Here is a 288,358-nt window from a genome sequence, read left to right as displayed (position 1 = left end):
GGAGTGAATAAACAGATAGCAAAGCAGGCACCCGTCTGCCTGGCTCCCAAATCTACCCTCTCCCTTTCATCATTCTGTGTGCTGCCATGGAGCAAGCCCTAGCTGGGACATTAGCAGACGTGGGTTCCAACTGAGGCAATGCCGTAAACCTGTCTGCTTGCAAAGTGCTTTCATATTCCTTGCCTCCTGTGATCTTGCAATCCTCACAGCTACTATGGAATGCAATCGGCATGGGGATCCGTTTCCCCTTCATTTTACAGCTGAGAAATCTGAGGCCAGGGATACAGTGACTTGTCCAGGGTTACATGGTCAATCAGAGGCACAGCCAAGAGCCCTGCTCTCCAGGTCCCCAAGTAAGTGTTCATCTGAGCCTTCCCTGAACTGGCTCTCAGTTTCCTCCCTTGTAAAATGTGGAAGGGGGTTTGAGTGGATGGGTTCAGCAGTGTCCCACACCCCAGGCACCCACGATGTTGCCATATCTGGGGTCTACTTGTATTATCATTGACTTAAATTTTTTTATTTGAAGGACTTAAAAACAAATTTAATTACCTTAATTTTAAATTTACTTTTCTAAAAGAAACTTATAAAAGTAAGGAAAATTATTACTTCTGTCACTTCATGTTACCACTGGTTGCATTTTATCTAAGACGTTTTAGTAAGTTTGTAGCTATTAGAATGGCTCATCTGGGAGCTATCAAAAATCCTCTCCTCCCTCCAGCAACTGAGATTCTGTGCTCTGGGAAACCCTGGTCTTGGGGCTGGTTGAAGACAGGCAGCCCTCCATGAAACTTTTACTCGTTTAGTCAATCAACAAACACCTGCTTAGGGCTACCATGTAAAAGCACCATGCCAGGTGCTTCCACATCAAGGTGTGGTGGAGGGCCCAGACTGTGGCTGTCTCAGGGAGGTGTTGGGGGTGGGGTGCAGCTGTGTGCTGATTGTGTGTGCCTGTGTCAGAGCGTGTATGTGTCTGTGCATTCGTCCACGTGAGAGTGTATGGGATTCTCTGCACACACCAAGGTGGCCCTCTTCCCTAGGTTCCACCGCAGCCCTTCCTTCCAGCCCAAGTGTGAGGTCAGCCCATGTGACTGCCCCGGGCAGGGTCTGCTTTCTCTCAGGGCCAAAGCTGTAGAGTGAGGGAGACAGAGGGGCCACCAAGGTAGGCACTCCCCCCCCCCCCGCCAGATCTCTGGGAGGCCAGTACGCCAAGTGGGCCCCTCAGGAGTCGTCGCTGGGCACTAAGCCACCCTGGACCTAGAATTCTGGAATGTTCCTAGTCTTACCCCTCAGCCTATCAATGAAGAAACAGGCCCTAATTGGGGAGATAACTTGCCAGAGCCCCAAGCATGTACGTGGCAGGGCCTCAGGAGTCTCTCTGGCTCTCTGCAGCTTCGCCCACTCTTCAGAATACCTGCCCAGCACTGTCTGCTACAGAGGCGACGTGAGATGTGGCGCAAACAACTCCGTCAACGGAAGTTAAACCAATGCTAATGTGTATTGTGCACTCACTGAATGTAAGGCCCTGTTTTAAGCACTTTAAATATATTAACACACTTAGTTCATAAAATGAAATAAGCAAAATAGGGACAGATTCATACATAGAGAGCAGGCTGACAGCTGTCAGTGTGGGGTTGTGTGAGGGGGGGTGGATGGACTGAGAAAACAAAGACCAAAAAAAACGGAAAAACTCATAGACACAGACAACAGTGTGATGGTTGTTGGGGGTTGGGGGCAGAGGAGGGAAGGGGGGGATAAATGGTGATGGACAGAGACTTGATTTGGGGGGTGATCACACAACATTGTACACAGATATGTGGTAGAATTGGGCACCTGAAACCTGTATGATTGTGTTAACCAGTGTCACCCCAATAAAGTCAATTAAAAATAATGAAAAAACAAAATGTAAATAAATACATTAACTCATTTAGTTACTTAAACAATTTTATGAGGTAGCTAGGACTATAATCATCCCATTTCCAAATGAGGAGAGTGAGGCACAGAGAGGGTCACTAACTTGACCAGGGTCACCCTGCTGCTAAGTTGGCTTTGTGGCCAGTACGCTTTGCCTCTACCTTAAGCAGAGAAAGAGAGCAGGGGGAGAGGTGTGTGGGCAGAGAGACCCCTTCCTTCGTCTGCCTCGGCGTTGAGAATCGCTGGTGCCTCCTGTCATCCTATCGTCTGCTCTGGGAGCCTGGGGCGCTGCTCTCAGCTTTGCCTCTGCTGTCTTGGCATCACTTCCCAGACGAGGGGACCCAAACTGAAGGAGGCAGAGGGTGTATGTGCCCAGGATGACGCAGCTGTCCTCCTATCCCCTGCCCATTTCCCAAGTACCATACCAAACAGTTTGCCTGCCGTGTTTATCTTAATCCTTACAGCAATCTTATAAGTAAGTACTGTCACCCCTTTTCTAGATGGGGAAACAAAGGCTCAGAGAGGTTAAGTAATTTGCCCATGGGCACACAGATAAGAGTGGCCGAGGCAGCACTTGAACCTAGGTCTGTCTGATCTGAAGTCTGTGGCCATAACCACTAGGCTTTCCTGCCTCATTTGTCCCTATACCTCAAAACTACAGGCAAGGAGGGCAAGGCACATTGTCCCATCTTATGGAGGAAGAAATAGGCAGCTTACCTGGGAATGCTTAGCTAGTGAACATAAGAGCCAGGACTTAGACCCCCTGGCCAGTGCCCTTTTCTTTGTTCCTTTGGGAATATTCCAGAAAAGGCCTAGCTCTATGCTTGCTTGTGGTCAGCAGTCCAAAGCAAATTCTCACTTACTATTCCACTGCTACCTTCCCACCAGCCCATGAAGGTCAGGACATGCTCTACTGTGGGCAGTTAGGGGCCCACAAAGGAAACACAGTTGCCCAAGGCCTTGAACTACGGCCTTTGACTCTAACTCCTGTGAAAGAGCTAACTGGTCTTTCAGCTCTGGCCAGAGGTAGGAGGGCAGGCTGGGGCTCATCCCCTTATCAGGCTAATTACTACCTTAGAGTATAGTCCTGGTGCTCAGCGGGAACCTGTGGGAATGGTCTCAGAGATTAGAGCCATTTATTATCCCAGTGAGGGGACAAGGGGCGGGCAGAGCAGTGGGGATAAGCTTACCCTCATAATTCCCCTTCAAGCAGTTTGCTTTCTTAAAGATTTCTGGACACAGACACATTTCTTGAGCCTTTTGGGGCAGGGCTGAAGGTTTCTGCTTCTTTCGTGTGTAGCGGGCAGAGATGTCAGCCATAGCAACCCCTCGTCCTATAAGTAGACAAAACAGAGTTGAAATGAATGCAGGTGGGGGCTACTTCCCTCTGACGCACAGGAGTTGGTCACTGACTCATTGATGATGGAGATAAAAGTTGAGCAACAGAGCTTGGGACATGTTTTCCCAGAGTTACCCCCTAGCCCGGGAAAGCCCCTAGGGGCTGGCATTGGTGGACACGGGTAGAGGAATCTACTGCTAGATGTTGAGAGGAGGGACTGAGAACCAGAAGGCAACTGGGACAATCACATGATGGCCACCATGGATTAGTGTGGGCAGTGTTCCCGGCACCGTGGAAAAGTTGCTGAGCCCACTGAGTGATTAAGGGTGCCGGGGTCACTAGGACAGGGTTTAAGTCCTAGTGTCACCACTTCCTAGCTGTGTGACCCTGAGCAGCAGGGCTGAACTAGTGAGGCAACTGAGTCACCCAGGAGACACAGTTTAAGGACACACATTCCTGAGACTGAGTGCCCCTAAATTTTTGCTCCTGGGGTACCTCTCTTATCCCACCCTAATACCCAGCCCTGCTGTGAGTTATTTTCTCTTTCCAAACTCCAGATCCATCACTCAAATGGTGGGGATGAGGACGACAGCTTCTGCCTCAGGTGGCTGCAAGGGGTAAGTGAGAAGAAGCAGAGAAAGCACTTGGCACAGGGCTGGCACCCAATGAGCACTTAGAATGCCAGCCATTCTTCTAATTCAGAGTAAGGCTCTGTGCTTTGTGCTGGGCTTACAATGGTGAATATTAAAGACTGAATGTTTGCATCCCTTCGAAATTCATATGTTGAAACCCTAACCCCCAGTGTGATGATGTTAGGAGGTGGGGCCTCTGGGAGGTGATTAGGTCATGAGGGTGGGGCCCTCATGAATAGAATTAGTGCCATTAACAGTGAGCCCTGTCATATGAGGATACAAAGTCCACAATCTGCAACTAGAAGAGGGCTCTCACCAGAACCCAACCTTGCCGGCACCTTGATCTCAGACTTCTGGTCTCCCAAACTGTAAGGAATAAATTTGTCATTTATAAGCCACCCAGTCTATGGTACTTGTTATAGAAGCCTGAACAGGCTAAGACAGAGGCACACCTAATTCCTGACTTCATGGTGCTTACAGTTGAGCCAGGAAGACATTGGGCATAGACTGTGATATGAGATGATTGAGGAGGAGGGGACTACCCAGAGAAAACATCAGTAAAATTAGAAGTAGGATGAGAAAAAGAAACCCCGCCTTCTCCAAAGATGGTTGATTAGAACCAAGAAAAGTGTGTTCTTGCTCTAAAAATGACCAAAACCATGATGGGGCCCTGTATCTCACTCAATTTAGTTTATTTAACCCTCAAAGCCATTATCACCATTAAATAGTGAAGAAACTGAGACTCAGAGAGGTGAAGTGATTTATCTAAGGTCACACAGCTTGGATGTGGCAGAGCCAAGACTCAAACCCAGGAATGCCTGATTGTCTCCTCTACAGCCTGACTCTGCTGATATCTGGATGAGTGATCTTGGGCAAGTCACACTTCCGTTTCCAAGCCTCAGTTTCCCTACCCATCAAGGTAGAAGGTGAGGGTTGCATGAAGTCAGATATGGGAGTGCTTGGAACACTACGGCTGCTGTCCGTGGCTGCAGGCTTATTAGTATGGGTGATGCAGGACGCACTGAGGGCTCCTTCTTTGTGATGAAAACCCTGTGGGTCTTCTTCCCCCTCCCACAGGAAGCTCTGAGTCAGAGCGCTGAGACTTCCCAGGCTTTCCAGCTATCCTGCCCTTAGGAGCAAAAGCACATGGAAGCATTTTAATCAGCAGTGTGACGACTACCTCCCTGGGAGAAAAGTGTTGTTGGCCCCCATTGAACAAATAAGAAACTGAGGCACAGTGAGGGAAGTCACCTGCCCTAGGGGATACAGTCTGTGGCTGAGGGGGAACCTGAAAGCAGACGGCCCCTGGACACCCCCTGCTCTACTTTCCAAGTGGCTGGGGCAGCACAGGCCAGCGCTGGAAGAACAGGGAAAGGTACTGTTTTGCTCTGGGGGTTGGGGTGGGGAGGGTGGGCCCCAGCAGCCTTCCAGCTCCCTCCCCCCAACACCGCCCCCAGCTCCCTCTTAGGGGCCTCTCCCAACCATGCAAATACCCCAGGCCCTTTCACGCTTCCTTCTCACCTGCTTGTGAAGGACTTTAATCCCATACCTTAGTTGCTTTCTGATGGGAGACGGGAGGAGTCTGGAGCAGAAAGTGATGGAACAGGACCCTAATCTAGCCAAGCGGACACTTTCATTTTTTTAATTGTTGGAACCCAGTAAGGTGCTCAAAGTCTCACAGTAAATCAGGGGCAAAACCTGGGCCTGACCACAGGTGTCCTGAGCTCCAAAGCCCACCACCTGGCCCTCACCTGCTTTGTGCCATGTGATTTTCCGATGGTGAGAGCCTTAGCTATCAGCAGACAAGAGGCACTGAAAAATACTTGTCCTGATATGAATGAATGAATGAATGAATGAATGAATACTTATCCCCACCCTTAGGGGGCACATGAGGGTGTGATGTTGACTCCTCTAAGCGACCCTACCTGATTATATTTCAGCCCCTCTGAAACCATCCCTCCTTCCTTTGGAATGAATTCAACCTGGGTCCCCCTCCTTCTGCCAGAGGGTTGTGTGCCACCTAGAGGAAGCTGGCAGCCCAGCACCCTCACCCCCTGGGGAGAGAGATAAGGGGAGAGGTGCCCACTCCACCACTTCTAAGATCCCTCCTACCCCTTTCCAACCGCTTACCTGATGCTGGGAAGGTTGTGGCCAAGCTCAGCTCCAAAAAACATCTAATGAATGAGGACATTCTTGCAGCAGAAAGGACTTGAAGTAGAATCGGTCACATACACTCACACCTCAGTATTTCCTCCTCGGTTTCTTTACTTTTAAAAGAGGCAGACAGAAGAAACAGCATCCCTCCTGTGGTGTTCCTGCCAAAGATGCATAACCTGTATCTAATCACCAGACAAAACCAAGTGAGGGGACGTGCTACAGAATAACAGTCATCTTCAAAAGTGCCATGGTCATGCAAGTCAGAGAAAGTCAGAGGGACCATTCCAGGCTGAAGGAGAGCAAGGAGACGTGACAACTAAAGGCCACATGTGACTCTGACTCAGTGCAGTCAGGGGTAGGAATGTGTCAACGTCAATTTCCTGATAGTGAGGGCTGCATTATGGTTCGTAGGAGACTGTCCGCGCATGTTGGAAATAAACACAAGCGTATTCAGGTGAGGCAAGGTGTCGCATCAGCACCTGACTCTTGAATGACTCAGGGGGAAAAACTTCTATTTCCTGTACTGGTGACTTTTCTATAAATGTGAGGCTGTTTCAACAGTTAAAATGTATGAGCATTAAAAATAAAAATAAATCAATTTATTACAGCAAGAACATGCAGACAGTACTAGCCCCTTCAGATTGGAGTGGTGGTGGAATGAACACCTGATGGGCAGATAAAATATATTATGCTCACTTTGTTAAAGATGGTGCTGCCCACATGGAAGCCCGTAGCCCAGGTGATATTAGTTGCCCTTCTTGCTAGGGGTGGGCGTGATTATATTAATGTGTGTTGGAGGCGGGCTGTGGGCAGGCAGGATCCTTGTAGCCTGGGGGCGTATGGTTTAGGAATAAGCCTCTTCCCACACCTTTTTTGATGTGGGGTGGTGCACTCTCATGAGGAATCCCATTATGCCTCAGATAAGTGACTTTGTATCAGAGACTTCCTTGTTTGTATACTGGCTTAAAGGTTTGGATTTCTACCCTATAAAGTGGGGCAGTCTGGGAGCTTGCTCTCTCTCTGTTCCTGGGATTGGTATTGGAGAGGAGAGCAGAGTAAGGCCACGTGGAGGAGGCCAGGAGAGGCAGCCAAGATGGTGGAGTGCTAAAGGAGAAGCCAGTTAGTGCAGAGTTTGTGCAGGGAGAAGGAGCTGGGGAACAGAGGTGAATAAGGCTGGTGAGCTAGAAACTTTGATTCTAGGAAACTCGGATAAGTCAGTAGCTGGGGTTTGGAGCCCACTGTGTGTTTTTACTTGTCTGCCGGGTGCAAGCTAGGATTAAAGCTAATGGCCCACCAGTTCTTGGCTCCATTGTTTCTTTACCGACTGTCCGAATCCAATGCGAACCTGCATGTGAATGGCCACGATGGTGGCTCCCGGCTTTACAACACCTGAGCTCTGAAGGCTCTCCATGTCACTGCGTTTACTTCTCACAGGCTCTGGGAAGCAGGCACCATCACCCCCATTTCTCAGATGGAGAAACTGAGATTCACAGGGTTGAAGTGACTTGGCCAAGGTGTGCTGAATTGCAGCCCTTGGGCTCACTACCTCCCTAGGCTACCTTCCCTCAAGCTGCCCTCAGCCCAGTGCCCTACTGTCCGTCTTCTAACCGCAATCCTTCTCAGGGTCAACTTTATTCATTCACTAAAGAAATACTTGTTCAGGCCTGACCTGTGGTGGCGCAGTGGATAAAGCATTGACCTGGAATGCTGAGGTCGCCGGTTCAATACCCTGCACTTGCCTGGTCAAGGCACATATAGGAGTTGAAGCTTCCTGCTATTCCCCCCTTTCTCTCTCTTTCTCTCTCTCTCTCTCTCTCTCTCTCTCTCTCTCTCTCTCTCTCTCTCTTTCTCTCTCTCTCTCTCCTCTCACTATCTAAAATGAATTTAAAAAAAAAAAAGAAATACTTGTTCAGAGGCTTCCATGAGGCAAGCATCACACCCAGGGGTGGGGACGTGCTGGAGTATAAAACAGAGGCTGTCCCCGCCCCCGTGGAGCTCACAACCGAATGGTGCAAACAGGCAAATACGGGTACAATCCCCAATTTGATAGGGGCCGTTGAAGAAAGAACAGCAGGGTGGTCAGGCAGTCTTCTGGGGCACACAGGAGCTGAGTGGGCAGAGCTGGTACAGGCGGTTGGGCAGCAGGAGGAAAGCCTGTGCTTCAGGGGTCGGAACGGCTCTCAGCTGAGGTCCGAGCAAGCAAGCGACAGGCAGGGACGTGATCCCACGAGATCCCATGGGGCCTTAGAGGCCATTTTTAAGGAATCTCATCTCAACTCAACTGCAGAGGAAGAGACAAGAGGGTTGTGAGCGGGAGAGAGTTGATGAGACTTGCATGTTTGAAGGATCACTCTGGCGCTGCTGTGGAAGATCAGAGGGGACAAGAGTGGAAGCAGATGGGTCCTTATCTCTCCCTCCCAGTTTTCTGGTGGAGTCCAGGTCTTATCTTGCTTTCTAGAGAGCTCCTTGAGGCCAGGGAGGGCGGCTGTCTTGGAGGTCACCATGCCCAGCTGTCTGTCCCAGGCCTGACCAGGGGAGCTTGGTCTTCTGTCCTCTGCTCTGTCCCCTGGGGACAGTCTGGGACACACTCTGCTCACGGCTCCCCGGGGGCTCCGCGGCCCCAGCTCGGCGGAATGTTTGACAGAGGCGTGCACGTGTTCTCCAAACAGACCTTGATTCATGTTTCCAGGAGAAACTTGCAAACAGACTTCTGCCGGCTGCATCCATCAGGGGAGAGATGGGCCCTGTAAACAAAGGCCACAGGCTGTCTCCATCTTCCAGGCAGACACCTCTGCCTGCAGGTCCCTGGCAGCCCCCTGCCCTGCCCTGGCTGCTGGGCCGTTATCTGTGCCAAGTCCTTCTCAGAGCCTCAGACACAGTGCTCCTCACTGCCCCCATTTTACAGGTGAGAAAGCAGAGGCTCTGAGATGTTAAGTCAGTTGCCTAAGGTCATACAGTCAACCTAGCATGACTATTGCATTTCCCTAGTATATTATTAATAAAAATAATAGTTACATTTAGTTATGAGTACTCACTAGGTACCAAGTGCTGTTCTAAGTGCCTTCTGTAGATGAACTCATTTAATCCCCACAACAATCCTATGAGATATGGGCTCTTATTTTTCTGTTCTTTTTGTAGAGGGAAACGAAAGCACAGAGAGGGAGGTCAAATGATTGCCTAAGTCCTGCTGAGAGGAAGTGGGGATGGCAGGACTTGAACCCAGGCAGGTGAGCCCAAGCCCTGAGGCTTCAGCACTCCACCACATTCTACCCACTTCTCTCCCGGAGCTAAGAGCAGGCCCATGCCTCTCCCTTGCTTTTATCTCTGTCGGAGAAGTGAAGAAACCGAGGCCCAGAGAAGAGAAGTGACCGTGTCCCAGACACTGGCTTCCAGGCAGAGTGGGGCCTGGACAGGGTCTGTGAGCTCTCCCTTTCCGAGGCCAGGATAGGAGCTGGGACCTGGCTCTACCCCCAGCAATGCCCCTGACTTGCTACTGTGTGACCTGTGACAAGTCACATCCCCTCTCTGAGCCTTGGTTTCCCCATCTGCTCAATGAGAATGACAGCTCCAGCCCTTGCCCACATTCTAAGGCCTGCTGGAAAACCATGGCAGTGAAGGGTGGTGGGACAGGGTGGGGTGCCTGGCCCAGACTCCTGTCCAGTGAGTGGAATGTCTAAGCAGCATGATTCTGGGGTCAAAAGCCCCATGGGGCGGGACTGGGCTGGGCCCTCCTCCTCTGTGAGACCCCCCACCTTGGGCTCCAGCCCAAATTGCCAGACACAGGCCTGAGAGGAGGACCCCCCTTGAGGCGGGGGTGACCAGGAGCCAGCCAGCTGGCCATTTGTCCACAGATGGGTGTGCAGATAACGGGCGTCTGGAGATAAGGCAGAGCCTGCTCACAGACCAGTGGAGGGCCAGGCCAGCCTCCGGGGGGCGTGAGGTGGTGGGGCAGGGAGGTAGAGAACTTGGGGTGACGCAGGCAGAGGGGCTGGAGGGCTGGACCCCATCCTGAGGCCTGGGAGCAAACTCTTTCTGCTACCCCCTAGCACAGAGCTAGTGCCCTCCCTTCTTCTGGGCCTGACACCCCCTCCACCGAAACAAAACAGACCAACGCGAGCAAATAAACAAACAAAAACATGCTTTTATCAGGAGTGCTGCCTAAACCGGGTTGAGCCCTGGGGTAGCACTGGGCCCCACTCCATCCCTGCTGCTGGCTTGCTGGGCAGCCTGCAGCAGGTCACTGCCAGACCCTGAGTCTTAGCCTCCTCATCTGGGCAGTGGGCACAGGGATGCCTCTCTCTCTCTGTCCTCACAAATACGAAGGGCACAAATAACAATAAACAGCTAATGCTGTGTTAGTGCTGAGAATTATCCTTCTTTATACTGTTATAAAGATAATAAGGGACTGTTATTATCCCTTCTTTACAGAAAAAGAGACAGAGCTATGGATACACAATGCAGTATACAGATCATGTATCATAGATATGTGTACTTGAAAGTAATATGATCCTATTAACCAGCATCACCCTGATAAATTTAATTTAAAAAACTGAGATATGGAAGAGTTAGGTCAGACAACTAATAAGTAGTTCAGATCTAGGCAATTTGTTTTTAGAGGTGGCCTCTTAACTGCTTGAAATGTCACTGTCAAAACTGTTAAAAGAGCAAAGCAAAGTGCAATTAGTGCCCATTTCAGTTTCAAAAATACATATTAAATTTAGCCTGAGCGGTGGTGGTGCAGTGCGTAGAGATGAAATCCCTGGTTCGAAACCTCAAGGTCACTGACGAGTGCAGGCTCAACAGCTTGAGCACAGGGCTGCTGACTTGAGCATGGGATCATCAACATGATACCATCATGTTGATGATCCCATGCTAGCTGGCTTGAGCCCAAGGTCACTGGCTTGAGCCCAAGGTCATTGGCTTGAGCCCAAAAGTCACTGGCTTGAAGCCCAAGATCTCTGGCTTGAGCAAGAGGTCACTGGCTCGGCTGGAGCACCCCGGTCAAGGCACATATGAGAAGCAATCAGTAAACAACTGAAGTGACTCAACTACAAGTTGATGTTTGTCATCTCTCTCCCTTCTTGTCTTTCTCTCTGTCAAAAAACTAACTAAATAAAAATAAAATGCATACATTTATGTTTATACATTCATAGACATTTTTTGAAAAATGTGCATGCAAATATTAACAGCAGTTAATATCTAAAATGGGGTTTCTCAGCCTATAGACATAGGCCAGGGGTCCCCAAACTTTTTACACAGGGGGCCAGTTCACTGTCCCTCAGACCATTGGAGGGCCAAACTATAAAAAAAACTATGAACAAATCCCCATGCACACTGCACATATCTTATTTTAAAGTAAAAAACCAAAACGGGAACAAATACAATATTTAAAATAAAGAACAAGTAAATTTAAATCAACAAACTGACCAGTATTTCAATGGGAACTATGGGCCTGCTTTTGGCTAATGTGATGGTCAATGTCCGGCTCCATATTTGTCACTGCTAGGCGTAACAAGTGATATGACACGCTTCCAGAGCCATGAGGTGTGCGTCCCCCGTCACTGGAAGTAGTACTGTATGTGAGCGACGCCGCCACCTCTCACTGACCACCAATGAAAGAGGTACCCCTTCCGGAAGTGCGGTGGGGGCTGGATAAATGGCCTCAGGGGGCCGTAGTTTGGGGACCCCTGACATAGGCAGACTCATTCTTTATGCTGGGGGCTGGTGTGTGCATTGCAGGATGTTGAGGAGCACCCTTAGCCTCTATTCATTAGATACCAATGTTAGCACTGCCCCCACACCCCAAGCTGTGACAACCAAAACTGTCTCCAGACATCCCCAAATGTCTCTCTTCCTGCGGTGAAAACCACCGATCTGGAGGACCTTTCAAGAGGGATATTCGCTTTCTAAGACCTGTGATGAAAATTTTGCCAAGAGCAAGCCCAACACATTGAAACAAGAAGAAACACTAATAAAGGTGAAAAAATAAAGTCATTGAGTGATAGATGGGTAGGAGGATAAATGAATGCTGACTGAAGGAGCCAGATGGAAATCAGAGCCCCCGTGTTCGAGGGGAGCATTTTGAGACCATCCTAGAGATGGCCATAATGAGGCTAATAGCTCTTCATTGAACACTTACTATGTGCCCAAGATCCCAAAGTGTGTCCCCAGGCTGAAGGCAGGATTCAAACCTGGGTCCCTCTGGCTCCAAAACCTGTGTGCCTAACCGTGCCACTTCAGCCCAGGGGAACCCTGTGAAGCCACTAGGAAGGATGCAGCAGGGGCACTGCTCACAACAGCCAAGAGCAAGAACAACCTCAGTGTCCACCAGCGGATGAACGGATAGCAACATGTGGTATCCGTACAATAGAATATTACTCAGCCTTGAAAAGGAAGGACATTCTGATGCATGCTACACTATGGATGAACCTTGAGGACGTGACGTGAAGTAAAATAAGTCAGTCACAACACCAACAGAAACCGTGTGGTTCCACCCATCAAAGGCACCTGGAGTAGTGAGCTTCATAGACACAGAAAGTGACGGGAGCCACAGCATGGAGGGAGGTGGGAATGGGAGTTAGTATTTAATGAGTAAGAACTTTCGATTTTACAAGATAAAAGGAATTCTGGGAATTGATTGCACAACAATGTGAATGCACTTAACATTAGATAGACTCACCCATAGTGACCTTGGACAGACATGGGGAAGGATTAGAAAGAAGAGTTCAGAGATAGCCAGAGGATGGTCCCTGACAAATTCAGCTTTGGCCATGGGAGCCCCAACTCCCATTAAACAGCCAACGGACCCTGCAGGCTTCCTTGCTATCATTGTTTCATTTTTTTTAATATATATATTAAAATATAGTCATAACTCTGAAAATAACAAATGCTCAGCTTGTACACAACCACTGCACAATGGGTGTGTCTGCCCACACCCACAGATGGCAGGGCGGGGCACGCTTAAGGCCTTTGGATTCAGGTGGATTGCCATCGGCACTTCCGCACCCCCCCACCCCCGCACATGGTAAATGCTATGCAAGACTTAGCCGTTGCTATTATATGCTGTGAGATGAAATTATTACACACTGTAAAATGGAAAGTAAAAAATGAACTTATTTCTTGTGCTTAAAAAACAGGATGGATAGCACCTAGACTTTAACGTAGAAAACCTCCAGAGAGATCCATGGGACCCTGATAACTATGGCTGCCTCCAGCGAAGGGAATGAAGAGTCTAGGGGCTGGGGGCAGGGAGTTTGCTGTTCATTCTGTACTTTAAAAAATGGCTTGACTTTTAAACCTAACAAATGTAAAACTTAAAAAAAAACAAAACAATTAATAGGCTGATTAACTCATGACCCAGCCCAATCATTTATAAGGTTGTTCACCAGTTATGTCCCACCAGGGGCTCTGAGAAATGATGTCTTTTAATAAGGTGACCAACTTTTTTACTATGAAAAAGAGGACAAAAATAAATTGAAGAAAACAATATCGTAAATAAAAGAAACATTTTATTCATTGCAACAATAATATACTATAATATGATAAATGCATAATAAAAACATTTATAATATTTTATATTGTAATTATGCTTAATGCCTATTAATTTTTAATAATAATAGTAAGAAAAAAGTACTCATTTAGATACAAATACGTCACATCACACGCAATGGATCGACTCTGCATCAATCGAATATGGACATTTACAGATTAGTCTTCCAATATCAGAAAGGAGGACATGGAGGAGGACACTTGTTGAGGGAGGATGGAAGTTACAAAAGAAGGACTGTCCTCCCAAAAGGAAGACGAATGATCACCTTACTTTTAAGCATCTCAGAGCCAAAAATTTTAGGGCAACTCTCACTTTGTAATCCATTTGCCTTCCTCCCTCTCATTGATCCCATCAACCCGCGCCGGCCCAGATCCATGGAGGAAGGTCCCCTGGGGGACTTTGCTCCTCCCTGTCTTTGGTGTCTCTCACCTTGACAAGGTCCCACTGAAGCCAACTCCCCCTGCCCCTCTACAAGGCACAGTAACCTTTCTGCAAATGCAACCCTGAGTTGCACAGTTCCTCTGTTACACTCTTCGGTGGCTCCCCACCACTCTCAGGATAAAAGTTCAAAGCCCTTCTTGGCCTGGCTCCTGCCATACTCACCATATACACATTCCCTTTCAGCTACGGAGCTCCAGCCTCAAAAACCCCCTTTTAGGTCTTTGAACTTGAAGCCCTCTTTCTTGCTGCTGTTCTCTGCACTCTGTCCTCTCTGCTTAGAACAGCTGAGCTCCGGTAGACTCAGTTACACCAGGAGTCCCTGCACACCCACTTTCTCTTCTTGTAGTGCCTTTGTCTGCTTGTCTGTCCCACCAGTAGTCCGAACACTCCCTATGACTGAGGGCATTGTCCAGCACAGGGCCCCACCAGGGCCTGCTGTATATCAGGTGCTCTTTAAACATTCCAATCAACAAATAGGTGAATGAATAGATGCATTCCTTCTTCCGGACCTCACACATGCCATTCTTCCTTCCAGCTATCCCTCCTTCCTCCTTTCCCTCCGCCCTGATCCTGCCCACTGGGTCAGGTCCCATTTGAGTCCCATCTCCTCTGTGAAGCCTTCCCTGATGACACTAGAAATGGAGTTCTCTCCCTTCTGCCACCCCCGGCCCTGGGGTGGCACGCCCCTTGAGAATTGGGGCCAGGTGTGTTCTGTCTCCCTTTTCACTGCTCACAACATGGTTATCCACAGCCCCAGAGGCCCAGGGCTCAGGAAGGACACAGAGAAGGCGCTGAGTGCAGACACTGCTAGGGACAAAGAGCTGAGGATGCTCAAACAAGTCCATGCGTCACCCGAAGAGTTCATGTGTCAAAGAGTCAGAGGGCCTTAGAGTCAGAGCAGATCAGCAGGCTGGATATGACACCTGGTCTCCCAGCGAAGGAATTTTACTAATGACTGTGGCGCACTCACTATTGGCTGGGCCCTTGCTGAATTCTTTTTTTTTTTTTTTTTTGTATTTTTCTGCAGCTAGAAACGGGGAGAGACAGTCAGACAGACTCTCGCGCGCCCGACCGGGATCCACCCGGCACACCCACCAGGGGCGACGCTCTGCCCACCAGGGGGCGATGCTCTGCCCCTCCGGGGCGTCGCTCTGCGGTGACCAGAGCCACTCTAGCGCCTGGGGCAGAGGCCAAGGAGCCAGCCCCAGCGCCCGGGCCATCTTTGCTCCAATGGAGCCTTGGCTGTGGGAGGGGAAGAGAGAGACAGAGAGGAAGGAGGGGGGGGGGGTGGAGAAGCAAATGGGCGCTTCTCCTATGTGCCCTGGCCGGAAATCGAAACCGGGTCCCCCGCACGCCAGGCCGACGCTCTACCGCTGAGCCAACCGGCCAGGGCCTTGCTGAATTCTTTATCCCAGTATCTCATTTCATCATCACAACTGCATTATGCATTAGCTAGTACTGATGCCCTCATTTTACATATGGCAAAAGTGGAGCTCAGAGAGGTATAGTAACCTCTCCTGGGTCACACAGCAAGCAAGCATCAAAGCAGAGATTCTTAATTTCTTTTAATGACGGAGCCATGCCATCTCTACAGCTGCCCCCTATCCACCCGCCTGGTGCCTCTGGTCCTGGGACAAGGAGCAGGGATGCAGGAAGGACCCCAGCCCTGTTCCTGGAGAACCTGCGCCCAGGGTTGCCAGTCCTCTTCCCTTCCCTCAACAGCCTGAAGCTGAAACGAAGCTGGCAGGAGGTTCTGCCCAGACCCGACGGGTAACTTCAGGTGGGCCTTTCACCTTTGCGGGCCTCAATTTCCCCATCTCTGACCTTCCTGGTGTCCAGGAAAGGCCCTCTCAGTGCACCTAAAGGCTGCAGTAGGGTTGCCATAGTGACAGGCTGGGCAGCTCCTGCTCCCAGAGGCCTCTGCGCAGGTCGTGGTGCCCGCCACGCAGGGCGACGGTGCCTCAGTGGGGCCCCTTATCGGGAGAGAGCCCACAAGGGTGGCCTGTGGAGGGAACATGCCTTACCCACAGGAGCAGGCTCGGGTCAGGTTGCGAGTCTGGTTAATGCCTCTGTGCATTAGGCCTGTCGCCCGCTGACAGGATTTTTTGTTTAATTGGAGGCATAAGAAAATAATAACATCTGTTGGCATGAGGAAGTTTGCTCTCGCCCAGTGGGGAGAGTTCTCAGGGAGGTGGGGGTGTAGTCTGCCGTCTGGGCTCTGCCACATGGGCTGGGAGACCCTGGGCGAATCCTATCTCTGGGCTTTTGTCTTGCCGTCTGGAATGAGCAGGTTGGACTAGAGCTGGCTAACTCCAAGTCTGGTCCAAAAAGGCACCTGCATCAGGATTTCCCAGGGAGCCCACTACATTCTGACCCCCAGGGGCCACTCAGCTCCCCAGACTGAGACTCTCCGAGGGAAGGGGCCTGGGACTCACCATGTCCTGACTGTGGTGAAAGTTAGTGCTGCGGTTCCCAACTGTCAGCACAGGGTCCTGCACGTGGGGAGTGTCAGCTGTCCTCAGGAGCTGCAGGTCACGAGGGTACGCACCGGAGTATTCACGGGCGGTATAATGCTGGTGATTTCACTGTTTCCTTTTCCTTTTTTAACCTTCGAGCACTTGCTGATTTTTCTACAGGGAGTGTGTAGAGCTGTGTAACTGACAGAAAGTCATTTGGTGGGGGGATGAAATGGTCCTCCGGTTTGCTGTAGCGCCGGTCTTCTTGGTAGATATGCAAGGTGCAGAGACTGACATCCTGGTGGATGGCCGTTGGGGATTTATAGTGGTTGTTGTTGCTTTTACAGAAGTCAGGCCATCTTGTATGTGACCCTGCAACTGGTTCTCCTTTCCTGACAATATCACAGACATCCTTGGGTGAGAAAACTAGCTGTATTTCATTTCTATTTAGATTTATAAATATTTAATTTAAAAAAAAATTTATTGATTGATTTCAGAGAGAGAGGACAAGGTGGAGGGGGGGAAGAGAGAGAAACATTGATCTGTTGCTCCACTTATGCCATCATTGTTTGATTTCTGTCCGTGCCCTGACTGGGGATCAAACCCCCAACCTTGGCATAGAGGGACAACTCTCTGGACAACTGAGCTTCCTGGCCAGTGCTTAATTTTCTTCCTTGCCTCTTCAAACGGAAGTAACTGAAAACAAAAGGGACTGTGAAACTTTCGGGTTCCGGTTTTGACTTTGAGCTGAACCATTCCACATTCATCCCCCTCCGATACACGCCCACATATGTACACAGGCACGTGCACACATGTGCGTGCGTACGCGCACACACACCTCTGCCTTCTTTCCTCTTCTTGTGTTGTTGGGGAACATAAAATCTCACCCCACGAACCTAACCCCTGGCAAGAGCAGTGAGTAGAGCTCAGTCACCTGGGCTCAACACACGATGTGAAGTCAGGCCCTCCTAAATGAGTGCCTGAAACCAGTACCAGCCGGGGGCAGAGGGGGCCCCAGTGCCAGCCTCACCTCCAGGGCCCCGAGGGAGCGTGCTTGTTCGGGGGCAGGGTGGCTCTGCTCTCCCACAGCCACCCGCCAAAGCCTTCCACCCACAGTTGCAAATAGAGGCCACATCCAGCCACAGATGGGTTTCGTTTGGCCCAATTATCATTAAAAATGTGTTTTAACTTAAGACATTTTAAAATTGGGTAATTTCACATAATAACCTAGATTCCCCTGCTTTTCTTGAAAACTCCAGGATTTGGCCACTCTGGACCCAAATTCCTGAAAGGCCACCAGCGACTGTCACTGAGCATCGTCACTGCCCCCTCAGGACAGGGCACTGCCCTCCAGGTTGGCACAGCCCCGCCTAGCCCACCCCAGGTGATCTGCCAGCCTCTGCAGCCCTGTAACACTCTGTAACCCTTGGGAGGGTCCCTTGCCAGCCCACCTGGGGTAAGGACAGAAGTTTTGGGAAGACAATGGGAGCCCCCTGCCTCCTTTGGCCCTTCACTGGCTGAAATATTAATATATTCCAAGTCACCCCATGTGACAAATTCCTCCAGGAGATGCCCAAGGCAGCAGTTAAAGGGAGAAGCCAAATATGTTCCCTTCCAGACTACAGCTTCATACACACCTGCGACATACCCATGATGGGGGTGGGGATCGCAGGGAGAAGGCTCAGCTGGCAGTCCAGATTTGGCGTGGACGGAATTGGGACTCTACTTAGTGACCCAAAGTGGCTGTAGGACTTTGTAACTACCTGAAGTGACCAGAAAACTCATGGCATTGCCCAAGTTTTCATTCAAGGGGCAGGATAACCAGCTTCACAGAATAAACAAAAAGGGACAGAAGGGACAAAATTCCAGCTCCTTCCACGTTAAAGTCCCTATGTTCCGTGTGTTCCAGTAATGGCTGCTTGAGGATAGGGGCGCAGGAAGTTACATTTCAGCCACGCGGCCTTGGCAGACTGGGGCCTGAATGGTAGGTCAGAAGGTCTCCTAGGAAAGCCAGACCCCATCACTTCGGGGTTCGGTGAGCCTGAACCCACGGCCGCCTTGTATTATGAGACTTGGGTTCCAGCTTGGACTAAGCAGCCTCAAATCTGTATAATGCCATCTCCAAAGGGTTCAGTACTTATGACGTGTGTGTCACACCCCCAGGGGAGAGAAGGGAAGGTGTCTGAGCAGGACATGATGACAGTCAGCCTGTCTCCAGGCTCTGTAGGCTCCTGACCCTAGGTTCTCAAATTCCAGCCAGAGCACAATGGCTCCCGGTGGCACTGGGCTGAGGTCTGTGTGTTGGTATGTGGGCGGGGTGCTGGGGGTGACACACAGGTAAGGGTAGGGACAAAGTGTGCGTAAACAAAGTGAGAGCCAAGGGAGGGGCCTTCCAGGGTTCATCCTGAAACCAGTGTCCTGTCAAGAGGACACCACCCTGTTCCCCCCCCCCCCCAGCACACGTTACAGAATGAGAAACCGAGCCCCGCCCATGGCCAGGGGTTTCAAGAGGCTCAGTCTGGACTCGGGCGCGAGCAGACCCAAGTTCTAGGTCTTCCTGCAGAGGACTCTAGGAGGAAACGAATTGGGGGTGGAGAGAAAAGCTACTCTTTCAGAAAAGTAGTGGAAAACCCTTTGATTCAAAAAGTGCAGCATATAAAATACAGCCAATAATATTGTAATAGCTATGTATGGTGCCAGTGGGTAGTAGAAATATCGGGGCAGCACTTTGTAACGTATATGACTATCTAACCACTATGCTGTATACTTGAAACTAATACAAAATAATACTGAATGTAAACTGTAATTGAAAAAAATTTAAAAGATATATGTGTGTGTGTGTGTGTGTGTGTGTGTGTGTGTGTGTATATATAAACAAAGAAAAAACTTTTTATTTATTTGTTTATTCATTTTAGAAAGGAGAGAGAGAGAGAGAGAGAGAGAGAGAGGAAAGAGACAGAGAAGGGGGAGGAGCAGGAAGCATCAACTCCCATATGTGCCTTGACCAGGCAAGCCCAGGGTTTCAAACTGGCAACCTCAGCATTTCCAGGTCGATGCTTTATCTACTGCGCCACCACAGGTCAGGCCAAGAAAAACCTTTTTATTTAAAAATGTAGATGGGAATGTATCAATAATTACCCACTTACAGCCAACCTTGTTCACTCCTGCTCAAGTCCCCCTCCCATGTTATCTTGGAGGGAACTTCTGACATCATTTGACTCAGAAACTGCTTAGAATGTATAATATTTCTAAAAGGACTCCTTTTAAAAAAAGAATAGGCACCATGTCATTGTCATACTTAAAGTTTTTTAAAACTAACATGAATTCCTTATCAAATTAAAAGAAATGTACACAACCATTGCTAACTGAGAAAAGTGACCCAGAAGAGACTCTCTGAGCTCACTGTGGAAAACATCTGTGTCATATGCTAACACAGTTATGGGTGGTAGGGTTATAAGTGTTTTCTTCTCTTTCCCAAGTTCTCTGTGGTATTACTTTTTGCATTAACCCTTTGAGTAGTGAGGTTTTTTTCATGCTCGTTGACCCCTGGGAATATTTTTCAAAAAATGAAATTAGTTCCAGTTCCAGTTTTATTAACTTAAAATCATGTTGGTTTGATAACCAATTTATGGAAACAACAAGAACATACATTTGCCTTTTTAAAATGTTGCCATACACATTTTTAAAATAAACATTTTTGTTATCTCATACTCTGGATCGTCAGGAGGCACGAGGACGTACATGAACGTTCGTACTACTCAAAGCGTTAAAAAATAATAGGAATGGAAAATGAAGGGTAGACTTCTTTTTAAGTCTAAATCCTCTGATTCAGCATCCAAGTTTCAAGAGTTAGTCTTGTTCCTTCTTGAGGTGGAGCAGACCCAGCCACCTGGAGAAGTTGGGGGTCTTGGCCATGACACCCAGGAAGCGGAGGCTGTGAAGGGAGATAGAATCCAGCCCCCGGAGAGGAAACGGAGGAGTAGAGGTCCTGGGACATCTCTCAAGCTCTGGTCCCTGATGTCCTGCCACCTCCAGCCTCTTACCTTCCCACCTTTATCAAGCCTCACACCTTTCGGGCACTTTGCTGCTGGAGTTGACAGACCAAACAAAACAGAGGCGGACGGAGATAACCAGAGCCCTTTCTGGCCACACGTAGGCCTGTTGGCCTGTCGGGCCTGGAAGAAAAGGCATCTTGTTTCCCCAACACATTCCAGAGTCATGTCCCCCTGGCTGCTTGGTCTCCTGGCCAGCTTCCCCCCAGCTTCCCAAGTCTTTCATGGTGGGGACAAAAAGGGAATGACAGACCTGACATTGTTAGCCTCCTCTTTCCAAAGGCACAGGTCTCAGAGTTGCTGTGTGACCTTGCGCAAGTCCCTACCCTCTCTGGGCCTATGTTCCTGGCAATTGGACAGCAAGATAAATACTTTCTCTTTTTTTTTTCTTTTTCTTTTTCATTTTTTTGAAGCTGGAAACAGGGAGAGACAGTCAGACAGACTCCCGCATGCGCCTGACCGGGATCCACCCGGCACGCCCACCAGGGGCGACACTCTGCCCACCAGGGGGCGATGCTCTGCCCATCCTGGGCGTCGCCATGTTGCGACCAGAGCCACTCTAGCACCTGGGGCAGAGGCCACAGAGCCATCCCCAGCGCCCGGGCCATCTTTGCTCCAATGGAGCCTTGGCTGCGGGAGGGGAAGAGAGAGACAGAGGGGAGAGCACGGCGGAGGGGTGGAGAAGCAAATGGGCGCTTCTCCTGTGTGCCCTGGCCGGGAATCGAACCCGGGTCCTCCGCACGCTAGGCCGACAAGATAAATACTTTCTAAGATATCCATCCCCTCTTGCACCCACCCACCTCTGATTTCATTCAGAATTAACTACATGTATTAGAAATTGGAAGGAGATCCACCACATCTCTGAACATTAGCCTGGAATTTCATGGCTGCTTCAGGCCATGGCGTGAAGGCCAGATGCTAAAACTTCTTTTGGCAGAATGCACATAAGACAGACATTATTCCTCAAGACCCAGAACATACACACACACACACACACCCAAAGCAAAGTCCCATGCAATAGTACCCTTCCTTTATTTGGTGCACTCTGATATTTTCTATTCTATTCATTAAAAAAAAAAGTTTCTGAGCCCTAACCAAGTAACTCAGTTAGTTAGAGTGTCATCCTGATATGCCAAGGTTGCAGAGTCAAATTCTGGCCAGGACACATACAAGAACCAACCAATGAATACATAAATAAGTGGAACAACAAATTGATGCTTTTCTCTCTCTTTCTCTCTCTCCCCCTTCCTCTCTCTCTAAGATTAATCAATAAAAAAATAAAATAAAATAAAGTTTCTGAATGCAACCCATTATGGAATTTTCCCAGTCCATGAAACAGATATCACTTGCACTTTGAAAAACACCACTTGATGCAGCTATGATCCTTTTTGTGATAAGGTCGTACCAGCCCGGACAAACATAAATGAATTCTCTCTGTTTTTTCAAATGGATGCTATGTCAACTATTTTCCATTCCTGGGCTTCCAGAACTTGCATGCACGTACAATTTTTTTGGAATGTTTTAGAAATGTGGATTCTGATTCAGAGTTCTGAGATGGAGCCAAGATTCTGCGTTTCTAACTAGCCCCCAGGTGATCCCGATGCCAGGTTAGACAACAGATAGCTAAGGCAGCCCATTTCTTTGGTCCAACTATTCTTACCAATGGAAAATTTTCTCCCCTGTCTTCCCTTCCCTTCTCCCTCTCTCTTTTTCTTATGCTCTCATAAATGTGTTTGGAGAATCAACAGGGTTCAAATCACAGCTCTACCAGGGAGCCCTGGACAAATTACTGACATTCCCTGTGTTTCAGTTGGAAATAACAACTGTACTTTTCTGGTGAAGTACTTTTGAGATGAATGAGATAATGCAAAAGTACTTAAAACATTGCCTACTGCATTATTAGTGGCAAGTAAATGTTGCAAGTGTTATTTTAATTGCCAAAATTGGCCAAAATATCATGCATAATCCCACCAGTGGTTCTACCACCCGTGATTGTTTTGGGATGTCTTCTGTCAGATGCCTAGCTTCTTGAAGGTTTCAGTTCTTAGTTGACACCTGAGTGCAGCTTTTAGAAAACCCAGTGACATCTCTCACTTGCATGTCGATGTGGGTTTATGTTATTACTTTGTCCTAAAACTAAAGACTTTCTTATTTTGAAAAAAAGAAACAAAACCAGCCCAATATGTTTAAGTTTGTGTCCAGCTTTTTTTTTTTTTCTAACTTACCATTTGATCATATTCACTTTTCCCCTGAAAAGTCATTCTAACAGTGTCAATGGAAGGAGGGCAAAGCATGGCTTCTGGAATCAAGGACTGAACGCATCCCTCAAATCATCCCAATGAACTTGGCTGAGGTCTCACTCTGTGCCAGGTGCTGTCAAACCCTGGCACTGGGCACACAGCTTAGGGCCATACAAGCACATAAACCTTTGGGAGTGGATGGTCCCTGGGGAGGATCTGGGGCCCCGGGTCCCTTAATAAAGGGGCACAGAGCTAAAAGCAGCAACTACAGCCTTCCTCGTGAAGGAGGCAGCGAGGGACTTAACTAAGCTGGAGCGTCTATTTTTGTCCCATTTTACCAATTTGGGTGAGACTTTATTTTAAGAATTCCTTGTGCCATCTTTTGTCCTAAAAGATTGTTCCTTCAACCATCTCTTCCTAAGCACCCACCATGTGATGGGGCTGTACTGTATGATCAACTTTTGGACGAAACTATCACCAGATGCCTTGCTTCTGAATTGTCTGCATTAAGCAAGTCATGATTCATTCATTCGTTTAACAAATATTTACTGAGTAATTCCTATGTGGAGGTACCATGCTAAGTGCTGGGGATATGTCAGTGAATACAGCAGACTCAGCTCTCCCCTCATAGCGTTTATAACCTCATTACAACGTCAGTTTAGATGCAAGCAGCTGAGCACCTGATACTAGGATTAAAAGGATGAACATGAACTCCCTATATCAGGGAGAAGTTTCAGTATATAGTAGCTGGTGTGAGGAAGTAAAACAAAGTTGCATTCCTCATAGACTTCTATTCAAAAGAGTGCATTATTGTTAAAATATTATTTGAGAAATGAAAATATTTCTAGCATTTTAACCACCTCTCCTCCCCAATACACATTACTGTGGTGGTTAAAAGCAAGGACTTTAGGGTCCTGGCCAGTTAGCTCAGTTGGAAGTGTTGTCCTGAAACAAGGTTGTGGGTTTGACCCCTGGTCAGAGCACATACAGGAAGCAACCAATGAATAAACAACTAAGTGGAATAACAAATGAATGCTTCTCTCCCTCCTTTTCTCTCCTTTCTTCTCTCTGTCTCTCTAAAATCAATTTTAAAAAAGAGATGCTATTACTAAAAAAAAAAAAAAAAAAAAAAGGCAAGGACTTCAGAGTGATAGAGACCGGGGTTTGAACCCTATGTCTTCAGTGTCCTAGCTGAATGACCTTGGGCATGACGCCCATGGAGCTGACAGTGTTGCTGCAAAATCTGAGAGCTGTGCGTACAGAGCTGTGTGTACAGAAGGTGCTCACGTGGCTGTCACTGTCGTTAGTATGCTTGTGACAGAAGGGGTGGGGTCTGCCTCATAGTTTCAGGAAAGAATTGTGCATCTGTGAACTACAAACACCCCACCAGCCTGTTCCTGGGGCTGCCTGGGCCATTTTTCTGAAGTCTCTAAGAATCTGCTCTGATGATTCGGTTTGGTACAAGGCGGGGACTGTCCCACTCCATTCCAGCTCACAGCAATTGCTGGGCTGCCTCAGGCAAGGACAACCGTAAACTAATATCAGATAGAGCAAGCAGAGAGCTGTCAGATCAAGTGACAAGACGTGGAGAAGAAACATACCCATGTTTAAATGTCAAGGGTCCCAGTAACAAATATATCTGATTTTACGCAATTATATTTTTTCCCCTAGGGCAGAGAATGAAAAATGGAATGTTAGGGTTGGAGGTGACTTTAGAGGTCATCTAATCCCACAGCTTCATGTAGTCAATGATTTCTTTCAGTGAATATTTTTCGGAGGTCCTACTATGTGCCAGATGTGTGCTGGATGCCAAGGGTAGGACTGGTGAGAACGAGAGCCTGTTTCCCTTTGGGATCTACTGGATTCAGTGGAGAAGGGTACAGCCCAGACAGCCCAAATAGCTTAGGGTCAAAGAATTTTTAACCTTCATCCTATATTTTTCTGTATTTTCTGCAGTAGACATGTATCACTTTTAATAGCGTTGTGTGTGTGTGTGTGTGTGTGTTTGTACTAGAGTCACATAGATAACAAGAGAAAGACTTTCTGTCAGTAAATAGGTTGCTCTTGATTCTCTACTATATCCATACTAGTTGTATTCTCAAAGCATGGTTCCTGCATCAGAATCTGCTAGAGAGCTTTACTGAATGTGCATGTCCTATGCCCGCCTCTCTCCTATGGGGTTCCCCGCATTGGAAACATAGTCAATAAGGGGATTAGGATACCCCCTGAACTTCGAAAATAAATGCCTATTATAGTGACTCCCAAGTAGTAAAGAAAGCAGCAATGATTGGAAAAAAAAATTTTTTTTAAAGGCCCCAGAAATTTACATGAATGCACTATATTCATGAAAACAAACATATGACTTTTTATTGGAATACAGTCGACACCCCCCTTTTTCCCTCTAGTGCCACAGCTAATTGCACCTATTATGTGTTTTTAACAGGTGCTATAAATCTGTGTGCTCTGAGAGCGGAGTGCAGAGTGCCCTACAGAGAGAGTGGGGGGCAAGGTGGAGGGGGGAGGCAGCTTGCAGATGGAGTACAGCACGCCAAGCGGCACGTTTCCCTAGCACAAGCAGTCCCCAGCTCTCAGTGCTGAGGGCTTCTCTCCTCCAGCAGGCTAGTCCCTTCCCCAGGGCAAGGGGTGCTGCTTGCCCAGGGCTTGCTCAAAAGCCCTTTCCCGGGCTCTACAAATCACAGTCCTGTCCCAGTCCCTGATTAGGCGCCCTTTACACACTGCCCCAGCCTCACAGCCCCTCAATTTTGTAACCTCTCTCTTTTCCAGGTTATCATCATCTGTCAGATCTGAAGTTAAACAACAAGAAACATGTCAGGTGAGTGGCTGGGAAGAGACACTTGGCTGTTTATGAGAAATATTCCATTACAATCTGATACAAAAATGTTAGGATGCATCTGCCAGCGGCCAGCTCAGAAAGGTCTCCCTACTGCACAAGCAAGCTGATTAGTGTGTGGTTCCAACCAATGTTTATCCTCCCCGGCTCCGTGGCGAATGCCCTTGGAAAAACCTGACTCCGTTGATGCCTGGTTGCCTGGTACATTCAGATTCATTCAATTAGGATACCCAGTTTGAGACATAATGGGTTTTGGCGAGCTCAATAGGGTGATTGGTTTTTATACACATGCACAGAAAGATTTGATTTCCTCTTTGGAATTTATGGCCGGGGAGAAGAGGTAATTACATTAATTTCTGCTCTGGTTTCTAGGCTTTCCTTTTCTGTTCTCTCTTCTGCCACCTTTGTTGTTCTTGTTTTAATACATGTAGACTTTTTGGGAACCTTGCTTGCATGGATGAAAATGAATTTAATAATTGCCTGCAGTTGGTTTGAGTTTGGGTTCCACTATAACTTTCTTTCTTTCTTTCTTTCTTTCTTTCTTTCTTTCTTTCTTTCTTTCTTTCTTTCTTTCTCTCTCTCTTTTCTTCCTTCCTTCCTCCCTTCCTGCCTTCCTTCTTTTCTTTCTTTCTCTCTCTCTCTCTTTTCTTCCTTCCTTCCTCCCTTCCTGCCTTCCTGCCTTCCTTCTTTTCTTTCTTTCTTTCTTTCTTTCTTTCTTTCTTTCTTTCTTTCTTTCTTTCTTTCTTCTTTCTTTCTTTCTTTCTTTCTTTCTTTCTTTCTTTCTTTCTTCCTGTTTTTCCTTTTCCTTTTCCTTCCTTCCTTTTTTTCTTTTCTCCACGCTCTGGATGGTTAGAGGAAGCCAGTGTGAACATTCTGTCTTGTGTCCTGTGGTGTGTGTGGGTGACGTGACAAGGGTGTCCGTATGGTTGGTGAGCCATGTTTGCACCAGGACACGGTGGTCAAGCCCAGGCTGTCTGGAAGGGAGCCCGCTCTGATCTTTGATAAGGAGGGAAAACCAAAGCGTGCTTTCCCTTTCTCCAATCACCGTTCTTTCTTCTCTGATTTCTGTTTTGTTTTGTTTTTCCATCATTAACTCGTCTTCTCATCTCTCCCCTCTAGAGCAAGATTCCGCTTGGGAAAGGGGACTGTAGGGCAGGACGAGGCAGACACAGAGGAAGGGTGGGTGGGAAGGTGGAGGTGACAATAAAACCCGTCAGGACTCAGTCTGCAGCATTCTGGCTCTGCTCCCCTTCTTGTTCCCAAGCCAAGGCCCTTTCCTCTCTCCCAGACTCTTTAGAGAAGGCCTTCCTTCCTTAAAGTAAAGAGACAAAGAAGACACCTGAGAGGTTTAGACATTCAATGGAAAAAAAAAAAACACACAAAAAACCCACGGAGCACTTAACTTCTCTCCCCAAGGACAGGAGAGCCTGCCAATTCCCCAGCAACGCCAGAGCTAAGCTTTTTCCCAGTGTCAACGTCCAGTCCCGTTTTTGTTTTTCTCTTTTAAAGTGTGTTTACAATGGACCATGATGGGCAAGATGACAGATGCAGCCTGGCCCCGTTTAAAATATTAAGGCTGATTATGATGCAGTTTCTTACCCGCAGACTCAGTTCCTGAATGCCTTCACACGGAAAGGAAGAGTCGACGAGGAGCCCAGGACACTCACCAGCCAGTGTAGCCAGCCGTGGATTCATCCCTCTCAACCTGCGCCCAATCGCTGAGGCTCCTGTGGGCTTCCTACACGCACAGTTCCGAGGATTAATACCTCCATCTCCTTATCTTGCTCTTCTACTGTTACCAGAGCGCGTGCACGTGCAGGTCCCTGCCCCACGAGAACAAGGCCATTCTAGATTGGGAGAACTGAGGCCCAAGGAAGGAGGGAGGACAGCGGAGAGGAGCCCTCTGTCCCCTCGCAAGTTCTGATCCAGTCTACCTCACACTGGTTCGTCACCTCCCAGCACAGACTAGGTTGTTCCGTGCTAGGTTGTTCTCTGCTGAAGTTTATTGCGTGTAGATCACTCCCAGCAGGAGTGGCCCGTGAGGACGCACGGGCTTGTGCAGCAGGCGGCTGTCCGCAGGCGGCGCCGAGGGGATGGGACGAGCTGTCGCACAGCCTCGGAATCCCGCCCAGCCTGCCCTTTGGGCCCTGCCTTCGAGGTCGGCCAGACACCCCCATGCCTGCACACCCCCATGCCCGCACACCTCTGACTCCCCGCACACCTCTGACTCCCCACACTGCCTCGCTCCATTCCTGCGCAGGCCCGCGTTGCGCCATGCGCTCCTTTGCCTGCTCTGGAAAACGGAGCACCCACGTTTTGAGTGAACCCTCTTCCTGAGATCGCGCTCGGACGGACAAGCCTGGAGCAGACAGCGCGCCCTGTTCCCTGTCGGGAAGCTGCCAGAGAAGTGCATGATCCTTAGTTTAAAAAAGGCAAAGACATGTGGGTCAGCCCTGTATTTAGAAGAGAAAGCAGACTCGGTGACGACGACTCCTCGTGAGGGCCCCGTGCATCCGGCTCTGCTGGCTACAGGGCTCCCCAGCCTATGGGCTTGTCTTCGGGGACGGTCCCCAGCCCCAGCCCCAGCCCCGGCCTCACCCTTCCCCAGTCCTCAGCTGGGGTCAGATAACAGGAGGACCCAGGAGATAGGGAACTCGGTGGATCCCGTCTTCCACAGAACTCAGATTACACTGAGGAAGGGGGGAAAGTTCCCTGACTTGGGAAGCAACAGTCAGTCGGTGAAACTGGCCTGATGACACTGACCAGAGATAAACCTCGTGGCATGAAACAGCCCGGTACGTAACTGAGCAGTTGGTTAGGGACCAGCGACAAGCGAGGCGACCCGCGATGCAACCCGGCGTCTTCAAAAGACCCAGCGTACAATAAACGGGGGGGGGGGGGGGTATGCGTAAAACAGTGCCCAACAGAACACCATTCACTGACCACCTGAAACCGATCGCGGTGGGGCTGGCCAGAGTGAAATTGTGCGGAAAGAAAGCGACGGGGGAAAGGAGCTAGAATGAAATCCACCTGCCTGCTAGCGTGCAGCTGAGCGCGGCCTGAGATCAGAGCGGGGAGGGCTGCGGAGGGCCTCGGGGCGCAGGGGGCTTGTCGCCCGGGCTCCCGAGAACCGACTGGAGCTGCTGTGGGGACGCGGCAGGGGAGGGGGTGCCCAGCGCTTTTTGATTTACAACAGCCGCGCCCCAAGCGATCCCATAAATTTGGGGGCCGTTGTCACCAAAACTGTGAGTTACGATTTTTCAAATAAATACATTTTCCAATCAGACGGGGTTCTGTTTAGGTTGAACGCGTCCCGGAGCAGACATCTCTCTGCGCGGAAAATACACAGAGGAGGAAACGGAGCCGGGACAAAGCTCAGACGACATAAAAACTTGTGTAAACACGTTGTCATTTACGGACTTTGGAAGAGAAAGGGTATGGGAGAGGAAGATGTTTAATTCGTCCTTGAATCCTCAGGTCCTAGCCCTGAGGGAAGACACGGGAAATGTAATATTCTTTTTCCATAGGCTTGGTTTGTGTTTGTTACTCATTAGACAATGGGCTGCGTTAGATTTACCTTAAACGGGTCTTGTATTTTTATGCCTGTTACAAAGCTAAGAAGGGAGAGGGTTGCCCCCACCCCACCTCACCTTAGTTTTTCTTTAGGAAAGAGTTTGGAGGAGATAAACCAGAATAGATTATTTTAGCAGCTGAAGGTCCTCAGTTTCTAGCTGTGTGCTCGGTGGTCTGGACCTGTGTTGTGCCACCTGCAAAACAAGAGGACTAGACTAGGTGTCAGAGGCCCCCTGCAGCACACAAGTTCATTCACATGCAATTCTGTGCTCAGCTGCAGGAAGTGCAGCAACCCTTGAGAGTAAAAGGTAAAAAGAACGCCAGCTTTCGGCCGGCCGGACCTTGTCTGGCAAGATCGCCCCTCACCCCAGGAAAACAAGGCATAAGAGAAAGACAAAGGCTACCTTTGAATACAAGTCTTCACTAGAAATCTGGGCTCTAGTCTCCTCTCGGCCATTTATTGGCTGTGCGCCCTTAGGGATGTTCCTTCCCCTCTCTGGGCCCGATTCCCCATTGGTCCTATCAGGATTTCTCAGTAGACTTGCTACTTACTTTCCCACACCGGCCAAGGCAACTAGGCCTCACGCGTCTAAGTGGAGACATTGAGCCGCGTTCTATCTCTTCCCCGCCAAGACTGTTTTCCCGGTCCCCGGGAGCAGGTTTGGGTCAGATGAGAAAGTCCGAGGCACTCTTTAGATGCGGCCGAGAAATGTTTAAGGGATTTGCGCGCTCAAGCTGCGGGGTAAATGGCCCGCGGGCTGATTTATGGCGCGTTACTGCGCGACGCGATTCCCCAAGACAGCGAGAATATTTTACACCGCGCTAATATAAACAGGCGGCCGGCCGGGTCCTTTTTATGGAGTTCCTGTAATTACCCGCGCCCTGACAGGTCCTTGATTTACGGCCCTATTTAGATAAGGGGTCCGGTGCGGGGATTGCTGGTGGCGTCAAGGTCACAAGACTCGGCGGGAGGTTTGCGGTAGGCGCAGCAGCCTGCCAGTCCCTTGGGTGGAGAGAAGTGGCCCTGAAGCCGAGGCCACTGTCACTCCGGAGGTCCGTGACTGGAGTAAAGCCTGCCCACTCTATAGAGGAGGGAACTGAGTCTTGGAGGAGGCAGGAACCCGCCCCCCCCCCCCCACACACACAAAAGAGACCCCACAGCGAATGAAACGGAGGTGGGTGGGATCTGGAACTGGAATTCAGGACTCTGGCAACACATCCCCATGCTGGCAATGCTTGGTCTCCCCCACCTCCAGCCTATGACAGTGGGGTTCCGTGGGGTCAGTGGGGAAAGAGGAGTCAAAACCAGGCAGGGTCCGATCTGAACAGAGCACCCTCGCTACCCAGGACGACATAGTCGCTACCCAGGACGACTTAGTCCTGTGGACTTGTAACTCCATTTCTTCCCCTGTGAGATGAATATTTCTATACACGGAGCCACCATTTTGTCCAATGTACTGTTCCTGTGCCAAGAGCGTCACTTACACTATTTCTCTTAATCTTAAATCAGCCCTCTGGTGGGTATTATTCCCCCACCCTCCACCCCGCGCCAATTTACGGCGGAGGAACCTAGTGATTAGAAGGTTCACACGGAAAGGAATGACAGTTTTTTTTGGGGGGGGGGGGGTTTCAACCCAGGTGGGCTCGATCCCACCTCCAGGGTTTCTTAAGCACTCCTTGAATACAACTTTCAACCTGTAGGTGCTTAACATCTCTAACTTGTCAAACAGGGTGCAAGTTCTTGCCCAACCTCTCCACCATCAATTGGAGGAGGAAGCATGCATTTGAAAACGCTCTGAGCATCATACCTTCTTCTTTCTAAAGGTGCTATCTGGGCGAGCATGATGGGGTGAGACGGGCAGGTCGGACCCTAGGAGTCTGGCTCCTGGTTCTTGGGTCTGTAGATGTGGGCCCAGGGAGACTGGAGTCCTTCCCTGTGCCAAGCATTAAGTCCAAGTGTGGTGAGCCGGGAGCCAGGACAAGGAATTACAGAACTCCAGAAAATCGAGCCTATTCCCTTCTGAAAATAGAGAAACTGAGTCTCTGGGAGAGAAAGGAACACAGTGAGGTGCTAGGCAGAGCCAGAACTCTCTTGGCTGAAAGAAATTTCAGCCAAACTCTTGGAATCCAGACCTACTTCTACCCCATACTAACTACTGTAGCCTGCCTGGGGCAGAAAGAACACCTTCACCAGGTCCCAGTAGTCCCATTCTGACAGTACTCCAAATACACCTGAGCCAGGCTGGAGTTAAAAAGCGCCTTGGGGGCTCCTGGAAGGCCGGGTCTGGAGCCTAGGCGCCTTGTGGTCTATGAGGGCACGTGAGATCTCCCTGGCGTCTGTGCTGCAGGAGACCGCCCGGCCGGAGGCCCAGTGGCTGGCCGAAGGCCTCACTCCTAGGGCAGGCGCCATTCATCCGAAGACTTCCAATCTTTCACGTTCTTCCGCGGAAGTGGGCAGAGGGGAAACCAGAGTTTTCTGGGGCCCAGGCAGTTGGGAGCACTCTGCTCTTCAACCACCTATTGGTGTGTGTGTGTGGAAGCGGGGCAATCTTGGGGGCTGTCACGGGGTTTGATGGAAATGGGACTCATCACCCAGGGCTGATAATGCATTCCCCACTACACTAAGCAGGCTGGTTATTTGGTGGGTATATACCAGCCTGAGTGATGTGTAACCATGAGAGAATGATTGGGACATGTGGGTGGCTGCAGGAACGTGAATTTATATATATATATATATATATATATATATATATATATATATATATATATATATATATATATATATATAATTGTGTGTACCTATGTGAGTGCTCCTCATGTATGTGGGTGCTGTGGTAATAATGTGCATACTATTGTTCAACTTCATTTCATTGTGGTACCAATGTGACTACATTGGTAAGACAGAATATATGTCAAATTGAGTGTTTGTGTGCCAGTAACTGTGAAAACACCTCCTTCTGAGCACCTGTGCATATATGGTAGTAATCATGGCTGTGTACTTACTAATATGTGTTTGTGGGACTGAAGGCTCAGTTGTGACACAGAATATGAGGCCCTGGCTCATATTCATCCCAATAAGTCAAGGTTGCGGGTTTGATCCCCCATCAGGGCACGTACAAGAATCGACCAATGAATGTGTAAATAAATGGAACAACAAATCAATGTCTCTCTTTCTCTCCCTTCTTCTCTCTCTAAAATAAATAAATAAATAAATAAATAAATAAAATTAATTATATAAAGAATACACAAAACGTATGATGCAGTGTTTGGATGTTTGTGCTGTGAATACAGTTGTGAGGTATTGTAAGGAAATACGCACTGGTTGTACCCGTGCACAGTTGTGACATAGGCGATGTGTAGAACCCTGCAGTGGTGTGATACTTATGTAGCTTGTATGTGACTTGACTCAAAGACCTTATGGATGCCCGCATGCAGGCCTCAGAGTGCGTCAGCTGTAACACATCTTCATCAGGATGCATGTCCTTTGGGTGACAGAGATAATGTGTAAAATCCTAGGAATGCATGAATGTTGAAATGCTGTCTTGTGTGGGTGTACATGTTCTTCTGAGAATACCCATACTTTTACGAGTATAAATATAGGGGCTTTTCCGTGAGCGGGTGAGTTTGTGCGAGCCGCTGTGCATATATGTATACATGTGTAACCGTGTGCCGAGTGTGCCACTGAGAGCCTGAGGGTGAAGATCGTGCCTGGATTAGGACAAAGGCCGGGTGTGTGTTGAGGACTGAGGTCCTCCTCCACATAGTAATTACTCTCTCCACCCGGCACTCTCAGGAGAGCCTCCAGGCCAGGGAGGCGCGGGACCCCGCAGAGCCGTGGTGGAACTGGGCGCCCGGCGCTCCCTCCCCTTGAACCTCCGGCTCCGCTGGGCCCAACCCCAGCGCTGCTGGCGCCAGGCGCCCGGAGAGCGGCGCGTTTCCAGCTCGCCTCAGGCAGGAAACCAGGACCTCCCTTCCCCCCAGCACCTCTAGGGCCCACAGCCTGGGCCGAACTCCCCCAGGGGGAACTGGCCAGCCCAGGACCAGGCATTTGTCTCCTTCTCCCTTGTAGTGTCCTCACCTCCCCTTTCCATTTACCCCCTGGTCCAGGAGACGAAATAACACAGCATCAAGGGGACCCAAGGAGAATCATTCATCCTCTCCGGACCTCACTTTTCCCTCAGTACAAGGAAAGTTGGCCTTTCTCCCTCTGTCTTCGGACTCAGTGTGCCAGGCACACAGTGGGCGTCAATAAATCATTAAGTGAACGGGAAAAGGAACGAATTTGCCCTCTGAAGAGAGCAGCTACAAATGCTCTTTGCCTTCCACCTTCACTTCCACGCAGCTTTGAGAGCAGGGCCACTCCCTCTCCCGCACCAAGGAAGGGAGGTTGGGGGAGGCTGGTGCGATGGACGGACCCAGGTATGAGGACAGACATCAGCTGGGAAGCCACTGCTGTGGGAGGGAAGACAGGGAACCCCAGCCCGAAGCGCTGTCCCCTTGGGAATTCCCAGTCCTGAGGGAAACCGAGGGAAAACCCCCTGCGGAGAGACTCGGACAGGCCTGAACGGTTCTGGGCGGAGGGGAAACGGCAGAGGTCGGAGCAGCTGGGACAACGTCTCTGCGCAGCGATCTCTGCGCGGCCGGGTGTGAGCTGCCCTGCGTTGCGGGGCGAGTCCAGCTGCGGTGCGTTTCTCTTACACGCGAGCCTGGCCGCTAGTGTGGAAGTCCTGGTCCCCTTTATGTGTGCTGACCGCCAAACACTGATTTCTCGCGGTGTAAATTTTGGCAGTGGTGTTTTTTTTTTTAAATAAAATCGAACATTCTGAAGTGGCGATGACTTGGTGGAGTAGGAGTTCAGCGTGAGCCGCGCTCCGGGCTCACTGTCCGATTCGCTCGATTCCCTCGGAGAGGAGGCTGCGTCGCCAGCCGGCAGGGTAGACAGAACACAGGACTCGCCAGTGGCGGTGCAAGGTCTGTGCCCACTGCTCCCAGGCGGGCGGGTGGGGCCGATGACTAAGGGCCGGGGGTGTCTGGGGAAGAACGGCAGGGGCCGTGCGCCCTCCCGCGCACCCTCTCAGAATCGGCGAGAGCGAGCAATCGAGTTCCGAGTTCGAGTTCGGGACCGGGGACAGCTGGAATTTCTGTATTAAATTCCGGAAGGTCTAGAACAAGAACCTTTCTTTCTCTGGCCCTCAGTTTCCCTATGTATGAAATCAAGGGATGAAGGCCTTTTCGCTAGATGACTAGATTTCTAGATTTCTTAACTGAGGGAGGGGGGAGGGGTGGCAACCACCTTCCAGGGCGTTGACGAGCCTGTGCCTCCAGTACGCTTTCCCCTCCCCCTCCCCAGCTGGGACCTGGGGGGGGGGGGCGGGGGCGGGGCGCCTCCCTGTCCCTGAAGGCAGCCTGGAGGCGAGGTGAGTGGCGCAAGCTGAGCTTAATACCAGGGCCAGCCACCCCCTCCTCTTCCCCACCCCCCCTGCCATTGGCTCCAGGGAGAGGTTGACATCAAAGCCTCGGCCTTATATAAGCCAGACCCTGAAGGGGAGGCTGTAGAGGGTTAAACAGGTCTCTCGACATCGGCAACCTCGCGACGGACGGAAGGCGGCGGTGACAGACAGCGGCAGGGTGTGCGTCTCTTCTCTAGCCTTGTCTCGGATTCTCCCAAAGCGCGCGCACGCCGGAGTGCCGCCCCAGAGCCCACGGCGGCCCCGGCAGTCTCTGGGGTGCATGGGGCAGCACTAGCTGGGCTGGCGGTGCAGGCCAGGTGCCGCTCCAACATGAACCTCGTGGGCGGCTACGCGCACCACCACCACCATCACCACCCGCACCCCGCGCACCCCGTGCTGCACGAGCCCTTCATCTTCGGCCCAGCCTCGCGCTGTCACCAGGAGCGGCCCTACTTCCAGAGCTGGCTGCTGAGCCCCCCTGACGCCGCTCCGGACTTCCCCCTCGCTGGCGGGCCACCGCCCACAGCCGCGGCAGCCTCTGCCGCTTACGGTCCGGACGCCAGGTCCTGCCAGAGTCCGGGGCGCCTGGAAGCCCTGAGCGGCCGACTGGGCCGGCGGAAAGGCTCAGGACCCAAGAAGGAGCGGAAGCGCACGGAGAGTATCAACAGCGCGTTTGCGGAGCTGCGCGAGTGCATTCCCAACGTGCCGGCCGACACCAAGCTCTCCAAGATCAAGACTCTGCGCCTAGCTACCAGCTACATCGCCTACCTGATGGACGTGCTGGCCAAGGACGCACAGGCTGGCGACCCCGAGGCCTTCAAGGCCGAAATCAAGAAGGTGGACGGCGGCCGTGAGAGCAAACGGAAAAGGGAGCTGGTAAGTTGGGGAAACTGCATGCTCCAGCCAAGCGCGAGCGATGAGCACCCGCAGGCGAACGCGCAATGGAAGGAGTCTGTATCGCCTTGTGCAAGAGTTTGAGAGGCTGCGGGTGTTCTGAGATAGTTGAAATGTGGGACGGAGAGCGTGAGGGAGAAAGAGTCATATTCGAATTTAGTTTGTAGTGTGGGATATTGTTTATAAGCCTGTGAATGAAGACAGAATTGAACGTTTTTGGAGGGGGTCACAGCTTCTTTTTAGAAAATCCATTCGAAGCTTCAGACCCCAGAAAATACACATACCATATATTTCGCTACTGATTTCGAGGGGTCTCTAGCTATCCTGGAAGCCATTCAAGAGTACTATAGGAGTTCCTTACTTTAATGTACATGAGTGTGAATTTATGCTTATGAGTTTAGTTACAGTTTTCAAAAGGCTTTTGCTGGAGAGACTAGTCTACTTCCATCGTCGTACAGATGGGGGAACTGAGGCCCAGAGTGGGACGAGACATGAAGGCCACCTACCCGAGGGGTCAGAGGTGCAGCTGGGCTAAAATAAGTCAGGTTTTCTACTCCAAGTCCAGAATGTGTTCCTCCGCGCCACTTCCCACGGGCTAGTTCCAAGGGCGACCTTGATGGTTTGGTGTGTGAACACCGACTTGGGATACGTCTCGCCCACCTCTTTGGCTTTGGAGATCACAGTCTATACTCGGCCTTTCTCGACCCTCCCCAGCGAGGATGACACTTTTCTGAGCCAGGTTCTGCTGGCCCAGGGCTGTAGAACCTCAGAGGGCGGAGATTTCCAGGCTGGAGAACTAGTTTCGTGGAAGCTGACTCGAGAGCCCCACCGGGTTTGATCTGACCCGCGGGGGCTGTGGTCAGCTAGGGAAAGCTCACCTGGGGAGACTGGAAAAGATAGATAGGCAGCCAGTCTCGACACCGCGCCCAGGGCCAGAGGAGATGCAGGCCCCAGCGACGCCTCCGTGGTAGTTACTGGGCGTATTCCCACCTTCTGCACGTCGCCGCCTCCTTCAAGTAGCTCCGCTTGGTTTCTGCCTGAGAGTAGGGCAGGGGGCCTGCTAGGCCGGGTCGACTGCGCTCTGCCTAGCTGTCTGAAGCTTCCCAGCACCGGCTGGAGGGAACCCAACCAAGTACCCAAGCCCAGGCACTAAACCACTTTGGAAAGCCTGTGGGATGTGTGAGGACAGCAGGTCCGCGAGCGAGCAGGGAGAACGGTCGATGCCACCCCTCCAGTTCCAGTCTCTCTAGGGTGCCGTCCCACCAAACCTAGCGCATCAGTGTCACTAGACGCAGAATATTCTTACGGGAATCCCAGCGGCTGCCAGCCCATCTTGCCCCAAGAACTCGGCGCATAAAGGCAAATTTTATGAGCCTGTTTGCCTATTTTGCAAACAGAAATCCGTCACTTATTTAAAGGCTCCCAGTTACTGCTCCCAATACCTCCCCCCCACCCCACCCCACTCTCTGCTTGGGCGACTGGAGCAGAACATTTTAAACCTGTCTCTTTCGCCTCTTGTCTTGTGTGTGTCCTCTGGCAGCAGCAGCACGAAGGCTTTCCTCCGGCCCTGGGCCCAGGCGAGAAGAGGATTAAAGGGCGCACAGGCTGGCCACAGCAAGTGTGGGCGCTGGAGTTAAACCAGTGAGCCGGGGCGCGCCGAAGACCCCGCCGCCGCGCCCGACCCCGGAGGCCCGGGAGGAGAGGAAGGCGGCGGCGAGCGCCAGGCTCTGGGTGTCAGGGGCGTGTGGGGGCATCCTGCCGAGCCTCTGCTGCGAGCTGGCAGCTCGCGGGCTGCAACAACCCACTTGGATCGCACGTGCAATGTCATTTGAAATTGTTTTTAATACATTAAGAGAAAGAGAAATATATATATATATCCACCCCCGGAATGGAGAGGGCGGCTCTGGGCACTATGCCGGAGGGAGAGACTGCAGGGCCCGAGCGGCCAAGAGGCACCCTTCCCACCCTTCTGGAGCGAAATCTGGAGCCCCCAGCGCCTTCCCCACAACGCTATCTGGCTCTTTCTCCTTCCCTCCCCACTTCCAGTCCAAACCCTCCGAGGCTCAATTCCCTAATTAAAATGCAATAAGAGGAATCAATAGTTTACTGCCAAGGACAGAGACCCAGATCGGCAAGATGGAGGCCTGCCTTTCGTTGTTGATCTCCCTCAGACAGTGGTGTTTTTATTTTATATTACGTCGCTGCACTTCCTACTTAGTTCCAAGGGAAACACTTTTTTCCTCCCTCCTTCCCTCCTTCTCTCCCTCCCTTCCTCCCTCCTTTCCTTCTCTCCTACCCTCTCCCCTTCCTCCCTTCCCCCTTCCCTCTGTAAATAAAAGCTTTTCCCTGTGTTGAAAAGTTTTTATGTATTTAAACTACCTACAGTGCCTGCTGCGCTCAGGTGTTTGTTTATTTCCCGTCCCCACCCTTTTTCTACCTCAAATCTCTGTGACCACTCACCACCCCCTTTCTTTGCCAAAGCAGTATCTATGCTCTTGACTAATAAAACATTTTCCAAAATTGGAGAAAGCCTGTATGATGTCTTGGTGGGTATCCCTGGCTTCATTGTTTCTGCTCAGTGGAGAGCCTCCTGTTCCTACTTTCGATAAATGCCAAACCAAACTGCAAATCAAGCCGAGGGGAGGGGCCTGGAACGAAGAACAAAGTTCTCCTTAGAATATAATCGCGGGATGTGATAACTTTCGTGAACCCAAAGAAAGGAAAACTGAAAAGGAATTAGGCCCAGATTGTTAGGCTAGGATTTAGGTGGGTCTAGCGCCGGGTTAGTATGTCTGCATCCATGTCTGCAGGCAGTGGGTCTGGGGTTATCGGAAAGGGGCGTCATCCCGAGGTCAGTGTCGCTGGGAAGAGAGGGATGCGCTTAAGAATCCTGTGTTTATGCAGATGAAATGATAAACGCGTAGGTATACGTGTAACGGTGCAGGAACCCACACGGGGCCCAGGGCCTGTGCAGGGGGCAGGCAGCGTCCGCTTAGCACAGCACCCAGCCTGCTGTAAGGCCTGGACAAGCCACAGCAGCTATTGTCTTAGACGTGAGTGAAGTAAGCTTGTGATTGCTTATGGTTAAATGGACACATTTGAGTTTCTCTCCAGAAACAACCCACTCAACAAATAACGGTGAGAATATGTGTTTGTGCAGAGGGGTGGGGTATGTGCATTCTAACCCCGCCACTCGTGCAGCAGCCATCTTGGTGCTCCCACATGCGCGCCCGTGGCTGGGCGTGGGGGTGACTAAAAGTGTGCGCACTCGCCAAGCAGTGGCCCGTGCTGAGCTAAACCGGGGCAGGCAAATGAAGACGTTTACAGCCCTGAATAACAGAATACAGACGACGAGTTTCGCTGGCGCACCACTGTGTGCGAGGCGCTCGGCTAAGCGCTTTCCTGCCTCTGAACAGCTCCCACGATTGCCCGAGGATCGCGTGATCTCCAGTGCTTGTACAGGTCTCCCGCGCTTCCTCCGAGGGAGGCGCGAGGACACGCGCGCGGGCCCCTTGGCGCATTCTAGCTCCACATCAGGAGCTAGGGGACCTCGGCTTGGGGCCGAGAAAGGAGACCTCTGGCAGCTCCGGGGCCAGGCTTGTCCAGGAGCCTCGTTCTGGCACCGGGTGAATATGGGGCCCCATTAGTCTTGGCTGTAAACACCGTGGCAGGGGCCGAGCGGCCACGCGGGCCTTTCCGGACACGAAGGAGTTAATAAAAGGTGTTTTATGGACGTGAGGAAACGGTGGGGGAGGTGTGAGCTTCTCTCCACTTCTACCCCCCTACTTTTTTCTTTTTTCCCTCTCGCCACCCGCCTCCAGATCAAACAGGCCGGTGATTTAACTAGGGCAACACCTCGCGGTAATGAGCCGTCCTGGCACACCCCTCCCCCTCCCAGTTCCCGGCCCCAGGCCCCAAGGCCCCTCGGGCAGGAGCAGGAAAAAAAAAAAAAAAAAAAGAAAAAAGAAAAAGAAAAAAATCGAGCCCCCACCCCCCATTTTTCTTTCCAATAGCTGGGAAGCCCCTTAGAAAACCTGGTACTCACGGGGACACTGAAACTCAGAGAGCAAACCGACGGAAGTGCCCCAGCACAGAGGGGGTCTTTCTGGGATTCGAACCCAGGACTCCAGCTTAGTTTAGGATCTTCCTTGGTCTAAACGCTGAGCGCAACTCTGGGGACTATTTTTAGCCCCCGAAGCATCCTAGGCACGGGAAGAATGCGCACGGGTCCCGCTTTTTTGTATCCCTGGCCAGTGAAAGAGGAGAGGGTACGGACGGTACCGCCTGCGCAGCCGAGCCACACTGGGCCTACCCAGGCCCGATCAGAAAACCCCTTCGGGCAGGGCCCGAACACCCACTGAGCCGGCGGAGCCTCAGATTCAGCCCAGCCCGGTCCGGTCCAATCTCAGCCCGAGGACCTGGGAGTTGAGATGCGGCTGCGCCCACTGAGGGATCAGCGGGCGTCCTTCCACTTTCCCCAAGCCTTATTCCAGGGGCTCCGGATGCCGGGGTCCCAGTCCCAGCCCCACTTCTGGGCTGGAAAAGCTGAGCCCCGGAGAGGGACGGAGTAGCTCCAGGTTTCACAAACCAGTCTGCCCCGGGGGCTCTAGATGGTCTCAAACTTCTCACCTGCCGCCGGCTCTCAAGCCTCTCCCGGCCTTTAGTCTTTCCCTTCCCTGAAATGGCTGGAGAGCCCATGGCTTACCGTCTTCCTCTCTCCCAGGGTTCAACACGGTTTGTCGGGAAACCTACCTCAATCCGGCTGTGGCAGAAGCAGCGTCATTATTATTATTTTTAAGGGCATCACCTTTTTTTTTTTTTTTTCAAATCTGGGGGGAAAACGGAATGGTCACGGACTTAAAAGTAAATTCCAGGAGCTTCTCATAAGGAAATAGTCATTGATGTTACAAACCTTTAACTACCGGGACTAGTCTACTAAGGAGTGAAAAATAGGAAACAACCCAGGTGTACTATAATTATAGAATTATAACTGGTTAAAAAAATCCACCCGTGTCATGGGTGACTACGCAGCCACTAGCAAAATATGTTAGAGTTGACATGAATATTGTTCACGAGATATTGAGTGTGTGTGTGTGTGTGTGTGTGTGTGTGTGTGTGTGACTGAAGACTGTCCATAGTCTTTGTGGAAAAATAAATGAATGAACGAATAAATATGATACCATTCATGGGGAAAAAGTGGAAGAAGACATCAAGACATTCATACCTCTACCTATGAGTTGTGGAAACAAGGATCATTTTGACTTTTCCTCTGCTCAGCTATTTCTTTTTCTACAATTTCAAATGCTGAATAATATAGTTTTTAGAATAAAAAATTAAGCTGCAATTTTCTTCTAACTTCTCTTGAGGTCAGAGTACTCTCTGGACACTGTTGAGTCAATACACATTAATTGAGCACCCACTTAATTTATACCCAGTGTCTAGCTGTGGGTATAAATATAATGAGCAAGAAAAAAATCATATATTCACCACCAATTAACATACAATAGTAAATGTTTGTCTTGAAGAGTTGAACATTCCTTCTACACAGCAAATACAGACTTTTCCTCACATTTAAAACCTATTAATGCATGAAAGAATAACAACAGCTAAAATTTGTTAAGGAAATTATGTAAGCCCTTGGCATGCATTATTTCATTTATGCTTAACGAGGATTATTTCTCGTAAACCTCGTGAGGATTGAGTGAGGCTAATACTGAGGAAGCTCAGGCTCAGAGAGGTGAAGGATTTGGTTGATGGTCACACAGACAATAAAGGCTGGGAGAGCTTGGATCAAAGGGCAGGGTCTGGCTGTCTCCAGGGACGTGGTTTTTCCCCACATCTCGGAGGACCTCTAGGATGTGCATACGCGTGTGTGTGCATACACAATACAGCCTCTCAGTCTGATCTTCCTTAGTAGAGGAAGGTAGAGAAAGAAACACAAGGGGGTTTGTGAAAGGATCTGAGATTCTAACTTGAGCCTTCGCCTGGGACCCTCTTCCTCTGTCCTGGCTCAGAGTGGATCCCATCTATACAGTGAGGAAGGGGGTGGGCTCCTCGAGCTCTAGGTGCCTTCCTGTCTGTTACACTGACTCTGGGAATCGACTTCCCGCTGGTGAAAAACTCAGCGTGTTATTCTTCATGCCAGCCTATGATGTCTGCATAGCGCACTCACCTTTCCTTGAAACTTTCGCTTCTCTGAGCACATTTTTCTCCCCAGAAACTAGAAGGAAGCAGGGTAGGGATTATGACTCCTCACGGACAGAAGGAGAAAGGAAAACCCAGAGAGGTGAAGTGATCCGGCTCAGGGACACTTGTCTATCAAGGGATTAGAAGGCAGCCCGGAGGCTTCAGGCCCAGGGCTCTTTTGGAAAAGGCTATGGGCCCTTTCTCTTCATGCAACTAACAGTTAAGCTTATGGTCTTGCTAAATCCTCATAAAAGAAACGAAACTAAGAAATCAGCCAATCTCATTTTTAAATGAAAAGTGACTGGGAAGAAAAAATATGCAGGCTCTAAAGTGTCTGAAACCAGTCTCCTGATTTAAACCTAATTTGTTTGAAAAAAAAAAATTTTTTTTTTAGCAGAGTGAGTTTTTACAGCTGAGCTCTCCCAAACCCATAAAAAACAAGGTTTATATGGGAAATAGTGAAAGACTCTTAACTATAATACACAGCGTCTAATGTAAGCAGACATAGACACTATATAAAGCTCCTACGAATGTTATTAAAACAAACAGAAATACACATTTATCCCCACAGAATGGACAACGGAAGGCATTGGACTTCCAAGGAGTTCCAGAAGCCTTAAGGTTCACTGAAATGTTCAAAGCACCCCATAACACTAGGACTTCAAAGACCCTTACTCACTATCCAAACATGTCCCTCATTTTACAGAAGGGAAAACTGAGGCCCCAAAAGGGGAACTTTGCCCAAGGTCACACAGGGAGTTGTATCCCTCTTTCTTTTGTCTACTTAACACCTTTGACTCCTAGTGAAGGATAAAGAACAATTCAGTGGCCAAGAGATCCCATATATGTTCCTGAGCCTCCATTTTCTTATCTACAAAATGGGAGAGAGCATTGCCTGGACTTCCTGGGTGTGTGAGGATTGAATGAGATAAGCTGGGCAGAGGACGCAAGGTGGTCCGCTGCAGAGCTCCTCTTATTACTTTCCTTAACCCTCACGATAACCTTGTAAGGCATTAAGGATTTATTTCGGCTTGTTTGCCTACATGTTTTGGAAAGGTAGGACATATTTCTGACAGGCACAGAAGGTTGTTGTGACTTGTCCAAGGGCACACAGCCAGTGAGTGGATTCCTGGTTCAAAGCCCTCACATTCCAAATCATGAAGGTAAACTGAGGGGCAGGCAGGCGATAGCAGTTGAACCTTGAAACCATATGAGGCAGTGCTATACAGTTGAAATATAATGCAAGTCACAAATGCGAGCTATGTATGTAATTACAATTTCTTTAGAAGCCACATTAAAAAAGTAAAGAAAACCAGATGAAATGAAATGTAATAATATATGTTATGATATTTATATATTATATATTCATTTGATTGAATGTTTAAAATATACTTTCAACATGTAGTCAATATAAGATTGTTAATAAGATATTTTACTTTTTTTTTTTTTCATACTAAGCCTTCAAAATTGGGGGCGTGTTTTATACTTAAAGCACATCTCAGATTGTACCACACTGCAAACATTCAATAGCTACGTGTGGCTAATGGCTGCCATATTGAACAATGCAGGTCTTAAGGCTCATGTAGCAGGAATATAAAACACACAGCTTTATTTAATCGTATCAATAAATAGCCGCCATTTACTAACCATTTACTGTGTATCAGGCAGCAGTGCTCAATATATATGGGCTCACTGACCCCCTTTGAACAACCACTGAAGGTAATTTGTTCACAGTTACATAACGATTAAGCGGCAGGCTTTGCTTGTAGACCCCGACCCATCTGTCTCCCAAACATCTTTTAGCTGCTGAATCCCATGACTTCCAGAGACATTTGAGGACTGTGGTTGGACAGTGAGCTATGGAGGGTCCTTTAGGGGTTCCAGATCCAAATTCAGGTGACCTCGGGCCAATCATCCTCTTGGGTTCCAGTTTTCTAATTTCTAAGATGGGCTAACAAAACCGTTCCTCAACCCACAGAAATCTTGCCAGGCTAAAATAGGAACAAGTCTTTGAAAGGGTTTTAAAACATAGAGAATATAGCCCAGGGAAGGGGCCGAGGTCAACAGGGAGGTCTGGTCTGGCACCCAGATGAGCTTGGTTAGATGAGCTGTGTGACATTGGGCAGGTTTATTAACCTCTCTGAGCCCCAGAGCCCTCTTCTGTAAAAAGGAAAGCAGAGCAGCTCACAGAGTTGTGAAGATCCCAAAGCTCTTAGCCTGGCCCAGGATAGACTGTGATCAACATGATGTACTATTACTGCTCTTGTAGTTTGGGCTGGGCCTGATTTGGAAGCAACCAGGAATGGCAGGTCATGGGAAGGGAAGATGGCCTTCCCCAGCTACCTGAGCCCCAGCTCGTGGCTCAGGGTAGTACTCTGGCAGTCCAATGGTAGGATGTGGGGGGTGTTCATGGGAGTGTGAGAACAGTGGAAGGTGTGGTGCAGTGGAAGGGGCACTAGACATAGAGGTCAAGAGGAGGGGGTTCAGCCTTCTGCATGAACTTGGGTATTTTAGTGCCCTTAATGGACCCTGGTGTTATCTGTAAAACAGAAGGTGGGACCAGAGATCTAAGTACCTTCCTGCTTTGACTGTCTGTATTTTTAGAACAGTATGAATCAATGCATTCATCAAACGTTGCATCTGTGAGAGGGACAGAAAATGCCCCTCAGCCTTCCCATGTAGTCTGGGGCTGCCAATGCCTAAGAGGAGGGCGCCACCTGGTGGCCACATTCCCTCTGTGTTTTGTGGAGAGAAATGAGCCAGGTCTCCAAACTCCGCGCTGTGCAGAATGACTGGAGAGCGCCAGGCACACTTTTTCTAACTTCTTTTTCAGTTCAGGGAGACAGAGAGGGGTCACAGAGCCAGGAGTCCTGGGCAGGAGCATAACTCCTGAGGGAGGTTGGGGTTTTACAATCCAAGATCTCTGAAGCTTTCTTCCCTAAAGGCACTTTGGGACAGGAGTCTGTGTTCCCCAATTACGTAAAGTCTAAAATGCATCACGTATTTTCTTCTGCTTCTCGTATAGGAGCCACTGAACAAAACATAATCTTCTGGTAACTCAAAACCCTTTTGCCACTACTGCACGGGGCTAACGGCATGCAGATGGCTGTTTCCCCCTGCACTGACTACTTCAGACCGCTGGATCCTGAGCTGTAACAGCTTTTCGCTACCCTGCCACCTTCCCCATACTGTCATTATTCTACTTCTCTCTGCGGTAGAGGTCGCATGGTACACAGAAGAGTCAGAATGGTTTGGTTTCAAATTCTGGCTCATCCTGATACCTCTATGCCATCTAATTACTCTGAGCCTGAGTTTCCCCACCTGGAAGTGAGGGATTATCGCTTGTTGGCAGGTTTGTCTGAGGAATACGGGCTATATAAACAGTAACAGAATAGAAAAAATATTCTACCACATTGTCAGGCACCCAGTAGGTGTTTAACAAATAATAGCTATTATTTCTGCAGGTATGTCATCCCGACTGCTTGGGAAATATTCCTAGAGGGAAACACAAATAGAATGCGTTTGAAAATGGCATTAGAAACCAGAAATAAAAGACTCTTACCGCCGAAGGTGGAGGAACAGCCTTGGAACTGTTAAAATTGTCTCAGCCAAGTTCAACCTCATCTAGTTAAGGTAAACCCTACTGGCAGGATGGGCTTGTCAGTAACTGGGCTTCGCTAAGCTTCCTTAGATACGACTCCACCTTCAGGCTGTGGCTGTTGGCATGGCTGAGTCTGACCCCTGCCCAGCTGACTGCACTGCTGCCCCTGAAGCCCGTGCCACTCCTGCATGTGGACATCTCCTAGCAGGATCCTCGGAGGGTCTGGCTTAACACAAGTCTCCTCACTTAGCAGAGCCCATCCCTGCTGGTGGCCAGGAGCCCTAAGGAAGTCTCCTTAGCCGCCTTAATTAAACTCGTTACATTTGCTAAGCCTCATTGGCTTCTCTAAGAAGGCAGCCTATTACGCACGCACGCACGCTTGTGTGCACGCACGCACAGCTCCATGCGTTGGGCTCCGAGACTTCATCGCAGGGCCTGGCATTTTTAGCTGTCTCGGGGTATTAACTGCTCTGAAATTCCCTGGTCCTGGAGGACAGGGTCCGTGTTCAGTTTCTCTCAGGCAGCCGGCCCACCACAGACACGCATTTTCTTGACCACATTCGTTGTTTGGATTGGTTTTTAATAATAGTAGGTTTGGTGACTCCACGTGCAAGCTCCTCACTTGGGCATCTGAGGCTTTCTGCTCCGGACTGGACTTCCCCTCACCCTCTGTCTCCTGCCAAAGCTTCCGTCTCCTTCATGGGCCTGCATAGGAGCCTCTTCTTCCAGGACATTCCCTTGCTTTTCAGAAAGCCTTTTTTCTTCCTATTTTACCCTTACTCTGAATCCTGTAGCTACAGATGTAGTATGGTTATATACAGAGTTGGTAAAGAGATTCTTTGATATGCCTACAGATGTGGCCATAGTCACATATGCAGGCATTTGTGCATACATGTGTATACATCTAGGTGTATACATGTGATATATAACTGCACTCCCACGTTGTATATATTCATACTCGTAAAATTTGTATACATATATAGTATATATAGCTAGTATTTCTAAACTGATGGAAGTGTTCTGTCATTATTATTTTACAATTTTGACACATATAATTATATAAAAGTATAATCGTTTTAAAACCGGTCCCCAATTATTTGACATACAGGTTGTTTCCAGTTCTTCCCTGTTCTAAAATACTCCCATGAGATACTAGCTTCTTCAATTAGTAGGCAGCAGGCACAGTGGCTTCTGGGGTCAGAAGGACCTGTGTTTGACTCTCATCCTCACGACTTTCTGATGACCTTGGACAAGCCATTCCCCTTTCTCAACTTCTGTTTTCTTGTCTACAATATACAGAGAATAATCGTACTGATAGGGTCCTAAGGCATGTCAAGTGCTTAACACTGGACCTATCACATAGTAAGTGCTCAGTGAAAAAAACCCAGCACCCATCTGGAAGGCAGAAGATGAGAATGTACTTTGATTTCCCCACTCACCAGTGTGAGCTGTATGTTACTATTTTGTAGTGTCACAGCACCCATGGAGCTAATGGGTGATCGTCTTTTACAACAATTAAGTACCACTCAAATTTAAGTTCATGTTATTGTCTTTTACTTCTCTGTTTTCTACAGGTTTTAGGAATATGTAACTTTATGCAAGCGGAGTGTATATGTTTTGAGGGCACTTAAAAATATTGCTTTGCTATTTTATAGATTTGGTGAAAATGGTTCAGGCCCATTGGAAACAATTTGGAGAATACCAGAAAAGCACAGAGGAGAAAGTAAGACTTCAAACCCCACCGTGGTTGGCATGTTGGTTGTGGCCTTCTCTTATTTGCTACTCTCGTGGTGCCCTGGGAAGGACAGGGCAGGCGTCAGCTGTTTCATAAATGTCTGTTGACTTCAACCAGATTGACTCTTTAACAGTGGCACGCTCCAGCTCTGTCCCTCTCGGCCAACCTCTGACAGTTTCATTAACCCCTTTAAATCATGCAGGTGCCTTTACACCTCCTGGGCTTGTTAATCTCTGTTCAGGTCTGGTAAGTTAAAACCTGGCTGGAAAGTTGGATGTACCTTGTTAACCTCCATTAAACCCTATTAAATTTCCTAACTCGAGTCTTAGTGACTTCTAGGAATCCCTCATTAAAGTTTAGTAAATTCAGTTGATGGGGACAAGGGTGAGTGTTGTGGCTGCCCTGCTTCGAAGCGTGACATTCCTGAATCCTTTGACGGTGGGGTTGGCGTGCCCTAGGACCAGATGACCCAATCCTGGGAGTGCCTCTAGCTCTCTTACTTGGGCAAGTTCCTCAGCCTTGCTGCATTTACACCTCTGTAAATTGGAGTTAATAATAGTTCCTACTTCATATGATTGTGGTAAGATCAGATGAATCAATGCAAACTGTAAAACCTGTAATGTGTCTGGCATGCATACTACACTTATATGGCTATTATTTCTGGATATTAAAGGTATTTATATACTAAAAAACTGTTACATAAATGGAAGATTCAATTCAGACATTGTGTGTCCTTCTACATGCCAGGCACTGTGCTAGAAAATGAGGGTTATTTTCACTCTGGTTTTATGCAGACTGAAGATCACCCACTGGAATGCTTCATCTCGACAGGGTCTTCGTGGCTGTGCACGTCACTGTAGTTGCTCAGCCTCTGACACTTCTGAGCTGTCTGGGCTTGAACATAGCTCCCTGGCTCTTAGGGAGTTGGACTCAGTGCTTTCTAAACCTGGATGTGCATACAAGTTCCCCAGATTTTGTAAAAGTAGTTCCTGGGTTCCACTTCTGGAGATTCTTTTAGCAATTCTCACTGGGAACTTTTAACCAGAATCCAGATGAGGTTGAAGCTGCTGGACCGGGAAACCCCTAGACCCGACGAGTGCTCAACTTTTTGGGCTTGAGTCTTACCTGGGAAAATTAGATTTACATTCCTGAAATTCAGCCTCTGAGCTTTCCCTTCTGAGAATCTGGCACGGGGACCCAGGAAGTGGCTCTTTCAAAAACACTGAACCACAGATGATCTGATATTCAATATTCCAAAGGCCTATTTTGAAAAATAAGTGTCTGGTTCCCATGAAACTTCTAATGATACATTCAGATGTGGGTTCATCCTTCCATGACAACCGATGTCTGTGCATTCTTAAAGGAGGTTGACTTCAGACAGGGTCAGCCTGTTTGGGGAAGCTTGGGGACAAAGCATGCCTTTGAGGCTCAGTGGGTGATGGGTGAGGACGTGGGGCAACCCTCAGCAGTCGGACATGAAAGAACAGGAGGGCAGCAGACTGCAGAGCGGAAGGAATTTATGTTACACCTCAATTGAAAGGGCAACAAGTTATGAAAATTGGAACTTCCTTTGCTTTCTGAAGGAAATCAACTTTAAGGGATCCTTAAGTCAGGGGTAGTCAACCTTTTTATACCTACCGCCCACTTTTGTATCTCTGTCAGTAGTAAAATTTTCTAACTGCCCACCGGTTCCACAGTAACGGTGACTTATAAAGTAGCAAAGTAACTTCACTTTATAAAATTTATAAAGCAGAGTTACAGCAAGGTAAAGCATATAATAATAATTACTTACCAAGTACTTTATGTTGGATTTTCGCTAAGTTTGGAAGAATAAATATTTATAAAATAACTTACTATAGTTAAATCTACTTTTTTATTTATACTTTTGGTTGCTCCACTACTGCCCACCATGAAAGCTGGAACGCCCCCTAGTGGGCAGGAGGGACCAGGTTCTAAGTGATGCTCTAAGTGATGGCCTTCAGCAACATCCATCATTAATCACAGTGACAGCCAGACTCCCCGCCCTCCTTGCCCCCAAATGCTTCCTGAACAGTCACTCTCTACACTACTGACAGGGGAGGACAGGAGGGGAGGAGGGAGGACACTGTAAATTTTGATGCTGCTTACAGTTTTAGAGCTAGCATGTATTCTAGCTAATAAAAAATACTTATTGCATTTCTTTCTTTCATGCTGCTGAGGACAGAGGTGTGCTTTAAGTGACACTAGTGACAGATTTGAAGTGAAAGACCTGAGTCAGACTGAGGCTTGGCTGGGCAGGGGGCTTCATCCAATGGGCCTCATGGACCTCCACCAATCAAGCTCAGTCCGATAACCCTTTATGTCAGGGGACTTGGTTAAAAGGCGGATTCTAATTCAGTGGATGGCTTGGCAGGTGATGGGGACAGAGATTTCTAACAAGAACTCTGTACCTACTGTTAAATTTAAACACTGAGGTAAATTATTTACATAAAGGTCTACATTTCCAGCTCCTCTTTTCAAACTGCGAGAACAGGCCACACCAAGCTAGCATTCTCACGTGGAACACCAGGCTGGAGCCGAGGAGCGGTTGCCCCTAGAAGAAACCAGAAGTTCCCAGTTTGCAGCACGCCCCCTGCATAATTTCAATTTGCAGATCTTCTTCCAGTTTACTTAGAACTCTCATTTTATAGACCAGGGGTCGGGAATCTATGGCTCGCGAGCCAGATGTGGCTCTTTTGATGGCTGCATCTGGCTCGCAGACAAATCTTTAATAAAAAAAATAACATTAAAAATATAAAACATTCTCATGTATTACAATCCATTCATTTCCTACCGCTCATGTTCATGGTTGCAGGTGGCTGGAGCCAATCACAGCTGTCCTCCAGGACAACACCAAATTTTTATTGGATAATGCGTAACATACACGGGTCGTTGTATGGCTTTCACAAAATTACATTTTAAAATATGTGGCGTTCATGGCTCTCTCAGCCAAAAAGGTTCCCGACCCGTTATAGATGGATAACCGAAGACCCAGAGAGGGAAGCTATTTGCTGAGGGTGTCTGTTATGCTATGCAGCATCCAGGCTTCAGATCGGGCTGTTGAAGCGCAGTCTCTCCATGTGAGTGAGCGGGAGAGCAGGTCTAGACCCAGCGCCCAACCTTCTGTGATCGACACTCACTTGGCGTGCACTGGGACCGAACGGGGGAGCGGAGGAGCCAGTCCTCGCAGCCAGGAGGAAAGACCGCTGTCATCAATCACTGATCTACGCAGCCAGGGGCCAAGTGAGAAAGTGAAAGCACCCGAACTCCACGTGGACATTCAAAGAGAACAACGGAGTGTGTCTCTTGTTACTCATTCAGATCGTTTATTAAGAACGAAGGTTGGGCCGTCCCATCTGTGTGATATTGCAACATGAAAAGTCACATACATTACTAAGGAGACCCCACAGAATTGAGAGCCTTTCAACAGTACAGAGCCATAGATTACAAAATTAAAATACAAATGATCCCCCAAGTTTGGCAGGAAACATGTACAATATGAGGAGGCCTGGAATGGAAGGGCACTTGCTTTGCAATAAGGCAGTTACAAAATGGAAAGAAAACCCACCCCCCAAAACACTCCAATGGGCTTAACAAATAGAAGAAATGTAAAGCAGGGATCCTGTACAACCTGTCATTGGCAAAGACGTGTCCATTAAGTGAAAGCAATGGAAGGGTTTGTGTTTCAAGATGCAAGCTAGATGAAATGACTGATTGTAGACATTTCTATCTTAAGAAAAGGTCCCACCCTGCCCTAGTCTGTAGTCTACCTGAAAACACCAGATCACCTTTACCTTCCTGACCATAAACTTGGAAACAGTCAGTAATAACATGAAAGGAATAAAAAGGCACCCCTAAAGCACCATGCTTCCCAGGGCATGATCTCGAACTCACCTGTCCTTCAGTTCAACTGCTTAGCTCAGTAACAGGCTACAAGGCTGTGAATCACAGGCCGCAGAGCTGTGTCTGGCCAGTTAGGGCCAACGGAATCACACAAGCTCCAAGGAAAACCTGAAAGGTGGAAGTCTGACCAACAGGTCACGGAGCAAGCCCATTTCATGAGAATTTAGGTTCTAGGACAACACTACATCTCCTGCCAGCACTTCTGAACCATGGTCTTCAATTATAAGCTAGTTCTGTTTGTCCTTTCCACTTGTTTTTGCAAAACTCAGCACTGACTGCTTTCCTAGTCATTCCCTCAATCTGGAGTTCTGCAGGCGGGGCTTGGGAACCTCCGCTCGGCTGTAAGATCTCAAGAATCCAAAGCAGGTCATTCTGGACTGCATTAGGGTCATGCTGCAAGTCAGAAAGGGAGAAGGCAGGAGGAGGAGAGGTTAGTCCAGATAATGCCATGTGACCCAGGGAGTTTTTTTTAATTTTAGTTTCTCCCTCTCTAAAACTGAATTGGACAATAGCAACCATGTAGAATGTTCAAGCTTGAAAGTATGGCACGGCCCTGACTCCCCCAAGTTCCTAGGCAGTATTTTCTTGGTAAAAACAGTATTTGAAATACTTGTTGGAATCTTAAGGTACAAGCCCTCAGCAGCCATGGAAACTTAACACTCCACAGGGGAACATTTAAAAATTTTCTAGCTAAAGTTTTCCGTAAGTGATGTGAGCATCAGTTTTTGTGGGGCAAACACAGAACTAAGGCTTCCTCTGTCTCAGGTTTTTTCATCAGGCCAATAGCACGCCCACCTCCGCTGATACCCTCTGCCAACTTCGGCAAGGACAAGTGAGAGCAACCAGGCTGATGGGTTCCCTCAACATTCTCCAACAAGGAACTAAGTGCACCAAAACTCAGCGGGGTGGACAGTCAGGACAACAAAGTATCTATTTGCTAGCTGCTCCATTTCAAAAGACAGTTGCTATGCCCTGGGACAGTGTCAGCAATGAGGTCCTTGGCCAAGAAGAGCAACTTGTTCCATGTGACCCACACTGGGCAGAGACTCAGATGGAAGTTACAGAGAACGTAGAAAAGCCAGAGGTTTACAAAGATAGAACCAGATACTCCCACGAGGTAGTGAGTTCTCTGTCCTTAGAGGTGTTTAAGCCCAGGCTGCTCATACCCTAGGTGGGATCGTTGTAGGCAGAATGTTAGCACCGATGGGGAGGCTGGATTGGATGACTGAAAGCCCCTTTCCCAACTTTTAGATCTTGTCATTATAATGACTGAGAGCTTGCAGATGATTTTCATGAAGCAACTACTGTGGACTGGGACAGCCTATTTCAATAGGCAAGGCCCCCAGAGTAAGCTTCTTTTCCTACCTTCTCCCTTCTACCAGGCAGCTATCCCGTAGGATAGTGACAAAGAGGTTCCCCCAAAATAAACAGCTGAAATGCCAGGGTTAGACGCGACATTCCAACTGCAAACAACGATTACTATCTGGTCTCTGGACGGCTAGCAGTGAATATGTAGCCATGATAGGAACGTCTAGCGATTTGGTGTCTATCACATGTAAGTGAAATTCTTCTTCATTTGACAACACCAGTCTTGATTCCTTAGTTTTGATCTTTCATGGGGTTCAGTTATAATCGTTTCCAGGTGCTGTTGCCAACTTTAGAGTTTATTTGTTGAAATAAGAAGTTTATTTGCTTTTAAAGCCTTAAAATGAAGCAACATGAATAGCAGGATATTGGCATTTCCATGTGACAAGCTTCGGGCCATATGAAGAACCACACCAGGCTGGGACTGAGGCAGGAACCATACTCTTAAGAAGACAACACCAGTTCTATCTTAAATTCCAGTTTGCCCAGGAGCACCAAGAGGAGAGAAGGCAATGTTGCAATGTTACAGGTGGAAAGAAGCATGAGTCCTTAACCTGGTGGCATAAAAACGCAGGTAGCCAAGACGAACACTGCTTTCCCAGAACCCACTGCTCCCTGAAGCCAGGCCCAGCTGCTTCGGAGAGCCTGGCCGTTTCCAACAGGCAGAAGTCTCCTGCCCACAGAGAAGCCACGGGAAACTGCAGAAGAGACTAAGGCAAGTGGTTTAGTGGTTTGATGAAAGAACAGACTTCTTCACACAAGACAAAAGTAAGTTCGGACAGCTTTGTCTTTTCTCTCACCTGACGTGTTTTCAAAGGTGAAAAAGACACCCACAGTCTCCACTCTCCACAAGCAGCTCTCTTTAGGGGAAAGACGGCATGCACTCAAGTGCACAGAGCATCTGGCTGGAGGTGGAAAGCTTCCCTGGGCTCCACTTTGGAACAAAAGTATTCTTACAGACACACTTGAACAGATGGGTCCTAACCCCACGCATTCTCCTACAGAAATGTACTGCTGTCTCTCTCAACTGGGAAAACAGATCTGCTGTTAGAAAAACAGTGACATGCCCTACACATCCATTATTTTGGTTTAAACATCAGAAAAATATACCTTCTTTCTCAATTAGATGGGGACACTTCCAGACAGGTTTCCAATGTCTTCACCTACAGGCCAAGCTGCCCTCAAACTCCAACCTGATGAGAAAAAATGCCCCCTGACAAAGGAGGCTTGGTGTTGGACACCATCAAAGCCTTTCTAGTTCAGCCTTTCAGAAATAAAACCTAGATAAGTCACACACCTTTGAGCCTTCTTGATGCCTACACATCAACATCCTTCAGCTATAAGAAGTGAGACAGTCTACATACACACACACTGGATCTGAATGACCGAAACACTCAGAGCGTCCTGACTGCCACCCACAGCCAGGTGTATTAAAATAAGACCCCTCAGAGTCTAGAGTATGTTCTATGTACAGTCCTTTACACATATTTAAAAAGGCTGCGATCTGCTAGGCATGCATTCTGGACACTGGAGCAAGCTTTGCTGCGATGGAGCACACTGCGTTTTGGTGCTAGTGGTGGCCCCGCCCCCAGGCTACAGGAAGCAGGGTACTCGGCTCCGCAGAACGAGGCCGCCACACTGCTCAGCGGGGATTTTCATTCGGATTTCTGTTACACTCAGGATCAAGCCATCTTTGAGACATGAAAACTCTGCCAGGCCAGGCTGTCCATAGCTCCTTTTGCTATTTAAGGCTTAAGAAAGAACTCAGATTTAAAACCGAGTAAGAAAATGATACTTTCGACCACAGTGTATGTCAAGATGGTCCGAAATGAGCATCCGTGTCCTTTTCTTCCCTTTTTCTCCCATTCCCTGTGCACACCCTATGCCCCCAACACACTGATTGGAAAATTTTGGAAAAGCAGACTTTTGGATATAAAGCTTTGTTTTCAAAGGATACTTTGGCTGTGACATAATTAGATAGAGGAAGCTGAGTTTTTGAACATAAAAAAAAAAATCAGGTAATTATTAATAGTTAAAAAAACCATTTAGCAATCTTTCTCCCTAAAAGGGAGGCAAACTGCTCATAAAAATGAGCATCAGCTGGCACTGGTCTCTGTTGCCCAAATCCATAATTTGTCACTGACCCCAAGCCCAGGGCGCCATGGCCAGTCAGCCTTTCTCCCCCAAGCTGGACCTCTGAGCAGGAATCACGTGGTCCTTGGCAGCTTTCTTGGTGGTTGTGAACTATGGATTGGTACTTCTGAAAACATGAGCCCCAGACCACTAAGCATCTCCATTTGCCAAAGCATTTATGGCCCAGGAGAATGGCTGAAATCATTGCGTATTATGATACATAATATGTATATGATACATAATACACCCCAAAGAGTGAAGTGTGGAGGGGTGTGCAAAGGGCCTATGCATCTGTTTCTGGCACCACCAGACACAGCTTGGCAGATGTGACCGTCCTCAAGGACTCATTTGGTCTGTCTTGTTGGTGAGTCGGGATTTCCTCCACACTCAGAAGCTGAGTGGTCAACCACAGAAACGGCAGAGGTCTCATAAACTAGAGGCATGAAGCATGTCACAAGGCTGGCACTGTTAGTGACAGCTCAAGTAGCCAACGAATACTGACAGAGTGCCTACTGTGTGCAAGGCAGAGGACCACAGGGGGACCAGGGTCAAACTGATTTGCTGACAAAAGACAAAGGCTGCGACAAGGCAGGGCCACCGTGTGCCCAGCACACTCGGCCTGCTCACACACCGCCACCGTCCCCTGGACCCTGCTATTCCCGGGCTCCTCACACACGTGGCCGCGTGGGATTACATGTGACTACCCAAGTCTCTGTCATCTCTCACTTCCAGTAGCACTGACTCAGTGCTTTCCTGAATGCTGCAATACATAGTTGTTCTGTAATTCTTTTTATGATCTTTTCTTTTAGCCCAGTAGATGCCTTAAAAGAAAGTCTTTGTATACACATGCTGAATCAGGAGACTATAATCCTCCTGACCAAAAAGATTTACAGTATTTATCATTCAACTTTTTTATTTATAATAAAACTTAAAAGTCTTTATGGGCTTAAATGTAGCAGATACCACCTGCGTGCTACGCATCACACTTCCTCCCTGGAGACGAGCTTCAGCCTCACTCCAGCTGCTTGCCGCCCTCTGACTTCTGGTCCAGTCTGCTCTTGTTGCTCTTCACCATGTAGATGAAGTAGGCAAGGGTCTCTTTCTCATTCACAGGTATGTTTCTGAAGTGTCGACTGACAGTCTACATGGGGGCGGGCAAAAACAAACAAAAACAAAAAACACGCATAAGTCAGGGCCACAGATTCCAAATCGTGCACAAGAGGAAGCAGGCAGTTGCTGTCAGAGTCATGAGGGGTCAGGGTCACTACAGAACTCCCTGCGCAGCCACAGAACCCGGACGGCCTTCGTTCCCTGGGCCCAGGTGACAGGTTTCCAGGCTTCCAAAGGCACGTCTTTAGCCCGCAGCACTCCCGAGGTGCAGTTCGATTTTAATGGCAGCCAACTGCCCATCATGGCATAATCTCAAGGTCATCCCCCTCATGGCATAATCTCGAGGTCATCCCCCTCATGGCATAATCTCGAGGTCACCCCCCTCATGGCATAATCTCGAGGTCGTCCCCCTCATGGCATAATCTCTCGAGGTCGTCCCCCTCATGGCATAATCTCGAGGTCGTCCCCCTCATGGCATAATCTCGAGGTCATCCCCCTCATGGCATAATCTCGAGGTCGTCCCCAATGAGGAAGAGACTGGGACTGCTCTGGTTGACCAGATGCTACCATAATCTCTCAGGCCCTGGAATTTGACAAAGAAATGTCTTTTTAAAAATTATGTCAAGCCCTGGCCGGTTGGCTCAGCGGTAGAGCGTCGGCCTAGCGTGCGGAGGACCCGGGTTCGATTCCCGGCCAGGGCACACAGGAGAAGCGCCCATTGGCTTCTCCACCCCTCCGCCGCGCTTTCCTCTCTGTCTCTCTCTTCCCCTCCCGCAGCCAAGGCTCCATTGGAGCAAAGATGGCCCGGGCGCTGGGGATGGCTCTGTGGCCTCTGCCTCAGGCGCTAGAGTGGCTCTGGTCGCAACATGGCGACACCCAGGATGGGCAGAGCGTCGCCCCTGGTGGGCGTGCCGGGTGGATCCCGGTCGGGCGCATGCGGGAGTCTGTCTGACTGTCTCTCCCTGTTTCCAGCTTCAGAAAAATGAAAAAAAAAAAAAAAAAAAAAAAAATTATGTCAAATGAACAGCCAATTGAACAGATGTGTGTGACCCAAGAATTCATCTTGAAAGACATACCAGATTTGAAGAAAAACCCCGTAACCTGGCTTTACTTTACAAGTCCTGAGAACACACATCTCCTCTTGCCCCGCCCCGTCCTGTCCCCTCCACCAGGGGTGGATACTGGCAAATGGGTCACGCGGCCTTAAAGAGGGACAGACTTGTGTGCTCCTATGTTTCATCTGGATGCTGGTGAAGGAGAGTTTAAGAAAAAAAATGATGGCTCAGCAGGATATCTCTAAAGGGAAAGACCAAAACCCAGTGGGCTGTGAATCTGTCTCTGGATGGACCGAGTGGCTAGGGACGAAAAAGAGGCAGAGAAAGAACTACAGAGCGGTTATCTCTGGACGGTAGGGTTGTCTTTTTCTTTTCTCCAGTTTCCAAATTTTCTACAATGGCAGAGGGGCGAGAGGGCACCCACGTAAGTGCCAACAGGACAGAAGTGTCAAGCCAGGCTGTCGGCATAATGAAATGGCCAAGGAGGCCCCACACTGTTAGAACTCAGGGCAGGAGAAAGCTTTCTTGGGCTTCATTCATTGTAATAAATATTTCCACTACCAACATCAGAGTATAAAAAATCAAGGGAAAAAAACAAAGGTTTTAGGATGATTAATCTGCCATATACCTGATATGCAGGAAGGAACATATCTCTAAAGAATCTTGTAAACCAAGACACAAACAAACAAACAGAAGGACACTCAGGACTTGGAATCAGAAGCCCTGAGGTTCCAGGCTCAGTTCTGGAATCACACCCATTTGCTGTGTCTTTTGAAGCAAGTCTATTTCTCTCTCTATGCCATGGGTTCTTTTATGAGATCAGAGCCTTTCCAAATCTAAAGCTGTGGGATTTTAAATTGCACAAAAGAGGGAACAGAAAGTTGCTTCCAGAGCCATGGAGGGAATTATGATCAACAGGCACACAGAGCAGTAGGGAGAATCAAGGTCATCCTCAGAAGCATAATGATGCCTCTCTCTTTTTAGAGCGCAATTTTGTCCACCTACTTCTGCTAACTGGGCCTTGTTGAAGCCTGGTCTGGTCTGCAATTTGTAGTGTCGTTTATAACGTCGTAGAGTGTTCACCTGCAGCTGGAAGAGATCAACCTGGAGGGAAGAGGAGAAACACATTATCCATCACCTGACCAGCCACGACTCACTGAGAACCCACTGTGCCTTGCACCACACTAGGTAGGGGTGGGGGTAGAAAGGACTACAAAGAAGCCTTAGAAACGGTCCTCTGAGGACGAATAACTAGCTGGGAGGACAACACTAACAGTGGGAAAAAGAGTTCTGACTGGGGAGGGGTGGTCCCAGAAGGCTGACAGAGCGGTGACGCTTACGCTAAGGAGAGGCGGGGCTTAGAAAGGAAGTGAGGAACAGAGCAGGAGTAGGGAACGAGGGGAGGAGCAAGCACGGAGCCAGATGGAAGAGATGGGCTCGGGGCTCAGAGGCATCCTGACGGGGTTAAACAGGGAGGCTGGACGGAGCGTGTCAGGTGACGTTCCAGGAAGATGGATCTGGTGGTGGTTTGATGGGTAGGGGGTGAGGTGGGGCGGGTGAGGAGAGTGTGGGGCAGCAGGCAGAGGAAGATGCTGGAGCAGCAATCCAGAGGTGAGATGACAAAGTGGAGCTTCGGAGGGCTGGCGAGGCTAGAGAGGGACACCGGGTATGGTGAGCAAAGGTGAAACCAGACAGACATCCTGGAGGAAGACAGGCCAGAGCTTGGTAGCGACTGGATAGAGGGGCGTGAAGAACAGTGGGAAGTCCTGTTATTCTCAAATAGTGCTTTCCTAGGCTCAGCCTTCCGGTATTAGAATCCTTAACAACCCTCCAGAGAAAGCTCAAAAGCTACTGTGGCGAGTGTAGAAATCTCAGGTTAGGGTCAGGGTCTCTGCAGGTGACTGGAGAACAGAGGGGACAGGACCCCCCCTTTGCTCTAACACAGGAAGAGAGAAAAGCTGCACAGTCATGAAACAGTGAAGGCCCAGAAAGTTGGGCTGCCTTTACCTGCCTCTAAAAGAGATGTTCTTGCTTCAGGCAGGTGGAGAGCACTTAAAAACAAAATGAATGATCAATATGAGGGACCAAAGTCCTTCACTCTTTTCAAAACATTCCTCAAACTTTTTTTTCTTTCTTTTTCTTTTTTGTGAAAAGCATTTAGAAATTGAATACATCCATTTCTTTATGAAATATAATAATGCTAAAGGCAATCGAAAGACACATTAAACCAATGCTAAAAAGGGGGACACAGGGAGGGGCGGAGGGAAACGGCTGTATTTTCAAAGGTTTCCTCATCTGCAGACAGAGGCCTGCCTACTCTTTCTGTTCCTACAGTCACTTCCACTGAGTGCTAACAGGCAGCTGCCTTATGAAATATTCATGCATCAAATACTCAATGTACACTATAAACGGATCTTCTTTGCTGAGTCTTAAGTAAAAACGATTCAAATAGAAAAAAAAAGCCAATACTCCTTCCTGTATCCTTGCTTAATAGACACTGACCCCTTGAAGGAGAGGTAGTCTTCTGGTTTGAGAAGCCTAGGACACATCGTCTAGTGCATCGTCTAGCAACATGGGATGATCCTTCACTCCCCTCTCCACCCCCCCACCCCCGACATCTGCAATGTCTGGAGACAGTTTTTGATCGTCATGACCCAGGGAGTGGTGGTACTGGCATCCAATAGGTAGAATGAAGGGATGCTGCTAAACATCCTACAATCACGGGACAGCCCCCCAACAAAGAATTATCTGGCCCCGAATGTCAATAGTACCAGGGTGGAGAACCCTGGTCCAGTACAAGTGATTTTGGAATAGATCCTCGGGAACAAGCCTGGACCAGGAATCGGAGAAAGACAGAAAAACCACTGGTGTGAACTGAGAACGTCTACCTTCATTTTGCAGACCAGAACGCAGAGGGCAAGTGTCTTCCCCCAACCATGCAGACTTAGTCTCCAACTTTACATACAAAACAAAGTTCAAAACAACTCGACACTGTGGCTGGATTTAGTCATCTGTCAGGGTTTTCTTGAAGACAGCACGGCCTACTGAAAAGGGCACTGGCCTGGAGCCCCCAAATGGTACGTGCGACCTTGTGTCCCTGTGCCTGTCTGGAAAATGAAGGGCAGCCAGACCAGTCAGATTCTAAGCTTTCAGCTCTCAGAGTCGGCATTACTCTGATTCTCTGATTCACTTTTCAAACAAACCGCTGCAAAACTATGGGACTAAAATGGCTTCTTAGCACAAAAAGAAGTCAGGTCAGAGGTAAGGATCAGATTAGAACCCCTTCTCCCAGCTAACTCAAGCTGATTTTTTGTGACTGTTACCTCAGGAATGTCAGTGTCGTGCTCAGGAGAATCTCCACCATCGTCACTTGTCTTCCTCTTTCTTTTATTTCGTACACTTTGGATGAAGTTTTTGTGGAAATCGCAGATATACAGGTGCCTGACCTGGTGGGAAGCAAATTAAAGTCAGGGCTGCCAATTCCATGGAAATAGCATCTGTCAAATTAATGGGCTTCTCTCCTTTGTGAGGCATTGGAGAGGAAGGAAGAACAAGGCGCAGGCCACGGTTTCCAGAAGTTTACTGCTGAGGTGCCGAACAAGAAGCCCACGAAGAGAGACTACACCACACTGGGAATGTCTTACAAACCAAGTCCCTGCGGAAAAACAAGGAGAGACCCCCACAGCAGAGACGGTCCAGAGGGGGTCCCTTCCGAGAAGGGAGGGTTTGTAGGGAGACAGGAAGTGTTCAGATGGGAAGAGGAGCCATGACCTAGAGTTTCAGATGATGATAGCAAGAAGGGGCGTGAAGGAGCCCCAGGGTGGCCAGCAGTAGGTGGAAGTGGCTACCCATGTAGGAGCATAAGAAGCTCGGGGCGGGTGCACATCAGAACAGCGCTGCCCTTCCTTCAGACAAGACGCAGCCCTCCCAGGCTTTTGAAGCTGGCTGTGACATGACATTTTCAGACCTGCAGGAGTGATGAAATGAGAAAAGCAGGAAAGGGACCGTGGTAATGGTATACGGGACACACCGTTTTTATTCTGATAGCAGGATGACAACTCTCTGAAATACTTTATTTCTGAGCAACGATTTCTAATGATTGCATTACCTTACATCTGACCCACAAAGAGAAGTGGAGGGAGATGCAGAAATCCTCACCAGGTGGAACCTCGCAGCAGAAGCTGCACAACGTGATGACTTACTCTACTATTCGAAAGCTATTTTTATGCAATGTGCGTGCTCCTGTTTATAAATGCTTGATTTGAAAGGAAAAAGAGAACGCTTGGCATGTTTTTATCTGTTTCGCTCTATACCCAGTTGTCCTTTGGTGCCCTCCTCCCCACATGACATTGTACAATAAAGGACTTGGAGAATAAAAAAAGAGAAAAGAAGCTGCATACTTTGGCTGATTTTCTAACACAGGTTGGAGGCAGAATAGTAAGCGAGGGCAGCAACAGCAGCTGAGATGTGAGAATGTGTTTTCATTTAAGAACGTTGGTACTGGGGTTGACTGGAGGAACCATTTGAAAACCTAACAGAAACCGAATGCCTGTGTAAATGACTTGGGGCTGTTGACACTGAAACAGATGTTGCACAAATGTTCTCCAGAGGCTTCTGATTTTGAGTTTGTTCCTTAAATTCTTAAAGAAAACCAGCATCAATTAATGCAGTCCTCTTCGTGGAGAAAATAACGAACACTGCTTTTTATTCAGATAAATGATCACTTTCATGTGGTTGGATTAGTGAGTCATGGGTGATTTTTATACTATGATGGTGTCCTGTAGACAGCAGGAGCTCAATAAATGCTGTGCTATCTGCATAAGCACCCCTTGCATCAAAAAGCAACTTAGACCAGTAAAAGTCACCATTTACATATGGTTACAAATTGGGACAGCTTTGCCAGATTCAAATGTCAAAGGACATTCAAACACAGCATGTGTCAGTGTCCCAGAGAATCCCACCTAGCTGATAAATACACTACCCAACATGCTTTTATCAGAAAGGAGAGCGTGCGCGCGCGCACGCGCACACACACACACACACACACACACACACACACACACACACACACACACACACACACATGCTGCTTCCCTGATAGGAAGCCGGCCCTCACACTAGCCGGTTCCACGTGCAGACCCTGAGAGAGCCCACTGCTCCTCACGTTCACTGGATGGCCAATGTGGTCGGGGAACAACAGGCAGAAGGGGGGTCTCTTAAAGCTGAGGCCGGGAGAGTTCAGGTCGACACGCCAGAATAATGGAATGCTTGATGGAAGAGACTCAGCAATCATCAGTGCATCCTCACTGGCCCCAATCTCATTTTCTACAGGGATCAACCGAAGCCACCCAGAGTAGGGAAATGACCTGGCCAAGGTCACTCAGGCCTTTGATCCCTGGCACATGTCCTTTCCTACCCCAACATTTCCCTTATACTATTTTCAACTTCCACTTTCCTGGAGGAAAAAAAAGTCAAAATAATGTCAATTGGAGGACTGTTTGAAAGCACATTATATCTTAATAAATCACAGAACACTGCCAATGTCTGCGTGGAATGTGTTAAACTGCCCGAGTTGCATTTTTGGTGCTGTCCTTTTACAAGACAAATAGTCATTATTTCCATTTAACCATTTTCAAGCACATACTGGTTTTCAGAAATCTCAGAGCTCAGTGGCCTTTGGGGGAGGAAGGAGGGTGGTAGCAGGGCTCTAGTGTTTATTTTTCCTGTTTCATTTTCTACAACAGCTAAAAATTCTTGTAACACAGCAGTTTCTTAGACTTGAATTCCTGCCCAAGCCTGTGAGAATGAAATAGAATCCCTTTCAGAAATAATGACTCTACACCACCGCTTGAAACAAATGGCGAGTGATTCCACCTCGAAAACTACTCCTTCAGAAGCATTAATTACCTGTTGGGCACTCCAGTGCCAGGCTTCGCTGCTTTCTTGCCTTTGCTGCTTCTTTCAGACAGCGTGTGCGAAGTGATCGACAAGCTTAACACACGTTTTCCAGTGGGGTCACTGGGTAAATGGGGCCCCAACTGCAGCAGTACAATCATTCAGACGTGACAGCATCCAAGGCTTTAAAAGAACTGGAAATTTCTTTCTTTTTTTAAGGACTGGAAAATATTATAAGCTGCTCAAGTAAAGGCTCCCAACAACCTACGCAGAAGGCAGGCAGTGTTTCCAAGAGGCTGTTTAAGTGCTATCTGAGAATTAGGCATTTCACTTCAACATGTGTCCTAATCCAGCCCATTTTAGTGTCTCGAGGCACAGTTGTTTGCTCCCAGATGAACTTCATTCATTCATTGATAGAGGTTTGTAGTAAGAAAGTCATTAACCCCTCCCCCAACCATTTAAAAATAGCATTTTTCCATTCAAGAATTGTAAATGTATTATAATTAACTTTAAGCCTCACCAGGCGTGGCGCAGTGGATAGAGTGTTGGACTCGGATGCAGAGGACCCAGGTTCTAAACCCGAGGTCACCAGTTTGTGTGGACTCATCTGGTTTGAGCAAGGCTCACCAGCTTAAGCCCAAGGTCACTGACTTGAGCAAGGGGTCACTCAGTCTGCTGCAGCCCCCTGGTCAAGGCACATATGAGAAAGCAATCAATGAACAACTAAGGTGTCGCAATGAAAAACTGATGATTGATGCTTCTCATCTCTCCCTTCCTGCCTGTCTGTCCCTCTCTCTGTCTCTCTCTGACTCTGTCACACACATACACAAATCAGGGCGGGGAGGGGGAAGAGACAGGGCGGGGAGGGGGAAGAGATTGGAAGAAAGGGCTGGGCCAGGCTTATATTTATTAGAGACTTAATCAAGTCTTATGCATGGGGCTTGAATGTAAATCAGATAATGGGTTTAAGAAATTAAGCAGCCTGTTGGGTGCTGTGTAACTCTGGCACCTCACTGCCTGTCTCTGGGCCTTAGTTTCAACAGTAAAATCAGAAATGGAAAACTGGAAGTCATTTCATTTAACAAGCAATCTCTGATTTTCCCCAACACTGGGGGGTGAATAACTTTTGGTCCCAAAAGAGAATGGATGTTAGTTGATCTACCTGAATATTCAATACCCCTTTAACTCATTTCCAATTTCTAATCAAGAGGCTGCAGCAACAGATGTCAAACTATAAAGTTCCTAATTGGTTGCCAATAGGCACCTCTTTTGAACCGTGTTCACTAGAAGAAGTGAAATCACACAGGAAAAGTTTTCCTACAGTTCAGCACAAAACACGGGGCAATTCTATTCAAATGGAAAACCCCTCCTACTGGGCATTTCTAAAGACGACACCCCTAAGAAAACTGACTTTCTTCCTTCCAGACACTTGGGGCTGCAAGAGCCACCTCCCAGGACGTGGTCCTGGCCTTATTTCTGCCACGTGCTTGAAATCCCCAGTTCCCTACAGCCGCCTGCGAGGCAGCGAGCTCGGGGACCCTCTGCAGACGCCGAGGCCGCGGCGGACAGGGAAGTAACTGCCGCCTCTCCTCGGAAGGATAGCAGGGCTCTGAGAAGTTGGAGAGGAGCCGGGTCCCTTCACCCCTCCTCCCCCGTGCTTGCTCCAATACCTCAACCAATAAAAACTTGTCAGCCTTCCCAGCAGGAAGGGTGCTCGGAGCCCCCCGCCCTAACTAACGTCCCGGGTTTGGGCAGAATCCTACTGGGAGCAGGTCAAGGCTGAAGCGGCCTTTGAAACCCCGCGCGCCGCTCCTCCGCCTGCAGACCCAGGGCGGCGAGGCCCAGGGCGGGGAGGGCCCGGGAGTCCCGCCGCAGTCCGGCGGCCGCGGCGGGGGTACTCACGCTCTTGTCGATGTCCAGCTTGAGTTTCTTCTGCGAGATGCTCTTCTGGACCCTCTTGCTGAAGGAGGCGTTGCCCGCCGGCCGGACGCAGCGCTCGCCGTCCTCGATGAGGCAGCAGCTCTGGCCGTAGCCCGGGGCGGCGGCGGGGGCGGCGGGGGGCCCTTCGCGGCTGTCCTCCTCGGTGCTAAAGCCGTTCATCTCCCCGTCCCGGGCCGGCCTCTCGGGGGGAGGCTCCTCCGGAGGCCACTCCGCGGCCGCGCGCCCCGCCGGGCCGTCGCCGAGGCCCCCGCACCCGAGGGTCCCGGAGTCTGTCTCCAGAGCAGGCGCCGCGCTGCCCCGCGCCCTGGAGGCCCGGTTCCGCTGCGCCGCGCTCCGGCCGCTCCGGCCGCTCCGGCCGCCGGCCCCGCGTCTCCGGAAAGCCCCTGTCTTCCCGGCTCCAGGCCCCGGGGCTGGCTCCCGCGGCTCGCAGGGCCCCGCCGGGGGTCACCCGAAGGCTTCTTCTGCCGGGGGCCCAGCACCGTTACCCTTCGGCGGGCGCGTCCGGGAGGGCGTCCCAGGAAGCCGCAGCTCTCCGGGGTCTCCGGGGCCGGGTTGCCAGAGGGTTCCGAGGGCCCCCGCTGGCTCCCGCCTTCTTTCGGCTGCTGGGCAAACTCGCCGCCGGGCAGCTCCCCCGGGGTGGCGCGGCCTCCCCGCGCGGGGCCCGGCCTCGAACCCGCGGCGCCAGGGCCCCGCAGCGCGTCCGGCCCGCCCCACCCCTGCAGCCGCTCGGCTGTGCCCCGAGTCCCGCGGCAGCCCCTGGGCGGCCCGGCCGCCGCCCGCTCAACGCTCCGCACCACAACAGTTCGCTCCCCCGCCCACCCCGGGACAGCGGAAGTCCCGCCTCCACTCGGCCATTGGTAGCATTTCCTCTCTGGGCGGGGCCGCCGCCGCCGCTGGCGCTCTCCATTGGGTCCTAGAGCCGCCAGTCCCCGGCGCCTAGCTACTTCCTGGACTCTGCTGGGATGGGTTCAAAGTAGAGAAAGTGGAAGAGGGAAGAGTTCCCTGGTTGAGAGAGGGGAACCCGGCCGCAGACTGTCCTGGTTGTGGGAGAGATGGTGACTAGGGACCTGGCTGGACGGAACGCCAGGCTCCTGGAACAGAAGATCACATTCGGGGACAGACAGAAGTACAGACGTGGGCGGGGGCTCAGAAGGATTGACAAGGGGAGGGGCATGAGGGAGACCTAAAGGGGATAGAGGTACTGTCAGGAGAGGGACCGACTGCGTGGAATGAAGGACGGGGCCAGAGGACCCGCAGATCGGTGCGAGGCAGGGTGGGTGAAACAGGACAGAAAGCCAGTCATGACGGGAAAGACAGAGGACAAACTCGTAGAGATACGTGGAAAGACGTACAGAGGAGATGGGGGTCTGATGGCGGGTCTTATAAGGTAGTAGGATGTTTAAGGGTGGCGGAGACCCCAGTCTGCGGAGACTGGGACTGGATTGGTCCACGAGGAAAGAGAAGGGGAGGAGGGAAGGAAACCCCAGGGGCTTGGGTGATCCTTCTACTGAGGAGAATCGGAAACCAGGATAAGGTCTGGAGGTCGGGCCAGGTGGACCGCGGGGAAGAGGAGAGGCTTCTGGAGCTCTGTAAGCTGCAGCTTCTACGGCTTTAAGGCTCCCGGTCTACCAGCAGGTGGCCGCGCCTTGCCAAGCCCCTGAACTTGGGGTTCGGTGCCTAGAGTGTCTCACAGACCCAGAAAGGCCCATGGGGGAAATCCTCTAGTCTAGCACCCTAGTCAGGCCACCTCTCCACTGGGCATTTTGGGGACAAGTGAGGGTCAAAGGCCCCAAGGGACTTGCCAGTGTCATGCAACCATGCAATTATTTAGGGCTGGGTAACATTTTCTTGGGGCCAGGGGGACATGGATGGGTCAGGGAGTGTTAGGTGAGCACATGTACCTATTTCAGGAGTACTAGATAATTGGCATTGAAGAGGCTTCTGGTTCTGTTCTGTTAAAAAAGGGAAAGCTAGTTTCCATGTTTAGAAGCAGATGCCCTGTGACCTTAAATTTTCCTTAGTGGCCTTAAATGTATCTGTACCCCCTAGAAGTAATTTCACACGTGGAACAGCCATTTTAGGAAATCAGCCTACCAGAGAAAATTTTAAACAGTAATGTTCATTATGAGATTAATAGGAAAAATAACCTAAAACTTCCACATGGGAAGTAATTAAGTAAACTGTCAAACATCTTCAGAATGAGATATTTTGCAGTCATTTATGATTTCAACATTTAAGGTAGTTTCAACATCAGTGTAAATATTTCCTATATAATAATAATTCAGCAGTGATTCTTCAATAAAGAGTTGATGAGTTGGAGAAATGCTTTATGTTGTTAAAAATGCAAGATATAAAATTGCATATAATATGATGGATGTACATCTATGTTTTAAAAAAATAAGAAAGAAAAACTATTTGTACATAGGAAATGCACCAAAGTACTGTACTAATAATAGTTATTTCTGGGTAGTAGAAAAATGGTTGATTTTTTTTCTCCTTTTGTTCTACCTTTGCATTTCCCCCAATAAATATTTATTGCTTTTACAGTAGGAAAAAATAGAATTAAAAATTAATGGAAAAATGCACAGTTTAATAGCATTCCTCCCTCAGAGTTCATATATTCAAAAGTAAATTATTGACCATATTATATATGCTCATTTCAGGACTGGCCACAGGAGGAGGATGAAACACTCCTTGTCTTAGAAGAGGATCTTTTCTAGCAGGGGAGCTCAGACATATACACAGAAAACAGCTGGGTGTCTGCACGTCAGTATGTGATGTTGGTTCCTAGGTTGATTGGTGTGGATAAGAGCTCTACATTTTCCACAAAAATTTTGCACTTAGATATTTTTTTCAAACAGCATTTGCATCCAGCTTCAGGCTGCTGCACTGCCTGCAGCTTCTCCAGCACCAGCTTCCCCTGGCAACACCCCTGGGGCAGGTGGGGGAAGGCGACAGGGGCCCTTTTGCTCTGGTGCTCTATCTCAGCCTTGGGGGGGGGCTGTCTTCTCATCTTGGCTAAGCCTGTATTCTTCAGCGTTCTCTTCTTACTAGGCAATGCCTCGTCACTACAGTCCCGTTATAGTTAGTACACCTTTATATTAAAGGTCTGAATTACTGTGTGGATTCTTCTCTCTGGACCCAGACTGATAACCCCCAGCCTCTCTATATTTTGAGAAGGGCAGGGACACATGCTTTTTTTTTTTTTTTAATTTTTTTTATTCATTTTTTTTTTTTTTAGAGAAGAGAGAGAAAGGGAGAGAGAGAGAGACAGAGAGAGAGACAGAGAGAGAAGGTGGGGAGGAGCTGGAAGCATCAACTCCCATATGTGCCTTGACCAGGCAAGCCCAGGGTTTCGAACCGGCGACCTCAGCATTTCCAGGTCGACGCTTTATCCACTGTGCCACCACAGGTCAGGCAACACATGCTTTTTAAAAAACTATTCTTTACTAGCAATTTTGTGGTTTTCAAGGACTGTCTTATTGTAAGCTTTCCCCAGGTTATTATGTAGATTGGTTCCAAATAGCAATACAGTATTTGGGGGGGGGGGGGAAATCTGGTGCCTTTGTTGGTAGAGTAAATCTCTAACTCTAGAAAGGAAATATAAATATTCAGATAAAGAAGAAATGAATACAGAAGAGAAGCTTCTGTGTCCCTTGTTCTGCTTTGTGTTGGATTTAAGGTTCTGGAAATGGCCAAGAGAATTGGATTTGCTACATTTGTAGGTCTACGTAATTAATTTACAGCGGTTGCTTAAGTGCTTAGAAAGATGTTGCTTTTTAGATATTTCTTTTTAGATATTTAAGTCGGCCCTGTTAAGCATTTAAAGTGTTTGAAAAAAATCAAGTATATTAAATTTGTAACTGTAGTCTGAAATGTCTAAGGAAATTTGTACTTGTTGTTGATGATTTTGGTTCAAAGTGCCCCTAAGCATAGTACCGAGGTGCCGTCTAGTGTTCGTGAGCACTAACATGTGCCTTACGGAGAACATACATGTGTTAGGATAAGTTTCATTGAGTCATTAGTTACAGTGCTGTTGGCCCTGAGTTCAGTGTTAGCGAATTAATGATCTCTATGAAACAGAGAGCAGTGGTGGGGGAGCTTAGCCCTCAGCCTCAGCAAGGGCAGACCGCCATTCCATTCTCCCCATCCCCAGGCAGGGGCTGGCAGGAGATCAGACGCTACTTCAATGCAAAGTAGCTCATGAGCAAAAGCTGTAAAGTTGCTAAGAGACCTGCTTTTTCTAAGGGTTCATGGAGTGGTCTTTGTTTCTCTGGCATTGTGTGTGTTAGTGTGTGAGTGCACCGAGAGCCACGGCCTGCCAGCCCGGAATCCAGTCAGACTTGAGGGTAAGAACTGCAGGCTGGCCCGGGGCACTGTTGTGAGCCCAGGTATTGCAAAGCCAGGCACCCAAGCCTTGAGGGTGAACAAAAGAGCAGGCAGCTGCCTGAGCCAGAGGATGGCAGAGCTGTGAGCCGCTGCAGGAAGGACGCTTTGGATACTGAATCCTGGACCCACTTGAGCAAAGGTCCAGAAGCCCCGGGGTTGGAGACACCAACAGAACCGGAAGGGTGTCCTATTCCATCCTCTCGCTGAGCTTGGAAAATAAATCATGAAAATAGGACCATTACAAAATACTAGATGCCAGATTTGTAGAACTATGAGTCCAGGCCGACCATAATCTAATGTGTTCCCCTTCCTCCAGTGTCATATGGAGGATCTGAGGCCTATGAAGGGGGAGGGACTTTCTCAAGGGCAACCAGCAGGTAACCACCATGGGGGCCTTCTCTACCAGGAGACGTTCAGTAGGCTGTGAGTGGAGGGAGACAGTGCCTAACGTATAATCTGAAACTATATTAGTCAAACCGTATTTGTCCATTCACCAAATGCTTATTGGGCTCTTACTGGGATCCTCAAAGCCCCATCTCAACTACATACAGAGAAAAAGAGAATTAACTGGGAGTGAATTGCCAAACCCGTTTTCTGAATAAGTGTGCTACCACCAGGCTCCTACCGTGTGCAGCCACACGCTGTTGATGCCTGGCTCGTACTCTCAGCTGTGGGCTTGGGAGGGTGGGGAACGAGGTCTTTCCCTGTCCCCTCACCTGCTCCGGGAAGGTGACCTTTCCTCCCAGGGGTCAGTGACTTTGAGGCACCAAGGGCCAGCTGGCTGGCCTGGGCTTGCTTCTCACTCTGTCGGCCCTGGGTGCCTATGGCCCAGCTTCTCGAGCGGGCCATTCCTGGCTCTAGTCAGCCAAGGGCACGTCCGACGCTCTCTCTCTGCCCAGTTTGAAAATCCTCTAACCCAGTGGTAGTCAACCTGGTCCCTACCGCCCACTAGGGGGCGTTCCAGCTTTCATGGTGGGTGGTAGCAGAGCAAACAAAGTATAAATAAAAAGATAGATTTAACTATAGTAAGTTGTTTTATAAAGGGTTATTCTCCCAAACTTAGTGAAAATCCGACATAAAGTACTTGGTAAGTCATTATTATTATATACTTTAACTTGCTGTATAAATTTTTTTTTAATTTATTCATTTTAGAAAGGAGAGAAAGAGGGAGAGAGAGAGAGAGGAGAGAGACAGAGAGAGAAGGGGGGGAGGACCAGTAAGCATCAACTCCCATATGTGCCTTGACCAGGCAAGCCCAGGGTTTCTAACCGGTGACCTCAGCATTTCCAGGTTGATGCTTTATCCACTGCGCCACCACAGGTCAGGCCAATTTGCTGTATAAATTTTATAAAGTAAAGTTACTTCCCTAAAAATCACCATTACTGTGGAACCGGTGGGTGGTTAGAAAATTTTATTTGCTCTAATGGTTCCCACGGCTTTTCAAATAAAGATCAGAGACTCCGTGACATGGCCTGACAGGGTCTGGGTCCCGCCTACCTGCTGCTGCTTGTCCTCGATTTCTCTCCCACTCTGCTCCTGACCTTCCTCTCTGTTACCTCCCTCCACTCCTGACCTTCCTCTCCGTCACCTCCCTCCACTCCTGACCTTCCTCTCCGTCACCTCCCTCCAGTGTCTTCGCACTTGCCTTGCAGCACCTGAAATGTTCTTCCTGCTCCTTTTGTTTCCTACTAAGAGTTGAAGCTTTTTAAAGAAACCATGAAAATTTTTAAAAGAAAATTATCTTGTTCATGGGTGGTAAAAGATTTTTCAAAAAAAACCACTGGAAGCTGCAAAAGGAACTTATCGACCCTCTGAAGACTCAAATCTGCCCCAGTGACCAGTGAACTCCCCTTGCTGTTCATCAACTTTCTCCAAGCTGTGGTTCACAGCGCCCTCTGGTGGGCACTGAGTGGCAGCACAGCGGGCGGCTTCAGCTCAGGCTCACCTGCAGCCCCACACCAAGACTCAACCACAGGAACACAGGTGGAGCTGGAAGCATCATCCAAAAACTTCTCATTTTTACTGAGGAAAACTGAGGCCAGAAAGGGGGGCAGGACTCATACAAGATCTCACAGAGGCCATTGCAGAGCCAGGCCAGCCACTGCTCTTTCTGCCACACGGTATTACACAAATCTAATACTCAAAAGCATTCAAATGTTTTGGTAAGGAGGAACTTGTGGCTTAAGAGTATCAGAAATGAATTAAGCTTAGTTCATATTGTCCCTGCCTTCGTGAAATCCTCCATTACTGGATGCAGCCAATAAGACCCTTTGTGGGCTAGCCTGCCCAACTCTGTGAGCTCACCTCCTTCTGTGCCTCCACCATGGGAATGCCTTCCTGCCTCAGGGCCTTTGCACTAGCTGTTCCCTTTGCCCAGAACTCCCTTCCACCTACTGTCTATTGGCTCATACTCTCATCTTTTTCAGCTCTTGCAGAGAGGCATTCCCTGACCATCCTACCCAATGTTGAGCAAGTTGCCCATTCTCTAAATCTGTTTAAGTTAAGTATGCCACCCCAGTCTCTAAAGTATCTTGTCTTATAGCCTTCTTGGCCCTATTCACATTGGAGATCATCTTGGTTAGTTGTTTTAGGTCTGCCTTCCTCTCTGAAAGGATGGCTGTTGGGGGCCCCAGGAGTGCAATGACGACGCGGGCAGTGGCGGCACAGAGAACGGCGCGGGGCCAGGAATACAACGGAGACAACGTTAGAGAAAGTCTGGAGGTTTACTCAACCACAATCACAACTGTACATGTAAGTCAGTTCTTTACAAAGGCTCACTTTCCCAGGCAGGAGAAGAGAGGCTGGTGGTCTTGAGTTTTCTCTATGGAATCCCAGTCTGCCTTCTCAAACAGAACAGGAGCCTGACCCTCTTGTCTTGAATGGCTGAATCAAAGCCATTTTGGGAGCGGGTGGTAAAAGGACCTTGTCGCTTGGAATGTACATCCAGTACCCACCCAGAGGTGGCAGTGGGCCTTGGCTCAGGATCAAGTTTGAACTGAAATATTAGTTGGACTTTCACAGAGAGCATCAGTTGAAAACAGAAAAGAGTTCCAGAACAGAACTATATTCCTTGCCCCTCTCCCACACTTAGAAATCTTCAGAAAACATTAAAATTGCATTGTCTCCTCGGACTTATAAAAGATCACTCAATCCGTACAAACCAGGGGTCGTGGGAGCAAGGGTTCCCGATTTCTCGGTTACGTCTGTAAAGTGCTTTGCCACTCTTCCGAGACTCCGGACACTAGAAAAACGGATGCATGGAAAGAAACATAGAACTGTTTTCAAGGAGGTCACCTGTTTCTTAGGGAGAAAAAGAAATTCAACAGGTCAGGGGCCCAAAAAGTGAATGCAATGTGGGAATCCATACATTCCATCAACAACCACCGCTTTCTCCCCTGGACCTAAGGTCAGCCTACCGTCGGACCCCACTGACATGTGTACCGCCTTCCGCCTCTGAGCTAGTTCTTTCTCCAGGGGAGAACTGACAGGTTCTGGGCTGTTTTTAAAGCTGAAACAAGGTCCAATTGGAGGCATAAGGTGCAATGGCTTTTCACGCATGTGCCTGAACCTTGGGCCACCTCCAAAGGCCTTGTCCTCACAGCAAAGATTCTCCCTGTATTCTGAAGTGTTTCTGGAGTTCCCTTTGGAAAGGTAGCTGGCGGGCCACGCGGTCATACTGTCCAGCCACTCATTTATTTTGTGACCTCACGCTCAGAATAAAGGCTTTTGGGAAAAAGGGAACCACATTTTCACCCCTTAACTGGCTCATGGCCTCTCCACAGGCCCGTTTTATTTGGGCATCAGCTGAGGGCGTGAGCAGGAATCTGAGTCCTTGAAACAGATAGTTTAAGCAAAAAAAAAAAAAAAAAAATGAGGCCAAACCAATGAGTAGCCAGTATCTGCATTCAGCCAGTTGGTCAACTGGGCCATCAACTTGTCTCCTGCCATCCTTATCCCACACATTGTCCACTGCCGGCACCTACAGGTGTGGGCTCAGCAATGGCAAAGGCCAGTGTGCTCAGAGGACCCACCGTTCCTTGTTGCGGGTGTGAAACCGGACTCAGAAGGAGACACGCAGGATGGGACAGGAAGGCTGAGGACTGCCTGGGGCCGCTCTTGCTTTCCACACGAGCCCTGGTCACGCCGAGAACAGTCACCCACTTGGAGTGGGACCGCTTGGAAATCCAGCCAGTATTCTGCGCCTGTCTGGGGGCTTGGATGGGGGGCTGCAGGCATGGCCTCCAAACAGAGCCCTCTCCCAGGGGCTGTTGAGGCCCTTCTACCACAGGAGCTGTCCAGCTGCCCTTTTCATGTGGAGTGTGACGCTGAGGGAAACAGCTCTGGCCTCCGCCCTTGGGGAGCATCTCCACCTCAGACCCTGCTCTAGGCCTAACGCCTCCTGCCTGACATTAGACACGAAGAAACACACACTCATCCAGCAGGAACTGCACGTATCACCACACACTCCCCTCCCCCACCCCCGCCCCTTTATGTTTGTCAGCAAGGCACTAGGAAATGGTTCAAGTTTAGGGATTTGCTGTACATTTGCATTTTTTTTTTCTTTTGAAAAGGCACAGTTTTTATTTTAATGATGCTGCATTGCTGTCTGATGATGAATCCTAACTCAACTCTCCAAATTGCAACTCTCTTGTCACCCTAGATTGTGGAAGGGGCCTCATCTTTTGACTCCTTCCCATCGAGGGCCACTTCTAAAGGTACGATGCTCATTTGGAAAAGACACTAGGGCTCAACAAGCCAGCTCTGCAGGCACAGGGGCAGCCTCCCCTGCAGAGAGGGACCGGAGCAGGGCTTGTGTGGGGGAGCAGGAGGGGAAGTGATGTTTTGCCAGCTGCACATTTAATTGGGATGGTCATGACCGAGAATGTCCCCCCCACCTCCCCCAGCTCACTGATGGCCTTGAGATCAGCCAGCATCTCAAAGGCAGATCTGTGGCTCTATTCCCAGATTTATGTCTCAGTTATTTAATTGGCAAACAATATAATCAAGAGACCCAACTCTAATTGGAATACTGATTTCAAGCATTTCCTCGGGCTAGCTGATGGAAGTCATAGAATGCGATTTCCATTTCTTAATCAGTGGGTCGCAGGCTGGTTGCAGAAATGCTTCCTATTAGTTTAGGGGCCCTCGGGGGGGGGGGTCTCACGTGTAATTAATGAAGCAAAAAGGTAAACGGGAAGGGCTGGCAGGGAGCTGGGTGTGCACCTGTTCCTGGGACACTGGGTCCTTTCCCCCCTGCAGCTATGATGGCAGGAGCCGCAGGGCTTTGGGTCTGTGCTGAGGGCAGTGTCACAGGCTGGCTCTCGTCGGTGCTGATGGACACAGCCACCCACCTCCCCCGAAGCCACCAACCTGGGACTTCACAGATCGTCTCTCGGCCGAGGGCTGCCTTGACCGTCTCCCACCTGGCTGCCTCTTTTGATCACAGCATTCTAGAGATCCATTCTGGATGCCAGAACACCAGAATCCTGTGTGGCCTAGTTCCTGACCAAATTATAGAGTTCTGTCAAGATTCTGGAGTGTGATATAAGAACTAGAACCATGATGAGGTCAGAGAGCAGGCCTCGTGGCCACTGTCTACCCTGGAGGCCTTCGGATGTATGTCACACCTCTGCTCCTTTCTTGAGGCAAGAAATTGCCAGAGAGAGAGGGAGAAGGGACAGAGAAGGGAGAGAGAGAGAAAGAGAGAAGGACTGAGAGAGATGGGGAGGGAGGAGAGATGGGAAGGAGGGAAGAGAAAAGAAGAGAAGAGAGATGGAAGCACTGGCCAGGGAAATTCAGCCAGAATTTCTAGTTTGGAGATCTTCTACTAGGCCTTTTCCCGGGGCCCAAGGCCATCTGGAACACAGCCTGAAAAAGCTGGTGACTGGGCTGTCCTTGTGCCTGGAGGGCGCTAAAATGGGCATTTCAGGTACCCAGAGAGCGAGCGGAAACAACCTGTCTGTCCCCACTGCACAGGGATGTCTGAGGGTCCTGCTTCCGACCCCAGGCCTGGCAGCTGAACTCTCTGAGGGCCCCAGGTATGGCCTCCGACTGCATGACCTGGGGCCGTGACAGAGAACAGAAGCTGCGCAGGGACTGCAGCTACCCCCACGACAGGCAAAAACCGAAAGGCGGACACCAGCGCCTCCGAGAAATGCTTCCCTTTCTGCCGCCGCCCAGGGCCGGCCGTGTGCTGAAAGCTGCCCCAGCAGGCGAGTTTGCTTCTCTTTCTAATGGACTGTCACACACGAGCCTCATTTTTGGGTGGCCCAGGGCTGCCCTGGCATTTCTCCCGCATTATGCTCAAGGGAACAGGGAGAGCAAGTTGAGAAGGCCCGCTTGGCCCCCCACGAGGCCGGCAGGGGTTAGAGCAGGCTCTGCGTGCTCCTGGGGTCTGCTCTCCACACGACCCCCCAGCTCGCCGCCTCAAGGACCAGGCTGGCTCCAGCTTCAAGAGCCCGCTTTGCCCGGAACCGGCTGGCCGGCCCCTGGATGTCACAGTGCCCCGGAAGCCTGCGCTGCTCGGAGAGGGAGGCCGCAGTGCGGGGCAAGGAGGCCCCGCAGGCCTGCCACGGAGGCGTGCGGGCTCAGTTTCTGTTGAACTTTTCCAGGACTGTCGCATTGGTGTGTTCAAACAGCCACTGCTGGGTGGGAGAGGAGGGGTTGCAGGTGTTCATGAAGATCCTGTGGTCACTCTCGCTGCAATCCATGCAGCTGCTGCTCACGGGGTGGTACAGTGTCTTGTCCTGCAAAGCATGGGGGCTGTCAGCCCGGCAGCGCCGGGGGTGCGAGGCGACAGCAGCAGCGGGAACAGCCACGAGGCGGCGAGGCAGGGACTGGCCGTCGCTCACAGGCCTGTGTGGCTTTCCTCCTGAGCCCACAGCCAGACTCTGTCCCGCCTCCCTCGCAGCTGGCGTTGCCATCTGCCTGAGTCATGCCCACTGGGATGTGGGCATAGAAATATGCCCCTGCTGGGCCTGGGCCCTAATCACTGTCTGTCTCCAGTCAGATTTCATGGGTCCTCATTGTGTGTGTGCTCAATGGACTCGTCTGCCAGCATTTAAGTTTCTAGAGATTTCACATAAAAATCTGGATTTTTGGCGCTGACAGGATAGCTCGGGTGGTTAGAGCACTGTCCTGAAGCACAGAGGTCGCCGGTTTGATCCCTGGTCAGGGCACATACAGAAACAGATCGATGCCCCACCCCCCAGGCTTCTCTCCCTAAAACCAATAAAACAAACATTTAAGAAACTTGGCAATTCTGGCTTCTCTTGAATGTCTGGGAGGCCGGGCGTGGCAGGCGGTGGAGCACACACATGAGCGAGCGCTCTGCTGGGAGGAGGGAGGCGCTACATTGCTTGCTTTGTTTGTTTGTTTAACCAAGCAGGTCGCCCTGTCCCCCCCGCCCCCCATCTCCTGTCTTACTTTTCGGTATTTCCACAGCTGGTTGCCCTTCATGCTGTGGCAGTCGTAGAGCGTGACGGGGCTGGTGTGGGAGACGGCGTCAAAGCAGAACTTCTTGGTGTGCTGGGGGTCTCCAGGCCGGATGTCCTCTCTCCAGGTGAAGGTGAACACCTGTGCACACAGGGACATCATGCGAGGGATGGCAGAGTGAGGGGACCTTCTTTTTTATTTTATTTTTGGTCATTATGGAAAATTTTAAGTACAGTGGTGCAGAAAAAGGGTATGTTGACGCATCCATTCCCATCCCCCAGCCTCAACAATGAGCAACTAGTGGTGAGTCCTCATACAGCTTTATCCCCACCCCCATCTTACTTTGAAGCAAACCTGACACAACATGGCCTTGGAGAACTCAGGGGAATTTAGTCAAGGAGAACCACTACTTAATAAGAATTGTTATCAAGAAAGCTCGAGGGGAGCAGCGAGCAATCCAGAGGCCGGGCGGCGGTGGGCAGGCCGGGCGCTGTGCCCGCGGGTCCGGCCGTGCTGCCCGTTCTCAGCGAGCGCGCTGTGCACCTTCTGACTCTGGTTTTGCACAGGGCCCGCCCTCCAGGCTGCCGTCAGTGCAACCTTCAGGAACGCCAGCAAACCCGCAGTAAGCCAACCCTGGAGCCAAGGTTCTGCGGATGCCGTGTGGTCTGACACGGGTTAACTGCCCGGAGGGCGGGCTCCTGGAAGCTGACCACAGTTTCCGGAGTGGTGGCTCTCCAGGCAAGGCCGACTTGCTCATTCCTCTGAGAACAGCTCTTGGGAACGACTCTTTGGGGAACTTACCTGTCTCTCTTCTCCTTCCCCTTCTGCAGGTGAGGCTGACCACAGCCCAGGCTGCAGCAGTGAGCATGTGACCCAGGCCTGACCCACCTAAGGCCTGTTTCACACCCCCACTGTAACATGCTCAGGGACACTGACATGTGACATGTGAGAGCCCTGGGGCTTTTCCAGAACCTTTGGAAGAGACAGGCCTTTCCAGTGGGGGGCTGCAAGCCTTTGCTGCTGGTGTCCATTTGCCACCACAGGGACAGAGGCAGGTTTTGGTTGAAGGGGCAGAGAGGGAAGCAGAGACGAGACCCTGGAGAGATCCCGATGACATCATCTAGACTTTTCAGTGACAGGAGCCAACAATTCCCTCTTTTTGTGGAAGGCCATTTGGTCTCTGTTTCCAGAATTGTAACCCTTGGTCCCCACGGGTGGGTTTACTGCCAAGTGAAGGATTCCTCCTCCCAAGGGTGTTCAGGAAGCTTTTATAACTCGTCCCCTGGGCTGGCTTTTGTCACTCAGCACTGACCGTGGCCTGTCCCAGTCCTGACCACGCAAGCACAGAGGACCTGGCTGCCAGGCCAGGAGGGGCCCTTACCTGCATGTTGTTCCAGGCGGCCTCCCCACGGCCCCGCACGCAGCTCTCCAGCCTCAGGAGGGAACCCAGGGCCCCGTGCTTCGTGTCTGCACACAGCCCTGTGCCCACATTGCGAATCTGGACAAGAAAGAGGGAGAGTAGATTAGTCACATACCTCAAGACACCCTCTGGCCAGGTAGTGCAGTTGGTTATACGTAGCGTCATCCGCATACACCAAGGTTGTGGGTTTGATCCCCAGTCAGGGCACATACAAAAATCAACTAAGGAGTGCATAAATAAATGGAAAAACAAATTGATGTCTCTTTCTTGCTCAAATAAATCAATTAGTATATATATATAAAAAAAAAAGATACTCTCTGGGGCCCCTGTGGGGTGGAGGAGGAAACTGAAACATCAGATGGGTTGAGCTCTGCACTGTCCTAACAAAGCCTTCCCGGTGCTGGCAGCAGTGCCCCGAGCCCCTCAGTAAAGTCATGCTCTGTCTACAGAGGCACACCTCTCAATCCTGCTGTCTGAGAGCATGCAGTCTTGGCGCGGGTGGGGCCTGGGGCTGAGCAGGTGGTAAAGGAGGACTCCCGGCCCCACTCAGAGAATTTGACCCTTCTCCCCAGCCCCTTATGACCATGTACCAGGAGGGAGCAGGTCCTCTGAGTGTAGGCACCCAGGAGCGAGGAGCCGCTGATTGACAGGCTTGTCCCCCTGCTAAGACCGTCTGCCTCCTCCAGCAGGACTGGCCTCGTCTGCCTCCTCCAGCAGGACTGGCCTCGAGGGCATGTGACATGAGCTGTGCTGGATTAAAGCTCTGCTGTCTCTGTGTTAAAAACTTTAACAATTTATCTTTGAACTTGTAAGTGAAATCTGATGGGACAATGAGCAGGCCTGTGAGCAGAGGAGGTAAATGCTCTACCAGCACCCACGTTCCTTTCTGCGGCGCTTGCTACAGCGTCTGCGGTGCCCAGAGCTCTGGGTCCCACAGGCGGGGGAGTTCAGTAAGGCTCACAGCAAGCATGTGCAGTCTGTCTAGGACTAGGTGGGGGTGCTGGCAGGTCCAAGCGGCCATGCTTTCCTTTCCAACCAGAACTGGCTTTGGCTGAACGGCATTCTAAAACACAGGACGGACCCAGGAGCTCGATCTCACCCGTTCCTACCTGTGTTACTTCCCTGCAATAGCCCGTCATGTAAGCAGCAGATTACAGCCCAGGAGGAAAGGGAAGTACAGGGTCACTGTTCCTTTCCCTTCAGCTCTTCCTCGCTCACCAGTAAGCCCAAGGTAGACTGTGTTTATCCATCAGTGAAATAAAACCAGATTGCTTCATTTTGTGTAGTATTTCCACTGTTTTGGTAAAGGAGTGCACATGCGTGCACAAGGTGTGAAATACAAACGGTGAAATGTCACCGAGCCTACCCGCGAGTTAAATGCCCTTCTATGAGCATTTAAAACCAGCAGTGATACTATAAAGGCGAGTGGTCAAATTGATGCTAATCAAAGTTTTATTTTTTTCTACTTAGGTCATTGAATAGACCCCCCCCCCCCAATAACCCTCCCCTCAAAGTGCCCCTCCCCTCCCAACAAGGCTGTAAGAGACCGGGAAAGAGGAGAAAAAGTTTTATAATTTATACCTTCACCGACACTTTTTCCTGTCTTGAGACTCGGGGGCCGCAGTGCGCTCTGCACTGAGCCCCAATACTGCAGCTGGCCCCCGCCTCCAGACTCACCTCCCCCCACGCTGCGGCCGGGGGCTCCACGGGCGGGTAGAACTTGGGCAGGTCCCAGGCGATCTGGGTCATAAACCACTTGAAACTCTTGCAGTTGAGGGAGCTGCGGAGCTTCTTCTGGGCGGCGACATCACCGGCAGAGAGGTGGCGGTACTCGGGCCGGCGCTGGTAGATGTGCTCCGCGTACTCGTCCATCCACACTTCCGCCACTCGCTTCAGGTTCTGGAGGGCGACATGGAAGGTACAAGGCTCGGGCTCTCCGCGGGGCCGGGCCTGGGCGCGAGGTGCCATGGGCTCTGGAGGTTGAGATCAGCCTTTCTCACCTGCCGTTGCATCAGTGACCCTAGCCGCAGCATGTTTTTAAGCCTCTATGTGTCTATTATTTCTGTGTTATAAGGACTCCACAACTTATGGTTGAATAACAGGCTGCTGTTTTGCCTACCCATCTGCCATCCCCCCTTTTTCTAGTGACAGCTTCCCTCCGGTTTTCCTTTGGGGACCCACCCGGGCCTCAGGCTATCCCACGTGGCCCAGGACTCAGCCCTGAGAACGCGACTGCAGACAGCCCCTGGCACGGATTGGTCAGCAGTGAGCACGTGATCTAAGTTAAGCCAATTAGAACCAACAGACTTTTACTGGCTCCGGACTTTTTGCGGGAATTGGGGGGAAGAATTGCTGTGCCTCTGCTCAGATCGCTGGGTAAGCCCTGATGGGTAACATGCCAGCCGGTGTAGCCGGGCTAGGTGGAAAGCCTGTCCAAGGCCGAAATCCACCCCCAACGAAGGGGAGCTGAGGGCTGGAGGGAGGAACACACCCCTTTTAGTACCGGACGCCGTCCAGGACCACCTCAGCCACCTCGGGACTTGCCCTTTACAGGAGCCAAGAAATTCCCTTTCTGCTTAAGCTGATTCTAGTGGGGTTTCTGTCATTCTCAACTAAGAGTGCTCATCAAGTTGCACGGTAAAAAACAAATCATAACTCGCACTCAAAGGTAGAATTCCATCAGCAGCTAGAATTTTAAATACTTTTCTGAGTTGGTGTAGTTGCTGCTACTTTTATTATGAACCACAGGGATAATTAATGGGAAAATGACAGCCACATTATTGGCGTGTAGAAGCGGCAGGTGAGGAAATACCCTGTTTGTGAGCAGACTTGGAGACAGAGGAAAAGTGAATTCTGCATAACTGAGATGAAGAGTCCTCGTTATGTGCAGTGTAGACATCGCTTGCCAAGAACCTGCCACCTGACTTTGGATGACGCAGCTTCAGGGTTCAGGGGCAGTTCCCTGCTTCGAAACATTTCCCTCTAACCCCTGGCTGTTGCCAGAATTCCCCCCACCCCCAACACACACATTTAAATCTCCAGGCTTTATCTTTATCATCATAAAAATTTTTCTCCTACTGCATCCAAATGTTCCTATGAAGGGTGAAAGGGAGTCAGCACTTAGGCTGTGATCAGTCATTCACACCTCAGTGTAAATGACCACTCTAGAGGCAGAGGTAAGGGGGGAGGGGCTGGCAAATGTTTTCTGTAAAGGGCCAGATAGTAAATATTTTAGGCTTTGCAGACCATATGATCTCAACTCTGCTGATGGTGCTGGAAAGCAGCGCTATGTAAATGAATGCGTGTGGCTTCATTCCAATAAAACTTTATGGTCATTAAAATTTCATTTTCATGTGTCACAAAATAATCTTTTTTGGCCCCTCACTCACAACTATTTAAAAATGTAAAAACCAGGCCCTGGCCGGGTTGCTCTGTTGGTTAGGGTGTTGTCCTGATACGCCAAGGTTGGGGGTTTGATCCCTAGTCGGGGCACATATAGGAATCAACCAATGAATGCATAAACGAGTGGAACAACAAATTGATGTTTTTCTCCTCCCTAAAATCAACCAATAAAAAAAATAAAAAATGTAAAAATAATTCTTAGCTCACAGGCCACACAAAAACAGTTTGGTGACTCCTGATTGAGGAGGACAGAAGCTAGCAGGAGAGAGACGCTGGGACCGAAGACAGAATTCACCGGCTCCTCAATTGTATTGGTTCTGAGTTCGGACTAGGAAACTAAGGCATTTCCTTGCCACAGCCTCCTTCTTCCTGGGTGCTCCTAACAGGGATGGTGCTCTGCCCAGAAGTCCCCTGAGCGGCAAGGGCTGGGTTTAATTAAAAAGCTGAAGGCCCGAAGAGCCCGAACTCTTCTTTCCTCAGGCCGCCCCTCCCCGGGCCTTTGGCTCACTGTCTGATCCGCTCAAACCGCAGGTAAGAGCAGCCCATCTGACCAAGGGAAGGTGCTGAAACTCACCAGTGTTATTCTCAAAGGATCAAAACCCATAACATTTTAACTTTAGTTGATATTTAAACTACTGGTTTAATGAATATGGCATTTTCCAGACATGACTTTATAAACTATTTCTCCCAGATTGTGCAGTTTTGTAAGTTGCCCGTCTGGACCAAAGTAAAGGCCTTCACGTCCGTTTCTCTTACATCTGCCCGTGCTAGGACCATGAAAAGGACCACCCTGGGATTTTAGTGGCTGTGCAGTCGGTCCTCTTATCCTTCCTCCCAACACCTCCCTACTTCTGGGTCCCAGTCCTGCTCTTCTTGTGCCTGGATTTCAGAGGTTTGCCTGATTCTTGGAGTAAGTCTCCAGTTTTGTTCTGCTAAGTTTGAGTGAGCTTCTATGCTGCCTTCCCTACGACCCTTTCCCAGAGGCAGAGAGATATGGACTTTAGCCAGTTCAGTGAGCCAGCTAAGACAGGCTGCTCGTTCTGGAAGCGAGTGAGCTGGCGGAGCGTGCCCCCTCCACCCCACACTGCCACTTCTCTGCAGTCTGGCCGCTTGCCCTTTGGGAGTTGGCACAACTGTACAGACACTTCGCTTATCGGGCCCTCTGGGGGCTTTGGGAGTACCTCTCCTCTCAGAGATAATGCTCTAAAAGGAACCGGTTGTTAAAACACAGAGCGGACATTTAAAATCTTATTGACTACTAAATGAGGGTGGACACTAAGACCGACGTCAGGGGAGCTTACATCAGGCAGCTCGGTAGTCCTGCAAAGTTACATGGGGCACCGCTCATATTGTTAACTGGTTTAACGGCACAGGAGACTGGTTCCGCACCGACAGAAAGGAAGTTAAAATGTATCAACACAGAATTCAGAGAAGGCATTGAAATAAACTTCCCACACTCTTCCTAACATAGGTGCTGACATAAATACTGGTCCCAACATTAGTACTCACTATTTAAAGGGACAAATGCTCTGTCCCTGGCATCTAGTCAGCTTTAAGTGGGTTAGAATTCTGGCTCTCAGTACTTTATGTCTCTGTTTTTTACTTTCCTTATCTCTAAAATGGGGATTAAAAACAAGTGAGAATTATGTGAAGTAAGTATGTACGATGCTTTGTGGGATGCCTAGCTCACAGAAGTGTTTATGTGTTACTACAGTTAGCTGTTACCCACGGAATACACCTATGGCACCATAAACGGGAGGTGGTAGTGCTTCGTTACCAGGCAGACTCATAAATGACAGCTCTGGATAGGGAAAGGATGCTTTGTCAAAGGCGTCTCCACAGTCCCACCGTCCCAAACAGCGGGAAGAGCTGGTCTTGGCTTACTGAGCGACTTCATGCTGTTTTCCTGCCTGACACCTTCTCTGACATTGCAAATAATATTTCAGATGAATCGTGATTTCTGCCTGCCTGTTGGATCTAGAACCCGCCCCCGCGTTGGATGGAGCTGTCCAAAGCGCAGGGGGCTAGTGTGGCTGTTGTTGCAATCTTCAACCACTAGAGGGCACTGCCGGCTCTTTTTTTCTAGCAACGCCCGCCCCATAGCCCCGTAACAAGCTGCCTCCCGGAGACAGGTCCGCATCCTCAGATGAAGCCCCGCTCCTCGGGCAGGGAGACCCACTGCCTCTGGAATATGTCTTCTTGTGAATCGCAGGACTGGGGCTCTTCCAGGACCCAGGGGCTACAACCCTGTATGTCATCGATTGTCACGTGGTAAGGGAAGCAGAGGCAGAGGCCTGGGCAGAGGAGGCTGATGCCAAACAGGCTTACAGAGCGGGAGCTGTCACGCTGGTGGAGTGGGGCGGGGTGTCCCCATGAGCAAAGCTGTGCTGGTGACCTTCCAGCTTCCCCCAAACCTCCCTGCCACCCTCTTTCCCCTCTGGGGACACTCCCTTCTCTTTGGTTTTCTTTTGTGGTTCCTCTGATTTTTTTTTTTGGATACTTAATATTTTAAATTTATTATTGAAGTTTAGTGATAAAAATGGTAAAAAAAAAAAAAAGTTCAGTGAAATATCATTCATATAATACCCCCCCCCAATAAAACAAAACAAAACAAAATAAACAAAAACAAATAAACAAACATCTGCTAACAGATTTCCATCTGTAGCCAGTGGCCAATTTAATTCCAGCAATGATTAATGCCAACCATTTGGAGGCATAAAATAGTTTGACAGAGAATTTTTGGCAATAAAAGTGGGGAGGGGGTGGAGAGAGCCGACCGACACTGACATTTATTAACGGCGCCTGTGCCAGGAACTGTAAGAACCCTGTCTCGGGCTTTCCCACACACGCCGCTCGGCCTGCATTAATATTTATCTACGCGTTTCGTTAAGTCAGCCTCGGTCGAATTCTGCGTCTGCGTTCGCTTCATCCTAAGACAGGATGTCTGTGAGAGCACAGGTTTGCTGCCCGGATACATGCTAATTTCTAACCCACATTAATGTAAACGCATGTAAATAAAAATGTTCCCATGTCTACCATCTCAAATCATCTTGTCCGTCACACTTCGGGAAACTGCACTCTCCTCAACTCTCCTGCCAATGCTAAGCGCTGGGAAAGACTAGCTTCCCTTAAGCAAAGGCAGAAACACAAGCTCAGAGGAGTTAAGCAACCCTCCCAGGCCACACAGATAGGAAGAGGGTAAACAGGGCTTTAAGTTAAGTTCTTTTACACTGGATTTCACCTGCAGAGTGGTGGGGAGCACACCTAGGGATCGTTGGCCTGCGGTTTTGGGTGCCTCCGAGTGTCTCTGGCTCTGCTAATCGGGCCTGGGCCACCCCTGCTCCCCAACCCCCAGGGGGAGCCACCAGCTTACCCGGGCCAGGCTGACTCCAGCGGGGACTTTGTAGGGCACATACTTCCTGTAGATATGGCCCACCCTGGAGCAGGGGATGTCCTCCATGCGGCCCCCACACATCCACACCTGCAGGGTGAGAAGGGAGAGGGAAGATGGTATTTCGGCCTCCAATTCATCGTCCCCTCCTTAGTGCAGTCATCGGAAGCATCCGTGCGGACAGTTACTAAAGCCCCATTCACTGAACTAGGGACGAGGAAAGCACAGTAAAGGCAGGAAAGGCTAGGGGACTGCATTGGATGCTTACTCATCACCAGACAGTATGCTGCAAGCGTCACATGCACAACTGCATTTAAGCCTCGTCAGAACACCTGTAATGTGTTACAGAGCTCCATTTTACAGATGAAGAAACTGAGGCCCAGAGAAGCTTAGACACTTGTGTAAGGTCACAGGGTAAGGGGTGGATCCAGAATCCACACTCAGCTTTAGCTGATGCCAGCATCTGAGCTCTAAACAACTGTGTATGCTGCATTGAGAAGAAGTCTACGGTGGCATTGGGAGCTCGGTGGGAGAGACTTGGTGATCGAACCTCTTCTGGGTCATCCTGAGCAGTGGCAGCAGGCCCCTGCCCTGACTTCTCTGCAGTCCGGCTTGCTAAGCCATGCAGCTGGGGATGGCTGCAGTGAGGGACCAGATGCTTCTCCTTCCATATTCACTATCACCAAGAGCTCCTGAGTTTGACTGCACACTGGTCTGACAGCAATCTGAGAATTCTTAATAAGTACAATAACGTTGACTCACACCCACCAAGGGCTCCGGGCTAAACAGACCCTCCTCGGCAGTCCTGAGTTCAAATCCCACCTCAGCCACTTAACAGCTTTGTGACTTTGATATGAGTACTAACTCCCCTGAGGCTCAGTTTCCTCATCTCTAGAGATGGGGAAAATGGGGTACCGCTCAATGGGGTACCGGGGAGTTGTTTAATGTCTTTGGCCTGGGGGTGAGAAATTGCATGTGAAGTGCTTAGCACAAGACACAGCAGTGTGTCACACGCCACGATGGTCCATTCGTACATCTGACCAATATTTATGGAGTATCAGCTGCATGCCAAACACTGCTGGGCGCACACAGCGTTGAGTAAGTCAGCCGGGACTCCTGCTCTTACGGGGGGGAGGGGAGGGTGGTACAGCCTTGAAGATGGCCCTCCCAGTGATTGCAGCCTCCTGGTGTTTGCATCCTATGTAGTTCCCTCCCAAACGGGTCACATGGGGACTGACCTGGGTAACCAATAGGATAGTGCAGAAGGGATAAGACTTCCACCTTGCTTCCTCATCATTTGCTTAGGGTCCAGGTGGTGGGGAGTTGAGCCCTCCTGCTAACAGTGCTAACTTGCCAGCCACATGGACGCGCCACCTTAGAAGCTGATCCTCCAGCCCCAGTCAAACCTTCGGATGACTGCAGCCCTGGCCGACACGCTGACTACAACTTCAAGAGAGATGCAGGCAAAACGATCCTGCTAAGACACTCCCAAAGCCCTGGACCGCACAAACTTGCAGGTAATGACCGTTTATTACTTTTAAGATGCTATGTTTTGGGGGTAATTTTTTCCTGTGGCAGTAGGTAACTAAGCCAGGGAGAAAGTTTCATACGGTGACCTGTGCTATAAGAAAACCAAAGTGAGGTCACTGGGTAGACTCACTGTATGGATGTGTGGGCTGCTGTGTCACCTGCCCCTATCAGGGAAAGCCTCATCTAGCAGGGAATAGTTGAGGCAAGACTTAAGGCAAAAGTTAACATAAAGATCTGAGGTGTGTGAGAACAGGTGGAGAGAAGAGCAAATGCAAAGGCCCTGGGGTAGGGCCAGGCTTGGCATAATCGCTGAACAAAGCCAGCCAGAGGCCTGGAGCAGAGAGAGAAATGAATGTAGGGGAGGGCAGAGAGGTGGGTGGGGACAATCATAAGGGTCTTTAAGGGCAGAATAGGGAGTTTTCGCTGAAAGTCTTCAGTGAGGGAGATGACATAATCCAATTTCTATTTCACAAAGACGAGTGCCTGTGGAGTGCTGAATGGCCAGCAGGGGTAGGCTTGGGGGAGGGCAGGCCTGGGAAACTGCAGATATGAATGAGGCAGTCATGGCTTCCTTTGGTTTGCGGTTCACGGTTTCAGTGACGGTTAGTGGAGGCTGTGGCGACGGTGGGACACAGACGGTTTCGGGACATAATTAATCTCGTTAGCACATGTCCTCATGTGTGGAATGAGGAGCGGGAGTGGGGATGCGTACACTACCGAGTCTGTGCAAAAGAGCCCTTTTCAGCTTGAACCGCTCAAGGGGGAACCGGGGAGTTGTTTAATGTCTTGATTAATTCAGGGGCCCAAATCAAGACATCGGCCTCACGTACCTGAGGGTACTCGGTCTCCCTTGACCTCCTGCGGGCCACTCTCTCCATCCCACCCCAGATGTATCCTGTCTCTGGCTTTCTCAAGGGGATATGCATGTTTGGGGCTGCAATTAGCGGAAGTGCTGCCTGGAGAAATGCAATTATATTCTGATCTTGGGGGAGAAAAAAAAAATCGAGTAAGTCAATAGAACAGAACATTGGTCTTGAGATAATGGGCTCCTGATGGTAGATTAATGTCAAGGCCAAGCCAAGAAGTTTATTTTCAAAGCAGGAGATATTGATCAGGCGCCAGGATCCCATAACAATAACTCTTCTTTTATACAAAGTGATTGCGCAGGACGCTGCTGGGCTGCCCCTGCCTTTTGGGAGGCGGGTCGCTGAGCAGGTGGGGGACACCTTACCCGGCTCTATTTTTGAATGTCTCCTGGGCAGCGGGATAGGCTGGCATCCAGCTCTCCCAACTCCGTATTAAACTCACATTAGCTAACGAGGCTGTGTCTCCAGCTCTGCCTGGCAAGGAACCTTCCTTAATGCAGACAGACGATCAATTTCCAAATCCTTTTCTTTGCTGTGACCTCGGGTTTCTTTGGCCCTGACCACACTGGCCATCAGCCTGAAGGCTCCTGAGGGACCAGGGTGACCTTGACCGGCTGAGAGGGATGTCTGGAGCCCAGAGGAGTCCTGGCTTTGGACAGCGGGTTCACTCCACGGCTTCCCTGCCCTGGACATGATTCACTGATGGCTGAATCAGGATGGGAACTGCCTTGAGCGAGACAGACACACCCATTCAGCTGAAGCTGTGCCAACCCGACTCCTTTGGGAGCACCGCGCAGCTTGAGAAGGGCCCAGAGCGAGGCGCACCCAACCCTTCAGAACTCCCTCTGCCACCCAGAATGCATCCTCCACAGCTGTCAGCACCCCCATGGTGTTCACTGCTGGCATGGCAGGACCTCACGTCTGGGGGGCTCCTCCCAGGGACATGATAAAAGCCGGAGGCAAAGAACAGTGCTGCGACTGGCCCTGGGCCGGGGAGCTGACCACAGCCGGTCCTGGACCCCAGGCCCCACGGTTCTGCTCAGGGCCCAGGCCCCCGTGGTTCTGCTCAGGGCCCCCAGGCCCCCGTGGTTCTGCTCAGGGCCCAGGCCCCCACGGTTCTGCTCATGGCCCAGGCCCCCGTGGTTCTGCTCATGGCCCAGGCCCCCACGGTTCTGCTCAGGGCCCAGGCCCCCACGGTTCTGCTCAGGGCCCAGGCCCCCGTGGTTCTGCTCAGGGCCCAGGCCCCCACGGTTCTGCTCAGGGCCCAGGCCCCCGTGGTTCTGCTCAGGGCCCCCAGGCCCCCGTGGTTCTGCTCAGGGCCCAGGCCCCCACGGTTCTGCTCATGGCCCAGGCCCCCGTGGTTCTGCTCATGGCCCAGGCCCCCACGGTTCTGCTCAGGGCCCAGGCCCCCACGGTTCTGCTCAGGGCCCGGGCCCCCACGGTTCTGCTCAGGGCCCGGGCCCCCACGGTTCTGCTCAGGGCCCGGGCCCCCACGGTTCTGCTCAGGGCCCGGGCCCCCACGGTTCTGCTCATGGCCCGGGCCCCCACGGTTCTGCTCAGGGCCCGGGCCCCCACGGTTCTGCTCAGGGCCCGGGCCCCCACGGTTCTGCTCATGGCCCAGGCCCCCGTGGTTCTGCTCAGGGCCCAGGCCCCCACGGTTCTGCTCAGGGCCCAGGCCCCCACGGTTCTGCTCAGGGCCCAGGCCCCCGTGGTTCTGCTCAGGGCCCAGGCCCCCGTGGTTCTGCTCATGGCCCAGGCCCCCATGGTTTTGCTCAGGGCCCAGGCCCCCGGTACCCGTGGACCTTTAGGGCTGCCCCCACTTCCTGCACAGCTGAGGCAGCAGCCACTCCAGACCCACAGAAACCACGGCTCGGGGATGGTGAGCACCCGCCACGCTCCAGCCCCGCGCCGCCTCGCGCAGCCGTGGGACCTCGTGCCCCGAGCTTCTCTCTCCTCCTCTGGCATCTGCCCTTTGACCCCGTGCCACAGTTTTTGTCCTAGTGCCCTGTTTCCCAAATGGAGAAACTGAGGCTCAAAGAGAGAAAGTAATTTTTCTAACTGAGCTGGTGGAAGAATCTGCAGTTGACCAGGAGAGCGCCAGGGCCAGGTATGGGGGCATACTCATGGGGCACCATTGGGGGCCAGGTGCCCAAGAGCGTACTCTGCCCCAGGTAACACTCGGGCACAAGAGTCCAGCCGGTGGCAGAGAAGGGCAGTCGCAGTGCTGGGCGCAGCCAAATAGTGTTTGGCTGGGCCCCCATCATATCTGGACGGACACAAACCCAGGCCGCCGAGATGGCCCTGTGTAGCCCCTCTGCTGGGAGCGTTCTGCCTCTCTCCACCCGGCCCCGCCCGCTCGGGGACTTGCTGTTTCACCGTAAGGAGCTTCCACAAACACAGCCTGTCGGCTTGGGGCTTGGTACCACCCCTCCGCCGGGAACAGTCTCCTTCTTGGAATCACTATGCCACTAGACAAGTACAAATCTAATTGTAGAAGCTTGCTCCCCATTCATTTTCATGGCTGCTTTGATTTATTTTATTAGCAAACTTCTTTTGTGTGATGACAGGCTTCATTACAGCGTCTATAAAAGACAATTACTTGCTCTTATCTCCCAGACCGAGGAGGGAAGAGACCGGCGGTGATGTGCATCAGGAGGACACCACGGAGCGGGAGAGGGACGGAGGAGGGCCAGCCCCGGGGAGGAAGGCACGCGCGGGCAGGGGCTGGGGAGAACCCTCTCCCTGTCCACACATTGGTGGCCTGGAGGCCGACCAGGAGCGGGACGGCCATCCCGCTGGGGAGAAGATGGCAACCTGCCCCGTGAAGACTGGCATCTTGGCGGAGGATCCCGATGGAGTTCAAACCCGATTCAGTTGCACTCTGGGGACATGGATGATAACAATCACCACCGATGGGTCCGCATGACTTGCGTGCTTGGGAGGAACATGGGCCGCCGCTACAAGCTCGGTTCTGGAGTCAGACAGAACTGAAGCCTCACCCAAGCTCCTGCGCAGGCTCTGTGGGCTGAAGCCCGTTTCCTCAGCTGCAGAGCAGGCGGGATTGCTGTGCCTGCCTCCTGGGGTGGCGATGAGGCTGGAAGGGGGTCCCTCTGGAGCACAGTGAGCTGGGAGCGGTCTGCGGGCTGCTACCTGGGCACGTGCCAGCTGCCATCACTGGAGGCAGGCACTGTACACGTGCCACGCAGCTCCCCTCAGAAAAGAAGGAATGGTGCCCTGGCCGGTTGGCTCAGTGGTAGAGCGTTGGCCTGGCGTGCGGAAGTCCCGGGTTCAATTCCCGGCCAGGGCACACAGGAGAAGCGCCCATCTGCTTTTCCACCCCTCCCCCTCTCCTTCCTCTCTGTCTCTCTCTTCCCCTCCCGCAGCCAAGGCTCCATTGGAGCAAAGATGGCCCGGGCGCTGGGGATAGCTCCTTGGCCTCTGCCTCAGGCGCTAGAGTGGCTCTGGTCGCGGCAGAACCACGCCCCGGAGGGGCAGAGCATCGCCCCCTGGTGGGCAGAGCGTCTCCCCCTGGTGGGCGTGCCGGGTGGATCCCAGTCAGGCACATGCGTGAGTCTGTCTGACTGTCTCTCCCCGTTTCTAGCTTCAGAAAAATACAAAAAAAAAAAAAAAAAAGAAAAAAAGAAAAGAAGGAATGGCACTAGAGTCATGTCTCCCAGAAGTTCAGAGTAGTTTGAATAGAAGAGTTGGTTCTGAACAACACGATCCCGTTTCGGGGTCCTAATGGCAGGAAGGCCCCCACTCACGCTAGTTTTGGCTGTTTTTAATGGTTACTTGGACGCAGTTGGTGAAATGAGTAGGAAACCACAATTTTACTATATTTAAAAATTATTTGAACCTACTAAATTAATAGATTACTTTATATAATGTGGTTTTAAGCACATGTGTAGTATCTAAATTAATAAATTAAATATTTGACTAGTTTAACAATATCCTTAGATGTTTGGTCAACTTGACCAAAAAATGGTAGTAGGTGTTTGCCTTACATTAGATTTTTTTTGTTTGGTCTTTAATAAATGAATTCAGTCAAGTTGCAGGATCCTTTAGGTTTTGAGCATGCTCATAACCACCCACGGAGGGAGTTACTGTCACACCGCTCGTTACATGTGAGGAAACTGAGGCCCAGCGAGGGGAAGTCCTTCCCCAGGACCCTGAGCTCATGAGCGGCAGAGCCCGCAAGGATTTGGGCTGGGTGCCCGGAAGGAGGCAGACCTGGGGCCTCCAAGATGGCACCTTCCTGGTTTAATCTTCCTAAAGCCTGGTCCTGACCCGATCATGGGCTTCCACAGCAACCCCTGTCAGTGCCTGTACTGCCTGCAGAACAAAGGGGTCACCCTTGGCTCAAAATCAAGGTCCTCTGCCATGTGTTCAGGTCACCACTGACCCTCTACAGGCCCCCGGCCTCCACGTGTGGCTGTGGCCGAGAACCAGCTGCAGTCACTCACTTTTCTGCCCCGATGGGCACACGCTTTTCTTAGCATAAACAATGAGCCCATCCATCCGTCCATCCATCCACTCACACAAGGCCTAGTCATCGGTCAGCTTTGCTCTAAAACCCTGCTGGAAGCAACGGAATAGAGGCTGGCTGCCAAGAGTGTGGCCCTGATGACTCCACATGGTATCAGGACTCCTCCATGACACAGAGCCCTGAATGCTGGGTGACGGTGTGGGGACCCGCTGGCCAAGCTGCTGACCAACCTCCCCACTTTCTCTGTCCTTCCACAGCTGCCAATGCTGCCGATCTGGGGGCCACATTCTGACAACCAGTGCACACCCCTCTCGACATCACGGCGCCTCCCGGTTCACACTGTGCCTCTAGACATCCCTGTGAGTTTGGGGTTAGTAGTGCCCTTGTCGACGAGGCGATGAAGGTTCAGCGAAAGGGCAGGTGAGCTGTCCAAGGTCTCCTGGAGGGTTCGTTCCAGGGCTGGGCTGGTGCCAGGGTCTCTGGCCTCCGCATGGCCAGCCTCCAAGCCCTTTCCGCCCCGGCCTTCCTACAGCCCGGTCACATCAGCCACACCACCACCGTTAACGGCTACCACCGAGTGGTCATTTTTTATATGCCAAGCACTGAGCTAAGGTCGTGACACAGTTGGACTAAGATGCTCACACCTACACTGTGAAGTAAGGGATATTCCATGCCCCTTTTACAGAGGAAGAGGTCATGTCCAGAGAGATCCGGTCACTCTCGCACGGTCACCCAGCGCCTCGGGGATGACACCTGCACCAACGCCCAGGTGATGGGATCAGGAAGCCCACGCCCTCCACCCTGTGCTGCTCTCGCTCCCACGAGGGCTCTGAAAGAGCAGCCGCCGCTCACTAAGCACCTCCTTTTTGCTGCCAAATAAATCTTTTATCCTGTTTAGTTTTTACAACAAACCCCTGAAGTTATTATTGTCATTTCTGGTTATGAAAGACGGAGGCAGAAGGGACAGGTGTGTGCTAATTAGGGAGTGACAGTGGCAGGGCGGCCCTCGGGCCTTGGAGCCAGCTTCCCGGAGGAGCTGGTGGGAGACGGGCTCCCACAGAGACACTCGCAGAATCTCAAATGGCGTGCTGAACGCCTTCCCTGTCCCTGGCAGATGGCTCTTGGAGAGGCTGGGCCCCCGTGGCCGGGAGGAGGACGCTGCACGAGGCATCCTCAGATAACCCGGGGCGGGCAGGCGCACCGGACTCCCGGCAGCGACAGCGCAGCTGCTCCGAGTCCCGGGCGCTGGCAGAGGGGTGAACGGGAGGGAAGGCCTGGCCGAGCAGGTGCCTGGACGGTGGCCCCAGGCTGCCTCCTGCCCCTCGGGCTGGCCTTCGGAAACCATTCCTCCCTCGTGGGCGGCCACTCACCCCCGCTTGGGGCTGGTCCTGACTTCTGAGCCCTACCTGTGACAGTGACCTCTCTCTATCGGCTGGGCTTGCCGTTCCTCCGCCCTCCGCCAGGGGAGCACGGGGCTTACCTGAGTCAGGACGTCTGGGATTTAGCTCTGGCCCTGTTCCCTTCTCGCTAAGGGACCCTGGCCTAGTCACCGACCCGCTCAGGGCCTCAGGTCTCAATGTCACCCGTGACCAGATGCGGGCTGCTTCCTACCTTCTTTCACACACCCGATTCTCACTCCATCTTCCTGAGGGTGCTGTGAGTTTTATGGGAAAAAAAAGAAAAGAGAGTTTCTGTTTTTTTAAATCTACCCAGTTTGGGACAGGTTTGGCTTTTGCTAAGGGTCTCTGTGTCAGACAATTCAAACCCCACTGCCTCTGGGGCCTCAGATGTAATGAGTTTTCCTCTCAGATGGAACATGGCTCCTCCCGGTCCTCCCAGGCTTTCCGTCACCACCTGGCTCTCACGAGCCTGCCCAGGGACCCTCAGACCACCTCCGACCACCTCCATCCCTTCGAGGGCACCGGCCACACTGCCGCCTCCCAGAGCCGACCCTGCAGGGGCTCACTCAGGGGAACCCCTTCTCCGTAGGCCTGCCCTGTGGGAATCTTAGCCCTGAACCTGCAAATGGCCCAAAGTGTTGAGATAAACAAGCAGAGAGAATGGGCCAAGAGCTGAGAAACCAACATTTCTTCCTTCTTCTTAGTTAAAATAAAATTTTTATTTTATCTTTTTTATTACAGAGTTGATAAGAACTTATGATGAGTGCATCCAATGTAACAGAGACCGATATGCCACACATCACAGCTTAGCCTTGCCTGTCTTAACCACGCCCAGAACGCTGGCACGGGCCTGCAGCTGGGCAGAGCCACCAGCAGTGATTACACTTGTTTCCCTTTTCACCCTCACGGCCGTGGGCTCGGCTCTCGGGGAGCTGTGGCTCTCCGCTGCCCAGCATCACGGGAGAATATTGTACAGCATATCACCAGCCCGAGGAAAGATCCCATTTCAAAGAAGTATGGTTTCTAGTAGATGCTTACTGCGTTCACACCATCTTAAAGTAAAAGTCAAACCGTCTAAGTCCCCATCTGTATAACATTCCATTGTTGGGTTGTGCTCTACCTTATTCATCCCCCAGGGATGTACATTTGGGCCATTTTCAATCTTCCCCCATTGTAAGTAGCACTTCAATAAATAGCTTGTACCTAAATCTCTGTTCATTGATGCTCTGCATCTTAAACACCTGGGCATGGAATTTTGGGTCAAAGAATGTGCTTGCTGTGAAATGTAACAGATTTTGCCAATTGGGCATTAACAAAAGAGATATCCACGTGCATCACCCCAAAGCCCACGTCTTTCTTACGCCAGCTCAGCCGTGTGGTCCTGGGGATCCTTCCTCTCTTCCGATCTCAGACTTGACGATAACCTACCCTGGCCTCTCGGGGACACAGTGCAGTCCCCTTTCTGTCCCCTGCCGCTGCCACCTGTACTCCAAACTACCCTCACGCCTGTGTAAGTCAAAGGCTCTCCCTGCATCTTACTTCATTCTGTCTCGTGGGGGAGGGAGGAAACAGATCAGCACCATCTGGGATGTGACGGCAGTAACCTGCCTTCTCACCGAGTGCCGTTCCCAACACACCACCATTCCCCTAAGATGGAGACTGGGAAGGGCAGGGTGAAGGAAGTTTTATCAGGCAGGAATTGATGCCACTAACAGTGATTTAAGATACCTATTATGGGCGAGACACTGGGGTAGAGAGATGGGACAGGACCCACCCCCTGCCTCTAGGGAGCTCAGAGTCCACTGGGGAAGACAGCCAACCCCTGGGTCATGTCAACACGAGGTATCTGAAGCCATGCTGGAAGTGATGTTGGGGTGGCCCCTACCCAGCACGGGAGCTTGGGGAAGGCTGAGGAGGCCACCTGCATGAGCTGAGCCCTGAAGGATGAGTGTGGGGTGACCAGCCTACAGAAGGGCATTTCAGGAGGTGTGAACGGTGCGGGCTTCCAAAGGTGGCCTGTGGTGTGTGAGCGGCTGTCTGGCTGGGGGAGCTGGACATGGACGGTCCGCCTTGCTCCATGTCGACCCCCCTTCTGGATGCAGTGGCCAGACTCTCCTTGGGAGCCAGCCCATCTTCCGCGTTCCAGGATGGACAGGTGGACTGCAGCTGACCAACGAGGACGTTGCTCAGGGACAGGCAAGGGACCCGCAGGCCACTGAGACACAACCTGGGGACTGGTACAGGAACAAGGGGGACAGAAACTCTCTTTCCAATGGGCTGCTGGAGTTCCCACAGGGAGGAGACCCGCCTGAGCAGGACACCAATCCACATGGAGGCAGAGCCAAGGCACCGAGGGAGACAGAGACCGAGTGAGATGAGTCAGTCCCGGGGTCCACCGGACCAGGGGGGTCTACTCTGGAATTTCAGTTGTGTGGGCCAGTCAGTTCTGGTTTTTTTGCTTCAGTCAGGTTGAGTAGAATTTTGGTCACCTGTGACCAAGAGTCCAGACTAGCGCAACGGGGTAAGAGGACGGGGGAGGGCGGAGAGATGAGCAGGGGTCAGCGCACGGAGTTAGGTGCAGGCCAGGCTAGGAGTGAGATTTATCCCACCACCGCACGGGGAAGATGCTCACTGCCAAGCAGGGCTTGGATAGTGTGGCCGTGTCTTCTGGAAAGAAACCGCTGCTGGCTGAGAGAGGGAATGAGCTAGGGAAAAGACGGGCCAATGCTTCTTCTAGAAACTTAAGAGCCTTTAGGGCATCTTTTCTGGGGTGTCCCCATCAGGACAGATGGCCCAGCCTGGAATCACAGAAGAAGTATTCATCCATCGGTGCTGATGGCATGTATCAATTTATCTTAATTTCTGAAAATACGCCCCGCCTTTCAGCCCGGTTGGTCTCTCTCCTCCGTTATCAGGAGGAAAAGGGACCTCAGCGGAGATGAACCAGAGGGAACTGGACTCTTGGTCAATGCCCTGCTCTGGCTGAAGCAGAAGCCCTGGCACTTCAGTAAAGCATCACCAGCAAAGGAGGGGGCTCCCCTGTCCCCTCGGCGCTGTGGCAGGCTGTCCACAGGGCCTCACAGACGAGGCGCTGGCAGAGGGGCCGTTATGCACCCGGGACTCCTGCTCTCAAAGCCGGGAGAGAGGACGTGGAGAGGGGGAAGTCTCTTTTCCCGATCGGCAGCTTCCTCACCCCTCATACCGTCTGCTTTCCCCTCGAGATTGAGGGATGTAATTGGATCAAATGGAGACAGGAGCCAGCCTCACCCCCCCCCCCCCCAGCTGAGAGACTTCTGAAAATGGCTTCATTACCGAGTCTTTTGTAAATAAACTCGGTGGAGAAAAATGCCATTTGTAGTGCTATAATTGCCTGATGAGCATCATTAGATGGGGCTTTAAAAAAATACACAGACTAAAATCATTTTGGGTTTAGGAATACCTTTGTGCAAACCTTTCTCCATTCACTATTCTACACAACGTGAGTTTCTGAACCGAGGGGGCTGGTTCTGGCTAGTGTCGCCCTTGCTGTGAGTAATCAACTAACAAATATTTACTAAGTGTCTTCTCTGTGTCAGACAGTCCTTCCAGTACTTGGGATATAGCAGTAAGTGAAACACACAAAGATCTTTACCCTAATGAAGTTTACATTCTGGTGAGAACTCGAAACACAGATGTGCCCATTTCTGGGAACAAACTTGGCAGCAAACTTCATACGTCAGTTTGTTTAATTGATGATCACGGAACTGTGAAGTTAAAACTCCCCTGATTCCTTGAGTGTGATTTCATTGCATGCATATGGATGTGCCATTTGGAAAACTAGATTGCACAAGCTAGGGGATACTAAGTAAATGACATAGATGCCATCACTCACCAAACCTGTACCCATGGCAGACATCACTAATCCATCACCAATGTTTTTCTGGGAAGTTTGGATGCAGCCCCAGAATACGTATTAACACCTAACTGGGGCAGCCCCTACCAATGGATCAGGATTAGCTGGGAGAGGAAACCAATTTGCTTTTTTTTTACTTAGACTGCTATTAAGTCGCTTCACTGGAGGCTGCAGAATATTCCAGTAAATTAAGAAAAACACCAGAAGGAGGTGAAAACTGAGAAGAGAAGGTGAGCGACTGCAGCCAATCTCTCATGCTAGTTTTCCTCTCCAGTGCACATGCTTCTCCCGTGTCCCTGCAGGCGCCTATAAAACACGGCAGGTCCACACGTGGGCTTCGCAGCCAGGCCAACCCAGGTTCAGGTACTGGTTCTGTTACTTCCAACTGTGTGGGGCCTTGGTTGGACCCCCACTTGCCTCCCTGTGCAGTGGGTATAAAAATGACACCACCTGCTGGGGTCGGTGTGAGGATTAAATATACCAGCCAGCATGTGGGAAGGGCTTGGCATAGGGTCCCGCTGGCTGTGACCAGGCTGAAATCCAGGCGTGACACACCAGTGTGAACATGCCATCCCCAGCAACCATGTGAGGACTAAAGTATCATTAGGCCCCATTTTATGGAAGTAGAAACTGGGACTCAGTGAGGTGGGGAGTCCTTGCCCGAGATAACACAACTGGTAGGAAGCGCAATCTGGCCACAGCCCTGAAGTCGTATCTGCTGTGCGCGACACTGGTCCCTTGTACTGAAAGTTAGTGCCTCACTCAGAGCTGTGCAATCACAGGACTCGGCCCAGTAATGGCGCGGCTTGCCGTCCCTCGGGAGCTGGGATGTGACACACCAGAGGTGCTAGCTGACCACAGAGCGGGCCCCGGCTGACCACAGAGGTGCAGATGGCAGACCCTTCCCTCAGAGGGACCTGTTCTTCTCCTGAGATCAACCTGAGTCCCACAAATAGAGAGAATGTGACCTTGTCACTTTAGAGGCCCTGAGGCCACCAGTCTTTCCAGGCTCAGACAGAAGAGGCAGGCAGCCTGCAGGGACAGAGGCACAGGGGACAGTGCCAAGGAGAAGGGGCTTCTGGAGCACTGGCTCACCTTGAAGGAGATTTCGTACTGCTCCCCGCCCCAGATCTCCAGGCCTGGGTCGTAGCCGCCCAGCTCCCAGAACCACTTCCGGTCCACGGCGAAGAGTCCGCCGGCCATCACGGGAGACCTGTCAAGGAAGAGGAGTGTGGTGTGAAGACATGGAACTGAGGGCCACGTGTCCCGAGTGCACTCTGTTACTGCTGTCCCCCCGAGACGGTGCCCCTTGCTGCTCCGTGAACACAGCCCACAGGCCTAGCAGGGAATCCAAGGCCCTTTCTACACTTCCGATTCACAAATGCTACATTTTAGCCAAGTGGACCCATGGCTCCTCTTCACATGGTTAACACCACAGGACACTTGTGAAATGAAATGAAAGTGCTTTCTCCCCGTGGGCCTTGTGGCTGCATCGTATGTATCCGTATACATCCCTCCAGCCCTCCCACTAGCTGAATGGTCCGATCAGGCCTTCCCAAGCCTGTCCAGGCTGTGGAATGTCTAAGAGATGAAACAATCCTGGGCCTCACCCCTGACCCACAGAACAGTCCCTGGGAATGGAGCCCAGGAACCTGTGTTGTCAGACATGCCCCTTGCGGATTCTTAGTTCAGCACAGACATTTGTCCTGCTGAGAGTTTACAGAAGCCACGGTCTGTGCTCTCTCAGTTAGACTGGGCTGCGGGGAGCTCCACTCATCCATTCTCCCCTTACTTTACTTGCGAGCGCCAGCCGGGTGGCAGACTGCGGAGGGAAGTCAGAGCTGGACGGGAACTCCTGGGGGTGCCGGGGGGGGGGGGCGGCTACCTCAGGGCGGGAGGACCCAGAGGACAGGTGGGCTGGAATGAGGGCCTCTGGGAGGTGCAGGCAACACTGTAGGAGCATGAAAGCGGGGAGTGCCCACCTTCAGGTTTTGGGGGCGAGGAGGGAGGTGGGGGCAAGAGTCAGGAAGGATGTGCCGAGGGGTGGCATTCGCAGTGGGAACCTGGGGGAGGGGCAGGCACCCAAGAGAAAACAACAGGAGGAAAGGCACAGAGAAGATAAATTTTGGGGTGCCAAGAAGGCAACATGGCATCGTGGCAAGCCCATGGGGGACCCCTGCTGCGACCTGCTCCAGTCTCCACCGTGCCTCCCTCAGCGCCAGTATCTGGGCGGGGCCCCCGGCGTTTGCTGTGTGAGAATCTCCCAGAGGAGCCATGTCCTGGTCCGGCTCCAGTGGGAAAACTCCAAACCTTCACACCAAAAAAACATCCCAGCAGCAACCTCCACGTCCCCTGCTGGCCTCGGGAACTGCAAGTCCATGGTCAGTGGACTGACTTAGAGAGAACCGAGTTAACCCACGTGCACTGCAAGCCTCCTGCAGCAGATGAGCCTGACAGCGCAGGAGGGGACTCCTTAAAAGGGGTCCCTTGACTATTTACTGAGGGCTGGAATATGGCAGGTGCTGTACTGAACCGATTCATTAAGAAAATGACTCTACTCCTCAGGTAGACCTCTTGAGATAGGCTCCATCATTACTGTCCCACTCTACACAGGTAGAAACCGGGGTACAGACAGGTAACTTGCTCAGGGCTCCACAGCGGCTAAGCAGGATGTCAATTTCTAATCTATGCCACACCCCTCTCAGCCACCGTACACTGCCTCCTGTTAGGAAGGGACAGTTGGGATGCAGGTGACCAGTATAAAGGACAGAGGATCAGAAATGGGGAAACCTCACTGAACCGCAGCTCTCCTGAGCCTGCGGTGTGACCTGAGATGAAGGACTTCACCACTGAACTGTGCTGCCCAGTACGGCAGCCCCTGGCCACACGTGGCCACCGAGCACCTGAAACGTGGCTAGTCTGGATGGAGCTGTGCTGGATTTCTAAGACCTAGTATGGCGAGAGAACAGGAAAGATCTCATTCGTAATTTCAAAGGTGAAATATATTACCCAAAATGAACGTTACCTGCTTCTCTTTACCTTCTTCACGGGGCTACCAGGACATTTAAAAGCATCTATGTGGCTTGCATGACATTTCTACTGGACAGTGGCAATTTAACTGCTCTGATTCTGCCTCCTGCCTATACAATGAATCCACAGCAGCACCTCCTAACTTAGCTTGCTAGTATTTTTATTTATTTATTTATTTATTTATTTTAAAGATTTTATTTATTCATTATAGAGAGGGGGGAGAGAGAGAGAGAGAAGGGGGGAGGAGCTGGAAGCATCAACTCCTATATGTGCCTTGACCAGGCAAGCCCAGGGTTTTGAACCAGCAACCTCAGCATTTCCAGGTTGACACTTTATCCACTGCGCCACCACAGGTCAGGCGCTAGTATTATTTCTCTAAGTATCCAGGACTATAAGGAAATAATGTGTCAAGGGTATCACCTCTCCGTTGTCTTCGGAAGGTTGCGGGCTTGGGGGTTTCTGGCTGGGGCCGGAAACACACTGCACCGAGAGCGTTTCTGACCCCACGCTTCCTGAGAAATCAAACCCAAGACCCTGCACACGAAAACTGGCCTGGGGGGCAGCCAGGGGTGAGGGCCAAGGAGCTGCCTTATTAGGAGCTACCTCAGAACAGGTAGGCTATTGGCCTTAAGGTGTTTTGGATGCTTGAGGCTTTGACTCCAGCAGGAGGCCTCTCCTCTAGCCAGGCCTATTTTCTGCCATGCTCAGCAATAATAATAACCGCAGTTCTGAGTGTCTGGTGTGTGCCGCTTCCTTTACTGACATTATCTCCAGCTCTTACAAAGCCCTATTCCAGCCGCCTTTGCAGAAGGAGGAATCTGAAATTCAGAAACGCTATGCACTCTGCTCAAGGGCACGCAGGCAGGAAGTGGATGGGCTGCGATTCAAACTGGGGTTTGCCCCCAAAGCCCAATCACCATGATACCATGCTGTGCCTACAGATTGCTCGTTCCACTGGCACTGTGGGGAGGTGTGCGGACAATGACCAGGACTCCTCTTGCGGCCTCTGCCCTGGGGTTTGTCCAAGTGCCACACAGAAGAGAGACTTCAGTAAGGAATCAGAGCACACAAAGGAGAGAGAGCCGCCAGGAAGCACTCAGCTGGGGACTCTGGACCTGGGCCACACCCCAGTATCACCCGGGAGCTTCAGAAAACAGTAACGACCAGTGCTCACCCCCAGACTCTGGTGTCACTGGTTTGAGGGTGACCTGGGTGGGTTTTTGTTTTGTTTCTTAACAAACTCTGCATGTGATGCCCCTGGGCACCAGGGTTGAGAGTCACTGCTCCGGGGCCGGGCCAACCCCTTCAGTAATCAGGTGAGGAGACTGGGGCCCCGGGGACTGGAAGGTGCCCTTTCCTCACCCTGCAATGAGGACAGTGAAGGCGCCGGGACAGCCTTACGTAACTTTCCCATCTCGGCCTATAAATCAGCTCGTGGCAAAGGGTCAAACCATTAAAGGGGTTCTGTTGACCTTGAAAACTCCCTTTTCTGGAGCGGCCTCTACTATGTATCATCTTGGGCAAGTGTCGTTTCCTCTCTGAGTTGGACAGGAAGGGCTCTGACAGCAGTGTCTGACCATGTGGCACATACAGGAAGGAGGGCAGGAGAAGTACCAACGTCTGACCTGCTGGAGAGGCACCGGGGCTCTCCAGACCGGCACGTAGAAAGCATTCAGTGATGGTGGCGATGAGGATGAGGAGGAGGAGGATTACAGGTAGGTGCCAGGCTTGAGGGAGCGAGCATGACCAGCTCTGCTCAGCCCCGGCTGGTGGGCGTGGAAACTGCGCTGGGTGGTCCACGAGCTGAGGCTCTGTGACAAGCTGGGACGGCAGTGCTCCTGGCTGGGGACATCTGCCCTGGCGCCTCTCCACTGGACTTTTTTTTTTTTTTACAGATGCAGAGAGAGAGTCAGAGAGAGGGATAGACAGGGACAGACAGACAGGAATGGAGAGATGAGAAGCATCAATCATTAGTTTTTCATTGTGCATTGCAACACCTTAATTGCTCATTGATTGCCTTCTCATATGTGCCTTGACCACGGGCCTTCAGCAGATCGAGTAACCCCTTGCTCGAGCCAGTGACCTTGGGCTCAAGCTGGTGAGCTTTTGCTCTCGAACCTGGGTCTTCCGCATCCCAGTCCGACACTCTATCCACTGCGCCACCACCTGGTCAGGCTCCACTGGACTTTTGAGGGAGGCAGCAACCCTGAGTAGTGTGTGTCGCAGAGGGTCAGTGGGTCAGGCACTGGGACCAGCCTGGGTCACTCGTACTTACTCAAATGGATCACTGGGGTCAGCCTTCTGCAGCTCTGGAGGGATTGGGATCCGCTTGTAGTACATCTCCCAGTCAAAGGCGCCCCGCATGGCGTCCCCGGCCTGGGTCTCATACCGGAAGTCGTCGTGGTCAATCACATCAATCATCGGGCACACGATGGTCTTGCGGTTCCGAGCGATGCGGTCTGAAGAAGCCAAGAGATGCCCATTAGGGGAGGCAGGCTGGGGGGCAGCTAAGTGCACAACCCTATTCTGTAGTTTATTGGCATTTTGAATGTGTTCCCTGGGTGATTTCTCTGAACACCCGAGTTTGAGAATCCTGGAGAGGAAGGGAGGGTACAGGCCTTAAGCAAGATGAACCAGAGGTCTCATCCCAGTCCTGATGCCTAAGGCAGGGGCCCTGGGTCGGCTACATACCTAACCTCTCCAAGCCCCAGAGCTCTCCCCTGGGGGTGCCAGTGAGCTGCTGGGGCAGATGATCTGCCACGAGGGGCCAGTGGGCTGTACTGGGGTGCCTGGTGGCTTTGGGTCACAAGTCAAGTTCAAGTCTTGGAATGGGGAGCCCGGTAGGGTCAGAGTAGGTTGGCAGCTGCCACCTGGGCTGTGTTTACTGCTCTCCTGCCCCGGGCCCACTGAATCAGAACCTCGGGGGGTGGACGGAGACAGATCAGCCTTGTGACAGGCTCCGTGGGGATTCTTTTGTTTGTTGTTTTTGTTTGTTTGTTTTTTTAAATTTATTTTTTATTCATTTTAGAAAGGAGAGAGAGAGAAGGGGGAGGAGCAGGAAGCATCAACTCCCATATGTGCCTTGACCAGGCAAGCCCAGGGTTTCGAACCGACGACCTCAGCATTTCCAGGTAGACGCTTTATCCACTGTGCCACCACAGGTCAGGCCTCCGTGGGGATTCTTAATGAAGCAGAAGAAACTTCTTCAGGGACAGAGTTAGACAAGGGCCTCCCTTTCTAATCATCCACAGCCTTTCGGGGGATTTCACTTCCAGGGGGGATCTGGGCTCAGGATAGTGCTCTGCTGGGTGCTGGCTGATTCTGAGAGGGATGAGGTCAAGGGGTTGCATCAGAAAGGCAGCATTCAGCTCTGTGCTCACTCGGGGACAGAGAGCCCAGGTTCGAATCCCGTTTTTGTCACCTACTAGCAGTATAACCTTGGAAAAGGCCATCTGATACCTCTGAGTCTCAGTTTCCTTGCTGAAAAAATGGAGGAAGACAGCACTTGTCTCATGGGGTCTCTGAAGACTGAAGGGGCACGAGGGGGCCCAGACGCTCAGCACGAGCCCAGCACTCGCCACATTCTCTGTGACCGGGCTTGCTGAAAGCTCAGAGGCGGGCTCCGGAAGGCTGAGCATTTCCCTCCTCCTCTCTGCCCCTCGGTTTTCTCACTTGCAGTCTGTGTGTAATAACGCCTGGCCTGCCTGTTCTACCACGTAACCACCACACTCAAATGGCGATGTGCCCTAAAAAGCTAGGAAACTAGCAGAGAGCCATGATGATGATGATGATGATGATGATGATGGAGGAAATGATCAACAGTGGTTTTCTTTTGGTGGGGCTGAATTCTTCTCACTCAGAAATGTTTGCTTTCCAAAGGAGGTAGAGTGAGCTGTGCACAGAGGTGTTAATGGTTTCGCAGACAAAAGCCATAACGTGCTGTCTGCTCATCATATTAGTAGGGCAGACTTTTATGTCCACACCACCGGCTCACATTTCTATAGCAAAAAGAAAAAGAGGGGGAATGCGTCTTCCATGTATGCCTGCAGATTATGAAAATCACCCTCATATATTTCCATAGAAACAGAGTTAAGGGCTCGACGACCAGCACGGCTTCCTGTCCCACCAGTCCATTCTCTTTACGAGCCACTGAGTGGCCCAACAAATGGGCAGTTCCTTCAGAACCCTAAACTAGGCGATTTATGGCGAGGCCTTTTTATTTTTTTTGTTTGCTTTCAGGAATGAGAGGCAGATGCAGACCGCTTGGCTTGATTAAATAAACAGTTTACGCCCAAATCGGGGCTATATCCTTTCCCTAACCCGTGGGTCCTCAGACGCGCACGATCTAACTCCGAAGCTCCATGCTGATCTGTGTTGGAATGTAATTGCTGGGTTGTCCCATGGAACCGTGTGGATTCTGCTTTCTGTCCTCACCTCTGAATGGTGGCCTCACCAGGGCTCCTCAAAGGGTGGTCCCTGGACCAGCAGCAGGGGCAGCACTCAGGAGCTGGTTAGACATGCAGCTTCTCAGGCCCCTGCTGGACCTCTTGAATCAGAAACTCTGGGGTGGGGCCCAGCACTCTGCGTATTAACAAGTCTTCTGGGTGATTCTGATGCACACTCAAGTTCTCCCTACACGTCAGTCCTCCATGCTCCCTAAGCATGCTGTTAAGGAGAGCATGCCCATCCACTTCTGAGGGGTTCACTCTTCTCTCTGGATTGATCACTCTTCCCCAGTCTGCCTCCATCACCACCCCTTGCCTGACTCCCAGGCTCAATGGGACATTTCCTTTGCAGTGTCCAACTGTCAGCACCAGCTCACTGCCTTTATCAGAGCCAAACTCCTCAGGGCTCAGGCCTGGTTCTCCAAGCAGCTATGAGACACCAGCATCCAATCTTCAGTCCTCAGGGCGATGGTGGATGACACCTGGATCATGTTGGCCTCCATCAACAGCCCTTCCCTGAGAGCTGTCAGAAACTCCCCATAGGGGAAATGAATTTAGGGAGGCAATGTGCACTCATGAAAGATAGACTTTGGAGCCGGACGGATGGTAACTTTGACACTTATGGCCCAAGGAAATAAGTGAGTCATTCAACATCTCTGAGCTTCAGCTTCTTCTACTATGAAACAAGGGATCCTTTCAACCTGGCATAGTTTTGAGAGACTCAGAGATACTGCTTGCAACCTTCCTGGCTCACAGTAGCAGTGCAGTGAACGGTAAATTGATATGATGATGCCCCCTTGCCCCCATAGTTTGGCTCTTAATGGTAGACAGGCTTGGCTTGCTTTCTAAGAAAACCTGAAGTAATCTGGGAGAGCAATCGTGTCACTAGAAACTAATGTGCTGTATGACTTTGGGGAAGCCACTTCCCTCTCTCTGAGTCGCAGTTTCCTTCTCTGGAGAATGAAGGGACAGGAGTGAATGGGGTTTCAAGGCCTCTGAACACTCCCGAACCTCTGAGCCCCTCGAGACCCCTGGCACTGTGCCGGGTGCCTCTCAAGCAGGCAAGGGAACCCTTCTGGATGACTCCCTGCAGAGGGCCAGGGCCAGTGGTCGATCGCCCATTTCAGGTCACTACCTTGTCTTGGGAGGACCCCTTACCGAGCAAGGGGGGGAGCCAATTGACATTGGCTTCACAGTGTGAGTCCAAGAATGTGATGACATCCCCAATTGCTGCTGAGGCCCCCAGCATCCGGGTCCTTATCAGCCCTTCCCGTTTCTTGGTTCGGAGAATCCTCACGCTGGGGAAATGGGCCATGTAGTCTTCAAGTGGCTTCTTCAGGTGCTCTATGAGGAAGACAGAAGAGGACAGATGGATGATGGGTAAGAAATGCAATCATTCTTGTGACCTCTCCCTTACACGCGCACTGCACTTGACAGTTTAGACACAGCTTTCTGGTACACCACCTCCTTGACCCTTTCAGGCAGGGCCGAGAAGGGCGAGGACCACCACCTGCGTGCTGCAAACGGAGACACTGAAGCTCAAAAAGGACTGGGGATAGTGCCAGGCCTGGAACACAGACAGATCTTCTGTGGGCAGCTGTGGTTTATGCCTGGCTGGGACCCATTCCCTCATTTTCTGGTAACAATACTCTGATTTCTCTTTGGGAAACTGCTCTTCCCCTTCTCAGTCCATTAGACTTTGCCTGAAGCTGGCTCCATCCTCTGGTTCCAAGAGGGAGGAGCATGTAGTTTGGACCTGACCAACCAGGGCATTCCATTCCCTTGGCCTCGGTGATTGGTCAGGGGATGGCAATGTGACCTGATTTGTCCAAATAATAAATCCTGAATTTTTTCAGTACTGAAAAAAACAAAAAAACAAGGCCTGTTCTTTTTTCTCGAGTTAGTTATTTGGTTGGCCATAAGTCTGGAGCTGCTGGTGACATCTTTGGCAAAATGAGGTGATAAGGAGTGATGGGGGGATTTGCTGAGCTTAAAACCAATGTATGGGCCCTGGCCGGTTGGCTCAGTGGTAGAGCGTCGGCCTGGCGTGCGGGGGACCCAGGCTCGATTCCGGCCAGGGCACATAGGAGAAGCGCCCATTTGCTTCTCCACCCCCACCCCCTCCTTCCTCCCTGCCTCTCTCTTCCCCTCCCGCAGCCAAGGCTCCATTGGAGCAAAGATGGCCCGGGCGCTGGGGATGGCTCCTTGGCCTCTGCCCCAGGCACTGGAGTGGCTCTGGTCGCGGCAGAGCGACTCCCCGGAGGGGCAGAGCATCGCCCGCCGGTGGGCAGAGTGTCGCCCCTGGTGGGCGTGCCGGGTGGATCCCGGTCGGGCGCATGCGGGAGTCTGTCTGACTGTCTCTCCCCGTTTCCAGCTTCAGAAAAATACAAAAAACAAACAAACAAACAAACAAAAAACCCAATGTATGAAAAGAGAAAGAGACTCAAGAGATGGAGAGAGACATTACCCTGACGACATTTTGATTCCTCAGATACCCCTGTGCGTGATGCAGATAAATTTCTAGATGTTCTTATTACTTGTGACAACAAGTTCCTCTTTTTGTTTACTCTAATATCAGCTCCATTTCTGCCTCATGTATGGAAAAGTTGTTTTGAATACATCTGAAAAATGGCCTCTTTCTACTAAATGTTGGTTTGGTGTCTCTTAATCAGGATTTTGGCCCTTTTTGCAAACTCTAGTATGACTACTAAAACACCTCTATAGTTTACATCATATTTAATGATGTATACTTTCTCATCACTTCTATTCAATATTGCACTAGAATTCCTAGCTAGTATAATTGGTAAGACAAAAATAAAAAATAAAGGCATAAAGACAGGAAAGAAAATGGTAGTAATGTCTTTAATTGTAGATGTCATGAGTGTTTACACAAAAAAGTCCTAAGAAATCTACAGAAAAAGTAAAACTAATAGGTAAAGGTAACATGGTTTCAGGATACAGGTCAACATTTGCAAATCAGTGATATTTCTATTTATAGCAAATAAAAAACAATGAGGAAATGCAATTAAAAATGATAAAAATGCCATTTACAATTTAACAAAAGAAGTACAAATTATATCTTTTGAAAACTACCAAACATTGTTGAAAGGAATTAAAGACCAAAATAAATGGATAGTTCATGCTTTTGGTTGAATAACTTAATATTGTTAAGATGATAATAAGACTTCCCATATTGTTCTACAGATTCAACATGATGAAAATACAGCTGATTTATTTGTAGAAACTGACAACTGACAGCTGATCCTAAAATTTATGAAAATGGAAGGGATAAAGGGAACCAAAGAGCTCAAACAATCTTTTGATTACACTGGGAAACAAATTTTTTTTTCATTTTCTGTTGCATGAGGTTTTATAACTGTTTCTATATATTTCTGCATCACTGATTTCAAATATGAAATCCATTTTTTTGGTTTATACTCTAGTTTTTATGCAATTTTATTTTCTTTTTGTTACAGTTAATGGCATGCATTGGTTTTTAAATTGGAGTTAAAGGCAACGACTCTTGGATTGAACATAACCACAAGGCAATTAATGTTTTACATACATCACTTTTACATAATTGTAGTTGCTTTTAATGTAAAAAGTTATTATCTGATAAAAACACCCTCTTATTTTGTTTTAAGATTGAATCATGGCTTCTTCGAGTAGGCGTAAATATAAGAATAGTCCTGACACCTTCTGTTAAATATGTGGCTGTTACACACTTCAACGTCAAAGGCGCAATATTTCATCATTTGTGACACATGCATATATTGCCTATTTTCAAGTTCCCCTTGGCGATCAAGACAAGAATTGGGCTCCTCATATTGTGTGTCATAATTGTGAGGAAATTCTTCATGACTGGACAAAAGGAAAATGCAAAGGAATGCCTTTTGGTATTTCCATGGTTTGGTATGAACCTAAGGACCACAGCAGTAACTGTTATTTCTGTCTGATCCATACAAAGGGCATCAACAAGAAAAAACGGCATACGATTGCATATCCTAATGTTCCTTCAGCAATATGACTTATCACACACTCCCGGTTCCAGTTTTCAATGGTTTTATTTCTTCTAAGGACAAAGAAAGTGAACATGGTGATCAAGTGTATTTTGATAAGATGCATGAGGAAATGGTTGTAGAATCTGAAGGGTCTTCTTCTGATGCCAAGCAGTCATTAACCCCTCAGCAGTTTAGCCAACCCAAATTGAATGACTTAGTAAGAATGACATAAAAATTGTCCTCGACTTTCTGAAGTATGAGGAGCATAACTGGATCATTTGTGTGGATCTTAAAATGGTAAATTTCCTGCTAGGACAACAGAGAGGTTTCAAGAAGTATCCTTGCTTTCTGTGTTTGTGGGACAGCTGAGCTCGGGAGAAACACTGGACACAGAAGGAGTGGCCAAAACGTGAAGCTCTGGAAGTAGGGATGCAAAATATTGTGAATGAACCTGTAGTTAATCGAGACAGGATCATATTTCCCCCACTTCACATCAAACTTGGCTAATGAAGCAGTTTGTTCAGGCTTTGAATAGAGAAAGTGAATGCTTTCAACAATATAGTGCGACCGTAAAGTCATGGTGCATTTTTGACCCGTCACAGGAAAGCAACATAGACGATAGAAATGTGAAATCTACACCAAATAAAAGAAAAAACCCTCCCAGTTTCTGTAGGATGATGTGGCAGCATGTGCGCATGTGCAGATGATGACGTAACACCGTGTATACAGTGGAGAAGCCCATGGCCATGCCAGTCGAGATGTGGATGGTACAGAGGCAAGTTCAGTGTGTTCTGTGGCTCACTAAATTCAAACCCATGACCAAAGTGTAACGTGAATATCGAAGCGTTTATAACGAAGCGCCACCACATAGGAATAACATTACTCGATGGGATAAGCAGTTGAAGGAAACCGGCAATTTGGTGAAGAAACCCAGTTCTGGTAGGCCATCAGTCAGTGACGAGTCTGTAGAGGCTATATGGGATAGCTACCTAAGGAGCCCTAAAAAATCTGTGCGTGAGCCCACATCGAACTGCACTGAATAGGTATGAAACTGGGAGAGTCTCCTTTTATTTGGTGCAGATTTCACATTTCTATCATCTTTTGTTGCTTTCCTGTGACAGGTCAAAAGTGCACCATGACTTTACGGACACACTGTATTATTTCTGCTTTTCCTGCCTTGTCTTTCGAGAAGATAAAAGCAGGTGTATTCGATGGACCTCAAATTCGAACCCTCATACGTGATGAAGAATTTGCCAGGAAGATGAGTAAGGAGGAGAAAGCAGTATGGCAGTCTTTTGTGGCAATTACAAAGAACTTCCTTGGCAACAAAAAAGCAGAAAACTATGAATTTCTGGTTCAAAGGATGCTGTTGGCTTTCCGCGACATTGGATGTAACATGAGCATTAAGATTCACTTCCTGAACAGCCACCTTGATAAGTTTCCCAAAAATCTTGGAGCTGTTAGTGATGAGAAGACTACTGCTGGAGCATCACACGAGATTGCCCTCAACAAGTACACAGGCGCAAGAGCTACATATGCAAATTTTTACCTGAATAGAATTTAAATAAGTTTTGCGCAAATTTTATGATTAAAATAAGTGTTTTAATATGTTCTATTTCAAAATTGTAGACAAATTCTGACGCAATCATATCTTTTAGTGTATTTACCATATTATATAAATTATTATATTTTCACAAAGATGATGCCCAAGAAGACATTCTACTTCATTATGTTAAACTAAATGTTGAAAATTTTACAATAAGATGAAAACCTAAAACTTGAATTGCAAAAAAAACTGTAGCTTACAGCGAAAAACTAATGTCAGATTTGAGATCAGCACACTCGAATTAGGTAAGAACAAGTGTTTTTTGTGGAAGCAACAAAACTTGTTCCTCAGTGTTACTTATCCATGAATGTTTACAGCAACATTATTCACAATAGCCAGATGGTGGAAACAACCCAAGTTTCAAATGCCTCATGAATGTATATACAAATATAGAATATATCCATACAATGGACTATTATTCAGTCATAAAAAGGAATAAAGAACTGATATGTGCTACACCATGGGTGAGTCTCGAAAACATAAGTAACAGCAGCCAGACATAAACGGTCACATTATTGTATGATCTCATTTGCATGGAATTCCAGAATAGGTAGTTCATAGGGACAGAAGGCAGAGCAGTGATCACCAGGGGCTGGGACAGGGGAATGGGGAGTAACTCCTTAATGGGTATGGGGTTTCCTTTCGGGATGATAAAAATATTTTGAAACTAGATAGAAGTAGTGGTTATAGAATATTGCAAATGTACTAACTGCCACTTAAATCCAGACTTGAACATAGTTAATTTCAGGTGAATTTTTACCTCAATAAAAAAAATGGATAAAGGATATAAATAGGTACTCCAAAGAAGATACACAAATAGCCTATAAGCACGTGAAAGATGCTTATATCATTAGTCACCATGGAAATGCAAACCGACACCACAAAGGGATCCCATTCTACTTTACATCCACTAGAACCGATAGTCAGAGAGTCGGATAATAACAAGTGTTGCCAAGGATGTGAAGAAACAAGAATCTTCATACACTGATGGTGGGGATGTCAAATGGTGCAGACACTTTGGAAAACAGCCCGGCAGTTCCTCAAACAGTTCAACACAGTTGTAACCTAGTAATTCCCCTCCTTGCTATCCACTCAAGAGAAATGAAAACATATGTCTACGCAAAAACCTGAACACTCATGTTTGTAATAGCCAAAAATCGAAAACCTTCCAGATGTCCACCCAATGATGAAGAGATACACAAAATGTAGAATAGCCGTATAATAGAACACTAAGTATTGGGTGATAAAAAAGGAACAAGCTATTGCAATATGAACAAGCCCTAAAAATATTATGTTAGAGTGCCCTGGCCAGGTAGCTCAGTTGGTTAGAGAAGTGATTGTCAACCTTTTTTACACATGGGGACTGGTGAAAATAAGAGAATTATTTCAGGGAAATCACTCTTGAGCAAAGAGAATTTGACTAAGATCATTGGGTCTATCATCGTCATACGATATTGAGGTGGTTAACTCTTTCGCCAACTGGCATGAAATTTCTGGTGGAGTGGTCTGCAGACTGGCACTGGGTTAGAGCATCATTCCAATACGCCAAAGGTATAGTTTCAATCCCCGGTCAGGGCACATATGAGAACCACCCCAATGAATGCATAAATAAGAGGAATAACAAATCACTGTCTATTTCTAAAAACCAGTAAATAAAATAATTAAAAAAATATTACACTAAGATAAAGGTGTCAGACATATTAGATTAGATATTATATGATTTTATTTATTTAAAATGTTTGGAAGGGAGAACTACAGAGGCAGAAAAAAAATTCGTGGTTGCCTGACGCTGGATTGGGATGGGGATTGATTGCAAACAGGCATAAGAGAACTTTCTGGAGTGATGGTAGTATTCTAAAACTAGATTATGGTGATAGTTTCACAACTGTATAAATTCAGTTAAAAACACATTAACTTCAAACTTAAAATGGGTAGTTTTTATGGTATGTAAATTATACCTTCATGTGGCTGTTAAATTCTAAAAAAAAATCAATTGTATTTCTATATACTGGCAAGACACAATTGAAAAGTGCAACAAAAATAGCATTTGTAATAGTCTCATATATAAAGACCCAAATTAATGGAGAGATAAATAATATTTATAGATTGGAAGACTCCATATTAAGAGCCAGTTCTCAGCCCAGAAATAAACCCATGCCTTTATGGTCATTTAATATTTGACAAAGGAGGCAAAAACATACAATGGGGTAAAGATAGTTTATTCAGTAAATGGTGTTGGGAAAATTGGACAGATACGTGCCAAAAAAAAAAAAAAATGAAACTAGACCACCTTCTTACACCATACACAAGAACACTAACTATTGGGCAATAAAAAAGGATAAATTCAAAATGGATTAGAGACTTAAATGTTAGACTTGAAACCATAAAAATCCTAGAAGAATACACAGGCAGTAAAAGCTTGAACATTTCTTGTAGCAGTATTTTTTCGATATAGCTCCTTGGGCAAGGGAAACAAAAGAAAAAATAAACAAGACTACATCAAATTAAAAAGTTTTTGCACAGCAAAGGAAATGATCAACAAAATGAAAAGACAGCCCTGGCCGGTTGGCTCAGTGGTAGAGCGTCGGCCCGGCGTGCGGAAGTCCCGGGTTTGATTCCGGCCAGGGCACAGAGGAGAAGCGCCCATCTGCTTCTCCACCCCTCCCCCTCTCCTTCCTCTCTGTCTCTCTCTTCCCCTCCCACAGCCGAGGCTCCATTGGAGCAAAGGACGCCCGGGCGCTGGGGATGGCTCCTTGGCCTCTGCCCCAGGCGCTAGAGTGGCTCTGGTTGTGACAGAGCGACGCCCCGATGGGCAGAGCATCGCCCCCTGGTGGGCGTGCCGGGTGGATCCCGGTCGAGCGCATGCGGGAGTCTGTCTGACTGCCTCCCCGTTTCCAGCTTCAGAAAAAATATAAAGAAAAAAAAAGAAAAGACAAGCCACTGAATGGGAGGACATACTCGCCACTGCTACATTTGATAAGTGGTTAATATTCAAAACTTATAAATAACTTAAAAAAACTTAACACCATAAAAAACAATCTAATTAAAAAACAAGCAAAGGACCTGACTAGACACTTCTCCACCTAGACACTTCTCCAAAGGGGACATACAGATGGCCACTAGGCATATAAAAAGATGCTCAACATCACTAACCATCAGAGAGATGCAAATTAAAACTACAATGAGATACCATGTCATGCCTGTCAAGATTGCTATCATCAATAAGTCAACAAACAACAAGTGTTGGAGAGGATGTGGAGAAAAGGGAGCCCTCATGCACTGTTGGTGGGAATGCAGATTGGTACAGACGTCTAATGCAACATGGAGTTACTTCAAAAAACTGAAAATGAACTGCTCTATGACCCAGCAATTCCACTTCTGGGACTATTTCTGAAGACACCTGAAACGCTAATCTGAAAGAATAGATACACCCCTATGTTTATTGCAGCAATATTTACAATAGCAGCCCAATTGCCCATCGGTAGATGAATAAATTAAAAAAGCTGTGGTACATTTATACAGTGAAAAACTACTCAGCCGTAAAAAAGAAGGAAACTTTACTTTTTGCGGCAGCATGGATGGACCTGGAGAGCATTATACTCAGAGAAATAAGCCAGTCAGAGAAAGACAAGTACCGCATGATTTCACTCATATGTGGAATCTAATGAATAAAGTAAACAGACTCATAGATACAGAGAACAGACGGACAGCTGTCAGAGGGGTGGGGATTTGGGGAGCTGGGTGAAAAAGGTGAAGGGATTGAGCAAAGAAGAAATAACTTAGACACAGACAACAGTGTGGTGACCACCAGAGGGAAAGAGGGTGGGGAAGTGGAAGAGGGGAAAGGGGTCAATGGTGATGGAAGGAGACTTCACTTTGGGTGGCGAACACACAGTACAATATACAGGTGATGTGTTATAGAACTGTACCCCTGAAGCCTATATAATTATATTCACCAGTCACCTCAATAAATTCAATAAAATAAAAAAGTGCCGCCCTGGCCGGTTGGCTCAGTGGTAGAGCGTCGGCCTGGCGTGCAGAAGTCCCGGGTTCGATTCCCGGCCAGGGCACACAGGAGAAGCACCCATCAGCTTCTCCACCCCTCCCCCTCTCCTTCCTCTCTGTCTCTCTCTTCCCCTCCCGCAGCGAGGCTCCATTGGAGCAAAGATGGCCTGGGCGCTGGGGATGGCTCCTTGGCCTCTGCCCCAGGCACTAGAGTGGCTCTGGTCACAACAGAGCGACGCCCCAGAGGGGCAGAGCATCGCCCCCTGGTGGGCAGAGCGTCGCCCCTGGTGGGCGTGCCGGGTGGATCCCGGTCGGGCGCATGCAGGAGCCTGTCTGACTGTCTCTCCTCGTTTCCAGCTTCAGAAAAATAAATAAATAAATAAATAAATAAAAATAAAAAAGTACCAATTCACAAACTGATCTAAGTATTACTATGAAGTCAATAATAAAAGTATAACATTAAAAAATGGGCACATTGCAAAGGCATTTCACAAAAACATGATATACAAATGGCCAGTAAGTGTATGAGATGGTCACTTCTCATCTAATCACAGAAATGCCATCTCAAAGCATGATACCATTCACTAGTAAATGGCAAAATTAAAGACAGGAACAATAATAGTAGGTGTTGAGGGAGCAGTGAGCAATTGGAACTTGCACTCGTTGCTGGTATAGTCACTTTGGAAAGCTGCACGACTGCTTCTTATAAAGCAGACATGCAACTATTCTACAGCCAGCAATTTCACCCCTTGGTCTTGACCCAAGAGAAATAAAAACATACACCCACAAAAAGAAATGATGAATATCCATCGACAAGTGAATAGATAAAAAAGTCATGGTCAAGTCATACAATAGCTTCTTACAAACAAAGTGATTAAGAAAAAAAGATGATTCATCCAACCACTTGAATGAATTTCAACATTATTACACTGAATCAAAGAAGCCAGACACAAACAGAACTGAGTGTACGATTCACTTGAAGTTCATCAGTAGCCCAAATAATCTACGATGACAGAAGAACAGTGTTTGCCCTTGGGGTGTGGGGACTGACTAGAAGGGAGCACACGGGGCCTTTCTGGGGCGAGGCGATTTCTGTATCTTGATTGGGGTGCTGGCTTCCCAGCTGTATACATGTGTTAAACCTCATGGAATCATTTCTGTACATTCAGATAGCTATACATTTTTTCACTGTTTGTAACTTCTAGCCTAATTAAGAAAAATTATAGGTGAAAACACACATTCTCTTAGTGGATAATGGAAGGTAGTGGAAGTGTTGCCTACTGGGGACCAGGAGAACTGGGCTGTGCTCCCACATCCGGCCGGTGAGCCCGTCACTATTTCCTCTGGGTCTCAGTGTCTCTGAAATCAGAGTTTGCACCAGAAGGTCTTCAGTGGCCCTGGGCACAGGCCTCGCAGGAGCCCAGGCAGGACATCACCAGAGCTGGCAGGCTCTCTGCCCTTGCCGCTCCTGGGGTGACCACCCTCCCTAACCACAGTCTGAGTCCTGCTCTGAGGCACTGCCTCAGGGATCAGAACAGGAAGGGCCTCCTCCCTCAGGGAGTGGGTGGAGTGAGGGGAGCACCCAGCACCTCAGGTTCACTTGACCTCAATCGGGGGACTGTGATGCACAGCCAGGCCCGGAACCCACTGGGGTCGTTCAGTCTCTTCATTTTACAGACAGAAAGCTGAGGGCCAGGGGAGGGGAGGGGAGGGGAGGGGAGGGGAGGGGAGGGAAGGGAAGGGAAGGGAAGGGAAGGGAAGGGAAGGGAAGGGAAGGGAAGGGAAGGGCCCACCCCTGGCTGCCTGGTCCCGAACCTACTGGACCTTTCATTTTTCTAACCCTGTAAAGAAATGAATCACTTCCTCTGGTAAGGAAGGTTACGACTGACAAAGCAGCTTCACGTATTTTTATCTTCCTGGCTTCATGAAATCATCCTCTGCATCTGACAGATGAGAAGACTAATGCTCAGAGAAGCTAAGAAACTTGCTCAAGGTCACACAGCCAGTGAGTTGCTGGGTTTCCTGTAGAAGCACAGTACTTTCCCTTCTGGTCATGTCTTCAACTCTGACAATCATACACCACTGTGTTACTTCTGTCTCTTCTACATACCTTACTACAACTGACTTAGGTTTTATAAACCAACTCACTTTTTATTTATTTATTTATTTATTTATTTATTTATTATTTATTCACTTATTAACTGAGAGGAGGGGAGATAGAGAGGCAGACTCCTACATGGACCCCAGCTGGGATCCGCCTGGTAACCCTCATCTGGGGCCGATGCTCGAATCAACTGAGCTACCCCTCAGCACCTGGGGCCAAACACTCAAACCAACAGAGCTACTGGCAGCAAGAGGGGGAGAGGGTGGGGGATGATTGCTTCTCACGTGTGCCCTGACCAGGGTGGAACCCGATACTTCGCACACCGGGCCAATGCTCTAGTCAGTGAGCCAACCGGCCAGGGCCCCAACTCACTTTTTTAAATTCAAGGTTTTTATTTAGTTATAAAATCTATTTTAAAAGGAAATGTTAAACCCCATCAATGGAAAGTCACTATCACTTGGGATAAAGAACTGATAAAAAAAAAAGTCCACACAATATGAATAGAAAATAAGGATACTAGATTTTTGCCAGATCCTCATTCCATCCTCCCCTCAACTGGGAGCTAACGGTCTGCTGTCCACGAAGGAAGATGTGGACATCCAAATGTACCTCTCCATTTGAGCTAATCAGAAGAAACAGCAGAGAACTAAAAACAGAAACCGAACTCTCCACGTGAGTCCGTGTTCCTGAATGCCAAGTCTCTGAGCCGCCTGAGAGCATCTTAGGGACCACTTAGAATACTTTCGTACGGGCACACTTAGAGAACACTGCCGGGCCACTTGATGTAAGTCTCCAGAACCTTGTGCGAGATGAAGTGTGTCTCACGCGGTGTTGGCTAGTGTCCTGTAGGTAGGAGCAATGAAAAGATAAACAGAGAAACCAGGATCTACGCAGACACAGGCCGAGGCTGGAGAGCTGAAAACACCCTGGGTCGCCTTCCTGCCTGCTCGTGAAGATGAATACGGCTTCTCCCGCCCTTTCCCACTTATCTTTGGAACAGTGACTCTAGAAAATAGAAATCGATTTTTCCTAATTGAGGGACTAAATCTTTCCAAAAGAGGCTTTCTTGGGCATTTGAGACGAGATAGCAAGAGGCATGATCACACTCCAGATAGGCGACTGTTGGGGTAGGAACAGTATCGTAAAAAGAAAAAAGAAAAATCCATCGTCATTGTGACCAATGCTTCTTCTTGGCTGGGTTCAACTGGTAGGTCATTAACTCGGGGCTGAGATAACTGCCTATACCACACACCACTCCTTCCATCAGAATTAGAAATACCGCCCGCTCCAGCTCTGATCACTGAGGGTCCGGCTCGGGCAGAGCCCCACTGCTAAATCACCGCGGACGCAGATGGCTGCATCATTACAGATCAAGCAGTTAAGGCCTTTGGACAGCTTGTGGTCAAGTCAGAGCCATTATTGAGGGGCAATTATGTTCCTCCTGTCCTTACTAGAAAGTACATTTCCACAGAACCAGGATTGTTGTCTTATTTTGCCACTTGGATGAGGACGTTCCATAAAGTCATAGAATTTTAGGGCTGAAAGAGACTTTTGGTGAAGATGATGATGGTTAGGACAATGAAAATTACACTCACATGTGGAACTCCCTGCTTCACATACGTAATCTCTGTCACCTACAAATGGGGTACTATGGTCCTATTTTATACAAGAAGATGCCATGAGGCTTAGAGCAGGTGATGTGACCTGCCCAAGGAACATAGTTTATAAATGATGAGGCGCCTGACCAGGTGGTGGCGCAGTGGATAGAGCATCGGACTGGGATGCGGAGGACCCAGGTTCGAGACCCCGAGGTCGCCAGCTTGAGCACGGCCTCATCTGGCTTGAGCAAAGCTTACCAGCTTGGACCCAAGGTCACTGGCTCGAGCAAGGGGTTACTCCGTCTGCTGAAGACCCGCGGTCAAGGCACATATAAGAAAGTAATCAATGAACAACTAAAGTGTTGCAACAAAAAACTAATGATTGATGCTTCTCATCTCTCTCTGTTCCCATCTGTCTGTCCCTCTCTCTGACTCTCTCTCTGTCTCTGTAAAAAAGAAAAAAAAAATGATGAGGCCATGGTCTAAAACTCAACTCTGTCTGACTGCAAATGAGCAGGCTCTTCCTAATGTACCAAACCCCAGTTCGGCCTCACTTGAGCCAGTCCTTACATTCCACCCAGAGAGGCCTGGGGTGGGGCAGAGAAGTTAAATGTCTTGCCCAGAATCACACAGTGAGTCTGTGACACAGTGTTGTCTACCTTGGGATTCCCCTCACCCTCCATCTTCATAAACACTAGGGTAGGGATAAAACAGCCTTCATCAAAGTGCCTGCGCTCATGGGTTTATAACAGATATCTAAAGCTGTATTAAGAAAGATTCTGGGCCCTGACTGGTTGGCTTAGTGGTAGAGTGTTGGCCCAGAGTGTGGAAGTACCAGGTTTGATTCCTGGTCAGGGCACACAGGAGAAGCGATCATCTGCTTCTCCACTCTTCCCCCTTCTCTCTCTGTCTTTTCTCCTGCAGCCATGACTCAAACAATTCGAGCAAGTTGGCCCTAGGCACTGAGGATGGCTCCATGGCCTTCCCTCAGGTGCTGAAATAGCCTGGTTGCCAAGCAATGGAGCAGCGGCCCCAGATGGGTGGAGCATTGCTGTGTAGGGGGCTTGCCGGGTGGATCCCAGTCAGGGCTTATGCAGGAGTCTATCTCTCAGCTTCCCCCCCTCTCAGTTAATAAAAAAGAGAAAGATTCTGAGACTATATCCTGGTTCAGCACAAAAGTGCTAGGGCTGAGAACAGGTGTCTTCCCTGAAGCAGAGGGAGGCAGCTATCCTAATATCAAATACGCATCATTTCTATTCCAAGGGCTGCTTGGATTATAAAACCAACACAGAATGGTTTTTGCCCTTATTTATTTAAGAAATTAAATTTAATGAGATGACATTGGTCGCTAAGAATAGATAGGTTTCAGGTAAACATCTCTATAGCATTTGAACTGTTGATTGCATTGTGTGCCCATCACCCAAAGACAAATCATTTTCTATCATTTGTCCGTCTAATTTAATGATAAGCCGGAGCCATCCAGTGAGGGGGAAGCTTATTCTGAAGGTGAGCCCACGTCACCGCCAGGCGCTAAGGAGGAGTTAGAAGAGCACCCATCGGAGCGCTCTCAGGCGGGTTCTGGGTGCCCCTCCTCTGCATTTGTTCTGTGCCTTCACCCGCCAGCACCTGGCCCGCTTGGGGCTCTCTGTGCCCATGTGCTAGACCTCAGCCAAGGAATGTGATATTGGTGGGTAATCACACACAAGGAGAGCACCATGTGGTGACAGAGGCAGAGAATGCAGCAATGTGTTTACAAACCAAGAAATGCCAAGGTTTGCTGGTAACACCAAAAGCTAGGAAGAAACAAGGAAGGCCCCTCCCCTAGACCTTTCAGAGAGAGCATGGCCCAGCCAACCTTGATTGGTGACTTCTAGGCTCCAGAACCGTGAGAGAACCAACTTCTGCTGTTTCAAGCCACCCCGTGTGTAGTGTCTTCTTATGGTGGCCCTAGGACACTGAGACTGAAGGGGGGGGGGGGGGGTCTCATACACTGACACTGTAACGGTGACACAGCAAGAACATGGCCCTGGTCCAGGCCACCACTGCCCTGTCTGGGCCACTGCAGTCCGTGGCCAAGTGCAGCGGCTGTGACTGCTGTCCCTGATCCCTCTTTGGCCTAGTCTGCACATGGCCGTTCAGGTGGTCTCTTAAGAGAATTAAATCGCACCTTGTCACACATCCACTCTCTGGCTTCCCATATAGCTCTTGGAAGGTCCAAAACCCTTACCAGGAAATGATGAGGCTGTGCGTGGTCTCCACCTCCTCTGCAGCCTCATCCTACCCCTCCCTCCCTTGCTACCACCCCCTCGCCCCCATCATCTTCTTTCAGGTGTTCAAAGGCCCATGGCGTCTCCTGTCACTGCTGGTCCTTCTGCCTGGATTTCCGAGCTCCCAAGCCCCTCCATACACGCCCCCTGGTTAACTCCTGCTCATCCCTCAGATCTCGGCTCAAATTTCAACTCAACCCTAAAGCCTTTCCTGGCCTCCCAGACCCCAGCAGGTGTCTAGGGCAGGTCGCCACAGAGTCCTGGAACTTGTCCTCACTCACTCAGCTCAGGCCATCCTTCCGTATTCACGGCATGACTTCCTGTCTCCCTCTCTCTAGGCTCCAGGAGGGTGAGCGCTGGGAACAGTGACTCCCCGTGCCTGGCGCACAGCCAGAGGCACCTACGGGAACCTGTTGAGTCCACACACCTCCCTCCGCCACCGTTTCATTTGATTTCACTACCCTGTGAGGCAAGCAGGCCACACAATTCACAGTCCTCGTTTCAAGATGAGGGAAGTCAAGCTCTGAAGTGGTGACAAGACTCAAACTCAGTTTGCTTTGTTCAGAAAATCTTTGCCCTACTGCTGTGTGTAATCAAACTAATTCCCAAGTAGGACACCAGAGGTTCAGTCGCTGCCCCCCGCCCCCCCAGCGAGGCAGAGACCCCTGCTCCAGAGCCCCAGAAACAAAGGAGCCCTGTGTGCCCCTCGCTCCGGCAGGACCCGCGGCGCAGGAGGGGGAGAAGGGAAGTGGGAAGAAGTCACAAGCCAGACACGTGTGTCAGCATCGTCCCAGCGCTCAGCGGTCTCCAGGGTGTTGTTAACAGCGCAGGGCTGCGGCGGGAGGGGCCGCCCTGGGCACCTCGGGGCGGCTCCCGGGGGCTGCGGGTGTTCTGGGTCTCGTCATGTCTCGGCTCTGCCGGGCTTCTGGCTATTAAAATGTCATAGCTCATCTGTTTCTGGACTGATTTATTTATTTGCAGGGCTTCCACAAGCACTGCCAATCCATTAGCAGCAGGGAGGGCTCAGAGAAGTCAAAAGGGCCACCCTGTGTCCTGCTTTGACATTCAGGTGTTGCTAGCCCAAAGGAAACTGTAGGATGAGGTGGCCCCGCACCTTCGTCATCCCTGTCACTGTCCGGGCTTCTGCCGGGTGCTCACTGCGTGCCTGGGCCCTGTGTCAAATGCTGTCCTTTATCCACATTGTCTCATTTCACCACCATGATAGCTCTATAGGGGAAACTGAGGCTCAGGAAAATTCTATGCTAACCTGTGTTCAGACAGCGAGTAGGTGTCACAGCAGGTGTTTTATTATTAACCATGAAGCTATACCATCCCTCAGTGCCCTGCTCTGTCCACTCTGCCTGGTGGGTACTGATTTTCAGCCCTACAGCCGCAAGCTTATCCCCCGCCCCCTGGGATGTCCAGGGCTTTCACTTGCCTGAAAAACTGAGGGACAAGTAAATACAGTAGCAGGAAAAGCAGAAGGTGGGATCGGGCAGGAAAGCTATGACTGCACGAGGACCGGTTCCGGCAGGTGAAATGCACAGGCATTCAAGCACCATTTAGGGTTTAGAAAAGGAAAACGGACCAGACTTTCGGGAGAGACATACTTTTTTCTGGCCCTGAGTCCCAGGAAGGAACTTCAGAGAGTGGAGAAGCTGAAAGGGGCCTCAGAGTTCAGCTAGAAGACCCTTTCCATCTTCCTCTGACATGGGTTCTCTCATGACAATCTAAGGGGTAACAGACACGATGTGCCATTTTGAAAAACCAGCCATTCCTTTTCCCCTCCCCGTTTCCATCTTTTTGGTAATAGCTTTATTGAGAAATAATTCACATAACACAAAAATTGTATGCTTTAACACCCACGTAAAGCATACAATTCAATGTCACCCAGCCATTTCTTCCACTGCTGAAAGTAGCGAACCAACTGTACCTTAGCAAAGGCATTTCTGCCAGGGAGAATTCGCTCCAGTTTAATCAAAGAAGCATTTGCTGCACTCCTGCTTGCGTCAGGAACTATGCTGGGTACAGTCCGTTCTGTTGCTCTAACATGATGGTTTTCAAAATGTGGTGCCCAGCCCTGGCCGGTTGGCTCAGTGGTAGAGCGTCAGCCTGGTGTGCAGGAGTCCCAGGTTTGATTCCCGGCCAGGGCACACAGGAGAAGCACCCATTTGCTTCTCCACCCTTCCCCCTCTCCTTCTTCTCTGTCTCTCTCTTCCCCTCCCGCAGCCGAGGCTCCATTGGAGCAAAGTTGGCCCGGGCGCTGAGGATGTCTCCATGGCATCCACCTCAGGCGCTAGAATGGCTCTGGTTGCAACAGAGCAATGCCCCAGATGGGCAGAGCATCGCCCCCTGGTGGGCATGCCGGGTGGATCCCAGTCAGGTGCATGCGGGAGTCTGTCTGACTGCCTCCCTGCTTCTAACTTCGGAAAAGTAAAAAAAAAAAAAAAAAAAAAAAAATGTGGTGTCCAGACTAGTGGCATGAGCGTCATCTGGGACCATGTTAGAAATGCCAATGCATGGCCCTGGTCTGTTGTCTCAGTAGACAGAGTGTCGGCCGCTGTATGGATGTCTCAGGTTCAATTCCCAGTCAGGGCACACAGGAGAAGCAACCATCTGCTTCTCTCCCCCTCCCTGTTCCCCTTCTCTCCCTCTTCCCCTCCTGCAGCCAGTGGTTCAGTTGGTTCAAGCATTGGCCCCAGATACGGGTTGCCAGATGGATCCCAGTCAGGGTACATGTGGGAGTCTGTTTCACTATCTCCTCTCCTCTCACTTAAAAAAGAAAGAAGGAAGGAAAGGAAGGAAAGGAAGGCAGGAAGGAAGGGAGGGAAGGAGGGAGGGAGGGAGGGAGGGAGGGAGGGAGGAAGAAATGACAATTCTTAGGCCCCACCCCAGACCTCCTGAATCAGATGGGACAGGCCTGCTGAGCTGGATTTGATTATGATTTCCGACTAATTCTGATATGCGCTAACATTCGAGAAACACTGATCTTAGTGCAGAAGGTGAGCTTGGAGAAATAAACCTAGGCCATTGTGGCCATGTTAGAATCTCTGAATGATTAAAGAGAAACCCACGTTTCCTGCTAGAAAAACTGAAGTTCTCTAAGGAGTCCAAGCCTACGCACTGTCCCCAGCAAGCCCGTGAGGGGGCGGTGCTGGCTCGGGAGCCCTCCCACCCCCCTCCCCTGGCTCACAGGGCCCCACCGGGCCTGGCCACCCCTGTACCGCCCTCTCCAGGGCTCCTCTCACCTTCAAGTGAGAAAAGCTCTGAGGAACCTGCGCACCTCCCAGGAGCTCTGAAGCCTCAGCCCCACTGCCCCCGGGGGAACTGGTGTCCACACACATGCCCAGCAAGTCGCAGAGTCTGCCTTCTGTACCCTGGGGAACAGTGGCTTTCAAATAGTGACTACAACCCATAAAAAGACATACATTTTACATCACGACCTGGTACATATATATATATAACTGAAATGGAAGGTGTGATGTATTCAGATGTTCTTTTTTTTTTTTCCTATTCTATCCTCCTGTATATTGTTTTTGTTACAGAGCTGGTCGACCCCAGAAACTGATTTCATAGCCCTCTAATGGGCCTACTACAATGGGAAAAACCCAGGTCTAGGTCACAGTCTGGCACCTACAGTGTTAAATGATGCCCCACGTGATCTGGAGGTCCTCTGTGTGCCACTGGCCCTGACCTGCAGATGGCTCTCCTGTCAAAGATGACCCCATTGTTGGGACTTATTACTATTGGGCTTCTGAGAATGCACAGAAATGGACCCAGGTCCAGTTCTATAAATAGGACTGTCGCTGCACTGCTTACCTCAACAATCATTAATAGAATCCCTCCATGTTGATTTGAGACCTCTAGAATACTACATGGGTGGAGAAAGTCATTACTTCCAAATGGTCAATGTCCTCCCGCCAAAGACTGCAGAGAGCCTATTTTAGGTGTCTCTCCTCTCACCATAAAAGCTGCCAGGAAAACGCGTCTACCGGGGCTGAAATGTCTATGGGCCTATTGTCTCAGCAGCTGGAAAACATCAAGGACACAGCAGATCAGAGGGAACTGAACCCAAGTTCAAAGGCCAACAGAGCTCCAACACCTGGCTGACGTACCTTCTGAGTCAGGGGTTTCAACACTATCCTACTCAATGCCCCTTCATCTAACAGTTCTTTTGTATGGTCTCCTTTAATATTCTAAAATAAAATTCATAAACAATAAAACCTGCTGAACATCCAATTTGAAAAAAATTCTATAGGACGCTCTAACTGTGATATAAAGGAGAAATAACAGAAGAACACGTGTTTTAGCACGTAAGTGCTTGGGATGACTCCATGAAGACGGAGAAGTAGCCAGATGCTCGTACCTACACATATCAAATACTGGAATACATATTAGTTCACCTTAAAGCAGCGGTTCTCAACCTGTGGGTCGCGACCCCGGCGGGGGTCGAACGACCAAAACACAGGGGTCGCCTAAAGCCATCGGAAATACACAGGCGACCCCTGTGTTTTGGTTGTTCGACCCCCGCTGGGGTCGCGACCCACAGGTTGAGAACCGCTGCCTTTAAGACTGGTGCGGGTGTGTGGGCTGCAACTCAGGGACCATGAGTAGCACTGCTGTTGATATAATTCCCTACAACAGTGACCTTCTGGTGGAATTCCAAGCCCACAGAGTACAACCTTCCCTCGATCTGCAGGGATTCCTGGAAAAGGCAGCACAGTGGCACACCAGGGAAGGAGAGAGAATTCACCTTGGGGGACACTGCACGTGTCCGTCAGCTGTTTGAGTGGTGGTTGGCACTGGAGGAGGTGAGAAAGGAGGAGGTTGGGTGAAATGCTCAGAATACTTTCCGGGAAGGAAACTTCAGGAGGAGAGGGGAACCAGTAAGGCTGGACACTGTTTGCGTAGTCCAGAAGCTGGGGGAGAACAGGAGTGTCTAGGGAGAATTGTCAGTGGGTTGCTATGGAGCAGGGGTCCCCAAACTACGGCCCGCGGGCCGCATGCGGCCCCCTGAGGCCATTTATCCGGCCCCCGCCGCACTTCTGGAAGGGGCACCTCTTTCATTCGTGGTCAGTGAGAGGAGCATAGTTCCCATTGAAATACTGGTCAGTTTGTTGATTTAAATTTACTTGTTATTTATTTTAAATATTGTATTTGTTCCCATTTTATTTTTTTACTTTAAAATAAGATATGTGCAGTGTGCATAAGGATTTGTTCATAGTTTTTTTTATAGTCTGGCCCTCCAACGGTCTGAGGGACAGTGAACTGGCCCCCTGTGTAAAAAGTTTGGGGACCCCTGCTATGGAGTATGTAATGTAAAACCCCTCCTTGGGTCCTGGCCGGTTGGCTCAGTGGTAGAGCGTCGGCCTGGCGTGCGGGGGACCCAGGTTCGATTCCCGGCCAGGGCACATAGGAGAAGCGCCCATTTGCTTCTCCACCCCTCCCCTCCTTCGTCTCTGTCTCTCTCTTCCCCTCCCGCAGCCAAGGCTCCATTGGAGCAAAGATGGCCCGGGCGCTGGGGATGGCTCCTTGGCCTTTGCCCCAGGCGCTAGAGTGGCTCTAGTCACGGCAGAGCGACCCCCTGGAGGGGCAGAGCATCGCCTCCTGGTGGGCAGAGCGTAGCCCCTGGTGGGCGTGCCGGGTGGATCCCTGTTGGGCACATGCGGGAGTCTGTCTGACAGTCTCTCCCCGTTTCCAGCTTCAGAAAAATACCCCCCCCCCCAAAAAAAAAAAACCCTCCTTGGATGGGCCTCTTCCATCAAGTGTTCAGTGAAGTCTAAAATCTTCCCTGATATGTGTACACACGTGGATTCTCCCAGGGGGCTCTCCATCTGGGGTGGAGACAGGGTGAAACCCTGGAGCAGAAGCCAGAAGCCAGCCAGATAGGCAGCTGAGCTGACTCCGGCTTACACCCACTGGGCGACAGGCACGGTCCTGGGCACTTGGCTGACTCCACCCCACGCACAACCTTCCCGCCGCCCTGTGGAGGTCAACCCTACTTTACAGATGCAGAAACTGCATCAACAGGGTCCATCACTGCCCATGGTTACTCAGCCAATGGTGGTGTTTCCACAGTTCCAGCCCAAGTCTGTCCCTTTTCATCACCCCTTACAATGAGTGGCCTCCGATTCACATGTTAAGTTTATTTCTCTGGCACTTTTCTGAGAACGAATGGGAATTTGACCTCCAGTCTAAAGACAAATTGTACACCTTCCCCAAACATTTGCTTTGAAGCCACAAGCCCTCTGTTCTTTGGCATCGCATTACAAATTACCCTCTCCTCGGAGCGCAGGTATTTGGCCCGAACATGCCTGTGGTGATTTTAAGAATGAGTTACGCTCCTTCCTCAGGCAATCACATCCACCAGCCAGCTCCCAGAAATAGAAAGCACTTCATCACACAAATTAACTCCTCTCCCTTATTTCGCAGAAGATGAGTAATCTATTAAAAAAATATGCTATTATCTAAACAGGCAGTCTTATCTGCACTTTTAATTTCAACTAAATGCTTTGGTCCCTTTTCAGCGGGTGGGCAGGGCCATAAATCTGCTTAGTAATCAGATGACAAATAAAAACACTCCAGAAGCCAGCACTATCAAGTTAATTAGAGCCGTTCCTGTTTGCTGAAAGCGACTCCCCACGAATCAGCTACAAACGCGACGAGAAGCCCTGGCCCCTTGGCCTTGGTCCACGTCATTTTTTCACCCGGTTGGAGCCCATCCAGGGGAGCAGATTCATGGGCAATTCCAGCTGTGGGCTTCTGGTAGCTGCTCTTAAATTATGTCAGGTTGTCAGGTGTTGGAGAACAACATGTATTTCATTTTGGAGGCTGGCTTCCATGAAGGTGTTGTTAAAAAAGAAAAAAAAAAGTCTTCCACTTCAGCAGCAGTGTCAACCTGTCAGATTCTTATTTGTTAAGGGTAAAGGTATTCTCCTGGGGGAGATTTTCCTACTCCGGGCACAGGAACAGAAAGCTAAATATATGTCAGAGCTTTCCTGATCAACTCCTCTAACTACTGCGACCTCCCAACCCAGCTCAACCCAATCAAGCCAATGCAAATCAACCCAGCCCAACCCAATCCACCCAATCCGACCCAACCCAAACCAACCTGAGCCAATCCACTCTGACTCAACCCAACACAGTGCAACCCACCCCACCCCACCCCACCCCACCCAAACTAATGCACCACAGTGCAACCCAACCTATCCAACCTGACCTGATCAGACCGACCTGACTCAACCCAACCCAACCCAACCCAACTGAACCCTACCTTGACTGTCTGGAAATCTCTGCTTTGCAAGCTACTGCAGGCTTCTCTTCTGAGCATTTTCTCCTCTGCTGGGCAGTGCCAGAGCAGGAACTGTGGGATCTTCAGCTATTTACAGAAACTTCCACATCAGGAATTCATCTGGGTACACATCTGGGATTTCTGGCCTCTAACCCCTTACCTCACATCTTATCCACACTGTTGTCACAGCAACATCTGGTGACACTTCACGCCTCTGAGCAATGTTCAGAGCCCACCTTCCCAGACCTACCTTCCATCTCAACCCTCCACCCAATGCCCTCTCTGCAACCTTGACCCGGTTCTCTCTCTGCAGACACCGACTGACTACTTTGCTTGCCTTTGCTCCTTTACTTTTGCAAGTCCCTCAGCTCAGAGCACCCCTCTTTGCTTCTCTGGCCCAGAGAATCTGATTCTTTCATTCAGACTTGGCTCAAAGTGCTCCTGAGTCGCCCTCCGTGTGAACGACACTCTCCTCTGAGCCCAGTGAGCACGGCACAGCTCCGACTACAGCTCTTACTGTAGCCCCTGCACGTTCTGGTTGGGGACTTGTGTCCACCTGCCTGGTAGCAGGCTTCCTGAGGGCAGGACTGAGCGTGACTCACGTTTCTGTCTCTCACAGCAGCTGGCATGTGGCTGATGCTCACAGATGTCTGGCGGATAATCGTGACTGGATAAATTCTGCTTGTCATTTGTTGCCTTTATGTTCTAAAGTCTATTACATACAATGTCCTCCCAGAGGACTCAACATGTCACCCCAGGGAAGATGTCAGACATGCTGGGGGGGGGGGGGGGCTCTGTCATCCAGGTATTCACTTGTAAGTCTCTAAACAGAAGAGGCGGCATCGGGAAGCAAAAGTCACCTTCACAGCAGGATATTTATCAATGAACTGGCCTTTCATGAGATTCCCACTCAAACATCACTCCCCGCTTAACAGAAGGTATATTTCTTTTCTTTCTTTTTTTTTTTTTGTATTTTTCTGAAGCTGGAAACGGGGAGAGACAGTCAGACAGACTCCCACATGCGCCCGACCGGGATCCACCCGGCACGCCCACCAGGGGGCGATGCTCTGCCCCTGGGGGGGGTCGCTCTGTTGCGACCAGAGCCACTCTAGCGCCTGGGGCAGAGGCCAAGGAGCCATCCCCAGCGCCCGGGCCATCCTTGCTCCAATGGAGCCTCGGCTGCGGGAGGGGAAGAGAGAGACAGAGAGGAAGGAGAGGGGGAGGGGTGGAGAAGCAGATGGGCGCCTCTCCTGTGTGCCCTGGCCAGGAATCGAACCCGGGACTTCTGCACGCCAGGCCGATGCTCTACCACTGAGCCAACCGGCCAGGGCCCAGAAGGTATATTTCTGCCTATCACATCCAAGTTTCTTTGTGAGATGGCTGTGTTTTGGATGTGACTATCCAGCAACATAACACAGACTGGTTACTAGTTGCTGCAGAGGAAGCAGCAAATGCAAAGGCCCTGAGACAGATGGGGCAGGACCTAACATGGGCACTATTTTTCAGTTAGATGTTTAAGGCCATTTCCTGTAGGTGGACACTTGTATAAAATCCTGCTAGGACACACCTCAAAGATTCAGACAGCTTGCAGAGAAAGAAACCACAACTGATATAAGTGGACTCCATTTTTAGATATAAAGTGCTCTAGATATTTCATGCTTTTTTCTTTCTAATATGGAAAAGTCTTTACTCTATTTTATGGTTCTCAGTGTGATGTATTGGTTGTAAAAATTCTTTTCTTTTAACCATCATGGAAGAATGTAACATACGAGTGACAAAAACCACTCTGGTCTCATCCGCCAGAGACGGCTACTGTTAGTAGTTTGGTGTACATCTTGCCCAATTTTCCGGTGTCTCTGTTCTCATTTATTTCTTCTGCAAGCTGCTCCCTCCCCCATCAAACTACATGTCACAGCTGTCTTTTGAGAACATTACATATAGATCTAGTGTGTCCTTTTCTTTTCACCATCTCGATCGATCCTCCAATTAACCCAGGTGAGGGAGGCAGCCCCACTCTGCCTGACACGGGGCTAAGTTTGAGAGAGCTGAAGCAGTCTGCCCCAAGTCAGTAACCGCAGCTCAGAAGCCCGGGCGCTCCGACTGTGCAGCTCGTGCCCTGTCTGACACCACGCTGTCTGCCGGCAGGAGAAAGGAGGAGAGCCAGGAGACAACATTTGCAGAAAGTTATCGTTCAGCTCAATGTAAGGAAAGAACTTTATAACAGTAAGAGCTGCCCAGGAGAGAAATGGGATAGCTCATAAGAGAGTGAATTGTCAATCACTGGGAGAATTTGATCAGAGACTGAACTTAGTACACAAACCATAGAAAGACTCAAATGTTGCAGAAATGGTTCGACTATGTGGCCTTGAAGGCCCCCCCCCCCCAGCCTTGGGATTGTGTGACTGCGGTTCCAAGATATGTCCATCCATGCCACTAGCTCTAAGAATGGGGAGAATCCAGCTCTGCGGACCTAATTCTCTAACCCGATGGCCCCTTCTGAGATGCACTTAGTAATTAGCACACAGCGAATGTGGTTGTTGTTGCATAAGCTCTCGGTTATTTTACCTACCCCTGTAATTTCTTCCAGGCCCAGCTGTGAGCATCTTTTACTTTTCAAAGTTGTATTTGTTTTATTTGCCAAGGGCCAGAAAACACACAGAACGCAGCCTGTAAGGGATCTCTGCATTGTGGGTATGTGCGAGGCATTGTGGGTGGGAGTTTTGTACATTAAACCCAGAGCAGTGCTGGGCATGAATCACCTGATGCCCGTGTAGTCAGATTTGTTAGCTCATGTTCAAATACACGCACCCCTCTAATGCCCACTGCCGGGACACCCCATGAGAACAGAAGGGGCTGCTCATAGCTAGCGGAGTCATAAACTCATAAACTTAAATCCAAACAAAAGCATTAGCTTAGGCCTGCTGAGATGAGGGGTTGTCAGCCCTAGAGAGGCATCTTATTCCCAAGCAGGACCCTGATGGCTGTCTCGACTGTGGAGCCATAGACTACTGGCATCACCCAGAAATCAGGTGGTGAGCTAAGGCATGCCAGCAATGTTCCTGGCTTCTCAGTACCTTTTCTATTTGGATTTGTCACAGTACTTGACTTTCTCCCATTGGTGACCCCATTCCTGCTGGTTACCACTGTCTCCCTCTAAGGGGTGGGCATTAAAAAATTACACAAGTGGCCCTGGCCAGGTAGCTCAGCTGGTTGGAGCATCACCCTGATATGCCAAGGTTGTGTATTCTAGGACAACTAAGTGGAACAAGAAATCAATGCTTTCTTCTCTCTCTCTAAAATCAATCAATTAAAATAATTGCATAAGTAATACAGGCTTATTTTGAAAATTCTTTTTTTTGTGTGTGTGTGACAGAGATGAAGAGAGAGACAGAGAGAGGGACAGATATACAAGAAGGAAGAGAGATGAGAAGCAACAATTCTTCATTGCAGCACTTAGTTGTTCACTGATTGCTTTCTCATATGTGCCTTGATCAGGGGGCCTATAGCAGAGCAAGTGCCCCCTTGCTCAAGCCAGAGACCTTGGGCTTTAAGCCAGTGACCTTGGGTCATGTCTATGATCCCATGCTCAAGCCAGCAACCAGTCCCATGTCTTCTCACCAATGATAAATCTTGTTAAATAAAGAAGAAGGAATTCACAATTTCTTTCAATTAAAAGGGCATTTCTTAAGCATATGAGTATCAAATAAAGGCTTTGTGCCCTGGCCGGTTGGCTCAGCGATAGAGCGTCGGCCCGGCATGCGGGAGTCCCGGGTTCAATTCCCGGCCAGGGCACATAGGAGAGGCGCCCATCTGCTTCTCCACCCCTCCCCCTCTCCTTCCTCTCTGTCTCTCTCTTCCCCTCCCGCAGCCGAGGCTCCATTGGAGCAAAAGATGGCCCGGGCGCTGGGGATAGCTCCTTGGCCTCTGCCCCAGGCGCTGGAGTGGCTCTGGTCGCGACAGAGCATCACCCCCTGGTGGGAAGAGCATCGCCCCCTGGTGGGCGTGCTGGGTGGATCCCGGTCGGGCGCATGCGGGAGTCTGTCTGACTGCCTCCCCGTTTCTAGCTTCAGAAAAGTACAAAAAAAAAAAAAAAAAAAGAAGCAATCAATGAACAACTAAAGTGAAGCAACTGTGATCTTGCTCTCTCTTTCTCTCCCTCCCTCTCTCTCTAAAATCAATAAATAAAATCTTTAAAAAAGAGAAAAAAAAATAAAGGCTTTGTTAGCCTATGAAGGATTAAATCTCGAATATGCACCCCTTCTCCCGAAACATGAAAAATCTCTAAAATCTTGCAAGAAATAAATTATTGGGCCAATCATCTTCTTTGCTTCAAGACAGTATTCTTTTTAAATAAAATAAAAAATAATACACATATTCTTCTTGTAAAAAAATACCAAAATAACAAATAAAAGAGAGGGTAAAGTTTTTTTTTTTCTTAAGACTTGATTCAATTTTCAGAGAGGAGAGAGAGGGAAAGAAGGAGAGAGAGGGAGAGAGAAGGGGGAGAAGCAGAAAGCATCAACTCTCATAGGTGCCTTGACCAGGTAAGCCTGGGGCTTCGAACTGGCGACCTCAGTGTTCCAAATCTGTGCTTTATCCCACTGCGCCACCACAGGTCAGGCTAAAGTGTTGTTTTTTTTTGCCATGATCATTAATCCTGGTTCACTCTCCTGTCTCATAATAATCACTGTTAACAGTTTGGAGTACATCCTTCCATGCCTTTTTCTATATGTTTATGTGCACATATGCTTACACATTTAAACCATAAAGTATTGCCTTTGTGTGCATTTACATAAGTGGTTATGTTGTTTGCTTTTTCACACTTTATAATATATCCTAGAGTTCTGTTTATGTTATCTAGGTCAAGTGCCTTATTATTATTATTTTTTTGTATTTTTCTGAAGTTGGAAACAGGGAGGCAGTCAGACAGACTCCCGCATGTGCCCGACCGGGATCCACCAGGCATGCTCACCAGGGGGCAATGCTCTGTTGAACCAGAGCCATTCTAGCGCCTGAGGCAGAAGCCATAGAGCCATCCCCAGCGCCCGGGCCATCTTTGCTCCAATGGAGCCTTGGCTGCGGGAGGGGAAGAGAGAGATAGAGAGGAAGGAGAGGGGGAGGGGTAGAGAAGCAGATGGGCGCTTCTCCTGTGTGCCCTGGCCGGGAATCAAACCCGGGACTCCTGCATGCCAGGCTGACGCTCTACCACTGAGCCAACCAGCCAGGGCCAAGTGCCTTATTTTTAATAGCTGCATCATATTCTATATTAGGGCGATATCCTGGTTTATGCCCCTTCTACTGATGTGCACTGCTTGTTTCTTTTTTTTTTTTTTTTAATTTATTGATTGATTTTAGAGAGAGAGGAAGGAGGGGGAGAGAGAGAGAGGGGAACATCAATCTCTTCCTGTATGTGCCATGACTGGGGATCAAACAGGAAACCTCTGTGCTTTGGGGTAATGCTCTAACCAACTGAGCTATCTGGCCAAGGTGAGGTACTGCTTGTTTCTAATTTGGTCCTATTACAGCGCTGTCGTGATAATCCTTACATGTGCCTCATGCTATTCTTTTTTTTTTTTTTTTTCTACAGAGACAGAGAGAGAGTCAGAGAGAGGGATAGACAGGGACAGACAGACAGGAACGGAGAAGCATCAATCATTAGTTTTTCGTTGCGCATTGCAACACCTAATTATTCATTGATTGCCTTCTCATATGTGCCTTGACCGCGGTCCTTCAGCAAACCGAGTAACCCTTTGCTCGAGCCAGCGACCTTGGGCTCAAGCTGGTGAGCTTTTGCTCAAACCAGATGAGCCCTTACTCAAGCTGGCGACCTCGGGGTCTCGAACCTGGGTCTTCTGTATCCCAGTCCGATGCTCTATCCACTGCGCCACTGCCCGGTCAGGCTCATGCTATTCTTGGTGAGAATTCTCTAGAAGAGACCCTGAGAAATGGAACTCCTGGATTGTAGGATATGCACACTAAGATTTTTCTAATACTCCTCAAATGCCCTCCAAAGAGGAATTCCCAGTTTTTAGTCTCTCCAGCAGTTTTTGTTTAGAACAGTGAGAATCTTGGAAGCAAGGGGAAGAGGGTGAGGTGTAGAGAGAGGGTGTATTTTTTTTTTTGTATTATTTTGAAGCTGGAAACGGGGAGAGACAGTCAGACAGACTCCCGCATGCGCCCGACCGGGATCCACCCGGCATGCCCACCAGGGGCGACGCTCTGCCCACCAGGGGGCGATGCTCTGCCCCTCCGGGGCGTCGCTCTGCCGCGACCAGAGCCACTCTAGCGCCTGGGGCAGAGGCCAAGGAGCCATCCCCAGCGCCCGGGCCATCTTCGCTCCAATGGAGCCTTGGCTGCGGGAGGGGAAGAGAGAGACAAGAGAGGAAGGAGAGGGGGAGGGGTGGAGAAGCAGATGGGCGCTTCTCCTGTGTGCCCTGGCCGGGAATCGAACCCAGGTCCCCTGCACGCCAGGCCGATGCTCTACCGCTGAGCCAACAGGCCAGGGCCTGAGAGAGGGTGTATTTTAAGTGACATAGTTGATATAATAAAATAATTATTAAAAAGTAGCTACTGTTTTCATAATAGAAACTAGATAAAGTAGAGCAGGACAAAATCTTGTCTTGGGGTGACACACAAAAGAAAGGTTCTCAAAGAGCGGGCAGGTCTGCCTCACTAAGAATTTCCAGTGGTAGAGAGAGAATAGAACTTGCATCTTTTTAAAAGGAAAGTGAATGCTGAAAGGAAGGAAGGAAGGAAGGAAGGAAGGAAGGAAGGAAGGAAGGAAGGAAGGAAGGAAGGAAGGAAGGAAGGAAGGAAGGAAGGAAGGAAGGAAGGAAGGAAGGAGAGAGAGAAAGAGAGAGAGAGAAAGAAAGAAAGGAAAAGAAAAGAAAAGAAAAGAAAGAAAGAAAGGGAAAGGAAAGGAAAGAAAATATAAGAAAGAAAGAGAAAAAGGGAAAAACAGAGCCCTGTTAGAATTTGGGTGCGGGTCACTGAAGAGGGGCAGAGCAGGAGGACTATGCTCTTTTTCTGTAGGCTTTTCCTGGCTTCCGGGGCCACCTGTGTTTTAGGACACAAATCTGGTCACCACCACATCCACAGCACTGGACATGAATTTCCTGGGGCCAGAGGTGGGGCTGCTCCAGTGACCTTGCAACTCTCTCCTAAGGGCAAATTCCCCTCCCAGCTGCTCTGAGTATAGAGGCCTATCTAACTTAGATAGCCCAGAATTTCAGGGGCAAGATGTCTCTGCGGACAGTGATGGTTAGGAAGGCGTGTTGACTGTGGCTTTTAACGCATCAGTGGTACACGGAGGAGGAGACAACCCTTCAGAACGCAGCCCCGCTCTGCTCCAAAGTGTGCAGCAATTAAGATGATTACTGGTTTCCTTACAACACAAATACTAATGGCCTGTCACACTCTGGCATATTTTTCTTGGTAACCTTCAACTCCAAATGATTAATAAGGCTCCTGTGGCAAGGCTCATTCGCACACAGGCGGGAAACGGGGGATAAAAACCCACGCTGACGACTGCGCATTCTAATGAGGCAGCAGTTTGTGAAAACAAGTTCTGAAGGACTGTGACTGGGCGAGCCCGGCCACGATCAATGGGGAGAGTGGCCTGGGAATGCTCTGAGGACTTAAGATGAGAGAGCTGTGTGACCCCACCAAAGTCACCTTCCCTCCCTCCCTGGGCCTTGTTAAATGGGGGTAGTAATCCCTTTCCTGTTTGTTGGGGAGGATGTTGGTTTAGGAGGGTTCTTGAAGATGTAGAGAATTTGAAGCTCATTATTATTACGATCTGTGGTGACAATGGAAGGGGGCACGCAGATGGCAGTGGGAGCGAGCACGGTGATGAAAGCAAGGCCCCCAAGCCAGGCAGGCTTAGCTCGGAGGTCTCGCTTTCCTACCGACCAGCTCTGACAAGTTCCTCACTTATGCTTCTCTAAGCCTCTGTTTCCTCACCTGAAAAATGGGGATAATATAGCACCTCCTGTCTTGGGGGGCTGGGATGAAGTGAGAAGGGGTGTGCAGGGTGCTCTGCAAGCCCAGTGTCTGAGGCGGACTGAGCATCGACACTGTTAGCTGCGCTGGTTGCTGCTGTGGGGCTACTATTATTGTTGTTGTTAAGCCGGGCCAGGGAAAATAACATCAGGGCTCGGGGCCCCAAGAAAACCTCGCCTCCCCAATTCACATTTTCTAAAGATGCTTCCCCTCATATAGAACACTTCAAATTCCATTTCTTCTGCTTAATCAAGGCCAGAGAGGGCACCTGACTGTCCCCAAACAGAACTCCCTCCGTGAGTGTCACGTAGGGAAAAAAATGGTAAAGACGATTTTCCATTTGGCCTATTCAGAAATGATTGCTAGGTAGAGGTACCAAGGCTTCACCAAAGCTAATTTTGGTCTACTATTCGGTAATTAATGAGGATGTGATCGGAGGAGGCTCCCCCAAACATCTCTTCTCCTCCCTTTTATAGTGCGTCAAGTGCTGCGCGGGAAGGGTCTAGAAGCCTCCTCCAACCTGACTGTTACTCCTTAACCCTAAATTCTGGAGCACCCTGGTCTTCATGCAAGTCTCCATCCTAGCTCACAGGAGGGGCAGACCCTATGGGATGCTTAGCGGGCTTCCAGGATGGAAGCAAAGGGGGGGACCCCCATGCCCCCAGGGCCAGGCAGAAACTCGCAAACCCAGCTGGGGTCGTGTGGGAACGTGGGCCCAGAGGTGATATCAGGAGAACCAGAGTAGCAGATTTTTTTTTTTTTTTTTTTTTTTTACAGTGAGAGAGAGAGAGAGAGTCAGAGGGAGGGGTAGATAGGAACAGACAGACAGGAATGGAGAGAGATGAGAAGCATCAATCATTAGTTTTTCGTTGCGACACCTTAGTTGTTCATTGATTGCTTTCTCATATGTGCCTTGACCGAGGGGGCTACAGCAGACCGAGTAACCCCTTGCTCAAGCCAGCGACCTTGGGTCCAAGCTGGTGAGCTTTGCTCAAACCAGATGAGCCCGCACTCAAGCTGGCGAGGTCTTGAACCTGGGTCTTCCGCATCCCAGTCCGATGCTCTATCCACTGCGCCACCGCCTGGTCAGGCCAGAGTAGCAGATTTTAACGGGTACTCTCTCAACTTCAAATACCGGCAATTCCATCAGATTTACAAAATCATTTTGAAGGCCAGGGGCTGCATCTAGCTCTTTGAAAGGGACATCAACTCCTCAGAGCTGGCAGTGTATGACCTAGAGCAAAGGGGGAGTAATTCACCAAGTGGAGTGCTCTGAGACCCAAGGTGTTTAATGGGTCAGAAAAAAGAAGGCGATAAAAACCATGTGTAATTCCACCACCCCACTATTAACATTTTGCTCTATACACTTCCAGGCATTTCAAAAAAATATATATGTGATTACAGATGTTTTGCTTGGGTTTTATATGTGATAGAATCGGGTCCAGAGGTGCACACCAATCTGCAGCCTCTGTGTTCCTGCACTTACCCCTACGGGGTCACCGCCTCCACACGCTGTCCTCCGGCAGCTCCCTTCACACCAACCCTCCTCTCTGTCCAAATGTGCTCACTCAGCAGTTTTTCTGGGATGCACTGAGCCAATGTTTATCAAATTTCAGTAATGAACAGTCCCCCCTTAAAAGAAAAAAATGACTGTGGCTTCTTTTATACACGCATACATGAATTCCTTTAAGAAATACTAACCAAGGAAAACAAGGTTTCTGACTTCCAAGTGTGAATTTCCAAGGCAAAGAAAAGTCTCTTAGGTTGGTCAATATATATTTTTTTAAAGATTAAAAATCAAAATTGAAAGGTACATTAAAAATTCCTGGCTAACTCTTGGATTTTGGACCAATTTAAGTAACAGTGGTCTATGGCACAACCTGGGGTCCCTGGGAACCCGAGGTGCTCCAGGGTCCCCCACTGAAGCTCCTATTCACCCGGGACGCCTGTGCCCTTGCCTTCCCACAGGCCCCAGACTCCGAAACCACAGAAGGTGCTGGGTGCCACCCTTTGCCCCGAGCTGCGTGGCCAAGCCTAGCTTCTCTCCCCAACTTCAGGGGGGAAAGCACACTTTAAATTCTTTTCTACACCAGGCTCTTGGGTAAGATTTCTTTCTTTTCTTTTCTTTTCTTCCCTTTGCCCCGAGCTGCGTGGCCGAGCCTAGCTTCTCTCCCCAACTTCAGGGGGGAAAGCACACTTTAAATTCTTTTCTACACCAAGCTCTTGGGTAAGATTTCTTTTTTTCTTTTCTTTTCTTTTCTTCTCTTCTCTTCCCTTCCCTTCCCTTCCCTTCCCTTCCCTTCCCTTCCCTTCCCTTCCCTTCCCTTCCCTTCCCTTCCCTTCCCTTCCCTTCCCTTCCCTTCCCTTCCCTTCCCTTCCCTTCCCTTCCCTTCCCTTCCCTTCCCTTCCCTTCCCTTCCCTTCCCTTCCCTTCCCTTCCCTTCCCTTCCCTTCTTTTTTTACAGGGACAGAGAGAGAGAGTCAGGGAGACGGGTAGATAGGGACAGACAGACAGGAACAGAGAGAGATGAGAAGCACAATCATCAGTTTCTCTTTGCGACACCTTAGTTGTTCATTGATTGCTTTCTCATATGTGCCTTGACCATGGGCCTTCAGCAGACCAAGTGACCCCTTGCTCGAGCCAGCGACCTTGGGTCCAAGCTGGTGAGCTTTTTGCTCAAACCAGATGAGCCCGCGCTCAAGCTGGCAATCTTGGGGTCTCAAACCTGGGTCTTCTGCATCCCAGTCCGATGCTCTATCCACTGCGCCACCGCCTGGTCAGGCTAAGATTTCTTTTGAACAAAGTTTTCACTATTGAAAAAAAAGAGAAGCCTGACCAGGTGGTGGTGCAGTGGATAGAGCATCGGACTGGGATGCGGAGGACCCGGGTTTGAGACCCCAAGATCGCCAGCTTAAGCACAAGCTCATCTGGTTTGAGCAAGGCTCACCAGCTTGAGCCCGGGGTTGCTGGCTTCAGCCAGGGGTCACTCTGCCTGCTGCAGGCCCCCTGGTCAAGGCTCACATGAGAAAGCAATCAATGAACAACTAAGGTGCCGCAACAAAGAACTGATGCTTCTCATCTCTTTCCCTTCCTGTCTGTCCCTCTCTCTGCGACACACACACACACACACACACACACACACACACACACACACACACACACACAAAGTTGGAAAGTCACAAATGTAGGTTATTTTCCTCATTTTACAGACGGTGAAACTGGGAGGGCTTGCTGGGAGGCCAGTCTGTCAGTGAAGATGGGGTTTCCCTCCTGCAGACCTACACCTCGGATTCCTCTCCCTTTCTCCCCCTCATTTCAGCCCTGCCCAGAAACAGGCCACGGGGCCCGGGTTTGGGAGCTGGGTGCAGTGTCAGGCCATGAATGGCCGATGTCAGAAATGCAGGCATCAGGTGAACAGATATAAAATAGGTGTTTTATAAATGTTCTCCAAATGAGTCAGTGGGCTTCAGAAGCACAAACCTGCCTGTGTACCCTTGTGCATGGCACTTAGCCTCTCTGCGTCTCATTTCATCTCTGCAAAGGGGATACGTCTTCCTTCCAGGGCCCTTGCTGAAGTTAGTGGCGTCCTGTAAGTTAAATACCTCGCATAAAGTAAGTGTCCAATAAATGGCCCCTTCTGAATTATACTGTGAATTAGAAGAGGGACGACATGGTAGCCACTAGTCACGGGAGGCTACTGAACACATGAAATGTATCTTGGGCACCTGAGGACCTGACTTTGTCATTGTATTGAATTTTAATGCATTTAACTTTAACAGCCATATGTGGCTCCTGGCTCCTGGGGGGGACAGCGCAGCTCCAGGGACTCAGGAGGGACTGCGGGTCATGGCACTTCTGTAACTGGTAACCGTGCTGATCAGAGAGGCTGCATTCTCTGCACTAGTTTGAATTTCAGATATTCTGTTCCCACTGACACACACACACGTTGACATGCTGGAATTTCTAAAATGTCTGGAAATTCTGACACTGAAGAATCTGAACTACATTCTCCCAGGCTACATTTCCCACCTGGAATCCTTTGTTGGAATATGTCCCTTTAGGGGCTAGGAAACAGCTCAGTAGAGAAGCACAGAAGTCAGTCACTCAAGGGGTACAGGATCCCCAAAATCATTACTATCAATCTATCACTGATAAATCACCTTGCCTCTGTGCTTTCGACTATGCTGTCCCCTTAGCTCAGGGAACGTCCTCCACTAGTCAATGACACCTCCTCTAGAAAGCCCTCCTTGATTATTCATTTATCTAAAACTGATATCCCCTATTTTAGATAAAATAACCTCTACTTGAATAACTTAAATACTGAATTTTGTACCCCAAAGCTGATTTGAAGTAGCAAATTAGAAGGGGAAAAAGGTTCCTAGGGACAGACACATGGATGTGACAAGAATTAGAAACATCTACGAGTAATGCAGTCAAGGAGAAGATGGAGGGAAAAAAAGTATCAATACCAAACCTGGGCTCCCGAAAACAGAGCCATTAGGTCATTTTGTGCAAGGGCAATACTATTTCAGACTTTAGTGGTTCTGGAACCTAGTGCCACACGGAGTAATTGAGATTCACTAAGACAACTATTATGTATCATATTCTACCTTGAAACTCGGGAAGAGGTGAGAAAAGCCATTCTAAAGTTCTAGGGTTGAAGAAAGCTTGATGGGATTTCAGAAAAGTCACCCCTACTTTACAGAGGCAGACACTGAAGCCCAAAGAGATGATGTAATTTGCTTAATGTCACAAAGCTATTTCCTGGCAGGGCTGGAACCAAAGCTGGTCTGCTTGTTCTCATATCAATACCTGGGAAAAGTTTCTCAATGAACTTTTTATTCCAGTGCCATTGTTAATTTACTGATGAGTCATTTATGGAGGAAAAGATCATGTATCCTCCCCATACCCCTCCGTGAAGATATTTTCTCTTGTCACTGAAGATAAACACCAGAAAAGGATCTCTCTCTGTATAGAGACAGGTGTCAAAAGGCAGAAGAAAACAAGAGTTGGCATTTATATCTCTATGACAAACGTGGTGTGAACAGCACGACTTGGGGGTGATATAATATTTGAAAGGGCATTCTCTAATTGGGGTGATTAATATCCCAGTCAGTACTGCACACAGACAAAGGCATTAAAGACTGTAATGAAAATGATATCCCCCAAACACACGGCTGTCCATCATGATGCAAATGACAGAAGAGAAATAAACGACTGATGATACATACATGATTGCAATGCTCCGCGCGTCACCAGACATTTATTTTGGGGCTTGGGCCGTGGAGGAAGAATAATAGGATTGATCTAAGGCAGTTATAAACCACCGCTGATAGATAAATATACATCTTCTCACTCCATGCAGGAGCAGGTATTCAGGACAAGGTAGTTCACGCAGACAGACAGCTCTTTAAATGACACCTTGCAATTATATTACAGCCTTCCAGCAGATAATAAACCTTCACTGTCTTGAATAATTTAAAAATTTCCAGTGGCATGAAGGTTGAAGGGAAAGAAAATCACACTCTGCTTTAGAGGGAGAAAAAACAATCCTCAGCAAATCAACTGTGGGAATTCTGGCAGAAAAATACCCAATTTTTCATTGGTTGTCCTGATAAGGGGGTATAGCGTCCGAGCTCAACCTAGGCCCTGACTTTCAAAGCCAAAGAGCCAGCAGTGAATGGATCTGTGAGAAATAACTGAGGAAAGTAAAAGGCATTAAATCCTTCCACAGCATTCCTACCATCACAGAGGAGGCAACACATAACAGTATATTAGTCTGGAGCCAAATACACCTGAGTTTGGACCCTGACTCTGTCATTCGCTCGCTGTTATGAACTGGATCTTTCTAATTCTGTTCCATTGCCTGTAATTATCAGGCCAATCTCATAGGATTCAGTGAGGATCGATACATAGTCCCTGGCATACAGTAAATGCTATAAGTGGTGGCATTTTTTATTGCTTTCATGAATTATTAATTACAATAGTCTAAGTTTTGAGGTCTTTAAGGTATAGCTACAAAGGGGGTTGAAGGAAAAAAAATAGGAAAAGGGGCCAGAGAAAGAGTTTCAGGGCAAGCAATGGTATGGAACCCAGGTTGATGCTCACAGAATGCTTACGCTACGGTTGCTCTGAGCCAGCCACTGGTCAAAGCCCTCTACACGCAATTTCTCCATCAATCTGCACAGCTCTTTAAGGAAGTAGCTCAATCTGACTCCCTGAGGCACAGAGAGGTTAGGTACAAGCTCTGTGTCACTCGACTCTAAAGCGAGGAGGGTTCTTAGAAGCCTAAGATTCAAAGCCCAGACAACTTAAGGTTTAAATTTTGCATTTAGGTTTAAAAAAAAATTTTTGCTCAGCCTGACCAGGCAGTGGTGCAGTGGATAGAGCATTGGATTGGGATGCCGAGGACCCAGGTTCGAGACCCCAAGGTCTCCAGCTTGAGCGCGGGTTCATCTGGCCTGAGCAAAAAAAAGCTCACCAGCTTGGACCCAAGGTCGCTGGCTCAAGCAAGGGGTTACTCAGTCTGCTGAAGGCCCGCGGTCAAGGCACATATGAGAAAGCAATCAATGAACAATTAAGGTGCTACAATGCGCAACAAAAAACTAATAATTGATGCTTCTCATCTCTTCGTTCCTGTCTGTCTGTCCCTATCTATCCCTTTCTCTGACTCTCTCTCTGTCTTTGTAAAAAAAGAAAAAAATTTGTACATGCATCATATTATGCTGTTTTAAAAGGAGTAGGCTCTACAGGGGGATTGGTGGTCGTAAAATTTGATTTCTGGAAAAGGTGGACTTTTGCAATTAAGTTGGCTATAGACATTGGTGAACATTCAAAGAAAATGTCCAGAGAGAAAATGCCTTTGTTAGATGACTAGAAATGTTGCTCAGTCTGGTTGAGTGCACTGCATGGGCTGTGTCTGTGATTAGCTAAAACGCTAGAACAGGGTGGGTATCTGACAGCCCTAGATGGGCGATGTATTCAAGGATGAGCTCTGGCCCATCTATATTTTTAAATTTTTATTTATTGATTGATTTTTAGAAAGACAGGAAGGGGGAGAGAGGGAGGGGGAAAGGGAAAGAGAGAGAGAGAGAAAAAGAGAGAGAGGAAGAGAAACATCAATTAGTTGTTTCACCCATTTATACATTCATTGGTTGATTCTTGCATGTGCCCTGACCAGGGGATTGAACACACCCACAACCCTGGCATATTAGGATGACACTCGATCCAACTGAACTCTCTGGCCAGGGAGCCCATATATTAAGTCAGCCGAGATGAAGAAAAGGACGTAACTAGCTGATTTTACCTGCTGCTGCAGCCCTGCCCTCTGAGCACAAAGGATGGCCTACCAGCAGCAGTGTGCCCACTGGGACAGCCTGGGCTGGGGGGTACGACCCTGTGCCCGTGTGCCCGACTCCTGGAGGGGCCTGACAGCTCGCAGGGCTGTGCCTGGCTAGCAGCAAGTGCTCCCTCAATGAAGGCAGGACTTTGTCATCAACCAGCCAGATGACTAATGTGCCTGATGGGTCTCTCCATTTCTCATCTCTAAAATGTGTGGGCTGGGTGGACATTCCTGAAAACACTGCAGAAATCCCCTGAACTGTCAAGCTGCGCTGCCTGGGAATACAGGCTTCCTGCCATCAGTGGAAAAGCCTTGATTTCTTCCAGATTTAAAGAGCCTTTGCTTGCAGGGAACTTGCAAATGCCTGAAACCTGAGCTCTTTGCATGTGGAGCGCTTGCTAGGGGGTAGAATTTGTAGGAGTGTGGAAGAAATATTTAAAAATAAAGGTTGAAATGTGACTAGAACCCGAGTGTCTGTTCTTGAACTTACTCTACCACATTTTTAAAGAAATCTATTCTGCAATGAAAGGAAATTGAGTGTGGGGATACAAACAGGGTCTTCCGAAACCTGGCGGGAGTCATGGCAGGTCAGGGCAGAAAAAGACCCCACTGATGGACGTGGCAAGGAAGATGGTTTTAATTCAGTGTCAGGAAACACCTTCCTGAGATCAGACCAGTTACTTAATCATGACGCAGCAGGGTGGATGTGGCACGGGTACACACAGGTGGCCATCAGAAGTGCCCACCTCGCCTCAGGGGAAACTGGCAGCAAACGTAAGCAGGTGAGTACACTGAGCCGGTGCCTTGATCTGAGTTGTTCTATGTCCAAAGCCATGGAAGTGGTTGGCCCTGAGCTCATATGGAGGAAGCACTTTGGGGACAAAAACATTCACAGGTGAGTTTTAAATGTCCCCAGAAATATGTGTGCTGAAGAGCAGGGCTTTTAAACTAGGCAACCCCCAGGATGGAGGAGATACTGGTCTACCTCAGAAAAGATGAGACCAGTAACAGAGAAGTCTGTTTCTGACTGGGGACCAGGCAGGGGGACCCAAGCACATTCTCACATCAAAAAAACCACTTTTTTTATTGGACATTTTAGGAGGAATTTAGTCCATGCCTGGTGAATTTAGAGTTATGGGCTTGGTTGGGGCCTCTAACAGGTGATTATGGTAATTTAGAGAGAAAGTACCAGGTCATTTCTGTCACAAGGACGTTCTGGCTTGAAAATAAAATTGCCTCCTTGCATTTATAGTGCTGAGTACTTTCCAAAGTGCTCTCTCATCTGTCAGCTCATTTGATCCTTACAACGGGCAGAGAGGTAGGTTGTGGATTAGCTGCAGGGCTCCAAACAAGAGCTCTCCTCTTTTTGGGCTTCAGTGTCTATGGGGCTCCCAGGACCACTTGCATCAAAATTCTCAGAGAGGCCCTGGTCAGTTGGCTCAGTGGTAGAGTGTCGGCCTGGCGTGCAGGAGTCCTGGGTTCGATTCCTGGCCAGGGCACACAGGAGAAGCGCCCATCTGCTTCTCCACCTCTCCCCCTCTCCTTCCTCCCTGTCTCTCTCTTCCCCTCCTGCAGCCGAGGCTCCATTGGAGCAAAGATGGCCCGGGCACTGAGGATGGCTCTGTGGCCTCTGCCTCAGGCGCTAGAATGGCTCTGGTTGCAACAGAGTGATTTCCCAGATGGGCACAGCATCGCCCCCTGGTGGGCATGCCGGGTGGATCCCGGTCGGGTGCATGCGGGAGCCTGTCTGACTGTCTCCCCATTTCCAGCTTCAGAAAAATACAAAAAAACCCCACAAAACCTCAGAGAGCTGGTCATTATGCAGATTTCCGGGCCCCACCCCCGACTGAGAACCCGGACTGTTGCTGGCACAGGGCCCGGGAACCTGCATGTTAACCATATTTCCACTTGGGTGATCCTTATGGACACCAAAATCTGAGAACCCATGTTCTCTAGTATTTCCTAACTCCTCAGCTCCCAGATCTTGTCATATGAAACACACACACACACACACACACACTCAGCAACTAAAAAAATGCCTGAAAAAGAATAAAATTCTGATGAGTGGGGAGAAAACAGCCTGGTGCTGGCTCAGTGCATGTGATCATCCAGATAATAACAGCCTCTCAAGGATATAATTAGTGCCCTCGAAATTGGAATATGACTGTTTAATAATTTAAGTGAGATCATCAGGATTAATGAATAGCAGTTGAAATTAAATTAAATGTAGGACTATAAATCCACACCGGCCTGTTACAGTGAGGCAAGTATGTATGACAAGGCACCCTGGAAAACAGGTGTCTGGCTGAGGCTGAAGGCATCTTGACTTATTTGGTCCCACAAGGGCCTTGTGCTCTTACACTAATGCAGGGTGTATACATTTAAAGAAATCATCCAGCCTGACCAGGCGGTGGTGCACTGGATAGAGTGTCACACTGGGATGCAGAAGACCCAGGTTCAAAACCCCGAGGTTGCCGGCTTGAGCACAGGCTCACCAGCTTGAGCGCAGGGTCGCTGGCTTGAGCATAGGAACATAGGCAAGACCTTATGGTCACTGGCTTAAAGCCCAAGATTGCTGGCTTGAGCAAGGGGTTACTGGCTCTGCTGTAGCCCCCCGTCCAGTCAAGTCACATATGAGAAAGCAATCAATGAACAACTAAGGTGTTGCAATGAAGAACTGATGCTTCTCATCTCTCCCTTCCTGTCTCTCTGTCCCTATCTGTTCCTCCTTCTATCTCTGTCGCAAAAAAAACAAACAAAACAAAAAACAAAAAAACCCCCCACCATACAGCTATATTATCAAACATAGTCGGTATACACTGCTCCTATAAACCAATGTTTTCCAAGTCTGTACGTCACTCCAACACTCTGAAAATAACCTGAGGTGCCTGTCGAGAGTACAGATTCTTGGGGCCCATCACAGAACCACTGAGCCAGAATGTCTGTGAGTGTACCCTGGCACCTGCATTTTCACCAACTCCTTGGTTGATGCTGATATGGATAACATCATCCATGATGCATAACATAACCAGATGTTATCCATGAACCCAACTGGAACCAGAGACTGTGGGGACACACGCCAGGTGTGGGCTGTCTGCCTTTGAGGGCTTTTTCCTTCCGTGGAAATGTGCACTCTCCTACTGCACCTTCTGGCTCATGAGGCTCCTTCACATCTCCAATGTCATCTAACCCCCATAGCAGGACGTTGAGGTGGATGGGCAGCTCAGCACTCGTCACCCTGTGCTGCCGGTATAGTAACAATAATCACTACCAACACAACGTCGCTAACAAGGACCGTTTACCGAACTTCAACCATGGTCGGGGGGACGCAAACCCAACCCCAACACAAGGAGGGAAGGTGCTGGTTCACGGGGTCGGGAAAGGACAAGGGTGGAACTGGTCTGAAGTACTCTGGATATAGGTGGGGCTAGGCTGGCACCCCAGCTCAGCCCCCTGGAGGATTCCCTGGGGCCACGAGGATGGGAGACCACTGCCAGATGGCTGGAGCCGCCCTCACTGCTGGGTGTCTTAGTGGCTGTTAGACCCTCACTGGCTGTTCCCCCAGGATCACAAGGAACGGGCTGGGTGAGGAGCTGTTCTCCCAAACGACTATGCCCCCTAGTTTTCCTTAGCCGGACGGAGCAGGGAAAGGAGACAGGCGGTTTGCGTGTATTACAAAGAATATGTAGAAAAAGTCACCACAGCTCAGTAAGAGGGTCTATTTATAGGTCATTTTCATCCACTCACGAGTTAAAGTGCCGCTGCTTCTGTCATACGGCAGCAGGGACATGTTTTCTGGGAAAGGTCAGAGCCGGTCTTTCCTCCTGCCTGGTTAAAACAATTCTGCTGGCTGCTGGGGAGGCTCTGGGAAGGTAATTGTTTGAGTTTCCATTAATGGAGACTGGAGTGCAGTTATTAGTTAGAATATTCTGGACCATATATTTTGACAGCATACAGAAATAAAAAAACAACAACAACTAATAGGTTCTGAGAAGACTGCAGAAAACATAGCCTTATAATTCCACCTGTTTCACCCCCCCTCCCACACTGCAGAGGATTAGCAATGCCTAATAAACCCCATTCATTACTGGGCTCAGGAGTGAAGGACGAACAGTCGATGGTGGGAGGTATTGCTTCTTTGAGGTTCCTGGCGGCTCATAAATAATGTGGGCATCTCTGGAGAGGTCTGCATTTATGAAGCAAACAGTTGAGTTTTTTATTATTATTATTCTGGGAGGAATGAGTATTTTGGTCTTTCAGGAGCAGGAACTGAGTATACGCAAGGATCCCAAAGTTTGGAAAAGGCAGTGCACACCGGATGCACAGTGGATAGAGTGTCGACCTGGGACAATGAGATCCCGGGTTTGAAACCCTGAGGTTGCCAGCTTGAGCGCAGGGTCGGGATTGAGTGTGGGTCTCTGGCTTGAACGTGGGATCATCAACATGATCCCAAGGTCGCTGACTTGAGCCCAATGGTCATTGGCTTGAGCAAGGGGTCACTGGCTTTGCTTGAGCCCCCAGGTCAAAGCATATATGAAAAAGCAATCAGTGAACAACTATAGTGATGCAACTACAAGTTGATGCTTCTCACCTCTCTCCCTTCCTGTCCCTGCCCCACTGCTTCAGAAAAAAAAAAAATTAAAGAAAAAAAGGCAGTAGGCCCTGGCCGGTTGGCTTAGTGGTAGAGCGTCGGCCTGGCGTGCAGAAGTTCCGGGTTCGATCCTGGCCAGGGCACAGAGGAGAAGCGCCCATCTGCTTCTCCACCCCTCCCCCTCTCCTTCCTCTCTGTCTCTCTCATCCCCTCCTGCAGCCGAGGCTCCATTGGAGCAAAGATGGCTCCTTGGCCTCTGCCCCAGGCGCTAGAGGATGGCTCCTTGGCCTCTGCCCCAGGCGCTAGAGTGGCTCTGGTCGCAACAGAGCGACACCCCGGAGGGGCAGAGCATCGCCCCCTGGTGGGCGTGCTGGGTGAATCCCAGTCAGTCGCATGCGGGAGTCTATCTGACTGTCTCTCCCCGTTTCTAGCTTCAGAAAAATACAAAAAAAAAAAAAAAAAAAAAAAAAGAAAGAAAAGAAAAGAAAAAAAGGCAGTACACATCTGTTACCACTTGACAGGAACTGACATTCCTATATCACACAAGAGGAAAGGATGTTACCATGGTCTTCACATATGTGTGTTTCTTTGTCCTAGATAGATAATGATGCAAAAATTATATTTTCATAAGATTTTCCTATTTGAGATAGTAAAGCAAGAGAATAAAAAGAGAGAAATTAAACCTTCAATGCCCGTGAACACTATATTGCTTGACTGCTACAATCAATAAGTGACACAGAGGTGTGTGGACTTGGCCTGCTTGACCTCCACAGCTGTCGTGCACGGCCTATTTTTGGCTATGAAAACTGGAAACATTTTAAGCCTCTGGTGTTTTCAGATCTGAGGGTATTTCTACATTAAAATCAAACCTGAACTGGTTCTGGAATTTGCTTGCCTAATAAAGACGTGACTGAACATTTCGGAGACTGGACATTCTTTAAGAAAACTGGGAAGACTCCTGAAGTATCTTTGTGCAGTGGGTCCATCTTGCAGCTGCCCTGGGTCGAATGCTGGGCAGTAGGTTAGAGGTTATGTCTATTGTTGGGCCAGTGGGCTCATTAACCTTTTCGAGAACATTTATAGTGAGTGAAGGCAGGAGAACACACCTGGGTGTGTATCAAATATCATGGCTCAGCATTTCATAAATTTACCCAAAAGTTCTGTTGATTTTACCTAAAAGTTGTTCCATTTAGGCAGTGGGGTATGGAGTGGAGGTGAATGTCGTGTACTTTGGTCTGGCTTAAACTTTCTACGACGTGAATATTTCCTTTGGGAGAATGCTGGCTAACAAGAGGCTCCCCATAAAATTAGACATATGTTTAAATTGCTTACAGCAGTGTCTGGCACACAGCAAAGTGCTGTCGAGGTGTCAGGCGGCACGGTTATTGTCGCTAATGCCTCTGTTCCCCTCGGTGATGCACACAAATCAGCCTCTCGGCTCCCACTGATGGAGCTAAACGTGAATGACGGGAAAGGGACTTGGCTCGCTGGTACTGGCTCCTACCTCTACTCCAGCCTCAAACCTCACCTCCCTGCAGACCCTGAGTGGGCAACAATTCACACCAGACCCAAGCTGGCAGAAGGGACCGGGAGCTTTTGACTATGACAGGAGTGGGGGGGGAGCAGCTCTGTGACCCTCTCCCTGGGGACCTGGTTCTGTAAGGGCCTCCAATCACCTGCTCCACTGGCTCCCCGCCTCCTCCCATTATGTTTTTAAGGAAACGATAACACAATAGAAAAGGTGAGATACTACTCCGCATAAGAAAATCAGGAGAATGGCAGCAATTCTGCAGTCTTGCTGTGCCATGTTTTTAAAATGTAGAAGGCTCACCCGCCTCAACAGAAGTGTCATCTTTCTGAAAATACCACGTAGCTATTTTCCCCTACAGAAACGATTCTGTCCCAAATAACAGCTTTTGATGCTTCGGATGCAATCTGAGCGATTTGATTTGTTTTGTTTTTGTTTTTGTTTTTTGCTATCCCAGTAAATCATTTATACAGTGCTTGATTCATAAAGTCCTGATGCCTGCATCCTGTGTTCCTGCCAGATAGCCACCAAAAGGCTTATAGATTTTCCCCATTATAAACTAATTGACATTCTGTAACAGCTTAAATCTTCTTAGCAGTTCTCTCCTTTGGAGTCTGAGAGGGAAGCGTGAGGACAGCCAAGATATTAAAGGAGATTTTCTTAGTGGGAAGACACCCTAGAGATGGATCCTGAAGATGTGGGATTCTTAACATTACAGAACTCCTCACGGGGCAGCTCGAGCCCTCCTGTTACGTGGCATCACTAACCAGGACGAGGCTACTCCAACGGCAGGGAAGCAGAGTAGGCCGCCTCCCACCAATCTCTTTGAGCTTCAGTTCAGTCAGCTATAAGAGGAACCTGCTTCCCCTGCCCTCGCATTTCATAGAGGGAACAATGTTTCACTTCTGGGGTGGCCAGGAGAGGTGATGCAGGGCGGGCGAAGTATGAACTGTCATTCTGCCCGCACGACTTGCGTCATCCTTTCCTCCCCGTGATGTGCTCATTGGTGCGGGCTCTGCCCCGCCAGGGAGACCCGTGGATCTCAGCCGCTAAGCCTCTCCCTGGGTCAGTTAGCTCAGGAGGAAAGCGGTAGGGACCGATCCACGTCGTGTTCTGTGGATCAGCCTAACCACACAGCTAATATTCTGGGTCACCTGACTCCTTTTTCTATTTCACAACCGACTCAGAGGAGGAAAGATGTGATAGTGACTTTACAATGACAAGGGGAAATGATTGTAGAAAGTTAAATGAAAGAAACCAGGGTATAAAGTTAAATGGGATTGGCCCTGGCTGGGTAGCTCAGTTGGTTAATGTCATCCCGATACACCAAGGTTGTGGGTTCGATCAGGTCAGGCCACAGACAAGAATCAACCGATGAATGCAGAAATAAATGGAACAACAAATCAATGATTCTCTCTCTCTAAAAATCAATCAATCAATTTAAAAAATTTAAGAAGTTACATATGATTGGATGTCTACCACACAAAATGCAACGTAAAGGGACTAAATGTAGATTCACATTATGGAGTATTATCTAGCAAAAAACAGATGAGGTAGCTCTCTGCCTGCTGACCCAGAGATGTTTGTGATACATTAACACCAACAACATACTGTGTACAGTATGATCCCATTAAAAGGAGAAAATACTAAGTAAAGATTAAGGGTTAAGGTTCTAGAATCAGAATGCACAGTTTTAAATCAGAGCTCTGCCTTTTTGAGCTAAGTACACAAAACATATTGGCCACTTACATAACCTCTCTGTATCTATTTCCTCATCTGTAAATGAAGATTGAGATATTATTACCTTTTTAAAGTAGAAAATGGAGGTTCAAGACCATCCAGTTCCGTGGTTTTCACACTGGGAATGACTGACAGAACTCACCATCGTGCTACGGCAATGGATGCGTGAATGCAGTTAGCACACGTGCTCAGCAAGTATTAGCTCTTGTTACAAGCTGTTACATGTTAGTATTATTATGCAGATGGCCTACAATGATACAAACCAGGCTGTGAAACTAAAGAGGGGTTGGGAGAGTATGAAAAAGAAAATGGAAAGAAAAAAAAGACACTGGGAACCAGAGATATACAGATGGCAGATAAGTGTATGAAAAAAATGTTCAACAACAAATGTCACTAGGGAATTGCAAATGAAAACAATGATAAGATACACTACCCACTTATTAGAATGGCAAAAATTCAAATGCTGGCTAGGATGTGGAGCAACAGGAGTTCCTATTCGCTGCTGATGGGAACGCAAAATGGTACAGTCCCTTTGGAAGACGGTTTGACAGTTTCTTACCCAACTAAACATACTCTCATCCGGCAATTGCGCTTCTTGGTATTTATCTAACTGACCTGAAAACTTGTGTCCACACAAAATCTGTACACAAATATTCTTAGCAGCTTTATTCATAAGTGCCAACACTTGGAAGAAGAAATATGACCTTTAGTAGAAGAGTGGAGAGATAAACTATGGTACATCCAGCAACAGAATATTATTCCACGATAAAAAGAAATGAGCTACAAGCCGTGAAAAGACACGAGAGAACCTTAAGTGAGTATTCCTAAGTGAAGGAAGCCAATCTAAAAAGGCCGCACACTGTATGATTCCAATTACATTAGGCATTCTGGAAAAGACGGGCTAGGAGACAGTAAGAAGGTGAATGGCTGGCAGACGCCGTGAGGGAAGGATGAAGAGGCAGAGCACAGGGGACTTTTAGGGCAGGGCAACTGCTCTGGATGATACTAGAATGGTGGCCACCTGTCACTGTACATTTGTTCAAACCCATAGCGTGCAACACTAAGAGTAAACCCTAATATAAACTATGGATTTTGAGGGATTGTAACAAATGTACCACTCTGGGGCAGGTAGAGGACATCGATGAGGGGAGGGGGCACTGTGCAGGGGTAGAATTCTATAAAACAAATATGGGGCGGGGGGCTAAATGTTACCAGTAATTGCTCAGGTGATGAGATTACAGACATCTCTTTCTGCACTTTCCACATTTTCAACTTGAATCCTAGCCTGTGCTCCTGCTGTGTCCTCTGCCTGGAACATTCTCCCCCACCCCCCCATTCCAAGCAGTAATATTGATATATCCCTTATGACTGAGTTGAGCTGCACTTTTCTCTTAGAAGTCTTCCCTGATCTCCTCTATGCTCCACAGCACCCCGACCTCCACCAAGTGGCACGCACACCATGGTCTTACGACTCCTCCTTACTGTGTCTGTTTGTCCTACTGGATAGGAGCCCTTGAAGGGACATCTATCGCATTCCTGTTGTATCTCCAGCACCTAGTATGGCATCCAGCAAAGTCACTGCATGAATTTTGTTGAATACATGGATATGAATTAAATCAGGATAGACACAGAGGAAAACAAGCAACCTGGAGTTAAAAGAACCCAGGCAATGGAATGGCCACCCAACGTTGTGGTGATGCTGGGAACACCCTGAGGCTGTGAAATGACAAGAGCCGACGAATGGATACTCACAGGGCAGTCACAGTGCGGTGTTGAAACGCAAATCACACCAGGACAGACAGATTTCTGGGATGTGTCCCATGATGGGCATGGTTTGCGAGTGTGGGTCAGGTTACGGAACCCACCATGGAAAGAGGACCTCCGAGCCTGGCTCTTTGGTGAGAATCTCTACCACATGAGCCAACGGCCCTGCTCCCTCCAGCACCGCCCACTGCCGACAGTCTATCGAGCTCTGCAGGTATTCGCTTAAGAAGTTCCTTTTAGCATCTTGGCCGGTTGGCTCAGTGGTAGAGTGTCGGCCCGGCGTGTGGGAGTCCCGGGTTCGATTCCCGGCCAGGGCACACAGGAGAAACGTCCATCTGCTTCTCCACCCTTTCCCCTCTCCTTCCTCTCTAGCTCTCTCTTCCCTTCCCCGCAGCCAAGGTTCCACTAGAGCAAAGTTGGCCCAGGGGCTGAGGACGGCTCCATGGCCTCTGCCTCAGGTGCCAGAATGGCTCCAATTGCAGAGGAGCAACGCCCCAGAGGGGCCAAGCATCGCCCCCTGATGGGCATGCAGAATAAATCCCGGTCGGGCGCATGTGGGAGTCTATCTGCTTCCCCACACCCTTCTCACTTCGGAAAAATACAAAAAAAAAAAAAAAAAAAGATGTCCCTTTTAGGGAGCCCGTCCCCGTGGACATTTTTGTTTATTTGTTGACAGAAACTTGAGTTGGGGAAAAAGCTATCAGTGAGCTTACACCAGCGCCTTCCATTTCTGGACCTCATCATTCCAGGTGGCCTATAGTTCATCTGAAGACAGGAAGCCTTCCCAACGTGACAACACACCCAAATTCTCTAGAAAGCCAACACTGTTAACAAGTGAGGAGGGGAAGGAGAAGAATAGAAAGAAACACAAGAACAAAGGGCTTTCTTGTGTTTCCTAATAAAAATCTCCTATCTGGGCAGTGCAAGCTGGAGTCTGCCCCTGACACACTGCCCCCTCTCCCCCAAGTGCAGAAACACCTCCGTGTCATTCCTACTCCTCCGGCAAAGCTCACACGTTGGAGGAGCTCCAGACGCCCCTGGGTCTGCAGCGCCCGATTTGTCAGCACGGCCAGGCCAGGGCTGCTCCGGGGGTGGCGGCCGCCTCCGCTCCCGTCCCTCGAGCTGCTTGCACAGAGCTCGGGATCTCATTGCGAGAATTCATCTGCTCCAATTTTGTCTCCTACCCAAGGTCTCGACCCTTCGCTGAATTTCAATTAGTTGCCCCGAGGATCCTGGAGGAGACTCATTTCAGAGGAAAAATGCCTTCTGCCAGGCAGCGCCAATCCAGCCTGGCAGTTTGCGTCCGTGCATTTCAAGTCTGAGAACAGCCACGGCTCATATGGCCCAGAGAAATGTCTTCTGCGATGGCCTATATTTGCCGTGCTTGAGACAGGCCTCTCCATAATTCTGAAATTGTTTCTCCCAAATCTCATTTTTAAAACAATCACTGCTGAGTAAGTTTTCTTGCAAAGCTACCTCGAGAATTGCTTCTTGAAACAAGAATAATGATTGCTTTTCTGAAAAATGCAGGTTGCCGACTCTGACGGCTGATGTGCAGGACGGAGGGGCGGGAAGTGAGAGTCCTCGGAGCCCTGAGAGTGACGCCTTGGGGAAACGGGGCAGTGATCAGGGACTCAGGGACGCTGGTCCTCATCGTCATCAGTGACACGGGACAGTGTCCGGTCTCCTCTCTGTCTTATCGGAGTATGGGGATGGCATCGCATCGGGTTAATATTTTTGCTTTCTGAAGAAACAGATGCACTTTGAAAATATCATTCTTATAAAATTTACCTTTCCTTTCTCAGACTGTTACACTTTTCTTTTTTGGGGGGCGAGGGGTGGTCATGTTATCTTTATCCCTGAGTATAACATTAAGGAAATTGGATATTACATGCAAACCACTATAGCAGTGGTCCCCAACCCCCGGGCCGTGGACTGTTACCAGTCCATGGGCCATTTGGTACTGGTCCGCAGAGAAAGAATAAATAACTTACATTATTTCCGTTTTATTTATATTTAAGTCTGAACAATGTTTTATTTTTTAAAAAAGACCAGATTCCCTCTGTTACATCTGTCTAAGACTCACTCTTAACGCTTCTCGGTCAGGTGATACATTTATCCATCCCACCCTAAAGGCTGGTCCGTGAAAATTTTTTCTGACATTAAACCAGTCCGTGGCCCAAAAAGGTTGGGGACCACTGCACTATAGTCCACGACTGTGCTTGATAATGAGCTCTTTTTAGCAGGAAGTTCGCTCTTTAATATTTTATATAATGAAAAAGTAATTCATTGCGAAGTGTCCCTGGGGACAGAAAGGAGTAATGCACTTCTGCAGATGTTTCATGTGAGCAGCTGAGGTGAGGAGGGGCAAGACTGTCCCAGGAGCCCGGAGAGGGGACTCTTGTCTCCTCTGCAACCAGCTAGATGTGTGCTCCAAGTTAAACCTGTCCACTGCTCCGGGCCTTGGGCTTCCCATTTATAAGATGAGGAGGCTGAGTTATACTTGTGATCCCCATAGCAGATCTCTTCTTAGTGAACACTTTTCCAGAGACCAAATACCGACCATGCCGGGAGAGGCACCTGAACCCCGCCTGCCTATAAGGTTCTCCATCCCCCTCACAGTACACTCTGAGGCATTCCTGGGTCCTCAACTGCTCTGAGGTGCACGGTGCCAGCTAGTAGCTTAGCTGACCTTAAAATTCTTTTGTAATTGAGCAAGGAGAAATGCTGCTTCTAATCGAGCTGATGCTTGGTTTATTCAACCTCTGGAGGGCTAATGCCTTGCGATGCTCAGAGAGGGACCTGCCAAGTGTTGCGTGGTCCACTCTCAGGACAGCTGATGCTTCAGAAAACAGGTGACAGGGGGCTGAGCCAGAAACACAAAGATGTGGGCCAGCACCAGGCTCAGAAGAGACTGCTGTGTCTTCCGCAGCCACGTCGATCTCGCCGGCTGAAGATGATCCTGTTGCTAGTGATGGTTTTCTGTGTGTGTGGATATAGCTGCCATGTGTTTCCTTCCTCTTTCTTTCCCTCCTTATCCATTCATTCATTCATTCATTCATGCATTCACTAATTCACAAATATTTATTAACCATCTGCTTCGAGACTACAAATGGTGTATTGGAAAAGACTGACAAAGAATATATCAGCAAACAGCCGTGTGATCCCTCACGGATGACAGTGACCAGTGGTAGTGATGGGGGCCTAATGGTGTGAGAGGAGCCAGCCGTGGGAAGAGCTGGGGAGAGGACAACAGAACAGAAACAGAGGCATGGACACATGGAACAGACCGACAGCTGTTAGAGGGACGGGGTTGGGGCTGGATGAGAGAAGGTGAGGGGATTAACCTATATATATTTATAACACAGAGACATAGGTAACAGTGTGGGGACAGCCAGAGGGAAGGGGTGTGGGGACAGGTGGAGCGGCGCCGGGGGAGGGAAACAGGGACGGGAACAGACTTTGTTTGGGGTGACGGGTACACTGTGTGGTGTGCAGAGGATGTTTTGTTGAGTGTACACTTAAAACCTGTATGGTTTCGTGAGCCAATGTCACCCCAATAAATTCAATAAAAGGTGTATATGTAGAAGAATTATCATTTAAACTTTTAATCACCTTTTTTTAAGAATGAGAAGTAAAAGAAACAAGTCAATGTAATATAGTAAAAAAAAATGTGTGTATGCATGAGTATGTGTGTACACACACACATACACACACTCAGGCTTCTGTACTAAAGGCGTGTAGTTAAGAGTGTGGCATTAAAAATGGGTTGACAGGGAGGTCAACTTTGATTATTCTGGAGTGTACTCAGACTCCCTCCCTGCGCTATTTATTAGTGCCTCTACGAGAAGGTGAGCAGAGGAGAGGATTTCTCTTGATTTGGCTACAACTGGAAATACCTTTGATGCAAAGAATAAGTTTGAGTCGACTGGCCGCAGGGCAGTGTGGTCTAGTGGTTGAAGTCACATGCTTGGGGCCAGGAGGGCATGGTTTGATCACCATATCAGCACTAAGAGCTGTGTGACCAAGGGCAAGTGTCATAACCTCTGAGTCTCAGCTAGCTCATCTATTAAAAGGGGGCTCACTGGATACCTTCTCTACTCCTCCCTTTTGTCTCTCTACTAACGAGAGACAAATCAAAACACTCTAATGGCTCAGCCACCCTTGCAGATAGGGGTGCCCAAATGTCAGAGTTGTGGCCAAAAGTCTTTCCTGAATAAGACGACTTTGTTGCCCTGGCCGGGGGGGTTGGATGGTTAGAGCATTGTCCTGAAGAGCAGAGGTTGCCGGTTCGATCCGCAGTCAGGGCACATGCAGGAACTGATTGATGTTTCTGTGTCTTTCTCTCCTTTCCTCTCTCACTAAACTCAATAAATAAAAATTTAAAAAAAAGAAAGATGACTTTCCTGAATAAGAAGACAAAGTCTTGGAAAAAGGAGGCTTCGTTCTCTTTGCCCTTTCTCTGTCCTGAGACGCAGCAGCTGTTCTGCGGCCGTAAGGATGAGGAAGCAGAAAGACAGAAGAAGCCTGGTTGGTTCTTTGACAGCCTTGAGCAGCTGTACCAATCCTAAATCTTATTATAAAATGAATGATTGCATAAATAAATAAAAAAAATCCCTTATTTGTTTGAGCTATTGTTCATCGACTTTTCTGTTATTTGCAGCTTAATGCATTTCTACAGTGACGCAAACAGGACAAAAACAGAAGCTACTTGGTGGGTTGCTGTGCGGATGAAACAAGGTAATGTGTGCTCAGTGCCAGGGTCACGGTGCGGCACACAGAAAGCATCAGTAAATGGTGGCCATTATGTTGGTACTACTGAAGGAGGGAAAACCTGCCACCCCTTTGGCAGGTAAGTCACTGGATGGAGGGGAGAGGGTAGGAACTGAAGGGGGGGGGGAGTGGACCCTACCTCGATCACTGAAGTCATCAACCAGCACGATCTCGGCGATCAGCTCCGGGGGCGAGCGGTTCAGCACGCTGTGGACGGTGCGCAGGAGGGAGGACCAGCCCTCATTGTGGAAGGGGATGATGATGCTGGTGTTGGGGAGCGTCTCCAGGTAGCGCTTGCTGTTGCAGCTGGAGGGAGACACGGGGGGGGGGGGGACAGGGAGAGGACAGGTTCAGCTCTCATCTTGCCAAGAGAATTCGGGTAACTGCAAATCCCACTTCCTCTCCGGTCTTTGGGGATGAGTGAAAGCCGCAGGCAGCTCCGTCACTTTGCACCCTTCCTCCGCCTGGCACCCTGCAGTCCTGCCTCCAATCCCTGCACACCCAGTACACGGGGACAAGCGTGCAAGACCAACACAACGGCAGCCGATGCTGATGGAACGGCGCTGGGGTTCGGCGTTTTACACGAGCTACCTTAAGCCTCACTCATGATAGAAGCTTGGTCGCCATTCCTTATGACTCCAAAGTGGAGGACAGCCCAGCCCTTCAGTAACTGTGGCCTCTCTCCGACCCCTGCACATGCCTCTCCAATGGAGGAGAAACAATTTATTTGCGAGTTTGGAAGAATAACCTGGACTTCCTTTGCCCAGTATGCAAACATTATTTGCACATATTTAAAAAGTGAAAGATTTCACACAAAAGCCCTCCTGAGTCTCACATGACAGCAGTGGGCTGGAGTCGACAGTGGACAGCTCTCTAAGAGGCAGGTGCTTCTCCCCATTGCCCGCAGTCTCCTACCAGGGCTGCTCCACGGCCTCACATTACCTCCCCGGCCCCTGGACACATCTGAGGTTGAGAGCCCAGAGGTGAAAGGCATCATGGGAGGGAGCTCCACAAGACTGCCAAGAAGGTTTTTGGGGAAAATCTGTAACCTCTGGGGCAAGGAACATAACAAAGGAATCTCTCCTTTTGTACGCCACTGCAACCCACTGTTGAACTATCAGAATGTGCCAGGGTCTCTTGGCAACTTATTTTCGTTTACTTTTTTTAAATTTATTCATATGAGAGAGGAGAGAGAGTGAGAGTGAGAGAAAGAGTAAGAGAGAGAAAGGGGGGAGGAGCAGGAAGCATCAACTCCCACATGTGCCTTAACTAGACAAGTGCAGGGTTTCGAACCGGAGACCTCAGCGTTCCAGGTCGACGCTTTATCCACTGCGCCACCACAGGTCAGGCGGCAACTTATTTTCAAATGGACCAAAAAATAAAATGGATGGATGGATGGATGGAGAGAGGGATGCACAGACATGTAATCACGTCAGAGAGGAATGTTAATTGCAGAATCTAAATGGTGGGAACTTGACCTTTCAGTGTATGATTCTTTCAACTTTCCTGTATGTTGGATAATTTTCAGAAAGAAAGGTTTGGGGGGGGGGGACCGGATCAGGGTTCATGGTGTCCTGAGTTTCAAATTCTCCCTGTTAGAGGCCTCAAGGGAAGCTGGGGCAGAGGATTAAATTCTTGGATTCCAGCTGTATAAGCCGGACTCCTCTAATTCTGGCTGTCTGGCTCTGATGGACATGTCAGTTCCTCTTTCCCCTCGGGACCTCTGGGATTCCCGCATGTCCCGTCCTGCCCGCCCATCCAGCAGGACTGTGTTTATCCAGCCTGCACACAGCCCTTCTCCGCCCCTTTCCTCACCTCTCTCTTTTTTGATCATTTCAGCCAGCCTTCTCTGGGAGCCTTCAACTTCATTATATCAGCCTTCACAAATAATTGAAAGCACCTCTTCTTAAAAATCCCTTTCCCTTAAGTCAGCCAAGTCCTCTGCGGCCAAGAAAAACAGGTGACATCTAGTTTTCTACAAAAGGTCCTGCCTTCCATCCAATTTCACAGGAGGCTTGCTTGATTGAAGCAGCATGGGGCTGGAGTGGGTTAGCTGTAATAAACTGCCTGGGGTCCAAGGGGTGAAACACAACAGAGATATTACCCAGCAGGGAGCCCTGGCTCTCAGAAACCCCGGAGCTGGGCTCCAGAGCCAGCCAGCGGACAGCGCACGAACACTACTGTCTAGCAAGGGATGCAGACAGAGCTGCAACAGAACAGACCAAACTCACTTCTAATTTAACCCGGTCATGGAATTAAAGATTGTTCAGAACTCGAACAGAGGGTTCAGCTTGAGTCAAAATTCTGAATGTAGGCCCTGGCTGGTTGGCTCAGTGGTAGAGCGTTGGCCTGGCGTGCGGAAGTCCCGGGTTCGATTCCCGGCCAGGGCACACAGGAGAGGCGCCCATCTGCTTCTCCACCCCTCCCCCTCTCCTTCCTCTCTGTCTCTCTCTTCCCCTCCCGCAGCCGAGGCTCCATTGGAGCAAAGATGGCCCGGGCGCTGGGGATGGCTTCTTGGCCTCTGCCCCAGGCGCTAGAGTGGCTCTGGTTGCAACAGAGTGAAGCCCCGGAGGGGCAGAGCATCGCCCCCTGCTGGGCAGAGCGTCGCCCCCTGCTGGGCGTGCTGGGTGGATCCTGGTCGGGCGCATGCGGGAGTCTGTCTGACTGTCTCTCCCCGTTTCCAGCTTCAGAAAAATACAAAAAAAAAAAAAAAAAAATCTGAATGTGTGCCCCTCCACACACACACACTGCCGCCTTCTTTGGTCTCCTCTCTTTCTCCCTCCAATCCATCCCTTCATTTATTCGTTACTAAACAAAACAACGGCATTTTGACTTTTGCCACGGGCACTAGTTAGTAGTCTGGTCCCACCTTAGTAAGGATCTTCGTTTAAAATTTTTAAAAAAATTGTATGACAGGCTGAAATGAATCTCCCCCACCCCCAGTATCTGGCAGAAACCTTGGCTCCACAGACCTGCCCACAGGCCACCTTCCTGTTGGGAGCTTGTGCAAAAAGCCCGTCTCCCCTCCTTATCTCCAGCCTCCCATCCTGCAGACAGAAGAGGTCTGCAGATGATGGACGGAAGGCCACCACCCACCACAGTGACACCCCCATCTCAGCAGTCCCCTTTAAGACCTGTCTGCATGTTGTGTCCTGAGATGTCAACACCGGGTGGCGGCATACGCCCAGCTACTCTGTGCACGGTAGACACAAAGCGTCCCCGTGCCGATGCCTTCAGAGAACAGGGTCTCCAGGAGGGAAACCAGGGCGCTGCTCCCACTGAGAGCTGGGTTTGGCTCTGACCAGACAATAATAACCTCTGCCAACCCATGGTCCATCGTGCCTGATGGGGTACAGAGCCCTCTTCCTCCTCTCTCCTTGGGCCTGCACCAACCCCTGAGAGGGAGGTGAACCAGGGAATGCTCACCCCGTTTTCCACATAAGAAAAACAGAACCCAGGCGGGTAAGTGACTTGGATTCAAGACTAAAATCTAGATAGTATCTATTTAAAATAACTGTTACAAGTGCGTATTTCTTGATGACAAAAGTGCTAACTGCTCAGTGGAAAAGTCTGGAAAACACAGAAAGGCTAAAGAACAAGAGATAATGACAGCGGTGTGCTGCACAATGCTGACAGTTGGGGCTGACTTCTGTTAAAGAGTGCTGACCCCTGGCCCTGGCCAGGTGGCTCAGTGGTAGAGCATCAGTCTGGTATGTGAACGTCCCAGGTTCGATTCCCAGTCAGGGCACACAGGAGAAGTGGCCATCTGCTTCTCCACCCTCCCCCTCCCCTTCGCTCTTTCTCTTCCGCTCCTGCAGCCATGGTTCGCTTGATTCAAGTGCATTGGCCTTGGGTACTGAGGATGCCTTCGTGGAGCCTCCACCTCAGGTGCTAAAAATAGCTCCATTGTGAGCATGGCTACAGATGGGCAAAGCACTGACCCCACACAAGGATCACCAGGTGGATCCTGGTCAGAGTGCATGTGGGGGTCTGTCCTCTATCTCCCCTCCTCTCACTTGGAAAAGAAGAAGAAAAAAAGAATGCTGGCCCCTGCACTCTCCTCTGAACACATCTCTGTTTCTATAACGGCTTCCAAATCATGGTGGGCCCTGAGATGCGTGGCTTCCTGAGTCTTGGAAGAGCCCCTCTGTGGGCAGGACCAGACAGAGCAATGCCTTCACAGGGGAGTCAAAGCAATGACGCAGTGAAACTTCTAGCACAGCAATCTCAATATCTTCTTGGCTCTGTATTTCTGGCCCCAGATGGCATCATAAAAGAGTAGGCACCTGGGGAGTTTCAAACCTTACAACTAAGACCTGAGTGAAAAGCATTCTACGCCTCGGCAGAAGCACTCCCGATGGCACCTGGTTCATAGCTTGATAAGGTGAAGTTGAGTTAAAGGTGTACGGCATGAGGACACAGAGGCATGACAGGGGGTTCCTTGACACACGCTGAAACCGGGAAAGGAGGACGTAAAGCCAGGGGCCGCCACCATCATGGCCATTCACATGCAGGTTCCCGTTAGATTCAGACAGACGGTAATGAAACTGCGGAGCCAAAATCTGGAGGGCCATTCCTTTATTCTAGCCTCGCAACCGGCAGGCGAGGAAAAACACACAGGGCACCGAAACCCACTCACACATTCTCCGGTTCCACAACCAGGAGAATCTTCTCTGAGTTTTCCTAGAATCAAAGGCTCCCCCACCAGCCTCAGTCCCCTCTGGTTCCTATCTCCTTCTCTCTGCGCAAACTCTGCAAAACATGGCTTCCTTCTTCCTCTCCTTTCTCTTTCTTCTTAAAACCTTTTCGTGCGAAAACCCCTCCTCCAACCCACATTAGCATAATGAAGCCCTTCCCAAGCAGGAAGGTAATTAGCAGTTTCACCTGGCAGCACCATTTACCTGGGCAGCGGCCATTTTTAACAATAAAAGTGAGCAAATGTGAAAATCACATTTTACAAACTTATTTTCCCAACAGAGTACAAAGCGAATGTCTGTCGACAGGAAAAGATTAAATATATGTGAAAAATTCAAACTATAGGACACTGATAAGCAGTTAAAAAATAAGGTGGAAGGATGACAATGATGATATCTGTTAAGGATTCCCATTATGCCCGATAATGTTCTAAGTACTTTGATGCATTAAGTCATCAAATTGTCATAATGCTCTGAGGAGGTAGAGCCTGTCACTGCCTCCATCACAGAGAGGAAACAAGACAGAGACAAATGAAGTAACAAGTTAAGGTCAAATAGCTGGTAAGGGCTGGAGCCTCAATTCAAACCTATTTGTCCTTTATATATACTATATTTTTATAGGGATAATGTATCAATGTTATTAATTATATAAGCAAACACAAATAGAGATAACTAAGTAGGAATCTGAGGTCCTGGCTTCTAGTTTCCTCTCTGCTGTGGAACAAAGCTAGTCCCCTTTTCTTGCTGGACCTTATGTTAATAAGGGGGCTGGACGGACGCAACGGGCCAGTCTCATGTGCCTGCCCTGCATTCCATCACCTACTCTTGTTTCCCCATTCTTCTGGGAATAGCACCTGCTTTTCCTTGGGAATCTCCCACCCCTCATTTCTGTAAGGTTTGGGGGGAGGTCCTTGCCTTGCCTAGAGGGTGGGCAAGGGAGCCTGGCTCAGCCAATCAGAGTACTGCGTCTCCCCAGCCACAGTGATGGGTTCAGGGACGGGCACCTGTAAACCAGAGTGAATCTTTGCTGAGGCAGCTGGGAGAGAGGTAAGGTCTTTTCTGCTGAGACTGGACATGGGAGGAGGTAAGTCAGGTCTGCCTGGGGCCACCATGTGGACTGTTCCCTGTCTTAAAATGGTTAACATAAGACAGAAATCAGGGCCAAGAGTTGGAGAGAGAGGTTCCTGCTGGCCCGATTCAGGGACCTGAATCCAGCTGTGGCTGAAGCCGAGGTCTACTCCTGGCCTTTGCAGTTACAGGAGCCTGTCTGAGTTGGTTTTCTTAAGTCAGTTTGAATTAGGTTTCTGCCGCTTGAAACTAAAGAATCCCCGCTGATACAACTGGATGATCTTTAAGCCCTTTCAGTCGAATGAATCTGTCTGGGACCTAATGATGGCTTCTGAAGGACAGAAACGACCGTCACCCAGGAGTTAGCTCTGCCCTGGAGGGCGCAGCCTGGCTTTCCTGCCGCAGGGCTGAGGGGGGGGGATGGGAGGCGGCAGGAGGAGTGGGAAATAACTGAGCTCCTTTGTGACTGAGCAGCCTCCAATTCAGTACTTCCTAGAGGATTCTGAGCTCCTGGGACGCAGAGATGAATCTAATATACTGGCCTTTAAGATGTGCCCTCAGGGCTGACGGCCTTACGGCTGGAACAACAGAATATGAAAGGAAAGAAGTCAAAATCAAAGGGAAGCATAGCAAAAATCTTGTCTCTGAGTCAACTCTGAAACGGAATAATCCAACCATTTTGAAGGGGACCACAACACACTGACTTCCCTAGGGTGGAACACCACAGACCAAAGTGAAATGCAAGTCAGCTGAACCACGCTGACATTGTCCGTGCTTAAGGAATGAAGAGTGCTCCAGACCTGGGTTCAAATCCTGACTGCTGCTCTGTAGTGGGGAGACCCGGGGCAGGGTTCCATCCCTTGCTGAGCCTCAGTTTCCTTATCTGTGAAAGGGGGATGGTAACACCGTGCGGACGCCATGAGAATTAGGTGAGACTATGTTTAAAACAGCCCTTCGGAGGCAGGGGTGGCTAGCTCTGTCCTTGGAGATAGCTCACTGTGGGGAACTCAGAGCAGAGAATGCTGCAGACTGCAAGTCTCTCGGGGGCAGGGATGGCCACCCCAGGAACAGGCACGAGGCTCCGGGCAGGCTCAAGGAAGGGCTCTGCTCTTGCAGACGTGCAGCCCGCACTTGGTACCGCAGGCTTCGGCCAGCTCGTGGCTCAGAGCATTCTCATGTGCTATTCCCTCAATCATCTGAGGATCCAAGGACTGTTGCTGAGCACCGGCTACGTGACACACACCATGCTGTGCCTGGAATTACAACAGCGAGGCACCAGTCATTGTCCTTGCCCTCTGGATACAGAGTCGAATGGGGGAGCAGACAAATAACACAAGCAGTAATAAAGCTGTGATAATTTTTCCTCCTTGCACACGAGTGTGAGGTGGACATGAATGGAACCAGCCCGGAGAGACACAGAGTGGAGGCATGATGGGTGGCGCGGCGACACGCCCGCCCTACGCCATGCAGACGGCGGGCAGGCGATGAACGGTTGATGGGTGAACTGGAGGGACAAGGGCAGAGCCAACCGTTTTGTTTTCTGAGAAAGGCTTAGGGAGGCAACCAGCCAGGCGCTGGCTTTCTCTAACACAGTCCGACTGGAATCAGAGCCAGAGGATGAGCGTGACAACATGCACCCAGCTGATACCTTTGTGGGGGCCCTTTCCCTTCAGGGGAGGCTGTGCCAAGCCCCAGCAGCACTCGCCTGCTCTTCCGTCTCTCAATGGGCCGGCGAGAGAATCACTAAGGTTCGCTGTTATTAGGCCCTCTATGGTCAGCAGCCATGGCCACCATCACAGCCGCCTGGCCCGTGCAGGTTTGCATTTCATTCGGACAGACGGTAATGAAACAATGGAGCCAAGAACTGGTGGGCCATTATCTTTAATCCTAGCTTGTACCCGGCGGGCAAGACATATACACAGTAGGAAAACACTTCCCTTTCCATTCAGGGCTCCCAAAGCCACTGACTTATCCGAGTTTCCTAGAATCAAAGGTTCTACCTCACCAGCCTTATTCACCTCTGTTCCCCATCTCCCTCTGCACAAACTCTGCGCAAACTGGCTTCTCCTTCAGCACTCCGCCATCTTGGCTGCTTCTCCTCTCCTCCACGTGCCCTTTCTCTGTTCTCCCCCAGCATGAGCTCCTCTGCCCCATTTTATAGTGTAGAAATCAAAACCTTTAATCCAATATACCAACAAGGAAGTTTCTGATACAAAGTCACTTAACTGAGGCATAAATGTGATTCCTCATAAGAGTGCACCACCCCACATCATGCAACAGTCAAGGGTGTAGGGAAAAACTTAGTCTTAAAACTAAGCCTTAGGCCAGGCTTCCCCAAACCATGGGGCCACATGCGGCCACCTGAGGCCATTTATCCGGCCCCCCACCACACTTCCAGAAGGGGCACCTCTTTCATTGGTGGTCAGTGAGAGGAGCACTGTATGTGGCGGCCCTCCAATGGTCTGAGGGACAGTGAACTGGTCCCCTGTGTAAAAAGTTTGGGGACCCCTGCTAGGCTATAACGACCCTGCCTGCTTACAGACTGTCCCCCACACCCAATGTAAACAATAAGCGAGCAAATGTATATATCATATTTACAAACTTATTTGACCAACAGGCCCTCTGTACCGCTAGCTCCTCACCGGTTTCGCACCCCTACCCTGTACCAGGGGCTGCAGATCAAGCAGTGTTTAAAGGATCTTGGTGGTGCTGTCTTTTTTTTTTTTTTTTGTATTTTTCTGAAGCTGGAAACAGGGAGAGACAGTCAGACAGACTCCCGCATGCGCCCGACCAGGATCAACCCGGCACGCCCACCAGGGGCGAAGCTCTGCCCACCAGGGGGCGATGCTCTGCCCCTCCGGGGCGTCGCTCTGCCACGACCAGACCCACTCTAGCGCCTGGGGCAGAGGCCAAGGAGCCATCCCCAGCGCCCGGGCCATCTTTGCTCCAATGGAGCCTTGGCTGCGGGAGGGGAAGAGAGAGACAGAGAGGAAGGAGGTGGGGGTGGAGAAGCAAAGGGGCGCTTCTCCTATGTGCCCTGGCCGGAAATCGAACCCGGGTCCCCCGCACTCCAGGCCGACGCTCTACCGCTGAGCCAACCGGCCAGGGCCGGTGGTGCTGTCTTTTCCTCCCCTCTGAAATCACATTTTGGAAATCCCTTTGTTCAGATCACATCTCGTTTTAAGACAGTTGTAAAAACAACAATTTTTTGTTTTTAAAGAGCCCACAGCAAAATCCAACAGTTTGTTCACCCAGCTGCCCAACATGATTTAAAACTGGTCCTTCTACAAATACGACAGGCAATGGACTCCACGTGCTCAAACTTTAAAACACAGGCAGACGGCAGGAAGGAGGAACTCCGGTAATCAAAACGGTCTGTGAGCTCAAGGTGCCTGGAATTACCGGCATGAAACAACAACCATAAAGACCACGCCTCAGATCCCAGTTAGCTGCCAGCTGCCCAGCAATTGTCATTAGGAAGAAGTAGCTCTAATATCAAGATTCTTAATGATTCGTGAAAGAGGAGAAAGGGAGACAAAAATGTAAACAACCTGTCTGCCTGTCAACAGAAGAGCGGTTGACTAGATTATATTCCTGTGGAATATTATACAGCTATTAGAAATACTTTAGAAATGTGGCCACCATAGATTAAACAAAGCTACTTGTGGAATAAGATACGTAATAGTACAACCACATTTTTGTAAAACACAAACCCAAACCTCTTCATATGTCCACATATGCTGCATAAGCAAAGGGAAAACTACAGAAAGCTAAAGTGTTTACCTTCACCGCCTGGGCAGACTGAACAATGGAGAGTGTGCATATGGTGGGCGGGGGGGCTAGTGCAGGGGTCCCCAAACTTTTTACACAGGGGCCAGTTCACTGTCCCTCAGACTGTTGGAGTGCCGGTCTATAAAAAAAAACTATGAACAAATCCCTATGCACACTGCACATATCTTATTTTAAAGTAAAAAAACAAAACGAGAATACAATATTTAAAATAAAGAAGAAGTAAATTTAAATCAACAAATTGACCAGTATTTCAATGGGAACTATGGGCCTGCTTTTGGCTAATGAGATGGTCAATGTGCTCCTCTCACTGACCACCAATGAAAGAGGTGCCCCTTCCAGAAGTGCAGCGGGGGGCTGGATAAATGGCCTCAGGGGGCCGCATGCAGCCCGAGGGCTGTAGTTTGGGGACCCCTGGACTAGTGATTTCTCCCCTCAAAGAGCATGGAGAAGGAGGCTTACTATTAGCAGGAAATTATGTTCTGTTCTAGGAAAGAGTACTCCTAAACTAAGCTGCTCTGTTTGTCTTATCACACTGCCCTTGACACCACCTTAATGAAGGGAGAGAACTGATAATCACCTTTATCTTCCAGCCATTATTCTCTTTTTCCTTAAACCCCTTCAAAGCCAGTATCACTTAGCAATCAACCTGATTGCTGGAGCCAATCCTACCGAGTGCTATCTTTCGGCTCCTGAGCAAGCACGGACGGCCTTCAGCACCGTAAAGCAAATGCAACCTGAGTGGCCCGCTGGTCAGGCCCATTTATCTCGTCAATCCTGCTCGCCATGCCTGGTCCAAGAACTTGCATGCACAGAGGATGAGAATTTAAAAACGCCTCCCTCCTTCTTTGGGAAGAATGGGTCTCAGTCTGTGCACGGTGCAGTAGACAGAGCACACGTTTGGATCCACGTCTGAGTCTTCTTTGCCTTCTACTGTGTGTGAACTGGAGCCAAGAGCTGAACTGGGTCCAGGCTCAGTCTGTGCATCTGTGAAATGGAACTAGTGTGTAAAATGGAACTAGTGAACTCTACTGGGTACAATTTCAGAGAGGCTGGAATAACAAAGCAGTCGTGATAATGTCTTTGTAAAGGAGGAGATAATGTCAAAACAGAGGAGAAAGAGTATCATCACACAAAACCTCGAAGTGGGAACAAGTAAGACCAGGCTGGTAAAGCACTCTGCCAACGCCCAGTACACAGCTCTTGATAAATGGGAAACATTATTATTAACGGTGAGCACGGCATCCACTTTTATTAGACTAAGAAAATGCATCTGTTTGCAGAAATGATGAAAGGACCACAAACCACACATCAGCTCACGTGGCTGTCGGGCGGTTTCCACCTAGCATAAATCGTAGGGACACGTGTCCGTTTGATTTTTAGTTGACAGGCAGCTATTTCTTCTTGTAAGCCATTTATCTCTGCAATTTCAACCCAAGGGCGAAATTCATTGAAACCTATTTTTAAAATTACAGAAAAGAACCCGATTTGAGAAATTTTATTGGCTGCCATTTTATTTAAGGCTTACGAGTAACTTTAAATCCCAGTATTAGGTCCGATGTGTCAATAACTGTTATCTTGAAACCAAGACTACTGTTCAGAAAGGAGTCTAATTTCAGAGGAGGGCTGACTGAAGTTTCCTGAAAAATCAGTGATGCTCCAAAGAACCCTTTCCCAGCTCTCAAGCCATTTAGGCTCCAGCCCCTGTTTCTGCCCCCCCCCCCCCCTTACATAGCTGCCTGGTTAACAACCTGTCAGACTAGGGAGTCTGCATCAACCACATCCTGGGCATCTCTGGGTGCTAATTGTACACGAAAGTACTACATCACAAAAGTGCCAAGAGAGCTTACTCCACCACGATTTATGATAAAAAAAAAAAGGGTAAAAGCTGCTAATATGCACAAAATATGTCTTCCAAACCTAGCACTATTCTTTGGGGGGGGGGTTGACAAACCTCTGAGCGCTCTGGGGGTGCAGCAGGGCTGGGTGGGGCTGGGTGGAGACTCCAGCCATTCACCTACATTGCAGAAGGTGGGTACTGCCCTCACCATGACCTGAACATGGTCCACAAATGGTGCCGACCATGCCACAGACCAAGGCTGATCTTGGGACATTTTTAGATTTGCATCTGTTGCCTCAAGCATTCCTTGCTATTCGAGGAAAGCAAGTTAATTAAAACCACAATAAAAACAGCAACTCAGGAAAGGATCCAGCCACCGTGTCCATTCTTCACAACACAAATGGCGTCATTCATTCAAATGCCTACTTGGCATTGTCATTTGGATGTTTAATAACATTATCCTTGACTCCTTTCTTTTTTTCTCATAGCCTTACTGTCTGTAAGTAAATTTCATCCTGCTCATCTTCAGTGTGTACCTAGAATGTAGTCACTGCTACTCTGCTACTCCCACCATGGTCTGCCTTGCTGTAACATACCCCCTAACTCTTTCTCCTGCCTCCACCCTCAGCCGCCTACAGTCTGTACTTAATATAGCAACCAGTGTGCTTCTTTGAAAATGAAAGTCAGATCATGTCGCTCTTCGCTCAAAGCCCCCAAGGATTTCCCATCTTACTCACTTTGGTAAAAGACAAAGCCCATCATGGCCCTGACCACCCCCTGACATTTCTCTAGTCCTGCTTCACCTCACTCTCCTCCTGGCTTACTGGGCTCTGTAAGCCAAGCATGATGACCACAGGGCCTTTGCACTGGTTTCCTCTGCCTGCAGGGCTCCTCCTGCAGAGTACTGCCTGCCCTGCTAAGTTCCTCACTTCTCCCTATCGCTGTTCATATGAAATCTTATCAGAAAGGCATTCTTTGATGTGGGCATGAAGAAACACATTCTATTCCTATCATTTTCTCCACCCTTTACTCTACTTTCTTTCTACATTACTCATCATCACCTGAAAATTTAATGTATTTGTTTATTTATGTTCCCCCCCCCCCACCAGGGAATGCAAGTTCCAAGAGGGAAGACCATTTTGCATATTGTGTTCATTGCTGTTTCCCCAGGGCTGGTCCACAGCATAAGCCCACATGGTAGGTACAAATAAATACTGCATAAATGACTTGCAGAGACAGCTTCAAATAACTAACAGGTCTGGGATGTCTTCAAGGCAGGGACTGACACTGTGTCATCTTAGTATAAATGCGTAGGGGAGGGCTGCATTTCAGGTGGGCTTGGGGGTGGAGTGGGAAAAGACACTGACACACATACACAGTCACCTCAGATTAAGTTCCTGATTCAATTAGCTCTGGATACATCCGTGAGGTGGCCATTGGGGCAGGAGCCCCAGAATACAGGCAGCTGCTATGCCTACCGCTTCCTTTGCTCCCCGGTGTCGCCAACAAAGGATGCACAGCCGGCAATGCCTTCTGGGTCAGGCAAGCTCAATTCCTGTCACATCCCGGGCCCTCCTCGCTCAGGCTTCCATCACTGTTCTTGAAGGTTCCCCTATGTTTCTGTGAATATTTAAGAACAGCAGGCTTTTCTGGTTCTCACACCTCAGCAGCACCAACACCATGTTATTATGGGAGGCAGGGAGAGGTGACTGTCCCTGAATAGAACCTCAGCCACCCGATCTCCTGGGCCCAGGGAGCCATTGCCCCTGCGTGCTCTCCCTTCTCCTGAGTCCCCACCCTTTTATTGGGTGTTTTGGATGCTGCAATGGTTAATAAACCATGACAACAAACCTGTTTCCTACTGGGCTCTGGGTACAGTTCTGCCAAAGGTGGGCCTGTGGGACTTTGGCCACTGTCCCTCCTCACACACACCCCACCCCCTTGATTCTACTGATGACAGTAACAGCACCTGACCCAGCCTGTTTGTGAGGGATGTTGGTCTGTGACATTTTCTTGTACTACTTTTTGTGTTTTGTCTGGTTGGGGAAACAGGGTGATGCTGGCTTCACAATGAGTTGGAGAGTATTTCGTCCTCTTTAATTTTTTGGAAGAGAGTAGATAGAGGGTTTGTATAACTTCTTAGATTTTTGGTAGAATTTGCCAGTGGACCCATTTGGGCCAGGAGTTTTCTTTATGAGAAGGTTCTTAACTACAATATCAATTCCTTTCCTAGATGAAGGGCTATTCAAATTAATCATTTCTTCTTGAGTAAGCTTTGGTAGTCTGTATCTTTCAAGGAATTTGGCATTTCATCTAAGTTGTTGAATTTATAGGAATAAAGTTATTGAGAATGTTCCTTTATTATTCTCTTAATAGTTACAGAATCTATAGTTATATCACCTCTCTTGGTCTTGATATTGGTAATTCATGCCTTCTCTCTTCTTTCACGTTAGTTTGGTTAGAAGTTAATCAATTTAATTGACCATCTCAAAGAATCAGCTTTTGGTTTCATTGTTGTTTTTTTTTTCTCTATTGGTTTCTAATCTCTATTTCATTGATCTGTTTTGATTTTTTAAAAATTTCCTTTCTTCTATTTATTTTGAATTAATTTACTCTTCCTTTTCTAGTTTCTTAAAGTAGAAGCTGGTACCATCAATTTGAGACCACTCTTTTATAATAAAGGCCTTGAATGCTACAAATTTCCCCCAAGTACTGCTTTAGTGACATCTTTCAAATTCCGATATTATTCTGATTTCATTATCCTTCAGTCCAAAATACTTTCTAATTTACCTCTTACTTATTTTTTTCTGTTATTCATAAATGAGTTACTATATTCCCCCATGTATAAGATGCTCCCGTGTATAAGATGCACCTTAATTTGGGGGCCCAAAATTTGAAAAAAAAAAATGTATGACAAAAGTTATTGAACTCAAGTTTTATTCATCATAAAATTCATACAACTCCTGATCACTGTCAAAACTCCCATTTATTAGTTGTCCTTATCTGTGTCTGATGATGAATCACTGTCTTCAACAATGAGGGCAAAAACAAGCGCGAAAAAGTGGGAAATGCACGTAAAAGAACTACAATCACTGTATAAGACGCACCCAGTTTTTAGACCCCAAATTTTTCAGAAAAGGGTGTGTCTTATACGTGGGGAATATGGTACATAGTTTCCAAACATTTAGAAATTTTAAGAAACTGTTATTGGCTTCTAAATTTTATTCCTCTGTGGTCAGAGAACATATTTGGTATCACTTGAAACCTTTTAAATTTATAGAGACTTGTTTTCTGGTCTAGAATATGTCCTATCTTGGTAAATGTTCCCCATGCACCTGAAAAGAATGTATATTCTGCAAGTGTTCCATAAATGTCAATGGAGTCACGCTGGTTGATGGTGCTGTTCAAGTCTACTATATCCTTGCTGATTTTCTATCTACTTGTTCTATGAATTATTGCGAGAGAGGTGCTGAAATTTCATAATGGTGGCTATGTTTATAACTCCTTGAAGTTCTATGAGTTTTTGTTTCATGTAGTTTGAAGCTCTCTTAATAGGTGCATAAACATTTAGGATTGCTGTGTCCTCTTGATGAATGTTCCCTTTATTATTATGAAATGACCTTCTTTATCTTTGTTCCGAAATCTATTTTGACTGATATTAATACATAGTCACTTCTGCTTTCTTTTGACTAGTGTTAGCACGGTAGACCTTTTCTATCCTTTTACTTTTAACTTATTTGTATGTTTATATGTACACTGTGTTTCCTGCAAGCAGCATGTAGCTGGATCTTGCTTTCTTATCTAATCTGACAATCTCTGCCCTTTAACGGAAATGATTGGAGCATTTCCAATTTATGTGACTATTGATGTGGTTAGGTTAAATTCCATCTGGTACATGCTTTTGACCTCTCCTGTCAGATCTGTTTTCCCTGTTCCCTCTTTTTCTATGTTCTTTTGAATTAACTGAATATTTTCATGATTCCATTTTATCTCCTTCACTGGCTTATTAGCTATAACTCTTTGTTTTGCTATTTCAGGGCTTGTTTTAAGGTTTATAGGATACACTTAACTTATAAAGTCTTCCTTCACCACAAATCAAGTAGTACAAGAACATTATAAAAATATATTATCATTTCCCCCTTCTAACCTTTATGTGGGGACATACTTTCCTTTTACCTTTGTTTTAAACCCAACAAAATGCTATTATTTCTGGTTACACAGCCAGATACCTTTTTTTTTTTTTTTTAGCCAGATATCCTTTTTAAAAGATGTAAACAATAAGAAAAATCGTACCTAGTTGCCCACATAATCACTATTTCCAGCGATCTTCATTCTTTGTGAATAAAGATCCTTATTTCCATCTGGTTATCTTTTTTTAATTTTTCCCCGAAAGGACTTCCTGTAACATTTTCTTAGAGTACATGACAGCTGTGATGAATTCTTTCAGCTCTTTTATGTGTGTCTGAAAGGCATTTATTTTGCCTTTATTTTTGAAAGGTATTTTCATGGGGGTACAGAATTGTAGTTTGGCAGAGATTTTACTAGGGTACTTTAAAAGATGTTGCTATACTGTGCTCTTACTTGCATGGTTTCCAATAAAAATTCTGTCATTCTTATCTTTGATCCTCTGTCAACAATGTGCTTTATTTCGCTGTCTGCTTTAACATTTATTCTATCACTGGTTTTCAGTAATTCGGTTACGATGTGCCTTGATGTTGTTTTATTCATGCTTCTTGAGACTGGGTGTCACTGGGCTTCTTGGATCTGGGGCTTTAGGGTTGTTATTCAATTTGAAAAACTCTTGGCCGTTATTTCCCTCCTCATCTTATGGACTCTATTCGCGTGAATATTCAGCTACTTAAAGTTGTCACATAGTTTATTAAAACTCTTCATTCTTTTTAAAATTATTTTCCTCCCAGTGTTTTGAGTAGTTTCTTTTCTTGTAACTTCAGGTTCACTAATCTTTTTTTTCCTGCAACATCCAACCTACCACTGATCCCATTTATTGCATTTTTCATCTTAGACATTATTGGTTTCATATCTAGAAACTCAGTTTGGGTCTTTCCATATCGTCCATGTCTGTAACTTTTGTAACACATGGAATGCAGTTATAATAACTGTTGTTAGTGTCCTCTACTAATTTTAACATCTGTGTCAACTCTGGGTTGGTTTTGATTATTTTCCTCATTATGAGCCATATTTCTCATTTCTTTGCATGTCTGGTAATCTTTGGTTGGATTTACCTTGGTTAGTGCTGGGTATTTTTGTTTTGTATAAGTATTTTTGAGGTTTGTCCTGGGCATCGATGCAGTTAAGTTACTGAGAAACAGTTAGATCCTTCTGGGTCATAATTTATGCTTTTTTAGTCTGGTCCAGAGAACTGTCCGGGCTAGGGCTAATTAGTCCCCACTGAGACGAAACTCTTCTAAGTATTCAACCCAATTCTCCATGAGTTACAGATGACCAGGTTTTCCAGCTGGAGTGGTGGGAAGAGGCACTATTCTTGGCCCTGCATGAGTGCTAGGCTCTGTTCTCTCTAATCCTCTTGATGATCCCTTTCCCAGCCTTAGCTTCCTGTTGGAAGGAGCCCATCAGTAATGCTGGATACTCGAGGGACCCTTCTGTAGGGCTCTGCAGCTCCGTCTCCCCGCGGCTCCCTCGTCTTCAGTACGTTGTCCGGTGAACTCTTTGTCTCATTGGCCTCCCTAGACTCTCAGCTCATTCGTCTCAACTCCGGGAGTCCTCGGGGCTCTGCCTGGGTGCCCCCTCCCTGCACTGTGGCTTGAAAAGTCTCTCACGACCATTCCCCCTTTGTTTCCCATCTCTCCAGGATTTCTGTCCTTTACTTCCTGGTGTCCAGTGTCTCTCTATTTTTTCAGTTGTTTCAGGCAGTACAGTGAGTCCCTGTTACTCCATCTTGGCCCCTATGTAGCATTTTTAAATGTCTATGTGTACATTCATATTGGGGTACTAATATTATTATTATTATTATTACTACTACTCTACAAATGTGATCGACTTTAACTTCCTGTGCTTTCAAGTGGTCATTTTTTTCCCCAGAGTATATATTTAATACACATTCATCAAACAGAATAGGCTACAGCTCCCTCCACTGTTGCTTTCATAAACTGTTGGGGGTGTAAAGGTGCTCAACAGAATCCTGGCCTATTATATAGTAATATGAGCTTATAAGTTCTTTTCAGAAAATTCAGCATGCGCCATAAACTAACCATGTTAATTTAACAAAACACCCAAAAAGGAGCGTGGAACCAGGAATCTGGTAGACTTGGGCCTTTTGTTGCAACAAAGATTCCATTCAGGTCCATTCATGGACTGAAGAAAAGAGGACTGTAGACTGTTGTCGCTCCTACTATGGACAGCTTTATGGGGGGGGACCAATCACCCCACGGAGGGCTTTGCACGGGAACTTCAGACCCCGGTCACTTCAGCAGCTGGGGTTCCACTGCCATCAGCTCTGTGCCCTGGAGGGGCCTCCCTGTGAGGTTGTCAGGCAGCCCACGGAGCCCCCGGGGCGCAGGGGAAGTGGGCCGGCCCACCAGCCAGCCTCTGCTTTGCTCCCTTGGCAGGAGGCGCAGAGGGCAGGCCTGCGCATTGCCAGCTGGCCGCCTCCCACAGGCAGACCCAGCAAGTCAGGCCGCATTTTCCAGCTTCCACTCTCTGGGGCTGCGCGTTCCCCAGGGCAGCTTGAGCTGAAAGCCACTGCAGCTGGCACAAACAAACAGCCCCTCGACCCTGTGCCTGACGTGCTGCTGCCAAAATTCCGTTCGAAGGAATAAAAGGCAAGCAGAAACCTCCGCTCCTGCTGGGGAGGTTGGTTAAGCTAAAAGAAACCGGAGGGAGTGAGCAGCTCAACGCCTCTAATTTATTCACACATTTCTGCTGTCAAACTGCAGGAAGGGTCCCACCCCTGGAGAAAAGAAAAGCTCCCCAAGACATCTGTCAACTCATTTCTGAAAAGTCAGCTTCCACAACTGGGGATTCTAGAATGGGGTGTCAGGAGCTCTGGGTTTAGCAACACCTTTTGCTCTAACTTGGATGCTGGCCGGACTGGTGGGCTGGTAACAGAGGCTCAGTTCCCTCCCATCCAGATCAGGGCTTCCTCATCTTCTCGATGTCCTGGACCCTCTGCCAGCTGGTAAAATGTATGGCTACCTCCGAGAGCGATGCTTCCAACTCATAAAACAAAATATACAAGACTGCAAAGAACACCAATTAGACTGAGATCAAGTTACTGACATAATCAAAAATTTAAAATACGGTGATAAATGTGCGGTGATATGAACACAGTAAACAGCAAGATCTAGTGGTAGGTCTAAAAACAACCTTCATTTCAAAGCAGTGATGGGTGCCCGTGACATTTCAAGATACCTGTACAGTGATGGGAAAGTACATGATTTCTTTTGGTGACTGCATCACAGGTGCTTTCTTGCCTACAGTCCTAACAGAAGGGAACACTAAATTTCAGTTAGAGGTTAATGGGAAAAAAAATGCAATGTTTCTCCTTCAAGTTTACAGACCCTCCTGAATTCTCTCCATAGACGGTGGAACTCCTAGCTCAAGAAGACCTTTCTTTCTCTTGGCTGTCAGGAAAGCGCCCTGCACTAGGAGACAGAGGGCCGGATCCCCAGCCTGGCTTCACTTCCAACCAGCGGAAAGACCCATCCTTGCCATTCGTAAACTGAAGACTGAGCACTGGCCAGTCTGGAGGCCTTTGCCCGGGCAGTTCCCTACCTGGACTGTCTTTCAGCAAAGCCTGGGGGTGGGGGCGTGTCCTTGAGGCTCCAGTCACTCTCCGCCTACTGCTACTGCTGGTCTTTCTCAACTGTGGCACTGTGCCCTCCTTCTGCTATCCCTTCCACAAAGCAGCAGGAATGGCTCATTTATCACTGTTCTTGGTGTCAGCACAGGGCTTGGCACACAGAAGGCCAATGTTTATTTTATTTTATTTCTATTTATTTATTTATTAAAGAGAGAGGAATGGAGAGAGACGAGAAGCATCAACTCGTAGTTGTGGCATGTTAGTTGTTCATTGATTGCTTTCTTATATGTGCCTTGACTGGGGGGGCTACAGCAGAGCGAGTGACCCCTTGCTCAAGCCAGTGACCTTGGGCTCAAGCCAGTGACCATAGGATCATGTCTATGGTCCCACACCCAAGCCAGTGACACCACACTCAAGCTGGTGAGCCTGCACTCAAGCGGATGAGCCCATGCTCAAGCTGGCGACCTTGGAGTTTTGAACCTTGGACCTCAGCATCTCATGTCAACACTCTATCCACTGCGCCACCACTAGTCAGGCCAGAGTGCCGTTATTTATATACAAGGTCGGGCAAAAGTAGATATACAGTTATGAGTATGCAAAACACAGAGTTTATTCTTGTATTATCACTATACTATTTCCATATAAACAACTGGAAACCTACTTTTGCCCTGCCCTCTAAATACTGAAGAAACAGATGAATGAATGGGTGAAAGCTATGACTGCACTCAACTTCTTTCTCATTGTAAAAATATTCATACTTCACATCAGTGGTTCTCAATGCTGGTTGTATGTGAGAATTACTTTTAAAGATTTTAGAAAATCCAGAGACCCAGGCCCCCAGAGACTGAGAGTGTGGTGGCTTGGGGTGGTGTCCTGGCCTTTGTATGTTTTAAAGCCACCCCAGGCACAGCCAGAGCTGAGACCACAGGACCACAGAGCAGTGGCCGAGGGGAGGGTGTCGAGCTCCCAGATGAACTTCCTTCCCAGACCCAGAAAGATGATGTTAGTGCAGAATTCTGTCCTCTGCGCGGGGCTAAACTCATAAATTGAGTTTCTGACCCTCGGAGTCAGGTCACAGTTCTAAATCCAGAAACAGCAGTAATATCTGAACTACATTCTCAGACTGAGATGAAACAGTTCTCAGGCCTGACACTGGAGACCATGAAACAAATTGTGAACCCCACCGGCATGCACACTGAGGTCTCCCTGTCCCCTCCTCTTACTGCCAGAAGTCCTTACAAACAGGGCCCAGGCCAGGGCAGGCAGCGCACCTGGCAGCCGTGTGGTGTCCTCGCCTACAGTGGGGGTGATCACAGCTCTGCCAACTCCACGCACTGCTGCAGGAATGACAGGTGTAACAGGGCTGAAAGCCTTCTGTGACCAGCCAAACACTAAGATTCATTCTTGACTACTGCATTCGACCAACTGAGCTCTTATAAGTGGAGAGAGCTTATGGTTCAGCGATTAAGAGCACATTTTCTAGAGAATTTCTGCAAATTCTGATGCCAACCCTTCCCAGTTGTGTCATTTGATAAAAAGTTATTTAACCTTTTTGTGTCTCAATTTCCCATCTATAAAATGGGGATGATAAAAATATATACCTCATTGAGTTTTTGGAAAGTTTTACTGAGTTAATGCACTTCAAGGGCCCAGAACGTCCATTCTAAAACGTAAGTGTGCACCAGAATCATCTAGAGCAGTGGTCCCCAACCTTTTTTGGGCCACAGACCAGTTTAATGTCAGGAAATATTTTCACGGACCGGACTTTAGGGTGGGACGGATAAATGTGTCACGTGACCGAGACAAGCGTCAAGAGTGAGTCTTAGACAGATGTAACAGGAAATCTGGTCATTTTTTAAAAATAAAACATCATTCAGACTTAAATATAAATAAAATGGAAATAATGTAAGTTATTTATTCTTTCTCTGTAGCCCGGTACCAAATGGCCCACCAACCGGTACTGGTCCGTGGCCTGGGGGTTGGGGACCACTGATCTAGAGGGCTTCTTAAGGCACAGAGTGCTGGGGCCCACCCCAGGGCTTTTGATTCGGTAGATCCGGGCTGGGATGTGAGAACTGTATGCTAACAGCTCCCAGATGATGTTGGTGTGACTGGTTTGGGAACCTCACTTTGAGAACCACTGGCTTAGAATATTGCCTGGCATACAGTAAGCACCTAATGTGTGTCAGCTGTTGTTATCTTGCCCTGGGGTCTAGTTTCTAGTCCCTGAACAGAACACTTTATGCTCCAGTGCTACTCGGTACTGTCTTCGTGGAGAAGCCACTTGGAAATCTACATGCAGTGGTTTCCAAAGCGTATCCCCAAGACAAAGCTGCACGAACACCCCGTGGGCGCTTATCTGTAAGGTCAGCTCTTCGGCCTCAACCCAGAGCCACTGAATCAGGAATTATGGGGGTGAAGCCAAACTATCCTGTGTTCCAACAGCTCTCTGGATGATCCTAATGCACATCAGCTGTAAGAACAGTAGCTCTTAGAGAATCACCATGACCACCACAGTAATCCTATTGAAAATGTCCAGGAGGCAAGAGGGCTTCAGGCCCAGAGTAGAGTTTTTGGTTGAACTGGAGCCTGATACCTGGCTCAGATCCTTATTCAGCTTGTGCTCTGAGGTAAGTAGGACTTTTACCCTCAGTTTACCCATCTGTAAAATGGGCATCACTTAGGACCCAGCGCATAGGAACCTGAGATGACGCTGACGAAGTGACCGGCACAAACTACCTGGTCAAAGGACGTTAGCTGCCAGTTATCTTCAGAGTCGTTACAGCGTGTCCTCTCTCAAACGCTGGTTTGAGATGCCTTATAACAAAGACGTAAGTATACAGGCACATAGGATAGCTAACGTCAAGATTTAAAAATAGAGAAATGTCACACATGGGAAGTGGAGAGAGGGAGGGTTGAAACCGTCACTGTAAACGTCTTCTAAATTGTAGTCTGAACCTCCCCATGGGCCAGAGCGAAAAGGAAACGCCGACGTTCCATGTTCCCAGTGTCTGGACAGAGAAAGGTGATGGCTCGTTTGGGGAGGGATCGTTGTCCCTCTGCCACACCAGCTCCACATCCTAGGAGCATAGGGTCACACGAACCTTTGCACGCAGGCCCCATGTAACAGGAGGGGCTCTCCTCTCTCGCACTTCACGGACCAGTTTCTTTCAGTCATTCTCGACCAGAGCCAAGGGCAAAACCCTCACATCCCTGAGGATGAGAGATGGTACACTTACTTTGGGTGCCGAATATCAGGGAGAGAGCGATTCAGGGAGATTTTATCACTGACGTAGATGTTAAATCCATTTTCTCGGTACGCCTGATCCACTCTCTCAGCATCGGTCATGGGATACGCTCGGCCTTGTTCTCCATGTCCTAGGGGCAGAGAGCAAAGTCAGTGCTGCTAATTGAATGGAGTGGGGGAAGAAGGATAAAAAAATACAATTCAAAGGTAAAACCCGATGCTTGATTCAGAGGATAGGTCCAGATTTTGCAGGGGAAGCGGACAGAGGGGAGGGGAATGCGAGTCACAGCCGAGTCACACACTTTTTAGAACTTGTCCTTGTGTAATCGCCACAGCAAGCAGGCAGGGTGGATACAAGAGCCCTCAACCTATAATGGATAAATGAGGACTCAGAAAGGTTATAAAACCAGGTCTGGGGGGCTCCAAAACCCGTGCTCCTTCTGCTCTGCCAGAAGTCCCAAACACGCCTGCCTGGGAAGCCCCTTCACCCGAGAGGGAGACCAGGTCTACCACATGCAAGCGGATCAGCCCAGGCCAGTCGCATGGCCTCCCTGAACTATAGCTGGCTCCCCTCCGGTACCCACAGCATGTAGAGAGTCTATGTACATGAAAGCTTTTGTTAAGCTCAAAAGCTCTACATGAATGCGAGGAAATAGTATGATTACTCTATAAACAGGATAAACTATATGTAAACCAAAATGGCCACAAGTGATAAAAGATGCTTGGATTTATTTTTTATTTTTTAAAGCCAGCAAAGAAGTGAAGATCTGCCTATTCTCGGCCAGGACTGTCTGAAACGTCCCAGATTTGGTTGGATAACTGCTCTTCTTTCCTCACTCTGCATAACCCAGCTGGGGAAAGAGTCCCTGATGCTCCAGGGAATTATTCTCGGGGTCCCCAGGGTGCAGAGGGTGAGAGGGAATGTCCACACCATGCCCGGCAATAACAGCCCAACATTCTGCCGTTGGTGAGGGTCTTGAAGAAATGGCTATGAAATCAGCTGGTCAGAAATGACCTGACCTGCTGGCGCTTGGGGTCTGAGCCTCACCCCGTTCAGCTTGTGAAGTAAGTTTTGACAACACCAGCTTGACAGCTGTCGTCAAAGCTGAGAGGTGGAGCCCAAGAAGGGCTGCTGAAGGGAGGGGACTCCACTGTCTATATTACAGCGCTCCATGACAAAACGCCTTTCCTAGCGCCCAGGGCAGGTTCCGAAAGGGACACGGATGCGGCAGAAGCATCTCTCGGGGAGGGAAGTGCACTAAGGCAGCACAGGGGAGCGATTCTGATTTGGGCCCCGGAAGTGGACAGAGGGGACTTCGCAGTCCAGCCCCACCGCTCCCCAGCTCTGTCCCCTTGGGCGTGCCTGTCGCCTGTATCGGTCTTGTTTTTGTCTCTGTATAAACTGGGATAGGAAGGTTCAGTGTGATGGGTAAGGGGGCAACGCAGGGCAAGGCGCCTGGTACACAGCTAGCACTGGTCACTGCTACTCTGAAAGACTTCCCCACTGCTTACGCTTTTCCTGCTAATGAGGCCAGTGTTCTAATAATTCTGGTGCAATCGTCTGGAAAAACAGCTCTTTTCAAATGTTTCTTCCTTTAAATTTAAACAGCGCCCCCCTCCCCAACCCTTCATTTAAAATTACTGGCATATGGAAAAATGCATGTGATATCTTGAGATTTCCTTGAACCTCGGTTATCATTTCAGCTCTGTTCAAAGCCTTGCTGTAACCCGGTTTTGTCACAATGTAATTTAAAAAAAAATCAATAGTGGGAGTCTTCAGCAGAGATAAGAAATGAATAAAATACCAACCCCTGATGTTTCTACATTGCTTTCCAGTGTGAAGCCCCTTCATACCAATACTCCGAGGTTGTCAAAGCAGGGGCGTGAGCCCACTGACAGGTGGGGAAACTGAGGCTCGGGGTTATGGAATTTACCTGATGGCCACATGGCTGCTCTCCTGCCTCCTAGTCTGTGCTCCCTACAAATCACTCTCCACATAACTTCCCAACTCCCCAGGGTAACAGAAACTGCTCCAAATACTAATTAGCCACAGAAAACAGAGGCGGAAGCCCACTAAATTCATTCAACCTCGTGGCTGTAGTGCTGGGTAGGGATCAACTCTGCCCTCCAGACGTGGGTTCAAATCCCAAGCCTGCCTCTTTCTCACTGTGCGACTGTGGGCAGATGACCCCAGCCCCTCTCTGCACTACGGGTCCCTTTCTAACCGAACGGACCATAACGGCCGATTCGGGGTCTCCTTGAGAAAATGTGAAGCGTGGAGCATGGGCCTTGTTCACCGTAGGTATTCATAAATGCTGGCTCTTAGTGTTACTGCTCCTCATTTTAGTGGTAAGATATCTCATCAGGAAAACATTTTCTATCACTCAATAAAGGTGGCTGAGCAAAGTCCCCAAGGGAGTGGGTCTGGTGATGTGAGTGGAGAAAGGCAGGGGTCAGCTCACAGGTGAACAGGGGGAGCCCAGAGTCAGAAGGGAATGGTGGCAGACGGAGAGGGGTCAACAGGAAGTCCAGACAGGACATTAAAGGCGCAGGCACGCACGCAAGCACACGCACACACACACAGACCCTCTCCCCAGGACGGCCCGTGGACCACGCTGCTCTCCGTACCTACACGCTGAGCATCCCTCCGGATGGCTTCTTTGTCGTGCCAGTCCTTCAGCTTTTGCCCATCTCCCAAGAAAAATATCTTCTTTTGCTGACTGTGTGAACCCTTAAACAAAAAAGAGAGAAAAAAGAAAAAAAAAGACGACTGTGAAAAAAGAAAGGGAAAATAAATTTAATAACAGAGACCTAGAAATTACGCTGTCTGAGGGAGCTTTTGGTATTCACTGAACGACTGTCATCTGTTTTGTCTATTAATTCCCGTGCCGCCCAGGTGTACAAAGGTCAGGAAGAGGATAGGACATGGTGTCCACCCTCTTGGAACTCAAAACCCAGCAGGAGAAAAGAACAGATGGGCAAACGTCCTTCCATGCGAGGAGAGGCAATAGGCGTGGGTCTGTCCAAGAGAAACAGAGCAAGGCGAGCCACAGCCGTGAGCCACGTTAGTCACTTTCTATTTGCCAGTGTTCACACTGGGCAGAAAAAGAAACAGGTGAAGTTAGTTTTGATAATATATCTTATTTAACCCAAAATACTCTATGTAAAATATTCACCACACAATGTAAAAATTCATTGGGGTACTTTTTTTTTTTTTTTGTACTAAGTCCTCAAAATTCAGTGCATATTTTACACTCGTGTGTATCTCCATTCAGAGCCCCTTCTAGTGCTCAACAGCCCCAGGTGGCTGCTGGTTACCTCTTAGGTGGGGCTGGGTAAGCGGCCCTCGGGTGAAAGGTCCGCAGGAAGTGCTACAGGAGTTCGCTTCACCTGGGAGAACCACAGAGAGTTTTATGGACATGAAGGCATCTGGGCTGAGCTTCAGATAAGCAGACACGAGAGGTGGGCGGGCGGGCGAGTGGCCTGGGGGTGGACTTCTAGGTGGGGTGGGGTGGCGGAACTGGGCTTGGCCCTGCTCATCTCTACAGTCCCAAAGCAGGCCAGCGTCCAAGAGCGTGGACATCTGGCAATGGTGTGTGGGATGTATGATCAAGCAATTGGACGGCTGAAAGAAAACGGGACCTAGCCCTGAAGGCATTTATTATGTGTCTGGGGAGGTGAGCCCATCCTGGTGGGTCCCTTAGGAATCGGTTTCCCGAATTAAACAAGGCTGCTTTCCAGTGTCTGGGCTCATCCAACGGTGCCAGTTGCTTTCCCATGCCCACCATCAAGTCTTAGTTAGACCCTTCCCAAGGTAACACTGTTGATTTCCGTGGCCCTGTGGCTGACAATGGCTTTCCACGTCACCTCGCCCTTTAAAAACCCTGCAGACTTGTTCTCGCCACTGTGGCATGCAGAATCCAGTCGTCCTGGTTCCCATGTACGTAATTAACTACAAAGGCCCTGAACGTGGGGCGTGCTGGAACATCAGCAGCAGAAGGAAGCCACCGGAATGAAATCGTCCACACGCCTATTGATTAAGACTGGCTGATCCTCGCGTTAGCAGGTTTCCTGTCACAGATCAGTATCCTTACAGCAGCTCTAAGGATAATAGCAATCATGGGCCTCTCTGAGTTGCGAGAAGAAAATTCTGAAAGTTAGTGTGCCAGGTGTCTTTGTCAGAGAGGGAGGGAAAGAAAACAGAACACAGAGGCCACGGGCCCGCAAACAGGTCTCGGGATTCACAGAAATCACAGAAGCTGAGCTGGAAGTTCCTTCAGTAGATTTCAAGTGTGCCGGGCTACATTATTACAGGAGGTTCCTCAGTGTAATAATGAGGAACCTACCCAGGGGAGGGGTAGGCTGAGAGTAGGAGCTTGACCCCCCCCTCCCCCCCCGCCTTCAAGCAGACCAGCAATGCATCGGTCTGTTTTCTGTATTGGTGTTCCAGGTGGGATTTCATTTTAAAAAGGCCTTCTGTTAAAAACAATAGACAACCAAATCTCCAAACAAGGGAACAAAAAAATATATTTGTAAACTGAGCTAGGGTCACTTTTCTATTTCACAGACAGGGAAACTGAGTCTTGGGGTGGGTCAGGGACCTGCCCAAGTAAACAGGTCTTGATGCCAGGACTGATCAATCATGAGCTATTTAGCAATCTCCCTCCCAAGGCCTCTTCCCTTTTCTGCTACCCGAAGATGGGCTTTATTATTATTTTTTAATTGCCAGCATGAAAAGAAATGAAGATTTTTCTCTTGTTTTATTAAGAATTTTGGCTTCTCTTAAAAACTCAAAAGACATGTCAGTGCTCAGATTGAGTTCCCTTAGCCCCTCAGCTGGGCTGAGTGAGAGCTGCCCAGCTTAGACAGGCAGCCTCTCAGTTTGCCGCAGTCCCCACCATTCCTCATTGCCTTGCACTCGGCTCTCATCTCTTATCCTGCTAACAGCCTGGCCCAGTGAATTTGCAATGTGCTACATACATAATGCCCAGGATGAGGAAGCTGGATAAGACTAGGTTATCCTCACATAGCTGATCAACTCTTCTTGGATAAGGAAGATTAGAAACTATGTGACAAGGACTGGGAGATGAGAAGCCCTGAGAGACGTGGAGGCAGTTACCTTGTTCTATCAGGTCCTGAGGCTAGAGTGAGAGCTAACAGCAGAAGTTAGGAAACAACTGAGGGGCTGGCTTAAGATAGAGAAGAAATTCCACGCCTCAGATTGGTGCTAGGATGAAACAGGACCATTTGGAAGATGTTAGAAGAGGCCAGAAATAGGATGCGCAACTGTTCATCAGCATATGAAGGAGATAATCAAGGGCTGGGTTAGGGCTAGTGCCTCTCAACCTTTATGTGCAGTAGAATCCCGCGGGATCTTGTTAAGTGCAGATTCTGGTTCAGGAGGTCTGGGCGGGGCCTGAGAACCTGCATTTCTAACAAGCTCCCTGGTGATGTTGATGCTGCTGGTCCATGAAGCACACACTTAGATGACCTCTAAAGGACATTTCAAGAATCTAAGAGGACCTGGCTAGATGGCTCAGTTGATTAGAGCATCATCCTGATATATCAAGGTTGTGGGTTTGATCCCCAGTCAAGGCACATCCAAGAACCAACCAATGAATGCATAATAAGTGGAACAACTAACTGATACCCCCCCCCCCCACTTCTCTCTAAAATCAAGAACAACAACAACAAAAAAGAATAAAAACAAAGAGAGAGTTGAAGGTTCCCTGAACGGCACGGTTTCCTCCATAGCCTTGTGAAAGTCTTCCCACTCCACCGGGAATGCGGCATGGCGCTGAGGTCCCCAAATTCCGGGAGTTTCACACCCACAGCTTCTACCACCTGCCCTGCCTTTGCCTTAATGATATACATCCCTCCGGAACGTTCTGCAGAGGTAACTTGTGCTGTTTTAGGTGGTCTCATTAGTCCTTACATCTTCCCTAAAGAGGACTTCAGAGCTTGCTGACACAGGGAGTTCAGCATGTCTGAACACGTAGTTATTGAGGGGCCCTCGAATATCCAAGCTAAGCCACTGCTTAGACACAATTAGTTCATCTTTCCTCATCTTGCAGAGGAGGAAACTGAGGCCCAAAGAAGCCAGGCTACTCAACCAAGGCCACACAAGCAGGCAAGGCCACACGAGAGCCATGTTGACCCCCAGGCTGGATGTAAGCGGAGACAGCCCTTGCAGTATGACCTTGGACAAGCGAGGAGTCACAGGCACCTCAATTTTCCTACCTGGAGAATAGGGATGGCACTACCTGCCCACAAGTTACTTTTAGATAAACTAAAAAATTTAAAAAAAAAATCACAAACCATATATTCTGAGCACTTTCAGAATATATATATATACAATATGGGTATCAACGTTTTAGGGTTTTAAAAATCTACTGTAATCAACATCTTCTCACCAAATCACCTTGATCCAGGGCTCAGATTTTACTATATAATAGGTTCAAAAGATTCTAATAATAGATCTGAGCTTTTGGTAGGACAGAAAATGGTTTCAATCCTAAAATCACAGAGCATTCAGAGCCCAAAGAGTCCTTAGAATCCTACCCATAACCTTTAATAAAAATTGTGGTTAATTTCAGGTGGTTCAAGAGGCTCTGAGGTTCATCTGTGGGAACCACGTAGATCATTCAAACTATCACCAGATGTTTATTGAGACCTATTCAGTGCCAGGTCCTGGGGGTATAGGCCAGGTCCTGGGGGGGGGGGGGGATAGGCATAGCAACACAGATCCCTTGTAGGGGCTGCTGGAGTTTATAGCCAGATCAGTTTCTCTCAAAGAGTGGCTCTTGGGAGACCTGACCTCTCTTATAGACATAAATTCCTAGGCCCCACAGCGAACCTATTAAATCAAAGTATCTGGGGACAGTAGGCCAGAATGACATGTTTTTAAACCTATTATTCCCCGTATACTTCCGATTCACAATAAAGGTGGAAAAAGACTTGTCTAAATCCAGCTGCCTCCTTTTACAAATATGAAATCTAAAACTAACAGCATAGAATATAGACTTGCCCTAAATCCCATAGCTTGTCAGCCCCCAAAACCAAACCAGATCTGAGCTTCCTGAAGTCAGGGGCATGTCTGGTTTGTCCCTGTGCTTTCCTAGGCCAATACCTGGCTCACCACAGGCCCTCAACAAATATCAACGGCATGAGTGAGTGAGTGAATGAATGAATGAAGGAAGGACTGCTCATCAATGTGACAGGTAGTCTAGTTTAATGACTCAGAACACTTCGGTTCCAGAGTTGAAATAACTTAGGATTCACTTCTGGGGCAGGTGGGCCCCACTTTCCTTGACTGATAAATAGGGGAAACTAACAGAATAACGTGCAGGTTGTTGGAAGGATGAACTGAGTCAATCTACACACAGCGTCTAGCTTCGTGTCTGGCACAAAGTTAGGTCCTGCTGGTGAAAGAGTGCCATTATTAATAAAGGCTGTGATCTGATGTTTGCGACGGTCACGTTAGGGAGAGCGGGAAAGTGATACAGCTCTAATAATAAAACTGTGAGCCCTGCAGAGGCAACCTGTTTAACACCTGAGTCAATTCAACTGGCTACCGCTGATAACAGGATTTAGACGGTTTCCTCATTAACAGGAGGTCAGATGCCCATGTGGAAATCCAGTGTTCTTCAGGGAAGCAAAATGTTAACAGTGGCATTCTACAATAGAAACAAATGCCGCAGACCTTTAGCGACAAGAATGGCTTGGACAGAGCTTCTCAAAAGACAGCAATTCTTATGCAACAGCAATCATTTAATATTATGCAAAAAAAAAAAAAAAGGCGCACATCTGCAATTTCAGTCCAGAGGTCATTTTAAGTTTCTACCGACACAAAGATGGTCTAGAAAAGCAGTGATTATTTTCCTTCAGCGACTGTCCTTTTGCTACAAGAAGCAAAGGGGCTGGGAGGAGCAAGGCAAGAGAGGTGAGGGAGGGAGAGTGGGTGGAGGAGGCCGGCAGAATTAATGTGGAAAGCAGGGTAAATAATACATTGGAAATGGATTTTGACTGGCTCCTTTACATAACCGCTCCTGGTATCTGCGTGCTTTTACTCAACGTTCCCTGGAAGAATTGATTAGCGTTCAAACAGCCACACGCTCACACATACAAATGCAATTTTAATCTTTTGTTTAATCACTATTTGGCGCGCCCTGGCACCCTTTGGAGGGAGGCGGGAAAGGTGGCGGAGCAAGCCAACTGTATCCTGCCCAAGAAGAAAGGCCTGCTAAAGTGCACTAATCCCGACACTGCCGATGTGGCAACTGCCGCCCGCCCGCCCTCCCGGAGGACACCTGCGTCTCTGGTCCACAGCCCCGTGTCTTCCAGATAAGGGGAAAGAGCCGAGCGCTCCACAGGGGCAATGCTGAGTGGAAGGCTGAGAGGGTCATCTGCGTTACTCAGGGTCTGAGGACGAATTACAGACCAGATTCTGCTGCAAAGTTTTGGAGGGCTTCCTCCAGACCCTCCTCTCAACTACAGGGACACTGGAGTGATCTTGTTTTGAGGTTTAAATGACTCTATATAATTCCAAACATTTGTTTATATGTTAAGTAGATTATTCTAGTCACCTTCTTATACACACACACACACACGTGCTCACAGCAAAGCATTCTCTTTACGACTGCCTTCAAGGTTATACTTCACAGAGGGCCAGGTAGGATTTAAGCTAGCCAAAGGTGTAAAATTAAGCAAGGGAGTTTAGACAGGTGGATAAATGTGCTTTCTTCATGAATTTTGAGGACACAAGCTGGACTGTTTTGATTTATTCGTTTATGCCACAAATGAGGATAACTTCATTGATGAACTGAGAACCTACTATGTTCAAAGAACTGTGGGGAGACAGAGATAAATAAGATAGTCCCTGGCCTCAGTAGAGATCATGGATAGGAGACAAGTATATAAGACAGGAAAAAACACACAACACTGTAACATAGTGCCTTGAAAGGTAAACGGATAAATTCTACAGGTATTTACAAGGGCCCAAGATCAGGTTCTACCTGAAATGATCAGGGAAGAATTCTTGTAGAAGCAGTCTTTGAGAATTGTATGGAAGGCTGGGTAGGATTTTGACTGGTAGCAGTGGAGGGGCGGAGCCCAGCTGGAGGGGAAGCATGGGCCAAGAAATGAAGGTTAGAATTGAAGGGACACATTTGCTTAAGGGCAAGGAGCCTGGTAGACTAAGTGGGCACAAAAGAGCCAGAAGCAATGAGGGCAGGAAGTCTGGACCAGAATCCAAGGGCTTTACAGTTGAGCTTTATGGCAGGTGGTAGCCATAGAAGGTGTTTGAGCCAAGAACAGGCTGGAGGAGAAGTCCAAAAATAAAAGATGTGGCCCTGGCCGGTTGGCTCAGCGGTAGAGCGTCGGCCTGGCGTGCGGGGGACCTGGGTTCGATTCCTGGCCAGGGCACATAGGAGAAGCGCCCATTTACTTCTCCACCCCCCCTCTTTCCTCTCTGTCTCTCTCTTCCCCTCCCGCAGCCAAGGCTCCATTGGAGCAAAGATGGCCCGGGCGCTGGGGATGGCTCCTTGGCCTCTGCCCCAGGCACTAGAGTGGCTCTGGTCGCGGCAGAGCGACGCCCAGGATGGGCAGAGCATCGCCCCCTGGTGGGCAGAGCGTCGCCCCTGGTGGACTTGCCAGGTGGATCCCGGTCGGGCACATGCGGGAGTCTGTCTGACTGTCTCTCCCCGTTTCCAGCTTCAGAAAAATACAAAAAAATAATAATAAATAAATAAATAAATAAATAAATAAAAGATGTTGCTATCTATGCCCCTGCAATTAATCTCCGAACCCTCCTCTTTTTTGGGGAGCGGCAAGGAGAAAGACGACTGTTTTCATTCAGAAGAAATGGTCTCTCTTTGCAGGCCGAGGACCCCTCTTATTCTGGCGTTCCACAAGTCAGACTAAAATGGGGCTGACCTAACCCCAGCTCCTATCCAGCAGGCTGCTCTGAGGAGACAACCAACCTAAAGGGGACCATTTATAACTAAAGAGAGACATTGTAACCCAGTAACCAGGAGACTGCTTAAGTCTGCTGGGCCCATGCCAGGAAGGTCCTTCGGTCCCACCTGGCAATCAGGTGTGTCCTTTTCCCTGTCATCTCAACACCGGGATGTTGGAATCTGGAATCTGGACGGGGCCTCATTCCTTAAGAGGGTAGGTCATTCACAGATAGAAACCATTGTTTAAAGTAAGTCCTCATTTAACTCAGTGATAGGTTCTTAACACCTGGGACTTTAAGTGAAACAATGTATAATGAAACCAATGTTCCCATAGGCTCATTAATATAAACAAGAGTCAAGTTCCTACTGCATATTTCAAGTCACAAAAACATCACCAAGCTTCTAAATAAAGACCCCAAACGTTCTAATTATTTAACACTGGAATAAATGTGAGCTATATATGCATTTAAGAAAAATTAATAAAAACAAGTAAGATCACTATTTTCCAACCGGCTTATTATAGTTCCAAGTTTGGGTGGGCGGAGCCAATCCTAGCAGCTCAGGGCACAGGGAGGAAACGAGCCATCACAGGACCACTAACCCACACACACCCACACTCAGACTGGGACAAGGGAGACAGGCCGGTCCACCGACGGTGCACCTTGCTGAGATGTGGGAGCAAAACAGAGGAACTGGACAGAAACCATGCAGACCTGTGGACAACATACAAATGCTACAGAGTCCATTTTCTTTCTCATCAACATTATAACGAAACAATGTTGAATGAAGTGACATTATCTGAGGACCTGCTGTATTTCCAGGGCAGACATACCACCCATCGAATTCAGCCTCTGTTCTGTACCGATGGTTCTAGAAAAGGTCATTTGCTACTTAAGGTGTGAATGCTAATTAAAATACTTTAAACAGCAGAGAAAAAAAAAGCCAGGACATTTTATAATGTCTGTTATCTAAAGGGCAAACGAAACCTATGATAATTTTCCCATTTTAAAAGAACAATTGCAACTTGAACCATTTTCTTGAGGAAATTCCCAAATGTTTTTTCACTGGGGAAAGATAGACTCTGATCATTTCATAATGTTCATCTGAGTCCATCATCCACCCACTTATCTATCTGCCTGTCCATCAGTCTGTCCTTCTGTCCATCCATCCACTTAACTGTTTAACAAGTATAAGCACACGCCAGGCTTTGTGCGGAGTGTCCAGGATACACTGGTGAGCAAGACAGACAAGGGCCTTGCTCTCATAGAGCTTATAGTACTGTGTATGGCAGGGAGGAATATAGAGTTTACTCCAGAACCACAAATAAATGAAAACAGTTACAGTGGTATGCACATAAAAGAAAGGTACGTGGTACAAAGAAAGTCCCTTTCTTTCAGATCTGAGCAGGGTGATCTGACCTATGCAGGGAGGTCAGTAAAGGCTTCCCTGAGGAAATGGACAGAGTAAAATTAGAACCTAACTTAGCAGAGGGAGAACAGAGCATTCTAGTCAGAAAGAAAAGTGTGGCCGTGCAAAGGCCCTGTGGCTGGGCAAATAGGAAACACAGGAAGGACTGAATGAAGAGCAGAGGGTGTGGTGCACAGAGAAGGAGGGCAAGCCTGGTGGGGATGAGAGGTGGACAGGGATGAACATTTTGTCTTTCTCCCAGAAGCATCTGGAAATCCAAGTATAAGGAGGTGGTAAGAAGAGGCTGCATTTGGAAAGTTCTCTTATAGCCAAACGGAGAAGGTTTTATAAAGCCAAGAGGAAGGGTAAACCCAAGAAGGAGGCAATCATAGTGGTATATGCAGAGATGATACCAACTTGGGCTAGGAAGGTAGAAGTGGGGATGGACACATGCCAATCTTTTGTTTTAAAATAGTCATGAGGGTCGTGTCGGTCTGCAGTAAAAAAATGCAACCTGAGCCTGACCAGACAGTGGCATAGTGGATAGAGTGTCAGACTGGGACGCAGAGGACCCAGGTTTGAAACCCCGAGGTCGATGGCTTGAGCACGGGCTTGTTTGGCTTGAGTGCAGGGTTGCTGGCTTGAGTGTGGGATCATGGACATGACCCCATGGTCACTGGCTTGAGCCCAGGTTTCGTTGGCTTGAAGCTCAAGGTCACTGGCTTGAGCAAGGAGACACTCGCTCTGCTATAGCCCCCCCAGTCAAGGCACATATGAGAGGGCAATCAACAAACAACTAAGGAGCCGCAAGGAAGAATTGATGCTTTCCATCTCTCTCCGTTCCTGTCTGTCCCTGTCTATCCCTCTGTCTCTCTCTGTCTCTGTCACACACACACACACAAACGCAGCCTGAGAACTTGAACACTCAGGTGACACCTTCATCTTTAAGGTACGTAAGTTCAAGGTCCCGTGGACGCAGGTTCGTCTGACCTAGGGCCTGAGCCCAGGTCTCCCCTCACCTAGTCTGGTGTTAGTTTCATCACGTGTTACTTTCAAGTTTCAATCCTGTCCACAGAGAGCATGTCAGACCTGATAGAATTGTATCATACATATACTTAACCTTCAGGAATTAAATGATACCTGGTCAAAAGGAAAAAGAAAGAAGTTGGAAATGGGGGGGGGGGGCTGTCGATCCCCCTGTCCCCATGCTCAGGGGCCTGTGCCCCAGATGGTACCCCCAGTGGCCTTGTTCTCTCTGATGTCTGGAAGTGCGGGCATTTTGGTGTTGAACGAGCCCATGCTTGGCAGATAAGTGTTTTCATTACCTCAAAAGGCACAGCAATGACTTCAATCAGAGAAAGTCATCGGTTTCAATGGTGGAGCAAAAACAGCCTACACTGGACTTTGGAGATGGGTCATCATTCTACTCCACGGGCCGATTCTGATTTTTATGTTATTTTCCCCAAAAGTGGTGCATTTATTATAACCCAACCCTTTCATAAGATGAAACTTTATTATTGTCGTTCTATCCACTTTGTCGATGACCAAACTGAGGCTTGGGGAGAAAATTGACATGGAAAGTGTTTTGCAAACTGCCAACCACCACCTGAGTATAATCATCACAGCTAACGGTTCCTACCACGCACGTCCGCCCACTCCTCCCCACATCTCCGTGTCTAGAAAGATGGTCTGTTCCGGGAAAAATTGCTGAAGCGAATCATTTTCCTACACCATCTTCACAAGGGAGTCTTGAAAGTCTCTGTGGAGCTGATGTGTGATCCCCCACGGGAAAGCCTCTAACAAGTGTTCTCCCTAGAGGCTCGGCAAATTGAGCGAAACAGAGGGCCATTATACTGCTCCGCCAGCCGATGTGGACAAGTAAAGCGAGGCCGGCAAAACTGGCAAGCTGAACAGAAGGCAAGTTCCAAGCCTTTCAAGGACCAAAAAATGACTGAAGACATATCCGATTAGTCTGCTGGTTGGGGAAGCAGGACTGAGCCACCAAGCAAGAGAGCAGTTGCTCTCTTAACAGTGATACCGTATTTCTCCATGTATAAGACACTCCCATATGTAAGACGCACTTTAATTTTGGGGCCTGAAATTTGAAAAAAAATGTATTACATAAAGTTACTGAACTCAAGTTTTATTCATCGTAAAATTCATACAACTCATCACTGTTAAAACTCCCATCCATCAGCTTGTCCTCATCTGTGTCTGATGACGAATCACTGTCTTTATATGTTGCCTCATCCTCAGTTCCATCTATGGCATTTGAAATGCCACAACCACTGTATAAGATGCACCCAGTTTTCAGATTCCAAATTTTTTGAGAAAGGGTGTGTCTTATACATGGGGAAATACGGTAATTTCAATCATTGCCCCCTACATATTGAAGATGGCTGAGCCTGGGTTCCTTTAATGAGGAATATTTAAAAAAAAAAGTATTTGGAATTGAGACAGAGCAGAGATCAAAGGAACCAGAGGAAAAGAGGACAGAGGGAAAGGGGATGATAAGATGGGATAAACCTGAAGGGAAGGGGGGAGGGTGCTATTGGGAGGGGGACAAAGGGGATGTTGAGGGGAATATGGGGGAGGGGGATGCACTTGGGGTAGCACTAAAATCTATGTAAACACAATAAATTAAAATTAATAAAAAAGTATTTAGCATAAAGGTTATTGTGAGGATTAAATGAGATACAGCAAGGAAAAGTTCTTAGCATATTTGGTATTTAGGAAGCACTAAAGGTCGCAGCTACATTATTAGCTATTGTTTGGCTAGAATGCTGCAATTTACCAAGCACTCCGACAAACAGTATCCCATACCTTCACTACAGTCACACGAGGATGAAGGCAGGCATCCCTGACCCAGCACAGTATCTGCCCTGGCAGACCCCAGACCCTGAGAATTCTTCTCGACACTGTGCCCCCTGCTGCCCTGCAGCCCTTACAAGCGAGCCAGCCTTGGCCAGGGACAGGACCCATCTGCCATGCCTGCTGAGCTGAAAGGGTGAACTCCCAAGTACACCTGGCAGGTTGATTTCCACAAGCTTCCATCTTCAAGCTGGCAGGCTGTTTGCTGCTTACAAAGGTCCCCCAAGGCGGGTGCGGTGGGATGGGGAAGCAGAAGGTGACTGACAGCATCCCCTCCTCCAGGGCTCCGCCCACTGCCCGCCCCTCCCCTTCACACAAACACCTTAGTCTCACTCTGCAGTCTTTGTTCTTACAGAAGGACACGCTGCCCCAGGCACCACACATGAGGTGTAACCACAGCACACAGGACCACCTTCCTGCCCAGAGATAATGGCCTGAGTGTGTCCTTACAGCATTCTTACTGCTCCTTTGTGATTTCACATTCGTTTGGGTGATGATTTCGTTATTGTCTCTCCCCAGATTGTGAACCCCATGAGGGTAGGAGATAGTAATTTTTTGTTGAATGAGTGAATGAGCAGAGATATCTTTTGTTCTATCTTTTCTAATGAAAGAAAGTCACCCATGATTAGACATGTCTCACACAGTCACTAGGATTTAATACCATAAAGGGGTTCTGAGGATTAACTTTATTCTCTTGACTAAATGGCTTCAAGTCAACTTAATGAGCTACAAAACTCTAAAGAGAGTTGGCTCCCTGGATCCTAAAATGATTTCTAAAAGATGCAGCAGACTTTGAACTCTTCTACCTGCTTCCTTCTTTCATTTGCAAACGGTCCCCTTTCTGCATTCCTAACCTTAAGGTTCACGCACAAATTGCTGCGTGTCTCCCAGGAGCTGTTTCCTCTTTCTTCCACCGTAACAGAAATTTTAGCCGGGAACATGACTGCTCAGGATAAAGACGCCATTTCCCAGACAGTCTTGCGGCTAGGTGTGGTCAGAGTAGGCTCTATCCCGTGAGTTGTGAGCACAGGTGTCGAGGCAGTCCGTGGGACCTACCTGAAGAAATCACAGGTGTGTGCCTTTGCCCCTCTTTATCCTGTCTTTTCCACTGCCTAGAACGCCAGCATGCTGGACTACGCGGCGGGGGCCCTGCCCTCAGGATGGTGAAACTATCAGGGGGAAGGAGCCCAAGTCCCTGCAGGCGTTATGGAGTAGAACTACCACATCAGCCCCGGACTGCAACCCTCCAGACTTCCATGTGAGAGAAAAATAAACTTCTATTGTGGTAAGTCATTCAAATCCAATCTTAACTGATACAAGCATCTTGTCTTGAAGCCTAAATGCCTGAAAAGCAACTTGGTGTGGTGGAGAGGACCCTGCAGGAGGATCCGGAGACCCAGCTTTCAGACTCCTGGGTCCCCATTTAGGAGGAGTGGGGCGGTACGCAGGTCCCTTGTCTTCCTAGGTCTCCACCCTCCGGCTGCGCAATGGAGGTCCGAATAACACTTGTCCGTGACATGATTATTTATACAAAAGATGTGAAGAACTCTAATGAAAAGCTAGTATAATTAGTGAGGTTAGCGATGGCACAGAATACAAGGTTGACATATGAAAACGAAAATTCTATTTCTAATGAAACATCAAAAATTGAAATAAAACATACCATTTACAATGGCATCAAAAATGTTAAATATCTGATGGATAGCCTGACCTGTGGTGGCGCAGTGGATTAAGTGTTGACCTGGAAATGCTGAGGTCGCCGGTTCGAAACCCTGGGCTTGCCTGGTCAAGGCACATATGGGAGTTGATGCTTCCAGCTCCTCCCCCCCTTCTCTCTCTCTCTCTCTCTGTCTCTCTCTCCTCTCTAACATGAATAAATAAAAATAAAAAAAGTGGGCAGTAGATATAAAAAGGTTGACTACCCCTGCCCTAGACAAATATTTGATGGATAAATTTAACAAAAATATGCACAACACTCGTGAGAGAAATCAAACAATTAAATGACTAGAGATATATCATGTTTATGAATCAGAAGACTTGATATTGTTAAGATGTCCCTCACCTTCCCCCCACCCCCCAAAAGCTAATCCTTCCAATTTTCAACCCTTACTTATTCTCATGCTCTTCTGTATATTAATACATTTATGGCCTGTGAAGTCTTATAGAAAAGAAAGCTGCCTAAGTTTGTTTAATCCAGCATTTCACAAATTCACAAATTTATTTGAGAACTTCCCCTACCCCATCCCACCCCCCACGTGCTGGAGAATGATTAACATCCTAGGGAACTCATGAACCTCGTTTTGAAAAGTTATGCTAGCCCTGGCCGGTTGGCTCAGCGGTAGAGCGTCGGCCTAGCGTGCGGAGGACCCGGGTTCGATTCCCGGCCAGGGCACACAGGAGAAGCGCCCATTTGCTTCTCCACCCCTCCGCCGCGCTTTCCTCTCTGTCTCTCTCTTCCCCTCCCTCAGCCAAGGCTCCATTGGAGCAAAGATGGCCCGGGCGCTGGGGATGGCTCTGTGGTTTCTGCCTCAGGCGCTAGAGTAGCTCTGGTCGCAACATGGCGACGCCCAGGATGGGCAGAGCATCGCCCCCTGGTGGGCAGAGCGTCGCCCCATGGTGGGCGTGCCGGGTGGATCCTGGTCAGGCGCATGCAGGAGTCCGTCTGACTGTCTCTCCCTGTTTCCAGCTTCAGAAAAATGGGAAAAAAAAAAAAGAAAAGTTATGCTAATGATCTCAGGGTTTATGAGGGAGAACACAACACCGTTCTTCCCCTCTGCAATGTGCACTGGTTTTTTGTCTTTTTTTCTTTGAAGCACACAGACATAGAACAATTACACAAAGATCTCAAGCCGACATACTGATGCAGAAGGAGAGAAATAAGTCTACAGTAATATAAGATTTTTCTAAAGGCAGTCTTTGGGCAACTGCTAAAGCATACGTCACCTGTCCGTCTACTCACCCATCCATTCATCCATCTATCCATTCATCTAATAAATGTTTATTGTGCAATTACTTTTTCTTGGCCTCAGGTTAGGTGCTTTAGAGCGTAACATAAAAGACATAGTTTCTGTCTATAAACAGGCCAGATTTGAGATTATTTCATTCTAAAAAAATTGCTATGGGGACCTGGGAGAAGAAGCATGAATTATTCTCCCAGAGTAGTTTTCTGGGAACAGCTCTGCACAGGGAACTGGGGCTGGGCACTGAGGATGAGTATAATGTGGGCTGGTGAAGGCACCACAGGTGATAAGGTTGCCTGGAAATGTCCCGTTCTGTTTGTTACTCACACAGAAGACTACAGACTGTTTTAGAAGCCTTGCTTCTTATAACTCTGGTTAATAGATCACTTTATATTTTTTCGAATGGTTTCTCATATGTAAGTTTCTGCCAGAAGCCCTTGCTTAGCTTTAGAAACTGTGTGCGAAGCTGGGAGGGAGGTTCTTTTTTATTTTTTAATTCTAGATAATTGAGAAAGATTTCTCAGGATGACTGTGACAGGCTGAGTGAAAGTGGCTCTAGTCCCCCCTCCCCCACACACTGTGTCTGTGCTTTGCTATGGAATCGTGCACCCCTCACATGACGAGGTGGGGTCTATTTCCCAATCTCCCGAGTCTGGGCAGGCTATTACTTGCTTTGGCCAAAAGAATGAGGCAGAAGTGACAGTGTATCAGTTTTGAGCCCAAAGCTCCAGAGACTTGGACTTTTTCACCCTTTTTGTTGTTGTTGTTCCTCTGCCTTTTCTCGGGGGACAAGCCTAGGCTGGTATACTGGAAAGATGTGAGAGGAAACTGGAGGACAGAGGTCATCCTAGAGCAGCTGACACTTAGGAGAGAGCCCCGCAAGGCCAGCAGCGCCACCAGCCCACCACGGCTGACCAGGGATGCAGGACAGAGCCCGGCCCGACCAGAGAAACCAACCAACCGATCTGTAGACCCACAAACAAGAACACACGGCTGTTATCTGAAGTTACTAAGTGTTGGGGTAGTTTGTTATATAGCACTTTGTGTGGTAATAAGAGGTGACAAATGACCTGAGGGAACATTCGGAGAATTCAGTTCAGTTCTGTTTGCACACAGAGGTGCCCACATGTAAATATGACTGCTGGAATCCTGTCCCCGTTTCATCTTTTTAAATAGCCAAATCGCATCTGTCTTTCAATGCTTGGTTCAAATTCTATAGCTTCAAGAAACCCTAATTCTACTCCCCTCCACTTAAAATAATAATCTTTCCTCCCACTGACCTCTCGCTGGGCTTTCTCTCCCCTTCTCTTTTTGGAAGTTAGCACTAAGGTCTCAAATTATAGCCATTTGTATCCATGTTATTCCTTTCTACTGGATTCTATCTAAATCAGTGCTTTCAAACTATCTGTGACAAAGACCCACTTTGCTTTAATTTCCCATTCATTGCAAACCAAACCATCTGCGGTAGGCAGAGTTCTAAGAATCACTCCCAGTCAGCCTCCTCCTCTTATGCTCCTCCCCCACCTTCGAGCGTGGGCGGCAGCGGAACCTGTGAACATGATGAGACAGTCCTTGGAATACGAGGCACTCGTATTTCCCCTTTTATGGATTCAGCGAGAGGCTCAGAGAAGCCAAGTAACACGTCAGATCCCTGCGCCGACAGGCAGTGAGCCTGTGTTCACAAAGCACCCTTAGACAAGGTGAAGGGGTCTTGTCCCGTCTCTTTTTTTTTTATTATTCATTTTTAGAGAGGAGAGGGAGAGACAGAGGGAGAGAGAGAGAAGGGGGGTTGGAGCTGGAAGCATCAACTCCCATTTGTGCCTTGACCAGGCAAGCCCAGGGTTTCGAACCGGCGACTTCAGCATTTCCAGGTCAATGCTTTATCCACTGCGCCACCACAGGTCAGGTTTGTCCCGTCTCTTACCGCTGCCCTGTAGCATCCTGCCTATCGAAGCTGCAGGTTCAGTGGTTACCTAAAACGGCCGCAAAATCCACCTTTAAACATTTCCCTATCATTTCAGCCCAGGAGAAGCAATCCAAAGGTGACCTGTTTCCTGTCCGCCAGAGTCTGAGTGACACTCAGCCTGTGCACAGCTCATCCTTCCCAACTGCTGACTCCAAGAAGGGCAGGGTGTGTCTGCAGCGTTAGCAGTGAGAGCGCAGCCTGTGCCACAGGACTGGGCCGCCCCAGCTTCCTCTGCTACATAGGAGGGGAGCACAGGACTGGAGAGGTGGGAGGCGCCTGAGAGAGCATTTCATTCTGTTCTTTTCAAACTGGGCTCCATGGATCCATTCCAGATGCTGCGACTGGGAATCAGGGGCAGGGGGGCTCTGGCAGGAGGGGCTCCTGCCTCTTCTTTGTCGCACATTCATTAGGCTTTCAAGTAAGATTATGTGACAAGTGTTCCATGCTTAAAAAAACAGTTTGGAAACCAATGATTTAGGCCAACCTCTTCCTTGCATTTCTTAAAGACAGATCTACAATTTGATTTACAATTTTTAAAATAATTAAGGTACATGGCAACAGATTCAAAAAGTCAAAAGGGTATACAATGCAAATAAATCTCTCCCCATGCCCAATCTCTGGTCCCACTCCCTATGATAACCATGAAGTTTCTTGAGTGTCCTTCACAGAATTTTTAGTAAAGAAATGGAGCCCCTGAACTTGGCCTGTCTGAGATTATTCAGCCAGGGCTGTTACCTGGATGTTACACCCCAGACATTTCTCTCATCCTGTATAACCTGCAAGTCTTAAGTGTTTCCACAGACTGCAAACTCTCCCAATCCACCTACAGCTTCGGAAAGCACGCATCGTGTCTTCTGGCCTCACTCACTGAACAGGAAAATCTCAGGCCTTTTTCGTGGGACCATGTTTCCCCACGGCCTTCGCATCACGCGGTAGAGAAACAACCAGAGGCGCATTCCCAGCGGGCCAGTGCTCTCGCGCCAGGGGCAGCAGCTGTAGAAGCGTGTGCTCAGCAAGTGGTCTGGGCCAGGGAGCCGGACTCAGGCTGGAAGCCAAGTCCTGGAAGGGCAACACCTTCGGATCCTCGGCCTCCAGAGATCCTCCGGCGGCTTCGGTTCCGCTCTGTGTGCACTGCCCGCCTCTCCAATGGTCTCCGGGCCCTCGGGTGCCGCCCCCATCCCCAACCTTCCGGCCTGCTCACTGCGCCTGGTGTTCCCCATCTGCAGCCCCTCTTCCTGCCCGCCTCTCCAATGGTCTCCGGGCCCTCGGGTGCCGCCCCCATCCCCAACCTTCCGGCCTGCTCACTGCGCCTGGTGTTCCCCATCTGCAGCCCCTCTTCCTGCCCGCCTTCCATTCTGCACCCATCTCTAGGCTGAGCCCCTTTCTTGCCCGGTATCAGAGTACGCAAGAGGACAGGGCACCCAGAGCCTCTTTCTCTCACAGTGAAGACCCAGCAGGGCAGGCAGCATTTTATCCTATGTGCCAGGATATGCGAGACAATTTATAACAAGCCTAGAAGGTGGCACTATGATTATCGTCCCATTTTATAGATGAGGAAACTGATAGAAAGTGGCAGCTGGCTAACCAAAACTCAGAAGGGACTTGATCAAGTTACTACAGCCGAGGAGTTGCTCTTGATCCCCAGGCCTCTGATGTCGCATCTGCCCATTACAATGCCCACATCATGTTTCCGAAGGGGACACAACACCTCAGGTTACCCTGGCAGACTATTAGCAATTCCCCTCCCTCCTGTTATCCAACAGCCCAGCTTCTCAAGGCACCTGAAGTAGACTCTGAGCATAAGAGAAGTCCCTAGATCCACGAAGAAATTAATCTCACATTACTTGTCAGCAGAGGTGCAGACTCCCTGCTGTTGCCTAGGTTACCTGCCTGTAGCTTAAGCCACTGCCGATCACTCCACTATTTACCTTAATTAATCCGGCTGGCCTGGCTCCCTCTGGAGAGGTGCACAGCCCTCCCCATGCCCCTGGGAAAAGCAAGGAAGTTGGGGAACCCTTCCTGGTGAAATGACAAGTACTTATGCAGGCAGGCAGCTCTGGAGGCTAGGGTGGTCAGGAAGACGGCCGCGGAGGGGCCACCTGGAACTAGGCTGTGAAAAGAGAGGCTCGCTGTCAATGGCGTTCACTTGCCAAGAAATTTCAACTCTCACTCAGAAGGCAAAGATACGCCGCCAGGCAGGACATAATTATAAGTTGTATTATTTGGGCTATTCAAATAATGAGGCCTGAGAAAACAGCTGTCTCACATGTGAAGAGCCCCATTTCATTTTTCATGCTCTTAAAAACTACACAAGATGTGGGCAGAGGGTGGGGGAGCCCTTCATACTGCAGAGGGCTTAATTTCTAAGAAACACTCTGTCCGCTGACCTCAGTCTAAGCGTGGACTCTACATGCATTGCTGGCTTTCAACTCCTTCCTCTCTTGGTGTGTGTTTGTTTTCTAAAGGAGTCACAGATGACTGGACATGTGGCACTTACTGGGTCCTTGTCTGAAATATGTCAGGACTCAAAGAATACAGAATTTATAGACATTGTACCAGATAGGAAAGGACACATAAGACAGTCAAACACAGCTCCACACACCCTTAGCCTCGGAAGGCTTAAATGTAACAATCAACTAAAGAAGCTCATGACTCTATTGCGAAACCCCACACCGAGCACTGTCCTCTCTACAGAGAGCCCCACCCTCATTTACACGAATTAAGTATTTGTCCAGGCTCTTGTTTCTTCAATCGCATCACTAGTCCAAGTTATCTCTCTCTCTCTCTCTCTTTTTAAGTGAGAGGAGGGGAGAGAGTGAGACTGACTCTCACATGTGTCCGATTAGGATCCACCTGGCAACCCCTGTCTGAGGCCGATGCTTGAATCAACCTAACTATGCTCAGCGCCTTAGGCCAATGCTTGGACCCACTGAGCTATCCCTCAGAGTCTGGGGCTGACATTTGCACCAATCAAGCCACTGGCTGTGAGAGAGGAAGAGGGAGATAAGGGGAAGAGAAGCAGATGGTCTCTTCTTGTGTGCCCTGATCGGGAACTGAATCTAGGATGTTCGTACCCCAGGCCAATGCTCTATCCACTGAACCAGCCAGTCAGGGCTCTCTCTCTCTTTTTTATAGGCATAGAATGTACAATGTAAGTTGTTTCCAGCAGGTCAATCCCCATTAGCCACTTGATGTCCCAGGAGCTGTGATTTCCCATGTGACCCCGAGCATGACACTGAATGGCCAGGGCTCAGTTTCTTCATTTGAGAAGGGGGAGGATAATGGCTGCCCAGGCAGCTTCATCAGCCATGCAGAGGCCCAAAAAAGACCATGAACAAAAAAAGCATCTTGTGATGATGAAGGGCCAGTCACGTGGAAGCGGATCTATGACCATGTCCTGAGCTGGGTCACCCACGAAACCAGCAATCTGCATGTTGTCCAGCTGAGGACATGGAATCACTCTGCCCATCTTGTCTCTAAAAGACTTGTTGTGTCTGTGGGTCCAGGCTATCTCCAGCCTGGCCTGACCCTTGCTCTCAGGCAAAAATGGTGCTAAGTTCAGTTAAGTCTATAACTGGTTATCCAGTCACATAACTAGCCTGGGGATAAAGTCTGTAGCTTTCGGTGGACTGCAATGCCAATAAACTGCGTGGCTCCCAACATCCGAAATGACCTCTGCTGCTTTGGTGAGGGAGTCTGCTTGCTGCATTGTTGCGTGTGGCATCAGACCTTGCTAATAACTGCTCACACTGCAAACTTCCCACTAAAGTCACCATGTTATAAGCAATTATTTGGCTCTGTGCAAAAATGTTAATTTCATGCTTTGTAAACACATCTCTTGTAAAAGACCAACCTGCCTATAAAAATTGCTTTTGACATCACCAAGATAATCTTTAGGGGTAAGAAAAGTAGAAATAAAAAAAAAGAGAGAGAGCACGACAGGGGGTATTCTCGTAATCAGTTGCTACAACCTTCTTTCTCTTGAGTGCCCCCCTTCTTTTTAATAACAAAAGAGAGGTGTCCACAGGAAGGTTCACAGAGGAGGCAGAGAAGTACCCAAACCAATGAAGACTCACTTCTAAGGATGCTAAACCCTTACACGTCTGAGCTCCCAATTAGGGATAAGGAGTCTGGGAAGCCTGTGACTTCTCATGCTTCAGGCTGACTGACCTTCGCATCGTCGAGTCAGCAGGCCCTTGGCTATGACCGTGTTCTGAACAGCTCATGCTGCGGGCCAGGAAAGGCAGGTCCAGAGACGAGATGTCCTGCCAGATTCCCACAGAGGTCAATGCTGGGGTCACGATTCCTACCCAGAGACCCTGACTCCCTGGTAGTGTGCATTTAGGCAACATGTGGCCCTAGGCAGAGAGAAAAATCTAAATAGTTCTTTAAAAAAGTTAAGGAGGGCGACTCCGGCCATTCTCTTCCCCAGCAATTCCCTACAGTGCTGTGTGTTCCGTGACCCCGCCCCTGGAACAAGAAGCCAGCTGAAGAAACAGACGGCCTCATTTAACTAGAGAAGCATTTCTTCGACATCCACTAGCAGCGCTTCTCAAACAGCACTTCGCTTGATCTTAAATATTCATCTCATATCTCAAATCTTCCTTTCCACTCAATCATTTGGATGTCTTATTTTAACTTGGTTTTCATGTAAAAATGTTTCCTTCCTGTCTTCTCCAAAGAGTTTGGGTAAACTGGGCGCTTCGGGAAGGGGTGCCTTGTTTCTTCCACATGAACATACATAGGCAAAGGTCCCGTTAACAACAACGATCTTAGCAGGAGCTAAGCTCTTAATGGCGGACCAAGAGGCCAGGCAACGGGAGTACAGGGGAAAGGGGACACCTTACAACTTGCAGCAAGGCACTCCAGAAGAATGGGTAAGGCTCTTTTTGTTTTTGTTTTTTAATGTCAGTCTTTATGCTTATTTCCCCTGGCTATAGATTATCTGACAAAGAGAAAAGCACAGAGAAGAAAATTAAAACCCCCTATGGGAACCTGGGTAAAGAGTACACAGGATCTCTTTGTAATATTTTTGCAACTGTGTGTGAAATCTGCAATTATCTTAAAATTTAAAAATATAATTTAAAAAATCCTCCATAAACCCCACCATCCAATAATAACCACTGTTAATCATTATGTGGTGACCCTTTTTTATCTTGTTTCAATGCAGATGTCTGAAATCTGAAGACCTAATTGTAGGTCTGGAATGGGCTTTCTTCACCTATCATTGTGTCAAGAGAAATTTCCTGTTATTAAAAGTTCTTTGAAAGTATTTTCAAAGGGTGAATTATATTCTACTACATGGATGAATCATATCCCCTACTGTTGGAGATTTAATTGCTTCCAATTTTCCACTATTACATTTTTTTTTCATGTTCATATATTTTAATACAATAAGAGTTTTCTTTTTAGGGTTCAATACACATTCCTGACTACCTTTTTAGGTGAGACTCTCAGAAAGAAAATTCCCGGGTCAATTTTTTTAAGGCTGTCACCACACTTTAAGAAAGTTCCTTCCTGACCCTGGCCGGGTAGCTCAGTTGGGTGGAGCATTGTCCCAATGCTCCTAGAATGCAGGTTCGATCCCTGGTCAGGGCACAGACAAGATTCACCCAACGAATGCACAGATAAGTGAAACAACAAATGCATGTTTCTCTCTCTCTAAAATCAATCAATCAAAACAATTTAAGACTCTCTTTCCTGATGGGAAATAGAGGTGGGCAACATTTTTTTGTTTTTGTTATCGTTGTTGTTAAATGAGGTTGAAAAATGTCTCAATAGAAAAACTCCAGGAGACTGCAAAGTGCCTAATTGGTGATTTTCAAATGCAGGACCATCTGGGAGCCAGGCAAGAGGGAACAGGAAACCCACAAACCCACCTGCCTGCAGACTGGGGTGGGTGCCTCCTCCAGCTGCCATGCTTTCTGCACATCTCAATGCAAAATGATCTTTGAAAAGAGGCGCACTAAACCAGGACATATGGGACCGTCTTTTGTAAAAGGAGGTTGTTCACTCTTCTCCTAGGAGGATAATAACTCGGGAAATATGCATAAACCATTGCTGCTAGGATATAAACAGCATGAAATTATCCAAACTTGGAGCCATTAAAGATGCACATTGTGAATTTAGAATCAAAACACTCTATAAATTCATAGCAAATCTGCACATTGAGAAATCAGCCTGCAGACTATAAAAGCAGTTGGTTTCAAGGCTCTGCCAGTGCTCCTGACTCTGTTTCCCGGGCGGGCACGAGGTGTGAGCGCAGTGGGTTCCACTTGTGGAAGGCCTTACTGGCATCAGGAAGACGCGGCAGCTCGAGGTCCCTTCCAGGGCTGACGTTCCTGATACACGGTTTTACCGTTTGTTCTGGAAGGGATGTGGCCGAGTCCTCCCGCATGTCTCAAGGCTGCCGGAGACCCTGCTGATTTTTCCAAACTTGGGGGAATGGGACAAGACACAAGGGACTTGACAAGTTACCACAAGGCTTTATAAACATCCCTGCCCCCAATATAAATACTGCCCAGGGAAGAACATGGAAGTTGTCAGTTAGAAAATTAACTGACAACTCTTTCTCCTCAGAAATGATGCTTGCTGGCTATTTCACTGTTTCCCTTGGAGAAGAGAGAAAATGTTTCCCCGCACGCCTCTTTCCTACCCGAGGAATGAGCTCAGGAAGGGAGCTGTGGGCCCCTTGGGTGTCATTTCAGGCTCACTGGAGGTCAGAAGAAGCCCTCCTGTTTGACAGCTGACATGTGGGCCCAGTTTGACGGTGGGTTTCAGGCACTCCCTAAGAAGAGGGGGGTGCGGTCTATACTGCTCAGAAATGGAACTAATTACCTATAAGAAAGGCTCAAACAAGTATTTGTTTACCCTCATGGACTGAGATTAGAAGATCAAGGTATAAAGCCAAAATGCCTTTTGACTTGTCTCTGTTCCTTGGTATTCTAACAATTGCACCCGTGATGTAGTGATTTAGAAGAAATATTGATATATATATTTGGTCATTCAGATGACCAAAACAAGTGTCTTAGATATATTTGGTTTTCACCCATAGTTCCTGGCTCACAGCTCCCCAAACTCTTAGAATAAGGCCCTGGCTGTTGGCTCAGTGGTAGAGCATTGGCCTGGCATGCAGAAGTCCCGGGTTCGATTCCCAGCCAGGGCACACAGGAGAAGCACCCATCTGCTTCTCCACCCCCCACCCCCTCCTTCCTCTCTGTCTCTCTCTTCCCCTCCCGCAGCCAAGGCTCCATTGGAGCAAAGTTGGCCCGGGCCCTGAGGATGGCTCTGTGGCCTCTGCCTCAGGCGCTAGAATGGCTCTGGTTGCAATAGAGTGATGCCCCAGAGGGGCAGAGCATCACCCCCTGTTGGGCGTGCCGGGTGGATCCTGGTTGGGCGCATGCGGGAGTCTGTCTGACTTGCCTCCCTGTTTCCAACTTCAGAAAAAAAAAAAAAAATACAAAAAACCCCACAAACCCTCTTAGAATACCCTAACTGATGAGAGCAATGGGGTATCTCTTGTAATGTTATGAAGATCCCCCCCAAGGAAGGGGGCTGATTGACAGTGGAGCCTACCAAGTGGTTAGAGGATTGGACCTTTCAGTCTTACCCCGATTTCTGGGGAGGTGAGATGTGGGCTTGACATTGAATCAATCACCAATGGACGACGCCTTAGTGAATCGTGACTACTTAGTAAAGCCTCCATAAAAACCCAAAGGACAGCTCGTTGGCCCTTTTTCCAAAGAGCTTCTATGTTGGGGAACCAGAATGCTTACACATGCCATCACACACACACACACATGCACACGCGCGCGCGCGCACACACACACACACACACACACACACACACGATGGAACTGGGTCCAGGAACCCGATACACTACCTCATTGTCTTTTCAAAGACATTATTTACCAACCTATTATTTTTAGCAATTTCAACAGAAAGGCTGTAAGAATAGTAAAAACCAGTACACTCTTGACCTAGGTTTACCAATTATTACTATTTCACCACATTTGTTCACTAACCTATTTAAACATTTATTTTTGCTGAATCATGTGAAAGTAAATTGCAGATGTCATGATGCTTGACCACAGAGCACACATCTCTCAACAGAACATTCTTCTACATAACCACAATTTCATAATCACATTGATATAAAGTATTATCTAATATATACTCCATATTTGAATTTCCCTCGTCTCCCCCAAATTACCTTTTATTTTTAAAATTGCCATAGTTCACATAACATAAAATTTACCCTTTTAAAGTATACAATTCAGTGATTTTTATTATTTTCAGAAAGTTGTGCAATCTTCACCACTAGAAACCCCGGACCAGTACAGCATCAGCCATTCCCCATTTCTCCCTCCCTGCTAAGCCCTTGGAAACCACTGACCTATGGATTTGCCTATTCTGGACATTTCATATAAATGAAAACAACATGCGGTCTTGTGTGTCTAGCCTCTTTCGGTAGCATACTGTTCATTCACACTACAGCACGAATCGGCATTTCCTTCTTTTCTATAAGCGAATATATATTCCATGGTTTGGCTATACCAAATTTTATATAGTCACTCATAATTTGATAAACACTTGGGTTGTTTCTGCCTTTTGTCTACTCTGAATAATGCTGCCACTATGTATATTCATGGATAAGTTTTTGCATTGGACGTATGCTTTCATTTCTGTTGGGTGTACACCTAGGAGAGAGATTGCTGGGTCATATGGTTAACTCTATATGTGTAATCCTTTGAGGAACTGCAGACTTTTTCAAAGCAGCTGTACTATTTTACAGGCTCATCAGTGACGTATGAGAGTTCTGGTGTCTCATCCTCACCAACACCTGTTATTATCTTTCTCATAATGGCTTTTATAGCTGTTCCCCGCCCCCCCCAAACCAGAATCTGATCAGGGATTTTGTGTTATGTTTACTTGTCATGTCACTTTCATTTTTGTTTTTAATTTTTCTCAAGTGAGAAGTGGGAAGGCAGAGAGAGACTCCCACATATGCCATGACTGATTGGAATCCACGGGGCAAGTTCCCTATGTGGTGATGCTCTGCCTATCTGGGGATGATGCTCTGCCAATCTGGGGCCATTGCTCTGTTGCTTGGCAACCAAGCTATTTTAGTGCCTGAGGCAAGGCCATGGAGCCAGCCTCAGTGCCCAGGGCCAACTTACTCCAACTGAGCCATGGCTGCGGGAGATGGAGAGAAAGAGAGAGAGAGAGAGAGAAGGGAGACGGGGAGGGGTGGAGAAGCAGATGGTCACTTCTGTGTGCCTTGACCAGGAATCGAACCTGGGCCAACACTGTACCACTGAGCCAACCGGCCCAGGCCCATTTTCTTTAATCTGGACCAGTTAGTTCCTCAACCTTCTTTTGCCTTTTCTAAGGCTAACATTAAAATAACCAATAGAATCTAGTCCAGAGGAGGGATTCGTCCCTGATTCTGGTGGATCCTGAAGCATGTTCTCTTGTGGCTGGTATTGACAGCTTGGGAGCACTGAGGGTACAGCCTCCAGGGAAATAACCACACTGGCCTTGTAAGGGTTCTGGCTGGAGCCCAGCTCAGGGCCAAGCAAAATGATGCTGTGCTGTTTAACTGGGAACTGTTTCCCAACATCATAAGGCTTCTGCTCGGCACCATTTGGGAGCTCAGGAGAAGGCCAGCTGGCCAGACTGAGGTGCCGAGAACACCTCTCAGAGGCACTGGGGAATCTGGGTGACTGCCTCAAAGTTGCCCTTGGTGACACCTGCCCAGTGAGGCTGTCTTGAGTGCTGGAGTTAACTGCAGTTGCTGAGCTGCAACAAAGGATAGCACTGGAGAATCCAGCCCACCGGCCCCACAGCAGTAATGAGCTCTGACACGTATCGCATGTCAGACTGTAGCCAATTGAACACTCCAAGTCTTCTCTAAGAGGAATGGAGACTTAAAGCACGGAGCTGCGGGGGGACAGGCAGGGCACCTGGGACCTAGTCCTGGCTTAGCCACAGACTCCCAGGACGCCACGCAGGTAGATCAGTGTCCGTGAGCCCCTCTCTCACCTGTCAAGTGGGGGAGAGGAACAACTATGAGGCTTCGTGAAGCATCAGGAGTGTCTCATTCCAGGCAGCATACTGTCAGCTCCTGTCCCTGAGCACCTCAGGTGTGTTCTCGTCACAGGGAAGTCATAGGAAGAGTGAAATGCACTGCAGCTACAGCCCCCGAGGTCAGCACACTGCCCGTCACTCATGGGAACTGTGTCTTCATTGATGTTGTTTTAAGGTACCAAAAAGCTGCAAATTAATATTGATATTCTAGGAAGAAAAGGTCAGGCTTTCCTGTCCTTTCCTTGGAAAATGGAGGAAAAGGAATATAGAAGTCTCCTGACTTACAAGGACGACTAGGGTCATTTGGTCTTAAGTTCTCTGAAAGGATTAAAGGTTAACTGAGAAACTTCTTCTCTTTCAGTAGGAGGCAGAATTTACATACCACCTTGCATTGATTGTAGTTCTTCCCTTTGTTGGAATCTTGAGAGTAAAATAACTCTAGGTTAGTGAGGGAAGAGGAACCCTGAAAGATTTGTAAACATCTTTGATTGTGTTACCTTGAAATTCTAATGTTTCTAGGCCCTGGCCGGTTGGCTCAGAGGTAGAGCGTCGGCCTGGCGTACAAGGGGTCCCGGGTTCAATTCCCGGCCAAGGCACACAGGAGAAGCGCCCACCTGCTTCTCCACCCCTCCCCCTCTCCTTCCTCTCTGTCTCTCTCTTCCCCTCCCACAGCCGAGGCTCCATTGGAGCAAAGATGGCCTGGGCGCTGGGGATGGCTCCTTGGCCTCTGCCCCAGGCGCTAGAGTGGCTCTGGTCGTGACAGAGCGACACCCCGGAGTGGCAGAGCATCGCCCCCTGGTGGGCAGAGCGTCGCCCCCTGGTGGGTGTGCCGGGTGGATCCCGGTCAGGCGCATGCGGGAGTCTGTCTGTCTCTCCCTGTTTCCAGCTTCGGAAAAATACAAAAAAAAAAAAAGAAAAAAGAAAAAAAGAAATTCTAATGTTTCTGTGTATCCCCTAGACCAGAGATCCCCAAACTACGGCCCGCGGGCCACATGCAGCCCCCTGAGGCCATTTATCCGGCCCCCCGCCGCACTTCCGGAAGGGGCACCTCTTTCATTGGTGGTCAGTGAGAGGAACATAGTTCCCATTGAAATACTGGTCAGTTTGTTGATTTAAATTTACTTGTTCTTTATTTTAAATGTTATATTTGTTCCCGTTTTGTTTTTTTACTTTAAAATAAGATATGTGCAGTGTGCATAGGGATTTGTTCATAGTTTTTTTTTATAGTCTGAGGGACAGTGAACTGGCCCCCTGTGTAAAAAGTTTGGGGACCCCTGCCCTAGACAAATGTTATAATCTTATTAATGATTGTGCCATAATGTCATGCTCTTCCCGCTCGTGTGTGATCAAGGGTATATAAGCAGTCCCTGATATTTTTGGGACTGCACAATTTGGGCCTGCAGATACCCCATGTCAGCCATATGCAGCTGGCATATTTAAAATTTTCTCCTTTAATAAAACTCATCAAAATTTATCTGGACTGGGTGTGTGTAAAGCCAGTAGCCATGGCCACCATCATAGCCGCCTGGCCCATGCAGGTTTGCACTGCATTCGGACAGTCGGTAATGAAACAATGGAGCCAAGAACTGGTGGGCCATCATCTTTAATCCTAGCTTGCACCCGGTGGGCTAGTAAAACACACACTGGGCTCCAAAACCCACTCATTCAGTGCTCACAAAGCTACTGACTTACCCGAGTTTCCTAGAATCAAAGGTCTCTAGCTCACCAGACTTACCTCTATTCCCCATCTCCTTCTCTCTGAACAAACTCTGCATAAACTGGCTTCTCACTCAACACTCCACCATCTTGGCTGCCTCTCCTGGCCTCCTCCATGCGGCCTTTCTCTGCTCTCCTCTCTAAAGCTAATCCCAGGAACCGAGAGAGAAAAAGCTCCCGGTCTGCCCCCATTTATAGTGTAGAAATCCAAGCCTTTAATCCAATATACAAACAAGGAAGTCTCTGATACAGTCACTTATCTGAGGCATAATGGGATTCCTTATAAGAGTGCACCACCCCACATCAAAAAGGGTGAGAAAGGCTTAATCCTAAAACCAAGTCCCAGACTACAAGGATTCTGCCTGCTCACAGCCCCCCCCCCCCCCCCAACACACATTAATATAATCACACCCATCCCAAGCAGGAAGGGCAACTAATATCATCACCTGGGAGATGGGCTTCTACGTGGGCAGCGCCATCTTTAACAAAGTAAGCATAATATATTTTATCTGCCCAACAGTGTGTCTACGCGAACTCGATGAAATGGGGTACAGGGCCTTTCAGAATCTGGGGTACAGTACTTTATAACAATTTAACAACATCTCATGACTCTTCTGCATAAGTTATCCTGCTTATTCCCACGTAGGGGAGAAAGGGTCAAGTTATCCTCATTTTGCAGATGAAGGTTCGCAGATCTGAGGTTAATTCATTCATTCTTGAACAATAATCCTGAGCCGTCCACCATGTGCCAGAGGCCAGGCTAGGCCCTGGGGCCACAACACTGAGCTAGGTAAGGAGGGATTCCCGCTCTGGAGTTTTCAGCTGGGTGCGAATGACAATGACAGTGTAGCAACACAATGAAAGCAGCACTAAGCTGAAGGAGTGGCAACACAATGAAAGCAGCACTAAGCTGAGGGTGTGGCAACACAATGAAAGCAGCACTAAGCTGAGGGAGTGGCAACACAATGAAAGCAGCACTACGCTGAAGGAATGGCAACACAATGAAAGCAGCACTACGCTGAGGGAGTGGCAGCACAATGAAAGCAGCACTACGCTGAGGGAGTGGCCACACAATGAAAGCAGCACTAAGCTGAGGGAGTGGCCACACAATGAAAGCAGCACTACGCTGAGGGAGTGGCAACACAATGAAAGCAGCACTAAGCTGAGGGAGTGGCAACACAATGAAAGCAGCACTACGCTGAAGGAGTGGCAACACAATGAAAGCAGCACTAAGCTGAAGGAGTGGCAACACAATGAAAGCAGCACTACGCTGAGTGTGTGGCAACACAATGAAAGCAGCACTAAGCTGAGGGAGTGGCAACACAATGAAAGCAGCACTACGCTGAGGGAGTGGCCAGGACTCTGTGCAGGGCCCTGGATCTGGTGTCATTCATGGAGGGCTGACTCCCAGCCCAGGGCTCTTTTTGGTCTACTAGGGTTGTAGGAGACATATGCCTCAGGGAGTAAGAGTAAGACTCTTTCCTGGGGCCCGCTGGGCTGGAGGAGAAGGACCATAGAACATTGTTTTCTGCTGATGAATCAGAGCTACAGAATGAATGAACCTCAGCGCCCGAGGCCTCAGCTCCTAAGGAGACCAGAAATCAGGGTGAGACTCCTAAGGAGTTTTAGGCTTTGAGTAAACTCCCCGTGTTGACTTCGCCAGCAGCACATGGAACTGATGGACAATGCCAAGAGCTAAGTCTCTCTCCTCTGGGCCTCGCTTTCCTGCCCCCCCCCCCCCCAAGGTGAATAGGGTGAACCAATGCTTGCTTTTTAGCTCAAGTCTACTTAATAACTCAAAATGTTCTTTCATCCACCAAAAGCCAAAGACAGACCTGACCTATGGTGCCGCAGTGGATAGAACATTGACCTGGGACGCTGAGGTCGCTGGTTAGAAGTCCTGGGCTTGCCCAGTCAAGGTACATACAAGAAGCAACTATGAGTTGATGTTTCACATTTCTTCCCTTCTCTCTCTGCCTCCTCTCTCTAAAAATCAATAAATAAGTCCTTTAAAAAAGCCAAAGACAAATCATTAGTTGATGTATTTCAAAGGTGTTTTTATAAAATGAAATTCAGTGTCAGGAAGCTTTATTGACCTCTGAAGTCAAATTCTTCAAGGCCAAATGGCTGAACACAGCTGTTCAATAGTGCCCCCTGTCTACCTCACCCTCATACTCCTTGGCAGTTAATAGAGCCTTCCCATAACTCATCCCATGAGAGAGAGAGGAGAGAGCGTCTCCACTTCCTGTGGAGGCCCATTCATAGAGCAATATTTATACATTCCCTTTAACCTGACATTGCATAAGATCTATCACCAGTTAATTAAATTGTAACCATCTTATACATTGACTTCTAGTTGTGATCAGCATCTAAATTTACAGATCCACAAGGCCGCAGTGACTTGAGTGAAGAAGCTAAATAATATTCACTTAAAGGAGCATTAAATTGTGCAGAACCATCATGAGCAGTCAATAAAGGCTTCATGTTAAACAGAATTTAAAGAGATGATATTTGCTACTTTACTCCCTTGAGGAACATATGCCTTGAAAAGTTATTTCCTACCCCTGAATTTCCTGCGACTACAGTGGTTTTGACAATTTTCTGATTTATTTAAAGTGAATGATTAAAGCACTTGGTTAGAGGCATTTGCATTCATCTAAACAAGGGTGTGTGGGGGCTGCATCCTGGATCCTGCCTTGGTCCTGAAGGGAAGAGAGACAGGGGACTAATTAAGTAACAAAGGCCCGGCCAGACAGTTCTGTTCCAGGGGCATAATCTCCTCTGCCAGGAGTGGGAGAGGCGACTGGCTGAGCGAGCCCCGGCCTCCTCAGCCTAATCCTCCCTCCTCAGCAAGAGGCGCGCAGAGTGTCTGGAATAATAATGTAATTATGGACAGCTAAAACACCTCAGCCATGAAGGGCGAGGGTTTGGACTGTTTGAGCTGTGGGAAGGAGAATCAAAGCACCAAAGGGTGGCTCTTTCTCTGGGCAAGGGTGCTGAGAACAGTCTGTTTTTCCTCTAAAGTATGCATGCTTTTCAGAGAAAAGGGAACTGCTTGTGACCGACATCTAACAGCTACTTAGGTTAAAAGTGGCTGCTGCACTCACTCAAAACACAACCAAATAGCCTCAAGTATCTCCCCTCCCCCCAGTCATGGGGGGGTGGGGGTTGTCCATGCTTCCTTCTTGGGTCTATCTACAATAGATCAGCGATTTTCAACCACTGTACTATAAGTATGTTTAAAACATGGAATACCCAACAATTTAATCAGAGGGACTGCCTTCTTTCCCTTATATTGTCAATAAAAAAAAACATGACAACAGCCAACACAACAATAGCCATCCGGTGTGAACAAATAAAAATTATACCTATTTTTTTGTCAGATCGGCCAAAAATATATTTTTTAGTGTGCCGTAGAATTTTAGTAATTAGTTTATGTGTGCCATGAGATGAAAAAGGTTGACAATGGCTGGTCTAGATGTTAAAATTCTGTTTGTTCTGAAAGAGTAGATGCAGGGTGAATGGGCAGTGATGGTGTTTTATGGATTTTACATTCGCTAGTTTAACACAGTGACTGGTATACAGTGGGTGCTAAATGTTTGCTGACTGGCATCAGCTATAGTTCATGTTGCTGAAGTTCAATTTAATTTTGCTGATTTCTTTTTTTTTTTTAATTTTATTGATTGATTTTACAGAGAGAGGAGGGGAGAGAACAAGACGTATCAAGTCATAGTTGCTTCACTTTCGTTGTTTATTGATTGCTTGTTGTATGTGCCTTGACCAGGTGAGCCCAGGGTTTTGAACCGGTGACCTCAGCATTCCAAGTCAATGCTTTATCCATCGCGCCACCACAGGTCAGGCAACTTTGTTGATTTCAACATGGAAGAATACCACCTTGCAGGATATTTGAGTGCAGCGACTTCTAGCAGCATGTGGAAGTATCATGAAAACCAAAAGTCAGAAACCACAGCTCAGAGCCATGATTTTCAAACAGCATTCCAGAGGCATAAGGGGTCAACAGACTCAACCCACAACCCTGGGATGTGTTAGGGAGGGAGGGGCAAGAGGCCACTGGGATGCTGCCCCGCCTCCTGTCCATTTCAATAAAAACAATTTACTTCTACCTGTTTTCTATGCTCGAGTTTCACATAAAATATCCTTTAAAGATAAAGGTCCTATAACTGAATATTCACATAGTTTCAAAGTATTTCCTGACAAGAGTCTTATTAATTGCAAAATGGAAAATAGTAACTATATGCTGGAGAAACACTGCAGGTAGGACCTTACTATTGCTGGTAATAAGACATCAGGTACCTCCAATACAATGTGTTGAGAAGGACACAGGCCCTTTCTGTGGTTTTTCCTCAAATGTGTCAACTAATCAACTGAAAACATCAGACTAGCCGGAACAGGGACATTCTACAAAATAATTGGCTACTCTTTCCAAAAAGTGTCAAGGTCATGAAAAACAAAGAAAAGACTGAGGAAATGTTGGAGGAGCCTAAGGAGATATGACCAGTAAATATAATGTGGGATCTTGGAACAGAAAAAAAGAACATAATGAAACATTTTGGCAAGGTTCATGTAAGGTCTATAGGTTGGTTCATAATACTGTCTCATGGTCTAGATCAGGGGTCCCCAAACTTTTTTCACAGGGGGCCAGTTCACTGTCCCTCAGACTGTTGGAGAGCCAGACTATAAAAAAAACTATGAACAAATCCCTATGCACACTGCACATATCTTATTTTAAAGTAAAAAAACAAAACGGGAACAAATACAATATTTAAAATAAAGAACAAGTAAATTTAAATCAACCAACTGACCAGTATTTCAATGGGAACTATGCTCCTCTCACTGACCACCAATGAAAGAGGTGCCCCCTTCTGGAAGTGCAGCGGGGGCCGGATAAATGGCCTCAGGGGGCCGCATGTGGCCCACGGGCCGTAATTTGGGGACCCCTGGTCTAAGATAATTGTACTATGACTGTGTAAGACGATAACATTAGAAAAAGCTGGGTGAAGGGTATACAAGAGATTATTTTTGCCACTTTTTTGGTCAATCTAAAATTACGTCAAAATAAAAAGTAAACAAAACATCTGAACTAAATAAAGTTTTAAAAATATCGCCATTCAAGAGAAACATAATTGGACTTCTGGCTTGATCTTCACATGTGACAGAGGCAAGCCTCGCTGGGGAGCCAACAATTAAACCTCATGATCAAAGCTGTAAGTTTGAAATGGTCATGGAGAGCCTGGGAGAAAAAGTTCCAAAGAATAGGCAAGAAGGACCATTCACGGTGATGAGCAGTCTGACCACTCCGCACAAGTGCCCCCAAAGCATAGAAAACCCGCATCCTCCGAAGACAGGGTCATAGCTGGAATCAGTGAGTCATTTGTCTGGTGGTCAGTCCCTGAGACCTCATCAATCTCTTCCCAGTGTCAGTCCACACTGAACAAGTCCCACGATCTTTGGATTTATTTATAGAAAAATATTGGCATCCCTGCCCTGCCTAGTCAGTCTACTAAGTTAGGTCTGTGTGTGATTTTTAATATAATTCATTTAAAAAAGCTTCATTATCTGGTTTCTCCTGGCCATGCTCAATTATTCCCTACCAATGGTTCTCAAAGTGTGTACCAGGGTGCACTCTAGAAAATTTCCAGGTGCGCCCTATGGTATTTCAGAGAAATATGTGCCTGTTGGGGACCAAAAAATCAACAGGCTTTTGGAGTTTAGATTTTTGGGGGACAGAAGTGTGGGGAATTGGCTGTAAGCTGACAGTCTGCCCAACCCCCCACACCTCACTTGCCTGATTAGGTTGCAAAAGGCTGTTAGGCTGTGGTGCTGGATTGTTTACACTAACCCCCATGTTCCCTGGAAAGACTAGAGGCAAAATTCTTCTATCCTTTTTTGTTTGTTTTTTTTGTTTGTTTGTTTGTTTGTTTTTGTTTCGAAGCTGGAAACAGGGAGAGACAGTCAGACAGACTCCCGCATGCGCCCGACCAGGATCCACCCGGCACGCCCACCAGGGGGCGAAGCTCTGCCCACCAGGGGGCGATGCTCTGCCCCTCCGGGGCGTCGCCCCGTTGTGACCAGAGCCACTCCAGCGCCTGGGGCAGAGGCCACAGAGCCACCCCCAGCGCCCGGGCCATCTTTGCTCCAATGGAGCCTCGGCTGCGGGAGGGGAAGAGAGAGACAGAGAGGAAGGAGAGGGGGAGGGGTGGAGAAGCAGATGGGCGCCTCTCCTGTGTGCCCTGGCAGGGAATCGAACCCGGGACTTCTGCACGCCAGGCTGACGCTCCACCACTGAGGCAACCGGCCAGGGCCTCTTCTATCCTTTTTTTGGTGTAAAGTTAAGATTTGCTAATGGCCTCACTTTGCCCTATAAATAAAGCAAGATGCGGTTTTTAGGTGCACTTTGTTCTTGCCAGCAGCAATCACAGGGCCCTCCCGACCCTGTATTTTCTTATTTCCACACCATTCCTACTTGGGACCTGGAATTACTAGCTGGTTCGTGGCATGTGCCCAGATATAAAAATAAATATAGTTACTCTATTATACCATTTCATTATCGAAATACTGCTCTTTTTGTTAACACATCATTATTATATTTATTATTAACACATCATTATATTATTTTTAGATAAAAACACCCAAATAAAATAGATAGATTTCTCAAAAAGAAGTGTGATATTGAAGAAACCGATTCTCGAAGTGAGCAAAAGTTAAGTGTAAATAAAACAGGACCTGAAGGCTGACGGGCAGAATTTAATTTATAGCATTTTCCATCACTTAACACTGCACAGTACGATTGGATTAGAAACCCATTCACGGAAGTTTCAAGTGATTTTGGTTTAACATTAACAGAAGAAGAACTGGCAGCTATATCCACTGATCGTGGATTGATGATTAAACGTAAGTAATTGTCTCTTGAAGCCTTTTGGATTTCTATAAAAGAAGAATATGTTGCAATATCTTAAAAAGCTTTGAACATTTTACTACAATTTTCAACATCCTATTTATGTGAGTTAGGATTTTCTACCTTCAACACAATTAAGAGCAAAAAGAGAGGAATTCTTCAATGTATTGACAAGAAAATGAGAGTTTGCCTTTCAAATATATGCCCAAACATTGAAGAAATTGCTAGGACACATCAGGCTCATGTTTTTTATAAACACAAGAATGAAAAAACTTAACACATTTGTGCCAGGACCTGCCAAATTTACTAAATCTTATTGAGAATGTATCTCTATCTATATAAAAGGATAACTTTTTGTCTTTTTTTTTTAACCCCTCTTTTTTTATAAATTCTAAAAAGCATAACTCAAAAAATGTAATATAAAAAATGTTTTTTAATGTCAAAATAAATTTAATTTTTTCGTACTTATTTCGTTTAATTATCATAAAAGCACGCTTGGACTTTATATATATTTTCTTTAATATTTGACTTAATTATTATAACATATTTCTCAGAAATTTGTATATAGCACGCCTACAATCATTTGTAGGATTTTAAATGCGCCCCGACTTCAAAAAGTTTGAGAATCACTGCCCTAGACTAAAGACCAAGTTGTGGCCCTGGCCGGTTGGCTCAGAGGTAGAGCATCGGCCTGGCATGCAGAAGTCCCGGGTTCGATTCCCGGCCAGGGCACACAGGAGAAGCGCCCATCTGCTTCTCCACCCCTCCCCCTCTCCTTCTTCTCTGTCTCTCTCTTCCCCTCCCACAGCCGAGGCTCCATTGGAGCAAAGTTGGCCCAGGCGCTGAGGATGGCTCTGTGACCTCTGCCTCAGGCTCTAGAATGGCTCTGGTTGCAACAGAGCGACGCCCCAGATGGGCAGAGCATCGCCCCCTGGTGGGCATGCCGGGTGGATCCCAGTCGGGTGCATGCGGGAATCTGTCTGACTGCCTCCCCGTTTCCAACTTCAGAAAAATACAAAAATAAATAAATAAGTAAATAAATAAATAAAAATTTAAAAAGACCAAGTTGTGATGGAGAACAGCTCAAGACAATATACACTAAAGAAGGGAATAACGCTGCAGCCTAGAGACGCTGGTGAAGAGGCAAAGGGCCCAAGGAGCCTCTGAACGCAGGAGGTCTGTCTCCTGAAAGGCACATGGCCGTGAATGGAGAGAGGGATGGGAGAGGAGGGAAAGGTGGAATCCGGCTAATAGTAGAATCAATTTGGGTTGCATCTGAAAAACTCCTAAGAATTTTGTATCCTATTCCACACTGTACTCAAGTTTATTTTCACATAAATGTTATTAAATTTCATTTAAATATAGTATAAAATGGTCACACACACTCTCCACCACCAAGTCATATCCAGAAAAAATGGGTCATGTTTAGTCTGTGGATCCTCATACCTACTGGTACATATTCTAACTTCCAGGAGCATGGGGCAAAACGGCTTTACAAATGTTTATGTTCATAATATCAGCATATTCCATTAGTACAAGCAAGTGCTTTAAGATTTTTTTTTTTACCTACTTAAATATTAAAAGCACAAACATATCTGCAAAATCTACTCACCCAGAAAACCTCACTCCCTAATGATGCCAGATAAATGAAGCATTACTCTACTAGGAAGTTGGGTTAAGACACGAGGAAATTTACATTGTACCTATATTAGTTACGCATGGGAAAATAAAGCTTGCCCCTTCTTTTCCTATTATGAAAAGTGTGGGTTTGGCAAATGTCCCAATGGTCCGTTTGTTTTTTAAAGACTATCGGAACTGCTGATAAGAGGTTACCCGTTTTTGAAGTGGTATTAAAATTCTGCATTGGGTCCTTTTTTCTAGGAAAGCCAGGAACCTAGTTAAGGGTGTTTATTTGGTCCTCAAGACACTTACTGAACATTAAGATATTTGTTGTTTTAATATAAAAGGAGGCAATAGCCTGCCCAGCCTTCATCCCTTTGCTTTTCTAGAACCCTCACTTAAATCTCGGGGAACCAGACTTTTCCTACTGCCAGTGCCGGAGGTTTGGGGAGCTGGACTCCCTCTTAGTTTCATGAATAGACATTTCACCTATAAACCAAAGAGTATGGCCTCCTTGACCACAGTGAAAGGCTCAGAGGCAAGTACTTGGCTCAAAGCGGACACAGAAGGCCGGTTCAGTGACTGACAACAGGGATCAGGAAAGAGCCTTTCTCCTCCTAGAGCTGTGAAGCCGCAGGAAGGCTGCCCGGGGCTGCCGGAGGCCTCCGGTGCATTTCTCCTCCTAGAGCCGTGAAGCCGCGGGAAGGCTGCCCGGGGCTGCCGGAGGCCTCTGGTGCCGTGAGCGGGGAGGCAGGTCTGCAGAGAAGCAGCCAGCACTGAGCAGAGGTTCCGGGAGATGTCTCAGCCCCGGGATCCCGCTGTGCCCGAAGGTCTTTCAAGTTACACAATCCAATAAATTCCCTTTTTTGCTTAAGCTAGTTTGAGAAGGTTGTCACTTGTCACTAAAAGCATCCTAAGACAAATGTCTTTCTTTAAAAACAAAACAGCCTGACCAGGCAGTGGTGCAGTGGATCGAGTGTCAGACTGGGACTTGGAGGATCGGGTTCAAAACCCCGAGGTCACCAGCTTCAGTGCAGGCTCATTTGGCTTGAGCACAGGGTCACTGGCTTGAGTGTGGAATCATAGACATGACCCCATGGTCGCTGGCTAGAGCCCAAAGGTCGCTGGCTCGAGCCCAAAGGTCTCTGGCTTAAGCCCAAGGTTGCTGGCTTGAGCAAGGGGTCACTCATTCTGCTGTAGCCCCCCATATGAGAAAGCAATCAATGAACAACTAAGGAGCTGCAATGAAGAATTGATGCTTCTCATCTCTCTCCCTTCCTGTTTGTCTGTCCCTATCTGTTCCTTTCTCTGACTTTCTCTGTCTCTTTCTAACAAACAAACACCCCAGAAAATATTAGGAAGCAGAGTTTTCTAACCTTTAAAATTCAATGTTAAGATCCAGGGTTCAGGTATTTCCCCTTTGCCGGGGTACAAGGTGAGATGGCAGGAGATGATGTAAGCAGCTGGGCTCGGGGAGACAGTTGTTGAGGCCCATGCAGACGTGCTCACATCAGCTGTGGCTGACAAACAGCGTGCCAGTGCTGGAGGGCAAACATGTGGAGCAGATAGCTGTTTATTAGGCTTGTCACAAACCCTCTCTCTTTCATGGAATGGTTCACTCCAAACATTTAGGAACACAATTGCACTCAACTAACGGAACTTCTAGGGGCTTATTTGGTACTAGGGTTTTAAAAGCTGGCTCCTGCGACACACACCAGGAAAACATCACTGTCACGGCGATGTGAAATAATAAATAAATGAGTGAAAAAAAAAAAAAAAAGAAAATAGATGGGATCAAATGAGATAAGTCAAATCAATGAAAAGAGGTCTCAAACTGGAGGGCTAAGGTCACCTCCAGTCTACAGGGAACTACACACACAGGGCTTTGTAAAAATAAAACAAATACGGCTAACTACTAAAAATCCAGAAAGTTATCCCATGCATAACTAATATTTGTGCTCTCTTGAGTAACCAGAAGACCTGGCACCTGCCCTGGGCTCCTGCATGGCAGCCACTGGCAGCACCTGGGTCCAGCAGATACCCCTCTAGAAGGGGGGAGGTGGGTTCTCCAACTTCCCGCCCCAGTTCACCCCACTCTCAAACACAGGCAGGTAGCATTCATGCAAGTGGCCTCCCCAGGCCCGTCGGGAACCTGTATTCGCTACCCATGAGTAGGGACTAAATCTGGGACCCCCGGAAGCTAACAGCAGGCTCTTCCATCAACCACTTCATTCGGTTTGGCTACCCAGTGGCTCCACCCAGAGACAGTGGGAGATAAAACTAGGAAATGTAAGCTGAGGGCATAGTGTGGCAGTCTCACGATGCCCCGACAAGATGTTTATACTTAATGTCTTAGGCAAAAGAGAAAAGGTAAATGTTTATTACCAAGAAGAGCTGACACCTACACTGAGCCACCCAGTGGTCATTTCTTACACCCACCCTTTCATCCTTCTTAAGGGAATTCTGATTTTGTTCAGTTATCCATCCTGCAGGTTTCTGTGTCTACATGTAATGTTTGGAGCTACGGCAACCGTCTTGTGACAATGAGGAACTTTAAACCAGGGAGAACATGCTGAGCATGGCAGCATGACAGAAGGATGGCAGGAAAATGAATTTCAGGTGATGCTGCTGAGCCACTGAATTAATTAATCCCACAGTTTCCCTTCTCCTAGGATTCTTGTAACACAAGATAATAAATCTCCCTATCGCCTGACCAGGTGGTGGTGCAGTGGATAGAGCGTCGGACTGGGATGCAGAAGGACCCAGGTTCGAGACCCCGAGGTTGCCAGCTTGAGCGCGGGCTCATCTGGCTTGAGCAAAGAGCTCACCAGCTTAGACCCAAGGTCGCTGGCTCCAGCAAGGGGTTACTCGGTCTGCTGAAGGCCCGTGGTCAAGGCACATATGAGAAAACAATCAATGAACAACTAAGAAGTCGCAACGCGCAACGAAAAACGAATGATTGATGCTTCTCATTTCTCTCCGTTTCTGTCTGTCTGTCCATGTCTATCTCTGCCTCTGTAAAATAAATAAATAAATAATAAAAATAAAAACAAAATAACTAATCCTTATTTAAAAAAAAAATCTCCCTATCATTTATTTATTTATTTATTTTTAGGAAATCTCCCTATCATTTAAATGAGTTGATTCTTCTGTTACTTGCAGCTCAAAGCAGCCAAAATTACAAGTGGGTTTTAAGGAAAAATAATTTTAAAAACCCACCTAGACACTGATAGATAAGACTCAAGAAATGCCTTTAAACAGGCGCCATGCCCTCAGCGGCCCAGAGGACTCATGACCCATCAGTTGCCCCGAGCAATTTCCCAGTTCCATAGAAACACACACAAGTTCCAACAGTCAGCTTAAGTTTACCACTTAATCACACAAGTCTGGCTGGTGTCAAGCTCTTAAAGGAGTTGATCCCAGGGAACAGGGAGAAAAATGAAAGGGAAGTAAAATTGAACAGTTGCCTGCAGAGAACACCAGCTGTGTGATTGATTTCCATGTAATCTCCATTTGTCTCCCTGGAATTTCACCAGATCCCTGGCACAGGGACATAGGGAGATGTGATGCTGCTCATGCCCGAGTGCGGACAGAAAAACTACATCCCCTTATAGGTCCCTGAAGGCCGACAGGTGATCTGGGGGGGAGTTTTCCCCTCCTCGCCATGGCAATACTCAGGTTATACAGGCTGCTGCGGCCGGGGTGGAAGGCTAGCTTACCGGCTGCTCGATTAGAAGTTGTATATCTCAAGCAGGTGAGCTTGTGCCTGTCCTGGGTGTCTTCAATCCATCATTTGCTCAGGGCAAGAGCACTGGCCCTGACCACAGCTGGCATATAGGGTTTAACAGAGACAGAGCGAGAGTCAGAGAGAGGGATAGATAGGGACAGACAGGAACAGAAAGAGATGAGAAGCATCAGTCATCAGTTTTTTGTTGTGGCACTTTAGTTGTTCATCGATTGCTTTCTCATATGTGTCTTGACGGGGGGGGGGGGGGGGGGGGCTACAGCAGACCGAGTGACCCCTTGCTCAAGCCAGCGACCTTGGGAAAACCACCTAGGGAAACAAGTTATTTGGGGGGCGGGTCCGGACTTGGGGTCACAGGTGGCAGGGAAAGGATAAGAAAGAGTAGAAGAGGATGGAGGGGAGGGCAGGGTGACTGTGCCCCATTACCATTTCACTTGTTGGATGCTCTCCGTCATGGACTGCGTGTTCTCAGGTGTCCACGCTGAAGTGCACATTGGCCCAGTGTGTCCCTGCCCAGAGAAATGGAGCCCGAAATGCAGAGAATACAGCATGCCTATGGCAGTGCGCTTCAAGTGCAGTTCCAGTCCGGTTCTGCGGCACCGGCATCTCCCAGAATCTGGTAAGAAATGCAATGCTTACCTAGGGCCCTGCTCCAGGCCGACTGAATCGCAACTCCAGGGGTGGGTCCCAGAAATATGTGTTTCAAAAAGCCCTCTAGCCTGACCAGGCGGTGGTGCAGTGGATACAGTGTCGGACTGGGATGCAGAGGACCCAGGTTCGAGACCCTGAGGTCGCCAGCTTGCGCGCAGGCTCATCTGGTTTGAGCAAAAGCTCACCAGCTTGGACCCAAGGTCGCTGGCTTGAACAAGGGGTCACTCGGTCTGCTGTAGCCCCCCCCATCAAGGCACATATGAGAAAGCAATCAATGAACAACTAAAGTGCCACAACAAAAAACTGATGACTGATGATTCTCATCTCTCTCCGTTCCTGTCTGTCCCTATCTATCCCTCTCTCTGACTCTCACTCTGTCTCTGTTAAAAAAAAAAAAAAAAAAAAAAAAAGCCCTCTAGCTGATTGTCCTGCTCGGGAAAACTAGACACCAGCCTCATTATGGAGAAGAGGGCGGCCCAGGGATGCACAGTGACTTACTTGGGGACACGAGGCTGGAAAGCACAGAGGCTAAAAGGGAATCTGGGTCTGACCCCCAGTCCAGGGCCTTTCTCATGGCATCAGAGGAGGAAGCAAAGCTACTGCGAAGTATTTCAAAACCACTCTTAACCACTTCTAGTATTTGTGCACATGTCCCAGCAACGAAACTGGAGCCCTGAACCAAAACACCTGCATTCCCAATGAGACAGTAGCTCGGGCACCCTCCCCTTTTGACTCGTCTAGATGGCAGGCCTTAGGGCAAAGTGCCCGCACTGCCCCGGTGACTGAAACCAGGAACCCAGAGCAGTCCAAGACAGGAGCTCAGCAAGCAGACCGCCCGGCTCAGCCCAGCCATCTGACCTGCTCTCTGTCACTGCGGGCAAGTTTCAGCTTTGCTGAGCCAGTTTCCTCAGCTGCAACTTGAAGACAGCAAGTTCGCAGAGATAAGGCCTGTTGCGACGAGATGAGGACCAATGTCAGGGGCTGAGCACTGTGTCCGGCACACGGCTATGTGCTCACTGCATGTCACCTGTCACTGCTCTCCTCAACATCCCCTTGTCCCTCTCCTCCCTACATCCAACTGGTGACCAAGTCGTGTTGACTGCACCTCCTTGACTGTTCCCACACCTGGCCTCTCATCTTTGTCTTTGCAGGTCTGTCCCACGAGTACGGTGGTGGTTCTGGTCCTCATGTCGCCCCCCAGTCTACCCTCCAGCCCTAGAGCCCGGGGCGCTTTCCTAAACGCACAACTGAGCGGCTCACTCTGCCGCGTGGGCTTCCTGAACACCAGCGGTAGTTCCCATGGTCTTTGGGCCGAGTGCTGGCGCCTGGGCAGGACGTCCAAGGGCCCTGCTGGTCAGCACCCCTCCTTACTTCACATCTGCATGCCTCCCTGCCCCTGACCCCAGCCTACACACCTAATAACTTCTGGAACCACTGAAACTCTGGTCTTTTCCTTCTGCCAGGAATGCCCGACCCCCACCTGCCTGGCAAGTCCACATTCATTTTCCAGATGCAGCCCAGAGCAGGCGCATCCTGGAAGTCCTGTTCTCAGGTAGGAGCGACTGCGCCTGCGTGGGCCCCTCTGCTGCTGCACCTGCTTCTCCCAGCATCTGTTCCACTTCACTGGACTTGTATGTTTTCACATCTGCCGCCCTTGCTGTCTGCTGGGTTTCGCCCTCCTTGGCAGAGGGAAGGCATCCTGAGCTTATTTATTAAATGGATGAACAATGAACTCCCCAGTCTGACCAGACCCAGCGTGGCCCTCTGGGCTCACAGCACAAACCTGCTCTGGTGTTCTTCAGGGAAGCCTGAGGTTGGGCTCCCATCTTGTTCGGAAGCAGGTTGGACTGATTCTCATACAAATGTGGCCGTGACTATGCAGTGGGTAAAGCGGACCATATGACTGATCTCTAACTACATAACCCATCCATCACCAGACGGTCATTCAGCTCCCAGTCTGGGCAAAGCCCCCAGTTCAGGAGAAAACAAGCCTTCACATCCCCCACTGGTGTGAAATATGGCAATGACCACTCAGAGCTTGCTGGCGTGGCCCGAGCACGGGGTTGCAGACTTGGCTTCCCGCTCCTGGTGCTGCCACTAACCCTCAGGGTGACCTGGGCAAGCCCCTTCCTGCTCGGGCCTCTGATCCCTGTCTGTAAAACAAGGGCTATGGGCCAGAAGCTCTCCGGCTACCTGTTAGAGCTCAGAGCTCGAACATTTCAGACATTTCAATGCCACTTGTAAAAAGAGAACAGGGACGATTCTGTTGCTTCTACCCCCACTCCCTGCTGAGCACTTGTAGTTCACCCAGGAGACAAGACGAGAAATATGTATTCATTAAACAAATGATGTGACCTTTCCTGTTTTTATCCAAGTACTCTCTAAGCTAGGACCACTTGTCAGGAGGACCTGCAGTCTCCAGCGCCTTCCCATGTCAACAACTTCCCTTTGAGGTTTAGCCAAAGGAGGCAATACTGCACAATGCTTAATAACACACAGTTCAGAATCAGACTACCTGGGCTCAGTCACTGGTTCTTCCATTTAGTAGCTGTGTGACCCTGAGGAAATTGCTTAACCACTCTGTGTCTGTTTCCTCCTGTGTGAAATAGAAGTGATAACAGTTCTACCTCATGGGGTCATTGTGAGGACTGAAATACTTAATGCAGTTAATTCCTTCAAGAGTGACTGCCACAGGTAAGCACGCAACAAGAGTGATTAAGTTCTTGTGTTTTGGGGGAAGAGAGTATTGCTGTCTAAAGACATTTCAAGAAGGGCACTAACTCATTCAAAAGGGTTCAAACCTCATGATCTAATTACCTTCCAAAGGCCTCACTCACTTCCAAATACCATGTGAGGATATAACGAGAAGTCTGCAGTCTGCAACGTGGAAGGGGGTCCTCACCAGGACCTGACCGTGCTGGCCCCGACCTCGGACTTTCGCCTTCCAAAACTGTGAGTGATTAATTCTGGTGTTTGTAAGCCACCCAGACTGAGGTAGTTTGTTGCAGCAGCCTGAACTAAGACACACAGTAACAACAACAACAAAAATGTGAATGCATAGATACAAAAATGTAGCAGCGATTACCTCTACACAGTCAGAATCACTGGGAGTTACCCTTTTGCATTAGTGCTAATCTGCATTTTGTGAACTTTCCTACTCTGCCCCAAATGCCTCTCCCCGTTCCAGGGACTGGGGGCTGGCTAATTAGCTAATCCTAATCTGGAAGTTAGCTCTCCATCTGGGACCATGCATCCCAAGAAATCGCCAAACTCCAAACTCATCCTCCTCAGGAACCGGCGGAGGTGGGGCCTCTCCAGAGGGGCCTCATTAATTAGCAAGAACACATTCTTTCCATGGGTATTTCCAGGAAGAAACTCAGTTAAAAGCGAGAACCACAGGCTCTGAAATAGGACATCTTTTAGGCAGAACTCTTTGTTTGGGGGGCAGAATACTGTACTGGCAAGGAGGCCCCTCAGCGTTAGACCTCCAGTCTCACTGAGCGCCTGAGCTCTGCTTTGCACTGGAGAGCCGAGCTAAATGCACTCTGAGCATTTTCTTATCTGACCTCCAGAGCCTTGCAAGGCAGGTATTTTTTCCCCCAAATTAAGGATGAGGACAACTGAGGCTTTGCCACCTTGCCCTGCTCACACAGCTAGGAAGCAGCCAGGAAGGACTGAGCCCCAGGTCTAGCTCTGCGGTGCACCACCGTGAAGCAGCAGCTTCTTGTTGGTTTTGCAGACCCTGGTGTACCTGGCCTTCAATCTCCCTGGCTGGAGTCCCCCGGTCAAGGCATGTATGAGACACAATCAATGAATAACTAAAGTGTTCCAACAACAGGTTCATGCTTCTCATCTCTCTCCCTTCCTGTCTCTCTCTTAAAAAAAATTAATTAATTAAAAATAAAAAGAGGGAGGGCTGTGGAGCCATACAGCTAAGGGTTCAAATCCCAGCTCTGATGTTCACCAGACTTGAGATTTCATCTTCCTGAGCCGCAGCTGCCTCCTCTCGCAGGGAGGAACCCAACAGAGCCTTCCTGGGAGGCTGTCCTGCGGAGCACCCAGCACAGAGGGATAGCTCAGTAAATGACAGTTAAGCTATGGGGGACACACTTTTCTTTTTCTGAAGGTAGAAGCCAACGTCCTCAGACAGTAACGGAGCCAAAAAGGCATTCGGCTTTGTGCAACTGAAATAAAAATAGGAGAGTTGAAAACTGTTTCCTGAAGGATGACTATTTATGAGGCCAATTTCAGTTTCCGAGCGCTAATGAATCCCCCGCGGCGGCCTCGGCGCAGCTCCGAGTCCGGAGTGCAGGGACGCGGCCTCCCCCGGGTTCCTGGAAGCTCGGCCGACTCTGGCGGTGCTCAATCAGCCTTTAATAATCAGGGCAATAATCCTAATAATGATCCGGGTGACGCGCAGGGGGAGAAAGAGAAGACGCAGGTGGGCAGGAATAACACTTCAGCTATTTTGTTTCCTCCAGACCAACTTCTGCCTGAAATAGATTAATTCAATCTGCATATTAATGTGGATTACTAATGACTAAAAAAACAAACAAACCACTTTTAATATGGAAAGTGCTATGCAAATGTTTTTAAAAAGCTAATAATAATATCGAGGAATCACAGGGTTCAGTGTAGAAAGGAAATAAACTCGCTTCATTTTTTTTTTTTTTAAACATTTAAAGCTTTATGGTTGAAAGAAATGGAGGGCATTTGGAAAATTCGCTGCAGGCACAAGACCATAAAAGGGGACAGCCTAGTGTGAGGGGACCTCCTCTGTGCTCACTGCAGGGTCTGGCCACAAAACCTACTTTCCTGTTTTGCCTTCTAGACCCCAAAGTCCCTGAGGGCAGAGGCCATGTGTCCAGCAGGTCCATGTCCCTGGTCCGCCGCCCTGCCAGGATGTAGGGAGTAGTCAATAAAGTGTAATGAAAAAATAAATGACCTAATGACTTTCCTCCAGAGAGAGTAGCGTGAACGGGGTGGGGGGTGGGGGAGAGTAACTTCACAGCGGAGAAATCTGACAAATGCTACCTCACTGGGTAATCAAGGTCAACATCGACAGTGATGAGTCATGCTAACAGTGAGTACCCATAATATAATATAATGTGATGAAAATGGCACTTTAGCTCTGTAGCTTTCTTCCCTAAACCACATAACTCCCGTCCAAACATTAAAAAAAAAAATTAAGACATGTACCAAGAGATTCTACAAAATACCCAGCCAAGACTCCTAACAACTGTCAAGGTCATCAGAAACAAGGAAAGTCTGAGAAACTGTTCCAGCCGAGATGAGATGAGCGATGAGATGAGCGTAGGGAGACGGAGACAGGGCGATTGAGTGTAAGTGGTTTCCTGGGGGGAGGGGGATTTCCGGAGGGAGGAATGGGTCTGGGAAGAGAAGAGTCATCCAAGGTCTCGCAGTCTCCTGGTGGGTGGACTCACAAGCAAGCTGACGCATTTCAGAAAGATGGAGGTGCTATTCCGTTCCGTATATAGCAAGAATCTCGTAACTCATATAATCTCACCCCTACTCTGAAAACCTCTTCTATTGACCAAAAATCCTGTCTAATTTGACAGCCAAGCACTTTATGGGAACCAAGAGATTCAATGGACTGCAAGAATGGTCCTCAGAACTCACCAAGACAAAATCCTCCCACTGAGTAGAGGAAACACTGAGGCTCTGAGCAGGGGACTGCGTCATGCCTAATGCCACTCTTAATTCATGCTTTCTCACTTGCAAAATCCAAAACTCTCTTGCTACCTGGGACACAAAGTACCAGTTTAGGACCACAGAGGAATTCCTGCCAAAATCTTAGCTCTATCGTTGCCAACCTTGTGGCTGTAAAAGGCACCCATGTGGAAAATGGTTTGATATTTAGCGACACATCTTTTGCCCTGGCCCCACGGCCATTGCCAAGCAGGAAGTCCAGGCCTGGCCGGCGGAGGCCTGACATACAAAGACAGCTCCACCTGGGGTGTATGGAAAGGGCACATCTCAGCGTGGATGACAGGCCACACTTTCTCGTGTGGCCCCATCCATCAGCCGTCCTGAGAAGGATCTCATTTTCCAGCTCGGCTGCTGGGAGTACGTTTTCTAAATGCGACCCTGTTCCTATTATGAGAATCAAAGTGCTCCAACCGCAAGATCATAAATACTCAAAAGTGACGGCTAATAGCAGTGGCAGTTTGCAAAATGCCACATGGCAGCGCAAAGTGGACACTGTAAATTACGGCCCGACTCTTCCATTCTCGCAGAGGTGTTTTGTAGGTTTTTAGTGATGAGATCTGCTTTCAAGTGGATTTACAGGGGCCCCCTGTGAATCCAGGCAGAGCTTTGAAAAATACTTCTAACAGATGCTAAAAAGAAAAACCAGAAGCACCTACGATTTCAAGCCTGAAACCAGTTTATTAAAAATGTGCAGTGGCCAAACTATGGAAAGCGACGCATTTGAAGATGGATACATTTCGTGCAAAAGCGCTGATAATTATAATAATGGAAATGATGACAGAGGAGCTGTGGGTCAGGAACTGGGCTAAGCATTTTACAGGGATCATCTCACTGAATTCTCAAGTTAGTTGCACGTAGTCGGTGCTATGGTTGTCCTTGTTTAACATGAGATAATTCAGGTTCCAAGAGGTTAGATCATTTGTCCCAGGTCACGTAGCCGGGGAGTGACAGACTGGAGTTGTGAACATAGGGATGGTCTAGCTTCAGAGCTCAGGATCTAGAGGTGCCGGCAGTCTTTCTCCCAGTCAATGAAAATCTGCAGTGGAGTACATCAGGGGCTCCCCAAACCTCAGTAGAATGTCCTTGTGCATTCAGAGAGGACTGGGCACCATGCAAATGTCAACTTGTGAGAGCCTGTCGTCAGCACAATGACCAAAAGGACAAACTTTTAGAAAATACAAAGGATTCCTGTTATTATTAAATTCTGTTCTTCTAGGCCTGAATTTTTAGCTTTAATTTCTTTATGAATAAAATGAGGGCAATACCACCCTCTGGCTGTTAAGATAATTGGTGAGGTCACCTATGTGAAAAGCTCCTTGCAAACCCCAAGGCACTGTACGAGTGTGTTATTAATGAGAATACCTGGGTAAACAGTATCAAACTGAGTGTTAGTATGCATTCTCTATTCTCTCATGTCCCCTTCACAGAGGTGGAGACTCAGATCCAAAGAGATTAAGTCAGGGTCACAAAACTGAGAATCAGTGCCACAGCCATAACAGAAGGTCTGAAGGGACATTGCAACACACACACACACACACACACACACACACGAGTTGGAGAACTCCTGGGAAATCATTGAGGGTCTCAGGCTAGTGCTGGGGCTCAAGTGAATGTTTATGTCTCCAGGTGGTAGGAAAAGGCTGTAAAGAGGGTGGCCTCAGAGGCAAGTTACCCCACAGGTTCAGAAATGGCCCTGTCCGTGCTGCCCCGGGCACAGTGTCTACAGCATCTGCTGTGGCCCGTGACCCAGGGTGGAAACTCCAGGCTCATTAAGATCAAGAAGCCCCTGTCCGATGCTCATTTAATTTATCTGCAGCTGGTCAGGGACACGTTTGATGAGAGCAGAGAGAGAAGCAGGCTTGTATTGGGCTGTGATGGGGCCGCAGCCCTGTGCCATTGCCACTGTCAACTAAATGTCTCCAGGTTCTACGTCCTTTCACAGATCTCTTTCCTTTGGCAACTGTCCCAGCTTTCACAGAATTCTATGATCGGACCATTTCCTTTCAGCCCTGTTTCCTCTATTTTTAGACTTTTGTAAAGCTGATGAAGGGCAAGTGACAGAGTCACCAACTCTCCGGGCTCAGAGGGTCTCAGATGCTAAAAGTTATCTACTCCGACCTACTGGCTGTCCCTTCCTCCCATTTGGGCCCTCTAAAACATCCCTGCCAGAGGGGTCATCCAGCCTCTGCTTGAATACCTCCAGGGATGGGGAGCTCACTACCTCCTGAGGCAGCTAGTTCCATGTTCTGCCTATTGTCAGAATAATGTAGTAAGAGGTTAGGAGCACAGACCTGGACCATGATTGAGGACGGACCTTGTGGGACCCAGTACAAAATGAAAATGCAGGGACCCTTGCTGAGAAAACTATTAGAATTTCAGGATGGCAGCAGCATTTGTAACACACCAAATACAGGGCCCTCCCAGCATGAGGCCCTGGACAATGACATGGCCGCAGCCCTGTGGCCTGATTCTGACAGCAGACTCCACGGGTGGTTGGGATCCCACTTATTAGCACATGAGCACTAGCCTCATGTGGAAAATAGAGGTCATGCTATCTATTTCATAAACTTGTTTCTGAGAATTAAATGAGTCGCTACGTGAAGTGCTTAGAACAGTGTCTGGCACGAAGCAAACACAATCATATTTGTGCCCGAGTTGCCTGCTACAGACAGAGAAAGCAGCACACACAGTGATCTCCATGCCAACGCTTTTGATGTCTGCAGAAGACTCTTACAGCCCCATAAGCCTCCTCACCTGGAGCAGAGTTGCTGGTTCCTGCCACCGCCGCCAGCCACTAAGGTACAGGTAGGAAAAATCACAGCCACCAAACGATCAAGGACAGATCCGTTCTGTGGGACCTGAAGTTTAGGTTTTGGACAGGGCGGGGGGTGGTGAGGAGAGGCTCTCTAAGAAAAAGAACAAGAAGCTAAGGCATGCGCACAATGTACTTTTTATATGCTGCAAGACGTAGTCCCAACTCAACTTCCCCACCGCAGGACCCGAAAAATGCTTGTCGCTATCCCGACAACAACCGACGAGGGGATGTCCGAGTTGAGAGAGGCCGCAGTCTTCATGGCAGTGATGGTACCATCTCACTTTTGCAGATTTTTATAGAACGTGTGACCGTAGAGCACATTTCCAGGGCCCCTCTCAGGGCCTTAGATGGAAAGGGCTCTGGAGGAGCTTCGAGGTAAACCAGACGCTGGCCAGCACCACAGGGCAGGAGGGCTGGATCAGACAGGAAAGTCAAGGTGCCCAACAAGGAAGTCACAGTTGCAAGTCCTGTTGAAGTTAATCCTTGAATGTCACCTGAATGTGTTTACTTCTCTCCATGTCCCCTGCTTGGGCCTCCCGGCCTCCCAGGTGGCACCCTTGTCCCCTCCCAGCCGGTCTCTACGGAGCAGCTGCCGTGACTCTTGCAGAATGCAAACCTGACCATGTAAACCCTTCCCACTGCTGCTGGGATAAAATCTGAACTCCTCACCGCGGAGCGTGTCTTCCTTCCAGGACCCCCCACCTTCTCTGGTCCCAGTGTCACCATTTGGCCCTTCAAGGCCAACCCCAGTCAGACAAGCCACACCTCTGCAGGAACCCTCCCTTCATGCCGTACTCCAACCTGGCTAATTCATCCTTTCGGTGTTCACTTAAATAGCACTTGTCCCAACACGCTTTCCCCACACCCCCCAAATGAAAACAAATCTTTGCTTGGTACCTGTTGTGTGCTTCCACTGCACCCCCTTCTTGCTCCATGAAAACACTTCTCTCACCTCGTGATATCACAGATGTAAATCCGGCTCCCGGCTAGGCTGTAAGCACCACGAGGGTCACTCTGTCTTCATACATACATGCACCCCTAGGTGAGCACAGTGGCAGAAGCAACACCATGTGCTGGTGAATGACTGAGTGTTGCAGGATGCAGAGCCGAGGGCTGGGGTACAGGCAGCACTGGGGCGGCGCTTAGAAGAGCCACACTGGCGTCCCAGCACTGCCACGAACCCACTGGGCGATCCAGCACGAGGCCTCCACCCCTTGGAGCCACACTGCTCTCGGAGACCAGAGCCTCTGCGCTGCTGGTGCCGCGGCAGAGCCCTCCTCCCCTGGCAGAAGGCGCGATGAGGCCACCTCCTTTCTGCTGAGTTTCCTGAGTACAGAAATCTTGCAGGAGTAGCCTGACTTCGGAGCCTTTCATTTATTATTCATTTATTTCCTTGTAATGCTGTTGCTGCTGCACGTGAAGGACATGGCCCTGGAACGGGCTCCCCACCTGCAAGCTAGCCCTGACTGAATCCACACGGCAGAGCCTGGCTGAGAGCATCCAATTATCCACAGCCAAACAAGCCCGGGGTGCGAAGAGCCTGCCTGGAGTCAGACACCTCTTTCCCGTTAATGACGCTCTTTGTGCATTCCAGGCGCTTTCACATGATCATTTCCTTTAAAAAAAAATCTTATTTTCCTTACAGTCCTTAGGGGACAGAGTGCAGGGTTTATCAACTTCGTTTCACAGATGAGGAAACTGAGGCTCAAACAGGCTGAGTAACTTATCCAAGGTCGAAGGGCTCGTAAGTGGCAGAGCTGATGAGACAGGGAGAGACAGACAGACACACATACACTCATATAAGACTGACTCTTGGGTCCACACTTTGTCTACTGCATGGTATTCTCCCTCCAACAGTCTCAAGTTACTTTTAAGAATGATTTTAATATCCAGAAACATATCTGTAAGTTAATTTTTGTTCTCCGAGACAAATGAGCTTGAAATAATAAATAGGAGGACAAGCATAACAAGAAGCTGAAACAACTTCACTGTAAAGAAACATAAGTCTGTTATAGGGCACAGCCCTCTGGCCCCACTGCGCTTGTTCCTAGTCTTCCAGCGAGCCGGCTCTCTGAGGCCTCAGGATCCCTGTGCTTGCTGTTCCTTCTGCCTGGACTCTCTTCTCCTGGCTTCTTCCCAGCCGTCATGTCCCAGCTAGACCATAGATTCTTCATAGAGCCTCCCTCTAATCCCTGCTTACACCAGCGGGGGTTTTCATTGTTTATTACATTGTAGCACCCATCATCACTGGCTTATTAATGTGTTTGCTGGCTTGTCTGTGTGTTTCTTCCACTAGAATGTAAGCTTCCCGTAGGCAGAGTCTGGTTTTCACACCAGGGTACCCCCAACTCCATAGAACTATGCCTTGCACACAGCTGGCACTTAGTAATAAGTGCCCTGAATAAAACATGAATCTTATTTGCATCTGACCATAGTCAAAGCCCACGGTATTCATTTTAAGAACCAAATTACATACAATAGCCAAATAACCTTACAACAATCAAATAAAGGCAGAAAGACAGATAACAGTCTTCTATTTTTATTACGGATGAAATTAATAAGGAGAAATTAAATGCTTGCTTGAAGCCACAGGCAGTGAGGGATGGAGCTGAACCTTGAACTCACTCGTGACTTGGCTTTCTAATACTGCAGACTTTTATAAAAACCTGCTTAAAGGATTCTTCCCTCAGTTTCTTCCCACTGCCCTGAAGGCTCTCGCAGGTCACTGTGCTGTCTGCTGAGCCCTCCGGCTCTCGCTCCCCAGCGCCCATGCCTGCAGCCGTTCTTTGAGCTGACATACTGCAAGGGAATATGAATGAACAGGCTCTCTGGGGTGAAACTAATCCACACCCGATGTACTCAGACTCCTCCACACATACACCTTTTCTTGTGTGTGCAGAAAAGCTGATGGACCCCAAAACCTGGGCTCTAGGGTTCAAGAAAGGCAAGTATGCAAGTGTCAGAGGACTTATGTGTATCCCAGAAAGCTAAAAGGTGTACAGAGACATACCAGCGGTCAGTCACTACCAAAACCATGACCCATGAAGGTGTGCGTGACCTTGAGAGGTCAGCGCAGATGCTGCCCAACAACGGCCTCGTTCCTCCCAAGGAGCAGGCTTGGTTCTCATTCTAACATGCCCACGGGAAAAAATAAAACTGAAAGCTAGAGCCATCAAAACCCAAATTTTACTGCTAGTAAGAGGGAAGAGCATCTTCCCCTCCCTCCCACCTCCACATAATACACATTGGGAAAGCTGAGGTTATTCAATTTCAGTTTAACTTGGAGAGTTCCTGACTTCTGAATTCAACGAACTTGGAAAGACCCCTCCCCCAGCAGGGGAAAAAAAAAAAGAAAGAAAGAAAAAATGCTGGGAAGGGACACAGTGTTGTCAGCTTTGTGTTCTGTTCAGTGAGAACACTCAGACCAACCAAGAAGACAAACAGTCCACCGCCTGCTATCATTTCATAAAATAAAGGACACATGAGAACATATTTCATAAGATAAAGGATGCATTATTCCAGGCTGGAAAGACGGGCACTCGGGATCAGTAACTCACTGAGCTCTTTGACAAAACTCACTGCTCTCTCTCCCTTTTCTCTTTCATTTTACCTTGGACTGCTGACAATTTTAACAACTGGACCGAGTCTGTGGGCCACGGACTGGGAATTATGGATCCCGCCAAATAAAGAAAAAGACGGCCCCCAGGTCCGAAGCGGATGACTGGCCCCAGGAGCCCCCAGGCCTGCCGTGCCTGGTGTGCGCTCGGAAGACAGGTGCATAAAAGGTATGTCAAACGGCTTGACTTTCCTTTTCTTACCAAATGTTGCATCTTAGCTTCGGGTTAAGCCAGATGCCCACGCTGGACAGGGTTCCAGAAAGAGTAAGAATGATCACTTGGACTAAGTCCGGAGTTCCTTAACGTTGGTTCACCCCAGAAGCCGTTAGAAAGCCGCGTGGAGGAGGCCCATGGGAGAGATGGAGGCCAAGGTCACACCGGGGTCCACCACTTTGTGTTTTCCTGGAGGCAGAGTTAGGGCCCAGGGATCTAGGCGGCCCCAGGCAAGAGACATTCACAGGTCTGAGAAGCAGGGAACTGGTTACCTAGCCTCCTCACACCTCTTCAACCTCTACGACTGTCAACCTGCACCTCAGCGAGCCAGACACAGAGGCCTAAGGTACAGATTCTCGGCTCTGAAAGTCTTGCTGTACACCACAGCAGGGTCCCCTTCCTTGTGTCCAATGCTGAAGGGCCTTGGAATTGTCTACTGATGGCCATTTAGGCCTTCTGTGAGCAGGGCCAATAGTTGCTGCCCGTGACCTCCACTCTCCCAAGGACAGGAATCAATGTATTATTTTAAACTTCTAATAACTTCTAATAAACTTATAACTAAACAATCTGGTACAGTCTTGGGCACAAGAGGCACTCCATAATTCACTGAACTAAAAAAAGGGCTGAGACAGAAGTCTGGCCATCTCAGCACAAGGTGCCCAGGTGAGGCTGTTTGGGGGACACAAAGCCGTGCGTACACAGGAACACAGCATTTAAACCCCAGACAGTTCATCAATAGCGAAGGTTATAGCCCAACGGGGTCTACTCACAAGATGAGGAAGGTATCTTTTGAATTTGGAAATTCCTACAATGGGAATGTTTCCTTTTCTGCACTGGACTGTGGGCTCCTGGAATATGATACTCAGCCTTCGCTTGTTTCTGCACACTCCAGATGTGCCTGGCATGGAAAAGGACACAGCACAAGGGCTCCAGAAATGGCTGGGGCACTAACCTGGGCTAGTGCCAATTTCTGCTTCCTTGGTGCAGTGACAGACCCTGTCACTCACTCATTCATTTTGTTATCAAGTGCTCTTTACCTGCCGGGCACTGTGCTAGAACACGGTTGCTTTACCTGCAGTCAGTAATCTACGGGAGAAGAAGAGAACAGTATGCGAGTAAGGTAACAAGGGATGGACTCCAGATATGGCAGGGAGCAGGCACTTTAATCACACTTAAAACCTCCACTGTGCTGGCCTGGGAGATTCAGGCAAAGGGAAAGGGATTCATGAGGTGGTCATAACACCACAGTGGACACATCACCAATACAGGAAAAAGAAATTCCTTCCTCCCGTGGTTCTCTAGGGCTTACCAAAGGAAATGGGAACAAACACAGACACAAATGCCATTAATCCCACATAAGAAACATATGCTAACAACCACACCATGAAGTTTGAGGCCAAACTTGTATTTCCAACAGTGTGGCGGACTGGATACCCTGACCAAACCAGTGGCTGAAAACAACTAGAAAGGCAAAATAAAAAGCAACAATAGAAAAAAATATCACACTTTTTTTTTCTTTTTTTCGGCAGAGACAGAGAGAGTCAGAGAGAGAAACAGATAGGGACAGACAGACAGGAAAAGAGAGAGATAAGAAACATCAATTCTTCGTTGCGGCTCCTTAGTTGTTCATTGACTGCTTTCTCATATGTGCCTTGACCGCGGGCCTTCAGCAGACCGAGTAACCCCTTGCTCGAGCCAGTGACCTTGGGTCCAAGCTGGTGAGCCTTGCTCAAACCAGATGAGCCCGTGCTCAAGCTGGCAACCTCAGCGTCTCGAACCTGGGTCCTCCGCATCCCAGTGCGACGCTCTATCCACTGCACCACCGCCTGGTCAGGCAAGATCACACATTTTTAAAATGAATCATTAAGTTTTAAAGAAAGCAAAATAATTAATTAATTAAAAAGAAATCACACACACACACACAAAAACAAAAACCCAACAAACGAAAATAGGAACCCAAAGACCTGAAACTGGCTTTTGGCGGAAACATTTGCTAAACCCGGTTAACACAAGTACAGATTTGCACAACCTCCTAGAACATAGGACACAGAGGACAAAGCCAGAATACACACCGGGCGGGGAGTCTGACAGGAGTTTACACCACCATTCACATATAGCTGGAACCCCCTGTACCCTCAATAGAAGAATAAACTAGAAAGAAACCTACATACCAGTGGACTGGACCAAATTCTGTCCATGCGGAAATGAGGTGGGAGGGAACCTCTCTCAAGAATTTGTTACCACGAGCCAGCTCTCGGTCAGGTTTGTAGTCCGTAATCAGAGTAGCTGGGAGATCTGAAAAACTTCAAGCTGAGAATTTAGTGTAAAGTGATCCCACTAAGAATGGGGGAAAACAAATATAATCAATGAAACAGAACAGAGGGTACAAATATAAGCCCAGTCACATATGGGTAACTGATTTTTGACAAATGCGCAAAGGCACGTACGTAGAGAAATGACAGGCTACTTATCTAATAATATTAGACCTGGACATTACTACGCAAAAAAGAACTTTGAAGCCCTGGCTGGTGGCTCAAGGGATAGAGCATTGGCCCGGTGTATGGATGGATGTCCTGGGTTTGACTCCTGGTCAGGAGAAGTGACCATCTGCTTCTGCCCACCTCACTCTCCTCCTTCTCTTCCTCTTCCTCTCCTGCAGCCAGTGGTTGGACTGGTTTGAGCGTGGCCACAGGCACTGAGAATAGCTCCCTCAGAGCACAACAGCTTCAGGCGCTAAAAATAGCTCAGAACCTGAGCATCCGCCTCAGATGGGGTTGCCAGGTGGATCCCAGTTGGGGAGCATGTGGGAGTCTGCCTCACTATCTCCCCTCCTCTCACCTAAAAAACCCCCCACAAAACTTTGAGCCATACTTCACATAAAAATTAACTCACCATGGATTGTAGATATAAATGTAAAATCTAAAATGATTAAACTTCTGGAAGGAAATATAAAAAAGTATTTCTGTGACTTTGGGTTACGTAAAGATATCTTAGCTATGACACCAAACACACGATCCATAAAAGAGTTAAATGATAAATCAAGCTGCACCAGGAAGAAAATAAAAGGACAAGTTACAGACTGGGAGTAAATATAGCAAAGCCTATATCCAGTAAAGGACTTGTACCCAGAATATAAAAAAGAAACTCTTAAAATTTAATAATGAGAAACCAAACAACCCAATTTTTAAAGAATGGGCAAAAGATTTTAAGACACATCACGGAGACCATATACAGAGCACAGGTGAGCACATGAAGAGATGATCGACATCACTAATCATCAGAAAAACAGAAACTAGAAAGGCTAATATTAAAAACATTGATTACTAAGTGTTGGTGAGGATACAGAAAAACTGGAACTCTCATACATTGCCACAGGTAACAAAATGGTACCACCAGGTTTTAAAACGGTAAATATCCGCCTAACATAACTAGCCATTCCACTCCTTGGTATTTACCCAAGAGAAATAAAAACATATGTCTATACAAAGACTTGTATATGAATGTTAACAAAAAGTTGGTGCTAGCCCCCAATCTGGACACAACCCAAATTACCCATCAACAGGCAAATACAATCCATACAAAGGAATACTAGTGACCGATGAAAAAGGAATAAAGCATTCATGTATGCTACAAGGATGAACCTCAAAATAATCGTGCTCAGTAAAAGAAACCTGGTTTTTTATAAGTGTACATACTATATGGCTCCATTTGTACAAAATTCTAGAAAATACACACTAATCTACAGTGATAGAAAGTAGATCAGTGGCTGCCTGGGGCCTGGAGGGGGCAGAAGGGATGGGGGGACGGAATCACAAACACAAAGGGACAGGGAAATCTGGGGGATGACGGATACATCTATTATCTGAGCTGGTGATGGTTTCACGGGTGTATACACATCAAAATCTACCAAAATTATACACTTCAAAAATGGGCAATTTACTGCATGCCAATTATGCCTCAACAACTCTGTTTTCATAATTCTACATCAAGTGAAACTGCAGAACCTCAGAAACAGAGATAAAATCTTAAAAGTAGCCTGAGAAAAGGCAGATTTAATTTAAAGAAATAATCATCACATGAGCCCTGACTTCTCAACAGCTATAATAGAATCCAGAAGGCAGTAGAATAACATATTGAACGCACCGAGGGTAAACAACTGTCAAACTAGAATTGTACACCCAGCAAGAACAGGAGCAAAATAAAGATTTTCTCAAGCAAAACCTGAGAGTTCGTTATCAAGAGACCTTCAGTCAAAGACATTTAAAAGGCTATGCTTTAGGCAGAAGGAAAGTGAATAAAATAATAGTACAGTCTTACAGAATTTAAAATAACTAAAATACACGACAACAATAGCATGCAAGTCAGGCGAGGGGGGTGATCAAAGATAGGGTGTTCACTGAGTTCCTTGTAAAATATTAATATTAGGCTCGAGAAGACATGTTAAAACTTCTTGGTATCTATTCAAAACGTAGAAACAGAATACGTACTGAACTTAGTAGATGAGAGGAAAACAAAAATGAGAAAAAAAATCCAAAAGAAGGCAAGAAAAAGAGAAAAAGGTGCAAGGTGAGACAAGAATACCCAGAAGGCAGAAATAATCTTCTGCTAAAATGTGACCTTCTCATGGACAGAGGCCACGATATGTCCTTGTTATGTCCTTTGCCCTATCTCCTAGGTTACCACAGTATCGGCACATACTAGATACTTGATAAATATCAAATGACCTAGCGTTTGCTGAAAGAATAAATAAATGTTTAGATGGAAGGAAGTCATAATAAGAAATAATATTTAGTCTTTGTCCCAGGTTCCTGGTACAAAGTTCCTAAAATCCTTGGAATAGCCAGAGAGTAACAGGAGGGTCTTTTGTTCCTCCTAAGGATAAAGGGTAAGGAGCCTCTTTTGAGCAGACTTGAGTTTATGCTGATACGCTGACTTAGGATGGGCATTCCAGATAGATGGCCTTAGGATGGGGCTGGTCACCAGGAAAACCATCCCCTAACCTCTAGGAAGGGGAGATGGGGTGATGCAGATTAAAGTCTATAAAAAACTCTTAGATAAGTATATTTGAATCCAGGTCTGCCATGTCCTAGCCATATGAACTGGGCAAGTTACCTCACTTCTCTAAGTCTCAGTTTTTTCAGCTACAAAATAGGGGAAATCTAGGCCCTGGCTGGTAGGCTCAATGGCAGAGTATTGGCCTGGTGTATAGATGTTCCAGCTTCTATTTCTGGTCAGGGCACACAGGAGAAGCAACCACCTGTTTCTCCACCCCTATGCCTCTTTCTTTCTCTCTCTTCTCCTTCTGCATCCAGGGCTTGTGAGCACCTTGGCCCCAGGCGCTGAGGCTCGCTCCATGGAACCTCTGCTTCAGGCACTAAAAATAGCTCAGTTGCAAGCACGGCCCCAGATGGGGGTTGCCGGGTGGGTTCTGATTGGGGTGCATGTGGAATACTGTGTATCTCCCCCCTCTCACTTGGAAAAAAAGAAAAAAATAGGGGATATCTACATCAGAGGGTTGTTTTGAAGATTGGATGAGGTCATACCAGTCAAGTACACAGCATATGCAGGCCCTGGCCAGTTGGCTCAGTGGTAGAGCATCAGCCTGGCGTGTGAAAGTCCCAGGTTTGATTCCCAGTCAGGGCACACAGAAGAAGCATCCATCTGCTTCTCCAACCTTCCCCCTCTCACTTCTCTTTCTCTCTCTCCTCCTCCTCCTCCCTTCTTGCAGCCATGGCTCAATTAGAGTGAGCTGGCCCCTGGTGCTGAGGCTGGCTCCATAGTCTCTGCCTCAGGTGCTAAAAACTGGCTCCATGAACCTCCGTGTTGTTCACAACTTCAGTATAACTTGCTGCCGAAGCAAAGACTAAAAACTGGCTCCAGTTGCAACAGAGTTAAGGGTCCCAAATGGGCAGAGCATTGTCCCCTAGTGGGCATGCCGGGTGGATCCCGGTTGGGGTGCATGCGGGAGTCTGTCTCTGCCTCCCCTACTCTCACTAAAAATTAAAAAAAAGAAAAAGAAGTATACAGCATATCCAATAATCATGATCAGAATGCATGCCTTTCAGCCCTACTTCCACAGATGGGAGGCCTCTGAAAACATGATCCATGTCTGATGTCCATACCTTTTTTCCCATCTCTTCTAGCACCTAGCATGTTGTTCCATATGTCCCACATATGTTTTTCAAATCATACCAAATAATTTCCAAGTCAAGAGCTAATATGTCATCAATATGCTCTCATTCATGTTGGTACCACATTCAGAATCTACAGAACTCTTTAAGTATACTACGTTTGTTAAATACTCAATGTCCTTCTTACCCCTAGAAACCCTAAGGGCTCCATATTTTACTAGACGATACTGACACTTTACTAGGAAAACAAAAAGGCACAACTATGGACTGGGAGAATATATTTGCAAAACATATATCAGATAAAAGGCTTGTTATTATATAACACATTTTTTTAAAAACTCTCAAAACTCAGTAATAATAAGATAAACAACCCATTTTAAAATCGCCAGGAGGCTGTGAACAGACACTTCAACAACAGATACAAAATGGCCAATAAACACCTGAAGAAATGCTCACGTGTGGATGTAAATTTCATTTCTTTGCAGGCAGTAGTAGAACAGCTAAAATAAAATTGACTGGTCATTGCAAGCACTGTCAAGGATGTTGACTCCTGGCACTCTCACCACTTAGAAAAACAATTTAGGAGTTTCTTTAAAAAAAATTAAATAACACACCTACCATACCATCCAGACATTCCATTGTCCTTATAGGCTTTTTACCCCAGAAAAACAAAAACGCAAATCCACACAAAGACTTGCACACAAATGTTCACAGCAGCTTTATTTGGGATAGCCAAAAGCTAGAAACAACTCAGATGTCTATCAACAGACAAATGGATAAACAAATTACAGTATGGCCGTGTGATGGAATACTACTCAGTGACAAGAAGGTACATGCTACAACACACACAGGAACACTGGGTGAACCTCAGGATCATCACGCGTAGTAAAAAAGGCAGGCGGGGAACCCAGACAGCGTGAATCCTCCCATCTGAGTTTCCAGACAAAGAAAATTCACCTGGGGAGACAGACGGCAGGACGGTGGTTTCGTGGAGACAGAGGGAGGGACAGGTTACAAAGAGGCACAAAGAACCTTGGAGGGATGATGGAAATGTTTATTATTTTGATTCTGATGATAGTTTCAAAGGTTTAAACATCTGTTAAAATTGATCAAGTTACATACATTTTTAAAATGTGCATTTTATCATACTTCACATGTACTTCAACAAAGTTGTATGAAAAAAAAAAGTGCTAATACTTTAAAAAAAAAAGAACTTTACTTTAAAACGAAATAAAACAAAACCAGCAAGCCACCATTCGCTGGTGAAATAAGCAAGGCTTAAAAAAGTTGGTCTGCAAGCCGGCCTCGAAAGCGAAAGCGCAGTCTCAGCACAAAGAGTGACAGGAAGGCCACGAGGCAGGAAGCCGGGCAGACGGCGGGGAGGACCATAACGTGGTTTGGACACAACTGCCTTTTTGAGGTTGGCGTCCTGGCAAAGCTAATTTATGCAGTGCCCAAATCCCTGGCACTCTGATACTTCAAGCCTGAGGCATCGTCAGGTTGCGTTCCTGCGGCCTTTCTCCTTCTCCTGCAGGCATTTCCAGAGAGAGTCCCGGTGGCAGGAAGCCCTCACCCAGAAGCGGGGTTACCATGGGTGATTTCAGGTGTGGCTGGCGGTCTAGAGACACGGATCCTTGGGGGAAAGGAGAGGCGGTGCTGTGGAATGGCTCCAGACATCTGTGCAGACTGAGCCCAGCACCACCCCAGGGGGTGCCATTCAGTCACCTTGAAGCATGCGGCACCCCTGGGCAGTGCAAGGAGGGGAAAGGAAGGCCCTCCTCCTCCCATTGTGCCTGGGAGGCCAACTTTTCTGCTCCAGGTCTTCCCAGCGCTCTGTTCACCAAACCCTATTTTAGGAGAAAAGCTTCCAAGTGGCCACAGAGGAATAGGCTAGGAAGAAAACAGCATTCTTTACCTGCCCGTTCATCCTGGCGCAGCCCGGTGCTCTCCCTCACCTGTTATTGCCTTGCACTGGTCTGTCTGGAAGCCCCTTCCCCTCCAGGTGTCCTGGTTTCCCCATCTGTCAGGCAGAGAGTAATCCCTGCCCTGCCCATGTCATTCATTCCACCCCCTGCCAGAAGGACTGGGCTCACGTCACCCGGAAAATCCTGGAACAGAGGGGTTAAACCGGCAGGCCACGGCCCAGACTGCGGGCACAGATGGCTTTACCTGGCTCCACAATATTTAAAACTCAGGAGAGTCTCTACAAAAGAATCCAGAAGTCTGTCTTTTTGAAAAACCCAGAGCTCTGGACTCACTGGACCCACATTCACAAGCAATCAGCCGGAGCCCCCTTCTCTCTTGACCGCAGCCCCCACCAGAGAACCTTCCCTCTCACTGGCTCGGCCTGTGGGCATTGGGGCCTGCTCTCAAGTCGGTGGGAAGCGTACTCGGACTTGATCTTACCCTTAGCCCACTTTCTCCCACCCTGGACATCCTGTGACAGGCCTATTAGATGGTCCCAGCCTCGAACATTTCTCTTGATGTGGGAACTCATTACCTTTGAGAACACTCACTGGCAGGCTTCCACTTGCTGGCAAGTTCTTCCTTATATTCGAGTAGAAGGTCTTCCCACCCTAGAGCCAGGGTCTGCTTTACTTGAATGGACCTCTCTCCCATCCCAGCATTCAGGCACCTACGGTCACTGGTTCTATGAAAACCCACCCGAGTTCCTTCACCCTGCCCTCCAGACACAACGTCCTCATCCCCGGCTTTCCTCCGGACGTGCCATACCTCATCTGTCACATGTGGAGTTGGGGGCGTCTCCCTTCCTGTTTGTCCTAGGAAGCCAAATTAATTACAAACACATGTTCCTACATGGCTTCTGTACTCTGACAGGCTTTAAAGAGAGAGGCAGAGTCATCAAATACTATTGAATACAAGCAACAGTAAATATGTTGTTGTTTTAGTCTCAACATCCTCACACTGATAAAAATAGTGCAGTGGATAAAGCGTCAGACTGGGATGCAGAGAACCCAGGTTCAAAACCCCAAGGTGGCTGGCTTGAGTGCAGTCTCATCCAGCTTGAGAGCGGGTTTACTGGCTTGAGTGTGAGATCATAGATATGACTCCATGGTCTCTGGCTTGAGGCTTGAGCCCAAAGGTCGCTGGCTTGAGCCCAGGGTCACTGGCTTGAGCAAGGGGTCACTAACTATGCTGTAGCCCCCCCCCCCCAGTCAAGGCACATACAAGAAAGCAATCAATGAGCACCTAAGGTGCTGCAACAAAGAATTGATGCTTCTCATCTCTCTCTCCTCCTGTCTGTCTGTCCCTGTCTATCCCTCTCTCTGTCTCTCTCTCTCTGTCTCTGTCACAAGAAAAAAAAATAGACCTTGTGGCATCAGGCAGGATAATTCACTCTCCACTAATCGTTTTTGAAACAGAAAAGTGAAACATCAGGGATTTCCCACATTCTAATTTCTCACTCAATTACATGAGTCTTATAGTGAAAGTAGTTGTTTCAAATTTTAAAAATAAGTAGGGCCTATTTTAAGGTTAAGTCCTGTTTATGAAAAGGAAATAAACAATATTCTCAGATGTCCCAGGTCAGACCTAAGGTTAAAACAAGGACAAAAATTCTCTCTTCTGTGCTTCCTGCAGCTTTCTGGAAGATCAACGTTTTTAGGAGGGGAAAAAGCGTTAGGCCTTCATTTCTTTTTTTTTTTTTTTTTTTTTAAATAAATTTTTATTAATGGTAATGGGATGACATTAATAAATCAGGGTACATATATTCAAAGAAAACATGTCTAGGTTACCTTGTCATTAAATTATGTTGCATACCCCTCGCCCAAAGTCAGATTGTCCTTCGCCACCCTCTATCTAGTTCTCTGTGCCCCTCCCCCTCCCCCTAACTCTCCCCCTGTCCTCCCTCCCCCCACCCCTGGTAACCACCACACACTTGTCCATGTCTCTTAGTCTCATTTTTATGTTCCACCAATGTATGGAATCATGTAGTTCTTGTTTTTTTTTCTGATTTACTTATTTCACTCCTTATAATGTTATCAAGATCCCACCATTTTGCTGTAAATGATCTGATGTCATCATTTCTTATGGCTGAGTAGTATTCCATAGTGTATATGTGCCACATCTTCTTTATCCAGTCTTCTATTGAAGGGCTTTTTGGTTGTTTCCATGTCTTGGCCACTGTGAACAGTGCTGCAATGAACATGGGGCTACATGTGTCTTCACGTATCAAAGTTTCTGAGGTTTTGGGGTATATACCCAGTAGAGGGATTGCTGGGTCATAAGGTAGTTCTATTTGCAGTTTTTTGAGGAACCACCATACTTTCCTCCATAATGGTTGTACTACTTTACAGTCCCACCAACAGTGGATGAGAGTTCCCTTTTCTCCACAGCCTCTCCAACATTTGCTATTACCCGTCTTGTTGATAATAGCTAATCTAACAGGGGTGAAGTGGTATCTCATTGTAGTTTTGATTTGCATTTCCCTAATAACTAATGAAGCTGAGCATCTTTTCATATATCTGTTGGGGGCCTTCATTTCATATCACACAAACGTGTGCCTGTGTGTGTGTGAGAGAGAGAGAGAGAGAGAAAAAGAGAGAAAGAGATTGGGAGATATGTTGCAGAGGTCACATACTATCTGTCTCTGGACCTCACTTTCCTGTTTTGTAAAGTACAAGGCTTGTATCAGATCACTGAGCAGTCCACCTGGGCATGCGCATTGTTAAACATGCCGATTCCCTGGCACAGTCACAGAAATCCTGCCTCCGGAGGGCTGCGGCAGGGCCAGGGAGCTGGTATCTGACAGGTGCCCAGGAGAGGGGGCACCCCCAGGCTTCTCGGCTAGCCCTGACATTCAAGTCCATTCCTCCTCCCCTTATTTGGCATGTACTCTGTTGCAAGAGGTGCACCAGGGGCCTGGGGCTATGACAGCGAGCAAGTCGCATAGACACAGCTCTCAAGGAGTTCTCAGAGGGGAGTAGGTGGGTGCAGGGAGGCGGCCAAGGATGTGATAGGGGCCATGACACCCATCGGCACAGGGTACCATGGAAACACACCCAGCCTGAGGAAGGTTTGCTGGGGAAGGTGATGTCACAGCAGAGACCTAAAGTGCACAGAGGACCTGACGAGGGGAAGCCCAAATTGTAGCATGTCCAGCGCCTGGGGACCCTGCGAATTGTGCATCTGTGGAGTGGGTGGGCTACAGCTGGAGCCAAGGGGCCTGAGGGAGACCAGGAGATGGTGGCTGGAGAAGCTGGCCGGGGTCAGGTCACACAGGGCCTGGACGGCACACGAGGAACTCTGAATTTCACCCTGAAGGCAAGGGCTGTAAGAGGGTAGGGACATGAGCAGACTCGTGTTTCACAAGGATTACTTTGGCTGTTGTGAACAGAATACACTGCAGGAAGAAGGAAGCAGGAGGCAGGAAGAGGCCGGGACAGACAAGCCTTCTGTTCTCGGCTATAAAGGTTCAGTGCTACAGGCGGTCAGCATAGTGAGGGTCAGAATGAACGGCGGCCCGGCTTTCGGCTTCGTATTCCAGGTCCCACTACTAGGATCACCTGACCTCGCTGGAGAAACTTGGACCTGGGAGAGCAGAAACCTCTCCTCACCTATACACGTACCTGCTTAATTCTGGGCTGCTTGCTTCTCTCTGGCTTAGAAAGGGATATGGAGCCTGCCAGTTGGTCTTAAGGTATCAAGAAGCAAAAGCAAGAAGATTCCAGAAATGGCTTAGAAGAGAAACATCCCTCATGCTTGCCCTTTGGGAATATAAACGCAATCTTAACAGTAATTTACTTGTCGCCAGTACTCCACAGTTTACAACACTTTCAATCACCGCATCTTTTTGGAGGCTCCCTGCACTCCTGGGAAACAGATACTCCCAGTTCTAGGAGGAGAAAACTGAGGCCCAGAGGGCTTGGACACCTGATGCAAGGTCAGAGAGAGAGCTGGAGACGGCGGAGGCTCGAATTCATCCCACAGCTCTGCGCCGCTATTGATCCTGGAGCCCGTGGGGACTGTAATTAATTAAAATGTCTCTCCTCAGCGCTGGAGACAGCTACCGGAGAATTCAATGGAAACGATCTGCCCAGTGTGGAAGTGTTTCATCTTGAAGTCCTGGGAGGGCTTCTGAAATGAGAGACGGACCTGCAAGGTGGGGAGGGAGAAGATGCCACAAGGCAGACAGGAAGTGTCATCCCTGGCTGAGAACCGCCCGTTCCATGAGGGTCAAGACTGTGCAGCTGAGGCCCTCCTCTGCTCCCCGGAGGTGATAATCCTGCTCCCAGTGGAGCAGGAGGGGCCAGGTTGGGGTGGGGAAGATTGCTGGCAGGACCAGAGGGGACAAATCACATGACATGCTTCCCTTTCTTCTATCTTCACCCCTAACATTTCTACCCAGGGCAAATAAGGTGAGTTAAACTGTAGAGTTTATTTGTGGAAAGGAAAACAGACTCCAAACGCTACTATCACAAACAAACAGTTATTTTGAGCCCAAACCAAGTGCCAGGCATGACTCCTGCCTATACCCTCGCACAATGACTCTTTAGCATAAGTCTATGAAGTGGGTAACTATTATCTCCATTATACAGGTGGGAAAACTGAGGCTCACAAAGGTTAAGCATCTTCCTCAAGGCTCACACAACGACGACAATTGACAGAGCCAAGACCCAAATGCAGGCCTTTCTGAGTGCTAGGTCTGTGTTCTGCTTGAGGAGGGGGTGTTTGCGCAAGAGACCCCTCACCGAGTTTGTCTGGATGACGGGGGAAGGACGGCTGCTCTGACTGTGTATGTGGGAACTTGCATTACTTTTAGTCCATATGAAAGGCAAGCTGGAACTCCCTCCATCTCCTTTCCTACCTGCTTTCTTGGGATGAGGAAGGAGGGAACAGACAGGGCTGGGTGCCAAAGGGTTAAAGAGCACAGACAACTCCACAGAGAAGAGGCAGCAGACCCTCCATTACTCAGAGTGCTCCAGTGCCCCCTACCACCGCAGGACACATCCTGTGAGCAGGAGGCGAGAGGTGATTCCCTCATTTTCCACAAGGGGCGCTGACCTGCCGGAGGTCAGAGAACATGCTAATCCGGCGGCTCCATCAGCATCACAGGGATGGAGGAAAGAGCTCTAGACTTCTGCAAAGTGTGGGGAGGATAGGAGTGGAGTCAGTGAGCTCTGCTAGACCGACCGAGAGGGTGGATAAAAGATCCAGTGAAAGGAGGAAGAAGAAGGAAATAGAGATTGCTGGGTCTCAAAGAGGCCTAGATAGGAGTGATCCATGTGTCACCCACAGCTGCTGGAGTGATTTTTATGTGTCCTACAGGACTCTAAGCACATGTGAAAGAAACTGGACCACAGGTAAAAGATTATGGTCTTATAATTAAAGCAGAGGGAAGAATTTCTCACTCATGATGACCGGAAGAGGGACTTTTCTTTTTCCATGGATCAATAAAATCTAGCAGGAAAAGTCTGCCAGGGTCTGCTCACAAGTAAAAAGCAGTTGCCTGGACAATAACATGAAACTATGAATGTAGTTGTCAGCTGGTAAGTCTTCTAATCAAATACCATGTTGTTATCCAGTTTGCCTGGAACATAGATTAATTAGAAAGCAATGATGGAGTAAGAGAGGGTCCCAACTACTCTACACGGTGCCACTTCTTTGAAAGGCTGGTAGGTTTTCTGTGAGTCAGGTCTAAACCCAGAAAGTTGTATTTTATTGTTATAAATTTAGACCTTCCAAATTAATAACATTCTTTTTTTTTTTTTTTTTTTTTTTTTTTTGGTATTTTTCCAAAGTTAGAAATGGGGAGGCAGTCAGACAGACTCCCACATGCACCCGGCTGGGATCCACCCAGCATGCCCACCAGAAGGTGATGCTCTGCCCATCTGGGGTGTTGCTCTGTTATGACCAGAGCCATTCTAGCACCTGAGGCAGAGGCCATAGAGCCATCCTCAGCGCCCGGGCCAACTTTGTTCCAATGGAGTCTTGGCTACGGGAGGGGAAGAGAGAGACAGAGAGGAAGGAGAGGGGGAGGGGTGGAGAAGCAGATGGGCGTTTCTCCTGTGTGCCCTGGCCGGGAATCAAACTCGGGGCTTCCAAACGCCAGGCCGATGCTCTCCACTGAGCCAACTAGGCAGGGTCAATAACATTCTTTACTATAAAGTAACCAATGAGGACGATGAGGTTGTTTTGATTACCATAAACAATTTGACCCAGGAATTAAAGACAAGAGAGCTTGTGGCTTACATCTGCCTCAAAGTACCATTTATCTATTTTGTTTTAACCGTCCAATGTTGAGAAAATTTTTCTGATGTCCTGGGTAGTAATTTATATTTGATGTATAAGTAGGTGCATTTTTTTTTTAAAAATACAGCCTGCCTTACAATCTCAGGATTCTCTTTGAAGAAACAGAGGCTGGAGGAATAAGCTGATGGTCTTCAACATGTAAGATGTGGTATACAAAACACACAGGAGTGGTTTAAAAAAATTTTTTTTTTCTTATTGTTACAACTTTAAGAAGAGTTAACCACATTTGAAACAATGTTTACAGCATCCCTGAAGCACCACTTGGACCTCCACAGACGGTGTGTGGAGCTCTGGCTGGCTGAGATGGTCTCCAAGCCCCCCCCCCCCCACTACATCCTGAACAGAAAGGGATGGAAACCCCTGTGGCAGAAGCAGCCTGAAGCAAACAGGCTTTCCACCTGTTCCCCACATCCCCATTTCAGAGGGGAAAGTGAGGAGGAGAAGAAGAGAAGGAGTAATTTCTGCCACAGACTGCACCTTCTCGGATAAATCCATAAATACCGAGTGCTAGAAAAACCACCAGCTGGAACAGAGAAAGGCATTCAGACGCTCAGAGCTAAGACGGTCCTGCCAGATCCTCCTCCTGCTCCAGGACTGCAGCCCTAAGTCCCATAAATCAGTAGTTTCTGGTACAGAGAATACAGGGTCCCCTGGACGAGCAATTTAAATACTTGGGAGAGCCGCTGACATATCTCCAGCGGTAATGTGTACAGACGGCAGAGCTGCACAATGCATGCCATGGCATGCTTCTTCACTTCCAACCATGACTTCTCTTGCTGTCTATCTCAGGGAGAAAGAAAACCACCGGGGTATCCCGTATCCAGAAGAACTGAGGGCTGGGCTGATTAGGAGAAAGAAGAAAAGGGAGAGGTGGCGACCTCCCCATCCCCGGAGCTCACTATCAAGGCAAGACTGGATGACCACCTTTGAAGGCGGCTGCAGGGAGGATTCCTCCCCAGGGCGAGACGTTGCACTGAATGATTCCTACGGTTCCCTTCCAACTCAAACTCTGTTTCTAAAAATAAAAGGGACCTCTTTAAAATTTATTTTAAAAAAACCCACATGAGTTATACACGCATGTAATCATACCTCAGTACCAACTGCGGTATAACGGCATTTGCAAAGCATTTTTCCCACACGTATTTTCTCGGGTAATCACCCCTGCAGCTGGCAAACACAGCCATCGCTGTCACTATTCCCACTGTAGAGGTGGGACAGGCACTCTGAGTTTAAGTAATTGCTCTGAGGTCAGACAGCTGGAAAGCAGAAAGCATTGACAGCTCCCGGCTTCTCTCTTGACATTTCTCCTCCTCCTCCTCCTCTCCCCTTTTTGTCTTCTGGTAACTACAGTTCAACAATGGGAAAATGGAGGAGAGACACGGAGAAGGAGCCCCCACGACAGGTAATTGACTGACTCCCCTCCCATCACTCTGAACCACCCGATGACTCGGGGAGGACTTACTTGTAACCTCGGTGGGTAATGAATACACTGAGACGTGCAGTCATTTTTTTTTAAACATCGGTTCATGCATATCTGAATTTTAAAAAGAAAAAATTAGTCCCTTTAAGTTTAAACAAGGGAGTGCTTTAAAGTGAGAAAATGAAAGGAGGAAGATTTTCTTTTTCCTTCTTGTAAAATAGGTCCTGTTATTCCCACGGGGGGTGACTGAGTGCACGCAGCTTCTGAGATCACAGTGAATGAGACATTCGGACGAATTCCATAATGCGCTGGCACAGAAAGCAAATGCCAACTCATTAAAAAGGGAAAAAAGATTAATTCTAAAAGATAACATCCTCCAAATTGGGTATCAGATTTGAATTTTCAAAGAGAACCACCTGGTTCTTGATTATGTTTGGAGGCTGTGTTGGTCCTCGGGATTCAGATCAATACTGATGTTTTTCCAGAGTGTTTTCACAAAGAGGGTGTGGGTGGCAGTGGGCAGACAGGAGTGACTCCCAGAGACAGCCTTTCCGGATTCCAGTTGCTTAAGAAGCCACAATTTCTCAATCAGTTGGAAGGGAATGAAGAGTCTCAAAGCTTTGCACCAGAGTGTTATGGTTTTCAAAACACACTCTCTCCATCTTCTTTCTAATGCAGAACCTGGGAAGGGAGGCATTGCCAAGCCTCTTTTGTAAGTGGTCCCTGGAGCCCAGAAAGGTTTATTAATTGGCTCAAGGACACAGAGCACAGATTTACATCCGGACTGATATTCAGCTCAGTGTTCCTTGCTTCTCAAAAGGCAAAGCACTTCCAAAGAAAGTTGCCAGCTCAGTTCTGCTTCCTGAACCCCAGCCTGGCCAACATCTGGGCTGACCTCATCTCAAACCTTTATCACAGACCAGCACAAAGAACTTGAGGACAGCAGAGCTGTGTGTTTCACTCTGAGCTGAGAACAGCGGCAGTTGTAGCTAATGCTGTCCACACACTGGCACTGAGCTGAGAACACTGAACAGTTTTACGTGCATTTTGCAGATGAGGAAACTGAGGCACAGAGAAGCTAAAGTCGCTTGCTCTAGTCTCTAAAGTGCTGAAGTGGAGAAGCTGGAGTTTCAACGTACAGGGGCCCATGGTTTGAACTCCCCTGCCATTTACTAGCTGTATAATCTTGGCATAAATTACGTCATTTCTCTAAACTTTACTTCTGTGATCTCTAAAATGGGGATAACAACAGTGACCCCACAAGGCAGTTCAAAGCAACAAATGAGATAACACAAATGAAGCACTTGGCATCAGGACTGCCCACTGCTCAATTCCAGGGGATGTTATTCACAAGTGGAGACGGGCTGGAAGGCAGTCAGTCCTGCCGTGCCACCGTCGGGATTCACGATCGTTGGAGGACAGCGCGGATATCAGTGTCAACATCTGCTCTGGACAGCTCTCCTTTCTTGTCCATTCTGACTTAGTTTTCCATGGGTTATCCTGCCTCCCCTAACATCTGTAAACTTCTGGAGGGCAGACGGTGATCTGTGCCTTGGATCCCTTGAACCACCTTACTGCCAGCACATGCCAGGCCCTGGGGAACTGTGGGGATGTTTAAATGTCCACAAGTCCTTTTACACTTGTGCCTTGAGAGGTGTCCATGACAATGTGCAACGTTGGACACTAGGTCCGATAAGGTCTTGTGGCTTCCAGCTTGCTCTCTCTCAGACCACTTGCTATGGGAAAAGCTAACTGCCATGCAATAGGGACATTCAAGCTTCCACTGGAAAGGTCTAGCATTGAGTAACGGAGGCTTCCTGCCAGGAGCCACGTGATGAGCCATCTCAGAAGCAGATCCCCCAGCCTCTGTCAAACCTTCGGACGACTACAGCCCTGGCCAACATCTTGATTCATCCCATGAGAGGCCACGAGCCACAACCACCCAGCTAAGCCCAGATTCCTGACCCATAGAAACTGTGAGATAATAAACATGTGTCGCGATAAGCTTCCGAATTTTGAGATAACAGTTACACAGTAACACATAACCAAAATAGGAACTCTGGGAGTTGCACAGCAAGCAGACAACAGGAAAGTCAAGTACATCACCCATACATGGATGACAGCTTCCCTATTATTAAACTAAAAGAGAAACCAGATGAAAGCCTAGAGATGCATTCAGGCCTTGGCTCAGAAATCACCACTGGGAAAAAAGGGGTAAGTGGAGACAAGGGCATTCAAGCTAAGTACGGCTGGCTGAAAAGCAGGGCATGGCGCTCCCTCAACAGAGGCGGGGGAGGGGGGCGGGGGGCGGGGGGCTCCAGCCCAGCCCAGGCATGGCTGTCAGGCTCGGCAGGTAAGGGCTCCAGCTCCAGCCCGGCTGTCCCTCCCCAGCCAAGACCACACTCCAGCTACACAGCCCTCCTCGGAGTTCCCCACAGGGACCACGCAGGCCCCCCCTAGCCCTCCTGCCTTTGCGCTTGGAGGTGAGGGGTCCTCCTCTTAACATCCCTCTCCCCTTTTGTTTGTTTATTTCATTGCATCAAAAATACATTTTATGGTAAAATAATTCCGAAGTTACAGAAAAGATGCAAGAATAGCACAATGAACTCCCATGTATCCATCTTCCATGTTCAATGTTACCATTTCCCACAGTTTTATCATTCTTCCTCCCTCTCCTCCACCGATCTGTATCTGAAACCTCTTCTGAACCAACCGAAAGTTGGAGACATGATAACCTTTTATTCCCAGTGTGTATTCCTAAGAATAAGGACATCAAAATCAGGAAATTTAACAATGACACAATACTATTACATAATCTATAGTCAACAGCAAAATTTTGCCAGTTGTTCCTATAATATCCTTTATGGATTTTTTTTTCTGGTTCAATCCAAGGTTGTTCATTCATTTTTCTCACTGATCAAACATGTCCTACGCCAGGCATTATGTAAAGCACTGGGGATAAAATAATGAGAGGAAAAACACAGGCAACTACTGTCTGCACGGTACTTACAATTAAGTCAGAAGACATTAATCAAATAATCGCGCTAATTTTAAATGGATGTAACCACAAACTAAGACATGTGCTTTAAAGAAAAAATTACCCATCTGGGGTGAGGGCTTGTGTAGGGGGTACGGAGAGGGGAAGGGTCCCCTGAGGGTGGGACACCTGATCTGACAAGGGGAAGATGAGGGTGAGGCAGTGTTAGCCAAGCTAACGTGTGTGTGTGTGTGTGTGTGTGTGTGTGTGTACATGCATATGTGTGCTGAGGTCACTGGAAGAGCACTCCAGGCAGTGAGAATGACCTGTGCAGAGGCGCGGTGCAAGAGGACACATGGCTTGATCGCGGTCGGTATGAATGGAGGGCAGAGGAGGGGGCATAGAGGGCCAGGAGTGGGGTTCAGTCTTCATCCGAGAACAAGGGGAAGCCCTCAGAGAACTGGTGGCATAATTTACGTTTCCAAAAGACCACGCTGACTGCTGTGTGGCAAAAGGTAATAAAAAAAATATAGGTCAATGATTCCTTAGCTTTCATTCCAGAATCCAAAGAGCTTTTTAGAAATAACTGTTAAAAATGGACTCATTTGGTGACAAAACCTGACCTGAATGGACATGAGGCTATTTTTAGTCTTTATTTATCCATGTAGGGGGAATATTCTTATACTTTGGCCACAAGAAAAAAAAAAGTTTGATCATGGGGAGCTACTATAGTTGCCTCTCTGGGGCCATTACTCAATACAATATATGCACCATATGAACATCCCTAAGTCAGAAAGATTCTTGTGCTAGTTATCGATTTACTGGTTCTCAATGTTAAATCCGCCTTCATTGCCTTCTATACTAAGATGGATCTGGGCCCTTTAAACATTATTCCCTTGTCAGCCAATAATGGTACCAGTGACCAGTGGGAGATGCTGGAAGGGCTGTTTCTGGTGTATTGGCCGGGTGGGCAGCATGGCGGCTTCCCTGGCACCAGACTCCTGCACCAAGCACAGCTTCTCCACGCCCAGCTGCAGTGAGCAGCAGTATCTCGCGGCCAGCGGCTTCCGCCAGCACCCACTCCCTTGGGTGGCTTCAGCTGAACGCCTTCCGTTAGACACCTGACATGGCCGGCTTTCCCCAGCACGATTCAGGGGTGTGCCGTTCAGTAAGCACAGCTGTGCCCTCTCCAAGATCTCAGCCAGGGGCCTCCTCTTGGAGCACTCTAATGGAGGGGTGCTCCCTGGTGCTCCACCTCGCCCATAAGGGTGGTGGCTGCTCCCATATCTGCTATTCCCACATTCTTTAGAACATAGTTAGAGTTCCCTTTGCTTTGAAACAGCCAATCCTTCATTACACTGATCTCCTGTCATAGTGAGTAATTCTAACTACATCAAATGTATCATGTTTGGCCCTGGCCAGATGGCTCAGCGGATAAAGCATCATCCTGGCACACTGAGATTGCAGGTTCGATCCCGGTCGGGTCAAGTACAAGAAGCAATCAATGAGTGCACAACTAAATGAAACAACTAAGTGGAACAACAAATTGATGCTTCACTCTCTGTCTCCTTTCCTCTATCTCTCGAAAATCAATGGGGAAAAAAAATGTCCCATGTTCACGAGTGGTTTCTCTCTCCTGAGGGAATCCTGACCAACATAATTCTGAATCTTAAAACGTGCCTCACACAGAGGGTTTAGGTGAAGTGACTCTGGACCTGACATAATAATAGCATCTAAGAACCATTCCTCAGACACTAGGCACCATTCCAGCTGCCTTGTGTGTATGAAATCATTTAACCCTGATAACTACCCTATGGTACTCTTGTCATGCTCATTTTATTTAACTTACTTATTTTTGAATTTTTGTAAGAGTTCACTTGAACCAAACCGAAGCAAGATCGCTCATGGTCCTTTCATGGCCATTTTAAAGTGGAGGAAATGGAGAAACAAACCAATTCGGGAACTTTCCCAACAGCTGGTAAAGGGCAGAGCTGGGATTCAAACTCAGGCAAAACTGTGGCCTTATAAGCCTTCCGCAGACGCTGTGCTCTGGTCCCCATCTCTCCGCAGTTAGATGAGACATCTGAAGGTTCAGGGACTCCTGGAGCAGCACCCCACCTTCTGCCACCAGAGAGGCCCAATCCTAGTATGTACACTTTTCTAACTTCCTAACCTTTCTCAGGGCCCCTTAAAAGTCACCACCTTGCCTGACCAGGCAGTGGCGCAGTAAATAGAGCGTTGGACTGGGATGCAGAGGACCCGGGTTCGAGACCCCGAGGTCGCCAGCTTGAGTGCGGGCTCATCTGGTTTTAGGAAAAGCCCACCAGCTTGAACCCAAGGTCACTGGCTCCAGCAAGGGGTTACTCGGTCTGCTGAAGGCCCGCGGTCAAGGCACATATGAGAAAGCAATCAATGAACAACTAAGGTGTTGCAACGCGCAATGAAAAACTAATGATTTATGCTTCTTATCTCTCTCCATCCCTGTCTATCCCTCTCTCTGTCTCACTCTCTGTCTCTGTAAAATATAAATAAATAAATAAAAATTAAAAAAAAAAAGTCACCACCATTCAGAAGTCTGCCCAACCTCAATTAGTGCATCCTCCTCCTCCTCCTCCTCCTCCTCCTCCTCCTCCTCCTCCTCCTCCTCCTCCTCACACCGACCCCTGGCTGACCCTGCAGTCGAAGCATGCTCTGTCTGCCTTGTGCGCTGCATCGCCATGAACTTGTCCATGTCCCCTTGTTGACAGGAGCTCTCTAAAGACTGGGGCCGTTTCCTGCACCTATCACACAGTAGCCCTCAAATCACCTGCACTGGGATCCAGAATGAAAATAAGTTGCTGAAAGCATGGTAGTGGGAACTCAGAAAAAAGAAAGATAATACAGTTAAAGTAAAAGGCATTATGTACCATGTGTTTATTCATTAGTATTCGAGGATATAGCTAAGTTTAAAAAAAAAGTATCTCTTAACAAGGAGAGTGGGTTTTGTTAAAGAATGCATATGTACAGGGTAATATGCTAATCCTCCATAGGAAGAGAGTATTTTCCCTGTAAACTTAAAAGGAATAGAAGTCCCTAGAAGAGATTAAGACAATTATCCTGCCTTTGGGAAGTGTTTTACCCACTCCACCCAGAAGCAACACAAAAACACACACCACACACGGGTACACACACACAAAACCACCTGATGTGAAAATGGAAGATGGTCCACGTATTATCAATAGTTTCCTGGGGCTACCATTAAAAAGTACCATAGATGCCTGACCAGGCGGTGGCGCAGTGGATAGAGCATCGGACTGGGATGCAGAGGACCCAGGTTCGAGACCCCGAGGTCGCCAGCTTGAGCACAGGCTCATCTGGTTTGACCAAAGCTCACCAGCTTGGACCCAAGGTCACTGACTTGAGCAAGGGGTTTCTCAGTCTGCTGAAGGCCCATGGTCAAGGCACATATGAGAAAGCAATCAATGAAAATGAAGGTGTCGCTACGAACAAATGATGATTGATGCTTCTCATCTCTCTCCGTTCCTGTCTGTCTGTCCCTATCTATCCCTCTCTCTGACTTTCTCTGTCTCTGTAAAAATAAATAAATAAAATAAAAATAATTTTAAAAAAAGTACCATAGACTAGGGGGCTTAAAGCAACAGAATTTTATGGTCTTATAGTTCTGGAAGCTGCAAATCAGAAATCAAGCTGTTGGCAGGGCCACGCCTCCCCAAAGCCTCTTCGGGCTGCCCCAGGCATCCCTTGGTTTCCGGCAGCATAACCGCAATCTCTAAGATGGTCTCAGTCCTCACAGGGCCATCTTCCCTCTGTGTCTCTCTTCTTACAAGGACACTGGTCAATCATACAGGATTAAGGACCTACTACCCTGGTCCAGCATGACCTCATCTTAACTAATACATCTGCAGCGACCCTATTTCCAAATGAGGTCACATTCTGAGGTATTGGTGATTAGAATTTCAACATATCATTTTGGGGGACATGATTCAACCTATAACAGTCCATTCATCGATTTAATAGGAGATGTGGTCCTGGGAGAAGGAGGTCACTCGGCACCTCGAGATGGTTCCTCTACCAGGAAGAGAGGACAAGGGTCAGCAAACCGTGGCGTGCTAAATCCAGTCTGCTGCCTGTTTTTGCAAATAAAGTTTTACTGGAACACAGCACACGCATTCGTTTATGGGTTGTCTCCGGCAGCTTTCACACTATAATGAGCAGTCACGGCAGAGCCCACATGGTCCGCACACCTAAAATATGCCCAGGACTAAAAGAAGAGACAAAATGCACTGGCCACATTCAGAGATGGACCTTCAAAAAGAAAGAAAGAAAGAAAGAGCCTAGTCCCACATGGCAGGGCTCTGGGGTCCTTTTCTCTGGCAGGAACCTCCCCCAAGGGGCTGTCCTGCTGAGAAGGATCCTTCAACATCACCTCCTCGGCCTAGGGAAGTGGCAAAACACAGCGTGGTAACATCCATGTCACTACTATTTTACAAATTACATTTGCTAAGAATTTCCGAGAGAGGAGTTAACTCTAAGTGGAAAGATCAGAGAACTTTCTGGGAAAGGAGAGACTTGACAGGAGCCTAAAGGATGTGCAGTGAGTGCTCAAGAAATCCTCTAAGTCAGGGGTCCCCAGCCCCCGGGCCGTGGACCACTACCGGCCCACAGAGAAAGAATAAATAACTTACATTATTTCCGTTTTATTTATATTTAAGTCTGAACAATGTTTTATTTAAAAAAAAAAAAAAAAGACCAGATTCCCTCTGTTACATTCATCTAAGACTCACTCTTTTTTTTTTTTTTTTTTTTGTATTTTTCTGAAGCTGGAAACGGAGAGAGACAGTCAGACAGACTCCTGCATGCGCCCGACCGGGATCCACCCTCTGCCCACCAGGGGGCAATGCTCTGCCCCTCCGGGGCGTCGCTCTGCCGCGACCAGAGCCACTCCAGCGCCTGGGGCAGAGGCCAAGGAGCCACCCCCAGCACCCGGGCCATCTTTGCTCCGATGGAGCCTTGGCTGCGGGAGGGGAAGAGAGAGACAGAGAGGAAGGAGGGGCGGGGGGGGGGGTATGGAGAAGCAAATGGGCGCTTCTCCTATGTGCCCTGGCCGGGAATCGAACCCGGGTCCCCCGCACGCCAGGCTGATGCTCTACCGCTGAGCCAACCGGCCAGGGCCTAAGACTCACTCTTGATGCTTGTCTTGTGAGTTTGACAATTATATTTAAAAATACCACAGTTTTTACGCCGGTTGCATAATTTTATTTTGTGCATTTATCCATCCCACCCTAAAGGCCGGTCCGTGGCCCAAAAAAGGTTGAGGACCACTGCTCTAAGTCACCCTGAGCCATAGCAGCTCACTTAGGACTCTTCTGAGCTAAAGGGAGTGAGCTCCCCATCACTGGAGGTGTTCAAGTTAGAGATGGCTGACCATTTATTTGGGAGGGATGAGGCTGGGGAGATTGGACAAGATGAAAGATTGTCCCTTGCAATCATGGATTCCACAGGGGTAGTCCTGTGACCTCTTCAGTTTCATCTCTCATTGTACTTGCTGAGACAACACGCAGCATAGAGCGGTGGGAGTAGAGGTAGAGACAGAGACACAGAGAGACAGGGAGAAAGAAGGGTTGAGAGTAGAGGAGGAGTCAAAGAGAGCCCACTCATACACCAGAGAGGGAGGAAATCCACACCAGGTCTTTTCCCCTCTTAAATGCTGCAGAGAAAAAAAGAGAGAGCAAATGCCTGACAATTAGGGTTAAAACTAATCAAATGTCCCTTTAATACCTCTGGCTTGGCACCTAGCAGCCTTCTTAATGTGCCCCACTGTTCCCTGGCAGGGCCCTTGGCCGCCTCACAGCAGACAGCAGTATCTGACGATGGCCCAGAGTGAGGGGGACAGGGCGCGTTATCGTCCTCTGCTGCATGCCAGGAAGATCCTAATCCCACTTTACAGAAGTGGGACTGGAGGCCAAGGGAGGTGCCATGACTCGACACAGGCATCCATAAGGCCTGGTAGTTACGAGCCCGAGTTTGAGAGCCAGAGATCAGAGTCGGTTCCACTGCTTATTTCCTCTGCATTCCTGGAAGTTACTTAAGCTTCCTGGGCCTCCCTTTTCCCGTCTGCAAAAATGAGCACTTACCTCCTGGGGTTACAACCCTGATGAAATGAGCTGGGCACAGGGCATGGCGTGCAGCGGCAGCTCGATGGATTAATGGTCAGCACGGCTACTGCTGGGGAGCCAGGACTCAGACAGAGCCCAGCTCTCGGCCCGACCCATGGCTGGCTGCCACACCGCCTGTGCCCCACGCCCAGGCCCACTGCCACACCGCAGCCACCTGGAACCTAAGGGAAGGTTCCTGAGGGGGGGGGGCAGCCACGCCTGCCCTGGCAAAGGGCCCTGTACTCGGATGTCCTGCTGGCTGTGTTCAGCAGAGCTGCCTCACTCGGTTAGTTAGCTCAGGGGTGGGGGGTCCCCAAACTGCTCTCAGGAAGGCTCTCTCCTTTCCAGAAGTGCTCCCAGATGCCCTGAAGGCCCCTCTCACGCGAGGGAATGCCGCACGTGCCACTTCCGCTGGGAAAGCCATCTTTCCTCTCACTTCGCAGACTCCTAACACTCCCCGGTAACAGGAATGGACATTCCAGGGTTTCCTGACACGCCGGGAAGCACAGGCAGAAATCAAAGTGGACCCTGTGCTCACTCCATCGCTCACAAACCTACAGCAGCCCCTGGCACGGCGGGGACAAACTTTGTTAGACAGGGTGGACCTCAAGTTCAGAATACCTATAGACAAGGAGAAGCAAGGTGAGTGATGGCTGGGCTCTGAGAGAGCAGGAACATTGGCTATAAACTTAAGTGAGTTTGTTCAAGAGCCTGAGGTTTACACATTTACATTTCCAAGTAACCATCTTTTTCCTTTTCCAAAATGTACATTAGGCTGACAGAAGGATTAGCTTCAACTTGCTGACTCAGTGAACAGTCACATCGTTTATGCTCTCTGAACCTTGTTTTTCTCATCTCTAAAGTGGGGGCCGTAGTCCCATCGTGCCTCCCCGTGAGATAAAAAGAACAAATCGGACGAAGATGGCAAAGCAGGGCTCTCAGACTCAAATGCCTCCAGAGGCCGGGCTGGTTCTGTGATGCGTGCAGAACCCAGGGTGGAGACCACAAAGTATGGCGGGCACCAGGGCCACCGGAGAGATGGGCCTGCCCGCAGGGGCCGCTGCCACCCAGATCCAGCCACTTTCTGTGGTATCGGAACCTGGGCCCTGGTGTCAGACTTTTCCACTTCCTCCCAAAAGCCAGAAAGTGAGAATTTTAAAACAAATAAGAAAATTCCAATGTTTAAGTACTGATAACTTCCCAACATTTAAAAATAAAGACACCCAACCATCTACGGGCCCACACTAGGTGAGCCACACAAAACATACCTTTGGGCGACACCTGGCCCACAGGCTAACAGTTTACGACCTCCATTAAAGTACACGTATAAGGTTTCAAAAAAAAACAACAACAAACGATATAAAGGGCAAACAGAGCAATAAAAGTTCTCTGAAGGAGATAGCCATTAAGGTTCATTATCAATAAAATAACCAGGAATCCAAACCACAGACCCTGGTGCCCCCAGCACAGAATCACTAGCTTTTCACTAAAGTTAGGTGCCAAATTTAGAAACTGGTTATTTCACAAATAGATGTGCACACACATACACATTTTAACTGTCAGTAGCTGACTCTGATCAACACCCAGGAGGAAACACGAAAAAAAAAAAATAACAGTTTTCAGTTGAGCACATACAATGTGCTTTAGCAGCAGGAAGTAATTTTCACACACACACTCCCCCGCCAGATGTCTCCAACCTGTTCCCTTTAAGAAAACACCTTCCTCCAGACCCCGCCAGCACCCTCTGCTCAGCAGCCGGCCTCTTCAAGGAGGCCGACCTTGGTAAGCCATGGGGGAGACCTGCACACAGACACGGCCCTGGTAATGGGGCTCCCGGGAGGCTGCCCAGTGAGGCTCCCAGGAGACACGGCCGCCTGGGCATGCAACCAAAGGAAGAGCTTTTCAGAGCCAAGGCTCACGGGGCCCTCAGCGATAGCCTCCTACTGTGGCCTCGTGTCCAGGGAAAGAGGGTGGACGCGCCGTGGTCACAGGACCACTGGGTGGCAAGGCAGCAGATGGAAGCTCACTCACGTGAGACCACCGCAGCTGGAATCCTGTTTCCATCACTTTCTGCCGTGGGTATGTCACCAAACCTCTCTGCACCTCAGTTTTCTCATCTGTAATGCAATTTAATCATCTCCCGGCACTATGACGTAGCCATCACGGTGCTCGTTGTAGGAGAAGAAGGCCGCAGCTCCGGAGGTTGGACACGGAGCTAGCAAGTGGCCGAGTTGGGCCAGGTTCCCAATCCAACACTCTTTCCAGCTCACGAAAGAGGTTCTTAGGGTCTCCATGATGCCACCCCTTCCCGGGGAGGCCCCAAGTTCAGCACCACTGTTTCCCCACCACAGGTACCTCACTCTGGCCTCCACTGCAGGATGGCAGAGCACCCCCCCTGGAGGGGCAACAGACCACAGACATCGGAGGAGAACGAAGCTTTAGGGCCCCAGAGCCCCTGCGGCCCACAGCAGAGGGAATTCTAAAGTGCATTGCCCACCCAGACCCAAGATCCCAGACCTGCCCCTGGGCGGCTTGCGTCTGACACAGCGCCACTACTGACAGGCTCCTCTGGGAGCTGGCTGGCCACTCGGGAAACTGCAGATTAATGCACTCCCAGGAATAGAAGTTCAAAGGCAGTGGCCAAGTGCTCCTTGGGAGAGTGGAGTGGGCCCCTGGGGAAGGTGAGGTGTGCCTCTTGGGGGTGCAGGCAAGCCGGGCTATGGGCAGAGAGCAGAGAGCTCGCTGATGCTCTCTCAGTAGCATTTGTTCAATACAAGGTTCCTGGCCCAGCCCACAACAGCATGGACATGCTCCTTGGGCATGGGCCCTGGAGTCCCCAAGTTAACAGGCTCCCCAGGGATTCTGAAGCACCAGGCAGTTGGAGAAGAACCATTCGGCAAGCCTCAGCTTCCTGCACGGGGCCCGCAGTCTCTGAGCACCAACCATATCATTCACTTGCTTGTTCAGGGGTCGGGAACCTATGGCTTATGAGCCAGATGTGGCTCTTTTGATGGCTGCATCGGGCTCGCAGACAAATCTTTAATAAGAAAAATAATAACGTTAAAAATATAAAACAAGCCCTGGCCGGTTGGCTCAGTGGTAGAGCGTCAGCCTGGTGTGCAGGAGTCCCAGGTTCGATTCCCGGCCAGGGCACAACAGGAGAAGCACCCATCTGCTTCTCTACTCCTCCCCCTCTCCTTCCTCTCTGTCTCTCTCTTCCCCTCCGCAGCCAGGGCTCCACTGGAGCAAAGTTGGCCCAGGCGCTGAGGATGGCTCTATGGCCTCTGCCTCAGGCACTAGAATGGCTCTGGTTGTGACAGAGCAACGCCCCAGATGGGCAGAGCATCGCCCCCTGGTGGGCATGCCAGGTGGATCCCAGTGGGGGGCATGCGGGACTTGCCTCCCCATTTCCAACTTCAGAAAAATACAAAAAAATAAAAATAAAAAAAATAATAAAACATTGTCATGTATTACAATCCATTCATTTCCTACCACTCATGTTCATGATTGCGGGTGGCTGGAGCCAATCACAGCTGTCCTCCGGGACGACACCAAATTTTTATTGGATAATGCGTAACGTACACGGGTCGGGTCGTTGTATGGCTCTCATGGAATTATATTTTAAAATATGTGGCGTTCATGGCTCTCTCAGCCACAAAGTTTCCCAACCCCTGCGCTTGTTTCTTCAGCCATCAAATATTCTGGGCAAACAAGAGTGGGTGACCGAGATGGAGCTCCTGCCTTCAGGAGCAGCCAGTCTGTGCAGATTCAAAACGATCACTACACTGCAAGAGACACATATAAGGGGTGCTGAGACCCCCGACTCACCCTTGCTACCCCAGGCTGCCACAGCGGGGTGAGCCAGGTTTAGGAGGGAGGCGGCCCACAAGAAGGGCGTCGGAAGCAAGGGAGCCATGCGCGTGCAGTCCCAGAGGCACGTGGAACACACTGGCAGGTGCAGGGAGGGGGAAGCAGGAGAAGCGGAAAAAGCACTGTGCTGTGCCTTCCTGGAAGGGCCTCTGATCTAGGCGGGCAGGTGAGAAAATGAAAGCTTGGGGCATCAAAGACCTGGGAGAAACCCCTGAGGACTGCAGTGGCCAAAGGATACTTCCTAGAAAGAAGCAGAGGATCTGGGTTCTCCTCCAGGCTAGGAAGCAGCAAGGTCTCTGTCCACCCCCCTCCCCCATAACTGCTTCAGATTTCAAAGAATCAGGACACCAAGCACAGCCTAGTAGCCCCCACGCCCTCCTCCACTTCTGAACCCGGCGCCGTCAGGCCAACCACCTCAGCGTGGACTGCTTACCGGTACCTTCCAAACTGCAGCAAGGCACGCATCCCTCCACACCCCGGCCCCAGGCCCCACACACTGCCCCACAGCGTCTCAGGGGGAGGTTCCGCTCCCCCATCTGCTCCTACCTGTGGACTGTTGTGACTATCTGACAAGTTGCACAGGTAAAGGGCCTATTAATCCTCTGCCTAGCGGAATAGCTGCTGAACTAACGGCAGCCGCTACTGTTACTATTAACACGATCATGCCTGGCATCATCGTTCTGAGTATCGTTTCGCAATGCCCTTCCATCACCAAACAAGAAAACTCAGCATCTGAAATTCCAAGGGGAAGGAAACAGGGGCGCCGGCGTCCCCCCCTTCCGCCTCCTAGCTGCACTCAGCAGAGGGCAGCCGAGGGGAAGCAGCCGAGAGAAGGGAGGAGGGAGACACAGGGAGAGGGAGCTGCACACTCACAAATACACACCCACCCGCCCCAGCAAGCGGGATTGTTTAGCTTCCTCGAGCTTCCAAAGTATGAACACTCCGCCTCCTCCAGCGAAGAGGGCCAGGCAGGAAAAAAGTCAAAGCTGAAGACACAGAAGTTCTTTTTCAGCTTGAGAGAAATTTTCAATGAATTGACTTTTAGTGCGGGTGTAGGAAGGGGGTGGGGGGGTGGCACAGCTCTCGGGGCGTCTGTGAGGGAGAAGGCAGGCAGCAGCCGAGCTCGTAAGTTAGATGAAATAAAGGCAGCTTTCAACTGCTCCTCATCGCAGCCCCCTACGCTAGGCTGGCAAGCATCTGTCCTCGGCAGGAGACTGGGGCCCACGGAGTTGATCGTCTCAGCCAAGGGTGGGCAGAGCTACGATGAGAATCAGACAGCCGGGGTGCAGGTTCAGGGATCGAAACTGAGTCCAGGATGGGCAAAGGGGCTTCACCTCGGGGACCAAGCCTGAGCCCTCCGGTAACCAGCTGGGGTACGTGTCAGCAGGACTCTGACGCGGACCTATGTTGGCTTCTTCTCCAGATCTCATTTCCCCTCCTCCCCACAAGAGCACCCAGATTTTTCTCTGGGGAACCACTCTTCCTACGATTTGGGTGGGTTAAGTCTACCAGCATAGACTGAATGGTTCCGAGAGCACAGTAGATCCAAAATGGGCCAATAACATGTAAGGAGATCTTGCCAGGGCTTAAGGGAAGAAGTTTCAGTTCTCTTCTACAGAAGCTATCAAAGGTGACCGACTCCTTCCTCTGGATCTGGGAGTGGATATGAGATCGGAAAGAGCTGCCATTGTGTTGCTACCATGAGGCCTCCGTCTAGAAAATGAACCTCTAGATCACACCATACCTGAAGTCAACTGAAATTACAGGAGCTAATAAATTCCCTTACTCATTTCAGCCCACGTGGCTTAATTCATTCTGTTACCTGCAACTGACAGAGAATCGGAGGTGGCTCTTAAACTGAGATGGGCTCCGTCTGCCACGAACAGTAACGGTGCCACGTGCGATGTGTCCTTTGAACTCCTCTAATCCCCCTGCTGGATCCCTTTGCCACCATAAAAGTTAATCCACTTTACTTCCTTTACAACTCTAAAAATTTGGGAAGAAAAGTTAAAAGCCAGGTAAGTTCCAGCAGAGAGTTGGTCTCAGTAAGTACTGGCCTCCCAAACCGGGATTAATGACCTTGGCTCACGAGGGAAATCACAGCAGAGCAGGATCAAATATTGGGATGTGGAGGGAAAGCTATTCCCGGTGAGAAGAGCTGGGTCCGGCCTGCATGCCCCTCTCTGTGAGCTGACTGCCCCTCTCCCGGGCCTCAGTTTCCATACCCACAAAACGAGGGGGTTGGAGAGAAGCCTTCCTGCTCTGCTACATATCGTCACTCAGCAAACATGTTCCGACTGGCTTACAAGTGCCAAGCCTTACACTACATGTCAGAAGAGGATGTGGTTCCTACTCTAAGACCCTTCTGGGAGGGAAGGCCCCGGGCACTCCTTGGCCCCAGGAACTCAGGCCACCTCCTTACCCCACTCCACTGGGCATCAGGACAGTGGTTTTCAGAGAAGCAAGACTCTTATTTCAGTCTTCCTGGGGGCAGAGCCTTATCCATCAGCTCTGCTTTTACTGGCTCTGACACAGATACGGAAATACAGAAGGTCAGATATATGCAAAATAAAAAACCCACTGCAAACACCATCATGAGCATTTAGCTGCCACGTGACATACTTCTGGCTGCCAAGTTTGCCTCCAGGAGTTTTTAAGTGATGAGATCCTGATGGCATCTCTGTGTAAGAGCTGACTGTGGACAAGGTACAATTAGCAAGCTAGATGGGTATCTTTTAAACGGGCCTTTGCTTTCTCATTCCTGATTCCATTATTTTTTATCGTGTCACTGGAGCCAACAAATTAAAAGCTGAACGTCCTTAGACGACAGACTGTGAGAAGGCATTAGAGCAGGGGTCCCCAAACTACGGCCTGCGGGCCGCATGCGGACCCCTGAGGCCATTTATCCGGCCCCCGCCGCACTTCTGGAAGGGGCACCTCTTTCATTGGTGGTCAGTGAGAGGACCAACTCATTAGCCAAAAGCAGGCCCATGGTTCCCATTGGAATACTGGTCAGTTTGTTGATTTAAATTTACTTGTTCCTTATTTTATATATTGTATTTGTTCCTGTTTTGTTTTTTTACTTTAAAATAAGATATGTGCAGTGTGCATAGGGATTTGTTCATAGTTTTTTTTTATGGTCTGGCCCTCCAACGGTCTGAGGGACAGTGAACTGGCCCCTTGTGTAAAAAGTTTGGGGACCCCTGCCTTAGAGTATGAACACATCCCCAAGTAACGACCTCATCACAAGTTAGACACTGAAGCCTATTTAAACACATTGCTACTTACTTTCCAGGTCTTTCCAACACATGCTTCCAAACAAACCCACAGAACTCCAGGATGTCAGAGTTGGAAAAGCCCGAACAGTACAGTATCCATTCCCTACGTCGCAAGTGACTTTCAACATGCCATTAAAGCCACTTGTGTAGCAGTGTTGAGAAACAGTCTGAGGCCAAGTCTGGGTTTAACAGGAAAGAGATTTTTTAGCAATGTCTGCCCTGGCCAGCGAGGGGAAGCACTATTATAACACACAACATTACCTTTCTCCTTCTGAATGTGAGCCCTTGCTTCAGAGATGAGGAATCCAAGGTTCAGAGAAGTTAAACCACTTTCCTAAGGTCACACAGTACGTTGAGGGAAGGAGAGAGAATGAGAACCCAGGCCTTTCTTCCCAGGCCTTCCTCAGCTGGGCTCCTTGGGAGACTGGCAAGCCAAGGAAAAGAGAAAGAATGCAGGGTGCCAGATTTGACCAACTAAATCAACAACCTTTCCGCTGTGGCGTCAGATTTCAGCTGGGCATGCAGACAGAGAAGTGATTAGCCATCTAAAGGATCCCGGCCCCTCTGTGGAAAATTAAGGAAACCACTCCAAGGCCACATTTCTAGGGTACTTCACTTTCTGATTGGTAAGGCTCAGCCCCCAGGAAGACTGACAAAGAGGGAAAAGTATGGATTTCTGGATGTTCTAAGAATAAATTTCACAATGAAAAAAAACCAAACAAACAAAACCCAACTCTTGATACTTGAAACTTAAGTTCCTGGTATTCCATTACCCCACCAATTTCTATTCCATAGTCGCTATTATCCAGTGAAGTAATTTTTCACACAAGATTGCAGCTCAGAAATGGGGAGGGGTTGCATCGTATTTCCTAGTAGGGGTTTTTAACGGCCAGTTCCCAAGTCTGGAATATGAAACAGATTGTGGAATCAAACCAAGATGTTAAGCAGTTGGGGGCTAGCAATGAAAGGGAACTCCAAATTAAAATGAAGATGGCTTCAAGACTGGCTTTTCCTGCTTGGGTTTTGCAGTTCTCAAAGCAGCCAGCTAAACTGTCCGGGCAGATGAATGCCAAAATCCTAAAGCATTATGTGTCCTTTATAAATCAGCTGCCCGACCCAGCTCCAGAGGTGCACCTGCGATGAGCCAGGGTGATAGTTATGTAGATTTAAGTTCTAGCAGGTGATAAATGCTCTTAATTTAAAACTCTGTATTCTTCAATCCAGTGGAGAAATCAAGGAGTTAATGGACTGCGCAAACAGTGCATTTGTCACCCTCAAAGAAACTTCTCTCGCCCCCACAGGAATATACTATTTTCCATTTGGATCAAGTCCTGTCAGACTTCCCTCCAGAGCCTCTGCAGTTATTTCTACTGGAAAGATCAACGAGGGGCTCTGGGATAATTCTCAACAATTACGAGAGTGACAGGCTGAGCTCAGAACTGGTCAGCCTTGTCGAAAGAAGTTCTGTGTGCTCAAGATGCCAGTTTTCCCAGACAGCGGCCTGATGTGTTCCGTGCAAATTCCAGCACACTGGGATGAGGGATGGAACACCCTCGCTGTAAGAGGTCAGCCTCTTCCCTCAAGGCCAGCTGACATTCAAACACGGGACCCGGGGCCAAGCCCAGCGCTGTGCATCTGCAGGCGAGTGGAACAAATAGGGGACTGTGTGGAAATTTGGCAGTGTTCCTGAAAGGCAGCACATGAATGCAGAATCCTATAGCACCTAGCAGAGCTGATCATTGGGGAAATAGCTCCATTCTGCTGCTCCCAGGAAGCAGAGATTGTTTTTTAAAGCAAGGATAATCAGTTGGACACCCTTACCACCACCACCAAACCCCATTAACCACCTCTTCCTCCTCCTCTTGGTGATGTTGCAGAGCACAAGAAATGAACAAGAATTAGACCTTCCCAGATGTGCCTATCTGTCCATTTTAGTTAAGGGCTCTGAGCAGCGCCCAGCTGTTGCTTCCCTCTCTCTCTGCCCAAAAGGCTCCATCAATTCCCTCTTGCACAAGTGAGTAATTTACTTTGAAAGCTCAGGCCAAACTGGCAGTTAACCTTGACCTTCTCTCTACACATCTGGGTCTATAGAAAATGAGAATCAGGACATCTCTGGCATCCACAGCGGATGAAATACGAGGGCTTTCTCCAGGCAGAGGCAGAATGTTAGGAGCTATTTTAGAACTGGCTAGAGCTATTCCAATGGAGAGTTTGCACTTGGGCAGGACACTCTTCCCCTTGATACGTACTGGCTGTGTCCAGAATGGCGCCCCTGCAGCTAGGGATGCTACAGGGGCTGCTGACCCAGGAAAAAAGGGGTCAGTGCCCTTCTTATTGATTCACTGATGGTATCACAGAATGGTGGGGCTGGACCAATAACCACATTTTACATAAGGAGAAAGGGAGGCTCAGAGAGGAACCTGAGAGGTAATCGAAGACATACACAGTAAGTTAATGGTAGGGCAGAGGACAGAACCCTGACCTCCTAACTCTGATGCTGGCAGAGGATGGGAACAGAAGAGGTCTTTCCTGGAGGAAAAGCCTATATGAATGCAGATCTAAGGGAGAGGGGTTTAAGTTAAGCTGACAGGGTTTGAACCAGAATTTAGGCAAGGAGTTAGGGCCCTCCATGCCCCAACAGTAAGCTCTACCAGAGATCAACCAGGCCCCTCAGGATGGTTTGCAGCAATTACCAAGCGACAGGCTACACTCAGAATTGGTCAGCCCTGTCCCAAAGAGCCCTCTGTGCTCAAGATGCCACACTGCCTAGATGGGAAGAGACAGGAAAACCATCAGCTTTAAAAGTCAGCTTCTTCATTCATCCTGCCAACAATCAGTTGCATTTGACCCTGGTGTACAAATTATCCACTTTCCACGTGAACAAGGAAGCCCCATACCAAACCTGGATGTCCCACTCTGTGAAAGAGCTCAAGCAGGCATACGCTCACTGGCACCTACCGAGCCAGGGGCTGGGAGAGCTTCTGCTCTCAATCTATATGCGTGCGTGACACACCGCACACGAACACACACGTCTACGTAGGGGAGTTCTGAGGAGGCAGAAACAATTAAGATCCTAGTTTTTGCTGCAAGAAACACCACACCTAATTAGACAGGACAAGTTCAGAGGGGTCACGAGTACTCTGAGAAGGGACGAGGAAGGCATATGATAGCCCATCTTCAAGACACTGCGCACAAAGAGTCTCTGGGGAATCTGAGGGATCCCTCCACCAGAGCCCCCACTTCTGGACCCCCAGAAGGTCAAAGGCAGCAAGCCCCTCAAGGACCAGGGGTTTACCTCCTTCCTTCCTCACCCCCTAGGTCCTGAAGCTCCAAGCGGAGCATGATCTTTGCATCCTCCAAGGAACCTACAGAATCTGGGAAAGAAATGAGGCTTGGAAGGAGGGAGGAGGAACAAGTGGGGAGAAGCGGAGGCCCAGGTGTCTCGGGCAGGTGGGAAAACAGGAAAGGGGCTGACCTGAGTAGGGAACATCGGGATCAGCAGGTGGGGGGGGGGGGGGGAGCAGAAAAGACCTGGACACCAAAAGGAAGTCCTGGGATCTCCAGGAGTTATCTTGGGATACGGGTATGCAGACAGGATCTTCCAAAAGAGAGATGCTGGAAGGGGTGAGGGCATTCCCAGACACGGACAGAAATAAGGATGGTAACCTACGGTAAGAAACAAGATTCCAGACTGAGCACCAAGAGCCCTGGTTTCTAGTTCTGGTTCTGTCCCTGCTGGGCGTGGGGCCCTGGACAAGTCCCTGTCCTTCTCTAAACCTCAATTTCCCATCGAAAAAAATGGAAAGAGCAGAAGAATCTCTGGCGCTGACTCTGAGAAGGCAGGGGAAGACGAAGGAAGGAACCAAAACCCAGAAGTAAATGTGGGGAGAAAGTGTTCCCTACCCCATGACAACTGGGGGACTCACCTGTCCGGCCGCCGGAGCCACCGCCGCCCCAGGTCCCCCGGGGGTGCCGTCGGGCTGCCGTTCGCGGTACAGCGCCCAGAGCCCCACGTTGGGCAAAAGGACCAGGGCCGCCAGCACCAGCGCCACCGCCTGCAGAAGCCGCTTCTCCTTCCGCCTCATCGGGGCCGGTCAGCCCCGCCGCGTCCGCCGGTCCCTCCGCGCGGCCCCCAGCTCCGGCGTCCGCCCGTCCACCCGGCGGCGGCAGCAGCTCGGGGACGAGAAGCGGCCGCGGCGCCGGCCCCGCTCCAACTCCGCGGCACTTCCGCTGCTCGCCAAGCCGGGGAGCCGAGCTCGGCCACCGCGCCGCCGCCACGGGGGGATCGCCGCCGCCGCCGCCGCCCCCCGAGCCCTGGCGAGCCGCTCGCCCGGCGCCGCCCTCCTGCGGCTCGGCTGCCGAGAGCTGTCCGCGGCGAGCCACAGGCTTCTCGGGCTCTTCCTGGCCCGCCCGGGCGCGGCGGGGGCCCGGGGAAGGACCGCTTCCCCCTCTCGGGCCGCGATGGTGCGGCCCGCTCCTCGGCGGCACCCCGCCCGCGGGAGCTTTGCGAAAGTCGAGGAGTTGGCGAGTTGGGCGCTAACCGGTGCGGTCTGGACACCCGTGCGTCTCCGCGCGTTGGGGCGCGCCCGGGGCTCCCGCAGCCCCGCCCGGCAAGCTCTGCTCCGGAGATCGGGCGACAGTTCGCGAGCTCCCCGGGGATCTGCAGATAGTGCGGGAGCCGGGCCGGACGCTCCGCGCCTGCAGCCCTGGCGCTGCGGCTTCCCACCCACCTTGGCTCGGCCCCGGGAACCTGCGGACCTACTGTGACGCCGAGGACTCTATTTCCCGGCCACACCTGTGAAATGGGCACAGCGGCGCTCCACGCGCACTGTTCTGCCGGCGGACCCTCGTTTCCTTCCTGACGGAGTTCCTGGGGTGAACGCCTTGTGTAAACTGTGGAGTCTGTGCCCGCCTGCCACCCGTCTGCTGTCCCTGCAAACCTGCGGTCAGGTGACCAGAGCCTGTCTGTAGGACCTTTTCTCACGCAAGGCCAACCTCCTTGGAGTTGGAATGCCCTCAAGTCCCATGTGTACTTCTAGCAATCAGCTCACAGAGCCTTTACTTGAAACTTCTTACTCTCGTTCGTGAACGCCTACTGTGAACCAGACACTGCCAGGCACAGGAATGAAATGAAAACAGTCTCAAGCCATGACGTGTGGGAGCTGAAACACTGAATACCGAATCGTATTAGATGATGGAATGTGTCTGTGACCGGGGTGAGGGCTCCAAGGAAGTCTGGCCGTCGGGGCACTGCGAAGGGCCACGGAGCTGGATGGTGACACCTGTGGCTCCTCAGCACTCTTCAGGGAGTTGCTTCCTGTCTGATGCCCAGGGACCGCGTGCGTCCTCGCGGTGGCCTTCCCCTTTTCCACCCCCACAGGCGTCCTCCTGATTCTCTCCAACTCCAGGCCAGCAGCTGCCTAGCAGCCCCCAGCCCTGGACCAATGTCTTGACTTCTACTTCCAGATCTTAGCTCCAGGCTGAGGGATAGGAGTTCCGTTTTCTGAAATCAAAGCTCATAGATCTTAACATTTGCTACAAAACCTTCCAAGCTCCCATCACCTAGGCTCTAGTCCAGACTCCTCACTGTGACTTGCCAGAGCTGATCAAACAATCTCTCCTCACTGCCCTGACCAGTTGCTGGCTGTTTTCTTGAAAACTTAGGTCCTTCCACCCAGAAAACCCTCTTTTTTCTGCCATCGATATCAGCGGACATCATACATCTTTCTATGTCTAGCTGAACTACCATCTTCTCCGTGAAGTCCTCCAAAACTCCTCAGGGGGCATCTGTCTTTCTTTGGATTTCTGTCACAGTAATGCTTACCTTTTACTGAATGCTATGTCAGGCACCATGTTAAACCCTTGACATGTATTACCTCTTTTTATGCTCATGGTTACCCTGTGAGAGAAATGCTTTAATTATCATTTGCAAATAAGACTCAGAGTGAATAAAGCAGAAGCCGGAATGATCCTGCTTTGACAAAGGTCAGTTAGCATCACCCCTCTGCTCGAATCTTTCCTGCAGCTTCCCATCTCCCACTAGATTTCTATAAAGAGCTATAAGATCATACAAGGCTATAGATGAATAGTACTCACCCGATTCATTATGCCCCAACCCATTGGCCGCCTTGGTAAGTTTCATCACAGAACACCAGCCACATTCCCACCCCTGGGCCTTTGTACTTGCTATTCTCTCTGCCTAGACTGCCCACTCTTCTACCCCTAGATCCTTACCCTATGCTTTTAAATATATATATGTTTGTTGTGGTAGAATATAAAGAATATAAAATTTACCATTTTAACCATTCATTGGCATTAAGTACATTCACATTGTTGTGCAACCATCACCACTATCCACCTCCAGAACTTTTTCATCTTCTTAAACTGAAACTCTGTCCCTATTAAACACTAACTTCCCAATCTCCTCTCCTCTCAAATCCTGGTAACCATCATTCTACTTTCTGTCTTTATGAATTTGACCATTCTAGGTATTTCATATAAATGGAATCATAGAATATTTACCATTTTCTGTTTGGCTTATTTCACTTAGCATAACGTTTTCAAGGCTTATCCATACTGTAGCAAGTATCAGAATTCCATTCCTTTTTAAGACTGAATAATATTGAAAAGCATTCCATTGTAGTGTTTTTCATTACAAAATGTAATACCACATTTTGTTTATCTATTTATCCATCCATGGATATTCTGATTATTTACACCTTTTGGCTATTGAGAATAATGCTGTTATAAATAGTCCTGTTGTTTTAATACTTCAGTTGACATGTAATTGAATTTCCATCCCGTCTCTGACGAAAGTGAAAGTTCCTAGAGGGAAAGATAATGTTGCAGTTTTTTTTATGTGCCTCCACATCAGGAGCACATGCTAGATATAGAGTAGCAAGGATGATCCTTTTACAAATAGGGGGCTCATTCCGCTCTCGGAACTCACCTGTGACTTCCCTTTATGTTCCAATAATCTATAAGAATCCTCCCCACAGCCCATGAGCCCTACATGAGCTGACCTGACTTCCCTTCTACTTACATTTCTCTTCTTGCTATATTCCTCAAATGAACCGAGTTGAAGATGGCCTCAGGGCCTTTGTAGATTTGCTGTACCATTGTCTAGAAATCTCTTCCTCTAAACCTAAACCGTTGCCTGGTTCTCTCCCTCCCAGTTCTCAGGAACTAAATCAACTACCCTGCCTCAGAGAGAGCTTCCCTGACCAGCTGATCTGAAATATCAAAGATCACCCCCATCAGCACCATTTGTTTGGTATTTCTTCAGAATAGGTATCATTTTTGGTCTTCTGTAGATTGTGAGCTCCAAATAAGGGGGAACTTTGTATTTTACTGTCCTGCACAGTATGTCCTGTCTCTCCTAGCACATACTTCTTTTTTAAATCAGAAAACCCATGCTCCTTCCAGGCAGAGGAAATTACAAAAAAGATGACCCCTCTCCCTGGACCAAAGGAGCAGGAGCTAAACCAGGGCTCATGGATTTCAACTCACACTCCTGCTCGTAACTATAAGAAGCTAAGCTGTGGCCCCTCCCAGGCCTGGAACACAATAGATGCTCAGTAAATTAGTGGCTGAGTGAAGTATAGCAACTGAGATCATGCACAGAAAAATCTTCACTGTCTCTCTCCTCTCCTTCCCTTCTGCCAGCTCCCGAGAGGATTCTGTGCAAAATTGGATTTGAGCTTTTTCTTGTGTCTTACTGAGTGACTCCTTAATCAAAGCTACACACCAGCCTGGTGAGCCCTCAATGGAAACTCTAACCCATTAACCCAGCTTTAATCCTGGTCTCTTTGATCTCCTTCTACAGTGTGGGCTGTTAGGCGGACGAAACTCTTGGGGCTTTATTCCATTCACTGAGACACTTCCATTTGAGACATGGGGTGTAGACAGCCCATTAGCTCTGGCTGTTTTTCTGGGAAAACTGATCTGGTCATTGATTGAATTAAACAAGAAATGTTACTTTCAGACTGAGCTGTCCTAGGCCTACTGTGGCATTAAATGAGATAATATGCATGAGGGCATACTGCAGATGCTGGCCTAATGAAACTAGTAACTGTGGCCAAAACGAAGAGTCAGACACCAGTAGGAACGCCGAGGAGGGATGAACAGGATTTCAGTGGCACAGCAAACACCTGTGGCTGCGGCCTGGGCCTCCCCAACCTCATCTGTCGGCCGTCCGTCACTCACTCCAGGTCGGGCACATGAACTGCCTGGTCCTTGACTGCACTACGTTCAGTCCAGCCCCCAGGCCTTTGAATCGAGCTCGTCTCAGCCAGGAATGCTGTTTCACCGGATCTTTCCCACTGTTGCTCCCTCCCTCTTAGATTCCATATCTCAGCTTAAATGTCACCTCCTCCCAAGGACCCTCCCTGATCGCCACCTGGTGATCTCTCCATACTTTCGTGTTCTTTCAGTTTTATTTTGTACTGGTTTCAGGTATACATCTTAGTGGTTAGATAATCATATTTTACACTGTGTTCCCTTCAATATCTATTTTTAAAGATTTTAGTTATTGATTTTAGGGAGAGGAGGGAGAGAGAAAAAGAGGGGGAGGGGGAGGAAGCATCAATTTGTACTTGTTTCCTGTATGTGCCCAGACCGGTCAAGCCCGGGGTTGTGAATCTCGACCTCAGCATTCCAGGTAGAGGCTTTATTTACTGCGCCACCACAGGTCAGGCTAGATTCCACTTATTAGTGAAATCATACAGTATTTTCCATACTTGACATCTTGCTGTATATTGCTCATAATGCATATTCCTCTTGGCCAAAATCTTACATATTTGCTTATTTACTTGTATTTCTGGTACCCATAAAGGGTTCAATACATACATTTAATGAATGAGGATTATCTCCTGTCTTTCCCCATCTTCCCATCTTTCTATTTTTTTCTGTCTCTTTTAGTGAGCTCTTCAGTTGTCCCTCCTGTCATCAGTAACGGGCGTATCTTTTAGTATCCTCTGAGACATACTTCAGCAAGAAGGGTCAGCTAGAAGTGAGGCAACAGGTGACAGGCGCAGGCCTTCAGTGTTCCTGATGAGGACATGAAAGCCTTTCCTCCTAGATGTCCTCACCTTAGTTTGCTTAGGGTCCTTTGCTGCTGACCCCACTTGTCAAGGGCTGTACCCCAGGCTGGTCTGGCCTAGTCCAAAGCCGAGGGGATGGAAGAGTAGAACAGATCAGTGAGTCAGGAGGTGTTGGTCTGCGTGTCCATGACCTTTAACACTCTAACCTTGGCCAAACGCCTTCGCTGCTCTGAGTCCCAGCTTCCTCATCTGTGAAATGGGGATGATTGTGACTCTGCGATGATGTAATTTCCAGGGTGGCGAGAGAAGGTCTGCCTAACCCTAAGCAAAGCCTGAGAAGGCTATTGGTGTTGGGCTTCTGTGTTTGCTGCCAGCCTCTAGCCCCTCTGCTTGGAGACCCTTCTGCAAAGGTGGTCACACATTGTCAGAGTGGCCTGCTGTGTCTCCCTGAAAAGACTAAGCTCCCAGTTCTGTGACCTCTTAGCCATGCCTTTCCTTAACAGTCACAGTGTTGATGGTGACTAGATGAATGATACCTGTCTCCTCCACTGGACAGTAAGCCCCTTAATGACAGAGAGCATCTCCCTGCCCTCCCCCAACATGTCCTCAATGCCTAGTACAGTACCTGGCCCGAAATACATTCTCAGCAAACATATGAAAGATGAATAATGAACCAATCAAGCAAGCAAGCACTCACTTCTTTAAAACCTGCACTCAGGATACATTACCACTGGTGACAATGAATGACCCAAGTCACTATCTCTACCAGGTTCATCATATTTCAAGTGTCAAAGTTCTAATACAGAGGAAGAAAGAAGAAGGAAGCATCTGAGATTTCCCCGCCTGGATCTGATCAGCCTTGATCAGTCCCGCTTTGCCCCTAACTTCCTGTGTGGCTCCAGACAGGTTGCTCAGCTACTCTGGGCATCGGGTCTGTCATGTCTGGGCCCATGAGTGTATATGTTAGCAGGAACTGGAGATGTTATAAATAATATGTAAATAAATGTAGAATATGGCTGCATTAAATAAAACAGTTGGACCAGATGCTCTTTGTGGTCTTTTTTAATTCTAAAATTCTGAGACTCCATCTTGCAAGACAGGATGGGAGAAGGGGAGCCAGACATAGAATACCAGTCAGGTGGTTCAGTCCAGTGTGCGCGTTTAGCAGCATTTCGGCTCTTAGTTTGAATAAGAAGAAAGGGTTTGCAGGACGCCTATTTGAAATGACCTCTAGACAGAAAATTGCCTGTCTCTCACTTGGCGTCTACTTTGTCATTTCCACAGTGAGGTGCCAATTAAAACCAATCCTGCCAACTATAAGGGACTGCTATTGAATCAAGACAGTGGACGTGGAAAGTGCCTTGAGTAGGATACATTTTGAAAGAGCAAACAGAGAAGGCCATAAATCTCAAAGAGTAAATAAACTATGTCATCGGGTGGGTACATCTCAAATAGAGAATTAGTCAGAAGGGTCGGATGCAAATATCATGTGTACAGGGGGCCATCTTCCTCTGGGCACTGCCGCTAAAATAAATATCCGGGCTTGGGGAATGAGAGTGCCTCCTGTTTAATTACTTTTCATTTTTTTCACAAAGGAAAAACGTATGAAGACACAAATAGAGAGGTGGTGGGGTGCAGGGCTGCCTGAGAGTCTGAGACTCTTGGAGAAGTGACTTCCATCTGTGGGCTCCTCTGTAAAATAAAGGGTTAGGAGCGCTATAATCCAGTCGTCTCACCCTTGACTGCTCATAGAATTACCTGGGGACCTTTTAAAACTCTGGATGCCCAGCCTGAAGCCCAGACCAATCAAGTCAGAACCTCTGGGGGAAGGACTTGACCATCCTCAGGTGATTCCACCTCCAATTGGGTATGAAAACCATTGCTCAGTGGCTTTTCGGGTGCCAAACCTTCCTAAGGTTTTTTTCTGTTTGTTTGTTTTTCTAAGCGGCTGGTCATCTGATGTTCCACTAGGTGGCACCTTCCAGCAAACTTCCTTGGATGTAGAGAAGTCTCACCTAGATCTAACTGCTAGGAGTGGATTCAGAAAGCAAGGCTTGGTGGTCTCTACTGGCAACAAGGGGTCTTCATACTTGATGAGAAGGCTGAACTTGTTGGCTAACAACTTGCTGGTTGAAGCCACAGAATGTTAAGATTCATCCCTGCTAGTGGAGGGGACAGCTCTATCCCTTGTGGCTGGGTTCACTCATTCACATTATATTCTGGTTCCTCCCTCAATCAAGCAAGAACTATGAACCCCCACTTAAAAGTCTTTGAAGAGTCCTGAATGGGCAGTAGTGGACGTCTATTCTTTTTACCTGATCAGTTAACAACACCCTGATTTTCTCGGGGATTTACCTTCCCCCACCTCAGGTGGGAGGTTGGATCAGAGCTGACTCCACCTGCAGCTTCTGGCTTAGCCAATCAGAGCATGCTCTCCCTTTCTGCCACAGTGGCTCCCCGGAGGATGGATACTTGACCTAGCCAAGCAAATTAGAACAATGGTTTTTAGGTTGAGGCTATCAGGAAGTGTGTGGCCCCTTCCGGCTGGGATTGCTGAGCGGGTTGGCTATAAACCCGCCACGAGGAGTGCACTGGTCGTCTTATCTTTTCTCCTCTGGAGATTCCCCTTCCCCCCCCAGGGCAGCCGTAAGGAACACATCAGTGTCTTCCTGTGGGGTTAGTGCCTGGGGAGCCAGGACAGCGTGTTGCTTTCCCCAGCGTCCTGTAACCATGCTGGCTGCGCGCAGCGGGCCTCCCTTGCTGGATTCTGAGGACTGCCCTGTCCCCACCCTTCGCCGGCCTAGCGCTGGACAGCGCACTGCTGTTCCTAGCCCTATGGTTCTACGGTACTGCGCTATCCCTTGTGGTTATCCTATACCTTCTGTTGTCCTCTTACTGAACTCGCCTCAAGTTTCCCAGTGTGGGAGAGCCACCCGTTTTCTGCCGAGACACTGGCTGAATTAAGTGTAGAGAAGCTTCCTGCGAACCTGAGAACAGCACCAGCCTCGAGGTCAGGGGAGCTGAGCGATCACCAGTCACCAAGCCAACCCTGGACGTCATCTCCACTCCAACTCACTCCTATATCCAAACAATTACCCAACGATGCTGATTTTATTGCCTAATAAATTTAAAATGTACCCCTTGCCGTTAGGTCCACTATGGGAGATGTATTTCAGGGGCCTGCAAGAAGAGTCCCTTAGCAGAGCCCTGCTAGCTCAAAGGGCCGATTGTCTGCCTTGTGGACCAGCCCCACTCACACTGTAGGCTGGTCCTTGGCCTATGATTTGCCCGAGCTGGATCAGAAAAATGGGTGGAGCCACTCAGCTCCTGCCTCAAATTGGGTTCAAGTGGCCCAGAGGGAAGAAGGCAGCCGGTGGTGATCCCTAAAGGGAGGATCAGGGTGATGATTACTCTTGGGCCACCCACAGGGAGCTGTCAGGGGAAAGCAGAGCCGTAAGTAAGACAAGAAGTGCATCAGTCAGGAGGAGACAATGGAGCAGAGATGCTCAGAGTTAGGAGTGAGTCTCTGTCCCTTATGATCAAGGTACCCTGATCCAAGTTCAAGCCTTCATCATCTCTCACTCGCATTGCTGCAATAGTCTCCCAACTCCTCTGCCACTTTGGTTCTTCATCTCTTAAAATTCATCGTCCCCACTGTAGTGATTATTCTGGTACGCCAACTTGCCATGTTGCTTTCTGTTGGTCGCCTCCCCATTGTCTTCACAATAAAGTTCAAGTTGCCGGCCTGTACTTTGTGCAAAATGGCTGGTGGGTCCTAATCTTGAGCATGCCGTTTCTCACCCCCATACCTTTGCTCATGCTGTTCCCCCTTTCGGGGCTACTCTTCTCATCCTTCAATGGGGATGGTTCTCACCCAACGTAGATATCATCCCCTCCTCCCTCACTTCTTCCCGGACTCCTTCCTGCCCGCCCCTCCCCCCACTGTTGATAAAGATGACGATGGTGATGATGTTAGCTAACGTTAACGGAGCTCTTATCACATACCAAACTCTAAACTAGCACTTTTCCAACATTTCTTTTTTAGTCCTCTCCAAAACCCTATGAGGTAGGTTTTATTATTACTATTCCAGAACAGAAAACTGAAGGCAGAGGGGTGAAGTGACTTGCCCAAAGTCACACAGGTAGGAAGTGGTAGTCACAGGTCTGTTGTTCTTGTCCTTTTTTTAACAATAGCAACCTTATTGAGATATAATTTACATGGCATACAGTTCATCCACCCACTTAAAGTGTACAAGTCAGTGGTTCTTAGTATATTCACAGAGTTGTGTGCAACCACCACATAATTTTAGAACATTTTCGTCACCCCGAAAAGGAGCTCATACTTACTAATTGCTCATTTTTTTTCATGTTACTCTTGGTGTGGTTCCCAGCGCGGAGTATCTGGTCAACCAGCACTTGCTGCAGGACGGATGACTACCCTTCACAAGAGGACAGAGGACGGGGCGGGGCCGAGCCTCTCCATGCAATGCTCTTCACATTTTAACATCAATCAAGGGATCTGTCTGCTTCTTCGATTATTATGTTATACTATTTCTCTTTAATAATAACTACTGAGTGATTTGCATATGTTATCTCATTAATGTTCACAACACCACCGGAAAATAGGTATTATTGCATCTATAATACCAATCAGGAAGTCAAGGCTCAGGGGTTTCATTAATTGGTCTAAGTCATACAACTTGTAATCACCATCATTGTAACATTAAGTAAACAGCTACTGGCTGTCATTGAACACTTAACCATGTCTAGGCATGATGTTAAGTTCTTTATAGACACTGCTCATTTATTCATTTTAGTCATTCATGCAAGAGATATTAAGAACCTACCACATGCCAGTCACCATGGGAAGTGCTAAATTCAGTGGTGGGTAAACGGATCATCCAGTCTCACAGAACTCACGGTCTAGTGGTGGAAAAGGCATTATTAGAGTGAACACAGATAACAATTGTAATAAGTGGGAGGAAGAGGAAAGTTCCTCACGACCATTAGGGGCAGATCTGGTATTAGAACCTAATGCTGTTGGAATCCAAGTCCAACACTCTTTCTGCAAAGTTACACTAGCGTCACTCAGCCAGTCTGTTCTAATGAGGAACTGGGTTTGCCAATGGCCCTCTGGGCAGTGCTTGCCCCTGCGGGGGGTCCACAGTAAACAAGTCCCTGCCACTTATGGTAGGAGGCCTGAACACGCTGGCTCAAACACATGTGCACACACACACACACACACATACACGTTAGGAGCTCTGCTGACACTTGCCTGCAGTGCAGAGAGAGCTAATGCGGTGGGCTTTGCACATCGCCTCTGTTCTCAGCTGGTGGACTTGAGTTTGAAGTGCACATTCTGTACACTGTGCTGCCCTTTGCTTTCATCATACAAGCGAGCCTGGAGATCAGTCCATATAAACACATGTGGAGATTGTCCATTCCTTTTTCCAGCCACAAAGTACTCTATGGTGTGAATACACCAATGTTCAAACAGTCCCCTTTGGGTGGACATTGGAGTTATTTTCAATTTGGGGCTATTAAAATCATGCTATAATGAGCAACCTCGTGCATATCTTGTTCTGCAGTGATTTGGAGGTGAGTCTTACAAGGGAAATTCCTAGAAGCTAGGATTGGCTGGATCAAAGCGTAACCACTCCTTTATTTGGAAAGATATTGCCTAATTCCCTCCCAGACGGGTAGGATCCTTTTGTACTCTTACCAGCAATAGATGAGAGTCTTTGATTCTTCACAGCCTAGGCCCACACGGTATTTTCTCAAAGCAAGTATTTTATATAAAGACTCCATTCCCAGCGTCTTTTAAAAATGGCAAGATCTGGCGACACTGGGTCTGTTTTCCCGCAAAAGAAGCTGGAGCTGAGTGGCCACTGAGGCCGCGCTGTCATTGTGGGTGTTGGGAGTTTGAACTCCTGGTCTGGCCCAGGCCCGTCATGAGGATGTAGAGACTCCACAAATTCATAGAGTAACCTGAGGGGGGGGGGGACTAGAACCCAGGTCTCCCCCTCCACATCTACTGCATTGTGTGGCCTCCAGAGGAAGTACAAGAGGGATGAGCAGTGAGGCAGAGTAAGTACTATATATAAAAGCATTAAAACTGCAATCATTGTTTAGTATCTCCTTAGCTTGGTAAATAGATCACACCACCCAGAGCTGATGCGGTGGGCTTCACACCACTACTGTCAGTCTGCTCTATGTAGACTGACAAATCAGTTTCCTTCTCTTCTGGGCAACCCAAAGAAGGGCTGATGTCACAGCGGGAAGAGGCAGGTTATAATTCACTCATTCCCTCAGTCCTCGGACACACACTGTGTGTCAGTCCCTTTCCATGCGCTGAAGTCTCACAGATGAACAAGTATGTAAACACAGGGATCTGCACGAATAAATTTTCAGAAACTTCATACGACACAGTTAAGCATTTTACTGGAATAGTGGACAGGTGGCCATGAGTGCCCAGAGGAGGAAACTTCTAATTCTGCTGAGGGACACGTGGGAGAGGTCACATGGGTGGGGATGTTTTGGGTCCTGAAGGATGTGTAGGAGTTTGCTAAGAAAAAAAAAAAAAGGGGGACATAGACAGAAATTCTTGAAGATAAACAATGTTCAAGGTTTGTTCTAAAAAAAAAAAAAGAGCCTGACCTGTGTTGGCGCAGTGGATGGGGTGTGGACCTGGAAGCGCTGAGGTTGCCGGTTCGGGGCCCTGGGCTTGCCTGGTCAAGGCACATGTGGGGGTTGATGCTTTCTGCTCCTCCCCCTTTCTCTCTCTCTCTCTCTCTCTCCCCTCTCTATAATGAATAAATAAAATCAGATAAGAAGAAGAAGAAAAAAAAGATACAGCTTAAGAGAAATTAGGGCAGTACACAAATAAAAAGGGGAAAGGAAAAGAATGAAAGAAATTTACTACTTTGTTTAACTGAAAAGTCTAGGATAGAGACTGAGGGTGAAAATGGGTTGGGAAGGGGTAGAACCCTGGATGTGGCAGAAATGGAGATACTCAAGCCAGAAAAGTTCAGTCAGTGCCTGGTGCTCTACAGTAATCACCCCGAGGGTACTTTTGGGACTTTAAGCCACACTCACCAACCTCAACTCCTTGTTCCTACCCTACACACATTTGTAGATTGGTTATGGGGAGTCACCTACAGGTTGAGTGGTGAAAAGGCCATCCCGAATTTTCTTCTTCTCCATCCCTGTGCACTGTGGCACTCAGCTCTGTGATGGGCGTGCAGCCGGTGACTGATGAGTATCTATACAGTAGGATAAGTGCAGAGATATATCAGCTCCAAAGATGGGAGATGACCCGGGACTCTCAGCAGGCCGTGGCAGGTAATTGCAGCCTGCAGTGTCAGCCTGACTTCTTTGGAGATGCAGCCTCCTGCTGAGGGGGGAGCAGGGGCTGTAAAATGGAAATTGAAGAGGAATGCTCCAGAGAAGCTGTCTGGGAGCACTACCCGTTGCTGCGGAGACAGCGGATGACCTCGCAGCAAGGTTGTCTCGGCTCATACACCTGGGCCTGTCCCGCCAGCCTGTGGGAGGCCACTGTGGAACGTGGACCACCACAAGGACCTCTGGCCATCTCCCTCTTATAGGAAACCTGGGATAATCTGCTAGCGCCAGTTCCCAGGTGGGCTTTCCAGGAAAGGGGTCTTAGCGGCTGCTGCTTGGGGAGGCTTCTCCCACAGACTGGAGAATCTGGGCTTGCATACCCGTGAAGAGCCCAAGCGGTGAGGATAAAGGCCACCTGCCTCAGGTCCCTCGGGTGGGTCTCGGTGCATGCTGTCCTTCTGCCTGTAGCACCCTCCTCCCTTTCAGCCTAGCTAATTCTCACTCATCCTTTGCACCTCTGGTCAGGTGATACTGTCTTAGGGAAGACTTCCAGGCCTCCCAGTGTGAGTCACACCCCCTGTTATGTGTTTTCAAAGCATTTTCCTTCAGGGCACTTGGCACACTTGTGGAGTTGGTACTCTGTATAGAGTTGGCCCCATCCCCTAGCTTGGGACCATCATCAATTTTGCTCACCACAGTACTCCAGCACCTAGTACAGCACCCAGCACATAGTAGTTGCTCACTAAACATTTCTTGAAAGAACAAGTAGTGAATGAGTGAGTTTCAATTCAACCCCCTTAATCAAACTGTTCATTTATGTGATGGTTAGTCTCCTCAAAACCCAGCATCTCCTTTGCACTGAGAAAGAAGAGGACAAAGCTTTCGGACGCTGACTGCCCAGTCCAGTCTCGTGGCTAGCCTTCTGAAGACACAGTGACTCGCATCTCTGATGAGTCACACTGACTCCCAGGGTGTCCCCCCACCACACACACATACACACACACACACGCATACACACACACACACACACACTCGTTCCTTCTTCTCCATCACTCCTGCCCTCCCCTGTCAATCTGTCACTGAACCCCATCTCTTCACCTCCTACCTCTGTGGTTCTTAGCCTTGGCTATACCTGAATGACCAGGGAGGCTTTCTAAACATGCACATGCTTGCATTTCTGATTCAGGGGTTCTGATGAGGACCCGGGCAAGTGTATGCTTAAACACGCTCTAGGGTGATTCTGATCTGCGGCTCCCTCTCCACGCCGACCTCAAAGATGTCTACGTCCCTCCACCACCTGCTCTGCTCCAGCTCTGTCCACCAACACTTCTCCCCTGGGCACAGCATCTCTTCACTGGTCTCTTGGGGCTCCAGGCTTCGGCTCTCCAACCCACTCAGCCTGAGGCAGCCGGCCAGACAGATCTTTCTAGAGCACAAGCCTAACCATGACTCTCCTCTACACTCCTGCCCCCCACTGTCTTCAGGACAAACTCAACTCCCAGAGAGTCTCCCGAGCCCGGTTTACTGCTCCAGACCCACCTCCTTGGTTGATCCTCACCCATGCGCTGCTCTCACGTGTGAGCCATACTAACGGCTGGGCCGGACAGGGCATGTTCTTTCCTTCCTCTGGGCCTCTGCACACCTGCCCCTTTGCCCAGTGTTAAAGAAAAATTGATTCTGATACTTGCGAAACCATAGGAGGACTCCATTCAAGACTATTTTGACAGGGGTGATTCAATAGGGGAGAGAGATAGGGCTCAGCTCACAATACAACAGAGACAGCTGGGGATTCACAGCCAATGAGCAGAGAGATGGGGCCAATGATCAGAGTCGGGGCCAATGAGCAGAGTAATGAGGCCAATGAACAGAGTCAGGGCCAATGAGCAGAGAGTCGGGGCCAATGAGCAGAGCGATGAGGCCAATGAGCAGAGAGTCGGGGCCAATGAGCAGAGAGTCAGGGCCAATGAGCAGAGCGATGAGGCCAATGAGCAGAGAGTCGGGGCCAATGAGCAGAGTCGGGGCCAATGAGCAGAGAGTTGGGGCCAATGAGCAGAGTCGGGGCCAATGAACAGAGCAATGGGACCAATGGTGGAAATTACTCAGAGGAGCTTCAAGGGAAGGAAATTTTTTCTAAACTGGCTTAACAGGATTCTTGCCAAAGGCATGCTGAGGGCTTAGACATCATGAGTGAAGGATGAGGTATCTGATCAGATTTTAATGATGAGAGGATGATTTTGCAGGATTCTCTGTTCAGACTGGGCTGGGTGGACCACAGACAAAATGGGGGCCAGGGTGAAGGCTTAGTGGAGAAGAGGGCTCAGGGGAGCCTGACTAAACTTCAAGGACAGAGTCTTTGTCGCCGGGAACACATTACTGCGCTCCCCTCTGCACCCGATAATGCCTGCTTCCCCCTGTGTCCCTAAGGCGGGGCCACCTCTGGGAAGTCTTATCTGACACTCCTCCAGCACAGGCACCCTCCACCTGTCCTGTGTTAGCATTTGTCACATCCTAGTGACCTGTTTCCTTGTCTGCTTCTGAGCTCACTGTGAGCAATTCAAGGGCAGAGGCTGTATCTTGAAGCCCCAGTGCCTTACACAGTGTTTGGCTCTGAACAAATGTTTGTTGAATGAATACATATTTGTGCACATGGCTCTCATGGAATAGGTATTCTGCTCTGAAACAAGCAATGACCCTGCACTGCCTACGTCAGTGATTCTCAATGTCAGTGCGCATCAGAATCATTAGGAGGCTTGCTACACACAGAGTCCTGAGACCCCTCCAGAGTTTCTGATTCAGTGGTTCACACTGGGGTCCGAGAATCTGCATGTCTAACAGCAGGCAAAGCTGATGCTGCTGGTCTCATGGGCACTCTGTTGACCACTGACCTGTAGGACTGCAGCTGCTATCATCCCCAAGTGAGACGCAGCACAGTATTTTATAAACTCCAAAGGCAATAAGATTTAATAGGCAAATTGCAGGTGAGGTGTCTAGCAGATATGATCTCATGATCTAGGTGACCTCCTTCCCTTCCTAAAGTATAAGTTCTCTACCCCCCTCTCCTGCCTCTTTTTTTCTCTCATTCGCAGCCTGGAGCAACAGCTCAATAATTCATTTCCTTGCCTGCTGCTTCATTTGCTGTGGGAGGGGCTGCCTCCAGCTTCCTTTGCCAAGCCTGGTGCCAGGCTGGGAGCAGGGACTGCAGGCCCCCGGGCGGTTGAGTGGCATACTAATGCAGGTGGCTGAGCTCTCTCCCATCCCAGCCTCCGTGATTAGCTGCTGCAGCAAATTGATTCAGGGGCCTGAGATAGCTGCACAGGGGCCATGACCAGAGCAGGCAGGGCAAGACAAAGTTCCCCCAAATGACTCTGCCCAGCCCTATGGGGGCCAAGAAATAGCTGTTTGCAGGGCATGTGGATAGAGCTGGGATGTGCAGGCTGTGGGTGTCCACACAGACGTCTGTGAGGCCTGTGGGGTGTGGGGCAGTGTTGGGGGTGGAGAGAAAGGGGGCCCTGCCAGGAGCCAGGGCTGGGAGCCAGCTCTCCCACATCGCCAAGTTGTAAGGAAGAGACCCTTCCATTTCTAAATCTGAACTTGGCCTTCCAGGCCACAGTGAAAGAATATTGTCAAGATAATAAGGTAGAACATGCATTTTTTATAGTTTGCTACCTTAATTTATAATGTCCAGCTATTCAGACATGTGATACACGGGCCTCTGTTTATATTCTTGCTCAGGTCCTGCAAATGTTTGCCGTGGGCCTGACTGCAGGAGTGACCAGGTGAGGTGAGAAGCCCAGGGAAGCAAGACTGCTCCCTGAGGGCCTGTGTTGTTCCCCAGGGCCAGGACCATCACCTGGAATCCCCAAGTAGACCCGTCTCCCTGGGGACTGGCTAGCACTCCTCAAAAGTGCCTAGAGAGATCTCTCTCCTCCTAGGAGTTAGAGAAAAGATTGATTCTACAGTTAAACGACAGCAACTTTGTGTCTGCTCATTGAGATAAAGGGGGAAGCCTGGACCGGCATAGGTTTTGACTTGGGGTTCTCATCAAATTGTCAGGTGGTGATGAGGGGGGTGGCATCCTACAAACCTCAGCATGGCTGCTTTGCAGACAGCTTTCCCTGGGCAAGTCGCTCTCTCAGCCTCAGTCCCCCTGCTGACTGGAGGTCACTCAACGCCTGCTCCAGCACGGCGCAGGGGTTATCCAGCTGTGAGGACTGCGCCTGCACAGTTGGGTACTTGGTAAGTGTCAGCTTTTATTTATGATTTCCTGGTTAGTTCATCCCCAGCTGATGGGGCTTCCTCCACAATCAGCCCCACTCTTGGCCGAGTTTGACAAGTTGGAGGAGTTTGTCCTCCGGGTTCCTCCTGGCTTTTCCTTTGCGTAGTCTTTGCTTGTGGGTAGCC

General features: G+C 48.6%; 3 protein-coding genes across 6 annotated transcripts; 1 reads left to right on the top strand and 2 right to left on the bottom strand.

Annotated features, from left to right (window-relative positions):
* The first annotated feature begins 34,774 nt into the window (after positions 1 to 34,774).
* Positions 34,775 to 37,778, top strand: HAND1 (heart and neural crest derivatives expressed 1). Its single transcript, XM_066342194.1, has 2 exons — positions 34,775 to 35,527; positions 37,086 to 37,778. Exons 1-2 carry the CDS (start codon positions 34,982 to 34,984, stop codon positions 37,188 to 37,190), a joined length of 651 nt encoding a protein of 216 aa, XP_066198291.1. The 5' UTR covers positions 34,775 to 34,981; the 3' UTR covers positions 37,191 to 37,778.
* A 12,611-nt stretch (positions 37,779 to 50,389) lies between these two features.
* Positions 50,390 to 65,305, bottom strand: SAP30L (SAP30 like). Of its 3 annotated transcripts, none has more exons than XM_066344588.1 (5): positions 64,449 to 65,305; positions 59,975 to 60,097; positions 57,657 to 57,755; positions 55,453 to 55,627; positions 50,390 to 51,381 (listed from the first exon to the last, which is right to left on the bottom strand). In XM_066344588.1, the coding sequence occupies exons 1-4, from the start codon at positions 64,644 to 64,646 to the stop codon at positions 55,499 to 55,501; spliced, it is 549 nt and encodes a 182-aa protein (XP_066200685.1). In that variant the 5' UTR covers positions 64,647 to 65,305; the 3' UTR covers positions 50,390 to 51,381; positions 55,453 to 55,498. The 3 variants fall into 3 exon arrangements, with proteins under 3 accessions (XP_066200685.1, XP_066200686.1, XP_066200684.1); XM_066344589.1 differs by lacking the exon at positions 64,449 to 65,305 and adding exons at positions 58,663 to 58,702; positions 62,559 to 62,996 and having other exon boundaries at positions 50,390 to 55,627; XM_066344587.1 differs by having other exon boundaries at positions 50,390 to 55,627.
* A 6,275-nt stretch (positions 65,306 to 71,580) lies between these two features.
* GALNT10 (polypeptide N-acetylgalactosaminyltransferase 10) lies at positions 71,581 to 273,419 on the bottom strand. 2 transcript variants are annotated; one of them, XM_066344675.1, is made up of 12 exons: positions 272,371 to 273,419; positions 181,830 to 181,932; positions 179,194 to 179,332; positions 156,923 to 157,089; positions 105,331 to 105,516; positions 102,003 to 102,186; positions 97,793 to 97,910; positions 84,506 to 84,613; positions 79,408 to 79,629; positions 77,692 to 77,808; positions 76,302 to 76,451; positions 71,581 to 75,622 (listed from the first exon to the last, which is right to left on the bottom strand). In XM_066344675.1, exons 3-12 carry the CDS (start codon positions 179,301 to 179,303, stop codon positions 75,464 to 75,466), a joined length of 1,521 nt encoding a protein of 506 aa, XP_066200772.1. In that variant the 5' UTR covers positions 179,304 to 179,332; positions 181,830 to 181,932; positions 272,371 to 273,419; the 3' UTR covers positions 71,581 to 75,463. The 2 variants fall into 2 exon arrangements, with proteins under 2 accessions (XP_066200772.1, XP_066200771.1); XM_066344674.1 differs by lacking the exon at positions 272,371 to 273,419 and adding an exon at positions 271,502 to 271,800.
* Positions 273,420 to 288,358: the final 14,939 nt, after the last annotated feature.

Source organism: Saccopteryx leptura, chromosome 6 (genome assembly GCF_036850995.1).
Source record: "Saccopteryx leptura isolate mSacLep1 chromosome 6, mSacLep1_pri_phased_curated, whole genome shotgun sequence".
Classification (NCBI taxonomy): Eukaryota; Metazoa; Chordata; class Mammalia; order Chiroptera; family Emballonuridae; genus Saccopteryx; species Saccopteryx leptura.
Note: the sequence above shows the minus strand (reverse complement) of the source record. Positions and strands in the feature narration are given on the sequence as shown.

Excerpts from the sequence above, each read along its gene's own strand:
- HAND1 (XM_066342194.1), top strand. The coding sequence starts at position 34,982 with ATGAACCTCGTGGGCGGCTACGCGCACCACCACCACCATCACCACCCG. Across the intron at positions 35,528-37,085 it reads GCAAACGGAAAAGGGAGCTG|CAGCAGCACGAAGGCTTTCC; the intron begins GTAAGTTGGGGA and ends GTCCTCTGGCAG.
- SAP30L (XM_066344587.1), bottom strand. The coding sequence starts at position 64,646 with ATGAACGGCTTTAGCACCGAGGAGGACAGCCGCGAAGGGCCCCCCGCC. Across the intron at positions 60,098-64,448 it reads AGCTGGACATCGACAAGAGC|GTCAGGCACCTGTATATCTG; the intron begins GTGAGTACCCCC and ends GCTTCCCACCAG. Across the intron at positions 57,756-59,974 it reads ACGACACTGACATTCCTGAG|GTTGATCTCTTCCAGCTGCA; the intron begins GTAACAGTCACA and ends TCTTCCCTCCAG.
- GALNT10 (XM_066344674.1), bottom strand. The coding sequence starts at position 271,660 with ATGAGGCGGAAGGAGAAGCGGCTTCTGCAGGCGGTGGCGCTGGTGCTG. Across the intron at positions 79,630-84,505 it reads CTGGAGTCAGCCTGGCCCGG|AACCTGAAGCGAGTGGCGGA; the intron begins GTAAGCTGGTGG and ends GTCGCCCTCCAG. Across the intron at positions 75,623-76,301 it reads AGCTGTGGAAATACCGAAAA|GACAAGACACTGTACCACCC; the intron begins GTAAGACAGGAG and ends CATGCTTTGCAG.